This window comes from Cydia amplana, chromosome 3 (genome assembly GCF_948474715.1).
Source record: "Cydia amplana chromosome 3, ilCydAmpl1.1, whole genome shotgun sequence".
Taxonomy (NCBI): Eukaryota; Metazoa; Arthropoda; class Insecta; order Lepidoptera; family Tortricidae; genus Cydia; species Cydia amplana.
Genome location: NC_086071.1, coordinates 15,396,015 through 15,684,372, shown reverse-complemented (window position 1 = coordinate 15,684,372; position 288,358 = coordinate 15,396,015). Strand labels below are relative to the sequence as shown.

Genomic DNA, 288,358 nt, shown 5'->3' with positions numbered 1-288,358 from the left:
AGAAAAAGTTTAATTTAAGATATGAACTAAGATGTTACAGTACAATATTAATTAAATTAAAACGGCTTATTAATAATCTGTTAAACAATGATCAATTTTGAAACGTGTTAATAATTATCAAAATTAATCTAATCAAGATACAAATAATCGGTCATCATTTAAATTTATGACCGACAGAATAGATATCGTCACAATTTAGATAACGAATGTAATGTTGTGAAATCGAGAAATAAATTGTACGAGAAATTGTATCATGCGTTCACGTAGTGACGATAAAAAGGTGGGTCATTTAAATGCTCACGCGAATGTTAGTGACGCGGATGTTATTAAATTGAATTAATTGCAACTTATCAAATTATATATTGGAATTAAGTGATAAGTTCAGATAATTATGTATTCACCTCTTCGTGAGCTGCTTTTGGTTTAAGTACAACGAAAACTTCCCGGGGTGCTCCGCAACGAGCATCTTCAATTAGGGCACTCCTCTCACTTGAGCCACTGCTACAGGATACTGCCAACAATAAAACAAAAATTGTTAATAAAACTTGACACTTATTTCAAAATTATTTCGAATCTTTCGTCAAAAATAGGCTGCTACAGCAGATCTCCTTTAGGGTGTAATCCATTTGTCTTAAAGTGATGATCCAGCATGAGACTCACCTTTCTTCAGAGGCGGGACTTCATGCTCCTCGTAACTCCTGCCAAACTTTGGGTGGTGTCTGTTCTCCACCGCCCTCACAATCACAAAAAGCACCAAAACCATGAATAACTTCTCCATTTTTTTTAATGTTTCACAAATCTCACTGGTTACTAGCTAGTCACTTGCACGTCGTAAGTTATCAACTTATCACTGACACTTGTATTAGTTACGTGTTTCTCGTTCGACGGTCTGTGGAGGTATGGTGTGGAAGGCGGCGAGTTTGTGTTATAAGCCTGCGGCTGAGTCAGCGGTGGAGGCTCGTCGGTTGCGTCACGGCGATGCCGCGGCATGCAGTTTACACAGCTGTCGCTACGTCACGACTTTCGGCGAACGGTTTCGGGATCCTTTGCGGATTTGCGTAACTTCCTATTTGAACGTTCCTACGTTAAGGTCCGTCTGGCTTTTGAAGTCATAGTCTATTTAAGTTTTTCGTGCTAATTAACGCAATACGCATTAAAGGTTGTCGCAGACTTACAGGATGTCAAAATATAAGCATGCAATTAAATAAAGTGTTAGTTTAATGACATCGCGAACCGATTCTATTTTATCTGTCAAATATCAGAAGCGTGCGTAAGCACAAAATATTTGTAAAAATGACAATAATTATGATGAAATATGATGAATTACAAGGAATTCCCAGATCGATGTCTAAATCAATTAAAAAGGATTAAATCGTCATAAAAGTCCACTATCAGATTATTATATCGATTGATGTAGTTAATCTGTCACCTGAGGAATTCGCCATACTGTAACTATAGTTGTTACGCGATAGGTTATCATTCTTGGCGCCGAGTCAGGAACTAACTGTAAATGTGATAAAAATACATCAAAGCGTATGTTTGTCTTACATTATCTTTCGCGACAGTGACCTAACCTAGCGCAACGCCCTCTGATTTGCGGTCTTAGTGTCATCAACATCATATTATAGTAATGTTAAGATAATGTTAAAGATACAGCAGACAGTATTTTGCATTGAATGTGTTTGCTGCAGAATATCTTATAATTGACTAGCGACCCGCCCCGGCCCAAACTGGATAACGACAGCTTCAGACAGAGAGCTCTGGAAAACCTTGGAGGAGGCCTATACCCTATAAAAAAGGGGTTCGCATACACTCTTGTTATCTTTATTTATTTTGTAAATTTTCATTTTTTTTTGTGTAACGATGTTGAGAAATTAAAGGCTTTTTATTTTATTTATCTTATAATTGACTAGCGACCCGCCCCGGCTTCGCACGGGTAGTTCAACGAATTTACACAAAACCTTTACAAATTATACACCAAAACCTTCCTCAACAATCACTCTATTAATAGGTGAATACCGCATGAAAATCCGTACAGTAGTTTTTGAGTTTATCGCGAACATACATACAGGCAGACAGACGCGGCGGGAGACTTTGTTTTATAATATGTACTTATATAATATTGATGATTGATACATAGATTAACATCACAAGTTTACGTACAAATTCCAAATTATTTATTCGTTAAAATAAAGGCGGATACAAACTTCAAACTTCAAACTTAAACATTTATTCAGCAAATAGGCCACAAGGGTACTTTTACACGTCAACATTGAATTTACATACAAGCAAAAAAAAATAATAATACATCAACAATTATAAAATACAACTGCAACTACCAAATCAAACTAACGTAATACAATTACTTAGAGATGTATAAGGTCTCTTAATGTCGAATTACATAAAAAAATATAATAATAATATTAAAATAAAAACAAAACAGATACATGAAAAAAAAAATCTAAACTTATTTAGAGGTGTAAATGTCTCTAAGTGTCAGAACTAAAAGATAACATAGTTTATTGAATTATCCTTATAGATGTATAGGGTCTCCAAGAGTCAGAATCCTGTATGATTAACACATTCATTAAGAGAAAAGAAACATACGAGAACCGAATGAGGCGTCTCACTGCATTTAAATTACAAAATAAAGTTACTAAATATATTCATGTTAGCTTAAACAGACCCGTCTCCACAAACAGCACCCGTTCACGAGTACGACGCGTATCTCAGCCATCGCCTCCCTCAACCTTCATTCGGGAAAGTGGCGACCCGATCAACGACGCCACCGTAAGCAAAGACTTTTAAGCGAGCATGACATGTTCAAGCTACCGGTCTATATTAATACTAGCTGTTGCCCGCGACTTCGTACGCGTGGATTTGTATATTGGTGGTTATATATTCTACATTAGCTTAGAACATTATGCAGCAAGAGATTGCGGTAGGACGGTTAATCATTTCTTAATTATTAATATTATACAACGCATGAGACTTGTCTTTCACAACCTACGAAGTTTCAAGCCCCTAACTGAATAAAATTGTCCTCGATGTAATCCCTCTAAACCCCCGTAGAAGATTTTCATGTCCTCTATTTAATAAAACCTACTACCTAACTACCTATTTACGAAGTTTGAAGTTCCTAGCTTTAAATAAAATTTGAACCCTATACAAACTTTCAAACCCTTTTTAACCATTTTAGGGGATGAATTTTTTAAAAGCTGAAATTATTTTTCTTGTAGGTATTCTAATAATATGCCTTTATACAACGATTCTAGTCCCGCACTCAAAAAAATGTTTGGCCTCCTCTGAAATTAGTTTTCTTCTCTTTTGATAAAATACATTTTTACGAAGTTTCAAGTATGTAGCTTTAAATAAAATTTGAACCCTATACAAACTTTCAACCCCCTTTCGACCCTTTAATTAAGAGATGAATTTTTATAAACGCTGAAATTACTTTTCTCGTATTTTAATAATATACCATTTTACAAAGATTCAAGCCTCGCACTCACAAAAATGTTTGATCTCCATACAAAATTATAAACCTTTTTTCACCACCTTGAGGGATGAATTTTCGAAAACACTAAATGAGTTTTCTTCGCTTTTAATAAAATACCTTTTTACGAAGTCTCGAGTTCCTAGCTTAAAATATAATTTGAACTCCATACAAACTTTCAACCCCTTTTTAACCCTTTTAAAGGATGAATTTTTAAAAACGCTGAAATTAATTTATTGCCCGTTTAAAATAATACCTTTTTACGAAGTTTCAAGTTCCTAGCTTAAAATAAAATTTGAACCCCATACAAACTTACAACCCCTTTTTAACCCTGTTAGGGGATGAATTTTACAAAACGCTGAAATAACTTTTCCTATCTTCTAATAATATTCGCAAATAGAAAGATTCAAGTCGCGCGTTCAAAAAAATGTTTGATATCCATACAAACTTTCAACCCCTTTTTCACCACCTTAGGGGATGAATTTTCAAAAACGCTGAAATTAGTTTTTTTGTATCTTAATTTAATACCTTTTTGCAAAGTTTCAAGTTCCTAGCTTAAAATAAAATTTGCACCCTAAGACGAACTTTCATCCCCTTTTTAACCCCCTTAGGGGTTGAATTTCCAAAAACGTTGCAATTACTTTTTTTTGTAATCGGCTATTATGCCTTTCTAAGAAGTTTCAAAGCATTTGTAATGGATTCAAACTTTCAACCCCTTTTTAACCCTGTTAGGGGATGAATTTTACAAAACGCTGAAATTACTTTTCCTGTATTTTAATAATATCCCGAAATACAAAGATTCAAGTCCCGCGTTCGAAAAAATGTTTGATATCCATACAAACTTTCAACTCCTTTTTCACCACCTTAGGGGATGAATATTCAAAAACGCTGAAATTAGTTTTCTTGTATTTTAATAACAAATATTTTTCGAAGTTTCAAGTTCCTAGCTTAAATTTTCAACCCCTTTTTTACCACCTTGGGGGATGAATTTTCGAAAACGCTGAAATTAGTTTTAATTTTTTTTAATTTAATACCTATTTGCAAAGTTTCAAGTTCCTAGCTTAAAATAAAATTTGCACCCCAGGACAAAGTTTCATCCCCTTTTTTAACCCCTTAGGGGTTGAATTACCTAAAACGTCGCAATTCCTTTTTTTTGTCATCGCCTATTATGTCTTTCTAAGAAGTTTCAAAGCATTTGTAATGGGTTCAAACTTTCAACCCCTTTTTAACCCTGTTAGGGGATGAATTTTCAAAAACGCTGAAATTACTTTTCCCGTCTTATAATAATATCCCTATATACAAAGTTTCAAGTCCAACACTCACAAAAATATTTGATCTCCATACAAACTTTCAACCCCTTTTTCACCACCTTGGGGGATGAATTTTCGAAAACGCAGAAATTAGTTTTCTTGTTTTTTAATATAGTACATTTTTACAAAGTTTCAAATTCCTAGCTTAAAATAAAACTTGCACCCCATACAACCTTTCATCCCCTTTTTAACCCCCTTAGGGGTTGAATTTTTCAAAATCGCTTCTTATCTCTTGTACACTTTATAAATTCAACCTAGTGTACAAATTTCAACTTTCTAGCTTTTGTAGTTTCGGCTCTGCGTTGATGAATCAGTCAGTCAGTCAGTCAGTCAGGACACTTGCATTTATATATATAGATTAAAATAGTGGTATAATATACAAAAACAACAACGGGTCTTAAATGTATAATTTCGTAGGTACCTATCACACTTCATCGCTTATTTTTTTGCGGTTCTATGGCCATCCAAAGGTATTACGCTTGCAACGTAAGCCCTAGCAAATAAATAATAGGTAGGTAAGGTTAATGTGGCAAATTCCGTTATAGGGACTATTCCGTCTACTAGCGTTTTTCCCGAACAACGAAAAAAATTGATAATTTCACCGACAAAGCAGCGATCACTCGTAGTTTCAGCAATCAAAAGCAGATGGTTTTGTTTACTACGATTAAAAAGCAAAGAAATATACGCTCGTGGACGGAATAGTCCCTATGACGGAATTATCCCCATTAACCTTACCCATGTTTTACCGGTTTTGTGCTTCAGCTCGTTAATATATAAATTGGGCATGATCAAAATTTTTACATTTGTTTTTACAGCAATAAGCGAAAATTGCGAGCTTTCGTTCAGTGTGTCATAAATGTCATAATATTAACAAAATATTGTAAGCAACAATTAAATTTCCACTAAACATTACTATTTGAGCTTAATTGACAGCTATTTCATAAAGCTTAACTGGAACTAGCTCGTTAGCATACAAACCAGTTCACCTGAAACTGAAACTAATCGAAAAGTTCGTGGAAAATGTGGTCACAGCTTTCCTTGGCCGTGACGTCACCGTTCGGTCGACATTCGTTTTTCAAATTCATAAACGGTAGGTGTGAGCGGGCGGGGCGCAAGTTAAAAGCGCGCGTTAGCGGAAAAACCTTGATAGGTTAGTAAAATAATGTTGAATATGTTATGTTAAATAAATATAAAAAAGCATGCAAAAAATAAAAGGCTTTTTTATTTTTATAAATAAATTTATATTACCTTATATTTTTTTTGTCTTTCCTTTCATAATTATTATTTCATCGTTCTTCGATTTGATTGTTACCCATAAAGCGTAGGTAAGGCGTGCGACATACAAACCGAAGCTTGCGGGAAATTGGTTTTTCGGAACTTATACCATAATTTTATATTTACCAGCCGCTTTTCCCGTACCGGAGGGACTAATCCTAAATCCCAATGAGGCCTAGTTTCGCCTCTGGGTTGGAAAGTCAGATCACCGTCACTCGTAAAACCTAGTGTCTGTACTCTGTGCCAATTTATGGGATTAGGTCGTCGTAAGGAACCCAGGTTGTCTTAGACAGATAATTTGAATTTCGTGCCTTTTTCTACAGAAGAAGTAGGTTTTCCAGAGTATATATTTTTAACTCGTCAGCTCCCACGGCTCATATATGAGCCAGAACGCTTATGGTGACGTCACATCGTGGGATTTGACAGGTTACCTTTATTTCGCTTAAATCTTTTTGTTTTCTTCGCAAGTGTGAGGAACAACGTGACCGGTAGGTATTAAAATTGTAAGCTGGGTTTCACTCACTCTCGTTAACAATTTTGATCGAGGTATAGTCAAAATTGTTGTTATATGGTTATTGCACAATGTACCATTTCATTACCAAAAATATTATAGACTATTCAACGTCATTGTGACGTGTTTCTAGTCATGGTCACATTAGTTCATAGTAAACTAGGCATGAACTCGCGATATGTAAACGCAATAAAACTATAGCGTCAATGAGGATTGAGGTCCAAAAATAAATAATCATAGAGTAAACTAGGTACCTAATCTCAAAAGTAATTCTCAAACATTAGCGCGAGGTTACGTTGCAATTTAGACAGCATCACAACAATACTGCGAAAATGGTTGCTGCCGACTGGATTCCTGTAGGAAATGTCAATTTCCATGAGTTGGACAATGATTCTACGCTGGGATTCTGTCATGATTGGAATGTAACATTTAGTTTTGATAAAATATTTTCATGGCTATTATTACTGAAATAAGTAAACGAGTAAGTTGACGACCTATCGATAAATACATATTTATAAGGCTTTTACTAGATAATAATTAATAAAATAACTATACTGAAACAATAATATGCCACTGTCCCAATAGTACTTAGACCCTTTAATTGTACTAATCCTAATAATAGGTACTAAATAGACCTCTTAATTGTACAACAATAGCTGTCATTTACAGGTCGTAAACACTAGGTCGTATGCCTTAATTAAAATGTAAATAATGCTTTTAATAAATACGGTAATTAGATCATCAGTCAAAATAAAATTAAGATACGGCCACCGTTGATTAGTTAAGTGGCACGAATTATATTGGCATAATTAACGTATCTAAACCCTTCTGTTGTTATGTTCTTAATTACAGGTGAACTTTCCCGTATATTTACTTCCTACTAATGAAAGCTCTTCTGGTTTCTAACGATTTACTAAGTATTAGACCTACTTATAGACAAGCTAATTTTTGTAGAAGAAAAAAACGAGAAATTGGAGAAAATAACCCAGATTTACGGAAATAAAACGTCCAATGAATTTAATCCATCACAAAATTTTACGCGACGTGCGCATAAACAAATTAAATGAACCTCCGATCGACATTATTTAATTTTCTTAAGCTAAATCAACAATCTGAGTTTTTTTTTATTGTTCGGTTAATTTGGATTTTTTGTTACATACTTAGAAAGAATTACCCGATGACAGGGGACAAGACAAGTAGGTACATCTTTTAAAATATATTTTTCGATCTATCTATGAAATGTGTGTTGCAATACTATGAGCTATTACAATGGATTTTAAGTTTAACAATATTTCACCACAATCTACTGATACCCCGGTGTACTTAACTGTACAATAATATTTACAATAAGTAATAATATTTACACGTGTCATTATTATGTTGTTAACATATATTATAAGTTTAATATCAAAATGTTGAAGAATTTATAGTTTATCAGAAGTCTCGACTTGGCTCTATTTTCATATCCACTCTTTACAATCCGGCACCAAACTAGCTGTCTCTATTTAGCCCAATGGTTGACTGGTAGAAAATGCCTCAAGGCGTTAAACCCGTCATGTGTACTCTTTTTGTATATATTTGTACAATAAAGTTTAAATAAATAAATAATTTTAGTTTCAAAGATCTATTTCAATACCTACAATCAGTTAATGAAATAAAAAAATATAAGAAAATCAAATAAAATTTTGAAATGGCACAAAGCCTCACGAGAATAATATCACAAATTGCTACATCTTTAACACAACTCAGGGCCCGATTCGGATTTTGTAATAGACATCTATTAGATATCTTTTTCTACTCCAGCACTTAAATGTGTCAATTAAATGACTGACAGTGATATCTAAAGCAATGTCATTTGAATGCTTTGTCTATAGGCTCATAAGATGACTGCTAGCAGTCATCTTATGAGTATAAAACAACTGCTTTATTTTTTTTAAAGATACAAGTTCCGATCATCTTGATTGAAAGAGGTATGTTTTCATTTACAATAATAACTCTTTTTTTTTTTAATAATAACTCAATTTTTTTTAAATAATAACCCTTTTTTTTTTAATAATATCTTTTTTTTTTAATAATAACTTTTTTTTTTTTTTTTTTTTTTTTTTTTTTTTTTTTTTTTTTTTTTTTTTTTTTTGCTGCAGCTGTCATAGAAAAAGTAATGTATGCAACAGCTCATAATTGGTTCTTAAAATTCTCGGGTCTTTTTTTACAAAACTCGACTACGTCTCGTTTTGTAACTTCGACCCTTGAATTTTAAGAACCCTTATTATATCACTGTTGCATAAACTACTATTAGATGTCGCCAAGATACGATAACGATATGTTTAAGATCTAACCTGTCAAATTTGACATTTCCGCGATTCTGGAGATGCTCTTGAACGATTTCCACAAGATCTAATTCACATCTAATAGAAATCTAACACGATCTATCGTAAAAGTGACATTGGTTGCCCGAATTGCGCTGCAAAAGAGAACTAAGTATGTAGTTGAAATCTAAACTATAACGTATCTAGAATGGATCTAGTACGTGTCGTCTCTTGTGAATATCTTGAAGTTCGAATACGGCAGTCAGTCTATAGCTTCGTCCAAAACCACGAAACTTGACAGATATAGCCCTAAAAATAATTTAATTTTCTGAAAGTCAGCAACCCGCTGCCGCTTATGCCTTAGGCGAAAGCGGAGTCCTTGACACGCAGTGTACCTAGTGTACAAGTTAGTGCGAGTCATCATGACGTCATACAACGGTGCCGCCAGCCATCGACTTTAGGAAGTCGATTCTGGTTCAACGATTTGATAAAGGTTTGATATTATTTTGATACGACCTTAACGACCAATTAGTGCGAGAGAGATTGTGCCTTATGAGATTTCTGATTTCGTGAGGATCAATCGGCGTTAGCGGCTCGAGCTGGGCTATAACCGCGAAAATCGAAGTTCGCAAATTGCGAGCATTTTTCTCTGTCACTCTAATTAGTCTAATTACGCCTTCATTAGAGTGAAAGAGAAAGTTCCCCGCAATTATCAAATTTCGGTTTTCGCGGTAGCCCCTCTGATTGGTGCACACAGGTAAATTTGAATAGGCGCACGCTGGCCCAAGGGTGTATCAGAATAAAATGAAAAACATATCAAAAGTAAAACAGAATCGGCCTCCGGTGTGCTCAGTTCATAGCCAATTTGGAATTGAAATATTCAAACGTGTCTCTTTCTAACCTCGTTATATATATTATACCATATTTGTAACTAGCGATTTATTAGCATGTTTTCTTTCATGGTCAGATGACATTCGTTCTGCAGGTTGTGCTGGAAAATTGATTCTGACATTATAAGAACTTATATACAAAATTAAATGGTAACTGTGATGGCGACTGTCCCATATTATTATAGTAAATAAATAGGTATAAAAAAGGCAAGCTTTTAATAAAATAAAACCGATAATATCATCATAATAGAGAACACTTACTTAATCAATATATATTTCAATGTCGTTTCAAGAATTTTTGACAATGCATTGCGACTATTGCGAGTCGTGTTACGGAGGGCAATTTGAACAATGGGCCGATTCGAACTTTAAGATACGTCAAATATTACGTCTACATACGATATGGATTAGATATGTCAGTGTCAAAAGTGACGTATTTGTTTGAAGAAACCTGAGATATCTAATCCATAATCATATCTACATACATATACATAATATTTGACGTATCTTAAAGTTAGAATCGGGCCTTTACTTTGATATCATTTTGTTATCAGCCCAATACATGTACAGTCATCATCAGATATATCCCAACTGCCAAGGCGCTCAAAAATATCTGAACACGCACTCTAACGCCTTGACAATAGAGACGTGTTAGATATTTGAAAGCGCCTTGGCCGCTCCGATATATCTGATGTCGACTGTACGAACGAAGTGAAATTCCCGCACAAATAATAACAAAAGCTTGTTGATATCAAAATTTTAGTTCGAATTGGTTTCAATGTCGCTAAATAACAATCACATTAAAAAATTATGAAATCTGAAGGTGCATAATGATTTAATGAAAAACAAATGATGTAAGTGCGAGTAAAAAAGTCATACGAGAAGACACGTTATCGTCTAAAATTAACCGTTTTTTACAACAGGTTTGGACGTGTGATGAACATCTTATCACGCGTGCCAAAATTAGCCAACTGTTCGTCAACTCTGTACACGACACACGACAAATTGTGAGTCACTAAACTGCGATAGATACCTGTAGATTACACAAACTCAAAGTGGAAGTCCAACGAGCGTTTTGTCACTAAACAAACAATAAGTTTGATTTAGTTGAATATTGTGACGCAACATTGCAATATGTTCCAATCGCTCCAAACCTATTTAAAAGATAAGATAATTAAAGATAAGTTAAGTTTCGGATATGATAGTTAAATAAAGAAATGTTGAAATACTTTTATTTAATTTCAAACTGACAATCAATTAATTAGAGGGAAAATGGTCAAAGGTGAACCATATTTTCCTATTCAATTTCGCTTCATATGCATATTTTTATTTTGGTGTTTTTTCGTTAGATTTGTAAATACAAAGAAAATATTAGTTTTGTATGTAAAACTTGTACTCGCCTTTGGCCTTTCTTTGCTCAGCAGTGGGACACTCATATAGGCTAATAAAAAAAAAGTATCAGTTGCAAAACTAAGAAGGTAGTGCTTAGAAAATCTACGCAAAACTTCTTTACCAATTGTCTGAGATAATTGGTCGAACTATACCTATTGTTTAAACAAAACGGATTCTTAAAACGCAACTAATTGCTTATTAAAAATGCCTTAAAATATTCCATTAATTTGCCCGATAAGTTTAAGGTCGTTGATGATTTTTTCTGTGAATGAAGATGGTGCGTAAGATAACGGTTGCCAAGCACGCGCTCTCGTGACGAATGTATTCGGATTTTACAATTTGGTGAAGCATTAATATCGTTATTTTATTAGAGTACGACCTTGACACAATTCGCAGTGTATCTCGCTCGCACTTATTGGTACGCGCTACATGCCTCGCGCAGCAGTAAGAGCGGTCGTATCACATCAATATTAAAGGCCAATTTTTTATTAAAATCTAAATACGGCCCCACGTGTGGTGTGCGGCGGAATTCAACTACCACGATAGGTACCTAAATATAGACCCTGCCAGCCTATTATGGATAGCTTTATCCATCTTTATCCACGTGATAAAATAACTGTCACTGTTTAACACCGTGGGAAAGAAAGTGACGGACACCGTTTTATCACGCTGTCACGTAGACAAGAACGACCATCATATCCGTACTGACCAGCTATCATGGTCGTATTTTTATCACCTGTCATGCTATGCGTCACTTTCGCACTTACATATTTGTTAGAACGTGACAGCCATGGTGACAAATGATAAAGAGCCGGCCATCTTAGCCCGACAGACAGTTATAAATTATCATGTACCTACTTTAGTAGCCATGCGTACTCTTAGTAACTCCCACAGAACAAGTTAGAATGGCGATGCGAGCAGGGTACGTGTCTTCGCCGGTTTTGCGCAAACGCTCGCATGCTACTCGCCCGCGCTGACCGAAAAACGAAGTAAACATGCCTTTTGCGCCACAATAACCTTCAGATTAAAAAGCCAGACATCAAATCTATCTAAAGGAGGCGTATCCATTCACCACGCACACAAGTTTTTACTACCGTTGCGCGAGTGTTAGTAAATGTGGAGAGGAACGAGCGGCGACACCGGTTCCGATACTAACTGCGCGCGATAGCCATTCTAACCTCTTTAATATGTTCTGTGGTAACTCCCGTTGTTACGTTACTACAGATGTAGTGCGTAATTATTTGCCTTCCTATTTTCACGGAAACTTACGAACCTGTCATGCTATTTCAGTCAGTCTCGGTACAAAAAGTACCTAATATGACAATAAGTTTTTGTGTTAAAAGCTGTCTTATTTTTACCCGTGTTTTATAATTATTTACCCCACGACTGTTCTCTTTTTTCTCGGAAAGGCACTTTTGTTAAAATGGAACTGCTGATGAAGACTACCAAATGATGGACACTGTTATGTGAACTCATTTCTTTTTTGTTAAAAGTTCATTAACCACTCACATGATTCCGATTTTAACAAAAGGTGCCCTGAACTGCTCTGCCATTTCGCAGATACGACGGCACAGTGTCATGATATTTTCAAAAATCGATAACTTTACTTCTGCTAAAGCATTTGCAACGATTCTTTTGGTTTTTTAATGATAAAGAAACAAAGAATTTATTTTACTACTATAGCATTGTGCTGTTATAATAAAAATAATTATTAAAAATTCACAAAGTTGACCCAATGAAATAATGTCCGCGTTATAGTAGAAAACTATTTTTAATTAAAAATCTAAATCGATAACGTATCTTTTTTTTGTATTCAATTTAAAGAAGACTTAATAAGCTTTTAATTGGTACTAAACATCTTGATAGCTCACCTATGAAATTGCCGAGTAAAACTAATTCAAATTCCGATAAGAAACTTTCGAATTGCTCAATCTGCTGTGAAACTATATATTATGTTCATGATTTTTTTGTGGCTAATTTAGACACTGAAGTACTAAAATATAGTAAAAAACAGTTTAAGACACTAATAATCTTGAAATAAAATGCATAACTTATGCAATTATAACGATGATAGTAGCTATATAACTTAAAATAACAAAAGAGTATCTACGTACCTACTAAATTTTGGTGTTTTTATAATTGCCGATCACCAACAACCGAACTAACTTATAACTACACTAATACGTTTAATACATCCACCATAACACACACTTCACAACATATTAAGCACAATAAACCAATAATAACTATTAACACATAAAATTATACTGATTACAAACGTAAATAAGCCGGTAAACTGACTTCTTCCATCTCAAAAATAAAGATGGCTACCCATTTAGGGTGGAGACACAACAGCGCGCGGTGCAGATGTTCAACAGAAATAGGAACTTTAAAATTGTAATACCTAATTAATTATTTATTTAATCGTATAATTATTTAGTTTATTCAATGTAAATAGCAAAGAAATATTAGTAAATACAAATTATAAGTAAGTAGTAAAAAAATCCCAAAACGCGTATGCAACGCGTCTAGTACACCACATGCCTTACGATATGCAGAAATGCTTTAAGCAACCACAGTTGCCGGGTTTGTACTTACAATTTACCGTCACATGTTTTGATCGCTAATCCTGTGTAATACACAGTGATTTAATACATTCTATGGTTTATTAATGTAACTTAATAATCGAACTAGTTAATGTCTATTGGTTGCTCAAGATATATTTAGTAATCTTAGAAATGTAGGGCATTCAAATAAGAAACACGTCAAGAATCTACAGAACTATTGTTTTGAAGTGATATTATTTGGTCATCAATATTAAGTAGGTCTAAAATATAGTTTTAAACTAATAGACCAATAAACGCGGAGTAGTTTAATATACATTACTAATAGAAATATCTAAATTTGAATACTTGAGGCATTTTAAAACACGCAGCAACTTTTTACACATCGCACTTCCTGAACAACTTGCAAAGTAAAATAGATAAGAAATACTGTGGTTGTGTCTATATGGTTGAAACATTTTTTAAATATTGTCACGTTGGTAGTCTGTGTTTTAAAAATTGTTTATACCGTATCTGTGCAGCCCTTCACAGATAATAAATAAAAAACCGCATACACTCCTTTTGCAACTCGAGTTGCGACGATCATTTTAGAGGTGCGCAATCTTGAAACTCTAGTTGCTGGAATCATGTGAGTGGTTAAAAACAAAAAAGTTTATGGGACTAAATATTTTTTATTTCATTATATTTTTATTTTATTATTAATTAACAATACAATTGTAGTAAAGTTAAACTATTCCAAATGCAAGTCAATGAAAAAGCCTTGCCTTATCAATGTCGGCGGCCGATCGTAAGATCAGGCATATTGTGAAACGTGAAAATCTTTGACCTGTTCCCTGAGTCGACGGAGCCTCGCTACGCGGGGCTCCTATTTCTGGGCAGTTTGCCCTTCGGGCATCTAATGCAACCTAACGAACCTATCCTACCTATATATTGGTTTAATGTCACTATCGTCAAAACATTACACAGGAACATTACGATCTGCCTGATCTTACGGTCGGCCGCCGACATCAACATCTTTCAGCTAAGTATTATAACAGTTTGGTCTCCTGTTGACGCACCTACAGGACTCATAGCGTCTCACTTATATGTTGCATTGATGGAGCATGCGTCTCTGCATTGTACTTTGCTTAGCTTGGTAGTGTTATATAAAATCATAAGTTTTTGGCAAAAAAATCATTTTTGGTACAAGATTTTATTGCCGACTGTACTTTTCTTACGACAGACGACTAATACTCATCGAGACAATTCTTAAAACCCCTTACACAATTAGGTTGCGTTGTTTCATCACCAGGCATCGGAGTTTTTGTCGCATGGTAAGACTAATAGCAAGCTATGGAGTCGACATTTGCCATAAATGTAAACTCTTATTCATACTCATACTCATAATTAATTTTAGGTAATATGAGAACAGATTACTAAATAGTTACTACGTATATGAGTTTAATTTATTAAACCTCATTTGTTGCAATAGAGCCGAAAGTGAATGGAACTGTCACCTAAGAAAATAACCTTCCGCAATTAAAAAAGTTATGAATTAATTCAATCACTACTGTCATTGATTAGTTGTTTACTTGAAAGATATTTTACGTTTCAACATGTGTCCGTCGATACTTTCATACTTATTTAAACGAGAAATTGGAAAGATTAATCAGATGTGCGATTTGGACGAATCAATTTTATCAGCGGTCAGTACCTACATGACATTAGGTCTTTCGCAGCGATGTAGTTTGTATAGTTGTATGTTAAAATAGTTGAAGTTATGAATTCATAATGTAAGTAATAGAAAAATATTTTTTTATTATTTTTCGACTAATATACACGACCGACCGCTCTAAAGGCATTTTAAGATAAATTAAATAAATGAGTATGAGTATGAATAAGAGTTTACATTTATGGCAAATGTCGACTCCATAGCTTGCTATTAGTCTTACCATGCGACAAAAACTCCGATGCCTGTTCATCACAGAGTTCCTATGTCCACCTCCTGTCTCCATCATAAGATCAGCTCGATGGTACCTTAATATTGTCACCCGACTTACATGTGTATGCAAAAATTGAGCTAAATCGGAAACCGGGAAGTGGATCAAATTTAACTTGCAAGATTCCATTACATAGTTACATACAAGTCGACCTAATAAAACCGGCCAAGTGCGAGTCGGACTCGCGCACGGAGGGTTCCGCACCATCAACAAAAAATAGAGCAAAACAAGCAAAAAACGGTCACCCATCCAAGTACTGACCCCGCCCGACGTTGCTTAACTTCGGTCAAAAATCACGTTTGTTGTATGGGAGCCCCACTTAAATCTGTATTTTATTCTGTTTTTAGTATTTGTTGTTATAGCGGCAACAGAAATACATCATCTGTGAAAATTTCAACTGTCTAGCTATCACGGTTCGTGAGATACAGCCTGGTGACAGACGGACGGACGGACGGACGGACAGCGGAGTCTTAGTAATAGGGTCCCGTTTTTACCCTTTGGGTACGGAACCCTAAAAAGCGTGTTAAAAAGGTTCGAACATTACCCGTTGTCGCCTTCGGTCAAAGACACGTACCTAAACAAAGTTAATTAAATGTGAACGACTTAATTACTAACACTGAATCATTCACATAAACACCTAAACGTAAATACATTCGGCCGATTCTTCAACTCAGGTTTGCTCCAAGAAGTTAAACAATATTTTCTTTGGATGAGTAATCAAATAGTTGGGAGATTACCGTTTTCGCATTTTCGTTCAATAACATAAACTAGTACACCTACGCCTATACATCTGGTGGAATTAGCACTACATTACATGTAACGTTATAAATTTATTCACTGTCAAAATTCACCTATGTGAACTTGGCACCCGACCTTGACCAATTTTTTATTTATATTTTTTTTCTTATAGTATTTTGTTTGTAGTTGATTGTAGTTAAAAGGATTTTATTTGTAGTTGCCCCAAAAAAAAGTTATGGGGGTGAGAAAAATCCCAGCACCCCACTTTTGAAATCTTATGCTTTAATTGTTGATCCTGGCTTAGAATCGTTTGTAGTTGATTGTAGTTCTTTTATTTTTATTTGTACTAGCCAATTATCTCCAAAAAATAAAAAAATAAAAAAAAGCCTTATGAGCCCGTTGATGTCTTTTCCCGATAAAGAGCTTTTTGGTGAAATTAAACACGAGAGCGCGTTTATGTCTTTTACAAGGAAAGGACAAACGGTCCGTTGTACCAAACCGTCAGTCACCCTTAAAGTATTCTCTTAAAGTTATAATATAATGGTAATTACACACCATCACTACTAAGTGACGTTGAACAGTCTGTCAAGTGTGAATGCTGCAACTGACCCTAAGTATGATAAAACTTGATAAATCCCACACTGTGTTGATTGATTATGGGTAAAATCGTTTATACTGTTTGTAGTTATTTGTAAATCTTTTAATTTCATTAGTTGTTGCCAAACTAAACGACTAAACTTTGTTTTAATTTCACTATGAGAGCTTTTTCAGGATAATTTAATAATATTTGAAAAACTTGGAAAATCGTAAACGTTTATGATGGATTCTGGTTCAGAATCGTTTGTAGTTATTTGTAGTTCTTTTTATTTCATTTGTAGTTGCCAAACAACCCCACAAAAATCGATTCGATTTCACTATGAGAGCTCTTCTCATGACAATTCAATAATATTTGAATAACTTGGAAAATCGTACACGTTTATGATTAATTCTTGTTCACAATCGTTCGTAGTTATTTGTAGTTCTTTTCATTTCATTTGTAGTCGCCAAATAACCCCACAAAATTCAATTCGATTTCACTATGAGAGCTTTTCTCATGACAATTCAATAATATGTGAAAAACTTGGAAAATCGTAAACGTTTATGATGGATTCCAGTTCAGAATAGTGTGTAGTTATTTGTAGTTCTGTTCATTTCATTTGTGGTTGCGAAACAACCCCACAAAAATTGATTCGATTTCACTACGATAGTTTTCTCATGACAATTCAATAATATTTGAAAAACTTGGAAAATCGTTGACGTTTATGATGTATTCCGGTTCAGAATCGTTTGTAGTTATTTATAGTTCTTTTCATTTCATTTGTAGTCGCCAAACAACCCCACAAAATTCGATTCGATTTCACTATGAGAGCTTTTCTCATGACAATTCAATAATATTAGAAAAACTTGGAAAATCGTAAACGTTTATGACGGATTCTGGTTCAGAATCGTTTGTAGTTATTTGTAGTTCTTTTCTATTCATTTATAGTTGCCAACCAACCCAACAAAAATCGATTCGATTTCACTATGAGAGCTTTTCTCATGACAATTCAATAATATGTGAAAAACTTGGAAAATCCTAAACATTTATGATGTATACCGGTTCAGAATGGTTTGTAGTTATTTGTAGTTCTTTTCATTTCGTTTGTAGTTGCCAAACAACCCCACAAAAATCGATTCGATTTTACTACGAGAGGTTTTCTCATGACAATTCAATAATATTTGAAAAACTGAGAAAACCGTAAACGTTTATGATGGATTCAGGTTCAGAATCGTTTGTAGTTATTTGTAGTTCTTTTTATTTCATTTGTAGCTGCCAAACAACCCCACAAAATTCGATTCGATTTCACTATGAGAGCTTTTCCCATGACAATTCAATAATATTAGAAAAACATGGAAAATCGTAAACGTTAATGATGGATTCTGGTTCAGAATCGTTTGTAGTTATTTGTAGTTCTTTTCATTTCATTTGTAGCTGCCAAACAACCCCACAAAAATCGATTCGATTTTACCACGAGAGCTTTTCTCATGACAATTCAATAATATTTGAAAAACTTGGAAAATCGTTAACGTTTATGATGAATTCCGGTTCAGAATCGTCTGTAGTTATTTGTAGTTCATTTCATTTCATTTGTAGTTGCCAAACAAAACCACAAAATTCAATTCGATTTCACTATGAGAGCTTTTCTCATGACAATTCAATAATTTGTGAAAAACTTGGAAAATCATAAACATTTATGATGGATTCTGGTTCAGAATAGTGTGTAGTTATTTGTAGTTGTTTTCATTTCATTTGTAGTTGCCAAACAACCCCAAAAAAATTGATTCGATTTCACTACGATAGTTTTCTCATGACAATTCAATAATATGTGAAAATTTTGGAATATCGTAAATGTTTATGATGGATTCTGGTTCAGAATCGTTTGTAGTTATTTGTAGTTCCTTTCATTTCATTTGTAGTTGCCAAACAACCCCACAAAAATCGATTCGATTTTACTATGAGAGCTTTTCTCATGACAATTCAATAATATTTGAAAAACTTGGAAAATCGTTAAAGTTTATGATGGATTCTGGTTCGGAATCGTTTGTAGTTATTTGTAGTTCTTTTCGTTTCATTTGTAGTTGTCAAACAACCCAAAAAAAATCGATTCGATTTCACTACGAGAGCTTTACTCGTGACAATTCAATAATATTTGAAAAACTTGGAAAATCGTTAACGTTTATGATGGATTCTGGTTCAGAATCGTTTGTAGTTATTTGTAGTTCTTTTCATTTCATTTATAGTTGCCAAACAACCCCACAAAAATCGATTCGATTTCACTATGAGAGCTTTTCTCATGACAATTTAATAATATGTGAAAAACTTGGAAAATCGTAAACGTTTATGATGGATTCTGGTTCAGAATCGTTTGTAGTTATTTGTAGTTCTTTTCATTTCATTTGTAGTTGCCAAACAACCCCACAAAAATTGATTCGATTTCACTACGATAGTTTTCTCATGACAATTCAATAATATGTGAAAAATTTGGAAAATCGTAAATGTTTATGATGGATTCTAGTTCAGAATCGTTTGTAGTTATTTGTAGTTCTTTTCGTTTCATTTGTAGTTGTCAAAAAACCCAAAAAAAACGATTCGATTTCAATACGAGAGCTTTTCTTATGACAATTTAATAATATTTGAAAAACTTAGAAAATCGTTGACGTTAATGATGTATTCCGGTTCAGAATCGTTTGTAGTTATTTGTAGTTTTTTCATTTCATTTGTAGTCACCAACCAACCCAACAAAAATCGATTCGATTTCACTATGAGAGCTTTTCTCATGACAATTCAATAATATGTGAAAAACTTGGAAAATCCTAAACATTTATGATGTATTCCGGTTCAGAATGGTTTGTAGTTATTTGTAGTTCTTTTCATTTCATTTGTAGTTGCCAAACAACCCCACAAAAATCGATTCGATTTTACTACGAGAGGTTTTCTCATGACAATTCAATAATATTTGAAAAACTGAGAAAACCGTAAACGTTTATGATGGATTCAGGTTCAGAATAGTTTGTAGTTATTTGTAGTTCTTTTCATTTCATTTGTAGTTGCCAAACAACCCCACAAAATTCGATTCGATTTCACTATGAGAGCTTTTCCCATGACAATTCAATAATATTAGAAAAACATGGAAAATCGTAAACGTTAATGATGGATTCTGGTTCAGAATCGTTTGTACTTATTTGTAGTTCTTTTCATTTCATTTGTAGTTGCCAAACAACCCCACAAAAATCGATTCGATTTTACCACGAGAGCTTTTCTCATGATAATTCAATAATATTTGAAAAACTTGGAAAATCGTTAACGTTTATGATGTATTCCGGTTCAGAATCGTTTGTAGTTATTTGTAGTTCTTTTCATTTCATTTGTAGTTGCCAAACAACCCCACAAAATTCAATTCGATTTCACTATGAGAGCTTTTCTCATGACAATTCAATAATATGTGAAAAACTTGGAAAATCATAAACGTTTATGATGGATTCTGGTTCAGAATAGTGTGTAGTTATTTGTAGTTATTTTAATTTCATTTGTAGTTGCCAAACAACCCCAAAAAAATTGATTCGATTTCACTACGATAGTTTTCTCATGACAATTCAATAATATGTGAAAAATTTGGAAAATCGTAAATGTTTATGATGGATTCTGGTTCAGAATCGTTTGTAGTTATTTGTAGTTCCTTTCATTTCATTTGTAGTTGCCAAACAACCCCACAAAAATCGATTCGATTTTACTATGAGAGCTTTTCTCATGACAATTCAATAATATTTGAAAAACTTGGAAAATCGTAAACGTTTATGATGGATTCCGGTTCAGAATAGTGTGTAGTTATTTGTAGTTCATTTCATTTCATTTGTAGTTGCGAAACAACCCCACAAAAATTGATTCGATTTCACTACGATAGTTTTCTCATGACAATTCAATAATATTTGAAAAACTTGGAAAATCGTTGACGTTTATGATGTATTCCGGTTCAGAATCGTTTGTAGTTATTTGTAGTTCTTTTCATTTCATTTGTAGTCGTTAAACAAACCCACAAAATTCGATTCGATTTCACTATGAGAGCTTTTCTCATGACAATTCAATAATATTAGAAAAACTTGGACAATCATAAACGTTTATGACGGATTCTGGTTCAGAATCGTTTGTAGTTATTTGTAGTTCTTTTCTATTCATTTATAGTTGCCAACCAACCCAACAAAAATCGATTCGATTTCACTATGAGAGCTTTTCTCATGACAATTCAATAATATGTGAAAAACTTGGAAAATCCTAAACATTTATGATGTATTCCGGTTCAGAATGGTTTGTAGTTATTTGTAGTTCTTTTCATTTCATTTGTAGTTGCCAAGCAACCCCACAAAAATCGATTCGATTTTACTACGAGAGGTTTTCTCAAAACAATTCAATAATATTTGAAAAACTGAGAAAACCGTAAACGTTTATGATGGATTCAGGTTCAGAATAGTTTGTAGTTATTTGTAGTTCTTTCCATTTCATTTGTAGTTGCCAAACAACTCCACAAAATTCGATTCGATTTCACTATGAGAGCTTTTCCCATGACAATTCAATAATATTAGAAAAACATGGAAAATCGTAAACGTTAATGATGGATTCTGGTTCAGAATCGTTTGTAGTTATTTGTACTTCTTTTCATTTCATTTGTAGTTGCCAAACAACCCCACAAAAATCGATTCGATTTTACCACGAGAGCTTTTCTCATGACAATTCAATAATATTTGAAAAACTTGGAAAATCGTTAACGTTTATGATGTATTCCGGTTCAGAATCGTTTGTAGTTATTTGTAGTTCTTTTCATTTCATTTGTAGTTGCCAAACAACCCCACAAAATTCAATTCGATTTCACTATGAGAGCTTTTCTCATGACAATTCAATAATATGTGAAAAACTTGGAAAATCATAAACGTTTATGATGGATTCTGGTTCAGAATAGTGTGTAGTTATTTGTAGTTGTTTTCATTTCATTTGTAGTTGCCAAACAACCCCACAAAAATTGATTCGATTTCACTACGATAGTTTTCTCATGACAATTCAATAATATGTGAAAAATTTGGAAAATCGTAAATGTTTATGATGGATTCTGGTTTAGAATCGTTTGTAGTTATTTGTAGTTCCTTTCATTTCATATGTAGTTACCAAACAACGCCACAAAATTCGTTTCGATTTCACTATGAGAGCTTTTCCCATGACAATTCAATAATATTTTAAAAACTTGGAAAATCGTAAACGTTTATGATGGATTCTGGTTCAGAATAGTTTGTAGTTATTTGTAGTTCTTTTCTTTTCATTTGTAGTTGCCTAACAACCCCACAAAAATCGATTCGAGTTTACCACGAGAGCTTTTCTCATGACAATTCAATAATATTTGAAAAACTTGGAAAATCGTAAACGTTTATGATGGATTCCGGTTCAGAATAGTGTGTAGTTATTTGTAGTTCTTTTCATTTCATTTGTAGTTGCCAAACAACCCCACAAAAATCGATTTGATTTTACTATGAGAGCTTTTCTCATGACAATTCAATAATATTTGAAAAACTTGGAAAATCATTGACGTTTATGATGTATTCCGGTTCAGAATTGTTTGTAGTTATTTGTAGTTCTTTTCATTTCATTTGTAGTCGCCAAACAACCCCACAAAATTCGATTCGATTTCACTATGAGAGCTTTTCTCATGACAATTCAATAATATGTGAAAAACTTGGAAAATCGTAAATGTTTATGATGGATTCTGGTTCAGAATCGTTTGTAGTTATTTGTAGTTCTTTTCGTTTCATTTGTAGTTGCCAAAAAACCCTACAAAAATCGATTCGATTGCACTACGAGAGCTTTTCTCATGACAATTCTATAATATGTGAAAATTTTGATAAATCGTAAATGTTTATGACGAATTCTGGTTCAGAATCGTTTGTAGTTATTTGTAGTTCTTTTCATTTCATTTGTAGTTGCCAAACAACCCCACAAAAATTGATTCGATTTAACTACAATAGTTTTCTCATGACAATTCAATAATATGTGAAAAATTTGGAAAATCGTAAATGTTTATGATGGATTCTGGTTCAGAATAGTTTGTAGTTATTTGTAGTTCTTTTCATTTCATTTGTAGTTGCCAAACAACCCCAAAAAAATCGATTCGATTTCACTACGAGAGCTTTTTTCATGACAATTCAATAATATTTGAAAAACTTGGAAAATCATTGACGTTTATGATGTATTCCGGTTCAGAATTGTTTGTAGTTATTTGTAGTTCTTTTCATTTTATTTATAGTTGCCAAACAACCCCACAAAAATCGATTCGATTTCACTATGAGAGCTTTTCTCATGACAATTCAATAATATGTGAAAAACTTGGAAAATCGTAAACGTTTATGACGGATTCTGGTTCAGAATCGTTTGTAGTTATTTGTAGTTCTTTTCGTTTCATTTGTAGTTGCCAAACAACCCCACAAATTTGAATTGTATTCTAGTGCCAAACTTTCTTATGACAATTCAATAATATTAGAAAAACTTGGAAACTTCGTCACTTTTATGATTGATTCTGGTATAGAATCGTTAGTTAATGAATTTAGTATTTTCTTTTCCTTTATAAAAGCAAAATAACGGGAGAAAAAATAGTTTCACTACGAGAGCGCGTTGATGTCTTTCACAAGGAATTGGCTAAGTTAGGAAAAAACTTGATCAATCCTACAATTTCCTGGTTGATTATTGTTCAGAATCGTTTGTAGTTATTTGTAGTTCTTTTCATTTCATTTGTAGTTGCCAAACTACCCCACAAAAATCGATTCGATTTTACTACGAGAGCTTTTCTCATGACAATTCAATAATATGTGAAAAATTAGGAAAATCGTAAATGTTTATGATGGATTCTGGTTCAGAATCGTTTGTAGTTATTTGTAGTTCTTTTCATTTCATTTGTAGTTGCCAAACAACCCCAAAAAAATCGATTCGATTTCACTACGAGAGCTTTTCTCATGACAATTCAATAATATGTGAAAAATTTGGAAAATCGTAAATGTTTATGATGGATTCTGGTTCAGAATCGTTTGTAGTTATTTGTAGTTCTTTTCATTTCATTTGTAGTTGCCAAACAACCCCACAAAAATTGATTCGATTTCACTACGATAGTTTTCTTATGACAATTCGATGATATGTGAAAAATTTGGAAAATCGTAAATGTTTATGATGGATTCTGGTTCAGAATCGTTTGTAGTTATTTGTAGTTCTTTTCGTTTCATTTGTAGTTGCCAAACAACCCCACAAATTTGAATTGTATTCTAGTGCCAAACTTTCTTATGACAATTCAATAATATTAGAAAAACTTGGAAACTTCGTCACTTTTATGATTGATTCTGGTATAGAATCGTTATTTAATGAATTTAGTATTTTCTTTTCCTTTATAAAAGCAAAATAACGGGAGAAAAAATAGTTTCACTACGAGAGCGCGTTGATGTCTTTCACAAGGAATTGGCTAAGTTAGGAAAAAACTTGATCAATCCTACAATTTCCTGGTTGATTATTGTTCAGAATCGTTTGTAGTTATTTGTAGTTCTTTTCATTTCATTTGTAGTTGCCAAACTACCCCACAAAAATCGATTCGATTTTACTACGAGAGCTTTTCTCATGACACTTCAATAATATTTGAAAAACTTGGAAAATCGTAAACGTTTATGATGGATTCAGGTTCAGAATCGTTTGTAGTTATTTGTAGTTCTTTTCATTTCATTTGTAGTTGCCAAACAACCCCACAAAAATTGATTCGATTTCACTACAATAGTTTTCTCATGACAATTCAATAATATGTGAAAAATTAGGAAAATCGTAAATGTTTATGATGGATTCTGGTTCAGAATCGTTTGTAGTTATTTGTAGTTCTTTTCATTTCATTTGTAGTTGCCAAACAACCCCAAAAAAATCGATTCGATTTCACTACGAGAGCTTTTCTCATGACAATTCAATAATATGTGAAAAATTTGGAAAATCGTAAATGTTTATGATGGATTCTGGTTCAGAATCGTTTGTAGTTATTTGTAGTTCTTTTCATTTCATTTGTATTTGCCAAACAACCCCAAAAAAATCGATTCGATTTCACTACGAGAGCTTTTCTCATGACAATTCAATAATATTTGAAAAACTTGGAAAATCTTTGACGTTTATGATGTATTCCGGTTCAGAATTGTTTGTAGTTATTTGTAGTTCTTTTCATTTCATTTGTAGTCGCCAAGCAACCCCACAAAATTCGATTCGATTTCACTATGAGAGCTTTTCTCATGACAATTCAATAATATGTGAAAAACTTGGAAAATCGTAAACGTTTATGATGGATTCTGGTTCAGAATCGTTTGTAGTTATTTGTAGTTCTTTTCATTTCATTTGTACTTGCCAAACAACCCCACAAAAATCGATTCGATTTCACTACGATAGTTTTCTCATGACACTTCAATATTATGTGAAAAATTTGGAAAATCGTAAATGTTTATGATGGATTCTGGTTCAGAATCGTTTGTAGTTATTTGTAGTTCTTTTCGTTTCATTTGTAGTTGCCAAAAAACCCTACAAAAATCGATTCGATTGCACTACGAGAGCTTTTCTCATGACAATTCTATAATATGTGAAAATTTTGATAAATCGTAAATGTTTATGACGAATTCTGGTTCAGAATCGTTTGTAGTTATTTGTAGTTCTTTTCATTTCATTTGTAGTTGCCAAACAACCCCACAAAAATTGATTCGATTTAACTACAATAGTTTTCTCATGACAATTCAATAATATGTGAAAAATTTGGAAAATCGTAAATGTTTATGATGGATTCTGGTTCAGAATAGTTTGTAGTTATTTGTAGTTCTTTTCATTTCATTTGTAGTTGCCAAACAACCCCAAAAAAATCGATTCGATTTCACTACGAGAGCTTTTCTCATGACAATTCAATAATATTTGAAAAACTTGGAAAATCATTGACGTTTATGATGTATTCCGGTTCAGAATTGTTTGTAGTTATTTGTAGTTCTTTTCATTTCATTTGTAGTCGCCAAGCAACCCCACAAAATTCGATTCGATTTCACTATGAGAGCTTTTCTCATGACAATTCAATAATATGTGAAAAACTTGGAAAATCGTAAACGTTTATGATGGATTCTGGTTCAGAATCGTTTGTAGTTATTTGTAGTTCTTTTCATTTCATTTGTACTTGCCAAACAACCCCACAAAAATCGATTCGATTTCACTACGATAGTTTTCTCATGACACTTCAATATTATGTGAAAAATTTGGAAAATCGTAAATGTTTATGATGGATTCTGGTTCAGAATCGTTTGTAGTTATTTGTAGTTCTTTTCGTTTCATTTGTAGTTGCCAAAAAACCCTACAAAAATCGATTCGATTGCACTACGAGAGCTTTTCTCATGACAATTCAATAATATTTGAAAAACTTGGAAAATCGTAAACGTTGATGATGGATTCTGGTTCAGAATCGTTTGTAGTTATTTGTAGTTCTTTTCATTTCATTTGTAGTTGCCAACCAACCCCACAAAAGTCGATTCGATTGCACTACGAGAGCTTTTCTCATGACAATTCAATAATATTTGAAAAACTTGGAAAATCGTAAACGTTGATGATGGATTCTGGTTCAGAATCGTTTGTAGTTATTTGTAGTTCTTTTCATTTCATTTGTAGTTGCCAACCAACCCCACAAAAATCGATTCGATTGCACTACGAGAGCTTTTCTCATGACAATTCAATAATATGTGAAAAACTTGGAAAATCGTAAACGTTTATGATGGATTCTGGTTCAGAATCGTTTGTAGTTATTTGTAGTTCTTTTCATTTCATTTGTAGTTGCCAAACAACCCCACAAAAATTGATTCGATTGCACTACGAGAGCTTTTCTCATGACAATTCAATAATATGTGAAAAACTTGGAAAATCGTAAACGTTTATGATGGATTCTGGTTCAGAATCGTTTGTAGTTATTTGTAGTTCTTTTCATTTCATTTGTACTTGCCAAACAACCCCACAAAAATCGATTCGATTTCACTACGAGAGCTTTTCTCATGACAATTCAATAATATTTGAAAAACTTGGAAAATCTTTGACGTTTATGATGTATTCCGGTTCAGAATTGTTTGTAGTTATTTGTAGTTCTTTTCATTTCATTTGTAGTCGCCAAGCAACCCCACAAAATTCGATTCGATTTCACTATGAGAGCTTTTCTCATGACAATTCAATAATATGTGAAAAACTTGGAAAATCGTAAACGTTTATGATGGATTCTGGTTCAGAATCGTTTGTAGTTATTTGTAGTTCTTTTCATTTCATTTGTACTTGCCAAACAACCCCACAAAAATCGATTCGATTTCACTACGATAGTTTTCTCATGACACTTCAATATTATGTGAAAAATTTGGAAAATCGTAAATGTTTATGATGGATTCTGGTTCAGAATCGTTTGTAGTTATTTGTAGTTCTTTTCGTTTCATTTGTAGTTGCCAAAAAACCCTACAAAAATCGATTCGATTGCACTACGAGAGCTTTTCTCATGACAATTCAATAATATTTGAAAAACTTGGAAAATCGTAAACGTTGATGATGGATTCTGGTTCAGAATCGTTTGTAGTTATTTGTAGTTCTTTTCATTTCATTTGTAGTTGCCAACCAACCCCACAAAAATCGATTCGATTGCACTACGAGAGCTTTTCTCATGACAATTCAATAATATTTGAAAAACTTGGAAAATCGTAAACGTTGATGATGGATTCTGGTTCAGAATCGTTTGTAGTTATTTGTAGTTCTTTTCATTTCATTTGTAGTTGCCAACCAACCCGACAAAAATCGATTCGATTGCACTACGAGAGCTTTTCTCATGACAATTCAATAATATGTGAAAAACTTGGAAAATCGTAAACGTTTATGATGGATTCTGGTTCAGAATCGTTTGTAGTTATTTGTAGTTCTTTTCATTTCATTTGTAGTTGCCAAACAACCCCACAAAAATTGATTCGATTGCACTACGAGAGCTTTTCTCATGACAATTCAATAATATGTGAAAAACTTGGAAAATCGTAAACGTTTATGATGGATTCTGGTTCAGAATCGTTTGTAGTTATTTGTAGTTCTTTTCATTTCATTTGTACTTGCCAAACAACCCCACAAAAATCGATTCGATTTCACTACGAGAGCTTTTCTCATGACAATTCAATAATATTTGAAAAACTTGGAAAATCTTTGACGTTTATGATGTATTCCGGTTCAGAATTGTTTGTAGTTATTTGTAGTTCTTTTCATTTCATTTGTAGTCGCCAAGCAACCCCACAAAATTCGATTCGATTTCACTATGAGAGCTTTTCTCATGACAATTCAATAATATGTGAAAAACTTGGAAAATCGTAAACGTTTATGATGGATTCTGGTTCAGAATCGTTTGTAGTTATTTGTAGTTCTTTTCATTTCATTTGTACTTGCCAAACAACCCCACAAAAATCGATTCGATTTCACTACGATAGTTTTCTCATGACACTTCAATATTATGTGAAAAATTTGGAAAATCGTAAATGTTTATGATGGATTCTGGTTCAGAATCGTTTGTAGTTATTTGTAGTTCTTTTCGTTTCATTTGTAGTTGCCAAAAAACCCTACAAAAATCGATTCGATTGCACTACGAGAGCTTTTCTCATGACAATTCTATAATATGTGAAAATTTTGATAAATCGTAAATGTTTATGACGAATTCTGGTTCAGAATCGTTTGTAGTTATTTGTAGTTCTTTTCATTTCATTTGTAGTTGCCAAACAACCCCACAAAAATTGATTCGATTTAACTACAATAGTTTTCTCATGACAATTCAATAATATGTGAAAAATTTGGAAAATCGTAAATGTTTATGATGGATTCTGGTTCAGAATAGTTTGTAGTTATTTGTAGTTCTTTTCATTTCATTTGTAGTTGCCAAACAACCCCAAAAAAATCGATTCGATTTTACCACGAGAGCTTTTCTCATGACAATTCAATAATATTTGAAAAACTTGGAAAATCGTTAACGTTTATGATGTATTCCGGTTCAGAATCGTTTGTAGTTATTTGTAGTTCTTTTCATTTCATTTGTAGTTGCCAAACAACCCCACAAAATTCAATTCGATTTCACTATGAGAGCTTTTCTCATGACAATTCAATAATATGTGAAAAACTTGGAAAATCATAAACGTTTATGATGGATTCTGGTTCAGAATAGTGTGTAGTTATTTGTAGTTGTTTTCATTTCATTTGTAGTTGCCAAACAACCCCACAAAAATTGATTCGATTTCACTACGATAGTTTTCTCATGACAATTCAATAATATGTGAAAAATTTGGAAAATCGTAAATGTTTATGATGGATTCTGGTTTAGAATCGTTTGTAGTTATTTGTAGTTCCTTTCATTTCATATGTAGTTACCAAACAACGCCACAAAATTCGTTTCGATTTCACTATGAGAGCTTTTCCCATGACAATTCAATAATATTTTAAAAACTTGGAAAATCGTAAACGTTTATGATGGATTCTGGTTCAGAATAGTTTGTAGTTATTTGTAGTTCTTTTCTTTTCATTTGTAGTTGCCTAACAACCCCACAAAAATCGATTCGAGTTTACCACGAGAGCTTTTCTCATGACAATTCAATAATATTTGAAAAACTTGGAAAATCGTAAACGTTTATGATGGATTCCGGTTCAGAATAGTGTGTAGTTATTTGTAGTTCTTTTCATTTCATTTGTAGTTGCCAAACAACCCCACAAAAATCGATTTGATTTTACTATGAGAGCTTTTCTCATGACAATTCAATAATATTTGAAAAACTTGGAAAATCATTGACGTTTATGATGTATTCCGGTTCAGAATTGTTTGTAGTTATTTGTAGTTCTTTTCATTTCATTTGTAGTCGCCAAACAACCCCACAAAATTCGATTCGATTTCACTATGAGAGCTTTTCTCATGACAATTCAATAATATGTGAAAAACTTGGAAAATCGTAAATGTTTATGATGGATTCTGGTTCAGAATCGTTTGTAGTTATTTGTAGTTCTTTTCGTTTCATTTGTAGTTGCCAAAAAACCCTACAAAAATCGATTCGATTGCACTACGAGAGCTTTTCTCATGACAATTCTATAATATGTGAAAATTTTGATAAATCGTAAATGTTTATGACGAATTCTGGTTCAGAATCGTTTGTAGTTATTTGTAGTTCTTTTCATTTCATTTGTAGTTGCCAAACAACCCCACAAAAATTGATTCGATTTAACTACAATAGTTTTCTCATGACAATTCAATAATATGTGAAAAATTTGGAAAATCGTAAATGTTTATGATGGATTCTGGTTCAGAATAGTTTGTAGTTATTTGTAGTTCTTTTCATTTCATTTGTAGTTGCCAAACAACCCCAAAAAAATCGATTCGATTTCACTACGAGAGCTTTTCTCATGACAATTCAATAATATTTGAAAAACTTGGAAAATCATTGACGTTTATGATGTATTCCGGTTCAGAATTGTTTGTAGTTATTTGTAGTTCTTTTCATTTTATTTATAGTTGCCAAACAACCCCACAAAAATTGATTCGATTTCACTATGAGAGCTTTTCTCATGACAATTCAATAATATGTGAAAAACTTGGAAAATCGTAAACGTTTATGACGGATTCTGGTTCAGAATCGTTTGTAGTTATTTGTAGTTCTTTTCGTTTCATTTGTAGTTGCCAAACAACCCCACAAATTTGAATTGTATTCTAGTGCCAAACTTTCTTATGACAATTCAATAATATTAGAAAAACTTGGAAACTTCGTCACTTTTATGATTGATTCTGGTATAGAATCGTTAGTTAATGAATTTAGTATTTTCTTTTCCTTTATAAAAGCAAAATAACGGGAGAAAAAATAGTTTCACTACGAGAGCGCGTTGATGTCTTTCACAAGGAATTGGCTAAGTTAGGAAAAAACTTGATCAATCCTACAATTTCCTGGTTGATTATTGTTCAGAATCGTTTGTAGTTATTTGTAGTTCTTTTCATTTCATTTGTAGTTGCCAAACTACCCCACAAAAATCGATTCGATTTTACTACGAGAGCTTTTCTCATGACAATTCAATAATATGTGAAAAATTAGGAAAATCGTAAATGTTTATGATGGATTCTGGTTCAGAATCGTTTGTAGTTATTTGTAGTTCTTTTCATTTCATTTGTAGTTGCCAAACAACCCCAAAAAAATCGATTCGATTTCACTACGAGAGCTTTTCTCATGACAATTCAATAATATGTGAAAAATTTGGAAAATCGTAAATGTTTATGATGGATTCTGGTTCAGAATCGTTTGTAGTTATTTGTAGTTCTTTTCATTTCATTTGTAGTTGCCAAACAACCCCACAAAAATTGATTCGATTTCACTACGATAGTTTTCTTATGACAATTCGATGATATGTGAAAAATTTGGAAAATCGTAAATGTTTATGATGGATTCTGGTTCAGAATCGTTTGTAGTTATTTGTAGTTCTTTTCGTTTCATTTGTAGTTGCCAAACAACCCCACAAATTTGAATTGTATTCTAGTGCCAAACTTTCTTATGACAATTCAATAATATTAGAAAAACTTGGAAACTTCGTCACTTTTATGATTGATTCTGGTATAGAATCGTTATTTAATGAATTTAGTATTTTCTTTTCCTTTATAAAAGCAAAATAACGGGAGAAAAAATAGTTTCACTACGAGAGCGCGTTGATGTCTTTCACAAGGAATTGGCTAAGTTAGGAAAAAACTTGATCAATCCTACAATTTCCTGGTTGATTATTGTTCAGAATCGTTTGTAGTTATTTGTAGTTCTTTTCATTTCATTTGTAGTTGCCAAACTACCCCACAAAAATCGATTCGATTTTACTACGAGAGCTTTTCTCATGACACTTCAATAATATTTGAAAAACTTGGAAAATCGTAAACGTTTATGATGGATTCAGGTTCAGAATCGTTTGTAGTTATTTGTAGTTCTTTTCATTTCATTTGTAGTTGCCAAACAACCCCACAAAAATTGATTCGATTTCACTACAATAGTTTTCTCATGACAATTCAATAATATGTGAAAAATTAGGAAAATCGTAAATGTTTATGATGGATTCTGGTTCAGAATCGTTTGTAGTTATTTGTAGTTCTTTTCATTTCATTTGTAGTTGCCAAACAACCCCAAAAAAATCGATTCGATTTCACTACGAGAGCTTTTCTCATGACAATTCAATAATATGTGAAAAATTTGGAAAATCGTAAATGTTTATGATGGATTCTGGTTCAGAATCGTTTGTAGTTATTTGTAGTTCTTTTCATTTCATTTGTATTTGCCAAACAACCCCAAAAAAATCGATTCGATTTCACTACGAGAGCTTTTCTCATGACAATTCAATAATATTTGAAAAACTTGGAAAATCTTTGACGTTTATGATGTATTCCGGTTCAGAATTGTTTGTAGTTATTTGTAGTTCTTTTCATTTCATTTGTAGTCGCCAAGCAACCCCACAAAATTCGATTCGATTTCACTATGAGAGCTTTTCTCATGACAATTCAATAATATGTGAAAAACTTGGAAAATCGTAAACGTTTATGATGGATTCTGGTTCAGAATCGTTTGTAGTTATTTGTAGTTCTTTTCATTTCATTTGTACTTGCCAAACAACCCCACAAAAATCGATTCGATTTCACTACGATAGTTTTCTCATGACACTTCAATATTATGTGAAAAATTTGGAAAATCGTAAATGTTTATGATGGATTCTGGTTCAGAATCGTTTGTAGTTATTTGTAGTTCTTTTCGTTTCATTTGTAGTTGCCAAAAAACCCTACAAAAATCGATTCGATTGCACTACGAGAGCTTTTCTCATGACAATTCTATAATATGTGAAAATTTTGATAAATCGTAAATGTTTATGACGAATTCTGGTTCAGAATCGTTTGTAGTTATTTGTAGTTCTTTTCATTTCATTTGTAGTTGCCAAACAACCCCACAAAAATTGATTCGATTTAACTACAATAGTTTTCTCATGACAATTCAATAATATGTGAAAAATTTGGAAAATCGTAAATGTTTATGATGGATTCTGGTTCAGAATAGTTTGTAGTTATTTGTAGTTCTTTTCATTTCATTTGTAGTTGCCAAACAACCCCAAAAAAATCGATTCGATTTCACTACGAGAGCTTTTCTCATGACAATTCAATAATATTTGAAAAACTTGGAAAATCATTGACGTTTATGATGTATTCCGGTTCAGAATTGTTTGTAGTTATTTGTAGTTCTTTTCATTTCATTTGTAGTCGCCAAGCAACCCCACAAAATTCGATTCGATTTCACTATGAGAGCTTTTCTCATGACAATTCAATAATATGTGAAAAACTTGGAAAATCGTAAACGTTTATGATGGATTCTGGTTCAGAATCGTTTGTAGTTATTTGTAGTTCTTTTCATTTCATTTGTACTTGCCAAACAACCCCACAAAAATCGATTCGATTTCACTACGATAGTTTTCTCATGACACTTCAATATTATGTGAAAAATTTGGAAAATCGTAAATGTTTATGATGGATTCTGGTTCAGAATCGTTTGTAGTTATTTGTAGTTCTTTTCGTTTCATTTGTAGTTGCCAAAAAACCCTACAAAAATCGATTCGATTGCACTACGAGAGCTTTTCTCATGACAATTCAATAATATTTGAAAAACTTGGAAAATCGTAAACGTTGATGATGGATTCTGGTTCAGAATCGTTTGTAGTTATTTGTAGTTCTTTTCATTTCATTTGTAGTTGCCAACCAACCCCACAAAAGTCGATTCGATTGCACTACGAGAGCTTTTCTCATGACAATTCAATAATATTTGAAAAACTTGGAAAATCGTAAACGTTGATGATGGATTCTGGTTCAGAATCGTTTGTAGTTATTTGTAGTTCTTTTCATTTCATTTGTAGTTGCCAACCAACCCCACAAAAATCGATTCGATTGCACTACGAGAGCTTTTCTCATGACAATTCAATAATATGTGAAAAACTTGGAAAATCGTAAACGTTTATGATGGATTCTGGTTCAGAATCGTTTGTAGTTATTTGTAGTTCTTTTCATTTCATTTGTAGTTGCCAAACAACCCCACAAAAATTGATTCGATTGCACTACGAGAGCTTTTCTCATGACAATTCAATAATATGTGAAAAACTTGGAAAATCGTAAACGTTTATGATGGATTCTGGTTCAGAATCGTTTGTAGTTATTTGTAGTTCTTTTCATTTCATTTGTACTTGCCAAACAACCCCACAAAAATCGATTCGATTTCACTACGAGAGCTTTTCTCATGACAATTCAATAATATTTGAAAAACTTGGAAAATCTTTGACGTTTATGATGTATTCCGGTTCAGAATTGTTTGTAGTTATTTGTAGTTCTTTTCATTTCATTTGTAGTCGCCAAGCAACCCCACAAAATTCGATTCGATTTCACTATGAGAGCTTTTCTCATGACAATTCAATAATATGTGAAAAACTTGGAAAATCGTAAACGTTTATGATGGATTCTGGTTCAGAATCGTTTGTAGTTATTTGTAGTTCTTTTCATTTCATTTGTACTTGCCAAACAACCCCACAAAAATCGATTCGATTTCACTACGATAGTTTTCTCATGACACTTCAATATTATGTGAAAAATTTGGAAAATCGTAAATGTTTATGATGGATTCTGGTTCAGAATCGTTTGTAGTTATTTGTAGTTCTTTTCGTTTCATTTGTAGTTGCCAAAAAACCCTACAAAAATCGATTCGATTGCACTACGAGAGCTTTTCTCATGACAATTCTATAATATGTGAAAATTTTGATAAATCGTAAATGTTTATGACGAATTCTGGTTCAGAATCGTTTGTAGTTATTTGTAGTTCTTTTCATTTCATTTGTAGTTGCCAAACAACCCCACAAAAATTGATTCGATTTAACTACAATAGTTTTCTCATGACAATTCAATAATATGTGAAAAATTTGGAAAATCGTAAATGTTTATGATGGATTCTGGTTCAGAATAGTTTGTAGTTATTTGTAGTTCTTTTCATTTCATTTGTAGTTGCCAAACAACCCCAAAAAAATCGATTCGATTTCACTACGAGAGCTTTTCTCATGACAATTCAATAATATTTGAAAAACTTGGAAAATCATTGACGTTTATGATGTATTCCGGTTCAGAATTGTTTGTAGTTATTTGTAGTTCTTTTCATTTCATTTGTAGTCGCCAAACAACCCCACAAAATTCGATTCGATTTCACTATGAGAGCTTTTCTCATGACAATTCAATAATATGTGAAAAACTTGGAAAATCGTAAACGTTTATGATGGATTCTGGTTCAGAATCGTTTGTAGTTATTTGTAGTTCTTTTCATTTCATTTGTAGTCGCCAAACAACCCCACAAAATTCGATTCGATTTCACTATGAGAGCTTTTCTCATGACACTTCAATAATATTTGAAAAACTTGGAAAATCGTAAACGTTTATGATGGATTCAGGTTCAGAATCGTTTGTAGTTCTTTTCATTTCATTTGTAGTTACCAAACAACGCCACAAAATTCGTTTCGATTTCACTATGAGGGCTTTTCCCATGACAGTTCAATAATATTTGAAAAACTTGGAAAATCGTAAACGTTTATGATGGATTCTGGTTCAGAATCGTTTGTAGTTATTTGTAGTTCTTTTCATTTCATTTGTACTTGCCAAACAACGCCACAAAAATCGATTCGATTTCACTACGATAGTTTTCTCATGACACTTCAATACTATGTGAAAAATTTGGAAAATCGTAAATGTTTATGATGGATTCTGGTTCAGAATCGTTTGTAGTTATTTGTAGTTCTTTTCGTTTCATTTGTAGTTGCCAAAAAACCCTACAAAAATCGATTCGATTGCACTACGAGAGCTTTTCTCATGACAATTCTATAATATGTGAAAATTTTGATAAATCGTAAATGTTTATGACGAATTCTGGTTCAGAATCGTTTGTAGTTATTTGTAGTTCTTTTCATTTCATTTGTAGTTGCCAAACAACCCCACAAAAATTGATTCGATTTAACTACAATAGTTTTCTCATGACAATTCAATAATATGTGAAAAATTTGGAAAATCGTAAATGTTTATGATGGATTCTGGTTCAGAATAGTTTGTAGTTATTTGTAGTTCTTTTCATTTCATTTGTAGTTGCCAAACAACCCCAAAAAAATCGATTCGATTTCACTACGAGAGCTTTTCTCATGACAATTCAATAATATTTGAAAAACTTGGAAAATCATTGACGTTTATGATGTATTCCGGTTCAGAATTGTTTGTAGTTATTTGTAGTTCTTTTCATTTCATTTGTAGTCGCCAAGCAACCCCACAAAATTCGATTCGATTTCACTATGAGAGCTTTTCTCATGACAATTCAATAATATGTGAAAAACTTGGAAAATCGTAAACGTTTATGATGGATTCTGGTTCAGAATCGTTTGTAGTTATTTGTAGTTCTTTTCATTTCATTTGTACTTGCCAAACAACCCCACAAAAATCGATTCGATTTCACTACGATAGTTTTCTCATGACACTTCAATATTATGTGAAAAATTTGGAAAATCGTAAATGTTTATGATGGATTCTGGTTCAGAATCGTTTGTAGTTATTTGTAGTTCTTTTCGTTTCATTTGTAGTTGCCAAAAAACCCTACAAAAATCGATTCGATTGCACTACGAGAGCTTTTCTCATGACAATTCAATAATATTTGAAAAACTTGGAAAATCGTAAACGTTGATGATGGATTCTGGTTCAGAATCGTTTGTAGTTATTTGTAGTTCTTTTCATTTCATTTGTAGTTGCCAACCAACCCCACAAAAATCGATTCGATTGCACTACGAGAGCTTTTCTCATGACAATTCAATAATATTTGAAAAACTTGGAAAATCGTAAACGTTGATGATGGATTCTGGTTCAGAATCGTTTGTAGTTATTTGTAGTTCTTTTCATTTCATTTGTAGTTGCCAACCAACCCCACAAAAATCGATTCGATTGCACTACGAGAGCTTTTCTCATGACAATTCAATAATATGTGAAAAACTTGGAAAATCGTAAACGTTTATGATGGATTCTGGTTCAGAATCGTTTGTAGTTATTTGTAGTTCTTTTCATTTCATTTGTAGTTGCCAAACAACCCCACAAAAATTGATTCGATTGCACTACGAGAGCTTTTCTCATGACAATTCAATAATATGTGAAAAACTTGGAAAATCGTAAACGTTTATGATGGATTCTGGTTCAGAATCGTTTGTAGTTATTTGTAGTTCTTTTCATTTCATTTGTACTTGCCAAACAACCCCACAAAAATCGATTCGATTTCACTACGATAGTTTTCTCATGACACTTCAATATTATGTGAAAAATTTGGAAAATCGTAAATGTTTATGATGGATTCTGGTTCAGAATCGTTTGTAGTTATTTGTAGTTCTTTTCATTTCATTTGTACTTGCCAAACAACCCCACAAAAATCGATTCGATTTCACTACGATAGTTTTCTCATGACACTTCAATAATATGTGAAAAACTTGGAAAATCGTAAATGTTTATGATGGATTCTGGTTCAGAATCGTTTGTAGTTATTTGTAGTTCTTTTCGTTTCATTTGTAGTTGCCAAAAAACCCTACAAAAATCGATTCGATTGCACTACGAGAGCTTTTCTCATGACAATTCTATAATATGTGAAAATTTTGATAAATCGTAAATGTTTATGACGAATTCTGGTTCAGAATCGTTTGTAGTTATTTGTAGTTCTTTTCATTTCATTTGTACTTGCCAAACAACCCCACAAAAATCGATTCGATTTCACTACGATAGTTTTCTCATGACACTTCAATATTATGTGAAAAATTTGGAAAATCGTAAATGTTTATGATGGATTCTGGTTCAGAATAGTTTGTAGTTATTTGTAGTTCTTTTCATTTCATTTGTAGTTGCCAAACAACCCCAAAAAAATCGATTCGATTTCACTACGAGAGCTTTTCTCATGACAATTCAATAATATTTGAAAAACTTGGAAAATCATTGACGTTTATGATGTATTCCGGTTCAGAATTGTTTGTAGTTATTTGTAGTTCTTTTCATTTTATTTATAGTTGCCAAACAACCCCACAAAAATCGATTCGATTTCACTATGAGAGCTTTTCTCATGACAATTTAATAATATGTGAAAAACTTGGAAAATCGTAAACGTTTATGACGGATTCTGGTTCAGAATCGTTTGTAGTTATTTGTAGTTCTTTTCGTTTCATTTGTAGTTGCCAAAAAACCCTACAAAAATCGATTCGATTGCACTACGAGAGCTTTTCTCATGACAATTCTATAATATGTGAAAATTTTGATAAATCGTAAATGTTTATGACGAATTCTGGTTCAGAATCGTTTGTAGTTATTTGTAGTTCTTTTCATTTCATTTGTAGTTGCCAAACAACCCCACAAAAATTGATTCGATTTAACTACAATAGTTTTCTCATGACAATTCAATAATATGTGAAAAATTTGGAAAATCGTAAATGTTTATGATAGATTCTGGTTCAGAATAGTTTGTAGTTATTTGTAGTTCTTTTCATTTCATTTGTAGTTGCCAAACAACCCCAAAAAAATCGATTCGATTTCACTACGAGAGCTTTTCTCATGACAATTCAATAATATTTGAAAAACTTGGAAAATCATTGACGTTTATGATGTATTCCGGTTCATAATTGTTTGTAGTTATTTGTAGTTCTTTTCATTTTATTTATAGTTGCCAAACAACCCCACAAAAATCGATTCGATTTCACTATGAGAGCTTTTCTCATGACAATTTAATAATATGTGAAAATACTCTCGTAGTAAAATCGAATCGATTTTTGTGGGGTTGTTTGGCAACTACAAATGAAATGAAAAGAACTACAAATAACTACAAACGATTCTGAACCAGAATCCATCATAAACATTTACGATTTTCCAAATTTTTCACATATTATTGAATTGTCATGAGAAAACTATCGTAGTGAAATCGAATCGATTTTTGTGGGGTTGTTTGGCAACTACAAATGAAATGAAAAGAACTACAAATAACTACAAACTATTCTGAACCAGAATCCATCATAAACATTTACGATTTTCCAAATTTTTCACATATTATTGAATTGTCATGAGAAAACTATTGTAGTTAAATCGAATCAATTTTTGTGGGGTTGTTTGGCAACTACAAATGAAATGAAAAGAACTACAAATAACTACAAACGATTCTGAACCAGAATTCGTCATAAACATTTACGATTTATCAAAATTTTCACATATTATAGAATTGTCATGAGAAAACTATCGTAGTGAAATCGAATCAATTTTTGTGGGGTTGTTTGGCAACTACAAATGAAATGAAAAGAACTACAAATAACTACAAACGATTCTGAACCAGAATCCATCATAAACGTTTACGATTTTCCAAGTTTTTCACATATTATTAAATTGTCATGAGAAAAGCTCTCATAGTGAAATCGAAACGATTTTTGTGGGGTTGTTTGGCAACTATAAATGAAATGAAAAGAACTACAAATAACTACAAACGATTCTGAACCAGAATCCATCATAAACGTTAACGATTTTCCAAGTTTTTCAAATATTATTGAATTGTCACGAGTAAAGCTCTCGTAGTGAAATCGAATCGATTTTTTTTGGGTTGTTTGACAACTACAAATGAAACGAAAAGAACTACAAATAACTACAAACGATTCCGAACCAGAATCCATCATAAACTTTAACGATTTTCCAAGTTTTTCAAATATTATTGAATTGTCATGAGAAAAGCTCTCATAGTAAAATCGAATCGATTTTTGTGGGGTTGTTTGGCAACTACAAATGAAATGAAAGGAACTACAAATAACTACAAACGATTCTGAACCAGAATCCATCATAAACATTTACGATATTCCAAAATTTTCACATATTATTGAATTGTCATGAGAAAACTATCGTAGTGAAATCGAATCAATTTTTTTGGGGTTGTTTGGCAACTACAAATGAAATGAAAACAACTACAAATAACTACACACTATTCTGAACCAGAATCCATCATAAATGTTTATGATTTTCCAAGTTTTTCACAAATTATTGAATTGTCATGAGAAAAGCTCTCGTAGTGAAATCGAATCGATTTTTTTGGGGTTGTTTGGCAACTACAAATGAAATGAAAAGAACTACAAATAACTACAAACGATTCTGAACCAGAATCCATCATAAACGTTTACGATTTTCCTAATTTTTCACATATTATTAAATTGTCATGAGAAAACTATTGTAGTGAAATCGAATCAATTTTTGTGGGGTTGTTTGGCAACTACAAATGAAATGAAAAGAACTACAAATAACTACAAACGATTCTGAACCAGAATCCATCATAAACGTTTACGATTTTCCAAGTTTTTCACATATTATTGAATTGTCATGAGAAAAGCTCTCATAGTGAAATCGAATCGAATTTTGTGGGGTTGTTTGGCGACTACAAATGAAATGAAAAGAACTACAAATAACTACAAACAATTCTGAACCGGAATACATTATAAACGTCAATGATTTTCCAAGTTTTTCAAATATTATTGAATTGTCTTGAGAAAAGCTCTCGTAGTGAAATCGAATCGATTTTTTTGGGGTTGTTTGGCAACTACAAATGAAATGAAAAGAACTACAAATAACTACAAACGATTCTGAACCAGAATCCATCATAAACATTTACGATTTTCCAAATTTTTCACATATTATTGAATTGTCATGAGAAAACTATTGTAGTGAAATCGAATCAATTTTTGTGGGGTTGTTTGGCAACTACAAATGAAATGAAAAGAACTACAAATAATTACAAACAATTCTGAACCAGAATTCGTCATAAACATTTACGATTTATCAAAATTTTCACATATTATAGAATTGTCATGAGAAAAGCTCTCGTAGTGCAATCGAATCGATTTTTGTAGGGTTTTTTGGCAACTACAAATGAAATGAAAAGAACTACAAATAACTACAAACGATTCTGAACCAGAACCCATCATAAACGTTTACGATTTTCCAAATTTTTCACATATTATTGAATTGTCATGAGAAAACTATCGTAGTGAAATCGAATCGATTTTTGTGGGGTTGTTTGGAAACTACAAATGAAATGAAAAGAACTACAAATAACTACAAACGATTCTGAACCAGAATCCATCATAAACGTTTACGATTTTCCAAGTTTTTTCAAATATTATTGAATTGTCATGGGAAAAGCTCTCATAGTGAAATCGAAACGAATTTTGTGGCGTTGTTTGGTAACTACAAATGAAATGAAAAGAACTACAAATAACTACAAACGATTCTGAACCTGAATCCATCATAAACGTTTACGATTTTCCAAGTTTTTCAAATATTATTGAAGTGTCATGAGAAAAGCTCTCGTAGTAAAATCGCATCGATTTTTGTGGGGTAGTTTGGCAACTACAAATGAAATGAAAAGAACTACAAATAACTACAAACGATTCTGAACAATAATCAACGAGGCAATTGTAGGATTGATCAAGTTTTTTCCTAACTTAGCCAATTCCTTGTGAAAGACATCAACGCGCTCTCGTAGTGAAATTATTTTTTCTCCCGTTATTTTGCTTTTATAAAGGAAAAGAAAATACTAAATTCATTAACAAACGATTCTATACCAGAATCAATCATAAAAGTGACGAAGTTTCCAAATTTTTCTAATATTATTGAATTGTCATAAGAAAGCTTTGGCACTAGAATACAATTCAAATTTGTGGGGTTGTTTGGCAACTACAATTGAAACGAAAAGAACTACAAATAACTACAAACGATGCTGAACCAGAATCCATCATAAACATTTACGATTTTCCAAATTTTTCACATATTATCGAATTGTCATAAGAAAACTATCGTAGTGAAATCGAATCAATTTTTGTGGGGTTGTTTGGCAAGTACAAATGAAATGAAAAGAACTACAAATAACTACAAACGATTCTGAACCAGAATCCATCATAAACGTTTACGATTTTCCAAGTTTTTCACATATTATTGAATTGTCATGAGAAAAGCTCTTATAGTGAAATCGAATCGAATTTTGTGGGGTTGTTTGGCGACTACAAATGAAATGAAAAGAACTACAAATAACTACAAACGATTCTGAACCGGAATACATCATAAACGTCAACGATTTTCTAAGTTTTTCAAATATTATTGAATTGTCATGAGAAAAGCTCTCGTAGTGAAATCGAATCGATTTTTTTGGGGTTGTTTGGCAACTACAAATGAAATGAAAAGAACTACAAATAACTACAAACGATTCTGAACCAGAATCCATCATAAACATTTACGATTTATCAAAATTTTCACATATTATAGAATTGTCATGAGAAAACTATCGTAGTGAAATCGAATCGATTTTTGTGGGGTTGTTTGGCAACTACAAATGAAATGAAAAGAACTACAAATAACTACAAACTATTCTGAACCAGAATCCATCATAAACATTTACGATTTTCCAAATTTTTCACATATTATGGAATTGTCATGAGAAAACTATCGTAGTGAAATCGAATCGATTTTTGTGGGGTTGTTTGGCAACTACAAATGAAATGAAAAGAACTACAAATAACTACAAACTATTCTGAACCAGAATCCATCATAAACATTTACGATTTTCCAAATTTTTCACATATTATGGAATTGTCATGAGAAAACTATTGTAGTTAAATCGAATCAATTTTTGTGGGGTTGTTTGGCAACTACAAATGAAATGAAAAGAACTACAAATAACTACAAACGATTCTGAACCAGAATTCGTCATAAACATTTACGATTTATCAAAATTTTCACATATTATAGAATTGTCATGAGAAAAGCTCTCGTAGTGCAATCGAATCGATTTTTGTAGGGTTTTTTGGCAACTACAAATGAAACGAAAAGAACTACAAATAACTACAAACGATTCTGAACCAGAATCCATCATAAACATTTACGATTTTCCAAATTTTTCACATAATATTGAAGTGTCATGAGAAAACTATCGTAGTGAAATCGAATCGATTTTTGTGGCGTTGTTTGGCAAGTACAAATGAAATGAAAAGAACTACAAATAACTACAAACGATTCTGAACCAGAATCGATCATAAACGTTTACGATTTTCCAAGTTTTTCAAATATTATTGAACTGTCATGGGAAAAGCTCTCATAGTGAAATCGAAACGAATTTTGTGGCGTTGTTTGGTAACTACAAATGAAATGAAAAGAACTACAAATAACTACAAACGATTCTGAACCTGAATCCATCATAAACGTTTACGATTTTCCAAGTTTTTCAAATATTATTGAAGTGTCATGAGAAAAGCTCTCATAGTGAAATCGAATCGAATTTTGTGGGGTTGTTTGGCGACTACAAATGAAATGAAAAGAACTACAAATAACTACAAACAATTCTGAACCGGAATACATCATAAACGTCAATGATTTTCCAAGTTTTTCAAATATGATTGAATTGTCATGAGAAAAGCTCTCGTAGTGAAATCGAATCATTTTTTTGGGGTTGTTTGGCAACTACAAATGAAATGAAAAGAACTACAAATAACTACAAACGATTCTGAACCAGAATCCATCATAAACGTTTACGATTTTCCAAGTTTTTCACATATTATTGAATTGTCATGAGAAAAGCTCTCATAGTGAAATCGAATCGAATTTTGTGGGGTTGTTTGGCGACTACAAATGAAATGAAAAGAACTACAAATAACTACAAACGATTCTGAACCAGAATCCATCATAAACATTTACGATTTATCAAAATTTTCACGTATTATAGAATTGTCATGAGAAAACTATCGTAGTGAAATCGAATCGATTTTTGTGGGGTTGTTTGGCAACTACAAATGAAATGAAAAGAACTACAAATAACTACAAACTATTCTGAACCAGAATCCATCATAAACGTTTATGATTTTCCAAGTTTTTCACATATTATTGAATTGTCATGAGAAAAGCTCTCATAGTGAAATCGAATTGAATTTTGTGGCGTTGTTTGGTAACTACAAATGAAATGAAATGAACTACAAATAACTACAAACGATTCTGAACCGGAATACATCATAAACGTTAACGATTTTCCAAGTTTTTCAAATATTATTGAATTGTCATGAGAAAAGCTCTCGTGGTGAAATCGAATCGAGTTTTGTGGGGTTGTTAGGCAACTACAAATGAAAAGAAAAGAACTACAAATAACTACAAACTATTCTGAACCAGAATCCATCATAAACGTTTACGATTTTCCAAGTTTTTCAAATATTATTGAATTGTCATGGGAAAAGCTCTCATAGTGAAATCGAAACGAATTTTGTGGCGTGTTTTGGTAACTACAAATGAAATGAAAAGAACTACAAATAACTACAAACGATTCTGAACCTGAATCCATCATAACCGTTTACGATTTTCCAAGTTTTTCAAATATTATTGAAGTGTCATGAGAAAAGCTCTCGTAGTAAAATCGAATCGATTTTTGTGGGGTAGTTTGGCAACTACAAATGAAATGAAAAGAACTACAAATAACTACAAACGATTCTGAACAATAATCAACGAGGAAATTGTAGGATTGATCAAGTTTTTTCCTAACTTAGCCAATTCCTTGTGAAAGACATCAACGCGCTCTCGTAGTGAAATTATTTTTTCTCCCGTTATTTTGCTTTTATAAAGGAAAAGCGCTGGTGGCCTAGCGGTAAGAGCGTGCGACTTGCAATCCGGAGGTCGCGGGTTCGAACCCCGGCTCGTACCAATGAGTTTTTCGGAACTTATGTACGAAATATCATTTGATATTTACCAGTCGCTTTTCGGTGAAGGAAAACATCGTGAGGAAACCGGACTAATCCCAATACGGGCCTAGTTTACCCTCTGGGTTGGAAGGTCAGATGGCAGTCGCTTTCGTAAAAACTAGTGTCCACGCCAATTACTGGGATTAGTTGCCAAGCGGACCCCAGGCTCCTATGAGCCGTGGCAAAATGCCGGGACAACGCGAGGAAGATGATGAAAGGAAAAGAAAATACTAAATTCATTAATAAACGATTCTATACCAGAATCAATCATAAAAGTGACGAAGTTTCCAAGTTTTTCTAATATTATTGAATTGTCATAAGAAAGCTTTGGCACTAGAATACAATTCAAATTTGTGGGGTTGTTTGGCAACTACAATTGAAACGAAAAGAACTACAAATAACTACAAACGATTCTGAACCAGAATCCATCATAAACATTTACGATTTTCCAAATTTTTCACATATTATCGAATTGTCATAAGAAAACTATCGTAGTGAAATCGAATCAATTTTTGTGGGGTTGTTTGGCAACTACAAATGAAATGAAAAGAACTACAAATAACTACAAACGATTCTGAACCAGAATCCATCATAAACGTTTACAATTTTCCAAGTTTTTCACATATTATTGAATTGTCATGAGAAAAGCTCTCATAGTGAAATCGAATCGAATTTTGTGGGGTTGTTTGGCGACTACAAATGAAATGAAAAGAACTACAAATAACTACAAACGATTCTGAACCGGAATACATCATAAACGTCAACGATTTTTTAAGTTTTTCAAATATTATTGAATTGTCATAAGAAAAGCTCTCGTATTGAAATCGAATCGTTTTTTTTGGGTTTTTTGACAACTACAAATGAAACGAAAAGAACTACAAATAACTACAAACGATTCTGAACCAGAATCCATCATAAACATTTACGATTTTCCAAATTTTTCACATATTATTGAATTGTCATGAGAAAACTATCGTAGTGAAATCGAATCAATTTTTGTGGGGTTGTTTGGCAACTACAAATGAAATGAAAAGAACTACAAATAACTACAAACGATTCTGAACCAGAATCCATCATAAACGTTTACGATTTTCCAAGTTTTTCACATATTATTAAATTGTCATGAGAAAAGCTCTCATAGTGAAATCGAATCGATTTTTGTGGGGTTGTTTGGCAACTATAAATGAAATGAAAAGAACTACAAATAACTACAAACGATTCTGAACCAGAATCCATCATAAACGTTAACGATTTTCCAAGTTTTTCAAATATTATTGAATTGTCACGAGTAAAGCTCTCGTAGTGAAATCGAATCGATTTTTTTTGGGTTGTTTGACAACTACAAATGAAACGAAAAGAACTACAAATAACTACAAACGATTCCGAACCAGAATCCATCATAAACGTTAACGATTTTCCAAGTTTTTCAAATATTATTGAATTGTCATGAGAAAAGCTCTCATAGTAAAATCGAATCGATTTTTGTGGGGTTGTTTGGCAACTACAAATGAAATGAAAGGAACTACAAATAACTACAAACGATTCTGAACCAGAATCCATCATAAATATTTACGATATTCCAAAATTTTCACATATTATTGAATTGTCATGAGAAAACTATCGTAGTGAAATCGAATCAATTTTTTTGGGGTTGTTTGGCAACTACAAATGAAATGAAAACAACTACAAATAACTACACACTATTCTGAACCAGAATCCATCATAAACGTTTATGATTTTCCAAGTTTTTCACATATTATTGAATTGTCATGAGAAAAGCTCTCATAGTGAAATCGAATTGAATTTTGTGGTTTTGTTTGGCAACTACAAATGAAATGAAATGAACTACAAATAACTACAAACGATTCTGAACCGGAATTCATCATAAACGTTAACGATTTTCCAAGTTTTTCAAATATTATTGAATTGTCATGAGAAAAGCTCTCGTGGTAAAATCGAATCGATTTTTGTGGGGTTGTTTGGCAGCTACAAATGAAATGAAAAGAACTACAAATAACTACAAACGATTCTGAACCAGAATACATCATTAACGTTTACGATTTTCCATGTTTTTCTAATATTATTGAATTGTCATGGGAAAAGCTCTCATAGTGAAATCGAATCGAATTTTGTGGGGTTGTTTGGCAGCTACAAATGAAATAAAAAGAACTACAAATAACTACAAACGATTCTGAACCTGAATCCATCATAAACGTTTACGGTTTTCTCAGTTTTTCAAATATTATTGAATTGTCATGAGAAAACCTCTCGTAGTAAAATCGAATCGATTTTTGTGGGGTTGTTTGGCAACTACAAACGAAATGAAAAGAACTACAAATAACTACAAACCATTCTGAACCGGTATACATCATAAATGTTTAGGATTTTCCAAGTTTTTCACATATTATTGAATTGTCATGAGAAAAGCTCTCATAGTGAAATCGAATCGATTTTTGTTGGGTTGGTTGGCAACTATAAATGAATAGAAAAGAACTACAAATAACTACAAACGATTCTGAACCAGAATCCGTCATAAACGTTTACGATTTTCCAAGTTTTTCTAATATTATTGAATTGTCATGAGAAAAGCTCTCATAGTGAAATCGAATCGAATTTTGTGGGGTTATTTGGCGACTACAAATGAAATGAAAAGAACTACAAATAACTACAAACGATTGTGAACAAGAATTAATCATAAACGTGTACGATTTTCCAAGTTATTCAAATATTATTGAATTGTCATGAGAAGAGCTCTCATAGTGAAATCGAATCGATTTTTGTGGGGTTGTTTGGCAACTACAAATGAAATAAAAAGAACTACAAATAACTACAAACGATTCTGAACCAGAATCCATCATAAACGTTTACGATTTTCCAAGTTTTTCAAATATTATTAAATTATCCTGAAAAAGCTCTCATAGTGAAATTAAAACAAAGTTTAGTCGTTTAGTTTGGCAACAACTAATGAAATTAAAAGATTTACAAATAACTACAAACAGTATAAACGATTTTACCCATAATCAATCAACACAGTGTGGGATTTATCAAGTTTTATCATACTTAGGGTCAGTTGCAGCATTCACACTTGACAGACTGTTCAACGTCACTTAGTAGTGATGGTGTGTAATTACCATTATATTATAACTTTAAGAGAATACTTTAAGGGTGACTGACGGTTTGGTACAACGGACCGTTTGTCCTTTCCTTGTAAAAGACATAAACGCGCTCTCGTGTTTAATTTCACCAAAAAGCTCTTTATCGGGAAAAGACATCAACGGGCTCATAAGGCTTTTTTTATTTTTTGGAGTTAATTGGCTAGTACAAATAAAAATAAAAGAACTACAATCAACTACAAACGATTCTAAGCCAGGATCAACAATTAAAGCATAAGATTTCAAAAGTGGGGTGCTGGGATTTTTCTCACCCCCATAACTTTTTTTTGGGGCAACTACAAATAAAATCCTTTTAACTACAATCAACTACAAACAAAATACTATAAGAAAAAAAATATAAATAAAAAATTGGTCAAGGTCGGGTGCCAAGTTCACATAGGTTCAAAATTCGGCAGGAACGTAAATCGCTCTTTAAAAGCTTTAAAATCTCGAAAGAGGAGGATTTAAATTCACCGGGAAAACCCTGATTTTTCAAAGGCTGGACATATTTGATTGAATTGCTGATGAAGATCATATTATAATGACATATAATGGTTAAGAAAACTGTAATAATTCTTGTGAAACCCGACTGGCGGACTGGCAAGTTTAGAAAAGTATAATAAAGAAATTTGATGTTGAGAGTGTTGAGACTAGGGTTTGCAAGATCCGTCAAGTTTTCGGATCCGGATATTTCGGATATTAAAATTTGACGGATCCGGATATCCGGATAATTCGGATAATACGGATCTGTATCAAGAAAGGTGACGAAATTTACAACTTACATACAAGGAATAGCTAGTAAAATGTAAAATATTCATATTTTAGTTAATTACAATTATTATTATTATCTCAAAACGATATAAATATGTATAATAAAATATTCATTGTAGTCTTAATTAGGTATTCCTATTAATAATATTATGCATTTTTTTTTAGGAGGCCGTAGTCGATTTGTAACCGAAAACGCCAAAAATGAAGTCATTAAAGCAAATTTATTTCTATATATCTGCTCAGAATAATTAATTCTAAAGGTGCCTAAAAACACCGCTTTAACCTCGGCGTTTTTTCTTAAATTTGCCATTATAAGCTCACAAAATAGAAAATGGAGAAAAAGTTACATTTATGTACCTACTTTTATTATTTTATACCGGTGTGCTGTGATATAATTTATACTATTAAAAAACGTACTTCCTTTACCTTGGTAAAATAGCTATACCTTCAGTCGTTCGACTGAGAAAAATGGCTTAGAAAAAGTATCTAACTCATTTATTCAGTCCCCATTACAACAATCTTCCTTTATAGGTATATATAAATCCAGTTAATTACTGCAAAATAATGTAAAATTACTACAAAAGTTTCGGGAAATGAAGAAATTTGGGCTACAGCTTCTTAATAACGAGAAAAAAATATCAATATTAGTTACTCAGCAGCACATCAAGCACATGTTATTTATGTTAACAGAAGACTGGGAACCGACACGATAACACAAAAAAGTCACTGATAACAACACGCACAAGCACTAATGATGTTCCAGGTAGACGACCCAAAGGCGACTGAGCGAAAACCTGATAACAATTACTTTAAAACATACAAATATTCCAGTCAGGAGGCATGCAGGTAGCTCGTTTTAAGACTGTTACTGTTACTACTGTTTAGTTTAAGCAATATTTGTATTTATTTTATGACGTTATCGCGTACCAATAACGCGACCAATGTAAAATTTAACGGATCCGTGAGATCCGAAATATCCGGATCCTATGAGACGTTGGATCCGGATCTTAGATTTGACGGATATCCGGATATTTCGGATATCCGGATATCCGGATCTCAAACCCTAGTTGAGACCCTTTACACTTAAGTTCTGACTATGTAATGTGGATTTTCTGCGAATCAGGATGTTTCTTATTTGTTAATATTAGAAAAACGTGCGTTATACCTACGTAATACGATTTCTATGAAATTGATTTCAAAATTGGCTATTACGGCTAGCGTAATTATTTTTTATGTTTGATAATGAAAATAAGTAAACTTGGTTTATTAATTCTCTGAAATGCCTTAAAATAAATAAATAAATATGGAATATGACATTATCAGTAAGGTGAGCGTTGACCCTCTGAAGTCAGCTGAGGAGATCGATAAACCTCAGTGCGAGCAATAAGTCATCAAACGTATGACTAACGCCCTTATTCAGAAAACTTGCCTCTTACAAACTTCTGTTAAATTTTGCGTTTATCTAACAAACAGAAATGTCAAAATTTCGGATATGGAAGCGATTATCAATGGTTTGTTAGATTTGACAAATGTTTATGATTTATTATGAAATTAAATTAAAATGTTTTAATCCAGAAATATAATTTTCACCTCAGCAGCTCGAACAAGGGTACTTTGCTACTTAAAAACAGTGAGCAAAATCGCATTTTGCTCACTGAGTGAGGCAAAATAAGCAAAATGCGATTTTGCTCACTGTTTTTAAGTAGCAAAGTACCCTTGTTAGAGCTTCTGAGGTGAAAACTTAATTGTTGGTATATCTTAAGAAAACATGAGTGAATAGGTAAGTGATGAAGAAGGAATACATTTTTCGGGTTCTCTAATATGTTCTCACTGCTGAGGTGAAAAGTTTTGTGAACTACACGAGATCAAAGTTATTTACATCTCGTGCGCTTTTGAGTCCGTTACTACGCTCAAGATTCGAATCTTTCGCTTGCACGGGACTCAAAATAAGTACTCGAAGAAATATCAAACTTTGATCTCTTGTTGTACAAATAACTATTTATACCGGGTGTGGCCTGTAATACGTGTAAAAAAATTTAACTGTAGGTTGTTAATACTCCTCATACTAACCAACATTTTTTGAGCGACTTTTAAAAACGTTACCCGTGAACAAGATGCATGTAACTGCGTCGAAATATCGGGAGCTCAAAAACAATACCTACAAAAGGTAATCACGGTCCAGATCCCGGTCGATATAAGTCTATACGAAACTTTGCCCCGGTCACCGCAACTTTCATAGTGATGTGTAACCGGATTACGTTTTTTGATTATTTACTTTGATAAGACGAATGAGTCAAAGCCACCACCCCGTATCGGCTTGGACGGTCTATACCTAGAGTTGCTAGATGGTCGGGATTTGGCGGGATTCTCCCGGTTTTTAGCATGTGTTCCCGATTCCCGACAAAGTGAACACTGTCCCGAAAAACAGCTTCACGTTATAAAACAATAATTTCATGTTCCGAACTGTCGTCGAGCGTTCAGTTCGCGTATGCACTAATATTAACGTCGTATAAAAACGTCTATGGGCAGAGCAGCTGACGTAGTACCAATAATGTAAAATATCTTTGTTTTTTAAAACAATTACTTCAATTTGAATGTTTTTTTTTCCGACTTAAGTCCCAAAATCCCAAAAAATTGATATTTTTTCTCGATAATAGCGCCTTTCGATCTGGCAACCCTAGGTCTACAGGCCGGCGGATCGGCGTCGCTAAGCTTACTTAGAACTTGACTCATAATCAGAACACAAAGCTGTAAAGAGTAAGAAAATAATGTGGTAAGCAGGGCATTTTTATAATGTTTGAATAGTATGTATCCTACTAAAATATAATGAATTTGGAAGTTTGTATATTTATTCAATAAGCGCTGGTGGCCTAGCGGTAAGAGCGTGCGACTTGCAATCCGGAGGTCGCAGGTTCAAACCCCGGCTCGTACCAATGAGTTTTTCGGACCTTATGTACGACATGTCATTTGATATTTACCAGTCGCTTTTCGGTGAAGAAAAACATCTAAAGGAAACCGGACTAATCCCAATAAGGGCTTAGTTTACCCTTTCAGGGTTGGAAGGTCAGATGGCAGTCGCTTTCATAAAAACTAGTGCCCACGCCAATTTCTGGGATTAGTTGCCAAGCGGACCCCAGGCTCCCATAAGTCGTGGTAAAATGCCGGGACAACGCGAGGAAGATGACGTACCTATATTTGTTCACGGAAAACGGTCGAACGGAAATCAATGAAATATTTGACATGCAGATAGTTATAACCTGAAAAATAGGAGAGATTTTTAGGTTACAACTTACCCATACCAGTGGAATACTAAATGGTTATATAAGAGAAGTTTAATGACTTCTAAAGACGCAGGCGAAGTCGTAGGCAGAGGATCGTCTATAAGAATTAAATGAAACTTATACATATATTTAAGTGTTAATCTTGAGAAGTACATAAATAAGTGGACATATTTTCATAATGAATTAAGGTAGAATAATAAAGGAATTGTCGACTGCACCGTATCGTGCCGTAAAGAATGACTCACGCTTAACCGGGCCGGGGCCGGGCCGGAGCTTCCGGCGCTTCGTTTTCTGTGGAAAGCACCACGTGATCACCGATCAGCCGTCATAGAAAATGACATGTCGGATGCCTTGGCCCGGGCACGGCCCGGTCTAGCGTGGGTCATTCTTAGATCGGCAGTCATGGAGGTAAAGGGAGAAGAGAAAAAAAATCATCTAAAAGTAGTGTAAATCCATCAAATAATTTTCATAACTACAATATACAACAACAAATAGGTATCTAATATACCTAGAGGTACTTAACAATAAATACACTTTTTTCTGACTGTAATATTTAAATCTGCTGCAAAATGCACTCTCGTCAAATAATAATAATTGGTATTAGGTAAGCATTTTTCGAAACCATAATTATTTAGTGACACAAAATTAGAAGACCAAAAACGAAACCTCCTAAGGTAATAAGTGTTATAAAATGAATATAAAACTAAAATTAACTACAACTAATAACTAAAGCTAAAAAAAAATATTAAAAATACCTATTAATAGTACCTAGGTAATTATATCATACATGAATCGCAAAACAAACGGTTTATATCTATATCCAACCAACCCACCAATTAATAATTGTCGATTCTGTGCAGCCAAAATCTTTGATCAGACTTGCTATCTGACGCGGCATGCATGCATAACTGAAGGTATAAAAGGAATTCCCACTGTACTACTGAGCAGGAACCGATGGGAAAAACCCTCAAGGCGCCGTCAATATTATCGAACTTTAGAAATCAGGCGCTCCAGGATACGGAATATATAGTAGAGATGCCCCGAATCGTGGTTTGGGCCGGATATTCGGCCCCTTTCTCGGCCGAAGCGCCGAATATTCGGCATAACATGCGAACATTTTGAGTCACGTTCATTATGAAAAACTGTTCGACAACAAAGCACAACGTTTGCTAAGGTTTAACTCTTGTTGCTCAGAACTAGTGAATGTAGTTAGAGTCAAATGAGTCAATCAAATCAGACCCATGATAGAAATAAAATTATTTGTACACAACAAATTCTCAATAACAGGGTCTTTTTGTATTTAACAACTTTCCAAGAAAACATGTTAGAATTAATTATAGTGCTTTGCGGTTATTTTTATTGTATAATATTTTTTTTAGGCAGGTGCAACAGATATTCGATATTTGGCCGAATAGTAGATAACATTCGCCCAATTACCGAATAATCGGCAAAATGGCCGAGTAGGCCGAATACTGAACAGTTGCCGAATATTCGTGGCATCTCTAATATAATAGTCCTCCACATCGATTTCGATGACGGCGACCAAAGCAGCAAAGACAGCAATCACGGGTTTTTCCTCTTATGGGCTCTTTCTTATGAGGTCTTATGGTGGTAGGATATGGAACAAACGTAGATGTACCGGGGAATGATCGAAATATCGAATCACCTTCGATCGAAATCACCTTCCCTTCCAGTGGCGTAGCTAGGCGTGGGCGAAGTGGACCGTCGCCCACGGCCTCGCGCCCCTATGGGAGCCTCGCGCGAGGCCCCTACGGGCACAGTGAAAGAAAAGGGCCTCGCAGATGCGATTTCACCCACGGCTAGATTAGTTCACGCTACGCCACTGTTCCCTTCAAAGGTAGGTACAATCGCCATCAGATATATCGGAGCGGCTAAGGCGCTCACAAAAATCTGAGCACGCCTCTATTGTCAGGGCGTTAGAGTGCGTGTTCATGTTCAGCTATTGTGAACACCTTGGCCGATCCGATATATCTGCAGAGATGTACAAAATGGTTTTAAAAAAGCATTTAAATACAAAATGCAAAATACTTTTCAGATTTACTATTTCAAATGCAAAATACCAAATAGTTTTGCGTTTTGTATTTCAAATGCTAAATGCAAAATAGGTATTTTCAAAATACTTTTTCAAAATAAAATACCTTTTGAGCAAATCTCAGATATTTTTATTTATTTTAGGTATTTATCATGAGAAATAGAGACACAATGCCGAGCTGAACAAAAACGTCTAATATCATGGCATGGCACCTTATGCATGACATTTTGGTCATATTTATCAGTACGCGTATCAATAAATTCTGTTATGGTATTAATAATAGTCCGTCGGTTCCTCTCTCTGCGGCCCTGACCACCGGCAGCTTGGGCCCTGCCCCGCTGCTGGCGGCACCCTAGGTTAGGTTTTTTATAATGTGTTTATAATATTTTTTTATATTATTTTTGTAAGTGTTTTTATATTTTAATTTTATATACATATTGTAAAAAACCAACCTAAGAAGAGAAATAAATAAAGGAAATAATACTCACTTAAAATAATGTAAAAAACTAGACTAACGAAAAGAGAGCCATGGCTCCATTTTGTGACTTGTGTGGCCATTTATTTCGGTTGATTGTGCATCTAGTTCTTATTTTATTATTATTACACTTTTCTTTTATTAATAACAACTGGACTGGTATTGTTAAAAAGTGAAAAAAACATCAGTTTTTATTTATTACGCTTTTTAACAATACCAGGGGGCCGATTTTTGAATTTCGATCGCTCGATTTCGTCACTCGAAAATCGGTGGAAAACGGCGAGATGCTGATTTTTGAAATACGAGCGATATAAATTGTGAATTTAGTGGTATTGACCACTAGTTTTTGATTCTATTAGAAGAATTTACATGCCTAGTAGTGGAGATATTACTGAACGAAATACACGAAATCGAGCGGTCGAATTTCAAAAATCGGCCTCCTGGCGCTGGCGCCAGGCGCTAGCAGGTGCCTCTATCGGTCAAATTCGGCAATAAAAGCGTCATTCGTTCATTTCATTTTGTTTGACTGGTAATGTTGGCTAAACTTAATCACAAAGTATTTTGCATTTTGAAATGAATATTAAAAATTCAAAATACGTCTCGAAAAGTATTTCAAATAAAATACAAAATGGTTTTTACTAAAAGGCATTTAAATGCAAAATACAAAATAGGTATTTTGCATTTTGTATTTGCATTTTAAATAGAAGTATTTCAAATAAATCGCATCTCTGTATATCTGACGGCGACTGTACACTAGCCCGGTTCGATGCTACTTTCGGACTGTGTGTGTCAATAAATAGACCTAGAATATTTTGTGAAAATTGCTTGACAACAAAAAAAAAACACAGTAAAACTGTTATCGACAGGTGTATTAAAGAAAGGTAACGCTTATAGGTACGTATAGGTACTTTCAGTTCAAGTATATTTATTTCTCTAAGATTACAAATCACTTAAAACGAGAAACAAACAAAGTTTAAGTAATAACATATATTACAGGTAATCCATAAACGAGCATAACATTTTTGAGCGTTTCTTTTATTTTTTGCCATTTTTATTTATTGTGACCTTTTTTGCCACTTTTGTGTTATTTCTACTCAGAATCACAAGCTCTTTCGATCCTAATAGGGTAAAAAAGTGTCTCAGAGCTTTTTCCTATTGTGTTACCATTTCCCCATATACTTTGTATGGTGGTAACAAAAAGGAAAGTTTGAAAAATATATGGAAATTTTAGGACACTTTTTTTCTCCTATTAAGGATGAAAAGGGCTCGCGATCCTGACTAGAAATAACACAAAAGTGGCAAAAAATTTCACAATATATAAAAATGGCAAAAAAATCAAAGAAACGCTCTTTTAATAAAAATGGATGTCTGTCCACCAGTGGATGATTTCCATGATAGTGGGCTGTGGGCACTTTTAACTATTTTCTGTTGCCAAGGCCCGCCTTCTACAATCAGATATTGCTGCCAAACTCACTGATACAATCGTATGTATAACAGCACTTAATCACATTTCTGTCATGTGACACGCATGACATTCCAACGTGTCATGACTTGAGTCACGTATTAGCACGAGCTGAATTTCAGAATCATGATCTTTGATTATGATGTACCGGATCTATATACTTAACTCATCTTTTACGGTTTTATTAAGGAGATTGACGTGTAGGTAATGTAAGTGCATTTTTTAAAGGCGCAAAGACAGCAAATTCGATCAACCGTCATTGAAGCCTAATTTTCTTACTTTGACCTTATACGCATGAAAGGCCTTCTACTTCTTATAAGTTATATGATGAAAGTAGGAGGGAGAAACTGTAGCGTTCGGACATTCTCGGTTCCGTTCGGTTCAGTATTGGTCCTAAAAATTATTAGGGCTACAGGGCTAGGGAAATAGACGATTTCTTTTCTATACAATAGTAATTTTACTTATTCTGCGATGAAAGTCTTATAAAAACGTAATATAAACTTTTGTAATATCCACAGAAATGACGCCAGTTTTTCCGAAAGTATATTTCTCCCATTGTTAAAACACAAACGTAGGTATTAGCTGCCATTTTTCAGTGAAATATACATAGGTACTTAAGTTTTATTTTAGGCAATTTCGGTAGTTTAGTTCTAATCTGTCAAGTCGTTATATTTATTTAGAAAAAACATAATATGAATTACCTACCCTTTATTGAGTGTTCCGCAAAAAATCATCGCTTCTCAGTAAAAGAACGTAAATGCTGTGATGACTTCCCTTTGCTTATGTTGTATCTGACGAGCGACTACGGAAGTTAAAGGCCGTGCACGTGTGCGTAGACGTGCACGTGCGCGTGCGCTAAAATGTTGGAGCCACGCACGCACACGTCACGCAAGCGGTGTGTAGTCTCTCATAAGGAACTGTATATTACAAAGAGCAAGAAGAAGTACCGTAGTCAGGTGAATGTTTCTCAATGGTTTTGCTAGTTTAGGATTTATAATGAGTATTGAGTGTTATTACCCATTTAACCGCCGTAGACATAAATATATGTATGTATAAGACATACAAAAATCGGGCTCATTTCGCCGCGGTCTGATAAATAAGGAAAAACATCGTGTAACTTCGTACCTACCGCCGGCGACACGAGCACGCTTGATGAAAAATTCTATGGCGGTTAAAAGGGTAAATGCACTGACATAATTAATAATTATGTAGTTCTACGAAAAATTAGGTTTTACCATTGCGTCGTTGTAAAGATGGATTAAGATTGATCTTTCTTTAGATACAGATTGGTTTTCTTGAAGTTTACAGAGTGAATAAGATTATCGCGAAAAACGGCTGTAGGCAGGATTGTGTTAAATTAGAAAATTAAGGAAACACTAATTTCCTCTTTACTTTTTTCCTAAAACTAGGTATGTATTTTTTAACATTTGTGGCCTTAGAGGATAATATAACCAAACGGAGACGCCTTGTCTATAATTTTCTGTACAAAATAGTCTGCCGATTTTTGCGGGGGAGGGGCACTACGTCAAATGTATGCGTAACGTAAAAATAGCCATGTCAGATAAACGTCAGTCCATACATTGTGTATGACCATTGGCCGCCTATTTTCGACAGAGGGGAACGCCGGTTAATGGCTACTCCGTTTGGTTGTATCCTATTATCCTATATACCGTAAAATGGGGTGAGTAGGGTCAAAAATGAAATTCAAACCTCGATAACATTTTATTTTTATATATGAAAACTGAATGGTGTATATAATAAGTGTTCCGGACGTTTGTATTTTAGTTTTTATTTTATTTTGGGTAGTTCCATTTCATAACTTTGACGATAAAGAGGAAAACTCACCTCACCCCGTAGTGCCTCGTATTTGGGGTGAGTGGGGTTTTCATACAAAGGTGCTTTTGGAAGATTGTTGGATCGATTTTTTTTTATTAAGCGTAATACTATAGATCCATTTTAAATTGGAATACATTATTTTTGTAGCAGTAGCCTTAAAATCCCTTCTCACCCCCTCTCAAACCTTCTCTCCCCATTCATAACCCACCTCTCCCCGCGAAACCTACTCACCCCGTTTTACGGTATCCTATTTGTGGCAAACAAACTTATGGCTGTTCTCATGGTGAGCGGCTACCGCTTCCGTAGACTATGGACACATTCAACATTCCCACAACCGGCTTGTCTAATTTACATGTTAAGCACTTTTCTAAAAACCAAATTAGCTCCGGCTTATTTACTTCCGAATATTTTTGACTCGCCGCCACTGTAACTACTTACATACCTATAAAACATGATTATAATTAAGTACGATTGTAACATATTATTGCATGTGACTGTACCATGTAGCACGGTACAGTCACCTACAATAATATGTTACCTACACAATTTACACAAACTGCCGAATTCGAACTTCAAGATATTCACAAGAGACGACACGTATACTAGTACGTATAACGTATCTAGAATGGATCTATCCATTCTATATACGTTATAGTTTAGATTTCAACTAGTTCTCTTTTGCAGCGCAATTCGGGCAACCAATGTCACTTTTACGTTAGTGCGAGTTAGATATCTATTAGATGTGAATTGGATCTCCAAGTCATATCTTGTGGAAATCGTTCAAGAGTAGGTATCTCCAGAATCGCGCAAATGTCAATTTTGACAGGTTAGATCTTAAACATATCGTTGTCTATTTTAAAATCCGAATCGGGACCGAAGAAGGCCGCGTAAATATCTGACATGATCTTATTTGTAGAGCCATAAGAGCGTGTCACATATTTTTGCTGCCTTCGAAGAGTAATATTATTGCAGGTGGCTGTGCCCTTTAAAATATTGTCCTGAAGAACCTCATACGTTTTCTCAATAACTTTCCAATGCTGTATTTCGTGCACAAAGTGGATTAATTTGTTTTGGCAACAGTGAACACCTCTATTATTAACAAAACAAATTTTGTGAGCGTTATTGCAACACAATACTTAATCCGATATCAAATCACAGTAGTTTAATAAGGCCTTGTCTTATCGGTTATCTAATGTACGACACGAGCCACGTACGACTACGTATCATATCATATCACATCATGCTGGAAAGTTTGTAGAATTACACCAAGATTTCATAATAAATACAAATTATGAAACGGGACGGCCGTTTCTTCATACAAACGTAGTCCCCATTTTCCTCTCTGGATATTGACATTATGGAAAATATTGTTATATAATTTGATGTATATTAACCATAGCTATGCTCCTACGTTTGATATATTCGATTTTTTTATTATTGTAAAAATTAGGAGCAAAAAACAGGTTGCATACAAATTTTAAAATGCCCTAACTTTTGTAATAATTAAAAATTCGAAAAAAAACGAACGTAGAAGCATAGCTGTGGTTGATATACAAGAAATTGTGTCAAAATAAATTCAATAATGTTAATATCCAGAGAGGAAAATGGGGACTACGTTGTATGAAAAGGCGATTTCGCGCGGGTCCTCCACTTTCCTCTTAAGCGATTAGGACATAAATTATCCAATAGGACTCAATAATAAAATTAAACTATCAGCATACATAATGATAATTATAACTAGGAATATTTTACTAGACGTCAAATCCATATTATTAATGTTTGTCATTTCAAACATAGACAGAGATAATCATACTATCATTGTCTTACACTAGCACCCAAAAGAAAAGGATGAGTATATATTTTTTTGTTTTTATTTACTGAGAAATTGGTTTGACCAACTATATAAGATTTTTGAAGATTGAATACCACGCATAATTAAAAACTCGCACGACGGAGTACCTATGATACCCGTACTGATAAGCACACTGGATCATTAACCTTCACTCCGTAAACTACGCACATAGTACGATATCACTGTAGTACGACCTTATTTGCACTTTCAAGCATGAATGAAAATTTCAAACCGACTTCCTTGACACAGGCCCAATTCTAAAACGACCAAACTCCCAAACATTACAACTTAAACTCAACCTAGATGTATTAAGATAGCGTTCATATTTCATTGTTTCAGTACAGTTAGTTGCGGTAAGCAGTGACGTATAAGAAATCGAACTCTATTATGTTGACGTTAATGATTATTTTTGAATGCTACTGGGACAGCACGTGCTCGGAACGTGGCAATGTCATCTGTCATCTACATTCCTACGAGAAACGTAGTGGTTATATTTTCTTCTACGAGTATTGAGCTAGTGAGAAGTATGCCACATAGGCTAAGAGGTATGGTATATGTATGTGTAAGAGGTAAGTAGTGGATACATGAATGGGGAAATATGCTTATGTAACATGACTTGTAAGTATAATACGAGAAAATGTAGGTTAAGTATTTGTATTATTTTACCGTTGATGATTAAATAAATTAATCTTCCAGAAAATGTATATGTACAAATGTATGTGTCACGTCTAGATTTCAGTTTTGAACGTAGGTAGGTATATGGTATATGTAAATTATGTGAACTAAATTAACAACGATTATTATGCATGTCAATATTCTAATAATGAAACAGACTCAATTACCTATATACGCATTTGTAAAATAAGGATGTTTGTATACCTATAGTAAAGTCAGCAGCGGAAAGTTGCTAAGCGGGCCAGGTGTTCAAAATGATCTTGACGCGACTTTATTGTTAAGAGAATAAGAGCGTGTCAAGGTAGTTTTGAACACCTCGCCCGCTTAGCAGCTTCTGCTGCTGACTGTAGGTTCTTAGATGTTAGTAAAATACAATATTTACTTATACAATATACCTACATATAATGTAAATATACGTAATTTTTTTTATTTTTACTAAAGGTAACGCTATAGTAGTGCTCTTCTATCTGGATCTTATATCTTCTATCAATAAGAAGTTGAACGGCCCATTATTTACCGATGTTGTCAATAATTTTATATACATTTTCTTTAGAATGTGTGAACTATAAAGTGGGTAACAGCTCCTGGTCTATAATGGCTTGCGATAAGAAAGTCACGTTGTTGCATCAGAATCATCAGATTGTGAAAGCAATTCCCGGAACCCATATCTGATTAAAATAAGGGAAAAAAATATTATTAGCTAATTAATTAATGTAGATATTTATACATTAATCAGTTAATGCGTTTTTTACTTTTGGTGCAGGTAGCTCGAAGCTAGTATTTAATGTTATAGTCAACGACGTCAAAGGCACACTAAAATTGTTATATACCTAAACGAAACAACTCACGTTGGACTGTACAAGGCCGATGCTGATTAAAGAATTTATTAAAATTGAGATCTTGTTATGATACGACCTTGACACGACTCTAGGTGCATCACCAGTATCTTCGTTGCTTATCATGAATAGTGGCACAAAACAAAATGAAATAGAATAGAATAGTTTTTTATTCGCAAACACAGACAAAAATGGGTGTTTTCTAAAATAAATATTGAAAACCCGATTCTCACAGATCCTGGTGTTTTTGGGTTCTTTCAACTCAGAATCACTAGCATATTCAATCCTGACGATAAAAAAACTTGTCCCAAAAATTTGTAAGAAAATTGTACATTCCACTACGTCACGTCCATACAAGTGAAAAATTGTCTCATAATAAAACTCTCAAAATAATCTTTTTTTAATGGAAGGATGGATAATGCTGTCGATTCTGAGTAGAATGAGCCCAAGTATGTCCAGATTTGAAAGAATCAGGTTTTCGATATTTATTTTAGAAAACGCCCAAATGCTATTGCATTTAATATTCTATCTTTTATTGGTAAGATGAGAGAAATGCCTAATGTCACGGCTCTCAGTGCATACCGCGCGCACCAATCAGCGTGAGGAAACGCCAAGTTCGAATTAGTACAAAATCAAAACAATAACAAAAACAAATTATAAAATCAGAATCGGCAAAATAGATTACAAAATTGTCTATTGGTCCTGTCAGTGACGTAAATGGTTTTTCTTGAGATAGCATCATGAGCAATCCACCTGGCTGAACAAATGCAGTAAAAAACTGAGATGACAAATCACCGGACGTCGGTAAATCTGCCAGCACTGTGATCTGACTTATGACGTAGGTGTACAAGTACACACAACGGAACATATGAAGGGTACACGGAAAGAACATGGCTATAGTCACTTATTTCGGAAAATGAGAATTAACATACCTACATTTGGACATTAATCCATATTTTAAAATCGTGTTTACTTAAAATGTTACTAAAATGACTAGACATATTTTCCGTGTAGGTATGGTTTTGCAAATAAAAGAATACTGACAATTAGAATCTTTTTTGATACTTTTGACATGTTTGATACTTATATGTATAATATACTCGAAAAACTCTAAAATCATCGGAAGATTTTGTAGATGGTCTTTATCATCATTACCTATTCTTGCTTCAGCATCAGCTTGCCCTTTTCCCATCACTTGGGGTCGGCGCAGCAATTTTTTTTCCTCCATCCATACCTCTCTGTCCACCTTATTCATAAAACCTAATACTAGTACAAATTATCTGTAATGAATTTTTAATCATGAACAGAGTTGTTTTTGTTTTATTTTATTAGATTTAACAAAACACATTCATATTTTCTAACATAACACACGGCGCTTGCGTCGCCAGGGGACCGTTTCTCAAAAGCTTGTAACTTGTATTGTAATACAAGTGGAAGTCCCTTTCGAATAAAAGCTGTCAAAAAAAGTGACATCCGCTTGTATTACAAGTTACAAGCTTTTGAGAAACTGGCCCCTAGTTTTCTGTTATTGAACTTGGCTTACCATAAATTCAAATCTGACTGAATTTTTTTTGTGTATGGTGGCCTGGTGGGTCTAAGTTGCCAAAATATTCTTCTTCGTCCGACATTTCTTTTATCATACCATTTCATTAGGCAGGTTTTAGGTAAGTACTGTAACTAGTTTTCCTATCGTTTCAGCAAAAAACTCATTTTCACTAGTTTTCCGAAATGCCTTGACGAAAGTAGTCTGAGATTTTATTATTGCCTTTTAGTTTTGACAAATCGATAAACTGGTTTTGAATAGATTAGGTACATGAATTATACCAAGCAGTCATTATTATTGATTATTATTATTATTAATCATTAATCCCTATGGATGGTGTTACCTCTGTCAAAACGTGCTCAGTATTCCGCTACTATTCATGAAACAGTCAAAAGGGCTTCTAAGTGTTATACCAAATTATCAACAAGTGTGTATTTGACATACCAATATTTAAGTTGTATGATATGAGTTGAGTACATAGATTAGATAGCTTAATTAAATATACACCAATTTAAATATATACCTACAATTAGGTCAAAAGTAGTAAACACCAACTGTTTACTACTTTTGACCTTAGTTCTAAGATTAAAATAAAAATGTAAGAATTTCTATGTTCCCAGTAATCCCTCAAGCCGCGCCGGCCACGTAAAAACTTGGCGAATCGCGGCCGATATAGGGAAAACGGGACCATCCCTAGTAGCACGGTCGCATTTTTATCGTTTATCACCATGCCTGTCACGTTCTAACAAGTATGTAAGAGCGAAAGTGACGGGCATAGTGATAGTCGATAAAAATGGAACCGCTGTTGAAACAAGTTCGAGCAACAGAAGACCGGGATGCCAATTCGAATTTACATTCCAATATAATGATGTCATTTTAGTACCACTTGCGCGAGCATTTCCTTCGTTATTGTTCGTACAGACATATATTGCTTAAATTTTGCGTGGAAATGATCAAGAGCCCGGTTCAGTTATTGAACTGGTTTTGATACGACCTTAACGATCGTTTTGGTGATTGGCGTGCATCTCACATCCAACTCATAACAAGTTGGTACCTATATCTGAATCGGGCTTCAGGGTACTGTCGTTGCATCTGTCATTCCTAATTTAAAGTGTCATTCTATGGAACTTGCTACCTATGTAAACAAAAGTCACTAGTAAATTGACATTCAGAGACAATTTTAATATGGCGGTTTGTTAGCAAGTTCCATAGAATGACACTTTAATCTACTTTTTTGCGTTCCTCTAAATTTGTCCATGAGTGTAGTTGCAATAATATATATCTATGAATCTCTGAGTTAAAAGTACAGGGCTACGGAGTCTATACCTTTTCACCACTCCGCAAAAGGTTTTTTCTCAAAAATGGACGGCAAGGTCGACGTTGCCGGTTAAAAAAGAAGTCGCGAAGTGCGTAGTTTATGGTCAGTCAAAAAATTAAAAAGTTAAAAACATTGCTGTCTCGATTTCGGTCGTCTGTTTAAAACGAATCCTTAGCCAGCAAGTAACTACTTCCGAGCCTCGACAATAATGTACTATATATAATTATATATCGTCATGGCCCACATTTTACCGTCCAGAAGAGAAGGCCTACCGCGAACCACGTTCGACGTGTTGCCTCTCTGTCACACGTTGTCACGTGGAACTCATGGCTGGTCACGTATGTTCGTTGAAAGCTGTGGGTGTGGGTGCAGCTACGTGAGCTTTGGCAGGCGTCCGTAAGGCTTCAAGGAAAATACTCTAAATAACTGGCGTGGAGGTTAGAGGCATATTCGTCTTGATTGCTTGCATGTGATAGGTACAAATGTTGTATACCCTGAAATTACGGCCGTAAGTAGGTACTAATACCAGGCGTGGCTCACTCCGCGATTTCGTCGCGTCGCAACAAGTACCTGGAAGTACATCCGTCCCACACCAATTTTGGTGGCTAGCCATAGGCCGCGCGTGGCGCTTGCGCCACCTAGCGGTCATATCTGTCGTAATCGTAACAGACGCGTTTTGTTAGAGAACGAATCTTCTGTAAGTACCTAGTCTAGTACTATTATTTATTCAGTGCTAATACTAAGTTTGACCAGACTATTAGAACTCAATTCGTACTTAACTCAGGATAAATATCAGTGACGGACACACAAATAAATGCCCAGGATTTGAACCTCGGACCTCGTGGTTCATAGTCAGGGTCACTACTAAAGGTTAGGAGGCCGTTAAAGAACTTGGTATGCGTCAAAATGGTCCCAAAACCAACAGAGTTGAGAGTTAGGTCATTAGATAGGTATTTCTCTGTACTTCATTTCGTTCTATGGGCACCAAGCGGAATTCCATTACAGAACATTTAGTCAAAATGTCGTCACCCTTATTACCTAGGCAATAGAGTCTACCGCCGGGCGAGTGCGGCAAATCATTCGGTGTGCTCGCCCGGCGGTGCGCGAACATCTACCCTGCAGCAATTAATTTTACTTACTTGCCTAGGTAATAAGGGTGACGACATTTTGGCTAAAATACCAATATCTCAGTTCTGCAATGGAATTCCGCTTGGTGCCCATAGAGCAAAATGAAGTACATAGAAATACCTATCTATATATCTATACCTTATTACTCTCATTTTTGTTGGCGTTGGGTCCAGGCTCCATACAAAGTTGCCCATGGTCCTTACCAGATTTTTGCCACTAAAACTACTATGTCAGATCATTGGGCAATCTACATGTGTCATCGCTTCTCAATGTAAACGTTACGTTCATTGCGTAACTGAGCTACGAGACGGTGCCAATGACCTACAAGCTTTTGGCAAGTCACTCATCGTTTCCTTCATTCCGAACGCTCTTGATCCGGATCGAGTGACGTCATTTGACGTATTTGGAATTAAGCTGAGGTTGGCCGAGGCTGAGATACTTATCTAATTTTCAATTTAATTTTTTAATACATTTTGAATATTGTGTAATTATGTAGGTATATATTGTAAGGTGTATATTGTAAGAATGCATGCACAATTATTTTTAAGCCGCTTTGTTTATGATAATTATAATGTCTCCGATTCCCACGATACAGGCTGAGCGCAAAAGTGTTAAATGTAATAAATATTTTTTTAATTTTGTTCCTGTTTTTCGAAGGAACTGATTTTTATCAAGCTACTTTTATGTGTCTACTACTTCTACAGTCAGCATCAAAATGGATAGTGACGGCCGAAATGGCCGGCGGAAATGTGTTCCGAGTTCCGAGACCTATTACATGTTTAGCTTGTATAACCTTCAATATTTGCTGCTGACTGTAGGTACTTGCTTTCGGTGATAGGATTCGAGACTTAAACTAACCTGTATTGATTGAATCATTTTGTATCAATTTTGTACTAAAATGACAAATCACTTGGACAAATTAATATGGCAATCGCAACGCAAAGTAGCAAGATTTATTTTATTGTTGATATAATATTGTTATTGTACGCGATCCTAAAATAAACATAATTATAATTAGTTACACGATTAGACAAAGTTCGCTCGATAAAGAATCTAATCGAAGACATTGCGACCTTGGCCCACCTCACTTTAAGAGGTCCAAGAACCGGTATTTAGTGACGTGCAATGAAAGGAGGATAAATTGAAATGGAAACAGCTTGCAGTTGGAAATTACTCGGAAGCGGATAATGATCTCCATACGCAATCATGGAGTCTATTCGAACCTACATATGGATATCAAAATCATGTTATTTATTACCACAGACAAGACATCCTCTAGACTGAGCATAGTAACGCTACCCCCTCTGCCACTTATACGGTAGTTTTACTCCATCATCGAGTCAATCCCGTATCCCGTGCCGTGATTGGTCCGTGTCTTTGAACGGACCAATCACGGCACGGGATTCGCTCACCTCGTCCCCCCGCACCCCCGTATTTTTGGCAGCATCGTTTTCATGAAATAATTGCTCTAAACTCCGTCTAGAGGATTCCTAGTCTATGCGTGCAATGAAAGTAGGATAAATTGAGATAGAAACAGCTTGCAGTTGGAAATTACTCGGAAACGGATAATGATCACTATACGCAATCATGGAGTCTATTCGAAGTTACATATGGATATCAAAATCATGTTATTTATTACAAGCTTGTATTTAACTTGCCCTGTTAGTATGATGTATTGTATTGTATGTTTAGTGGGTCAGATTTTGGACGCTTGACCCACTTCCCGATTTCCGATCGCGCTGAAATTTTGTTATGTAAATCGGATGACAATTTAATATTATGATGACATTGAGCCGATCTGATGATGAAGACAGGAGGTAGCCATGGGAATTCTGTGATAAAGCAACGCAAACTAATTGTTGTTGGAGTTGTTAAAATTGCCCCGATGAGTATTAGTCAATTGCCTGTGGAAAGAAAAGTACAGTCAGTGATAAAAGCTTGTACCAAGAATGATTTTTTTGCCAAAAACTTATTCTCCTACATGTTCTTACGTTGGCGCGAAAGAGACGCAGGGTGAATGATAACAAAATGACATCAAAATGTAAGTTCAGAATTGGCCTCCATGATACAAATTGGTTACCTACCACACAAATTGTTTAAGGTCAATGTAGCTAGTTCCGTCATAAGGACTATATTCCGTCCACAAGCGTATATTTCTTTGATTTTCAATCGTGCGTAGGAAAAAAGCCATTTGCGTTTGATTGCTGAAACTAAAAGCAATCACTGCTTTGTCCATTAATTTATCAATTTTGTTCGTTGTTCGAGAAAAACGCTAATGGACGGAATAGCCTCTATGACGGAATTAGCCACATTGACCTTACCATAAACCAGTGGGGAAAGTCTAAGTTCCGCAGTATATGGACGCCCTTCGACAGAATACCTAATATATGATGAACTCTTAAGCCTTCTTATGTATTACATAGGTATCACAAACAAATGATTGTATTTACTTTAAAAATAAAATATTTACCTACTTCGCGACTCATTAAGGAAAATTTCTTGTCCATGACATGTCAAATATCTGGTTAATGTTGTGTCTAAAATAGTAATCTAAAAGTTCACTAAATTAGGTTGAACTTGTCAGACTGAACTCGAATCTTCTCTTGATACACCTTAATTAAAATAAAACATTAATTTAAATGATATAATAACACAGGTAGGTACTGATACCAGCATAGCAACCATTTTTTTACCGAGACATAAGGTACGTTCGCGTGTTCATCACTTACCCAGTGCATGTTACCTTTAAACTTAAGTATGTAATTGTCAATAGATGTTACAGCCAGGGTGTCTTCTATTGCGTCGCATGTCGAGCACTAGGACGTTTACCGTATAATATTATCCCATCAAAAACATTACATGTAAAGAGGTGCAAGTCTCGCAACGGTTCTACTACAAAAAAGTTTTGAGATGTAATGCTAATGTGAAACCAAGTCGGTTATTTTATTCAGTGCCAGGGGGTATTAAAACCGTATCAATAAGATATCTTTAATTTGTAATACGTATAATGACTTGGCCTAGCCTTGGCCTTGGTTCTAGCTTCAGCTGTTGGAAAGTGTCTTCGTAAACCGAAAGAATCTTGTTTACAGGTAATTGCACAAACGCACGTGGAACAAGTTTAAATGTTTGAATAATATAACAGCTTTTGTTCGCGTGCGTGATGGCGTCACATTCTTTCGACCTTCCTACTAAACAGACTAAATTGTAATCAGTGCTTATTTCTCTCGACAATATACATCTTCATATGGACTTCTCATAGTTTCCTTTACGCCCGAGATCTAACACCAGCCAGCACAAAATTACAGGACGTCGAAAATGGCCTGAATCGCTTCGAGAAAAGGATGGTACGGCCGTGCCTCTTTGTTTTGCTCGACTTGGCGGGGGCACTGCCGTGCCCCCAGATGCCAAGAGGTGTCAAAATGTGGTCGTATAATGACTCGATTTCTTGGAGCCCTTTATTTTTCAAGTCACTTTTGACACTTTGTAAGATCCGATTCATATATAAGTAATTAAGATCGAATTGATATCCTGTAATTAAAAATAATTTGTATCGTTCGCGTGTTCTTAAAATTTCCAGTTTAGGTTATTCATATTTAGAATCACGAGCACTACCTACTGATTCTAGGAGAAAAAAAAAGATAGAGTTAGACCAACCTATTTGGCAGCGGTTTTAGCCCAGACCGTGCAAGTGTTATTTTAAACTGTGAAATTATGACTTTTAAATAACACTTGCACGGTCTGGACTATCAAAATCGCTGCCAACTTAGCTTGCCAACTCTAGAAGCTTTCGACCAAATAGGTATTAAACTTCAGAACTCTACTTTTGTTTACCAATCTACTATAATTTAATTTGTCATAATAATCAGAGCCCGTACCACGAGTCACTGACAGTGTCAAAACTGACATATACCTACGCTATCGAGAACGTATTTTACTTTCTATATATACATCTCGTTTGCACTTATATGCGAGTACGAGCGAGATGTATAGAAAGCAAATTACGTTCTCGATGGCGTTTATGTGAGTGCCAAACTGATGGTAGCCGTACAGGTGCTATAAAATCTTGTTTCACGTATGTAAGTAAGACAGTTTGAAGCTTGTTATTTAAAGAATAATAGGGTGACTGCTATAGTTGTTGGCCACTACATAGTAATTGGTCTTTCCTAACAAATCAGAAACAAGCGAAAAGAAGACTTATTTTTAGGAATGGCCAATTACCTTACGCACAATATCCAGTTTTTACCAGAAATTCCGTACTACTGGGACCTCCATGGAGTTTATCGGGACTTTTCGCTTTAACGAGTTGCATTGCAATGATCTGCATTAAAATGGCATAGAGATAAACTTGAATTTTATGGGAGTAGTTTACATAAGGGAGTAGGTAGACCATCCAGTCCATCCAGCTAGGGTAATCCCCGTCTTGAGTTTAACCGAATGAACCGCGATCTCGGCACTTTGCACTCTAGACTAACTGGTTTCATCGATAGCCACTTTGAATTTGAAACACTGACAAGATTAGAACACCATAAATGAGAAATCCAAATTGTGATAAATGAATGATTTACAATAGAGCGATCATTATATTTCAATATTCGAAAGGTGTCGTTGCATTTTACTAATTGTGTACAGTCGCCATCAGATATATCGGAGCGGCCTAGGTGCTCAAAAATATCTGAACACGCACTCTAACGCCTTGACAATAGAGGCGTGTTCAGATATTTGTGAGCGCCTCGGCTGCTCCGATATACCTGATGGCGACTGTATATTATTATTTTAATTTTAATTTCAATTTAAAAGTTTAAAGTCTCTACCATTTATAGAAATCACTCTACTTAGGGTGAAAATAAAATATTGATAATATATCTTTCGCTTTTTTCATTGATAATTTTGATTAAATAACATAATATCCCCCAAAAATCAGATGGATTTTTAAGGTCTTCTAATGGTCTTCTACAACTACCTAGGTACTGTATAATCCATGAAACGTACCGTACCTATATTAAATATCATTTTGTCGACTTTGACCTCAGGGTTTCCCATACCGCGCGGCAAAGTCTATTTTTACGCAATAGGTAAGTACCGTGAGCTCAGCAAAATCCGTTATAGGTGCAGGTAATTAAGGTATAATGAGGAAATCCGTCAATTACTCGTACTTTGGACTCTGATTAAGATTTAAAAGTAATTGTCCGAGGTCAGTTTGCAAATAAAACAGGGAAATATCGACAAATAAATTATTGAACTTACCTACGTATACCTACATTGTATATGTCTAAACCTATTTGTGAAATAGGAGACCTAGCTTGGTTTTTGCGTTTGTTTAAGTGCTGATTTTAAGCCGAAGCGAAAAATTTTATATTTAGGTAATCGAGTCACGAGTGCAGTGCATTTTTGTGTGATACAATATCCTCGGCCTAGTTCTAAGTTCTAACCGTGTCGTGTCACCACATTAAAATAACTCACGAACAACTCAAGTTCATTAATTTTTTACAAACTCCACCAAATCTTTTTCGTGTTTGAAATTACAACTAATTCTCTTTTCCCTGATGTTCCACTGTTTTATATCTTAGACAACAGAGAAAATAAAAAAACCTAAACAGTTTTAATTGTAACATCGTGTTCGGTTATAAACAATTTTGCTACTTCTGAAATTGACTTGAATTCTAAACAATGCTCAATAACTAGCTAATTCTCCATAACCTTTGTTCAAGTTCAGTAGACACAGCTATATCAGGTATGTTAATAAAGTTCGCGAAAAGCCATTGCATTAAACATACCTGCCCACCGGTAGCTGATGTCGGTACGATGACTCTTGAATCATTCTCATTGCATCATTCACTTTCAATGAACGGAATTTGTCAAACACATGCTAACAACGGCTACTACGTCTGACCTACTTACACTTGCTTACACTGTTTGTTGTTGAATGAAATGTATCTATGCATTGCGCGAGAATCCAGGAACGTACGGACTACCCATCTGTTCTGGTTGTTTTTATTTAAAAAAAGGGCCAATTCGAAAGTTAATTTACATTAGAATGACATGTGACTCACTTAGCAATAGTTTTTAACCGACTTCCAAATCTAAAATGAGGAGGTTATCAATTCGGTTGTATGTTATTTTTTTATTTTTATTTTTATTTTATTTTTTTTATGTTTGTTACTCCATATCTCCGTCATTACTGGACCGATTTTGAAAATTATTTTTTTGATTGTATGTATATGCATACAGATTGGTCCCGTTTTTGTCAAAACCCAGTTCTGATGATGGGATCCATGAGGAATCGAGGGAACTCCTCAAATCTTAAAGGCACACATATAGTGATTTTTGTATTTTTATCAACAAATCAAGCATATACATTCAAAGAAGTGACATTTGATGAAGTGGAACTGCTGATGATGATCAGAACGGAACTCTTCAACGATGCATAGCATACGTCTGACGATTTGTCCTCTTCGTTATGTTTGTTAAGCAAGTTAAGTTTTTAAGATACATTTTTGTCAAGCTCGAGTGCTGATGATGGGATCCATGAGGAATCGAGGGAACTCCTCAAATCTTAAAGGCATGCGTATAGAGATTTTTGTATTTTCATCAACAAATCAAGCATATACATAAAAAAAGTGACATTTGATGAAGTGGAACTGCTGATGTTGATCAGAACAGAACTCTTCAACGACGCATAGTTCACGTTTGGCGATTTGTCCTCTTCGTTATGTTTGTTAAGCAAGTTAAGTTTTTAAGCCACAATTTTGTCAAGCTCGAGTTCTGATGATGGGATCCACGAGGAATCGAGGGAACTCCTCCAATCTTAAAGGCATGCGTATAGAGATTTTTGTATTTTCATCAGAAAATCGAGCATTTTCATTAAAAACTGTCGCATTTGATGAAGTGGAACTGCTGATGATGATCATAACGGAACTCTTCAACGACGCATAGCTCGCATTTGGCGATTTGTCCTTTTCGTTATGTTTGTTAAGCAAGTTAGGTTTTTAAGCACATTTATGTCAATTTCAAGTCCTGAACATGGTATCCATGAGGAATCGAGGGAACTTCTCAAATCTTAAAGGCATCCGTATAGAATTTTATATATATTCATCAGAAAATCAAGCATTTACATTAAAAACTGTGGCATTTGATGAAGTGGAACTGCTGATGATGATCAGAACAGAACTCCTCAACGACGCATAGTACACGTTTTGTGATTTTCAATTTCGATTTTGACTTGGATTGGGCCCCGGACTCCGGACTCGGACCCGTACTCGGACTCGGACCCAGACCCGGACCTTGACCCGGAAAACCACTATGATACCTAAACTAAATCAACCACTATGATTACCATAAAATGTATACATATTACCAAATAAAGTATAAGCACCGTTAAGTGGGTTAGGCTAGTAGTTAGAGAAGTCGGTTTTTTTCTATTAAAGATTATGTGAGCATAATAACATATTTAAGGTTAAATATACACAAGGATACCTAAAATGTAATGCTTGTAATGTGATACATTTTCAAACCCCCTCCTTCCCTCCTAGTCCCTCATTTAGCTAGGGAATACAGGCTCGGCCCCGGCCATTTATACTTGTTTTCTAAAATTGTGTATTTATACAGGGTGTTTGGCAGATGACCCGTCAATTTTTTTTGTGGTGTTGGTGGTATCATTTCCTTCTTTTCCGTCCTTGGAACGTTAGTCCTAGGAGCCACGATTTTTTAAATGTTTTTCCTAAATTACCCAAAATCTGTCTACTTCCAAATACTAGTTTTTTTGTTACAAGAGGTAGCTTGGGAAGTAGGCGGCCCACAGCTACGGTAGTACTATTAGTTATTCTGTGCCACAGCCGAGGCAGCACCCTCTCCGCTCGTAGAGCACTACCCGCCCCGTCAGGTAAACAAGAGTGCTCCACCACGTTCCTCAGGTAATGAGGCAGTGGTAGCGTAGGGTAAGAGGGATGGAGTGGTGGCAGTGTCGCTGGACATAGCCAACGCGTTCGGCTCCCTCCCCTATACGGTAAATCGGGAAGGCAGAGGCACTCCGTTAACATGGAGCGGGGAGGGTGCTGCCTCGGCTCTGGGCCGCCTACTTCCCAAGTTACCCCTTGTAACAAAAACTACTTAGTATTTGGAAGTAGACAGATTTTGGGTAATTTAGGAAAAACATTAAAAACATCGTATCTCCAGAACTGTGACTCCTAGGACTAAAGTTCCAAGGACGGAAAGGAAGGAAATGATACCACCAACACCACAAAAAAAAATTGACGGGTCATCTACCAAACATCCTGTGTACAGTGTGTACGAAAGTTCAAGTCCGGTATCTAAAATCGTATGCGATTCGTTGCAAGGTCTGTGAAGCTCTTAATGTGTGGATTTTTTAACCTCATTATATAACTTGACCAACGTCGGTTATGTGAGTTCTATTTTAAGTAAGTATTGCTCATGATGCTTAAGTCACCATTCGAGGATGCGATTTCGTGTTTTTAGTAGTCCATGATTTCTAGGAAATCGTTTCTGATATGACCAGCACGTGTCAGACGACTGATTAATTTATGAGTTGTCTATTTTTTATATGTAAATATAATCATTTCAAGGGTATCGGCATTAAACCATTATATCATCAGGCGTTCTCGGGCGCAACTCCATACTTGAAGTCGCGCAAGATGTATGGAGTCGCGCGCGAGAACGCAACTCATGCTAGACCGCCTGATAGGGTGTTTGATAAGCTAGACTATCTATGCTAACTTTGTACCGACCGTACCAGTACATGTCCCAATCCCGAGGAGGAGATGTCCCATAGGAGCGCCAGCGCCATAGTATCTCGCTATAGCATACTAAAAGAAATCTATAATGTGCTTCTATAAGGTTCTCTACGGTAGATAGTTTTGCCAACCCTTAGGGCTCATTTAGACGGCGCCAGGCGTGTCTCACTCCGCGATTTCGTCGCTTTGCTACAGGTAGCTAAAAGTACATCCGTTCGGCCCCAATTTTGGGGAAAGCCATAAGCCGCGCGTGGCGCTGTCGCCACCTAGCGGCCATATCTGTGCTGATCGTAACAGACGCGTTTTGTTAGAGAGTGAGTCTTCTGTACTTAGTACTATTATTTATTCTGTGACGGCGGCGCGCGAACTCGTATAGAATTTTAGTTACACTGCGGGCCATTGAGGTTACATCAATTCAGTCGACCGATCAAATGACGCAATGTAATGAAACTCGCATGCGAGTTCTCTCCCCGTCTAGGGCTCATTTAGACGATGCGAGAACTCGCATGCGAGTTTCACTACATTGCGGGTTTTGATCGGTCGGTTGAATTGGACGTAACCAACAGTCCGCAATGTAACTAAAATTGTGTGCGAGACCGCGCGCCATCTAAATCAGCCCTAAATGAGCCCTTAATTTTAATGAATCGCAACATTGTAACGGGGATTGGTCATGAATGACATCAGTCTCTACCATTTTGGATTGGAACTAATGAGCCCCTTTGAAAATGTAGCAAACGTTAGTCATTTGCGACAAAAAACGCACTGATTCTAACACCTGGTAGTAATAGTAATAGCCAGGTTGTGCCACAAAAAATGGTTCCGTTTGAACGGGATGATGGCATTATGCGTCAGCTGGTTTGCTGACCGAAACCCAGAACGAGTACCTAGATCCTTTCCCCGGACACTTTCTGTTATTTCGCTCAGATGGAAACATAATATTACCTTTGTCTGTCCCTCTCAACAGAAAGTATCCTGAAAAAGGAAAGATCTATATACTGTCCAATTTCTTCCCATCTCACTCTCTCATTAAGAAAAACATGAGACTCACTACACCACCCTAGTAATCCCTGTTAGAAAGTTGCCGGTAAAGCTAGTGTAGTTTAACACGCTTCTTCCTTCCTTCTCTGTGAAAGTTTAGAATATTTTAGATATTTATTGCCCAGATATAAAAACAAATAAATATTATAGGACATTTTTACACAAATTGACTAAGACTAAGGCCTAAGCTTCACGGTAAGCTCAAGAAGGCTTATTGTGTTGTAAGTACTCGGCGACCGGCGGCGGCGGCAACCGTGGGAACGAAAGATCCGATCGCGCGCTGTGGCTCACTCCAACCTATGGTTGCCGCCGCCGCCGCCGGTCGCGCAATGTCGTGGCAGCGATTTTGATAACACAGACTGTGTAAGTGTTATTTTAAACATCATAATTTCATAGTAGTTTGATTTTAAAATAACACTTGCATAGTCTGTTATCAAAATCGCTGCCAACTTGGTCTAATTCTGGCACTTTGTTTCGGAGATACAAAAGTAAATTCTAAGTGGAAACTTTTTAGACAATGCCTTTGTATAAACGAATGGCTTATCAAACAATGGCTTAAAATGTTAAATTCATCCGCGACCAGGCGTGTCTCGCTCCGCGATTTCGTCGTTTTGCTACAGCTAGCTAAAAGTACATCCGTTCGGCCCCAAATCTGGGGAAAGCTAAGCCGTGCATGGCGCTGTCGCCACCTAGCGGCCATATCTGTGCTGATCGTAACAGAGGCGTTTTGTTAGAGAGTGAGTCTTCTGTACTTAGTTAGTACTATTATTTATTCTGTGCCGCGACTCTAAGAAAAAAAGTGTAACGAGTGGTAGGTATTCGTGATCGGCGAATTACGCGTGGGCGTGGCAGTTATTTAAATGGCCGGCGAAATGGCGGCAAAACTGCGTACCGAATGGTCCTCGTGAACGGCGCGCAAAGTGTTAACAGTCCGCCGGACGGTATCGGCCTGTCAGTTAGAATACAATGTTGACAGTTCCGAACAGCTGACAGGCCGATACCGTCCGGCGGACTGTTAATCAGTGGGCCCCTTTAGTTGGACTTTCACCGACTAAAAACCTCCCAGTTCTCCTCCTAGGCGCATTTCGGACGGCTCTGGGATCTCCAATGAACGCGCCAGTGCCGTCTTAGGGTGATTGTGCACTACAATGAATTTTACTGTCCGGCAGTCCGAGTTTTTACGGTCCGATATGAGTAGCTTGTGCACTAGACGTAATTTTACCGTCCGACATTTTACTTTTCCCCATTCCGAACAGTTTTTTTTCCGGTCCGAGATGACAGCTATGAAAAACGTGTTTATATGCTTGTGCACTGCGTCTGGAATATTATTCATGACTTGGCCGCTGGTTACCTCTCTTTTAGTAAAAAGACGGACAAGTGCACAAGCCAATCATCCGTTTTTTTCATGCCACAGCGCCGCACCTGCGAGTAAAAAGACGGACAAGTGCACAAGCCAATCATCCGTTTTTTTCTTGCCATATCGGACCATGAAAACTCGGACTGCCGGACTAGCTAGCCCTAGCCTAGCCATTAGAAACTTACGTCTGGTGGTAGGGTAAAGGCACCAGTAGTCAGCCTTATAACGACTTTTTTAAGTTTGAACGTTCGGCATTTCTACAGCATTAGTCGGATAATTAAACAAATGACATGGTTAGATCAATTGTTTATCATAGTTTTAAAACAAAATATAAAAAAAATAACAATCCTCTTTATAATATCTCTAATTAAGTTTAAACAAAAAGTGGCACTTTTCTCCAGTAGTCAGCCTCCAAAATCCAGTAAGCAGCCTCTGTGTACCCAGTACTCAGCCTATATAAACTATTCATAATAATTAGATCAAAATCACTAATGTTTATATTCTAATCAACGATATTATAATATTTATTTTTTCTTTATAATTTCTGTTATCGTTATTGTAGTTAGTTGTAGTTTTTAATTTTAGTTTATAATTTTTTGCATATATCAAAATCAACGATGTTATACAAATATCTATTTTTTAATAATAATTTTAGTTATTGTAGTTAGTGGTAGTTTTTAATTTTAGTTTATAATATTTTTGCATATATGTATTACTTACCTACGTGTTTACTTATTTAATAAATAAAAAATCTTATAGGTACATACAATTCTTATGACACGAAATTTGTTGGCCATAGGTACTTAATTAACTAACACTATTCTTGCAAAACTAAGAATCGCAATATTTATTTTCTAATAATTAATCCGTCAAAAATTAACGAGGTAAATCAGGTCATATATAATTATGTTCCTAGTAGGTATCCGGTAAAAAATAATTAATCGAGTCTATGTAGATCTAATTATCATTAATATAAACAAAGTCATATACCGACCAGGAAAAAGCAAAATGATAGTTATGTATAGTTAACGTCGAAAAATGTATACACTTTTGAACCTTATTTCAAAGAGATAGGGTTTAAAAATGTGGACATATTTTTGGCGGCGACGTACCAAGCAAGGTCAATGGCTGAGTACTGGATCCGCGAAACCCAGTGCTCAGCAGCATTAAAACGTTATTTCAAATGCGGCTGACTACTGGGTTTTACTTTAAATTGACTAGGGCATGCCTAACTAAATTTGAAAATTTATATTTAACGATCCTAACGGTCGCATTGGCTCGAAAATAATAAAATAAACGAATAACCCAAAGGTCAGCCGTGGGGGGCTGGGCACTGGATTCTTTGGAAAAAAGTGTTATCCAGTGGCCAGCCCCCTCAATTTATACGTGAAATATTGAAATTTTCATTCAAATATAATGCAATTTAATAGATAAACTAATAAATAAACCAATCATTAACAAAAACAATAACTTTTAACATTAAAACATAGTTTTTCTTGAATTTTAAGAGAACACTACGTGCAGCAAAAAATATGGCGGACATGACACTATTGCACTCGTCGTCAAACAGTACCTGTATGAACGAGTATATTTCTTCCCCCCGTTCCCTCACCGCACCTGTCGTGTGACGTATTAACCAATAGGAATCAAAGCTCCTATTTGAGTACTCGCGATTTGTTTAAACGAATATACCAGATATTTATGACCAATAAACGACTCAAAAGGCTGACCACTGGTACCTGGCTGGCCACTGGTGCCGTTACCCTACCTACCTACTTAGCCGACATAGTATTTTCATATTTGGAAAAACTCTATTTCCCGGTCATTCAGATAACGAGTAGGTACCTATTAAGAATTCTTACAATCGAATTGGAACAGACGGTCTGTCAGAAAAAGGCATAAGTAAATTCGTCCATTTCGGAACTTATAAAATTCTGATCTGAGAAGTAGGTATTAAAGTGGTAACAGACTATCGCACCGCACCGTGACCTTGGAGTGACGCACCCATAAGTGAGAGCGAGAAAGAGATATCTGTTTCTCGGTCTCGCTTATGGGTGCGACACACCAAGTTCGCGGTGCGGGGCGATAGTCTGTTAGCACACTTAAAGCAGTAACACATTGCCGCACCATTCAAGGTCACTTATCAGGTCAGGTAAGGTCTTATTACGAGGGCTGTTTGATAAGTACCCGTTTATGAAAAAAATTATCAGTTGTTTTGGTTTATATGCATTTATTTTTTTTCATAGTCTCCTTTTAGCTCTATACACTTGTTCCACCTATATTCAAGCTTCAATAAACCATCCAAAAAGTATGATTTCGGAAAGTCATTAAAATAGGCCTCTGTGACGGCAATGACTTCGTCATTTGATCCAAATCACTTACCACCGAGCCATTTTTTCAGGTTGGGAAACAAAAATAAATCGCATGGGGTCAAATCTGGAGAATACGGGGGGTGAGGCAATAGGGCATAGCGTAATTGTGTTAATTTAGCCATCACAACTCTAGACGAATGAGCTGGTGCGTTGTCGTGATGAAACAGTACTTTTTTATTTTTTAAATGGGGTCGTTTGTCCTTCAACACAGCGTCAAATTCATCCAATAAATTGGCACAGTACTGCCCTGTTATCGTTTTCCCTTTTCTAAGAACTCAATATGTATAATACCCTGCGAATCCCAAAAAACGGTCGCCATGACCTTTCCAGCCGTTGGGACGATTTTTGCTATCTTTCGAGCAGGTTCATCCGTTAAAATCCACTGCTTCGACTGCCCTTTCATTTCCGGGGTGTAGTGGTGAACTCACGTTTCGTCTACGGTCACGAAACGACGCAGAAACTCCTTCGGGTTACGTTTGAACATGGCCAAACACTGCTCCAAAGTAGTCAGTCGGTTCCGTCCTTGCTACCTCCGTGAGTAAACGCGGCACCCACCTCGCCGATACTGTCTTCATACCCAATGTTTCTTCTAATATGTTTTGTACCCGCTCGATTGGAACATTTACAGCATCAACGATTTCTCGAAGTTTAATTCGGCGGTCGGCTAAAACGATATTTTCAATTTTCTTAACCATATCGTCTGTAGTCACCTCAATTGGGCGGCCTGGACGATCCTCATCAAAGACGGTTGTTCTCCCCCGCTTTAACTCGTTAAACCAGTATCTGACGGTTGTCATAGAAGGAGCACATTCATGGTAAACAACTTGCATTCTTACTTTTATTTCATCACATGTTTTTCCTTCCTAAAACAAGAATCTAATTACAGACCGATACTGCTCTTTCTCCATTTTCACAATTTTAAGTTCACGCTTTCACTGAATCACTGTCAAATGAGAAAAAAACAAAAGAATGCTGTTTTTAAAAAAAAAATCCCACCTCTGAAAAATGGCTTAAAACGGTTGTATAGATATTTTCGGCCCGTGATATTAATACATTTGGAAAACGGGTACTTATCAAACAGCCCTCGTAGGTCACTTATGGGTGCGACGCACCAAGGTCACGGTGCGGTGCGATAGTGTGTTACGACTCTTAGTTTAGGGCCGATTTTTCAGTTAAGTACCTACGATTTAACTACGAATACGAATGTTATGAGAATGACACATGAGAATCGTGTTATCAATGGATTAATCCTATCCGTCTGTTAACTAGGTAGTACCTACTGAAAAATCGGCCCTCAAACAATCGGCGATAAAAGTTAGAACTGGTTTATACTAGATTGTAGGTGTGAATAATAATATAATAGGTAAGTAGATAGGTAATAATCTTCATGAAATAAGAATGTGATTGCCGATTAATTTTCACTACCTACTTAGGTGGAAAACCCAGATAACTGTTACTTTCGTGAAATGTGACATCGATTAACGTCATATACTTATCGTAATTGTGAATCAATTTTCAGACTAGGTAGGTACCGTAATATTTCGTTTCTTTTATTTTTTGCCATTTTTAGGGTTCCGTAGCCAAATGGCAAAAAACGGAACCCTTATAGATTCGTCATGTCTGTTTGTCTGTCTGTCCGTCTGTCCGTCTGTCTGTCCGTCCGTATGTCACAGCCACTTTTCTCCGAAACTATAAGAACTATACTGTTGAAACTTGGTAAGTAGATGTATTCTGTGAACCGCATTAAGATTTTCACACAAAAATAGAAAAAAACAATAAATTTTTGGGGTTCCCCATACTTCGAACTGAAACTCAAAAATTTTTTTTCATCAAACCCATACATGTGGGCAGGGTTGGGCAGTATTTCAATTACATGTATTTGAAATACGTATTTGAAATACAAATTAGTATTTTGTATTTGTATTTCAAATACTACCTCAAAAGTATTTTGTATTTGGTATTTCAAATACTGCACTCACATGTATTTAGTATTTTGTATTTCAAATACTTCAAGCTTCAAAATACATTTCTATAAATACATTTTATTAAATTCTATAATCCTAAAATGTCTAATCTCTCGCACAAGCTGTGAGCCGACCGCGAACCTCCGATCCAGCCGAGATACAATTTTCATTGGCTGGATACTGGATCTATATTAGGTCAACTTCTGCGTGGAACTTTTCGTTTAAATCTAGGGGATAGGGTCATTGCAGTAGTTTCCGTCCATGCACTAGTTTTCGACGACTTGACGGATTATCAAATATATATTTCATTTTTAATTTACTACTTTTTGCGAAATCTTCATCTTCCTCGCGTTGTCCCGGCATTTTGCCACGGCTCATGGGAGCCTGGGGTCCGCTTGGAAACTAATCCCAGTAATTGGCGTTGGCACTAGTTTTTACGATAGCGACTGCCATCTGACCTTACAACCCAGAGGGTAAACTAGGGCCGTAATTGGAATTAGTCCGGTTTCCTCACGATGTTTTCCTTCACCGAAAAGCGACTGGTAAATATCAAATGATATTTCGTACATAGTTCCGAAAAACTCATTGGTTCGAGCCGGGGTTCGAACTCGCGACCTCCGGATTGCAAGTCGCACGCTCTTACCGCTAGGCCACCAGCGCTTCCTTTTTGCGAAATATCATTGTTATATGTAGACAGATATATTGCTTAGACGCCTTAGACATAAGGATTGAAATCAGTCCAAATTTGTGCAGGAATGTAGGTATATATTCAAATTTCGTCAAGTGGACGTAAACTAGAGCTGGACGAAAACTAGCGCAATGACCCTATAAGTTTATATGAAAGGATATTCTTTAACGTTAAAACTAAATGCTAAACAAAAAAATAAATAAAGGTATATTTTGTAATTGAAATACATTATTTTAAACACTGTAATTTGTATTTTGTATTTCAAATACCCTTCACCAAAGTAGGTAGTTTGTATTTTGTATTTCAAATACTTTTAAAAATGTATTTTGTAATTTGTATTTCAAATACGTGGAAGCCAGTATTTTGCCCAACCCTGCATGTGGGGTATCTATGGATAGGTCTTCAAAAATGATATTGAGGTTTCTAATATCATTTTTTTCTAAACTGAATAGTTTGCGCGAGAGACACTTCCAAAGTGGTAAAATGTGTGTCCCCCCCCCCCTGTAACTTCTAAAATAAGAGAATAATAAAACTAAAAAAAATATATGATGTACATTACCATGTAAACTTCCACCGAAAATTGGTTTGAACGAGATCTAGTAAGTAGTTTTTTTTTATACGTCCCTGAACCCTTCATGGGCGAGTCCGACCCGCACTTGGCCGCTTTTATTCATTGTGACCTTTTTTGCAACTTTTGTGTTATTTCTAGTCAGGATCGCGAGCTCTTTTAATCCTTATAGGAGAAAAAATAGTGTCTTAAAATTTCCATACATTTTTCAAACTTTCTTTTTTGTTACCGCCATACAAAGTATATGGGGAAATGGTAACACAATAGGAAAAAACTCCGGGACATTTTTTTCCCATTAGGATTGAAAGAGCTCGTGATTCTGAGGAGAAATAACACAAAAGTGGCAAAAAAGGTCACAATAGCAATATGTATATGTCGCAGGGAAATGATCAAAACAGAGATTTGAACAAATCTCTAAGGGATATGATCAAATAACGCAGGATGTTAAAATGGCGAATCCATATCATCATTTCCCTAGAAAAATTCAGTCATTTGACCAAATCACTGACTCTGTTTAGTGAAAAGACAAAATCGGCCAATAAACGCGAAACGCTTTTTCATTTCACTAGATTTGTTTAGGAATTTGACAAAATCCCTAACCACGACAGTAAGTTGACGAAACGAACTTAAAAAGTCAACTAGTTTTATCATTTCGCTAAACAGGTTTAGTGAAATGATAAAGTCTCAACTCCTTCCAAAGCCTCGTCGGTAGTGACCCCTGCTTGCTGCTTACGAATAAATTTATGGTGGCAAATTGAGTCTTGAGAGCCACTTGCGAACTGCATGGCAGGGCTAAACTGTGCTGTTAACTCCCAGTAAGTCGGCTAACTCTAATATGTTTATTAAGTTTCCTCAGGTCGATTGAGAAAAGTACTAAAGGTATATCAATGGAACAGGTATTATGTCTCGGATCTTCTGTGTCTTTTGCCGATGCTCGGCAAGCCTCAACCTGGGAACTACCTCGTAAGAAAACGCTTTTCTATCCGTTCTTTGGCAATAATTTGGTAACGCACCAAAAGTGTATGCCATCCGGGAATATTTCTCCAAATAAAATTATGTCTCTAGGTACCTACAGTTTGAGTTCTGTCACAATCTACTGGTAATTGTTCTACATAGAGAGACATCCCTTTTGTTAGCTAATTGTTAGACTCTGTTTGGAAAGAAAAGAGTCGTGGAATGTATAATATTGGGCCCCATACATTCCACGACTCTTCTCTTTCGGCTTCGGCACATACTCTTTTAGAGAATGGTAGAAACTTTTGACCCTGATTAGCCTGATTCACTACTTTTGTTGCTGACTGTAGGTACCAACTATTAAACCAGAACTTCTCAAATTCATGTTCTGCACTTATCTATGAGTTATGAGCAATAAACCTGTGAAACCGAGACGAAATATAATACTTAGTTTTATTTAAATTAAGTGCTTGACACGGATACGGGAAATTCCAATTTTCTGTCCGGGTGCCGCGGCGGGGGAAGAAAAAAGTGCTGATTGCTTTAAGCCAGTGGTTCTTAACCGGTGGTCCGCGCCGCGTTTTTCATTTTCAATTTATACTTGGTCAACCAGATCTTGACAGTATAGAAAAAGGCGGCAAATATGAAAAATGTAGGCGCGAAGGGATATCGTTCAATAGAAAATTTGAATTTCGCGCCTTTTTTACTGACAAGATTTGGTTGACCAGCTATAGATATGATAATTATTTGAGCGTACTAAATTTAACAAAACTGCCCCCAAACGCGAATAGTAGCGTCACAAATTGATAAGCCATTTCCGTCAGTAGAAAAGAGCAGCAAAAAAATGTAGGCGAAGAGATATCGTCCTATAGAACATTTGAATTTCGCGCCTTTTTGTACTGACAAGCGTGTTTGACCGGCTATAATAAAAAAAATATTTTATTTATTCTTTGGCACATCCACTTTGTACGAGTAAGTATTATAAGTATCTTGGTCAACCAGATCTTGACAGTAGAAAAAGACGGCAAATTTAAAAAATTTAGGCGCGAAGGGATATCGTCCTATAGAAAATTTGAATTTAGCGCCTTTTTTACTGACAAGATTTGGTTGATCAGTATAGTAAACACGGAAGAAAGAAAGATACTAAATGACGCGAAATTCATTTTTTTATCGGACACTACCTAGTCATTTCAAACATAGACAGAAAGAATACAATAGTATCTTTGTCTTTGTCTATCTTTGTCTTACACTAGTATTATACAAGCACCCAAAAGAAAAGGATGAGTAAGTATAGTATTTTTTGTTCTTATTTACTGACAAATTAGGTTTGACCAACTACTTATAGCTGGTCAAGCAAATCTTGTCAGTAAAAAAAGGCGCGAAATTCAAATTTTCTTTGGGAAGATAATCCCTTCGCGCCTACATTTTTCAAATTTGCCGCCTTTTTCTACTGACAAGATCTGCTTGACCAGCTATATATTGAATATCCTACAATCTCTTGAAAATTGCTATGATCTTGCTTGAAAATTGCTATTTATAAATCCCTTAGCAGCAAGTTGCGTCTGACGGAACGTGCTAGCTGACTATGACGTCACAATGACGTCACTGAAGATTGGCATTTGACATTTAGATTCGCTTTGTTTCTTTTTGTTTTCTTTAAGTGAGAATATTCCTAAATAATAAATAAAGAATATATAATAATGTATTTAGTTTAATTCGGTGAACGCATAATGTGACTTAAGATCAGTGGAAGTGCTAGTTTTAAGTTGTGTGCACTCTAGATAGCTTTTATCTTGTGCTTCACTTTTGCGTAGGTTTTATATTCAATCCGTGCAAATGAAGCCTGGTAAAAGTGCAGACGTGCGGGAGGAGATAGTAGAAGTTCATTCTGTGGCTCGGTCTCCTTCTCCGAAGCGCAAAACTAAGTCACGATCGAGGAGTCGGTCCGGATCGCGAAAGTTGTCAAACGGCCACTCAGAGACCCCAGAAGTGGCCGAAACTCCTGCTGCCGACGAACAGACTACAGACAGATCTAAGCGTGACAGCTGGATCAAGTCTGAGCAAGAATCTTTAGACATAGAGCTGCCTATTCACGATCAACTCAAGGATCAAATCCTAGGATTTGTTGAAAAGGAAATTAAGAAGTCTGATAAGAATCCCTCGTTCGTGTTTTATTCCCATGATCCTACTGGTTTGGATGACAAGTTTATGAAGAATTTATCCCGGCCATCGAGTGGTCATAAAGAGAAGAGGAGCCCCTCATATAGAAAGAAGAAGAGGCATTCATCAAAGCATAGAGATAGGGATTTACATGATTTTGAAGTACCTGGATCTAGTCTGAGTGCATTAGAAAAGGTAACTTTTTATTTACCATAGTGTTTTTTTAACTTGTCCGATCCTGCGACCCGAAAACTAATTTTGTCGTTGTCTCCCAGTATGGCTTACATTTGAGCCGTGGGAGTTGAAGTTTTGAAAAGCGTGGGAAATCTGGAAAATTTATTTACGGCTCATATTTGAGCCCTTGGGATATGATAGGTTAATGTCAGTACAAGTTGTAATATGAAGGACCTATATATTTTACAAACTTGTGTAAGTTTTAAAGGAGTGAAACTTGAATATGCTCTGTTGTTTAGTTTAATATCATAAAATTTTTGGCATATAAATAAATAAATAAATATTATAGGACATTATTACACAGATTGACTAAGTCCCACAGTAAGCTCAAGGAGACTTGTGTTAAAAGTATGAAAGATTGTTATTTTCTCTGTTTATTTGAATATCTGTTTTAGCTATTTAAGTTAATTTTGAATACAGTCTAAACTTCTAACTCAGGGGTCTCCAAACTTTTTTACCTGAGGGCCATAATGCGCCTCGGAAACTTCGCGCGGGCCACCGTCGGCGCCGGGGGGGGGGGGGGATCTGGTTGGTGCTGTTAGGGCTGATCCCCTGGAGCCTGCCTGGCTCCCGCGGCCGGATTGGAACGCATCCATATTGGGCCCTGGGTTTGGAGACCCTGTTCAAACTGAAAAATAAATATTGCACTCTGGCTTGCTCTGGGGTTGGCTGTCTAAGGTTTGCATAGTTGGCACCATCATAGCTTGCCCCTTTTTCTATGAGATTTAGCTTAAAGGGTATCCAGGGAATAAAGGGATCGACAGGGCAGGCTATGATGGCGCCATCTGCTAAATACTTTGACAGTCCAACCCCATTGACACTCTGCCACTGGAATAGTGTGACACATTTATGAAATTTTCTTTTGTTATAGGTTGATGACTATCTGAAAGAATACAACAAGGATGAGGTAGTAACTCTAAGTGGCGAACTAGATATAGAAGCGAATGATGTAGAAAACAACAATGGGTCTTCGAAGGAGCACAAACCTAGAAAGACTCGGCGGAAAGTGAGGGACGAGAGACAAGATACCAATGCTAACGGGAGTGATGTCAGCCCTAAGGTGTTTAAAGCTGGCAGTAAAACTAAAGGCGGAGGGAAACCAGGTAAAGGTCATACAAACTCATTATCATTGGCCTTTGCGTCTATTTCAGACAATTTATGGTGTAACACCGGAGAAACACCTTTTTTGGTGGCTGAATAGACCGATGCGAGACCGACATGGTCTACCTCAGGCCTGACAAGAGAGATCATACAAACTCAGGGGTTTTCAAACTGTGTGTTGTGATTTCTGGGACTTCACTGGCTCTGATGACAATTCGAACATAAAGGGAGTCACACTACAAAAAAGTTTGAGAACACTTGAGTTATTTAATACTTAGTTTTACAAACCAATAATAATATGAACAACTCTTATCACTGATTCATAATCTTTGCACATTGTAGAAAAAAAATATGCTCTAGCTGCAAATTGTTTTGTAGTTAAATAATAAGAAAACTTCCATATTCATTGCTAATATCTTTAATTGAATGCATAAAGTTGCTGAAAAAAAAAGTTTCTATTACAATACATGTTTAAAAAAATGCTATCTTGATCAAAGGAGCTCTATCATAGCAAAACTCAATACCACTATAATATTTGTCCTGTCTCCTATGTAAAATTAAACTCCAGCAAATCTGTACTACGGAAGTTATAACTTTCACAATACTTTCTCCAGTTCGCCCAACAGACTTATCAACAATGCTGGCATCTCTTGAATCCAGTATGCCGTACCATGACCAATATATAGACAACCCGTTCTCATCACCGTCACCTCTCACATCCCCCAACGATGAGAGGCTGAACCCCTTCGGTTCACGGAGGCCCGAGAAAATCTACATGCAGGGCGGAGGGACATTCAGAGCTGTGTCCAGGGATAGAATCTTGGAATCACAGCAGTCTAGAAATGAAGATAAATACTTGAGGTATGTCAATTGTTTTTATGCAAAATATTATGGTATTAAATTAGAGTGCAGGGGAAAAACAGTAACGTTCCATTAATTTTGCTACATCAAACTACTACCTATTTTTTTGTGCCAAAATAGTAGTACTAGTAAAACACTTCATTGTACAAAAAAGGAAACAAAACAGAAAATAAGACAACATAATTTATAATACCAGTTAGATGTGTAACTATAATTTCATGAACGATTGTATTTTTGCTATAAGTACAAATAAATGCTTAGCATCTGGCATGCATAAATAGGGTATTTTCCTGTATTTAAAATAGATTATTTCACACCATGCATGAAATAAAGCACCAGATAATTATTAGAAAAACATAGCAGTTATTTTTAAGCAAAAGTCTTATTTAATAAATTGGTTAGAAATATAAAAAGTAGGTGCTGAGTTGATCGTGACGTCACAATGTAAGATTTCATATAAATTCCATATTAGCAAATCGTTTTGACAGTTCTAAAAAAGAAACTGATTTGACTAGTAGGAAAATACCCTATTGTACTGCGGTGCACCGTCAACTACTCCTTCTAGGGACGCTTAGAAGACTATTATTATCCTGAGGGTTGCGAAGTTGGAATCTCGACACAATGCGAATTTTAATTCGTTTGTGGTGACCGTTCCGACTGAACATCTAGCGACCTTCACCAAGGAGGAGTTTTGGCCGAAGGGTGTCAAGTTTCGGCGGTTCCGCGGCCGGTTCCCTGACACTGCGAGGTTGCGTAATGCATCGCAATCATAATGTGTTTTATAGTGTTTAGTTATATTTTTATAATATCTATGCTAGTTTTATAGTTATTTGTACAACAAGAGATCAAAGTTTGATATTTCTTCGAGTGCTTATTTTGAGTCCCGTGCAAGCGAAAGATTCTATACAATATATAATTTAGAATCTTGAGCGTAGTAAGGGACTCAAAAGCGCACGAGATGTAAATAACTTTGATCTCGTGTAGTTCATAAAACTTTTCACCTCAGCAGTGAGAACATATTATAGAACCCGAAAAATGTATTCCTTCTTCATCACTTACCTATTCACTCATGTTTTTTTAAGATATACCAACAATTAAGTTTTCACCTCAGCAGCTCGAACAAGGGTACTTTGCTGCTTAAAAACAGTGAGCAAAATCGCATTTTGCTCACTGTTTTTAAGTAGCAAAGTACCCTTGTTCGAGCTGCTGAGGTGAAAAGGTAATTTATGTATGGGCCACTAGTTGCCTGAAATAAAAGATTTCATTTCACTTTCATTTTCAGACTGGGCGACCTAACGCCGCTGGACGTGGCGCTGACGGCGCAGAAGGCCTGGCGCAGCTGCGCGTACGCCTGCCACGGCGTGCTCGGCGGCGTGGCGCTCATGCACCTACTGCTCATCAGCTATTCTGACAGTTTGGACGCTGGCCATCTGTCCTTTCACGCGGTCGTCACTATGCCATACGTCGCTACATACTACTTTCTTTGTGTGTTGTGTCTGCTCTCAGTGTTGGATAGGTGAGTTTATCTTACCTTATAGGTAAATAAACGAGCAATTCTTGTACATGTATTTATTTAATATATTTCAGGGATCTCGGAAACGGCTCTAACGATGTCGATGAAATTTGCTATATTATGGGGGTTTTGGGGGGCGAAAAATTGATCTAGCTAGGTCCTATCTCTGGGATAACGCGCATTTTTGAGTTTATATATGTTTTCCGAGCAAAGCTCGGTCTCCCTGATATTTATTATCATAAGTGTCATACGTATGTGTGCTATATTTGTATTATTCCGACATCCTCTCAATTCACGTTTTATATTGTTTCTGCATAAAATCAAACGTCAATGTCTGAATGACAATATCAAGCCATAATGCGATTCAAAAGTTATAGTTATTGTTTCAGTAATATCTTTCTTATCCCGTAAATGTTAAATTGCATAGTTGATGACCTAACCTACCAAAAACAAGTGCTTTATGGAAAATATACCTCATCGCGGAGAATAACTTCGTCTCAAGTCTGAAAGCCTGCGAATTTAACCCCTATTTCTCAGATATTAGAGCGTAAACTTGTGCAAATGCACTCCTAGTTCAAGGCCGTTGCATAGGAGCGTCCATTGTTGATTGTATCGGGTCACGCTACGAATAAGTTAAGTCTTAATAAGGCCGAACTTGTTTCCCACAATGATTTTGAACTTTATATCAAGGTGATAGGTTATGCCCGTTAAAGGAATAAGCGTATGTACGTCCATGTGAATTAACTGGTAAAGAACCCTTCATATTTTTTCTCTTCATATTGAACCAAACAGAAGCCTCTTCGGCTTGACTCTTCCGACTAAAAGAAAAGTATTCAATTTTGCGTAATTTTTGACACCACGAGTCATTTGATCCGCCAATCCGATCCCATGCTAGTTGCGAAGTACAATTTTCGTGACCATAAAAATCGAAATCAACTGTTTCAGGCTAGACGTGACAAGTTTGGACCTGAGCCGGGGCCTGCAGCCCTACTTCCAGCCCATAGTGCTGGTGATCCTGTACATGGCGTGTCTGTTGGTGTGCACGGCGGCGCGCATGTACGACGACCTCATGGTGTACCAGTACGCGCCAATGGTCGCCAACTACACCAATGTTACCACTGTAAGTCACTTCTGCCCATCGTGTTGGTGTGATCCTGTACATGGCGTGTCTGTTGGTGTGCACGGCGGCGCGCATGTACGACGACCTCATGGTGTACCAGTACGCGCCAATGGTCGCCAACTACACCAATGTTACCACTGTAAGTAACCACTCCTGCCCATCGTGCTGGTGATCCTGTACATGGCGTGTCTGTTGGTGTGCACGGCGGCGCGCATGTACGACGACCTCATGGTGTACCAGTACGCGCCAATGGTCGCCAACTACACCAATGTCACCACTGTAAGTTACCACTTCTGCCCATCGTGTTGGTGTGATCCTGTACATGGCGTGTCTGTTGGTGTGCACGGCGGCGCGCATGTACGACGACCTCATGGTGTACCAGTACGCGCCAATGATCGCCAACTACACCAATGTCACCACTGTAAGTTACCACTTCTGCCCATCGTGCTGGTGATCCTGTACATGGCGTGTCTGTTGGTGTGCACGGCGGCGCGCATGTACGACGACCTCATGGTGTACCAGTACGCGCCAATGGTCGCCAACTACACCAATGTCACCACTGTAAGTTACCACTTCTGCCCATCGTGCTGGTGATCCTGTACATGGCGTGTCTGTTGGTGTGCACGGCGGCGCGCATGTACGACGACCTCATGGTGTACCAGTACGCGCCAATGGTCGCCAACTACACCAATGTCACCACTGTAAGTTACCACTTCTGCCCATCGTGCTGGTGATCCTGTACATGGCGTGTCTGTTGGTGTGCACGGCGGCGCGCATGTACGACGACCTCATGGTGTACCAGTACGCGCCGATGGTTGCCAACTACACCAATGTTACCACTGTAAGTTACCACTTCTGCCCATCGTGCTGGTGATCCTGTACATGGCGTGTCTGTTGGTGTGCACGGCGGCGCGCATGTACGACGACCTCATGGTGTACCAGTACGCGCCAATGGTCGCCAACTACACCAATGTCACCACTGTAAGTTACCACTTCTGCCCATCGTGCTGGTGATCCTGTACATGGCGTGTCTGTTGGTGTGCACGGCGGCGCGCATGTACGACGACCTCATGGTGTACCAGTACGCGCCAATGGTCGCCAACTACACCAATGTCACCACTGTAAGTTACCACTTCTGCCCATCGTGCTGGTGATCCTGTACATGGCGTGTCTGTTGGTGTGCACGGCGGCGCGCATGTACGACGACCTCATGGTGTACCAGTACGCGCCGATGGTCGCCAACTACACCAATGTTACCACTGTAAGTTACCACTTCTGCCCATCGTGCTGGTGATCCTGTACATGGCGTGTCTGTTGGTGTGCACGGCGGCGCGCATGTACGACGACCTCATGGTGTACCAGTACGCGCCAATGGTCGCCAACTACACCAATGTTACCACTGTAAGTTACCACTTCTGCCCATCGTGCTGGTGATCCTGTACATGGCGTGTCTGTTGGTGTGCACGGCGGCGCGCATGTACGACGACCTCATGGTGTACCAGTACGCGCCAATGGTCGCCAACTACACCAATGTTACCACTGTAAGTAACCACTCCTGCCCATCGTGCTGGTGATCCTGTACATGGCGTGTCTGTTGGTGTGCACGGCGGCGCGCATGTACGACGACCTCATGGTGTACCAGTACGCGCCAATGGTCGCCAACTACACCAATGTTACCACTGTAAGTAACCACTCCTGCCCATCGTGCTGGTGATCCTGTACATGGCGTGTCTGTTGGTGTGCACGGCGGCGCGCATGTACGACGACCTCATGGTGTACCAGTACGCGCCAATGGTCGCCAACTACACCAATGTTACCACTGTAAGTAACCACTCCTGCCCATCGTGCTGGTGATCCTGTACATGGCGTGTCTGTTGGTGTGCACGGCGGCGCGCATGTACGACGACCTCATGGTGTACCAGTACGCGCCAATGATCGCCAACTACACCAATGTCACCACTGTAAGTAGGTAGTAGAAACATTTGAATTTCACAAGTAAAATCTATTGACATTTTTATAGACGACTGTAACACATTAACTGCTAGCGACTCGCTAGGGGAGTTCACTGTTCGTAGGCGCTTTTCGCTACATACGGTTTTTCTCGTGTTCTCGGCAACGCTTTGAGCGCGTAGCTCGCGCTGGCACTAAATGTGTTAAAGGCACTGAGAACACTTAGGAGAACACAAAATGTAATTTGGGCTGGGGGGGGGCGATTTTTGAATTTCGACCACCTGATTTCGTGTATTTCGTTCAGTAATATCTCCACTACTAGGCATATAAATTCTACTAATAGAATTGAAAACGAGTGGTCGATACCACTCGATTCCAAATTTCTATCACTCGTATTTCAAAAATTAGCATTTTGCCGTTTTCCACCGATTTTCGAGTGACGAAATCGAGCGATCGAAATTCAAAAATCGGCCCCCTGGCAAATAGTAAGAAATAGACAAAACAGTATTAAAAATCATAAACAAAAATACGTAAAAAAAGTTAAAAAAAAAAAGGTTGTGCAGTCTTTCACAGACATCTTCCCAAAAGTTCATGCCTGTTGTTAATCTCTTTGATTTGAAGTAACTGCGCGGCCACACTCGACGAATGGTATGACAAGCGGAGGAAGTAGGCAGACAGTGTGGCCACGCTACTCTTCATCGGCGGCCATACTTCCCTGCATACTTCCCTTACTACTCTCTAGTGTCCGACCGAAACACGTTCTTTTGCCGAAACCGAAACCGAAGGTTCGGCTTCGGCTCTAGTTTCGGCCGAAACCGAAACCGAAACTTTGCAGATTTATTAAAATCGTTGAAAAAATTACATTAAACCGCTTTTATACACATATTTAAGACTGCGTCGACCGTCCAGTGGCGCCATCATTAGGGGTATTGTGTTTTCTAATACACCAATTAATTTCTGTATACATAAATATTGTTGTCCTACTTGCTCCCCAACTTTTGGTCTTTGTCACATAGTACGAAGTACTATTTCGTATGTTTCGGCCTGGCCGAAAGGTTCGGCCGTTTTTTGACCGAAACCGAAACTACGGCCGAAACACGATTTTATGGCCGAAACTGGCCGAAACCGAAACCGAATCTTCGGTCGGACACTACTACTCTCCATACCACTAGTGCGTCGAGTGTGTGGCCGTAAATATATGATTTCTTCTTCAGCCGACCATCCCCTCGTTCTATCACACGTGGACGCACTTCTCGATCTGGCGCGCCGTGCTGTCCATCCTGGGCCTGGTTTACTTCGTGATATCCGAGCCACCAGATCTGGTGCTCGCCAACCTGACCAAACTGCTCCAGTACAAGCATTCTTTACAGAGCATCGGATGATGGCCTTGATTGGGTTTCGACCAGGGATGTTGCGAATATCCGCATCCGCATTCGCGGAACTTCCGCATTGTTTTCAACATCCGCATCTGCATCCGCATCCGCATAAAATCGATGCCGATTTAATGCGGATGCGGATGCAGATGCCAGTTCGCCGGACGATATCTGCCTGTCAGTTAAACGCAAAAGGTGACAGCTCCGACCAACTGACAGGCTGATATAGTCCGGTGGACTGGTCATCTGTGGGCCCCTTTATAAAGGAAGCCTTGAAACCAACTGTTCTCTACTAGTTAATTGTTCTGTTCGTTTCATTTTCAATAACAGTGATCTAGTCCTTAGCTGTAACATAGAGAAAAAAATACATAGAGTGCTCACTCCATACATCAGTTTTAGTACCAAAAAGACTATTAGCATCTAGCATCGAGTAGCGGAACTATCAGTACTGCTACTTGACAATAGATGTAGCACCGACCGGAAAGTCGTATGCTGCTGAGATAAGACTTTCCGGTCGGTGCTACATCTATTGTCAAATAGCAGTACTGATAGTTCCGCTACTCGATGCTAGATGTAGATACTGAAATTAATAGTCTGAACTGATGTATGGAGTGAGCACTCTTGTCTTACTTATTTCTCTATGGCTGTAATAAACTTTAAGCATAAAATTACTATATTACTCAGCATGTAATAAGAGATACATTTTTATATTACCTACCTTTATAAACAATAAACAATAATACGGCAGCTAATTATAAATATTATAATACATACTTAAATTATAAAGTCTGATTGCTAGTCTTAGGTTTAATTTAATGCTTAGATCTATAGGTATTTATAAAACTTTTATGTTTTTATTTCCTCTAGTTTTAGCTCTTTAAATCCTAGATAATATGGCTTGTTGTAATAAAAATTCTGTAGTTAAGCCACATTAGAGATGTAGGTATTTCTTTGATCTAGGAGTCTTTAGAGCTTGTGCGCATACTGTGTACGTGTACATACATTCCTGACAAGGTTGCTTTGGTTGCGTTTAATATGCCTAAATGTAAAATATATGTCTGCTTGTAATATTCAGACTTATCTGAGTTATTTTAGGAAATTTGCATATGCGTACTTAGTAGGTAAGTGTGGCTGATATCATTTTCATAATATCAAAATATGTTAGGTATATTGTTGTTAAAAATATCAACCAAATCTAGTCGGAAGTTGATCTTTCATATTATATTAATTTTAAGTGTGTATAAGCCCTAACGGGGTTATTACATGTATTTATTCCCTTTTCTGTTTTCTTGATGCTAAGAGGGAGAGGGAATGATACCTTTGGAGGTTCCTCTCAGTATAAAATGTCCTAAAAAGGATATATGTATATGCATATAATAACCTCTTAAGTGGGCATGTGAGTTGGCCCAGCATTGATGCGTGTCTAAACATTGTAAGTGACATAAAATATTTGTTTAAATTTGAACTTTAATAGCTGTCAATAGAGTTGAATATCATAACCGCCATATATGGCTCCATATGCAGTAAGAGGTTAAGAATTCTGTGAGGTGAATTCACTATATTATGGCACTAGCTTCAAATCGCAGTAAAATTTACTGCCCCATAGAAAACACTAAAATCTGATTAGGTTTTGAAACTACCATTTTTATCGCGATTTCACTCCTATAGTTCACCTCAGAAGGGCTAAGATGGCGGTTCTTTATCATTTGTCACCATGCCTATCACGTTCTAACAAGTATGTAAGTGCGAAAGTGACGCATGACATGACAGGTGATAAGAACGCGACCATGACACCCAGGGTTGGGCAAAATACTGGCTTCCACGTATTTGAAATACAAATTACAAAATACATTTTTAAAAGTATTTGAAATACAAAATACAAACTACTTTGGTGACGGGTATTTGAAATACAAAATACAAATTACAGTGTTTAAAATAATGTATTTCAATTACAAAATATACCTTTATTTATTTTTTTGTTTAGCATTTAGTTTTAACGTTAACGAATATCCTTTCATACAAACTTATAGGGTCATTGCGCTAGTTTTCGTCCAGCTCTAGTTTACGTCCACTTGACGAAATTTGAATATATACCTACATTCCTGCACAAATTTGGACTGATTTCAATCCTTATGTCTAAGGCGTATAAGCAATATATCTGTCTACATATAACAATGATATTTCGCAAAAAGGAAGCGCTGGTGGCCTAGCGGTAAGAGCGTGCGACTTGCAATCCGGAGGTCGCGAGTTCGAACCCCGGCTCGAACCAGTGAGTTTTTCGGAACTATGTACGAAATATCATTTGATATTTACCAGTCGCTTTTCGGTGAAGGAAAACATCGTGAGGAAACCGGACTAATTCCAATTACGGCCCTAGTTTACCCTCTGGGTTGAAAGGTCAGATGGCAGTCGCTATCGTAAAAACTAGTGCCAACGCCAATTACTGGGATTAGTTTCCAAGCGGACCCCAGGCTCCCATGAGCCGTGGCAAAATGCCGGGACAACGCGAGGAAGATGAAGATTTCGCAAAAAGTAGTAAATTAAAAATGAAATATATATTTGATAATCCGTCAAGTCGTCGAAAACTAGTGCATGGACGGAAACTACTGCAATGACCCTATCCCCTAGATTTAAACGAAAAGTTCCACGCAGAAGTTGACCTAATATAGATCCAGTATCCAGCCAATGAAAATTGTATCTCGGCTGGATCGGAGGTTCGCGGTCGGCTCACAGCTTGTGCGAGAGATTAGACATTTTAGGATTATAGAATTTAATAAAATGTATTTATAGAAATGTATTTTGAAGCTTGAAGTATTTGAAATACAAAATACTAAATACATGTGAGTGCAGTATTTGAAATACCAAATACAAAATACTTTTGAGGTAGTATTTGAAATACAAATACAAAATACTAATTTGTATTTCAAATACGTATTTCAAATACATGTAATTGAAATACTGCCCAACCCTGATGACACCGCTGCAGAGCTAAGGGTTGAAATACGAAGATACGCCAAGAAATCAAGTCAAAGTTATTTAAGAGTAAAGTGCCATTCTATAGAACTTGCTAACTATGTAAACAAAAGTCACTAGTAAATTGACATTTAGAGACAATTTCAATACATAGTTAGCAAGTTCTATTAAATGACACTTTACATAACATTGCCAAATAGTCGTACCAAATACCAACATATTATATTCCTAAATACGTATTTTCATAACTTTTTTCAGGAGTAGAATATGTCATAACATTTTCAAAGCCGTTAACAAAGTTTTTAACTGAGCAAAGTCAATAAAAATACAACTAATATTATATTTTAATAATTATGTTATTAACCAAACGTCCGGAGTTTTATTAGATATCCTAATAAACTCAAAGATAGTAAAAAATAACTCTACATTAAATAAATAATTTGTTTATTAGGATCACCAACAGAAGATACAATTTTCATACTAAGTATAAGTAACAAACTAAGAGTAGGGCACATTTATTATTTTAGATGCCGTCTTTGAGCTTTAACCGCGAAAATCGAAGTTCGCAAATTGCGGGCATTTTTCTCTGTCACTCTATTTACGCCTTCATTGGAGGAAAAGAGAAAGATCCCCGCAACTTGCGAATTTCGGTTTTGGCGGTAGCCCATCTGTAAAAAAAATAAGTCATCATTATTGTACGAGTCACGAGATGTCTTTCATGATCCATACACGAATGAAAGACGAGTTAAGTACCTACATAATGACTAATGACACTTGCACACGTACGATAAACGACGTTTAGAGTTAGACCAAGATAAATCTGCAACGATTTTGATAGCACACGCAGTGAAAGTGTTGTTCTAAACGTCAAACTTCTATGAACTGGTAACACTGCGTGTGGTATAAAATCGTTGCAGACTTATCTTGGTCTCTATGTACTACCTTGGAACGCAATTCTCAAATTCATCTGATACCTTTAAACGAGCAATTCTTGTATATTTATATGTTTCTGGGATCTCGGAAACGGCTTTAACGAATACGATGAAATTTGATACATGGGGGTTTTCGGGGGCGAGAAATTGCTAAATATGTAAACAAAAGTCACTAGTAAATTCATCATTCAGAGACAATTTCAATATGGCGGTTTGTTTACATATAGTTAGCAAGTTTCATAGAATGACACTTAGCTAGGCCTTTTTTCTGGAAAAACGCGCAATTGAGATTTTTGTATGTTTTCCGAGCAAAGCTCGGCCTCCCGGATATTATTAAAACCGTATACACAGATAAACAATATTATAAAGTAATAATGTATTTATTAAGGGACCATTGCCAAATAAAATAGTCTACCTTGTGCAGTCAGTATAAAATAGTAAATACATAAGAATAATAATTATGCATAGGTACCTGTGTGGGTACCTGGGCCCTTTTATTTAAAGTTGTCCCCTACACTTTTTTTTAATTTGTGAATTTATATGTTATTTCTACTCAGAATCACGAGCTCTTTCTATCCTAATAGGAGAAAAAAAGTGTCTGAAGGTATTTTCCCATTCCGTTACCATTTTTTCATAGACTTTGTATGGCGGTTTCGGAATGGAAAGATCGAAAAATGTGTGGAAATCTTGGGACACTTTTTTCTCCTATCAGGATCAAAAGAGCTCACGATTCTGAGTAGAAATAACATAAAAAATCCTAATTTTGAAAAAAAAGTGTAGGGGACAACTTTAAATAAAATGGCCCACCTATAACCTATAAGGTGCAATGCAATTATTCAACATGCGACATATTAGTTGGTGTTCCGGCCTGTGCAATATATGATTAATTAGTATAATAAAATAGTAATTTATTTATCAAGGTAGCAACGTTGTTGTAGCAAGCGAAAGATCCCAAGATTCGAAGTGGAATCTTGAGCGTAGAGGGTAAGGAGCGAAAGGTAAACAAACTTTGCTACAGAGTGAAACCCAGTTTTCTACACCACACAATCGCGACGATTATTAGTTGTAAATCGAATACAAATTAATGCTAATAAATTTTTATTATTCAAAATCATCAATGCAATTTTGCAAGCAACTCGACCTTGCATTTTAACTCAATCTAGCATGAAAAATGCAATTTTGTTCACTGATTTCAAACAATAAAGAGGCGGTTTTCGAGCGGATATCGTGAAATTTTGTAATCATAGGTTCTATTTGTCATTTGATGTAACTAAGTTGTTATTAGCCGCCTACGCGAAATTTTTAGAGATGCCCCGAATAGTGGTTTTGGCCGAATACCGAATATTCGGCGACCGAATATTCGGCATGACATGCGAACATTTTGAGTCACAATTATTATGAAAACTGATCGCCAACAAAGCTCAACGTTAGATGACGTTAGCTAAGATATATTTTTGTTGAACAGAATTAATGAATAGAGTCAAACACTCAGACTTATGATAAAAATAAAATGTTTTTTAACCAACAAATGCTCAAAAAATGGTATTCTTATTTAACAACTTTCCAAGAACACATTCTAAATATATTTACATAGTTTTTGGTTATTTTTATTGTGCATTTTTTCATTTTAAGTAGGAGCAACAGATATTCGGTATTCTGCCGAATAGTAGGCAACATTCGGCCGAATACCGAATATTCGGCAAAGTGGCCGAATACCGAATATTCGGCAAAGTGGCCGAATAGGCCGAATACCGAATATTCGTGGCATCTCTAAAAATTTACATTTAAAGCTGGCATTCTCTAAATTACCCCCATTTTAGAAATTACTCTAAAGCATCTTATTACGTAGGCACTGCAATTTGTTATATGTAGATAAGGAAATGATATTATCATATTACATTCCGCTATGTAATCAAGGGTCCACAAATGGTAGGGGAGCCCAAGAGGGTATTTTTGTTGTTAGGTACTCGAGCGTGTCAGATTAAAATATGAGTGATATTTTAATCTGACACGCTCGATGACGTCTATGTTGGTGGGTTGGTGGCAGTTATAAAATTCGTCCGCCTCTATTTGTCCAGGCATTAGAGAGCTTGTTCAGATATTTTGAGCACCTCGGCCGCTCCGATATATCGGATGGCGACTGTACAATGTGAAAATCTTGTAATCGTCAGATTAAGGTAGACTCCACGAGTAGCACAATATCTTAATCTGACACGCTCGAATAACTATAAAAATTCCCTCTTGGGCTTCCCTACCAAGAGGAGAGGAGAGGTTTTATTAAAACGACTTGAATAAGTTAACTGTAATAAAACGATTTAAAAGGATTATAACGCGTATGATGAACGTAAAATACATCCCGACGTTTCGAATCATTTACAGCGGGTGACTGAGGAAAAATATTCACCTCTGTCAAAATTACGTGCGAAACTAATTATTAGGTACTGTATTACCATACAATTACAGTACAAAAGCTATTAAAAAAAATTAAGACTAGTTATGCATGCAAAGCTGGCCTATGAAGATTATGTTACAATTATTTTAAGTAACATTACTAGGTATAGGTACTTACTGAAATGTCCACACCATTAGATACACAGTCCTGTGTGACGGCAAACGCTGTAAAGTTCGAATCGTCGGAATGTACCTAAGTATTCAAATTTTAAATTCATGATACGCGATATAATATATAATCCGTTTCAATAGTTTCATTCTTGAATGACTATCGCGGTAACCAAAGACAACATTTATTAACTTAACCGTAATTCAATAATCTTGAATGCGATTTCATACTGACTGCTAAAGCCATTAACAATAATTAATTGGTAGTTATCGATGTGTAAAGTAAAATAATAAGCTTGACAATTTAGTTAAAGCCTGACCAGGAATATATGATCACGCGCCATATTGCGGAATTTCACTGGAACTAATATTTTTTTCATACTGAACTGTCTACATGAGAATAACAGCGCCCGCTTGACAAAAATATATTACTGGTCAGGCTTTACTATAAAAACCTCCTTTTTAGAAGTCGGTTAAAACATAACGCCGCGCCATCTACAACTTCCAAAACGAGGACACGATTTTTTCTCAGACTTAGCACATCTTATAAATCAAATAATCTTTTCCATTACTCTATTAAGCCGGCTTAAACTCTCTAGCTTATAATTATCGTCTGTTATCTCATTATTCTATAGTATTTCACAGTTTTACGGCTGTGTTATCACTATATACGAGGGGTATTCAAAATATTCTCGGTATGAGAATGAAAACAAAAAAGTACGAAAAGTTTGATATTTTTATTTTTCAATATACTCCCCCCCTATGTTCATACACTTAAAAGATCGATCAATTATTTTTTTTAATCCCTCGTAAAAATATTTTTTATCTTTCGTGTAAAAATGCTCCTCCACTGCCGCCTTCAATGCTTCATCGTCAGAAAATTTATTTCCACGCAGATCCTTTTTAAGATTGGGGAGCAAAAAGAAGTCGCTGGGGGCTAAGTCCGGACTATACGGTGGGTGAGTAACAGTTTTAAACCCACATTCAACAATAGCTGCCTTGGCAATATGAGCAGTATGGACGGGGGCGTTGTCATGCAGAAGCAGAATACCTTTGGTTAACTTTCCTCGCCTCTTTTCTTTAATTACATCCTTTAATTGACGTAGAATGTTAGCGTAGTACTGTCCTGTGATATTTACACCTTTTTCTTTATAATCGATTAGTAATACTCCTTCACAATCCCAAAATATCGTGGCCATGACCTTGCCAGCTGAAGGGATGACCTTGAACTTCTTGGGATGAGCTGAACCCTTAATGTGCCACTGCATGGACTCTTGTTTACTCTCTGGGTCATAATGATGAACCCAGGTTTCATCTCCAGTAACTATTCTTTGCAGCACCTCATCAGGATTTTCACCGCACAGGTCAATAAAATCGGAACAACAAGCTACACGCATGTCTTTTTGAAGCCGAGTCAGCATTCGCGGAACCCATCTTGCACTTACTTTTGACATATTAAGATGGTCATGTATAATATCATGTACGGTACCAATAGAGAGATTGGTTACTTGTGCTATAGATTTTACCTTCACTCGACCATCTTCCAATATAAGTTTTTCCACTTTATCAATATTTTCTTGTGAAGTAGCTACTACAGGCCGGCCAGATCTAGGGTCATCTTCAATACTCTCCCTTCCGCGTTTAAACTCGCTTGACCACTTTTGAATGGTAGATAAAGAAGGAGCAGACTCACGGTAAACACAATCCATTTCCTCTTTTATGGTTTTTTGATTTTTACCCTGTTTTGTCAAGAATTTTATCACGCATCGATGTTCTAATTTAGTTAACATTGTCAATTCGCACATGATGTTCATGTTTGTTCAGCAATTGCAGAAAAACAAAAGACTATCTCGGTTCGAATTATACTTTTTTTTAATGTCAATGAATAAACCTTAGCGGCCAGTAACGAAAGAAATTTTAGAAGAGGTCGTAAGATATCAATACCGAGAATATTTTGAACGCCCCTCGTACATTTAGTTAACTTAATAACTGTTTTGCGGAAATTTGCCTGGTGCATTCATGTCGAAGATATTTACGATATTTGCGCAGTTAACTGTAGGTACATAGTGGTAACATTGCCCTTTTCTTTATATCAACGTGTGAACATACATGTACAAGTAATATAAACGAGTATAGTTATAATTGTTGACGTTGTATTTCAAATATAATTGATTTGTGATACATATTGTTTTATTTCATATTTCAGTCATTCGTTTGTAACTTGAAATTAAATATTCGGTAAAAATATTTTACCAAATGTGTTTTTCCGAGGGAGAATGAATTATGATTGACCGAAGCGTAGCACGGTGGGCTGAAAATCGGCCTCCATAGAAATAGAAACCGAAGTCTTAAATTTGAACTTTTTTTTATTGGAATAGCTTTTGTTAGGTTTTATTATGTCCCAAAATTAATCTTAGCTAATTTGGTTGGAAAAATAATTAATTATAATTTTTTTTCAAAGTCTTTGTATCGCGCGTATCAGAAAAAACGAGTTTTTTCCGAAAATAAAAAGTTAACCGTAATATCCTGACAGATGATTTTAAAACCAATTATTCTTGATTTTTCCACATAATTAGAATTTTCCTACGGGGTGCACTTTTTTTTTAAAAATCGATATATTTTTTTATTTTAATTATCTTATTTTTTTATTTTAATACGGTTATACTCGTTATTTTGACTACAAAAAATGAATTTGAGTTTGATCGAACCAATAACTTACGCGTAGTGAATTTTTGTTCTAAGCAAATGTATGGAGCGTACGAGTAAAACGGATTTTTTTTCAAAAATTAAAGGTATACCGTAATATCCTTGCAGATGATTTAAGTACCAATTATTAATGATATTTTGACATAACGCGAACTTTTCTACCGTGTGCACTTATTTAATAAAAAATAAAAAACTTATTTTTTCGTGCTGAAATAGCTTTTTCTCATTGTTTTAATCAAATAAATAATAAACATACAACAGTTACAAGTAGAAAATTGAAAATAAAACCATTACATCCTTTACATTATTACCATTGTATCCTCTTTATTACATTATCTTTGTACTTAATGAAACAGTATTTAACAAATGACACATTGACAACTTATGAGTCTAAAATTAATGATCATTAATGAGGTCCGGTTACAATCGTTAGTAGATATTATGAATGCAGTTTAATCATTAAGGTTTTAATCATTATGCTTATAATTAGACGTAAAACTAATTATAATAGCAATGATATACTCGTAGAATGGTGGTGTTCATTAGTACAAGCAATAAATAGGTAAGGGGTACATTTTATATTTTAGTTCATCTTGAGCTTCTTAACCGCTAACTTACACGACCATAAACCATGGACAGTCTTATTACGAACTTGGACTTGTTTGTTATCCTAAAATCTCAAGGATCTAGTTTAAATCACGAAGCTTTGTTTGATTGTTAAATATTGTTTCATTAAGTACAAAGATAATAAAGAGGATACAAAGGTAATAATGTAAAGGATGTAATGGTTTTATTTTCAATTTTCTACTTGTAACTCTTGTATGTTTATTATTTATTTGATTAAAACAATGAGAAAAAGTTATTTCAGCATGAAAAAATAAGTTTTTTATTTTTTGTTAAATAAGTGCATACGGTAGAAAAGTTCGCGTTATGTCAAAATATCATTAATAATTGGTACTTAAATCATCTGCAAGGATATTACGGTATACCTTTAATTTTTGAAAAAAAAATCCGTTTTACTCGTACGCTCCATACATTTGCTTAGAACAAAAATTCACTACGCGTAAGTTATTGGTTCGATCAAACTCAAATTCATTTTTTGTAGTCAAAATAACGAGTATAACCGTATAAAAATAAAAAAATAAAATAATAAAAATAAAAAATATATATCGATTTAAAAAAAAAAGTGCACCCCGTAGGAAAATTCTAATTATGTGGAAAAATCAAGAATAATTGGTTTTAAAATCATCCGTCAGGATATTACGGTTAACTTTTTATTTTCGGAGAAAACTCGTTTTTTCTGATACGCGCCATACAAAGATTTAAAAAAAAAATTATAATTTTCCAACCAAATTAGCTAAGATTAATTTTGGGACATAATAAAACCTAACAAAAGCTATTCCAATAAAAAAAAGTTCAAATTTAAGACTTCGGTTTCTATTTCTATGGAGGCCGATTTTCAGCCCACCGTGCGTAGCGAAGGTCTACGTTTTGACTCGGGCATTTTGCTTTTGTATGTCCGGATGTTCTCCTCTACAGGTCGTAATTCTTAACCGATTTTCGTGAAATTTTGTGACCGAATTCTATGACTAAATAAAAAATTTTTGTCGATCCGGTTTTTGGAAATTTTTCAAAATGGCGGAGTCGTGATAGCTCCCGCCTAAACAAATAGTCGTATCGGTATCATAAGAGTTTTTTTCTTTTTGAGATATGTTTAAAATTATTATTATTTATTAAATTAAAATTCAGAATATTTGTATCGCTGGTTTTGGCGGTATTTAGATATTTAGTTTTTACTTGAGAATGAGTAGCTAAATTTCGTCAGCTTTAGTAAGAACTATAATGGCGTATTTTGCAAACGTTCGCTTTTTTTGTTTGCATCGGCAGGTCCCGGGTTCCATCCCCAGTAATTGTATATACTGCTACATAACTTTTTGTATTTTTTTTATACTTAAATTTCGTATAGTTGTTTTTTATTTTATTTTTAAAAAAATTAAAAATTTCGTATTTTTTATTTATCAAGCGCGGGCGTAAGCGTATTCGTTTAATTTTTGTTTGTAGCTTTATGTAGTTTTTAATTTTTTGTTTTATATTACATGTACTATACCTATATTTTAATAAATATTTTTGCCATACATTTATTCAGTTTTAAGTCCGCTCGCGAGGTCTACAGCTCACAGAGCCACTAGTTTATGAATGAGTTTAGTTCGGCTTAGCACAATATCCTCCCTTACCAAGAAACGACTGGTAAATAAAATATGAAATTATGGTTTTCTACATCAATTCCGAAAAATTAATAGCAAGCTTGTTTGCCGTATTATAAATAGGCTTGCGCAAAAATCTTCTGTCCGTTGAAGTATTTTCATCTCATTTTCTGCTCTCATGCCGCCCCGTAATAAGTACCCAAGCCAAAAAAAAAACAATAATTTTTGTTTTTACAGCGAAATTGGAACTCCCGTGGGACGTAATTACTGTCGTTACGAGAAACAACAGGAGCAACACCTGTGGCCATGGCCCGGCGTAGAGCAATTTCCGACCAAATTACCGTTATCCGTTAAAATATTTTAAAATTGGATTTTTTGACTAAAGTTGGAACTGTGGAGAGTAGGCTGTGTAGGCAGTTGAAATGGGAATAAAACCGGCCAAGTGCGAGTCGGACTCGCGCACGGAGGGTTCCGCACCATCAACAAAAAATAGAGCAAAACAAGCAAAAAAACGGTCACCCATCCAAGTACTGACCCCGCCCGACGTTGCTTAACTTCGATCAAAAATCACGTTTGTTGTATGGGGGCCCCACTTAAATCTTTATTTTATTCTGTTTTTAGTATTTGTTGTTATAGTGGCAACAGAAATACATCATCTGTGAAAATTTCAACTGTCTAGCCATCACGGTTCGTGAGATACAGCCTGGTGACGGACGGACGGACGGACGGACGGACAGCGGAGTCTTAGTAATAGGGTCCCGTTTTTACCCTTTGGGTACGGAACCCTCAAAAGGAGAGTGATTTAAATAAATTGTCCAACCGATTGAACAGAACAAAGTGTCAATAATTATAAACTTTATATTTTCATAGAAATTTGACATTAATGATGATTTAGCTGGGCCATTTTATTTAAAGTTGTCCCCTACACTTTTATTCAAAATTGGGATTATTTATGTTATTTCTACTCAGAATCATGAGCATTTGATCCTAATAGGAGAAAAAAAGTGTCCCAAGATTTCCATACATTTTTCGATCTTTACATTCCGAAACCGCCATACAAAGTCTATGAAAAATGGTAACGGAATGGGAAAAACCTTGGGACACTTTTTTTCTCCTATTAGGATAGAAAGAGCTCGTGATTCTGAGTAGAAATAACATAGAAATTCACAAATTAAAAAAAGTGTAGGGGACAACTTTAACCCTTAAATGCATGATTTTTTCTTTTTGCCCGAAATTAATATATGTGTTACGTAATTGTTTGCTGATTATTGGAAAAATGGTAAAAAAATTATAACATCGATTTTCACTGCGAAATCAGTGTTAGAAGTTGCATAGGCTAAATCTTATTTATGTAAATATATAATTTTCAGTAAGAGATATATGATAAAACCTGCTATCATCAGAAAGGTACACTATTTGTGATACACCTTGTATTAAATATAAAATAATTACAAACCCCAAAAAAAAACATCCAAAATCACATACTAATCATCAAATTCTGGGTTTTTTCAAATTTTCTGACATTTCGTCTTAAAACGAATGTAATTTTTATAAATTAAAATATTGCGTAAATTTATATAAAAAATCGGAAAACGGATTAGTTTTTCTATTGAAATAATATATAAATAGACATATAGGTTTTTCTAATTATGTAGGTATAAAATTAGATGTTTTTTGTGTAGGCTGCATCCTACACTATGCATTTAAGAGTTAAATAAAATGGCTCAGCTATCTTTTTACCCGACTGCGTTAGAAGGAGGGTAATCTTTTTCAAGCGAATGTATTGTATGTTCATTTCTAATGTTTGGCATTCTCTATAAACCCAAATGGCTGAACCGTATGTTAGTATACATTTAAGTCTTATTCACAGCCTGACTAGCAATAGTAACGTCTATTGCTAGTCAGGCTGTGAATAAGACTACGTACCGTACCGTAGTACGGTACGAAAATAAATAATTAGATAAGTAGGTATCTTAATAATTAGATTGGAGTTCGTTTGTGTTTTTTTAACCTTTTCCACGCCGTGTCAAACACAAAAGCTGTCACTCAGACGCCACATCATTGAAGTGGCAAAACTGAAATTGAACTTTATGTAGGTATATGCACGTAGGTCGATGTTGCTCTGTGGTATGTGACCGATTAATCGGTCTTTGGCGTTGTTCCTACGGTGCGGATATATCGGTCATTGGCGTCCAAAAGGTTAATAACAAAATCAGGCTTCATCTACAAACATAATATATGTGGCTTCGTCCTGAGCTCGTCTAAGTAAAATAAGTGGGTATAAAAAAATTAAAATAAGTAAAGACGACTTTTAAACTTCCACCATTCATTATTTTTATTTGAACGTTATAATTTGACTTACAATAATATAATCACAGTTAAAAATAAAATTAAGACTTGTGGCTGACCTTAAAGCTATTAATAATAGAGAAGACTACAATAAACTAGCAAATCAGTATTAGTTTTTGGAGTCCATTTGACATTGCCTTAATTGGTTTGATCAAGTTTATTAGAACAACATTATGGGCAACTGTTTTTTTACACACTGAGTGAAGAACATTATATTATGCAAATGATAATGATGTGTAAAGAAATGTTGTGTGATTTTTTTGTACTTATAATTTAAGGATTCAATGTTTTAGTTAATTATATATTTTGTAATATAACTTGTGTAAAGTTATGAGTATGAAAAAAAAAATTGACAAACGTTTGCTTCTACCGTCTCATCATCATCATCATCTGAGGCATTACAACCGCGGGTGGGCCTTAGCCTAGTCAAGCAAGTCTCTCCAGTTTGATCTATTTGTGGCCTTCCTTCTCCCAACCCTGCCTGCCTGCTTCGACTGTCTGGATACTCTTAATTAAATCCTAGTTTGACTGATATTGCAAAGTAATAACTAACAAGATAAAATAATGTCATGGAAAAGTTAATGTAAGAAGGAACAAATAACTCTAAAAATAGATAAGTAAGGGAGAAAAGAAAAAATATCCCCATAATGCTGTTACTAAAAATGACAGTCTAATCATAGCTTAATGCAGTATATACCCGACTTCACACCAAGGATATACGACTTTCTGACAGAACGCGGTAGGTACACGGTGCGTCTAGAACATTTTAGTGCTATAAATATTCTGATCCGAATCAGCTCTCTCTCAGCAACTTTAGACATATATTTTAGAACTCTAAATAATCAGGCCTCGTAGACAACATGCCACTCGCTAACGCTACGGAGCGAACGAAACGCAACTGTCACTGTCACACTAATATGGAAGAGTGATAGAGAGACAAAGCGATTCGATAGCGAAGCGCAAGCGATCGTCACCTTATCATGATTTCTCTGCCTTAAGCTATGATTACAGCTATTCCTCGATCAAGTCCAACTATAATCGTAACTAAAGTGTCATTCAATAGAACTTGCTATAACAAGGTGAGCAAACCGCCATACTAAAATTGACACTGAATGTCAATTTACCTACTAGTAAATGTTGTTTACATAGTTAGCAAGTTCTATTTAACCTTTTAACCGCCGTAGACTGATATATAAGCCATACAAAATCGGGCTCATTTCGCCACGGTCTGATAAATAAGACAACTTCGTGTAATTTCGTACCGCCAGCGACACGAGCACGCTCGATGACGTATTCTATGGCGGTTAAAAGGTTAATGACACTTTACGATGGCTTGACTTCAGTCATCACCTCCTCCAGCACCGTCTCCATGCTAGGCGCCCACTTGAGCCCATGGATCTTGGTTCTGAAACACTTGGCGATTTCCAATGCCCTGATACAATCGTCAGCTTCGGTATTAGCTTTCTCGCACTCGTGTATCATGGTTACTAGCTGTTTGGCAAGGTCATCATCTGAAATGAAGTGTGTTGAGGTATTTTGAAATGAATAATGAATAAATATTATAGGACAATTTTTCACAGACAGTAAGCTCAATAAGGCTTGGGTTGTGGGTACTAGACGACGATATTATATATGTCGGCGGCAGATCGTAAAATCGGGCATATCGAGATATTCCTAGGCATATCATGAAACGCCGCCATTTCATGATCTAACTAAGTTTAACCCAGGCGTATCACGATCTGCCTTATAAAAGAGGCGGCAGATCGGTCAGACCAATGTATTCGTTGATATTCCTAGCTTCATACCGGGTGCATCGTAAAATAATTGATGAGATATTCCTAGGCATATCATGAAACGCCGCCATTTCATGATCTGACTAAAATTAACTCAGGCATATCACGATCTGTCTTATAAAAGATTCGGCAGATCGATGCACGATGGGAGCAATGTATTCGTCGAATTCCTAGCTTCATTCATACCGATCGCATCGTAAAATAATTGCATTTTTTGCCACTGGTGGCGCTGCATGCTATATGGCGCTGCGTCCGAGTCCAGTGTTGCCAGATCGTACCTTTTAATACAAGTTTACGTTCCTTTTGAGCCTTGAGGTTTGCTCGATATGGCTGGTGGTCGCTAGGCAGATCATGAAATGCCGGCGTTTCATGATCTGCCTAGGAATATGACCCATTGAGGTTTGCACGATATGGCTAGTGGTCGCGCTAGGCAAATCATGAAATGCCGGCGTTTCATGATCTGCCTAGGAATATGACCCATTGAGGTTTGCACGATATGGCTAGTGGTCGCGCTAGGCAGATCATGAAATGCCGGCGTTTCATGATCTGCCTAGGAATATCACCCCTTGAGGTTTGGACGATATGGCTGGTCGTCGCTAGGCAGATCATGAAATGCCGGCGTTTCATGATCTGCCTAGGAATATCACCCATTGAGGTTTGCACGATATGGCTGATGGTCGCGCTAGGCAGATCATGAAATGCCGGCGTTTCATGATCTGCCTAGGAATATCACCCCTTGAGGTTTGCACGATATGGCTGGTCGTCGCTAGGCAGATCATGAAATGCCGGCGTTTCATGATCTGCCTAGGAATATCACCCATTGAGGTTTGCACGATATGGCTGATGGTCGCGCTAGGCAGATCATGAAATGCCGGCGTTTCATGATTTGCCTAGGAATATCACCCCTTGAGGTTTTTACGATATGGCTGGTCGTCGTTAGGCAGATCACGAAATGCCGGCGTTTCATGATCTGCCTAGGAATATCACCCCTTGAGGTTTGCACGATATGGCTAGTCGTCGCTAGGCAGATCATGAAATGCCGGCGTTTCATGATCTGCCTAGGAATATCACCCCTTGAGGTTTGCACGATATGGCTAGTCGTCGCTAGGCAGATCATGAAATGCCGGCGTTTCATGATCTGCCTAGGAATATCACCCCTTGAGGTTTGCACGATATGGCTGGTCGTCGCTAGGCAGATCATGAAATGCCGGCGTTTCATGATATGCCTAGGAATATCACACCCTACTATTTGATATGCCTAAACGTCGCTAGGCAAATCGTCAAACGTTGATGTTTGAACGATATGGCTGGTAGTCGCTAGTCAGATCATGAAATGGCGGCGTTTCATGGTATGCCTAGGAATATCTCGATATGGCCGATTTTACGATCTGCCTCCGACATATATAACATACCTACAGATATGTATGTACATCATCATCTTCCTCGCGTTGTCCCGGCATTTTGCCACGGCTCATGGGAGCCTGGGGTCCGCTTGGCGACTAATCCCAATAATTGGCGTGGGCACTAGTTTTTATGAAAGCGACTGCCATCTGACCTTCCAACCCAGAGGGTAAGTAAACTAGGCCCGTATTGGGATTAGTCCGGTTTCCTTAGTATGTTTTCCTTCACCTTTAAATATCAAATGATATTTCGTACATAGGTAAGTTCCGAAAAACTCATTGGTACGAGCCGGGGTTTCAACCCGCGACCTCCGGATTGCAAATCGCACGCTCTTACCGCTAGGCCATCAGCGCTTCTACAGATATGTATGTACATATAATATAAATACTCAATTACTAACTATACATAGAAACATCCATAACTCAGGAACAAATACCTATTTGTGATAAACAGAGTCTCAGGCGTCTTAGTAAACTCATGAGCGTTCTTAAAGATATTGAATTGAATATGATGCGGCTTGGCATCCCCATCAATTAGATCGACCTCCAGTGCCATGAAAATGACGATAACGATGATATTGACTCAGAATTAAGATAATGATAATGGCTCTTACCAGCTCCATGAGTCTTAGCGAACTCATGCGCGTTCTTATGATGCAGCTTTGCATCCCCATCAATGAGATCGACCTCCAGTGCCATGAAGATGATGATAACGATGATGATGACTCAGAAGATAATGATAATGGCTCTTACCTGCTCCATGAGTCTTAGCGAACTCATGCGCGTTCTTATGATGCAGCTTGGCATCCCCATCAATGAGATCGACCTCCAGTGCCATGGAGATGACGATAACGATGATGATATTTAATTATACAAACGGGTCTACAGTTTCATTGTTTTTACCTTAAATTCCGACGTTTCAGCTGAGTTGCACCAGCTGCGGTCACGGAAAGACTGACATCCCAGCAAATGTCAACGGAGATATAAATAAAACAACACTGAACTACCCGAAATTAGTTTATAAAAATGTTTGGGGTAGACAAAGAAATTGCAGCTGTTAAAGACACTATACGGCACTATATCGCGGTGGACCCGTTTGTGTAATTAAATATGTGTACAAAACGTGAGAGCTTAAAATGATGATGATGACTCAGAAGATACTGATAATGGCTCTTACCTGCTCCATGAGTCTTAGCGAACTCATGTGCATTCTTATGATGCAGCTTGGCATCTTCATCAATGAGGTCGAATTTCAAGGCCATACAGAGAATGACGCAGCCCGTGTCACGGTTCAGTAGCTCGAAATCTTCGCGCCAGAAGTTGTAGAAATCTTGCATTATGTTCTCTTGGACGTTTAGCTGGAATATATGAATTTTTTTCCGTATAATCATAGAGAAATATAGTAAGACAAGAGTGCTCACTCCATGCATCAGTTTTGGTGCCAAAAATATTATTATTAGTACTGATAATTCCGCTACTCGATGCTAGATGTCGGCACTCAAAATAATAGTCTTTTTGGTACCAAAACTGATGTATGGAGTGAGCAATCTATGTATTTTTTTCTCTATGGTATAATTCAGCAGTATAATTAATTATCAACTTCGCGAGTAGCTAGGAAAACACGTACTGACTAATTCCCGCCATACAGGGCATACCGCCAAAATCGAAACAAATTATAACGTTAAGTATCTGCCTTTTTGTCGTTTGGATACGCAAGAGTGATAGCGAGGCAGGCAGGTGTTGCCGATAGGCCCTCAGATCTGATAGACAAGTCTGTACGTAAATTCCTTGTTAATATAATTAGGTCACTCATTCTCCTTCTCTCATTGTAGTCATTATACATATATCTCGCCATTGGATAGAGTGAGAGCGACAATAGTATGAGTTATACTACTACTATTACTTACTTAACACAACTTATAATATAACTCTTAAATATTTACTTACTTCTCCGTGTAATTAAATTTTTATTACTAACACTTCTCTTACTTATAAACTTATTTGTTACATATTTCAAATCCCGATATCGGTATTGCCAAGTAGGGGTAGGCTGGGACACAAGTCACAACACAATCATGCTTTTAACCCTGATTATATATAGATCAAAGTTAATTAACAACATTAGCAAACTATACATTTTATATTAGTATCAGTTTTCCTAACATCTCACTAACGTGTATCCATGTAACTCAAAACTCAAATAGTGCTTAAGAGCCAACAGGAGCTAAGATTTAAATATTTTAGGTAAATATACCCGTCTCGCTAACGGAAGCGGCTCCTAAAACTAGTGCGATAAGGACAAGGCGAAAAATCCTGCGTAAAAATATCAAAAATCAAGGTTTCGTACTCGACTGTTTCCTCCTCCAAAACTTAACCAATCGTAACCAAATTTGGAAATCTAAATGATTATGACATTATCTGTGTCGGACCGTTTTGCTTTTTTGACTAATTGATGTCAGTTTTGAATAGCACGCCTCTCATTGCGGTATAGTCAATTAGGCCATTTTGGTCATTTTTGAAAGGCTCTAGCGCCTTAAAAAATAAAAATATCAAAAAAAAGCAAAACGGTCCGACACATATATTGACAATATTAATCTGTGTTGAAAAAATCATTGCTCTAGCTTCAAAACCCACGGAGGAAACAGTCGAGTACGTTTGTATGGAGAAATGACCACTCCTGTTGGCTCTTAATGCGCATAGATAGTGACAAGAAGAGTTTGATTGTATGGCTAAATGGCGGATCTCAAGCTAAGTTAATTAAATTAGTGAATTTACATAAAGCGGTGTTTTATTAAGAATTTAATATCATACTCACCTCGGTCTTACACTTATCCAGTGCTGTGGCAAACCCAGTAGTCAACTTCTTCATAATCTCCGCCGAAGGAGTAGCTCTATTCACACAAAGTGACAAAATAAACGCGGCAACCAACGTCCACCATTTTGTGGCAGCCGCCATCTTGAATTCTAGCATTCAAGTGATCGAGACGTACGTTTTTATGCCATTTTTAAAGCGATTAGAGAAAATTAAAGTTTTTTTAATGATAGCCGAGTACGGATGTGTTAATTGGTTTGATGAATGGTTCAGTCATGCGGTGTGATAATGAGCACGTCGCCGTCGGGGTGCCAATGTCACGTAGTACGCTCTAATAAGCGCTTTGATACAATGTCGTGGTTATGAATGACAATGAAGTACAGTCAGCCGCAGAAGTAGCTAAGCAGGATAACACGTTCAGAAATATTTACACAGAACCTTATTCTGTTGTCATGAGAGCCCGCGTGCAGATCATTTTGAGCACTAGGCCCGCGTAGCTACTTGCTGCTGACTGTACCTTAGTATGTACTTAAGAATCATATGAACCCGCAGTCAAATCATTTATAAACGACACGCTTAACCTTTTCCACGCCGTGTCAAACACAAGAGCTGTCACTCAGACGCCACATCACTAATGTGTCTAAACTGAAGTTGAACTTTATGTATATGCACGTAGGTCGATGTTGCGCTGTAGTCTGTGACCGATTAATCGGTCTTTGGCGTTGAACCTACGGTGCGTATATATCGGTCATTGGCGTCCAAAAGGTTAAATTACATGGAACTTGGCGTGAACTTTACGTAACATTTCTTTCGACTCGAGTTCCATAATGTGGGCGGATGTGAAAAAAAGCGCACAAGTTCGAGTCGGACTCGCCCACCGCGGGTTCCGTACTTTTTAGTATTTGTCTTTATAGCGGCAACAAAAATACATCATCTGTGAAAATTTCAATCGTCTAGCTATTACAGTTCATGAGATAAAAGCCTGGGCCCCTATTCGACATATACAACTGTCAGATTTCGCGTCATTTTCAATTCAACTGTTGAAGTTCATTTGAAGTTCATCAAGTGCGGAAAGTTCATTTGGTACAACCAATAATTTAACAAAAACAACTTTGTTTTATTATTACTTTAAGGCTTATAATGGTTTGGTTTGGTTGTCACCTAACTGTGGATTGCTAATGTCAAATTTTGACAAGTAATGATTCAGATTCAAATGAAGTTCAACATGCGACGTCAAAAATAGCATGTCGAATAAGGCCCCTGGTGACAGACAGACTGACAGAGGAGTCTTATTAATAGGGTCCCGTTTTTACCCTTTGGGTACGGAACCCTAAACAAACCGAGAGCCAAAACAAACCTGACACATTTGTTTACCAACACTTCATGAATTATGAGGGCAGAACACACCACTCTTTTGTTTATATAGTGCAAGGCCTTTATAATTTCTATTCTGGATAAGTGAAAACATTTTAGTATTTTTATACTTACATTAAGTAGTCATTGTGTAGGTAGTGGGTGGTTTACCCCAAACTTTTTCATACAATTCTCGTCGGGTAGCTGCACAAATCTCTGTTTTGACATTTTCCTAGTCCTAGGACATCAAGTTAGCCGCGACCACGACCAGTAAAACCTGTGTCGAAACGTCGGTAAATGAAGGTAATAAAATAAATTTCGCGATAGACCCGTCTATAAACGTGAGTTAATATGTGTTCAAAACGCGAAAGTTTTAAAACTAGGTAATTTTTTTATACTATCATAAATTACGGTGTTTATCTACCTATGCAAATTTTTGAATTGGTGCACAAACGCCATTTGGGCACCAATTTTTGGGTCACTTCTTAGTGCCCGTAAGTCCGAGAGTGTCCTTTGGGCCAACGGCGCCAACGAATACTGGGAGAGGCCGGGACAAGACGGGATACCTAAGGAAAAAACTTACATATAAGGAAAATTTAACCTTTAGGGTCTTTCCGCGTAACTCGGACATGACAACGAAAAAATAAACTATTGAATTTAGAATGTGTTTGAATGTAGAATAATCAAATGAGGGTAGCAGAACAAATTTTATAACCTTAAGTCAATAATAAGTCAACGGTTGTCATAATTTCCGACATTGTAAGTGCTGCTTGCGGAATCAACTACGAACGTAAAATAAGTGATTATAAATATTACGACTTTAATTGATTTTTACGCAAAGAAGAGGTAAGTAACCTTTATTTATCTGTTGTCTATTAAATTATTCACGCGTTACTTTGATTACAATTATCATAAGTTGAAAGAAAAATATGTAAGAGGTGAATGAAAATTGCATGTCGTTGAGTAACGTGAGTAACGTAAAAAACAATATTTTTCATTTACTGTACTGAAGTTTTGGACAAACGAACTTATATTGAACTATGTGTATGATTGGGCTTAGATGGTGTCATTCTCGCGGTTTATTTCTCCGCATAAGTGTTATTTTATAGAAATACATGACTTGAGATACTTGTAACGTGAGTCACAGTGAATCGCGTTGTTGCAACTGTAAAGCGAGTAACTAAATATTTGAATGTATTTTGTAGCTACAATGCCTCTATCAGCGGCAGAAAGGGCAAAAAGAAGAAGACAGAAGCTGAAAGACGACGGAAAGTACGAAGAGTATAAGAAAAAACATAGGCTTGCCGCCAAAAAATCAGGCAAAAGAAGAAGTTGCTAGATAACATGACTCAAAAAAAGAAAAACCAATTTATAAAGGATGAAAGAGAAAAAACCAGAAAAAGAGTTGAAAAACATATAGATCAAAGAAAAAAGCTGAATAAGCAAGAGCCTTAGATAGTTCAATTGCATCCTCATCTTCGATGTTAATTAATCGCCAAGCTTTGGGTAGAGCTAAATAACGTATCAGAAAAGTTCTAATTCTAATAATAATAAGTAAAAAATATGCTATTTGTTTGCTAGAAATGATAAAAAATATCAAAATATTCTAGGTAGTCGCAAGTAACGTGATTCACGAAATCGCTGTAACGTGAGTTCGTAAGGTTTTATATTTTATTTAAATAAGGGTGTATCTTTGATTTTATTTGGTTAACTATTAAAGAAGCTTGCATATTTATGTCATTGTTTTGTTATTTTGTTAAAACTAATTCATTCAATAATCAAAGGGAAATCAATAAACACAAAAGACCTATGTGAACTTGGCACCCGACCTTGACCAATTTTTTATTTATATTTTTTTTCTTATAGTATTTTGTTTGTAGTTGATTGTAGTTAAAAGGATTTTATTTGTAGTTGCCCCAAAAAAAAGTTATGGGGGTGAGAAAAATCCCAGCACCCCACTTTTGAAATCTTATGCTTTAATTGTTGATCCTGGCTTAGAATCGTTTGTAGTTGATTGTAGTTCTTTTATTTTTATTTGTAGTAGCCAATTATCTCCAAAAAATAAAAAAAATAAAAAAAAGCCTTATGAGCCCGTTGATGTCTTTTCCCGATAAAGAGCTTTTTGGTGAAATTAAACACGAGAGCGCGTTTATGTCTTTTACAAGGAAAGGACAAACGGTCCGTTGTACCAAACCGTCAGTCACCCTTAAAGTGTTCTCTTAAAGTTATAATATAATGGTAATTACACACCATCACTACTAAGTGACGTTGAACAGTCTGTCAAGTGTGAATGCTGAAACTGACCCTAAGTATGATAAAACTTGATAAATCCCACACTGTGTTGATTGATTATGGGTAAAATCGTTTATACTGTTTGTAGTTATTTGTAAATCTTTTAATTTCATTAGTTGTTGCCAAATTAAACGACTAAACTTTGTTTTAATTTCACTATGAGAGCTTTTTCAGGACAATTTAATAATATAGGAAAAACTTGGAAAATCGTAAACGTTTATGATGGATTCTGGTTCAGAATCGTTTGTAGTTATTTGTAGTTCTTTTTATTTCATTTGTAGTTGCCAAACAACCCCATAAAAATCGATTCGATTTCACTATGAGAGCTCTTCTCATGACAATTCAATAATATTTGAATAACTTGGAAAATCGTACACGTTTATGATTAATTCTTGTTCACAATCGTTTGTAGTTATTTGTAGTTCTTTTCATTTCATTTGTAGTCGCCAAAAAACCCCACAAAATTCAATTCGATTTCACTATGAGAGCTTTTCTCATGACAATTCAATAATATGTGAAAAACTTGGAAAATCGTAAACGTTTATGATGGATTTCGGTTCAGAATAGTGTGTAGTTATTTGTAGTTCTTTTCATTTCATTTGTAGTTGCGAAACAACCCCACAAAAATTGATTCGATTTCACTACGATAGTTTTCTCATGACAATTCAATAATATTTGAAAAACTTGGAAAATCGTTGACGTTTATGATGTATTCCGGTTCAGAATCGTTTGTAGTTATTTGTAGTTCTTTTCATTTCATTTGTAGTCGCCAAACAACCCCACAAAATTCGATTCGATTTCACTATGAGAGCTTTTCTCATGACAATTCAATAATATTAGAAAAACTTGGAAAATCGTAAACGTTTATGACGGATTCTGGTTCAGAATCGTTTGTAGTTATTTGTAGTTCTTTTCATTTCATTTGTAGTTGCCAAACAACCCCACAAAAATCGATTCGATTTTACTACGAGAGGTTTTCTCATGACAATTCAATAATATTTGAAAAACTTGGAAAACCGTAAACGTTTATGATGGATTCAGGTTCAGAATCGTTTGTAGTTATTTGTAGTTCTTTTTATTTCATTTGTAGCTGCCAAACAACCCCACAAAATTCGATTCGACTTCACTATGAGAGCTTTTCCCATGACAATTCAATAATATTAGAAAAACATGGAAAATCGTAAACGTTAATGATGGATTCTGGTTCAGAATCGTTTGTAGTTATTTGTAGTTCATTTCATTTCATTTGTAGTTGCCAAACAAAACCACAAAATTCAATTCGATTTCACTATGAGAGCTTTTCTCGTGACAATTCAATAATATGTGAAAAACTTGGAAAATCATAAACGTTTATGATGGATTCTGGTTCAGAATAGTGTGTAGTTATTTGTAGTTGTTTTCATTTCATTTGTAGTTGCCAAACAACCCCAAAAAAATTGATTCGATTTCACTACGATAGTTTTCTCATGACAATTCAATAATATGTGAAAAATTTGGAATATCGTAAATGTTTATGATGGATTCTGGTTCAGAATCGTTTGTAGTTATTTGTAGTTCCTTTCATTTCATTTGTAGTTGCCAAACAACCCCACAAAAATCGATTCGATTTTACTATGAGAGCTTTTCTCATGACAATTCAATAATATTTGAAAAACTTGGAAAATCGTTAACGTTTATGACGGATTCTGGTTCAGAATCGTTTGTAGTTATTTGTAGTTCTTTTCATTTCATTTGTAGTTGCCAAACAACCCCACAAAAATCGATTCGATTTTACCACGAGAGCTTTTCTCATGACAATTCAATAATATTTGAAAAACTTGGAAAATCGTTAACGTTTATGATGTATTCCGGTTCAGAATCGTTTGTAGTTATTTGTAGTTCATTTCATTTCATTTGTAGTTGCCAAACAAAACCACAAAATTCAATTCGATTTCACTATGAGAGCTTTTCTCGTGACAATTCAATAATATGTGAAAAACTTGGAAAATCATAAACGTTTATGATGGATTCTGGTTCAGAATAGTGTGTAGTTATTTGTAGTTGTTTTCATTTCATTTGTAGTTGCCAAACAACCCCAAAAAAATTGATTCGATTTCACTACGATAGTTTTCTCATGACAATTCAATAATATGTGAAAAATTTGGAATATCGTAAATGTTTATGATGGATTCTGGTTCAGAATCGTTTGTAGTTATTTGTAGTTCTTTTCATTTCATTTGTAGTTGCCAAACAACCCCACAAAAATCGATTCGATATCACTACGATAGTTTTCTCATGACAATTCTATAATACGTGAAAATTTTGATAAATCGTAAATGTTTATGATGGATTCTGGTTCAGAATCGTTTGTAGTTATTTGTAGTTCTTTTCATTTCATTTATAGTTGCCAAACAATCCCACAAAAATCGATTCGATTTCACTATGAGAGCTTTTCTCATGACAATTCAATAATATGTGAAAAATTTGGAAAATCGTAAATGTTTATGATGGATTCTGGTTCAGAATCGTTTGTAGTTATTTGTAGTTCTTTTCATTTCATTTGTAGTTGCCAAACAACCCCACAAAAATTGATTCGATTTCACTACGATAGTTTTCTCATGACAATTCAATAATATGTGAAAAATTTGGAAAATTGTAAATATTTATGATGGATTCTGGTTCAGAATCGTTTGTAGTTATTTGTAGTTCTTTTCGTTCCATTTGTAGTTGTCAAAAAACCCAAAAATAATCGATTCGATTTCAATACGAGAGCTTTTCTCGTGACAATTCTATAATATTTGAAAAACTTGGAAAATCGTTAATGTTTATAATGGATTCTGGTTCAGAATCGTTTGTAGTTATTTGTAGTTCTTTTCATTTCATTTATAGTTGCCAAACAACCCCACAAAAATCGATTCGATTTCACTATGAGAGCTTTTCTCATGACAATTCAATAATATGTGAAAAACTTGGAAAATCATAAACGTTTATGATGGATTCTGGTTCAGAATAGTTTGTAGTTATTTGTAGTTCTTTTCATTTCATTTGTAGTTGCCAAACAACCCCACAAAAATCGATTCGATTTCACTACGATAGTTTTCTTATGACAATTCTATAATACGTGAAAATTTTGATAAATCGTAAATGTTTATGATGTATTCTGGTTCAGAATCGTTTGTAGTTATTTGTAGTTCTTTTCATTTCATTTGTAGTCGCCAAACAACCCCACAAAATTCGATTCGATTTCACTATGAGAGCTTTTCTCATGACAATTCAATAATATGTGAAAAACTTGGAAAATCGTAAACGTTTATGATGGATTCTGGTTCAGAATCGTTTGTAGTTATTTGTAGTTCTTTTCATTTCATTTGTAGTTGCCAAACAACCCCAAAAAAATCGATTCGATTTCACTACGAGAGCTTTTCTCATGACAATTCAATAATATTTGAAAAACTTGGAAAATCGTTGACGTTTATGATGTATTCCGGTTCAGAATTGTTTGTAGTTATTTGTAGTTCTTTTCATTTCATTTGTAGTCGCCAAACAACCCCAAAAAATTCGATTCGATTTCACTATGAGAGCTTTTCTCATGACACTTCAATAATATTTGAAAAACTTGGAAAATCGTAAACGTTTATGATGGATTCAGGTTCAGAATCGTTTGTAGTTATTTGTAGTTCTTTTCATTTCATTTGTAGTTACCAAACAACGCCACAAAATTCGTTTCGATTTCACTATGAGAGCTTTTCCCATGACAATTCAATAATATTTGAAAAACTTGGAAAATCGTAAACGTTTATGATGGATTCTGGTTCAGAATCGTTTGTAGTTATTTGTAGTTCTTTTCATTTCATTTGTAGTTGCCAAACAACCCCACAAAAATCGATTCGATTTCACTACGATAGTTTTCTCATGACAATTCAATATTATGTGAAAAATTTGGAAAATCGTAAATGTTTATGATGGATTCTGGTTCAGAATCGTTTGTAGTTATTTGTAGTTCTTTTCGTTTCATTTGTAGTTGTCAAAAAACCCAAAAAAAATCGATTCGATTTCAATACGAGAGCTTTTCTTATGACAATTCAATAATATTTTAAAAACTTAGAAAATCGTTGACGTTTATGATGTATTCCGGTTCAGAATCGTTTGTAGTTATTTGTAGTTCTTTTCATTTCATTTGTAGTCGCCAAACAACGCCACAAAATTCAATTCGATTTCACTATGAGAGCTTTTCTCATGACAATTCAATAATATGTGAAAAACTTGGAAAATCATAAACGTTTATGATGGATTCTGGTTCAGAATAGTTTGTAGTTATTTGTAGTTCTTTTCATTTCATTTGTAGTTGCCAAACAACCCCAAAAAAATCGATTCGATTTCACTACGAGAGCTTTTCTCATGTCAATTCAATAATATTTGAAAAACTTGGAAAATCATTGACGTTTATGATGTATTCCGGTTCAGAATTGTTTGTAGTTATTTGTAGTTCTTTTCATTTCATTTATATTTGCCAAACAACCCCACAAAAATCGATTCGATTTCACTATGAGAGCTTTTCTCATGACAATTTAATAATATGTGAAAAACTTGGAAAATCGTAAACGTTTATGACGGATTCTGGTTCAGAATCGTTTGTAGTTATTTGTAGTTTTTTTTCATTTCATTTGTACTTGCCAAACAACCCCACAAAAATTGATTCGATTTCACTACGATAGTTTTCTTATGACAATTCGATAATATGTGAAAAATTTGGAAAATCGTAAATGTTTATGATGGATTCAGGTTCAGAATCGTTTGTAGTTATTTGTAGTTCTTTTCATTTCATTTGTAGTTACCAAACAACGCCACAAAATTCGTTTCGATTTCACTATGAGAGCTTTTCCCATGACAATTCAATAATATTTGAAAAACTTGGAAAATCGTAAACGTTTATGATGGATTCTGGTTCAGAATCGTTTGTAGTTATTTGTAGTTCTTTTCATTTCATTTGTAGTTGCCAAACAACCCCACAAAAATCGATTCGATTTCACTACGATAGTTTTCTCATGACAATTCAATATTATGTGAAAAATTTGGAAAATCGTAAATGTTTATGATGGATTCTGGTTCAGAATCGTTTGTAGTTATTTGTAGTTCTTTTCGTTTCATTTGTAGTTGCCAAAAAACCCTACAAAAATCGATTCGATTGCACTACGAGAGCTTTTCTCATGACAATTCTATAATATGTGAAAATTTTGATAAATCGTAAATGTTTAAGACGAATTCCGGTTCAGAATCGTTTGTAGTTATTTGTAGTTCTTTTCATTTCATTTGTAGTTGCCAAACAACCCCAAAAAAATCGATTCGATTTCACTACGAGAGCTTTTCTAATGACAATTCAATAATATTTGAAAAACTTAGAAAATCGTTGACGTTATTGATGTATTCCGGTTCAGAATCGTTTGTAGTTATTTGTAGTTCTTTTCATTTCATTTGTAGTCGCCAAACAACCCCACAAAATTCGATTCGATTTCACTATGAGAGCTTTTCTCATGACAATTCAATAATATGTGAAAAACTTGGAAAATCGTAAACGTTTATGATGGATTCTGGTTCAGAATCGTTTGTAGTTATTTGTAGTTCTTTTCATTTCATTTGTAGTTGCCAAACAACCCCAAAAAAATCGATTCGATTTCACTACGAGAGCTTTTCTCATGACAATTCAATAATATTTGAAAAACTTGGAAAATCATTGACGTTTATGATGTATTCCGGTTCAGAATTGTTTGTAGTTATTTGTAGTTCTTTTCATTTCATTTGTAGTCGCCAAACAACCCCAAAAAATTCGATTCGATTTCACTATGAGAGCTTTTCTCATGACACTTCAATAATATTTGAAAAACTTGGAAAATCGTAAACGTTTATGATGGATTCAGGTTCAGAATCGTTTGTAGTTATTTGTAGTTCTTTTCATTTCATTTGTAGTTACCAAACAACGCCACAAAATTCGTTTCGATTTCACTATGAGAGCTTTTCCCATGACAATTCAATAATATTTGAAAAACTTGGAAAATCGTAAACGTTTATGATGGATTCTGGTTCAGAATCGTTTGTAGTTATTTGTAGTTCTTTTCATTTCATTTGTAGTTGCCAAACAACCCCACAAAAATCGATTCGATTTCACTACGATAGTTTTCTCATGACAATTCAATATTATGTGAAAAATTTGGAAAATCGTAAATGTTTATGATGGATTCTGGTTCAGAATCGTTTGTAGTTATTTGTAGTTCTTTTCGTTTCATTTGTAGTTGCCAAAAAACCCTACAAAAATCGATTCGATTGCACTACGAGAGCTTTTCTCATGACAATTCTATAATATGTGAAAATTTTGATAAATCGTAAATGTTTAAGACGAATTCTGGTTCAGAATCGTTTGTAGTTATTTGTAGTTCTTTTCATTTCATTTGTAGTTGCCAAACAACCCCACAAAAATTGATTCGATTTAACTACAATAGTTTTCTCATGACAATTCAATAATATGTGAAAAATTTGGAAAATCGTAAATGTTTATGATGGATTCTGGTTCAGAATAGTTTGTAGTTATTTGTAGTTCTTTTCATTTCATTTGTAGTTGCCAAACAACCCCAAAAAATCGATTCGATTTCACTACGAGAGCTTTTCTCATGACAATTCAATAATATTTGAAAAACTTGGAAAATCATTGACGTTTATGATGTATTCCGGTTCAGAATTGTTTGTAGTTATTTGTAGTTCTTTTCATTTCATTTGTAGTCGCCAAACAACCCCACAAAATTCGATTCGATTTCACTATGAGAGCTTTTCTCATGACAATTCAATAATATGTGAAAAACTTGGAAAATCGTAAACGTTTATGATGGATTCTGGTTCAGAATCGTGTGTAGTTATTTGTAGTTCTTTTCATTTCATTTGTAGTTGCCAAACAACCCCACAAAAATCGATTCGATTTTACTATGAGAGCTTTTCTCATGACAATTCAATAATATTTGAAAAACTTGGAAAATCGTAAACTTTTATGATGGATTCTGGTTGGATGGATACTACTCATGTTTTCAATCTCTAATGGCGTACGGTATTATTTTAATTTTATTTTATACTGAAATTGCACAGAATTAGTTAGGGTGTTCAAATTACAAAAAAAGCCTTACCTACCCACGTGTATTAGCAGGTGTACATCCCAGACACTCATGTCGACAGCTCTTCAAGCAATATTACATAATGACGCACTGCTCTCTCTATGTCTATGAAATTATTTATAACGTTCACACGATGTAACATTCATCTATTTTAACGCATAAACATGCCTGGCAGATTAACCCGCCAGACCGGCCGATTACAGTCCGTGCCGCGGCGCCTCGCGCTGTTCGACAGAAACCCATGCGTGATTAAATAGGCCCGGCGTTTTATGAACGTCTACCCGCCACTCAAAAAAAATTAATCATCGGAAGATATATATTATGCCGCCGCCGATTGAAGGTACTTTTATTGAACAAAACGCTCTATTCTTTCAAAGAATATAAATAATAAAATGTCTATTATTTAAATATTTAATAATATTTTTATTTTATTAATTAGTAGATTTTGACGTACATAGTTGCTTTTTTCCCTATTACTGTAAAATTTTAATTTTGACATTACCTAGGTTGTCCTAGTCGTGTATTTATACAATTATTTTGGAAATTTTTATATTCAAATTATTTTGACTGATTTTTACTGTTTATTCTTTCTATATTATAGAAAGTTGTATTATACACATAACTTTTTACTGTTTTGTTTTCTTTTTATTATTTATTATCGGAAATTATTTTAGTTTTTAGATGATTATAATCTATTTTCTCAAAAATGGACGGCAAAGTCGACGTTGCCGGTTAAAAAATTGGTCGCGAAGTGCGTAGTTTATGGTCAGTCAAAAAATTAAAAAGTTAAAAACATTGCAGTCTCGATTTCGGGACTGCAATGTTGCATACAAATTCCATTATTTAACGAGTTCCAAACTTTTTAAAAGTTGATATGGCCATATCAAATGAAGGCATAGGTCCCTTAAACAGCCAAACAGATGATCAGCACTTATTATTATAAAGCCTGTAACAGACTATCGCACCGCACCGCGACCTTGGAGCGTCGCACTCATAAGTGAGAGCGAGAAACAGATATCTCTTTCTCCCTCTCACTTATGGGTGAAACAGATATCTCTTTCTCGCTCTCACTTATGGGTGCGACGCTCCAAGGTCGCGGTGCGGTGCGATAGTCTGTTACAGGCTTAATGTTGGTACCGCGACTATTTAGGTGTCTCAAATAGGTTGGCGTATTTTCAGCAGAAAATACACTTCTTTTTTTTTAAAGGCGGCAATTTTTTTAATGGTTGTATTTTTTTCTGTGAAAATTAATGGAAAATTAGAACGTTGCTTCTGTAAGTTCTGTAAAATATTTCTATTTCTTGCACCATTTTTGAGAAAAGCACTATATATGACTCGGCTGGAAGGCTACTTGCTGGCTTCGGATTCAACTAAACGGACTCCCAAGGTCGTCCGTTTAAAACGAATCCTCAGCCTGCAAGTAGCTACTTCCGAACCTCGACAATAATGTACTATTATCGTCGTCGTCGTATGGCAATTGTGTACATTGAGGGCAATCAGAGTGTAGCCTTGAGTTTGCCAAGCCAAGCAACCAAGTCAGGTGTCACGCACGTTGTTCAGGTCCTCAGCAGGCCCAGGGCATACCCTGTACTACTAACTACTCATAAGTGGAGTGGACAGCGCTGGAAGATATGCTCAGTGGTCTGCACTTCCTCTCCGCATTCGAAAAGTGGGGAAGTTGTCCATCCCCATTTGTGTGTAGCTGAATTGCAGCGGCCATGTCCGATTCTCAGCATGTTCAGGCGGCACCAGCTTTTCCGAGGAAGGTCTAACCCTTTTGGTTTTTTAGTCGGGTCAGATAAACGGCTATTCAGAGTTGCCGAAGCAGACCATTCCGCTTTCCAACCTATCCGAAATGTTAAAGTTGCTCAGGCTATCAGATGCGGCACAGCACAGGGTGGATTCCGGGATTTCAGTCGCCGAGGGGGTGGCCGGCAGAATTCCTCGTGGACAGGCATTGCGGGGTTATTCGTGATCTTCTCAGCCTCCCTTATTATAATTGATCATGAACAAAAATCAATCAGTAAAGTGTAGGATTGATCAAGTTTTTTCTTCACTTAGTCCATTCCTTGTAAAAGACATCAACGCACTCTCGTAGTGAAATTAAATTTTCTCCCGTTATTTGGCTTTTTTTCCAGGAAAATTACTACCTGTGAGTTCCTGTAATTGGCTTCCTGTTTTTAATCTTACTATCTATTTAAAGTTTGTAGCTGTTGGTTCTCCTTAACATAAAAAAAAAAAAAAAAAAATACTACAATCAACAACAAACGAGTCTGTACCGGAATCGATCATAAAAGTGACGAAATTTCCAAGTCTTTCAAATATTATTGAATTGTCACGAGAAAAGCTCTCGTAGTGATCTCGAATCGATTTTTTTGGGGTTGTTTGACAACAACAAATGAAAAGAAAAGAACTACAAATAACTACAAACGATTCTGAACCAGAATCCATCATAAACATTTACGATTTTCCAAAATTTGTACATATTATAGAATTGTCATGAGAAAAGCTCTCGTAGTGCAATCGAATCGATTTTTGTGGGGTTGGTTGGCAACTACAAATGAAATGAAAAGAACTACAAATAACTACAAATTATTCTGAACCAGAATCCATCATAAACATTTACGATTTTCCAAATTTTTCACATATTATCGAATAGTCATAAGAAAACTATCGTAGTGAAATCGAATCAATTTTTGTGGGGTTGTTTGGCAAGTACAAATGAAATGAAAAGAACTACAAATAACTACAAACGATTCTGAACCAGAATCCATCATAAACGTTTACGGTTTTCCAAGTTTTTCACATATTATTGAATTGTCATGAGAAAAGCTCTTATAGTGAAATCGAATCGAATTTTGTCGGGTTGTTTGGCGACTACAAATGAAATGAAAAGAACTACAAATAACTACAAACGATTCTGAACCGGAATACATCATAAACGTCAACGATTTTCTAAGTTTTTCAAATATTATTGAATTGTCATGAGAAAAGCTCTCGTAGTGAAATCGAATCGATTTTTTTGGGGTTGTTTGGCAACTACAAATGAAATGAAAAGAACTACAAATAACTACAAACGATTCTGAACCAGAATCCATCATAAACATTTACGATTTATCAAAATTTTCACATATTATAGAATTGTCATGAGAAAACTATCGTAGTGAAATCGAATCGATTTTTGTGGGGTTGTTTGGCAACTACAAATGAAATGAAAAGAACTACAAATAACTACAAACTATTCTGAACCAGAAACCATCATAAACGTTTACGATTTTCCAAGTTTTTCAAATATTATTGAATTGTCATGGGAAAAGCTCTCATAGTGAAATCGAAACGAATTTTGTGGCGTTGTTTGGTAACTACAAATGAAATGAAAAGAACTACAAATAACTACAAACGATTCTGAACCTGAATCCATCATAAACGTTTACGATTTTCCAAATTTTTCAAATATTATTGAAGTGTCATGAGAAAAGCTCTCGTAGTAAAATCGAATCGATTTTTGTGGGGTAGTTTGGCAACTACAAATGAAATGAAAAGAACTACAAATAACTACAAACGATTCTGAACAATAATCAACCATGAAATTGTAGGATTGATCAAGTTTTTTCCTAACTTAGCCAATTCCTTGTGAAAGACATCAACGCGCTCTCGTAGTGAAATTATTTTTTCTCCCGTTATTTTGCTTTTATAAAGGAAAAGAAAATACTAAATTCATTAACTAACGATTCTATACCAGAATCAATCATAAAAGTGACGAAGTTTCCAAGTTTTTCTAATATTATTGAATTGTCATAAGAAAGTTTGGCACTAGAATACAATTCAAATTTGTGGGGTTGTTTGGCAACTACAATTGAAACGAAAAGAACTACAAATAACTACAAACGATTCTGAACCAGAATCCATCATAAACATTTACGATTTATCAAAATTTTCACATATTATAGAATTGTCATGAGAAAACTATCGTAGTGAAATCGAATCGATTTTTGTGGGGTTGTTTGGCAACTACAAATGAAATGAAAAGAACTACAAATAACTACAAACTATTCTGAACCAGAAACCATCATAAACGTTTACGATTTTCCAAGTTTTTCAAATATTATTGAATTGTCATGGGAAAAGCTCTCATAGTGAAATCGAAACGAATTTTGTGGCGTTGTTTGGTAACTACAAATGAAATGAAAAGAACTACAAATAACTACAAACGATTCTGAACCTGAATCCATCATAAACGTTTACGATTTTCCAAATTTTTCAAATATTATTGAAGTGTCATGAGAAAAGCTCTCGTAGTAAAATCGAATCGATTTTTGTGGGGTAGTTTGGCAACTACAAATGAAATGAAAAGAACTACAAATAACTACAAACGATTCTGAACAATAATCAACCATGAAATTGTAGGATTGATCAAGTTTTTTCCTAACTTAGCCAATTCCTTGTGAAAGACATCAACGCGCTCTCGTAGTGAAATTATTTTTTCTCCCGTTATTTTGCTTTTATAAAGGAAAAGAAAATACTAAATTCATTAACTAACGATTCTATACCAGAATCAATCATAAAAGTGACGAAGTTTCCAAGTTTTTCTAATATTATTGAATTGTCATAAGAAAGTTTGGCACTAGAATACAATTCAAATTTGTGGGGTTGTTTGGCAACTACAATTGAAACGAAAAGAACTACAAATAACTACAAACGATTCTGAACCAGAATATCATCATAAACATTTACGATTTATCAAAATTTTCACATATTATAGAATTGTCATGAGAAAACTATCGTAGTGAAATCGAATCGATTTTTGTGGGGTTGTTTGGCAACTACAAATGAAATGAAAAGGACTACAAATAACTACAAACTATTCTGAACCAGAATCCATCATAAACGTTTACGATTTTCCAAGTTTTTCAAATATTATTGAATTGTCATGGGAAAAGCTCTCATAGTGAAATCGAAACGAATTTTGTGGCGTTGTTTGGTAACTACAAATGAAATGAAAAGAACTACAAATAACTACAAACGATTCTGAACCTGAATCCATCATAAACGTTTACGATTTTCCAAGTTTTTCAAATATTATTGAAGTGTCATGAGAAAAGCTCTCATAGTGAAATCGAATCGAATTTTGTGGGGTTGTTTGGCGACTACAAAAGAAATGAAAAGAACTACAAATAACTACAAACGATTCTGAACCGGAATACATCATAAACGTCAACGATTTTCTAAGTTTTTCAAATATTATTGAATTGTCATGAGAAAAGCTCTCGTATTGAAATCGAATCGATTTTTTTTGGGTTTTTTGACAACTACAAATGAAACGAAAAGAACTACAAATAACTACAAACTATTCTGAACCAGAATCCATCATAAACATTTACGATTTTCCAAATTTTTCACATATTTTTGAATTGTCATGAGAAAACTATCGTAGTGAAATCGAATCAATTTTTGTGGGGTTGTTTGGCAACTACAAATGAAATGAAAAGAACTACAAATAACTACAAACGTTTCTGAACCAGAATCCGTCATAAACGTTTACGATTTTCCTAGTTTTTCACATATTATTAAATTGTCATGAGAAAAGCTCTCATAGTGAAATCGAATCGATTTTTGTGGGGTTGTTTGGCAACTATAAATGAAATGAAAAGAACTACAAATAACTACAAACAATTCTGAACCGGAATACATCATAAACGTCAATGATTTTCCAAGTTTTTCAAATATTATTGAATTGTCATGAGAAAACTATCGTAGTGAAATCGAATCGATTTTTGTGGGGTTGTTTGGCAACTACAAATGAAATGAAAAGAACTACAAATAACTACAAACGATTCTGAACCAGAATCCATCATAAACGTTTACGATTTTCCAAGTTTTTCAAATATTATTGAATTGTCATGGGAAAAGCTCTCATAGTGAAATCGAAACGAATTTTGTGGCGTTGTTTGGTAACTACAAATGAAATGAAAAGAACTACAAATAACTACAAACGATTCTGAACCTGAATCCATCATAAACGTTTACGATTTTCCAAGTTTTCCAAATATTATTGAAGTGTCATGAGAAAAGCTCTCATAGTGAAATCGAATCGAATTTTGTGGGGTTGTTTGGCGACTACAAATGAAATGAAAAGAACTACAAATAACTACAAACAATTCTGAACCGGAATACATCATAAACGTCAATGATTTTCCAAGTTTTTCAAATATTATTGAACTGTCATGAGAAAAGCTCTCGTAGTGAAATCGAATCGATTTTTTTGGGGTTGTTTGGCAACTACAAATGAAATGAAAAGAACTACAAATAACTACAAACGATTCTGAACCAGAATCCATCATAAACATTTACGATTTTCCAAATTTTTCACATATTGTTGAATTGTCATGAGAAAACTATTGTAGTGAAATCGAATCAATTTTTGTGGGGTTGTTTGGCAACTACAAATGAAATGAAAAGAACTACAAATAATTACAAACGATTCTGAACCAGAATTCGTCATAAACATTTACGATTTATCAAAATTTTCACATATTATAGAATTGTCATGAGAAAAGCTCTCGTAGTGCAATCGAATCGATTTTTGTAGGGTTTTTTGGCAACTACAAATGAAATGAAAAGAACTACAAATAACTACAAACGATTCTGAACCAGAACCCATCATAAACGTTTACGATTTTCCAAATTTTTCACATGTTATTGAATTGTCATGAGAAAACTATCGTAGTGAAATCGAATCGATTTTTGTGGGGTTGTTTGGCAACTACAAATGAAATGAAAAGAACTACAAATAACTACAAACGATTCTGAACCAGAATCCATCATAAACGTTTACGATTTTCCAAGTTTTTCAAATATTATTGAATTGTCATGGGAAAAGCTCTCATAGTGAAATCGAAACGAATTTTGTGGCGTTGTTTGGTAACTACAAATGAAATGAAAAGAACTAGAAATAACTACAAACGATTCTGAACCTGAATCCATCATAAACGTTTACGATTTTCCAAGTTTTTCAAATATTATTGAAGTGTCATGAGAAAAGCTCTCGTAGTAAAATCGAATCGATTTTTGTGGGGTAGTTTGGCAACTACAAATGAAATGAAAAGAACTACAAATAACTACAAACGATTCTGAACAATAATCAACGAGGAAATTGTAGGATTGATCAAGTTTTTTCCTAACTTAGCCAATTCCTTGTGAAAGACATCAACGCGCTCTCGTAGTGAAATTATTTTTTCTCCCGTTATTTTGCTTTTATAAAGGAAAAGAAAATACTAAATTCATTAACAAACGATTCTATACCAGAATCAATCATAAAAGTGACGAAGTTTCCAAATTTTTCTAATATTATTGAATTGTCATAAGAAAGCTTTGGCACTAGAATACAATTCAAATTTGTGGGGTTGTTTGGCAACTACAATTGAAACGAAAAGAACTACAAATAACTACAAACGATTCTGAACCAGAATCCATCATAAACATTTACGATTTTCCAAATTTTTCACATATTATCGAATTGTCATAAGAAAACTATCGTAGTGAAATCGAATCAATTTTTGTGGGGTTGTTTGGCAACTACAAATGAAATGAAAAGAACTACAAATAACTACAAACGATTCTGAACCAGAATCCATCATAAACGTTTACGATTTTCCAAGTTTTTCACATATTATTGAATTGTCATAAGAAAAGCTCTCATAGTGAAATCGAATCGAATTTTGTGGGGTTGTTTGGCGACTACAAATGAAATGAAAAGAACTACAAATAACTACAAACGATTCTTAACCGGAATACATCATAAACGTCAACGATTTTCTAAGTTTTTCAAATATTATTGAATTGTCATAAGAAAAGCTCTCGTATTGAAATCGAATCGATTTTTTTTGGGTTTTTTGACAACTACAAATGAAACGAAAAGAACTACAAATAACTACAAACGATTCTGAACCAGAATCCATCATAAACATTTACGATTTTCCAAATTTTTCACATATTATTGAATTGTCATGAGAAAACTATCGTAGTGAAATCGAATCAATTTTTGTGGGGTTGTTTGGCAACTACAAATGAAATGAAAAGAACTACAAATAACTACAAACGATTCTGAACCAGAATCCATCATAAACGTTTACGATTTTCCAAGTTTTTCACATATTATTAAATTGTCATGAGAAAAGCTCTCATAGTGAAATCGAATCGATTTTTGTGGGGTTGTTTGGCAACTATAAATGAAATAAAAAGAACTACAAATAACTACAAACGATTCTGAACCAGAATCCATTATAAACATTAACGATTTTCCAAGTTTTTCAAATATTATAGAATTGTCACGAGAAAAGCTCTCGTATTGAAATCGAATCGATTTTTTTTGGGTTTTTTGACAACTACAAATGGAACGAAAAGAACTACAAATAACTACAAACGATTCTGAATCCATCATAAATATTTACGATTTTCCAAATTTTTCACATATTATTGAATTGTCATGAGAAAACTATCGTAGTGAAATCGAATCAATTTTTGTGGGGTTGTTTGGCAACTACAAATGAAATGAAAAGAAATGCAAATAACTACAAATGATTCTGAACCAGAATCCATCATAAGCGTTTACGATTTTCCAAGTTTTTCACATATTATTAAATTGTCATGAGAAAAGCTCTCATAGTGAAATCGAATCGATTTTTGTGGGATTGTTTGGCAACTATAAATGAAATGAAAAGAACTACAAATAACTACAAACGATTCTCAACCAGAATCCATCATAAACGTTTACGATTTTCCAAGTTTTTTACATATTATTAAATTGTCATGAGAAAAGCTCTCATAGTGAAATCGAATCGATTTTTGTGGGGTTGTTTGGCAACTACAAATGAAATGAAAAGAACTACAAATAACTACAAACGATTCTGAACCAGAATCCATCATAAACGTTAACGATTTTCCAAGTTTTTCAAATATTATTGAATTGTCACGAGTAAAGCTCTCGTAGTGAAATCGAATCGATTTTTTTTGGGTTGTTTGACAACTACAAATGAAACGAAAAGAACTACAAATAACTACAAACGATTCCGAACCAGAATCCATCATAAACGTTAACGATTTTCCAAGTTTTTCAAATATTATTGAATTGTCATGAGAAAAGCTCTCATAGTAAAATCGAATCGATTTTTGTGGGGTTGTTTGGCAACTACAAATGAAATGAAAGGAACTACAAATAACTACAAACGATTCTGAACCAGAATCCATCATAAACATTTACGATATTCCAAATTTTTCACATATTATTGAATTGTCATGAGAAAACTATCGTAGTGAAATCGAATCAATTTTTTTGGGGTTGTTTGGCAACTACAAATGAAATGAAAACAACTACAAATAACTACACACTATTCTGAACCAGAATCCATCATAAACGTTTATGATTTTCCAAGTTTTTCACATATTATTGAATTGTCATGAGAAAAGCTCTCATAGTGAAATCGAATTGAATTTTGTGGGGTTGTTTGGCAACTACAAATGAAATGAAAAGAACTACAAATAACTACAAACGATTCTGAACCAGAATCCATCATTAACGTTTACGATTTTCCATGTTTTTCTAATATTATTGAATTGTCATGGGAAAAGCTCTCATAGTGAAATCGAATCGAATTTTGTGGGGTTGTTTGGCAGCTACAAATGAAATAAAAAGAACTACAAATAACTACAAACGATTCTGAACCTGAATCCATCATAAACGTTTATGGTTTTCCAAGTTTTTCAAATATTATTGAATTGTCATGAGAAAACCTCTCGTAGTAAAATCGAATCGATTTTTGTGGGGTTGTTTGGCAACTACAAATGAAATGAAAAGAACTACAAATAACTACAAACGATTCTGAACCAGAATCCGTCATAAACGTTTACGATTTTCCAAGTTTTTCTAATATTATTGAATTGTCATGAGAAAAGCTCTCATAGTGAAATCGAATCGAATTTTGTGGGGTTGTTTGGCGACTACAAATGAAATGAAAAGAACTACAAATAACTACAAACGATTCTGAACCGGAATACATCATAAACGTCAACGATTTTCCAAGTTTTTCAAATATTATTGAATTGTCATGAGAAAACTATCGTAGTGAAATCGAATCAATTTTTGTGGGGTTGTTTCGCAACTACAAATGAAATGAAAAGAACTACAAATAACTACACACTATTCTGAACCGGAATCCATCATAAACGTTTACGATTTTCCAAGTTTTTCACATATTATTGAATTGTCATGAGAAAAGCTCTCATAGTGAAATCGAATTGAATTTTGTGGGGTTATTTGGCGACTACAAATGAAATGAAAAGAACTACAAATAACTACAAACGATTGTGAACAAGAATTAATCATAAACGTGTACGATTTTCCAAGTTATTCAAATATTATTGAATTGTCATGAGAAGAGCTCTCATAGTGAAATCGAATCGATTTTTGTGGGGTTGTTTGGCAACTACAAATGAAATAAAAAGAACTACAAATAACTACAAACGATTCTGAACCAGAATCCATCATAAACGTTTACGATTTTCCAAGTTTTTCCTATATTATTAAATTGTCCTGAAAAAGCTCTCATAGTGAAATTAAAACAAAGTTTAGTCGTTTAATTTGGCAACAACTAATGAAATTAAAAGATTTACAAATAACTACAAACAGTATAAACGATTTTACCCATAATCAATCAACACAGTGTGGGATTTATCAAGTTTTATCATACTTAGGGTCAGTTGCAGCATTCACACTTGACAGACTGTTCAACGTCACTTAGTAGTGATTGTGTGTAATTACCATTATATTATAACTTTAAGAGAACACTTTAAGGGTGACTGACGGTTTGGTACAACGGACCGTTTGTCCTTTCCTTGTAAAAGACATAAACGCGCTCTCGTGTTTAATTTCACCAAAAAGCTCTTTATCGGGAAAAGACATCAACGGGCTCATAAGGCTTTTTTTATTTTTTTTATTTTTTGGAGATAATTGGCTACTACAAATAAAAATAAAAGAACTACAATCAACTACAAACGATTCTAAGCCAGGATCAACAATTAAAGCATAAGATTTCAAAAGTGGGGTGCTGGGATTTTTCTCACCCCCATAACTTTTTTTTGGGGCAACTACAAATAAAATCCTTTTAACTACAATCAACTACAAACAAAATACTATAAGAAAAAAAATATAAATAAAAAATTGGTCAAGGTCGGGTGCCAAGTTCACATAGGTACACAAAAGGCGTAAAACTCCGTGTCCATTTCTTGTAACGTGAGTCATGGAGTTATTTTCCACTTTTCTCCAATTTTTATAATTTGATGGAGAAAAAGTACTTCGATAAATGATTCGCAGTAATGTACTCTGTGATATTATTATCAAGTTTTCGACGTAGAAAGCTCTTGATCTCAAATATACGACAAGATTGTTAGGAATAGTGACTACAAAGTAACGTGAGTCACCGTGGATTTACCCTTTACATGTATCGCAACATCAGTAGGTAAGTTAACTTTATTTAATCAACTTATTCTCCTATCTAAATCACTTAGTTTCGGTAATTAGGAAAAACAAAACAGAACATAAATATCCCGTCTTGTTCCATAGCTCGGGGAATCATGGAAAATCAAACACGAATAAGTATTAAGAAAACTTTGCAACCAATTCAGTAACAGACACGTAACAACCAGAAACTAGAACCAGTAAGTAGAACAGCAACAGCAGGATGTTCTTCCACAGCACCAGCAGATACGGACCTAGGTCCCTGTCCCAGCAATGGGCGGTCTGAACCACCACGGGGATGAGGAGGCCCAGGGTTGAGAAGAAGATGGCGCCTACCAGACCTATCAGCAGCTCCAGGTCCGGCACTGCGATGGCCAGGGTTACTGGAACAGATCATTTGAATCGAATTTACGAAGTGAAAATAGGTACATATTTGTGAACACGTGCCTAAATGAGACCAACTAAAGCCTTACCTACCACGACTGCCTTAACAGTGTAACGTCTGCGTAACTTGCTTTCTACAATGATTTATAACTCAAGATAGGTTATAGGCGTTCCAAAATTGAAGCGCTTAACTTGTGACAAATTGGACAAGTTGCCTTTAGTCGTGGCTGGACAAGCGAGAAATGTGCACGTACTAACGAGCTCCCGCACACAGAAAGAGAAAGAGACGACCTTATGTTTAACAACGAGTGTGAGAAAGATGGATGGAATGAGAAAATTAATCAAAAATAACAGATTTCTTCGTAGGCACAGAAATAAATATGGAAGTATTTTTTGTGCTCCTCAAGTATGACTATAACCTATCTAACTAATATGCGAGTACGAGCGAGATGCATAGAAAGTAAGTTACGCACACGCTAGCGAATATGTCAGTGTCACGTCAAACTGGTGGTAACATAGTACGTTTTACACCAATATCAAAATCGTAACAGATTTTCAAATGTAAATACCGGTCCTGGGAATCGGTTTGCTGAGACCCTCCGAGTACCTACGTCAGTCTTATACGTAAATATAAACGTAAATTAAATACATGCTGTATATATTTATATTTACCTGTGAGAGCGACGCACAGTGTTCTGAGAACGACTTGCCCCAGATTATGGTAGTTCACAGATATGCAGCTCTGTACTCGAGTCCAGAGGATGTCTAATGGCGCGTACATCTGCAGGCAATATGTGAAGAATACCGCTACAGCCACCAGAATTTTCGCAACCATCGCCAGGCTGCAGAGAAAAAAATAGACATAATATTTTAGGGTTCCTTAGTCAATTCGTTCCTTAGAAACCCTTATAGTTTCGTCTGTCTGTCTCGCCGTCTGTCCGTCCGAGGCGTAGCCCCGTGATCGTTAGTAGGTAGTGTTAGTACTAGAAAGCTGTAATTTTTGTAGTATTGATACATTATCTAGTCACAATTCAACATCTTTTGTTTTATTGCTTTTAAACAATTTATTTTTTTATAGTGTAAATTGTAAAAAAACTCGGTAGTTTTATAAAAAAAAAATTCATAACTTTTCGTGCAATGAAGTTATGGCCATGCTGATGCTGTAGAAAGATTTTTTGTTGGAAATTACCTCCTTTATCTCCCTGTTTCGTTTGATCCACGACTTTTTGGCCACCCTGTATAGGTAATGGCTGAGGTACGGTAATTTATCTCGTGAAATCTGAGGCGTGTAACATTCACTATGATTTAATGGGAAACTTATGAACAACAACAAGTTCCCTATACAGCAAAAGCGTCGACTTTTCACTACCTACAAAACGAATGTATATACCTAATTATATATCACGAACGCATATATGTATATTTATAATCATCATCAATATTTAAGAGCTTGTAACTAGACGCACTAGCTGAACTTATTAACATATAAAATGATTGACACAGCTGATCGGTCTTTAATATTTTCATAAACCTAAAACTTCAATTATTATGTACAAATTTTAATTAAAATAAATACATACGAGTAAATATAATGTATGCATTCAGTAAATTCTTTTTAACTAAAAGCAAAATATTCACACGAGAAATCCAAACAACAAACAAAAACTTTAACTAAATCATGTTTCGTAAAGGGCCATAAATTAGAAAAAGTGATTGGCTAAACCAAAGAGAATAGATTGGAATAGAGGGTTGTTGACATGGTGAGTTTGTAGTCACCGTAAATTGGTTGTCATTTGTTGATGTAGCATTGAAACTAAAAACGAAAATGTATAGATTTATCAAGAGAATATATATATATATATATATATATATATATATATAAATTATTTATATTTGTCTTTATTATTATTATTCTGGATTACCATATGATTATGATCCATGTTCTTCCATTGATGTGTGTTAAAATTGTTAAATATCAAACGGTATCTTCAACGCTATCTGGCCGAGTATAGACTAGGGAGGTGTGAAGCCGTCTAATTTGAGAATAACTTTTTCTAGATTACCGAAGCATGCATTTCCTTAGACTTTGCTATTCGGAGTTGCATGTATCTTTGCTAAAAATACTCAAGAATGGTGCTCGAGTTCAAAGGTAATAAATTACAAAAATCTTATTCTGGAACCACTTCAAGTGCGTCTAACGCGTCAAACACGTCTGCTTAATGGCCTGTTAGGTTATATAAACCCCAAGTTGAAGCTGGGACGGGATTATTCTATTTTTATCCGTCGGATTGTCACGACCTCTGGCTTACCCGTAGACGTTAAAACAAAGGTGTTATTTTGACAGTTGAATGTTTGACGTTACGTAGTTACTATGCTGCTTTTTGTCAGACTGTTCAATTGTTAGTTTAGTGTAAATACTTACGTGTGTTTTGGTGATTTTTGTGTTTTAGAGCCAGATTAGTGTCTGATTGCATGGTCAATCAACCGGAAACGCCTAACCTAGCGGATGTTAAACGGGCTTTTCCGGGAATCCAGTAGAGTGTTAGTACCAGGTCGGGAGAAGGGCCTGGCGTCAACCTTTTTACCAACACAGGTGACGAACATACTTCTTACGTTCTCTTCAAGGTCTGACAGAGGGATGTGAGGATCTCGCGTGTGGATCATTAGGAGTAATCCTTACTCACTGAAATCTGTTAGTAATTGAAGAAGCGTGGTCTTGTTATATATATTTATATATTCACATCATATATTTGGATAGGGCGCCTTATTCGTCTGTACCCTTGGCTACGGCCTACACAGCGGAGGGAGGCAATTACACAGACACTAGGGTTTGCAATACCTCGGTTTTGTCGGCCGAACGCTTACAGCTTAAAATTAGGGTCCCTCTCACACACACTCCTCCCTGTAAAGATAGACGTTCGCCTCTAGATTTACACATTAGAATAGGTGAAATTGGGGTAGAGTTAGGGTAGAGTCATTATTTGGGTGTTAGGCTTATTTATTTTCTTTTCACATGTAATTTAATTGCATATGGTATTAAAATCAGTAGAGTGTTAATTGTTTTAAAGTACAAAATATATTAAAATCTAGTTTCAGTAGCATATAGATGGGTTGCTGGGACTTGTACATTGAATATGATTTAAAGGTAACATATTTTTATATTGGGAAAGATAGGGGAACAAAGTTATTTGAGGACATACTAAATAATTTTGTTATAGGGAGCTAGTGACAGGCGGAGCAGTTCACTAGTGACAATTGAGCTTTTCTATTATTGGGGTAAATAAGGGTAATTAAGTCATATTTGATATACGATTGTTTCAGTAATTCATACATTAAAAATATATTCAGATGAGTTTCTTGGCGTTTCTTCTCGTCTGAATTTAGATAACGAAACGCTATTAAGTATATTTTACATAGTGTTTAGGAATACCTATTAAAAATAAAACAAAATAAAATGGGTATTATTTAGTCTAGGGACCTGTCTTCATCCGGGCGTGACAGTAGCTAAAGTATGTTTGTACGTAATTATTAAAATATGCAATGTTTACATAAAGTTATTTTCCTTTAGCTAGCTAGGTTAGCGAAGGGATATATGGAAGGAAAATATACAATTTATATTACAAACAGCAAGGGCTTACTACTGTTCACGGTATCTGGTCACGGTAGGGCCCGGTAGGAGATAAATTCTAAAAAATATAATTTATTATTTATTAATCATATTATAGTATTGCATTTTATAAGAAAATGTTTTACAGTAGCTATATTTATAATTACATAGGGTATTTATTTATGTAGGGTTAGTATTTCAAAATCCAAATCTAATCAGTCTGCACATAAAAGACGATGGGTACTAAGGTTCACAACGTATTTAATACACTAGACGATCACATGGCCAAATTAATTTATGTTTCTTAATTTTTTTTAAATAATTCTGGTTCCTTTTATTAAAGTAGTTTAAATAGTAGAGGGTTAAGGTACAAGCTATGCTCTTGTCGGTGGAGTAATCGCCACTCTTCTCTTTGCTGGGCCAGCCTTTTAATGTTTTTATAATGTATGATAATAATAGGTATTATCTAATGAACTTCCATAAAGTAGTTAAATGCAATTCAAAAATTTCCCCGCCTCTCAAACTTCAACTCATCTTTTGTCAGAGTACTTACAATAGTTACAATACAGAACATTAAGGGACGGGGGCCAATTCTAAGTTATATTTTAAATTAGTATCATTCGATTATGCGTCTCGCTCGCGCCAAAACACGAACGAGGGCCAAAACTAGCGAAATGCACACGCAAAACAATAGTTATTTGTTTCACAAGGAGGCAAAGTTGTCGTTTAACCGCTCGTGCTAATATTGATACCCGAGCAAGCGAAAGATTACAAAAATGAACGACGAGCGTAGCGAGTGGTTCGAAAAATGAAATCTTGAGCGTTGCGAGGGTTTCAAAGCACGAGGGTTCAACAAACGTTGCCCCCGAGTGAATAACACAAATTTTTTTACCAAAATATTAACTGTAAGATATCAAACTAGTAAATCAAACCAAATCAAATCCAAATGAATGTTATTAAATATTTATCATTCAAAATCATCATTTAAAAGTCAATTCTACCAGCAAACGTAAGAAAACAACTCAAAATTTGCATTTTATTACTTTGGCTCTCATGTGAATAAAATGCAACTTTGCCATCCGTTTTTTAAAAACAAATAGAGCCTTTACCAGTAGGTGTGGTGAAAACATCATTTTACTTAAATTTATTCTAACGGCGCGATTCGGGAAATGATTTAGAGATTCACTAGATATGAAATAGTAAAGATATGTGACGAAAAAAGGTACCTTTGCCCCGGCTGAATATTGGAGCGGCGTTGATAATAGCGTAAGCGCCAGCCGCCATAAGGTACCTTTTGCAGTGGAACGTCACATATCTTTACTATTTCATATCTAGTGAATCTCGAATTCATTTCCCGAATCGCGCCGTAAATCATTTTACTATCGGAATGTAAGTTGGAATTATCCTCCAAGGGCTCCAAGGGCAAGTAAAACGTAACGATCTTGTTCAGTCGTTTACGAGTTACGACGTTGTTCAATAATTTAGGTTAATTTCCCATTCATCTTATCTGTGGTTGCTACTAACATTATGTTTTGTTATTAGTGTTATTACTAGAGATGCCCCGAATAGTGGTTTTGGCCGAATACCGAATATTCGGCGACCGAATATTCGGCATGACATGCGAACATTTTGAGTCACTATTATTATGAAAACTAATCGCTAACAAAGCTCAACGTTAGATGACGTTAGCTAAGATATATTTTTGTTGAACAGCATTAATGAAAAGAGTCAAACGAAACAGACTTATGACAAAAATAAAATGTTTTTTAAACAACAAATGCTCAAAAAAGGGTCTTAACAACTTTCCAAGAACACATTCTAAATATTCCTACATAGTTTTTGGTTATTTTTATTGTGCAATTTTTCTTTTTAAGTAATTGCAACAGATATTCGGTATTCGGCCGAATGTTGCCTATTATTCAGCAAAGTGGCCGAATAGGCCGAATACCGAATAGTTGCCGAATATTCGTGGCATCTCTAGTTATTACCACAGGTAACGGACGATTAAATTTAATTTCCCAGTAGACTCGTGGAAGGATTGATCACTAAATATATTGTTACTCGTACAGTCACCTGCAATAATATGTTACACAACGAAAGCCGCAAAAATTTCTGACACGATCTTATTTTTAGAGCCATAAGAGCGTGTCACGTATTTTTGCGGCCTTCGAAGAGTAACATATTATTGGTTTTTGCAAAATATATTTCCACTGCTCTTTTGAAAATCTACGTGTTATTATGCCTTGCCTAGGGAATAACTTCGGTCTTTGCTTCTTTTTCTATCTCTGTTTGGACGAGGGCTTTTGTAATCACTCGTAATTGACTGAATTTGTAAATTTTATCTTTCTTGACTTTTTATTTGACGTGAGACATGTCAAATTATAAGGTAAATACATCGAGCGCGACAATTATATGTCTGTGGGTAAATAGCTCACCCCAGCCGAGCTCTAGTTTGCATGTTTTTTTGTAATTTTTCTAACATTTATCTATTTTTCTAGCGTGTAATGAATTGGTGTCGTAGGTAGTAATCTTGCACTGTATTAATGAAATAAAAATGTAAACAAATAATTGTCACAATGCGCGTAATCTATTCAAATATATTAGAGGGTGAAACGGGCGGTGGAATTTAGATAATTAATGAATTGTCTGTTAATTGATGAAAGAAATTAAGCATAATTAGACTTTATCCAGGCGCTATACTTACTTTAGCTGCTGTCACTAAATCCACGCAGACGAAGTCGCGGGCAAAAGCTAGTTGTAAATATGTATTTGACCCCGACTGTACAAGTATGTAGGTACTCGTATTTGCATATCTTCTTCTTCTTCTTCTTCTTCCTTGCTCCTTCCCACTTTAAGTGGGGTCGGCTCTCCTAATTATTTTGCGCCACGAGACTCTGTCGAGGGTTGTCGGGTCGGGTAAATCGTTTTTCTTAAGTAATTGGGCCATGCTGGTCCACCATGTTGTCGGCGGGCGTCCCTTGCCTCTCTCTTTCTCCGGCAGGTTCAGAGCTTTCTTGGCAACGTACTCATCGCCTCTCCGCATCACGTGCCCGTACCATCTGAGTCGGTTTTCTGTGAGTTTTTCAGGTATGGGGGCTACCTTGAAGCTGCCGCGAATGTACTCGTTTCTGACTTTATCGAGTCGTGTAACCCCTCCGGACCACCTAAGCATCTTCATTTCGGCTGTATGGAGTTTCTGAACGTTGGTTTCTTTGATATGCCAGCATTCCGATCCATATAGTAGCGCTGGTCTAACAGCCATCTTGTAGACCTTTCCTTTAGTTCGAACGGGCATGCGAGTGTCACACAGTACTCCAGACAGCGTCCGCCACTTTTGCCAGCCAACATTTACTCGGTGCGCTACATCTTCCTCTATCTTTCCATCTTCTGAGATAACCGAACCCAGGTACTTGAAATGTGTAACTTTTGGCACCGGTTTCAAGTCGGGATAGCAGACTGTTGATTGTTGGTTTCTGCCAGTGAACCGTATTTGCATATCATCTAAATAAAATGGTTAATTCAGACCGCGCTTATTTAATTATGCCAGAAAGTAGCCTTCCTTTTATTTTACCATTCTATCGCAATGCATGATTTATGTATCGATGCAAAATTGCAGCTTTCTATCACTAACGATCACAGAGCAAAGCCTCGGACAGCGCGCCCTAAGGAGTAAACTCCAAAAACAAATACAAGAAGTTGTGTCAACCGGCTATAAAATAAATGTAGTCGTTACATTGCTAACGATAACATAAAGTTTACCGCTACTTTATTTTATCGTCTCAATAAAACTCAAAGTTACCTCGGCGTTAAAGGCTATAATTTCACTCGTTATAATAGTCCTTTATATTATAAATAAATGTATTGAATAGACCTGGAGCCCGTTTCTCAAAAGCTTGTAACCAGCTTGTAACTTATAATACAAGCGGATGTCACTTTTTGACAGCTATTGTCAGTAAAGGACTTCCACTTGTATTACAACGTACAAGCTTTTGAGAAACGGCCCCTGGGTTTTTGCATAATAAAACACAAGCTAAATACTATTAGTGATTTTATACACTAAGCACCACTTGCACCATCCCACTAACCCGGGTTAACCGGTTAAACCTGGAGTGCCCAGGTGTTCCTAAGCTTTTGTGAATTGTGTATCTCTCTTTACATTTTTTTCGGACATCTTGTGAATGAAAATATTTGCGTGAAAATTTAATATAGAATCTAAAGCTGCCGGACCTTGGGCATACCGACGCCCCTGAAACTTCGTTGATACCCGGGGGCACAGTTTTGGAACATCAGAACTAGGCCGACATTGACAAAACGTCGTCCTAAGTTTTGAGTACAGACTAAACTCTAGTTTTGAGCTTTCATGTTTAAATTTATTACAAAAGGTTTGGAATTAGAAACTGTAGCGTTTTGAGACTTTTAAATAGGGCTCATTAATTTTAGGGAGAGCACAGCTTTTAAATAAGGATCATTAATTTTATTTTATTCAGCAATAAACCTACAGTTTGAATTTTGAAATGGGGCACTGGATAACAGCGGATCCCGTTGTGTTAGCAGCGTTGTGGTACAGAGTTAGCAATAAAATGCGTGTAACTCTTTCAGTGCCAATAAGCCCCCATTTTCAATACAAACTCCCACCTAGAGGGTTCTTGGCAGTGAATGTGTTAAAACTCACATGTCATACTGCGGGAGAATCAGAGTGACGCTTCCTTGAGCCTCGTCGCCGTACTTCAAGAACTCACATTTCATCCTGCGGGAGATTCAGAGTGACGCTTCCTTGAGCCTCGTCGCCGTACTTCAAGTAGCCGAACAGGCCTACCACACCGTACAGGGTAGCCACGAAAACCATGGTCACGTTCAGTACCCCAGGGCACCCGAGGAAGCGCCTCGGGTTCGCCATCTCATTCTCGACGGGCATCACCACATTGATGCCCTCCATCGCGAAGATGGCTGTGCTGAAAGAATGGAGGCGTTAAGTTTAGGCACAGAATAAGTAATAGTATTATCATACAGAACGGCCACGCACCGCCCCGCCCCGACTCGAAGTACCTCGCCCCGCGACTGGCCGCGACATGAATCTGGCGGACTTCTGGCGTCCTCTCAGTACAGCGACTTACCCACACATACACAATGACGCTTGTACACAGACGTGCCGCGCACACATATAAACGCAAATGATTTTTGTTGTATGGCGTGTCCGCCCTGTGGTTTAGGTATAGGTACACGAATAAAACAAGAATACTGACGATGTTTATACAAAATCGCGTGCCTACAATATTAAGCGCCATCTCTTGAACGTAAGTTGAGTTACTTAATTTGATGAGTTCTAGCGCCGAAGAAAATGGATCGAACTGAGGCCTAAATGAATTCTGTACTGAGCAGAAAGATCTGCAAGCGTTACCTTTCTAGTTAGTTTCGAGATTATATATTACAAACGGGAAACCATTATTATATTCCGATCTTTATTTAAAAAGGTGTAAGTAAAGACGTTCATATTAATGTAAAGAAGTAAAGGATGACTCACGCTACACCGGGCCGTCGTTTTCTATGGAAAGCACCACGTGATATGAGCCGTCATAGAAAATGATTCTGATTTAACAATTTGTTAAGGTTATCATTTTGATTTGATCTTGACTTGTGTCAGGCATCTCACGCGCATCGATAAGTGTGAGCGTGATGTCTAATCATAAGACCATGTTTGGTGTGCCGTGTGCGCGGAATGCAATCAGAGTCAGCCCATCAGGCATCTCGTTTGGACTTAACGGTGAGTGTGAGATGTCAAATGCCATCAATAACAAGTTACGACAAACAACACAATCTCACCTTAAAAAAAGGGGCCATTGGGTGACTCTAACTGCCAATTTATCCGGTCCCACGCTCGGTATCCCTTGGAACGTGTAGTAACAAGTGATAAGAAAGGTGAGAAGGAGACAGAGGTTGGCCAGAAGGGAGAAAGGGACAAGGAACTTGAGATGTCGGATCTGGGAGGTCAAGATGAGCGGGAGTAGAAGGAAACCGCAGTAGGTTTTGACCGAGTACACGTGAGATGGGTAGAAGTGGTCGCATATCTGCAAAGAGAAGAAAAATATTAGTCATGTGGACATTTAGGAGCATCAAATATATAGTGACTGCCAAAGTGGCCAAATATATATGTACACATCCTTATTTCTATAGTAAAAAAAGTTTGTAACGATATATGTATTTGGCCGTCAGTATTGATTTTATGCTGAATGTAGTCTAGCAATGAATGCCTAAGGCCCAGTTGCACCAACCCCATTTAACAGACAGATTAACGTCAAACAACAAACAGTAAAGTATAAAATTTTCCATGCAATAAAATTTAGCGATTTGGTGCAACCGGCCCTAAGTAAGCTAAACTTAGCGGCAAAAGTCAACAGACCAATATTATCCGAATTTTTGTAACGGTGACATTCGACTGTCAAGCGAGCGCCGCAAATCGCGTTCTTGACGAAGATATGAGGCGCTTGCGATGGAAACTTTGGGCCCGTGGTCGTCTGACACCATGGATTTTGTCAGAGGTGTCAGTCCGGCTGGTAGGCATCTCAGGCGATCATAGTTTTTTCTAAGGCAACCTGAGGGGGTGGAACCCGGGGTTTTCCATCTCCTCCCGGCGTGGAGGTTGTCATGAGGGACCAGTGTGTGGTGTCGCCCTGCATACTACCTTTGAGAGGGGGAGCTTCGGCTACAGGGCCTTCGGGTTCAAGGAGGGGACAGCTTCGGCTGTCGGCGGCAGGCGGTGTTTGCGGTGGAATGCTCTGCCGTCCCGTGTTCACCGTCACCATTGCTGCGAGACGGGCATACCGTGGAGGGTTTAGTCGGTATTTGGTCCCTTGGAATGGCCACCAGTCCGACATATCCGTTCTAGTACCCCGGTTAGGCGGAATGTCTAAATGCATTACTCCACGTAAAAAAAAGGGCTGGCGCTTTCTTTGCTCAAAGGCTAAGCCCGGCGGGCGAAGCGCAATCACTTCCTTTTCCAGAAATTTGGCTTTAATAATATACCTAGGTGTTACTCGTATAAAGGTAGGTACTTACATCTTTGAGCGAGGAGGCGATGAAAATAACGTAGACACTCGTTCCCCCCAAGCAAACCCCGGCCATGGCAAAGTCAGCAAAGTGTCTGTGGAACAAAATGATTGAACATTACATTATTTACAAATTATTTAGGGGGATAGTGGACGACCGCTTTCCCATACAAATGGGTTATGTAACATAATTTCGAAAATCAAAAACCCTAAGTACGAAATTCCTAAAGACAGAACACCGAAAAACAAATTGTCTAATGTACGATATTCCTAAAGATGCATGTCCTACGGTTAATCAACCTATGTTTTAAATGTCTAAAGTACACTACTGCTAGTGCACGAAAATACTAACGACCTTTTTTCCTACGTCCAGTTGACCTAACTTTAAAATGTATAAATTGCAAAATTTCTTACAACATGTGTCCTACGTTTAGCTGGCCTTAGTTTAAAAAGAACGAAACTGATAATTTTATTTACATGTAACACTACTTTTGGTCGTTCAAGAAATGTCAAATGTGACGTTTCTTCAAACAAAAACGTTTGTGTTTGTATGGATGGAAATTTGATACTTGTATAGATCGGATATGTTAGTGTCAAACAAGTGACAAAAGTGACGTTTTTGTTTGAAGAAACGTCACTTTTGACACTTGTATGGATGGGATATCTCAGTGACAAACAAGTGGCAAAAGTGACGTTTTTGCTTGAAGAAACGTCACTTTTCACACTTGTATGGATGGGATATGTCAGTGTCAAATAAGTGACAAAAGTGACGTTTTTGTTTAAATGAATAAATTCCTTCGCATAAAATAATGAGTCGCGGAATAAGATTAAATTTACAACTACTGTTGTCTCACCTGACATGTGTAGAAAATCTCCTAATAATCTTTGGGCCATATTTAAAAGCCTTTTCACACGTCTCGGCGTAGCTCAACGAAGCTACTCTGCTTTCTTCACACAGTGCTCGTGACGTAGATACCTTTAAATTAAATGTTAGATTAAAAATAACTACTTAGTCTTATTTAAAACACTGACGACATTTTAAGAGGAAAGAGGAAGGCCGCTTCTTCATACAAACGTAGGCCTCATTTTCCTCTCTGGATGAAAAGTATTTTTACATAATTTGGTGTATATTAACCATATCTATGGCCCTATCTTTGACTTTTTTAGATTGTTTAATTATTGTAGAAATTAGAAGCAAAAACAGATTTCATAAAAATAAAAAAATGCTCCTAACTCTTGTAAAAAAAACGTAGGGTAGCTGTGGTTGATATACAACTAATTGTGTCAAAATACATATTTTCAATACTGTTAATATCCAGAGAGGAAAATGAGGACTACGTTTATATGAAAAGGCGATTTCGCACGGGTCCTCCATTTTTGTCTTATCTTAAGATTCAAAATATATACGTTTTTTTTCTTTTTTCAAGTTGTAGACACAACGCGCGTGTAACAAGGAGAACACCTCTTTAAACGGGTATGGGTCATCTCTGAACCAAGCATCTAAGTATATTTTAAAGGTCAGATCATTATCTAGCAAAAATTTTTGAAGATGAAAGGAAAGAGATTATACAATATTAACTCACATTTATAGACGGGTCTAACGCGAAATTTATTCAATTACATTTGACATTTTGCTGAGACATCAGTTAGCCGCGACCATGACCAGTGAAACCTGTGTCGAAGCGTCGGTAAATAAAGGTAATTGAATAAATTTCGCGTTAGACCCGTCTATAAATGTGAGTTAATATGTGTTCAAAACGCGAAGGTTTTATATATTATAGATTATACAATACTCAGGATACTCACTAATATGTGGACGCAGTGTGTAGCGATAAGTGCGACTAGGGCTGTGCCGAAGACGCCAGGAATTACGCCGATGTGTTTAAATGCGGCCGGCATGGCGAGCAGCCCTGAGCCCAGCGAGGATTTTAGAAGATGGAAGAAAGATCCAACTGTCCTGTAAAACAGATGATTGGCAACTTTAAAAAAAGCTGCCAAGTGCGAGTCGGACTCGCCCATGAAGGGTTCCGTATTTAGGCGATTTATGACGTATAAAAAAAACTACTTACTAGATCTCGTTCAAACCAATTTTCAGTGGAAGTTTACATGGTAATGTACATCATATATTTTTTTTAGTTTTATCATTCTCTTATTTTAGAAGTTACAGGGGGGGGACACACATTTTACCACTTTGGAAGTGTCTCTCGCGCAAACTATTCAATTCAGTTCAAAGTATGGGGAACCCCAAAAATTTTTTGTTTTTTTTCTATTTTTGTGTGAAAATCTTAATGCGGTTTACAGAATACATCTACTTACCAAGTTTCAACAGTATAGTTCTTATAGTTTCAGAGAAAAGTGGCTGTGACATACGGGCGGACAGACAGACGGACAGACGGACAGACGGACAGACAGACAGACATGACGAATCTATAAGGGTTCCGTTTTTTGCCATTTGGCTACGGAACCCTAAAAATAGGCTACATGACAATTTTTTATTAATGGTATCAATCGATCAGGTTTGTTTTTGGGATCAAATGTCTATACCCACTGGATTAAAAGCAATACAAACGTCAGAAACGCTAGTCAAAGTTCGACAGTTGTACTTCACTCGCGAAACGCTCCTAGCAAATTGATATGTGAACGTGACGTCACTGTCACTGAGAGCCTATCTTGAAGTAGGTATGGACAAAACAAGCAATTTGCATTTTTGTCGGTGAAATATTGCGTTTATGTACATATTTGCTATACAATCTTTTTTTGGATAAAATATAAGTAATCGAATGGTATCCTTACTTGTTTACTCTTTGGAAGTTAAGAAAAAACTTAAATTTTGAAACTTTCAGGTCCTAATATCCACATTATTCTGATAATTTGCTCATATGCTATCTATTTTACTAGATTTTGTTATAAAATTCAACATGTGTATCCCTATCATCAGCTGTTCCTCCAGGTTCCTCCAATGTGTCATGGCTCCTCTACACGATGGGCCAGCGCTGGCCACTCCAAGGGACGCAGCCATGCGGTAGAATGAGATAGCAATATCACTTGCTCCCTCTAACGCATAAATGCGTCCCTTGGAGTGGCCGGCGCTAGCCGGAGTGTAGCGTTAGAGGAGCCATCATGTTTTTTGCGAGCTTCTCCCAATCGCCGTGCCTAATTTTACCAGTTCTCCGGACGACATCAACTTAACTGACAGACTGAAATGTTAATCTGTGGGCCCCTTCACGCTCTGTAGCGTAGCGTAGTTATCTCTCTCTATCACTGTTCCATATTTGATATTAGTACGACAGAGAAAGTTGCGTTCCGTTCCCTATGGAGCGTTAACGATTGCCATTTGTCTACGCACCCAGGTCTCGTTTAATGCAGTCTTTAAAGCGGAGAAAAGGACTCCCAACACCCCTCTTGAGTCTTGGCACATGCTACAGCGTCAAGCATAACCTGCCTCGGAGGGCGTTCAAAATCGGTGCTATGCCGGTATGTCTTTTTAAGTTCTTATAAATAAATAAATTAATAAATAAATAAATATTATAGGACATTTTTACACAAATTGACTAAGCCCCACAGTAAGCTCAAGAAGGCTTGTGTTGTGGGTACTCAGACAACGATAGATATAATATACAAATACTTAAATACATAGAAAACAACCATGACTGACCATGTCTTATGTATTTGACGACCGGTCTGGCCTAGTGGGTAGTGATAGTGACCCTGTCTATGAAGCCGATGGTCTCTGGTTCGAATCCCGGTAAGGGCATTTATTTGTGTGATGAACACAGATGTTTTTTCCTGAGTCATGGGTGTTTTCTATGTGTAGGTAGTAGGTAGTCTGTGCGGAAAGAGAAGAGTCGTAGAATGTATGGGAATACATTTCACGACTAGAAGAGTGACACGACTTTCCGCACAGATTTTATTTATAAATATGTATTTATCTATATATACGTACATATGTATATGGTCGCCTAGTACCCATATACCTCGGACAAGCTTTGCTTAGTTTGGGGCTAAATAAATAGGTCGATCTGTGTATGATTGTACCCAAAACAAATAATTATTCTTACGATAACTCGTAATGCCGCCTGCGTTACATAGTAAAAGTTAGGTACTAAATGGTACATTTACATTTATTGCACAGTGTTCCACCCTTGCTAAGCGGATGAATTTTGGATATGACGTAGATAAGACGTTAGTACATATTTAAAAAAAATATGGTTAATGTGCCAAGACTGGAAGTCATTATACAGGCTGTTAAGTACTTTTATTTTGATTTTTTTTTACAATGGAATAAGATAGCAGCCATTCTCTAAGTGTGTTCCGCGGAACCCTAGGGTTCCGCGATACCCCGCAGGGGTTCCGCAAGAATTTAGAACACTATTGCTTTAGTCGCCTCGAAAAATTTTACTATGCCGCCACCGTATTGCAGGGTTCCATCAAGTATTTCGTTTTCCAAAAGGGTTCCGTCAAAAAAAAAGATTGAGAACCGCTAAGATAGAGAGGTGTATTTTTTCCCAACAATGGCCTTTAGTTCCAATAATATTTGAGCAAAATTGGGGCTTCGTCCGTCTCATAGATTTGGAGGAAAAAAATAAAATAGTTTTGGGGTTTATTGGATATTGTGGACCCCAGAGGATCGGAATGGGTTGAAATGTTGTGCAGAGTATTATCTTCTTAAAAGGCATCGTTTAGTTATCGTTTCGAACTAAAAGCTCTGGGGGCAATTTTTCAAAGGCTATCCTGCTACACCCTTTGTCTTGGTCGACGCCTTCGGGATATGCGCATTATTAACTGATTTACAGTAAGGTAACTCTGAATGTTCTTGGAATGGGCTTGTTATTTAGAAGTAAAATAAAAGAGACACATCATTTATTAAAATATTATAACATTATTTTTTACGCCGTAGGCATATTTCATTCAATTGTTCATTTGTATTTTAGGATTGCTGGTAATGAAAATTGTATGTAGATTATTTGTTATTCCAATTTTAACCCAATTAATTTTTCGTGTCGTTCATAGGGCTCCGTAGTCAAATGGTAAAAACGGAACTCATGTTTCGTCATGTCCGTCTATCCGTCCATCTGTCCGTGTGTCACAGCCATTTTACTCGGAAACAATAAGATGAAATTTAGAATGTACGCGTGTTTTGTGAGCCGTTATTTAGTTAAGAAGTTAAAATTAAATAATAATAAATTAAATAATTACATATGTACTTTGTACGATTATTTTTTTTAAATATGATAGGTTGAGACCAGGGATGTTGCGAATATCCGCATCCGCATCCGCAACCGCGGAACTTCCGCATTATTTTCAACATCCGCATCCGCATCCGCATCCGCATAAAATCGATGCGGATTTAATGCGGATGCGGATGTGGAACAGGTCGGTACAGGAACGTCTTAGCATCGGCCTAAGTGCTAGACTGCTAGGTAATTTAGTCGTTAACCAAAAAAACCTATTAGAAATGAGCAGTCAAGCGTGAGTGGGACTTAATGTACGGAACCCTTGGAACGCGAGTCCGACTCACACTTGGCCGGTTTTTTGAAATAAAAATTACTAAAATGTAATAACTGACGTTTTTTATGGTACTATCTTGACATCCGCATCCGCATCCGCATCCGCGGATGGGAGCCTTTAAAAATCCGCATCCGCATCCGCATCCGCGGATATCAAAAAATCGGCATCCGCAACATCCCTGGTTGAGACATTAAAATTTTACGGTGACATATATACAACAGTATACCTAAGGCTGTATTATGACCATAAATTGTGATCTAAGTAATTGTTATTATATAGCTGGTCAACCAAATATTGTCAGTAAAAAAAGGCGCGAAATTCAAATTTTCTATGGGGCGATATCCCTTCGCGCCTACATTTTTCAAATTTGCCGCCTTTTTCTATTGTCAAGATCTGGTTGACCAAGTATAATTTTAATGTCTCTAATTACTTAATAATTTAGAGACTTAAAGACTGTAGTAGGTGTTAATTAATTAATTAAATAGGTACAACATTCCTCGATTCCATTGTTTAAAAGTTCGAGGAATGTTTTACTTAAGTATTTAATTAAGGTCAGATGACAGTCGCTTTCGAACACAAAAAGTAATTTCAACGTGTTTGAAAATTGATCCTTGCAGGGGGCAAATGAGTGGTTGAAAGTTTGTATTGGGAGCGAATACTTTCTTGAGCGAGAGACATGAAACTTCAAAGAAAGGCAAATAAATAAATGCAATTAAAGCGTGTTTGAATTCATACTTAATGGTTATAAGATAATTAAAACCTTTATACAAATTATAACGACTTAAAAAAGGATAAAATAATAGTAGATTGTACAACAAGGGCATAAAGTGACCCACTTTTATCCGAGGCAATTTTCTGAGCGAAGCGAAAACCAAAACAGTAGACAAGGGTAAAAATGGACATTTATGCCCTTGTTGTACACTCTGCTTTTCACTTCGATTGCGAGGAAAATAAAACACATTTTTTCACGACAATTTACACCACGAAATTGTCGTAAAGCGAAAGAACATAATACATAATCAATTCCCGCCAACTAACTTTTTAATTTTTTTTTTAAATTTTCAACATGTGATCAGAGTTTCAGACGCTTGGTTTTCTGCCAAGTCAAACATTTCGGAGCATTTTTGAACGATAATCGACTCCTATTTTATGTGATTTACTAAATTTAATGACAGAAAATACGGATTTCTAATAAATTGTAGCAAAAATAAAATAATATAACAAGTTTTGTCATCTACACAATTTTATTGATCAGTAAAATTGTGCAATATGTTTTAACTGTTTGGCTGTTGAGACCGATTACCTTAGTCTTAGAAGAAAATTTTACTTTTATGCTCTAGAGCATAAAATGCGATTTTATGTCGTCTACGCACGACATCAAGGTGCACTTTTTGAGCATGAGAAGTGAAAAATATTAAATATCACTTTTATACGAGTATGAGGTAGCAACTGATTTGTTTGAAGATATCAGCCTGTCAGATGTTCGGAACTGTCACCTTTTGCGTTTAACTGACAGGCTGACATCGTCCGGCGAACTGGTAATCTGTGTGCCCCTTTACTATCTATTGTTTATAATTATACGTGTTAGTATTTAGTACTTACGAAGTAGGGTGAGTGACGTTTCTGTGCTCAAACGGGTCATATTTGGTGTCTCTTCCCAACTGGTCCTGTCGTGCCAATGTGATTGTCGACCGTGTCTGGTATTCACTTTAACAAGAGAAACAACATTATTTATCTTAACCAACATGGCCCTGAGTAGAGAAAAAATAGGAGCGGGCCGTGGGCCCATTTTGGGACATGTTTTTGTTTTTGATTAATTTACAATGGTATTGTAATTAATGCTTCAAAATAAGGCGATTTATCACAATATAAATAATAAGGTTTAAAATGGAATACTTATATATTGCTATTATTGACCTTGACTGTGCCTATCTAGTTTTACTACAACCTCTGCTCTATAATGATATCTGGGATTTAATGTTACAAGGTTTCAACTTTTATCATCTTAATAAAATTGTTATCTCGTTCGCTTGATGATGATGCACAATGCAGATTACGTTCCATAGATATCACATACATATGTAATTATGTAATTGTAAGCTCAGTACGGGTAAATATGACGTTATCGGATGTTGCGACGTTATACTGCTGCGGCGTTGATGCCGCCGCGGCATCTGTCAATTTCCTTAATACAATGAATGACTTTCGCTGCTGCATTACCGCCGCGATTATGACGTGAAATCCGTCCGTTATAAATACATAATGCTGAGGTAGAGAGATGCATTGTCAGCTCTTTTGATTCCCGGGTTGAGAACCTCCTCCTTTTCACGTTCATTTGACCATTTGACCACAGTTAAAAGTGGCACAGAGAGATATATGGAGCGCGCAATGCTTGGGATCTCCCTGCGAAACAGAATTCGCAATGAGGACATTCGCCAACGCACGAAAGTTACCGACATCGCCAAAAGAATTGCGCATCTGAAGTGCATTCCATATCTGTCGAAGGGATGACGATCGATGGGGCCAGCGAGTACTGTTCTGGAGACCTCGACTAGGAAGCCGAAGGGACGGAAAATCACGAGCCAGATGGTCGGACGATATTAGAAAGACGCCAAGGCTTACCTGGCATAGAATCACCTCATACAGAACCATGGAAATCCATGAAAGAGGCATATGTTGAGCAGTGGACGCAAATATTCTAAGAAGAAGAAAACGAAGATGGCATTTGACGTTCATAAGCGCATTGTAATATTGAAAAATAAACTACATATGATATGTATGTACCTATTCATGAATTTTGAAGTCAGTTAAAAGTAATATTTATATCGTTACTATAACAAACATGCAGTCTGTTAGTTAACTAGTTAGGTAAAAAGTTATGTTATGACAAAGTTGTGTTCCATAGATAGGGACAGAATGAACAATCTGTCTTGGTTGGTTACATCTACGGGGTCGTAAATATTAAGACGATAAGACATACTAGCAAGAGCCTATAATTCACTAGGAATTATAGTACGAAGTATCATAGTCATATCCTTAATTACCAGGGCTATTATTACATTAATAAACTTTGATCTAAATTATACCGTACAAACATTAATAAGTTAAATATCCTCAACAATACTTATCACGACACTCCATTCAAACGATTTGTAAAAATGACGAGGGCTAATGAATTTTCGTTAACATTTGCCAAATAAAAAGCAACCTTACCTCAATTCATTTAAATCCATGTTTGCACGCACAAATCACACAAATTGAATGAATTTTCGTTAACATTTGCCAAATAAAAAGCAACCTTACCTCAATTCGTTTAAATCCATGTTTGCACGCACAAATTACACAAATGCAGGTTAATCCCGTTATGGCGGAGTTTTTACATTTCCTTTGATACAAGCGATTGGCGGCGAAGAATGGCCGCTATCTACTGAGCACTCTCCACGCGGATTACTGATGACTGCAAGGGCAACCAAACTACAAGGAAAACTATTATTTTCATCACTCATCATTTTTTTACAAAGTAATACGGTATAATGACCGATATTACTCTTTGAAAAGTAAGTATTGTTTATTTTTGTGTCTCGTACAGCCATGCGATGGTATTAGTCGAGTATTCTTTTAAACTCAGCTATAATTAAGTAGTAGCTAAATTTTTTGTGGTTTAATTGTTATGAATGAAATAAAATGAAATTTATTATTCGTAAATAAAAATGTAATGTAATGTTTTGTAATGTTTATAAAAATGTATGTCAATTAAATAATCAACCGAGCGAAAGTGAGATCCAAGGTTGATAAGTGATACCTATTATCTTATAATATATTCTATCGACCTAGAGGTTAGAGTTAGAGACATCAAAATTCTGCGCAACGTTTTTGTTCGGGGTAAACTGAAAAGCAGGTAGTGTTAGAGTTAGACCGAGAAAAGTCAGCAACGATTTTGATTACGTCATAATTTTATAGAAGTCATAGCAGCACTGCGTGTGCAGAATTATCTTGGTCTAACCCTACGCTAGAAATATTCGCGGCCTAAGCTAGAAAAAAAATGGAAAAAAAAATAAAAACTATGCCGCAAACTTTTCAGCCGCCCCTCGTACAAACAGATTATAAATATAAGATTCATAATTAAGTACTCCACTTTTAACCTTTTAACCGCCAGCAATTTTTGATCGAGCGTGCTCGTGTCGCCACCGACAGTAATTGTACCACGCCTTCGACCAACACGGAAGGGACGCGGCATTCGCACTATTTCCCCTCTGCCTAGGTACAAGATCAACTGATCTAGCGCGGGTAATAAAACTAGTTGCGCTCGGATTTTAAACTAGACCGAGTCCAGACGCGCTAGTGAACACAGCAGCAGAAAAAATGCCAATTGCTCGGTTTTTTGTTGTAAAAAGAGGTCGGGGACATCAAATTTACAAAAAGAAGGTTTCACATGTTATATTTTTTTTACATATCATACGTTTAATTACATTTAAACACAATTATTATATTTTAGTTGCATGTAATTGTTAGATTTATCGATTTTTCTCGCCCAGTACAAATTGCGGATCGGTCGAGCGACAAATCCGACTTCTCATCTCTTGACGAAAATGTGTTAGTGTGCGTGTTGTGACACTTGTGACTCGTCCGTACACAAAAACAGATCGAGGTGTGCAAGATTTGTCTGTGTAGGGTGTCATTTTCTATGTATTTGTGTCGTCATTACAGATTGGATTTTGTATGTATGTGTGTGAGAAGTGCGACTGTGTGCACGTTCCCCCCCGCGAAAAATGGCAGAATGATTTGAATGTCAAGATATCGCTTGGGCCTATCCCTTCCGACCTGTCGGAAGCCCGTGTTGATCGAAGTACCACGCAGAGTAAGGTTGGCATAGTTACGGGAGTTATAAATTAAATGTGCTGTAAAAACCAAATCAGATCTTTGTCTTATTTATCAGACTGTGGCGAAATGAGCTGGATATATAATGTCTTATATATCAGACTCTGGCGGTTAAAGGGTTAACCATATGAGGCATACGAATATTTTAAACCTTATTTGTGTCTAATTGTATTTATTGAATACAAATAAGTATAGGTAAACCAGAACTTTGGGAGTATTGTCATGAGGGCGCTCGTTTTGAATTTTATATAGCAACAATTTGTATAGTGGGGACAATGGAAATTGGCAGATGATTTTTGTTTTAGTCCGACAACTTTAATAAGTGCGAAGTTTGATGTTTGGATATTTCTTCGGTTTTTACGCTTAAATGGCTGACTCGATTTTGATAAAATGAAGTAAAGTAAAGCGTAAAGTCAATAAGTAACGCAAGAGTTTAAGTAAGAATTTATATAGATAATTTTACAAATAACATTATTACAAGACATCAACCAAATCGTGACGACCTGACTATAGTGACATTAGTCCATAAGTTTGAAACTTACCCGTCAATTCAGATGTTAATTTCGTTATGTTTTTTAATGGAAGAAATTTCTCTCACGCACGTTTTTTTCCAATAAATAACTATATAGGTACACTATTTACAACTTTTTTCTCTGTAAAATCTAAAACTTTCGGCATGATTATTGCAGTCTAATAATAATTCACACGAAACTAGACGAAGCAATGTTTACATTGTCAATATTGACAACTATCATAGAGGGTAGATGTTGTATATTATTAAAATTGTTGCCATTGCTAGAAATTAGTACCAACAAATTTCCGTAACATGGCGCACCCTCAATAGATCCTGGTTCACCTATACCTAAGCGGTAAGCGGGGTGTAATTTATGAAATTAAATGAATTGTTTAAGATAAAATGTCGTCTTAACACATATTACTCATTTAAGTGCTGCAGAAATTCTTCGTAATTATTGTCACCCTACATACTCGTAAACAGGTATAATTAATGACAGTCAATTTGCAGTCTAGACACTGGTTGCAACCACATCACGAGTGGTTTTAATTTCTTTTATTTTATACGTGTTTCGTCGGTGGCAAAGCATGCTTTATTCAAGTTTGAAGTCGATTTCACAAAGTATATTTTATGGTTGTGTTGTGTGGTAGGGTAATTCGCCAGTAACTGGCCACCTGTTAGAAACTGGCCACCCTAATTATTACTATTACTATTATGAGCCCATATTGTCCCACTGCTGGGCAAAGGCCTCCCTCTTATTCTTCCACGTATCCCTATCCTCGGAAGTCTCCCACCAGTCTCCGTCAAAGAAGTCAAGCTCGTCCCTCCATCTCCGACGAGGTCTACCGTAATGCCTTACAATTTGTGGGACCCAACGTGGCTGTTTTGGCCCTAAACTGACCCTAAACTAAAAATGAATTCTATTCACCTATAAAAATAATTCAATTTAGTATAAGGTGGCTAGTTATTGAAGGGTGGCCAGTTATTGGCCGGTAGCCAGTTACTGGCGAATTACCCTATATACTCCCTACGGAGCAGGAGATCCGGAATTCGAATTCTGGTAAGAGCGTTTATTTGGCATATAAACGCCAAAAAAAATGCTCTGAGTATTTGTAATTCTGAGATTTTTTTTTAGTCAACATTATCAGTATCTCCGGGTGTCTCAGAAGTAAAGAGACATATTTTATTGTCATTTGATAGTTTTCCAAAAAAAAATGTACATTTCATTCATGTCTTCAAAATATTGACTTCTTGGGCTCATTTTACTCAGAATCATTTGTACATTCACGCCTCATACATGAAAAAAGTGTCCCAAAATTTTGTATGAAAAAATATTTTTCCAGTGCGTCACGTTCATACAAATAAAAAAAATATTCATACAAAAATGTGACGATCTGGAAAGGAAATCTTGGGACAAATTTTTTCGAGGCGTGAATGTACAAATGATTCTGAGTAAAATGAGCCCAGGAAGTTAATATTTTGAAGACATGAATGAAATGTACATTTTTTTGGAAAACGCTCATTTATGCCGGTTCTAGATTTTTCCAGCCACGACTTTGGCCATACTAAATATTAAAAAAAAAGCGGCCAAGTGCGAGTCGGACTCGCCCATGAAGGGTTCCGTATTTAGGGGATTTATGACGAATTAAAAAAAAAAATACTTACTAGATCTCGTTCAAACCAATTTTCGGTAGAAGTTTGCATGGTAATGTACATTATATATTTTTGTTAGTTTTATCATTCTCTTATTTTAGAAGTTACAGGGGGGGGGGAGGAACCCCCAATTTATTGTTTTTTTTTATTATTTTTGTGTGAATCTTAATGCGGTTCACAGAATACATCTACTTACCAAGTTTCAACAGTATAGTTCTTATTGTTTCGGAAAAAAGTGGCTGTGACATACGGACGGACGGACAGACAGACAGACAGACATGACGAATCCATAAGGGTTCCGTTTTTTGCCATTAGGCTACGGAACCCTAAAAATATTTGGCTTTTGTTAAAAATGTTTGGTCGTAAGTCACATTTTTACGACTGGTTGAATAGAATCCCAGCTTTCCAGGAACATTGTTGGGATCCGCCGGAACATAGCCGGTTTCCTCGTCAATAAATCGTTGAGTAAATACTTTCCTAAATTGACTGTTAAACTCTTCGGCACCCTCTTTTGGCACAGTCCTCTCGGTCCTTTATTTATCTAGGAGCTGTTTTGTTGTCACATACTACGGGAAGTAGTGTCATAAGGTGCAAATTTTGGTATCGGATGAATTCACTTGGCACAGATGTAATATTATATAAAGGTAAGCTAATTTAGCCCTGGAGCCATCCGCCGCCCCCTGGCAGGAAGGGAGGGGGGCAGTCAAAGTTACACGCCGCTGCGCTTCAGAAAAAAAAACCAACGGGTTGCACTCCGGGAGTGCCGACAGAAGTGAAAACTCAATGACTTGTCCAAAATGTCTGCAGCACTATGTATAATTGACCCATCCTCCTTTCTATTGAAAAACTTTAGTCCCGAAATTGCTGGCCAGTGAGCTTGTTTAAAATTCGAAATTGAAATTTGTAGCGTTAATTGTTTAAAATTCAAATAGAAATTGTAAAGTTACCTTGCAGACCTCGCATCTAAATATATTTGGTCATGATATTTTGGGTTTTATAGTGTTACATCTGTGCCAAGTGAATTTATCCGATACCAAAATTTGCACCTTCCATACATTGGGTGACACTACTTCCCAGGCTAAAATTATGTTTTAAATCTATTACTATTACAAATTAATATCTAGAAAGGAAAATGAGGACAACGTTTGTATAAAAAGGCGATTTCGCCCGGGTCCTCCACTTTCGTCTTATAAATTAGGTGCTATGGTACTAGTCATATTAGTGTGAGTGAGGTAGTAAAAAAAAACAACGTCCAAGAGTCATATTACATTTAATCTTAACTAAATCAAATATCACAATTTCTCCAGAATGCTGGCGATGGAGGCAGCCACTCCGGACACCATGGCTACTGTTGCTAGCAGCACAATGATGGCGTTCTTCACGACGACCCAGTAGCAGCAACCCAGGTCTTTGCCCCACCGCCAGATGGTCTCCGAGATGGCCGGCAGCATCAGCCCCATGAAGGACAGGCATACGGCTCCCACCAGCTCCATGAACAGCTCGAGGCGCGGAACTGCGCTGGCTAGTCCAACTGTTGACAAATTAAAGGATCAAATTTGGATCTAGTCAGGCGGTCTAGCATGAGTTGTGTTCTCGCGCGTGACTCCCTACATCTTACGCGACTCTACCCTACATCTTTTATTTGGCTGAGATATGTGAACCTCATGGGCTTTCCTCTGCGTCTTTTACCAATCTCTTATATCAAAGTAATCTCTTAAATCAATTTTACCCTACCTATGAAAAAGCGCTGGTGGCCTAGCGGTAAGAGCATGCGCCTTGCAATCCGGATGTCGCGGGTTCCAACCCCAGCTCGTACCAATGAGTTGGTCGCAACTTATGTACGAAATATCATTTGATATTTACTAGTCGCTTTTCGGTGAAGGAAAACATCGTGAGGATACCGGACTAATCCCAATAAGGCCTAGTGTCTCTGGGTTGGAAGATCAGATGGCAGTCGCTTTCGTAAAAACTAGTGGCCACGCCAATTCCTGGGATTAGTTGCCAAGCGGACCCGGGCTCCCATGAGCCGTGGCAAAATGCCGGGACAACGCGAGGAAGATGATGTTACCTATGAATAAGGTTCCAAGGAAGCGGATCCCAGCGATCGCCCACCGGTGCGCGCGCGCAGGCACCTTGGGCTCCACGCGTCGCCACACCACGTCTACGGGCACGTAGAAGATCAGCGCGAACGTCAGAAGCATCACGCACGCCACCAGGATCTTCGCCGACTGAGCCAGGCTGAAACCAATTGAATATGTTTTCCCATTTCTTTTATTAACTTTGTTTTCTTTTCCTTTTGTAAGATTTTGATATGTTTTCTGAAAGAGCTACGTATTTGTATGATTCCAGGTACATATATTTTTTAAACCAAATTTCTGTTACACCTAAGGGTAACATTCCATTTCTGACCGCAGCTGCACTACTAGTACTGAACGCGTCGCTGTTACTGTCAATTTCCATAGTAAAATGAACAGTAGTGCAGCTGCGGTCGGAAATGGACTGTCACCTTTATGTGTATAATTGCATCAATTCTATAGTAATTTAAATTGTATTTTTTCCTTTCTTACTCGTAATGCATGTTAATTATAACATGTAATTTTTTAGATAGATGTGTCCCGCCGAGTTTGTTGCCGGTCCCATATTGTTGGGAAATCCTCCTCCAATTGAGGAGGGATTTAAATCTTCTCGGGGCAAAGGTGTAGAGTTGGAGCCGGTGTAGCTTTATTTGTTCCTAAGTCTTGGGTGGTTTCTATGTATGTATTTACTATATTAAATATATTAAGAACGGGTCACACGTATTTTAAGTCGAAAAACGTCGTTTTTAATATATTTAATATGTCTTTGTCTCACGGAAGTTTATGTATTTACTTATTATTTATTTTATGTATTGTACACAACATAAGTCTTCTTGAGCTTACTGTGGGACTTATTCAATCTGTGTAAGAATGTGCTATAATATTTATTTATTAAAACAATACAATTTAAAGTACTATAGGATTCATGTATACGTGTGAGTACTGACATTTCATCTTGAGGCAAGTTCAGTGTGAGGCTTCCACGCACGTCATCCCCGTACTGCACATAGCCGGCGAACCCCACACATCCATACAGTATGGACACCGTCACCATGGCGATGTTCAGCACCCCAGGACAGCCCAGGAACTGTGTCGGTTTCACCATCTCGTTTTCCACCGGCATCACCACGCCAATGCCTTCCATTGCAAACAAGCTCGTGCTGAAAAAAAAAAAAAATCTGGCGATAATCACTTGTTAGCGGAGCATTGTTAGCGGAGTATTTAATTGTGGTGTTGACGTACGCTGTAAACTTATGATAGAAACTTATAAATAAATAAATAACAGCTTTGGGGTTGCGTAAGAAAATCAAAATCGACTGTGCCAATAACAGATTACTTGAAAATGAAAATTATATTCGGTATTTAAATCAGTCAAGTGTAAAGATATGGGTGCACTCATCATACTCAAAAATACATATGTCCCATAACTCTTATAATATCAGCGAATTAAGAACTATGGGACATATTTTTTGAGTAAGTTTATGCACCTATCACGATACTGCAGGAAATATTAAAATCATTTTTGATGCCGGGATTTCGACATCAGCGCAGTTAGGAGTAATGCTGCACCGCAATACCTACTGCAGACGTCTCGGTAGTGCAGTCTGAATCCTTTATATTATCATAAATTATATACCTACCTCAAGTACAATATGATATAATATAAAAGTGCGTCCCGTCTACGAGTAAGAACTTTCAGCGTTACCCATACCAGGCGTGGCTCACTCCGCGATTTCGTCGCTTTGCTACAGGTAGCTAATAAAAGTACATCCGTTCCACATCAATTTTGGTGGCTAGCCATAAGCCGCGCGTGGCGCTGTCGCCACCTAGCGGCCATATCAGTGCTGATCGTAACAGACGCGTTTTGTTAGAGAGTGAGTCTTCTGTACCTAGTACTATTATTTATTCTGTGCCCATGCATGATATCGAAATTGGTAAAAGCACGGCATAAGCGAAAACTCACCTTATAAAATTAGGTATCCCCGTTACAGGGGCAGCCAATTTCCTCTCCGATAGGTCGGGAGGGTCTCTCAAGCAGTAGTAGACAGATATGCCGATGGCCGCGGCCCAAACGAAGTTGGCGAGAGCGGAGAACGGCACGAGGTACTTCAACTTGTTGATTTGGGTGAGTGGTACCAGTACCACCAAAGTCAGCGCGCAGTAGACGGTGACTGACCAGGAGGGCCCCCCGTATTCGTCTGATACCTGGACATGTATCGATGGTGTTATTACTGCGCCACAATTATTTCACGTCCCAATGCTGTAGGGAGATGGTCGGCGCTTTATCATTTGTCACCATGCCTGTCACGTTCTAATAAGTATGTAAGTGCGAAAGTGACGCATGACATGACAGGTGATAAAAATGCGGCTATGATGCCGCTGCTGGTCACCGGCATAAAATAAGTAATTATTTCATACATAACGTACACGCTCCATCCCGCCTGGTTTTTAATCAGGTAGTAGGTAGCTTCAAATGTGCTTAGAAATGATAAAATACTTAGTTTCTGTTTTTACAATTTTTACCTATGTTTTGGCTATTAGCACAATTAAAACATTCCCACACCCAAAACCCCGGAGTATGTTATGTATATTATGTATCCGTGCTTGTCAGTTTCAGCATGTTTCAGTAAATAACAACTGTAATTTCTACCACGTTGCATGATTACGCCGAAGTATTTACAAACGACTACTCTCTCATCGTATTTGAGCGTTTTCCAAAAAAAGTGTACATTTCATTCATGTCTTCAAAATATTGACTTCTTGGGCTCATTTTACTCAGAATCATATGTACATTCACGCCTCATACATGAAAAAATGTGTCCCAAAATTTTGTATGAGAATTTTTTTTTCCAGTGCGTCACGTTCATACAAATAAAAAAAAATTTCATACAAGAATGTGACGATCAGGAAAGGAAAGTTTTGGACACATTTTTTTATGTATGAAGGCGTGAATGTACAAATGATTCTGAGTAAAATGAGCCCAAGAAGTCAATATTTTGAAGACATGAATGAAATGTACACTTTTTTTGGAAAACGCTCATTTATCGATATCAAAATCGTTAGAGATTCCTCCTATTTTAATTATTACTCACCTGTTTGAAGGATTCTGCCACTACCACAACATAGACACAGCATGCGCCTATGTGAGTTACGGCTAGAGCCCAGTCAGCTAACTCTCTGTAAATCAAAGACACCGAATGATTACATCAATCATTAATATCATCAGATGATGATCCTTGCGTTGTCCCGGCATTTTGCCACGGATTATTTTCGAATAAAAACCTCTATCAAGTTGGTATAAAATGGCTTGTTCAAGGAGGATTTTATACAATATCACATTTGACACAATTATAACACAATTTTATAACTACATAATTTATTTATTTATACTAATAACACAATTATGATCTGTGCTAATAACCAAATGACTCAAATCAATGAGAACATTTAAGACATACGCATTGCAGTTAGTAATATGTGGCATCGTATATGGCATGCATACCTATCTAGTATTCGCTAGGTGCACGACTGGTGCTGCCCTCATTTTGTCGGACTTTAAATTTATGTTACGTGGACGTTAAATCTTATGGAGTAAAATTAGTTCAAGCGGCTGCCGCTAGTACTAATGGCGGCCATTCCATAAGATTGTGTTTGTGACGATCAGCGCCACTTCCCCCTCCACCGACTTCGCACCTTGCCAATAGCGGTTTAAGAGGAATTTTCGTGGAATTTCCTCCCGCGCATGCTCCGGCAGTGGAATGAGCTCCCTTCCGAGATTTTCCCGAGGGTCTACACCTACAGTATGGGGTTCTTCAAAAAAGGAGTGTACACGTTTTTAAAAGGTAACGCGCATGTAACACCTCTGGAGTTGCAGGCGTCCATATTAGGCTACGGTGACTGCTTACCATCAGGCGGTACGTATGATTGTTTGCCACCGACGTGATATAAAAGTAAATCTCGCGTGACTCGAGACTTGAGAGCAGCTGAGCAGCAGTGTTTTATTTAAATTGTGTAAATTACTAATTTACTAATAAACGCTTTCTTTTGTAATTAAATCTAACTGAAGTTATTCTCATAAATATGAGGTATCTCAGTTACCTATACGATACGTCCTCCTGACGAGAAAATAAAAATAACTCCGGCATCACAATTTCATTTAGGGATTTCTTTATAAGGAGGAGTACCTATTGAATGAGCATTGAAGAAATTTCATTACGAAGGAATTTTCAGGCATACCTACATTTTGTTAGGTGGCATTTATTAAGGACTTATTATATTATATGTTATATGTACATAGTTTCAATGAAGAATACAATTTAGAAATATAACATAACAAACATTTTTTTTCTTTTTAATTAGTTTGGTTAGTTAGGTACGTATTTTGATGGTCTCACATTTTAGAATAGGAATAAAACATTTTAGTATAGGCACTCGCTGGTGCTATACTTGAAAACTATGGGAAATTTAAATCAACCGATGGATACACGTGGCTTGTTTTTTGAGAGCTCTAGGCAGGCTTCCATAGTTATTCTAGTTCGTTGAGTTGTAGCTACCGTTTGCAATCTGGATCCGAAATGTATGACATTATCCGGATCTGGATCCGAAACCGCGGATCTTCGCACACATTTCAGATCCATCGTGCAAACCCTAGTTGTAGCACCAGGTTACCTGGCAAACGAGGAGAACCTCCGTACGGGCTTAGGTCCCATCTGGAAGACCAGGTCACACGTGTCTGCGTACCCGAGGGCCGGCCTCTTGAGCTCCACGCATAGTTGCTGCGATGTCCTCACCTGTGCAACAGAAATATACAAGACATTTCAATGACGGTTTCTATAAGAAATATTTGTTAGGAAAATTACTAAAAGCAGATTTTATATTAAAAAGATATCATCATTCATCAAATCACGCATCAGAATTGTCAAAATGGCCACTCCATTTTACCATTCCCTAGAAAAATTCCGTGAATTGATCAAATGTCAGGGTCGGTTCAGTGAAAAAAGCGGCCAAGTGCGAGTCGGACTGACGAAGGGTTCCGTATTTAGGGGATTTATGACGTATTAAAAAAACTACTTACTAGATCTCGTTCAAACCAATTTTCGGTGGAAGTTTGCATGGTAAATATATTTTTTTTTTATTTTATCATTCTCTTATTTTAAAAGTTACAGGGGGGGGACACACATTTTACCACTTTGGAAGAGTCTCTCGCGAGTCTCGCGCAAACTATTCAGTTAAAAAAAAATGATATTAGAAACCTCAGTATCATTTTTGAAGACCTATCCTTAGATACCCCACACGTATGGGTTTGATGAAAAAAAAAATTTTCGAGTTTCAGGTCTAAGTATGGGGAACCCCCAAAATTTATTGTTTTTTTTTTTCTATTTTTGTGTGGAAATCTTAATGCGGTTCACAGAATACATCTACTTACCAAGTTTCAGTTCCGGACGGACGGACGGAGGGACAGACAGACAGACAGACAGACATGACGAATCCATAAGGGTTCCGTTTTTTGACATTTGGCTACGGAACCCTAAAAACGAAATAGGCCAAATCAACCAACTTCCTGTAACGTCTGCGAATATTAATGATTTAAGACCTGTAATACTCTTACGATAGATGTCGCTAGGCGTCCCCGCGCGTTAAGGCGCATAATTATGAAGGACGTGGTGGAAAAATTCGCTACGTCAACAGGTATGTTTCGGTAGCTCGGTAGGTAGTGCGACGGGCTGGTATCTCGGAGTCGCGAGTTCGAGTTTCAATAAATAAGTATTAGTGTAAGGCCTGAGTGGACGCTCGAGTTGGGCGTGCAGCGGGGCGGGGCGTGCGGCGTGCATGTTAAACAAATACAAGCGTATAGTAGCGGCCTTAGTGCACGCTGTTCAAATTACTTGTGAGCCCGAGGCCACACTGCAGGCCCCGCCGAACGCTCCGCTTCGAGCGTCCACTCAGGCCTTACACTTAAGTATAGAGCACATTAAATAACACAAATTGACAGAGCCCCACAGTAAGCTGAAGAGTGTGTGTTGTGGGTACTCAACTCGCAACGATATATAATACAATATATAAATAGGTACTTAAATACAAATAAAACACCCATGACTCGGGAACAAATAAATGTCCGTGCTCGCATCACACAAATAGACAGACCCGAGATAGTGAGTTTTTCACTTTTTCTTTGTTTGGTGATTTGATAAAACCCCAAAACCAGGTCAGTATGTCGCGAAAATGAGCTCTGTAATACTATAATCCAGTAACTTACAAGCTTTTTGTTTTTGTAACGGAGCTCGTTTGCGTCAAATCCAGTAGTTCTGATTTTTTGCAGACTTGTTTATGATGTTGAACGCTAAATGTATAAAGTTACTGTAAGTAGTATTACTAGTACCGTTTTGCCATTTCACTGGACATGTTTAGGGATAACGATAAAAATATCAACGTCTCGGCCTCTCATCGTAAATGTAACGTCTCCATTTCGTTTCGGTGGGGCTAAGGGGTGGGGTGATATACAGAGTGAAAACGTCTTAAATCTTCATAATTTTGTCTGTGTATTTTCTAAAATCTTATGTAGTGTAGTAAAAACACTGTACTACGCTCCAAAAGACAAATAGCAGACGTAGGTGTAAGTAACAGCCGCCAAGCTGAAGTGGGACTGAGCGGGACACGTTTGCCGTATGCCGGATGATTTGTGGGTTAAAATAACAACCAATTGGGTCCCACATCAAACCCGGGGTCGCGGCAAACCTCGACGGCATTGGCGAGATGACCTCGACGCCTTTGACAGGAAATGGTGGGAGACGGGTCAAGACCGGGATACGTGGAAAGGGACGAGGGAGGACTTTGCCCAGCAGTGGGACACTCTAGGCTCATATAAATAATATAAATAATAGTGTAGTCTCGTTTGTCTTAGAACCCAGGAGTAAACGCATGGATTGTACGTGACTTATCTAACAGGAAAATAAAGTAGAGAAGTAATTGGTAATTCGATTTCCTAATAGGTAATACAGGGTACATTTATGACGCAACGGCGTCAACGTAACAACGTGGTGGATTGTTTTATTACTTGTCTATGATTCAATTTATAAATTAAATGACACATAAAAGTACGGGAGTAGAAACAATATTTAATTGCCCTTTAGCATCGCAATACAGCGGGGAAATGCTACCAGCATCCTCGGCACCATGCCAAAGGGGCCATTTTCTAGATGTATTTCAGTTTAATTTAGTTTTTAGTTTTAATTTAGTTTTATTTTATAGATAAGTTCGTTTTTAATACCACATATGTATTGTTATTTCTCTAATAAATGCGACTGTTATTGCCCTTTCGAAAAAAGTAGGTAAGTGTCCTCAAAAAGGTAGTTTATGTACGGGTAACGGTTATAGTATGTTACAAAGGTTTATTCATTTATCAAAACTCATCATATCAGCCTTTTATCGCCCATTGCCACTGCTGCTGAGCATAGGCCACTACGCCTCTTATCCCGGTCCTAAGCCAATCTCATTCAGAAATGACCCGCAGCGTTCCGAATGTCGTCCACCCAACGAGCCAACGGACTATTTTCAATTAACTATTAAGGTAAACGTACTGGTGCTCGACGCGCTCCTAGTACATGGTTTGAAACTTAAGTCATTGTCAATAGAAGTGACAGCAGGGTGCCATCTATTGGGCATTAGCATGTCAAGCACTAGTACGTTTACCTTGATGCATAATTGCATATAATAGTCTGTGATTTGTCTGCGGTTTGAGGTGACGAATTTAGAAAGTTGCGTGTTTATTAACAATTGCACGAAACGAAAACAGAACCTTATTTTTTGCTCTTAAAAGTTACAATCGCTTGTGTCGTTTATTTTCCAGTTATGTATGTACCATTGTTTGTTTCCTCCTTTTGTGAATGGCACAAGTTTCACTTGTGAGCTTAATTCGGCAATTAAGAAAAGAGGTCGTGACGTAATGCAAATCACGTGCGTAACCGTAGGCATAATCGCAATCAGCTGATGTTAGGGCTTATTTAGACGGTGCGAAAACTCGCATGCGAGTTTCATTACATTGCGTCATTTGATCGGTCGGCTGAATTGACGTAACGTCAATGGTCCGCAATGTAACTAGAATCGTAGGTAGGTAGTATACGAGTTCGCGCGCCGTCTAAATCAGCCCTAAGCGAAAAAGGAATGGCACATAACAATCAGAAATATACCTTGATTTTTTTCTGGTAGAAAAGAATTGCGCTTGACAAAACGAAACATCCATAATATTGCTAAGGGTGACACCGAGAAGTTTCGTATTGTGTACTTTTTCAATGTTTGCGTCGTCGATCCGAACGTACAGAGGCTTAAGGTACCGTTTGAATTCAGACTGCACCAGCATTACTGCTGCAGTATTGCAGCGCGACATTACGGCCGTCTGCACAGCTACCGCAAATGTCAAAACTCCAGGCAGCACCATCGATCTTATGATGTAGATAATTGAGGTGAGATTATTTTACACGAACCTTTATTACAAATGGCGCCTTATTGACTACCTTCAATAAGTAGTCGCCGTCAGATGTATCGAAAGTCGTCAGATAAGTAAGTCGGTGCTCAAAATATCTGAATATTCACTTTTAACTAGAGATGCCACGAATATTCGGCAACTATTCGGTATTCGGCCGAATGTTACCTACTATTCGGCCGAATGCCGAATATATGTTGCACCTACTTAAAAAGAAAAATTGTACAATAAAAATAACCAAAAACTATGTAGGTAGGTATATTTAGAATGTGTTCTTGGAAAGTTGTTAAATACGAACTATACGAAGACCCTTTTTTGAGCATTTGTTGATTAAAAAACATTTTATTTTATTCATGAGTCTGTTTTGTTTGACTCTATTCATTAATGCTGTTCAACAGAAATATATCTTAGCTAACGTCATCTAACGTTGAGCTTTGTTAGCGATGAGTTTTCATAATAATTGTGACTCAAAATGTTTGCATGTAATGCCGAATATGCGGTCGCCGAATATTCGGTATTCGACCGAGAGAGGGGCCGAATATTCGGTATTCGGTATTCGGCCAAAACCACTATTCGGGGCATCTCTACCTTTAACGTCTTGATGACGCTCTGAGGGGCTACCGCGAAAACCGAAATTCGCAAATTGCAGGGATCTTTCTCTTTTACTTCAATGAATGCCTTCATTTACATACCGCCAACCTAATTAGAGTGACAGAGAAAAGTTCGCAATTTGCGAACTTCGATTTTCGCGGTAGGCCCCCGTTCAGATATTTGTAAACACCTTGGTCGCATTATCTAATGGAGACTCTATGCTTTATTGCTTGCACGTATACAAATTATAAGGTAGACAATGAGATGAGGTAACGACTTCCTTGCGTCAATTGTTATGGTACAGATACACTATGACGTAAGGCTGTCCAATAAGAATTTTCTATTTGACCAGCGGCGTGGTGGCGTTTTTATCACCTGTCATGCCATGTGTCACTTTCGCACTTAGGTCACAGATTATATAATAGCTTAGGTACATACTTGCTAGAACGTGACAGGCATGGTGACAAAATGATTAAGAGCCGGCCATCTTAGCCCTTCAGGCCGCACATGAACACGTACCTATAATTATTTATAGGTAGGTATATTATATATTAGGTATTGTACATTAGGTTTTTTCTTTTGACCTAACTTAAAAATGATGTACTAAACCGGATACATTTGAGTAGCTGATTCCTCATTCATTTCTTGGCATTCTCTGTTTCAGCTCTGTAGCAGTATTGCCGCCACAGTCGCAATCCGAATGTAAACTTAAGGTCACTGTGGCTAATTCCGTCATGGGGTCTATTCCGTCTAAAGTGTCATTCAATAGAACTTGCTAGCTAACTATGTTACTAGTAAATTGACATTCATTGTCAATTTTAGTATGGCGGTTTGTTTACATAGTTAGCAAGTTCTATTGCATGACACTTTATTAGCGTTTTTCTCAAACAACGAACAAAGTTGATAATTTCATAGACAAACCAGCGATTGCTTTGAGTTTCAACAATCAAAAGCAGATGTTTTTTTCCGACCATGAAAATCAAATAAATATACGCTCGTTGAAGGAATAGTCCCTATGACGGAATTAGCCACATTGACCTTAAATATGATTTTAATACATTCAAAGGGACAGATTGGAATTTCAGTCGTGAATTCCTTAAAAATAGATGTTACCGTAAAATGGGGTGTGTAGGTGCAAAACTGACATTCAAACCTCGATAACATTTTATTTTTACATATGCAAACTGAATGGTGTATATAATAAGTGGTCCGGACGTTTGTATTTTATTTTGGATAGTTCCATTTCATAACTTTGACGATAAACAGGAAATCCCACCTCACCCCGCAGTCCCTCGTATTTGGGGTGAATTGGGTTTTCATACAAAGGTGATTTTTTTTATTATGAGTAGGTATTACTATAGCTCCATTTTAAATTGGAATACATTATTTTTGTAGCAGTAGCCTTAAAAACCCATCTCACCCCCCTTTCATCCCTTTTCTCCCCATTCATATCCCAACTCTCCCCGCGAACCCTACTCACCCCGTTTTACGGTACTTATATAATATGCCTAATGGAACTACATATACCGTCATTTTTAAAAGCTATCGCTGTAGGATGAATGTAAGAGCTAAAATACCGCGAAGAAATAACAAATTCGTAGATTATTTTGTCGATATTATTCACGTGAAGTTGATATAGGTCCCTCCATCGAGACTTAGAAAACTTTGATATGTGGCCGAGTTGATAAAATTGGTTTTTAGGATTTTAGGGTTCCAGTCGACTAGGAACTCTAATCATTTCATGACTTTTTTTTCTTCAACCCACAGACAAGACATCCTCTAGCATGAGCATAGTAACGCTACCCCCTCTGCCACTCATACGGTAGTTTTACTCCGTGATTGGTCCGTGTCTTTGAACGGACCACACACGGCACGGGATTCGCTCACCTCGTCCCCCCGCACCCCCGTATTTTTGGCAGCATCGGTTTCATGAAATAATTGCTCTAAACTCAGTCTAGAGGATTCCTAGTCTATGCTTCAACCTAAAGTGGAGTGTTTGTTGGATAAATAAGTGTTTTCAACAAATGGAAATAATCGCTCAGATGTAAGTATACGCGGAGATACCTACTTATGTTTATTATGCCCATAATTGCTACAAAAAAATCCCGTTTTTAGTATGTCTATTTTGACATGTAGTGTTTTAAATATTATTCACAGACAGACAATATAAACTACTAAACCCTCTGGTCCACAATGCTCTTGCCTTGTTTTTCTATTTTGACCACCGTAAAGGTAAACATGTCAAAGAACTTGAGTTTCGTTCTAACTTCACTCTTCGTTTTCCTCCGCAAAGAATTTTTATTATTCAGCCCCCATTTCAAACTTTTTCTTTATTGTCATGGAAATAGCGTTATGTAAGAATTGGTAATATCTGGTTGACCGAGCTTCGCTTGGAAAACATAAAAACTCGAAAATGCGCGTTTTCCCAGAGATAAGACCTAGCTAGATCGATTTTTCGCCCCCGAAAACCCCCATATAGCAAATTTCATCGAAATCGTTAGAGCCGTTTCCGAGATCCCCGAAATATATATATAAATAAATAAATAAATATATAAATAAACAAGAATTGCTCGTTTAAAGGTATTAGATAGATAGGTAGATAGATAAGCTTTTGACATAATAATATCGTCGCTGCTGACTGCATCTTGTTTACATTCTGTAACTTTTGTGTCAAACAAATATGATGAGTCGCTAAACTTCAAACCAAAATCCATCCATCAATCCATTTGTCGGATTATGCGATTTTGGTATTAAGAAAAGGTAGGGTAGATATTTGCTGAGAGGGTCGAAAGGATTTACCCGAGTTTGAAGTTAAGCGACACATGCTTTGCTAATCCGCGAAATAACGTAGGTACTAGTCAAAAGCAATCCTTTCTCGCGAACGTGTAAAACATTAAAAGAGTGATCCTCAGACAAAGCAGCAAATCAGCTTAATCGATTTATAACATACATCGGCAGGCGTCTCTCACTCCGCGAATTCATCGCTTTGCTACAGGTAGCTAAAAGTACAGCCGTTGGGCCCCAATTTTGGGGAAAGCCATAAGCTGCGCGTGGCGCTGTCGCCACCTAGCGGCCATATCTGTGCTGATCGTAACAGACGCGTTTTGTTAGAGAGTGAGTATTCTGTACTTAGTACTATTATTTATTCTGTGACGTCGGTGTCTTTTAAGTTTGTGAAGACGATTTGGCATAAAAAGACAAAAGTCAACATATAAGTCTGGACTTACAAGTATGTGTATGGCATGTGCGCATATGAAGCCGATGAACGCCATTCCGATGGAGCCGACGAGCAGCCCGGCGTTCTTGAACGCCAGAGGCATCGCCAGCACGCCGGAGCCCAGAGAAGCCTTTAGGAGGTGCGCCAGCGCACCAACGGTCCTGGAATAGAACGTAATCGAAAAGTTACAAACACAAGTGACAATTAAAGGGAACATCCAGCGGCGGTAGCACGGTCGCATTTTAATCACCTGTCCCCATGCCTGTCACGTTCTGACTAGTATGTAAGTGCGAAAGTGGCAGGCATATTAGTGACAGGCGATAAAAATGCAACCATGCAGCCACCGCTGCGGCGGTAGCACGGTCGCATTTTTAACACTTGTCACCATGCCTGTTACGTTCTAACAAGTATGTAAGTGTCCTAGTCACAGTCTCACTTTTTTTAAATTCCCCACCATAATTTAGTATGAATTATGATGGGCAACGAATAAATTCGACCAATCACAGTGTCGCATTGCGTATGTTTTGTCTGTTTGTTCTGTTTTATTTCTTGTGATTTCACAGGGTTGACCCCATAGCATAGTAAAAGTTGTTATAAGTACGACATGGTATGACTTACATATCTACCCCTCAGAGTATGATCACGGTACGGTACGGTTTTAACTAATTGTTGACATTCTTTCCTAAAAATACCTTAAAAAATAACAAAAAAAACCGGTCAAGTGCGAGTCGGACTCGCGCACGGAGGGTTCCGCACCATCAACAAAAAAACAAGCAAAAAAACGGTCACCCATCCAAGTACTGACCCCCCGACGTTGCTTAACTTCGGTCAAAAATCACGTTTGTTGTATGGGAGCCCCACTTAAATCTTTATTTTATTCTGTTTTTAGTATTTGTTGTTATAGCGGCAACAGAAATACATCATCTGTGAAAATTTCAACCCGATGTTCCCTTTGAAACCATTCATGCCGATGCACTGGGTCCTTTACCTGAATCAAATGGCCATCGTTATGTCCTCATTATTGTGGACAGCTTTTCGAAGTTTTGCCTCTTATACCCCATGGTGCGCCAGGATGCTGGCGAGCTAAAGCGACATTTCACAAACGCTGTGTCACTTTTTGGCACTCCTAAACTTATTGTTGCGGATCGTGGCCGCATGTTCCAAAGTGCAGAGTTCACTAACTGGGTTTCTGAGTTGGGGAGTCAAATCCATTTGATAACCCCTGAAATGCATCAGTCGAATGGTCAGGTCGAACGATATTGTCGAACCCTGCTAAATATGATCAGGGTTGAGAGTAACTATCGTCAGGAAGAGTGGTCATCTGTCATGTGGAAGTTGCAACTGGTTATTAATATGACGAAGCACAAGACTACTCAGATGTCACCCCTTAATCTGTTAGTTGGAATCGACGCCATGACACCCGTTATCCGCAACGTCGTGCGGGATGTTGCCATTGAAGGGAGTCATCAAAATAGGGAAAGTCTACGAGAGATGGCGAGACAGCGAGTGTCTGAACGTCTACAGCGAAACCGAGATTTACAAGATGCTTCGGTTAATAAAAATAGGCGCGAGCCTCGTATGTTCGAAGTGAACTCTATGGTTTTTGTTATTAAGAAGGCACAATCCACAGGAAAGCTGGACTCTGGAATGCGGGGCCCATATCGCGTAGTCAAGGCACTGCCTCATGGGCGGTACGAGCTGCGGCTGCTTGCAGGCTCCTACGGGAAGACCACCCAAGCTGCGGCCGAGTATATGGTTCCTTGGAAGGGCGAATGGACTCCGGACACATGTGCTGCCTTTTTCGAGGGTGAGCTACTACCTATATTGTTGATAAGTGAGCAGACCTCACTTTGCAAGCAGACCTTGCATGCTTGTAACTTTATGTAGTGAGCAGACCTCACTTTGCAAGCAGACCTTGCATTCTTGTAACTTTATGTGGTGAGCAGACCTCACTTTGCAAGCAGACCTTGCACGATTGTAACTTTATATGCAGTGAGCAGACCTCGCTTTACAGGCAAACCTTGCTTCTTTGTCCTTTTATTTAATGATCAAATCTTGTGTTGTGCAAGCAGACCTTACACGATACATGTCCCGTTATCATGAGCATCCCACTTTGTTTATTTTGACAAGTGTGTTTTTTTATTACGCAGATGCAGACAATGATGAACCGGAGTCTGTCGCCGCGGGTCCAATGCCTTCTGGGTCCACGACATTGGATGATGGACTCGTTACACCCATGCCGACCGAAAAGGATACTTCCGGTCCCGCTACGACAGGTCAAGATTCATCTACCATGGGAGATTAAGGAGAAGAGACCGAGACGTTCTCGCGTCAGGAAAGGCCGTATTAGAGAGAAGCCTTACCCGGTGGCGCTAATTTTTCCAAAACCAGCTTTGAACAAAGTTGTTTCGCGCTAAACCCGCTGAACCAATAGATGGCGCTCAAATACCTACCGATTTGCTGCAACTTCAGCTCGCAACAACTTCACGCAAATAAATGGCGCCATATTGCTTCCCTCTGGTTTGACCCACTTTTGGCTCGACACTGGTGCGGTGCGGTTGTCTCGAAATTCGCGATAATTATTGTTCACGCTCTATTTAGGTTGTAATTAACTTTAAAAGTATTGATTTGTGCGTTTTCATCAATAAATTGGAATTACTTTTGTAGACTATGTGTTTTTCCTTATAAAATCTTATCCCCTTGCTAAAACTACTATATACGCCTCGCCTATCATGCTTTAATATATAGGGAATTTAATAACCGGAGTCGCCTTGTCTCTAATTTTCTGTACAAACCAGTCTGCCTATTTTTGTGGGGGAGAGGCACGTCAAATGTATGGCGATACGAAACGAATAGGGTGACTGCTAAAGTTTTCGGCCACTCCATAGTAATTGGCCACTCTTAACAAGAGCTAGTCTTGTGCTAGAGTCGCCTGCTTGCGCCTTCTGGAAACACTGGGACGATGTACATATGGGGTACAGAGGCGTAGTTTATAATTTATGTATTATAATTTAGTATAGGTTCCACTAACATAGGATTAAGGTAATGTACACTAACACTATGGACATGGTCTGAAAATAAAATATATTGTATATTGTTGTAATAAGACTTCTTTTGACTTGTTTCTTTCTGATTTGTTAGGAAAGGCCAATAGCCATAACAGTCACCCTATACAAATGTAACGTACAAATAGCCATATCAGAAAAACGTCAGTCCATACAATGAGTATGACTATTGGGCGAGGTTTTCGACAGAGAGGTACCTACCTAAGCTCTTAAAAGGCAAATCCGATTGATAAATTCTCTAAGCTTTAATATGAGAAAACTCGTACGGAATTCTCTTTATCATTCCATACGAGTTCAGCAGAGGTTAGCCAACAAAAAGGTCTCGAGTGTTTACAAAGACGGTCTGTTATACCTACGGGATTTTTGTGTCCGGAGCACAGACTAAACAGACACCGTATAATAAAATGTTAAAGCAACCAGCAGCTTGAGCCGGCAACCTTCAAATCAAGGGCGAACAGGCACCTTCTGGGCAGGCTCGCTCCATCGTAGGCCACGTCTTCGCCTCGGCTAGTCTGTGGCCATGAGTAAGCCCATTTATTATAAAAAAAAAGGTTACCACACGTAGAGGTAGACTAGTATAGTCCAACAATAAACATTAGAAAATAAATGAGGGCGCCACTTCCTACGTAACTGTCACATTTTTGACGTAAAATGGTTAATAATGGCAACAATTTAGTAGGTTTTTTTTAGTTCCATTTATTTAATTTCTACTATTTTATGTCGCACTATATATAAATTCACTTACAAAATTGAGCAGTACTGGGTTGCATTCTATACTACTTTGTACTATAGAGTTAGACCAAGAAATGTCTGCAGCGATTTTGATAGCCCACGCAGTGCTAGTGTTATTTACACTTCATAAATTCATAGAAGTATGACGTTTAAAATGACACTTGCACTGCGTGGGCTATCAAAATCGCTGCAGACTTTTCTCGGTCTGACTCTATGACAATCCTAAGATTTTTAGTAGATATGTTTTCTGCTGGACAAAGCGCTGCCCTTTTTACGCCACTCGCGGTTTGGTACATGCGTCTGCTAGTCGCTAAAAATGTTTCGGCGGCCGATCGTAACATCAGGCTGATGGACATATCCTTCATTTTGTAGTGAGGTGATCTGTGGCCTGAAGTTTCCATGGCAACTTTGGTAATCTACGTCAAAAAGATGCGATTAAAGTGGTATAAGTACTTGTTTGACTTTTTTTGCTGACTGAGTTGTTGTTGAGTTTTTGTGATTAAAGGTCCTTAAGGAAATGTACCTTTAACGGGACATCCAAAAGAGCATTCCATGAAATCATATTAGGTATACTGGTTGTACCGTAAACCATAAACGATCTTTAAAGCCAAATTTTCGTACGTTTTATCCTTACAAGACATGCCAAAACCTTTTACTTCCTAAATTTTTTAAGATATATGTCTTTGAAAAATGTACCCAAATCGTTAATTTTTTTATGTCCACAAAAAAACGCCGGTTTTCTCGAACATTTTTGACCCGTACAAAAGATAAGTACCTTTTCTGAAACTGTTATGGATTTGATCTGTCAGCTGTCAACAGCGACATTGCTGAAGAAATTCAAGATGGCAACTGTGTGCATCGTCGACCCCCGTTTTGTATTAAAAGTCCTTCCGCAGATCTTAATTTACACAGTCTGAGTGAGTCTCAGACCAGTGACACCTACTGCTAATGTATGGTATTAATTATGACATCTTATACCTTTAAACGAGCAATTCTTGTTTGTTTGTTTATTTATTTATTTATTTATATATATATTTCGGGGATCTCGGAAACGGCTCGAACGATTTCGATGAAATTTGGTATATGGGGGTTTTCGGGGGCGAAAAATCGATCTAGCTAGGTCTTATCTCTGGAAATACGCTATTTTTTGAGTTTTTATAAGTTTTCCGAGCAAAGCTCGATCTCCCAGATATTTATTATTATAGACGTTGAACGCGCAACGCTGAAATTTGAAGTAATATAAATATATCTTTCAACTTATAAGCCAATTCAAGTTTTAGTTAGAGTCTGTTCGGAAAGAGAAGAGTCGTGGAATGTAACGTATTGGGCCCCATACATTCCACGACTCTTCTTTTTCCGCACAGACTCTATTAGATCAGTATCATATTGGAAGCAGATCGAATAATAGGTGAACTAAGTGTATAATAGTATTTTATACAATCGTGATATAATGGAGAGCTTTTCAGTCGAGTACCGTGTTTAGGCAACGAAGCTTGCTGAGTTGCCTAAGTAAGGTACGAGATTGAAAAGCTTGATTATATCACTATTGTATACAATACTTTTTCTACGAGTCAACAAAAAAAATACTTAAAACTAGTAGAAGAATCATATATGTAGGTAAAAAAACCAAAAGTATACAGCTAAGATGCGCGAGCAGCCGCGATACCTTCATACTCGTACGCGACCCGGCCTCCGCGCCCCGCGCCCCCGGCCGGTTGGTCAACGACACCTTCTCGTAACTCATGAGGCCCTGGTACTTGCTTCGCGCGTTCAATTGGTCAATTTCATTATAGTTGACCAAACTGTATCGAAATGAATATTATAATTGACTACACTGTATCGAAATGAATATTATAGTTGAGTTGGGGTCCCATAGTGAAAAAAGTATGCGATTTCACTTTAGTATACGAAGTCTTAATTCAAGCATTGCAGTCGACGAGTAGAAATTTTTTTTAGTTTACTCTGAGTTGGGTGAACAGAGTCAACTACAGGAACACGAATTGGCCTGTTTAACTTTGAAATTCAAATGATTTTATGGAAATTCAACCCCTTGGGGTTAAAATGAGGTTGAATTTTTTTTACCAACTTCAAGTACCTAAGTAATAAATTGTTGGGACTTACGATGTGTTAGAGGCCATAGGTCTGTGGTCTGCGGGTACGTAGGGATCCAAGTCTTCTCGTGACCCATTGTATGCCAATTCTATTCTGTAACAAAAACAATAATATAATAAAAAAATAAGATATAAGATAACTTATTGTCAAACACAAACACAAAAGGAAGGAAAGGAAAAAAATACAACTTTACGCAAAACACTAAATAAATTTAAAATTACTAAGTATATCCCTTAAATTTATATAAAACACGGAAGGTCGTGAGTTCAAAAATGTTATGTCCAGTATTTTGGACGTTGTCGAATTAAGGGATATATTAATTACGGAGAACTGAGCAATCTCACTTTGAGTACTAGGAAATAATGAAGAAAATCCAACAAAAGAGTCGTTTTATAACCCATTTGTAATATAAAATAGTTTATGAGAGTGATGGTTTAAACATAAAACCAAAAGATAATTTACTTAATATTTATTATATGACAAAACTTGTGCGTCTGTTGAATTCATAAAAAAACAACTCAGGGAGTGCCAGCAGAAGTGAAAACTCAATGACTAGTGCAAAATGCACTACCTATGTATAATTGAGGTTAACGCCATCTATAGCGTTATTTCGTCGCATTACTTGAAACCCTTAAGCACATCACTGTTAGTACTCGAGTTATATTAATGCCAGTTAGAGCAAAACTCACTAAATGGCATTTAAATTTTAAATCAATAAAGAAAAACTCAATGACATTACAAAGTAACAGGTTTTCGATCAGGTCACGTGTCTGTCCTACGGTCACGTAATCTCTCGCGAGTTTAAAAAAATTTCCCCACCTTAAAAAGTGCACAGCGCCGCTAAAGAAGTTTTCACTTCAAAAATATTATGTTGTAGGTATACTGTTTCAGTTTGTCGTGGACGCCATATTTTTACTGATGCTGTTTAACACCGAACATTTCTTGGCTGACAAACATGAAGAGAGTAGGTACGGAAAAGTTCATTGGTCAAGTCCAAACCCCGTAACGGAGCTAGCAAAACCGTGGCATATGACAGTTTTATGCCAGGGTTGGCGAAAATGATGAACCATTTTGCTTAAACTTTAATATACGAAAGACATACAAGTAAATAACATTGAACGAGAACCTTATTGATCCTCTTCCGGCAACCGGTTTAATTGGCTGTCAAGGAAAATAAATTAACATGTCAATATGTCAATATTAAATGATCCGTGGCATAAACTCCGGGACAACGCGAGGAAGATTATGATGTCAATATTAAATGCGTCTCAATGTTGTTATTTTGTTTATCAAATCACGTTTTTTTCGTATATTTATTTCAAATATTTATAAGGAATTTTTATTGCTTTAAAATATTGGTGTGTTTGAAAACAAAGAAGAAAATGTTTTTTGTACTTTAATTTGTTCATAATAGTGACAACTGATAACCCTGACGTACAAGTGTCACAGATTTGCTGGCTCAGTTTTGGAGTATGTAAGTGACAATCTGTCAAGACCTCTAAATTTAGACATGGTAAAGGGGCCCACTGATTACCAGTCCGCCGGACGATATCGGCCTGTCAGTTGTTCGGAACTGTCAACTTTTTGTTCTAACTGACAGGTCGATATCGTCCGGCGGACTGTTAATCAGTGGGCCCCTTAAGACAGCATATTCTCTTGCTTTGAAGCGTCAACTTGTCGTTGTGAAGGTTTACTATCCGGTTGTCTTTATTAGCAGCGATACAATATTAAAACTCGAATAATTATGACCATTCTGCACGGATATGATGGTCGCCGGTTATCGACGGGATAGAGCAATTATGTTATTTTTTAACACCGCGGTATTGGAAAAGACATATATTGTTATTATAACGCTATCACGTAATATGCCTTTGGCGCATGTCGCCACAGTATTGGCTTTTTCTCCTTTTTAGGGTTCCGTAGCCAAATGGCAAAAAACGGAACCCTTATAGATTCCTCATGTCTGTCTGTCTGTCTGTCTGTCCGTCCGTATGTCACAGCCACTTTTCTCCGAAACTATAAGAACTATACTATTGAAACTTGGTAAGTAGATGTATTCTGTGAACCGCATTAAGATTTTCACATAAAAATAGAAAAAATATATTTTGGGGGTTCCCCATACTTAGACCTGAAACTAAAAAAAAAATTTCATTTTCAAATTTTTCATCAAACCCATACGTGTGGGGTATCTATGGATAGGTCTTCAAAAATGATATTGAGGTTTCTAATGTCATTTTTTTCTAAACTGAATAGTTTGCGCGAGAGACACTTCCAAAGTGGTAAAATGTGTCCCCCCCCCCTGTAACTTCTAAAATAAGAGAATGATAAAACTAAAAAAAATATACGATGTATCTACATGTAACTTCCACCGAAAATTGGTTTGAACGAGATCTAGTAAGTAGTTTTTTTTAATACGTCATAAATCGCCTAAATACGGAACCCTTCATGGGCGAGTCCGACTCGCACTTGGCCGCTTTATGCTTTTAAAATAATGAATATTTTATTGCGTAAGTAATTTTGGTCCCTGGGGTAATAAGGTTTGGTCTCAATTAAATTATCTACCAATGTTGAAGAATAAATAATTGTAGTACCCGTATAATTGTGGCATTAATTTTAAACAATTAGATTGAACCTTCGGCGTATGATCCATCTTCAATAGATTCGTATTTGTTTATTGTAAACGTCAAATATTAAAGAGCAGTAATGATGAAAATGAGTAGTAATGGCTCAGATGGTGGTTTCCAAATGTCGCTGTTCGATTTAACAAACCACACTGATGTATTGATGGGCAATTTAGTTAATTGATACCGATTTAACCCCAATATATACAATGAGTAAATTGTGATGACACGCGTAGTTTTCATTGCATCATCTAATTTTATAAGCTATCAATTATGATTCTAAATAAGACTGCGTCTTATTGCAAAAGGACATCGACTATGACACATAAAAGGAAGTAATTCTGTCTGTCTGTTACCTCTTCACGCTTAAACCGCAGAACCGATTTAGATGAAATTTAGTATAGAGATTGTTTGAGTCCCGAGGAGTCCCTTAAAGGAGTGGAATTTTATATGGGGAGTTAACAACAACTGCATAACAAACTTTATCGACAGGAACTGTCCCGCCCGCGCGGTGTAGCACCGGCGCTGGTGCACTATTTAGTTGAAATTTGGTATAGAGATAGTTTGAGTCCCGGGGAAGGACAAAGCGTAGTTTACATTTAAGAAATCACCCTTTAAGGTGGTGAAAAAAGGGGGTTTGTCAAAGGACTGTCTCATTTCAAACATAGACAGAGTGAATCATACTATCTTTGTCTTACACTAGTACTAATAGTAGTAGTAGTTACAAAAGAAAAGGATGATTTTCCTGGTTCTTACTGACTGAAAAATTGGTTTGACCAACTATATCTGAACCTAATTTTATAATATAGCTGGTCAACCAAATCTTGTCAGTAAAAAAAGGCGCGAAATTCATATTTTCTATGGGACGATATCCCTTCGCGCCTACATTTTTCAAATTTGCCGCCTTTTTCTACTGTCAAGATCTGTTTGACCAAGTATATTATAAATTATCTAGGTTATTTATTTAATAAAATGTATTATCATCGTAAGGTCATATTCGCGGTAGGACCTCTGAAATTAATATAAATATCTACATTCAATTAGTGACGTAAACTTCGAGTTCATAAATATGTATACATTTTTTTACCTTAATCCATTGCAATAAGGGAAAAAAATCTATATACCTATATAAACGTGAAAGACCTGACTGACTGACTGACTGACTGACTGACTGACTGACTGACTGACTGACTGACTGACTGACTGACTTAAATCAACGCACAGCCCAAACCGCTGGGACTTGAAAGTCCAAATTTGGCAAGTAGGTTCCTTATAAGATCTAGAGGTCCACTAAGAAAGGATTTTTCATAATTCATTCCCTAAAGGGGTGAAATGGGGGTCCAAAGTTTGTATGGGGTTCAAGTTTTATTTTGAGCTAGGAAATTGAAACTTCGTTAAAAGATATATTATTAAAATACAAGAAAACTAATTTCAGCGTTTTTGAAATTTCTTCCCCTAAGGTGGTGAAAAAGGGGTAGAAAGTTTGTATGGAGATCGACATTTTTTTCGAGTGCGGGACTTGAAACTTTGTATATGGCCATATTATTAAAATACAAGAAAAGTAATTTCAGCTTTTTTAAAAATTCATCCCCTAACAGGGTTAAAACGGGGTTAAAAGATGGAATCTATTACGAATTCTTTGAAACTTCTTATAAACGCGTAACATAAAATAAAAAAATAACATTAATTGAACATTATTAAAAATTCAACCCCTAAGGGGCTTAAAAAGGGGATGAAAGTTTGTCTTGGGGTCCTAATTTTATTGTAAGCTAGGAACTTGAAACTTCGTAAAAAGGTATTATAATAAAAGAGAAGAAAACTGATTTCAGCGTTTTTAAAAATTCATCCCCCAAGGTGGTGAAAAAGGGGTTGAATTTTTGTATGCACATCAAATATTTTATTGAGTGCGGGACTTGAAACTTTGTATATGGGCATATTATTAAAATACAAGAAAAGTAATTTCAGCGTTTTTAAAAATTCATCCCCTAACAGGGTTAAAACGGGGTTGAAAGATGGAATCTATTACGAATTCTTTAAAACTTCTTATAAACGCGTAACATAAAATAAAAAAATAACATTAATTGAACATTATTAAAAATTCAACCCCTAAGGGGCTTAAAAAGGGGATGAAAGTTTGTCTTGGGGTCCTAATTTTATTGTAAGCTAGGAACTTGAAACTTCGTAAAAAGGTATTATAATAAAAGAGAAGAAAACTGATTTCAGCGTTTTTAAAAATTCATCCCCCAAGGTGGTGGAAAAGGGGTTGAATTTTTGTATGCACATCAAATATTTTATTGAGTGCGGGACTTGAAACTTTGTATATGGGCATATTATTAAAATACAAGAAAAGTAATTTCAGCGTTTTTAAAAATTCATCCCCTAACAGGGTTAAATAGGGGTTGAAAGTTTGTATGGAGATCAAACATTTTTTTGAGTGCGTGACTTGAATCTTTGTATAAAGGCATATTATTAGAATACAAGAAAAGTTATTTCAGCGTTCTTGAAAATTCATCCCCCAAGGTAGTGAAAAAGGGGTTGAAAGTTTGTATGCACATCAAATATTTTTTTGAGTGCGGGACTTGAATCGTTGTATAAGAGTATATTATAAGAATACAAGAAAAGTAATTTCAGCGTTTTTAAAAATTCACCCCTTAAAAGGGTTAAATAGGGGTTGAAAATTTGTATGGAGATCAAACATTTTTTTGAGTGCGGGACTTGAATCTTTGTGTAAAGGCATATTATAAGAATACAAGAAAAGTAATTTCAGCGTTTTTGAAAATTCGTCTCCCAAGGTGGTGAAAAAGGGGTTGAAAGTTTGTATGCACATCAAATATTTTTTTGAGCGTGGGACTTGAATCTTTGTATAAGGGCATATTATAAGAACACAAAGAAGTGATTTCAGCGTTTTTAAAAATTCATCCCCTAAAAAGGTTAAATAGGGGTTGAAAGTTTGTATGGAGATCAAACATTTTTTTTTGTGCGGGACTTGAAACTTTGTATAAAGGCATATTATTAGAATACAAGAAAAGTATTCGGCATTTTTGAAAATTCATCCCTCAAGCTGGTAAAAAAGGGGTTGAAAATTTGTATGAAGGTCAAATATTTATTTGAGTGCGGCACGATTCAAATCGTTATATAAAGGCATATTATTAGAATACATGAAAAGTAATTTCAGCTTTTTTAAAAATAATCCCCTAAAAGGTTTAAGAAGGGGTTGAAAGTTGATAGAGAGATCAAATTTTATTTAAAGTTAGGAACTTCAAACTTCGTAAATAGGTAGTTAGGTAGTAGGTTTACTAAATAGTGGACTTGAAAATATGCTGGAGGTTGAGAGGGATTATATCGAGAACAATTTTATTCAGTTAGAGGCTTGAAACTTCGTAGCCAGGTTGTGTATAATAATTAACAAATGATTAACAGTCCCTACTGCTATCTTTTGCTGTATAATGTTCTAAGCTAATGTAGAATATGTAACCACCAATATACAAATCCACGCGTACGAAGTCGCGGGCAACAGCTAGTGTATACATATATGTGAACTCGACTGTACCCAGCTTAATTAAAACCGTAGGCCGTAAATGAAGCTGTAAACTTAAATATACTTAATTAAGATTGATTAATCAAACTGGCAACGGATATGTTCGATTGAGCATGAAATGATGTAATGAACCTTACTGCCCACCACGATAACAGCTGTAACAGCGATTAAGAAATTCGCTGATTTATCGTATTTGGTTTAAAAAACCGGCCAAGTGCGAGTCGGACTCGCGCACGGAGGGTTCCGCACCATCAACAAAAATAGCAAAAGCAAAAAAAAAACAAGCAAAAAAACGGTCACCCATCCAAGTACTGACCCCGCCCGACGTTGCTAACTTCGGTCAAAAACCACGTTTGTTGTATGGGAGCCCCACTTAAATCTTTATTTTATTCTGTTTTTAGTATTTGTTGTTATAGCGGCAACAGAAATACATCATCTGTGAAATTTTCAACTGTCTAGCTATCACGGTTCGTGAGATACAGCCTGGTGACAGACGGACGGACGGACGGACGGACGGACGGACGGACGGACAGCGGAGTCTTAGTAATAGGGTCCCGTTTTTACCCTTTGGGTACGGAACCCTAAAAAGAAGGAAATAAAAAAAAAAATGTTTCAGACGAGAATCGAACTTGCGACTAGCTTAGCGCTGCAAATATTTCCATCATCACTACATAGTATAAAACAAAGTCGCTTCCCGCTGTCTGTCTGTCCCTATGCAATGCATAGATCTTTAAAACTACGCAACGGATTTTCATGCGGTTTTCTTTTTGTTCAAAAGGAAGGTTTACGCATATAATTTGTTAACCCGTGCGAAGCCGGGGCGGGTCGCTAGTACCTATATAATTTTCATATGCGCCATTCGAATCGTTTTAGTGTAGGTATAACTAGCAACCCGCCCCGGCTTCGCACGGGTTGAACAAAACCTTAAAAATTTGTAGGGGAGAGTGGGTAACAGTGGGTAACGGGTAACAGTGGATCTTTTGCAATAACTTTACTAAAGTTACTTGTACAGGGGTAAGCGTTCACGACGTTATCGCTTTTATGCCCCTCCATTTGCCTAACTAGATACCACCTCTCCTTCAGAATTCAAATTCGCAGAAATGAGCATTTTTTACACGATTTTCAAAAAATCGTTTTCTTTATGGCTTGTGATTTACAAATTCTTTCATTGTTGTGAATATGGTTTTAATGTATGAAAAATCGATCTATTACCTTATTTTAACCATAAACAAAACTAATAAATTTTTGAGTGATTTTTTATACAACTACCATCAATGGGGAAGAGTGGATCATATGAAATTGGGTCACAGTGGATCAAAAAAAAACCGGTATGAAAATTAAAAGTTTTCATTTAGAAAAAAAAAACATGATAATAAAAGCACAAAACTAATATAAATCTCCAGGCAAAGAGCGAAATCCCTGTTCTTTAAGTTGTAGCCAGTATGCAAAAAATATTATGATAAAAAATCATCGTACACTATGAAAAATTATGATCAACGGATATGATCAAAAATCTGCACATATATGATGAAACTTAATATATTTTAACGGATAAATGCTCAAACAATGCAGCAACTCTTATCAATTCGTTTTATCGGACGGTGATCCACTGTTACCCGCACATGGGTAACAGTGAATCTTTCTCCACTTTTGTTTAAATTTTATTTTATTTTATTACTAACGATCCTTACAGATTTTTTCTTAAAAAGGTTTAAGAGTTAGTTTAATACTCTAGGTTTAGATAAGAAAATAATAAAATATGAAGTTAAATGGCGCAACTACAACTCTTAGAAAAAAAAAGTAATTCACTGTGACCCACTCTCCCCTACACCTAAACCTGTCTCAAGAATCACTCTATTGACAGGCGAAAACCGTATGAAGGCCCGGAGCATCCGGCGCTTCGTTTTCTATGGAGAGCACCACGTGATCACCGATCAGCCGTCATAGAAAATGACATGTCGGCCGCCTCGGCCCGGGCACGGCCCGGTCTAGCGTGAGTCATCCTTAAGAGCCAACAGGAGTGGTCATTTCTCCATACAAACGTACTCGACTGTTTCCTCCGTGGGTTTTGAAGCTAGAGCAATGATTTTTTCAACACAGATTAATATTGTCAATATCTGTGTCGGACCGTTTTGCTTTATTTGATATTTTTGTTTTTTAAGAAGCTAGAGCCCTTCAAAAATGGCCAAAATGGACTAATTGACTATGCCGCAATGAGAGGCGTGCTATTCAAAACTGATAACAATTAGTCAAAAAAGCAAAGCGGTCCGACACAGGTGTCATAATCATTTAGATTTCCAAATTTGGTTACGATTGGTTAAGTTTTGGAGGAGGAAACAGTCGAGTACGAAACCTCGATTTTTGAGATTTTTACGCAGGATTTTTCGCCTTGTCCTTATCGCACTAGTTTTAGGAGCCGCTTCCGTTAGCGAGACGGGTATATTTACCTAAAATATTTAAATCTTAGCTCCTGTTGGCTCTTAACTCGCGGTGGTGTGTGTGAACTATACCACAGTATAATAAAGAGTACTAGCATACAGTATGGACGCTCCCTGCCTCCCGTTGAAAGTGCCGCCCACCCGCTGAGACTCTCGTTACCTCACAGTTACCCTACAATGTCTTATCTCACTCACACAAGCATGGTACGCGTTCACCTACACGAGCTTAGGCTGTATGCGTAGGAACGCGTTTGTTTCATACATTTGATCGCCAGTGTCCGAGGTGTGACTATACGATGGTTGCTCAAAATGTATTTCCACGGTACAATAATATTAATGGAACTTTGTCGCTTATTAGTTTTGTGACGTAAACAATTATTATAATGACGTGAATAGGTTTTTATGGTCAACAACAATGATTCGTTAAGTATGTACGTATATTCAATTAATTATTTTCTAGCTCTATTTTATTTTCCCCGTTATGAATCACGGTATTCACACGGTAATAGTGCCCTAAGAATTACATTGTTTTAACATAATAACATTATATTACCTACATTAATTATTTCTGACGGCCTCCTAGCATTGTCGGTATAAAATCGAAGTTCGCAAATTGCGGGCATCTTTCTCTGTCACTCTACTTACGCCTTCATTGGAGTAAAAGAGAAAGATCCCCGCAATTTGCGAAAAACGGTTTTCGCGGTAGCCCCTCTGGCCTACTATGCTTAGAGGTCCCGGTAAGAGCATTTATCTGTGTTTATGACGGAAATTTGTTCTCGAGGTATGAATGTTATCTGAATATATATTATTATTATATATAATAATTATAATATTAATATCTCACACAAACATCTAACACACGCCTTATTGAGCTTACTATTAGGATTAGGTCGATCTTTGTAAGATTATCCGATATTTATTTAATGATAATTTGACTTGCTTTGTCATTCATACCACTTTTTTGCTTTAGAACTAAGAAAACACGTGGGTTTATTCTTTATCTAACTAGAGCTGTTAATACAGCAACAAGATAACCAAGTACATAGATAACCCGGAGACGTATTCTGATTGCATAAAATAATAATATTTTTGGTTGAAGGAATGTCACTTTTCACACTGACAGACCATAGCCATAACGTCATATAGGTACCTACAGATCAAATTCATGACCTGTAATTACAATCAGAATACGCCTTTATGTTAAGTCAATGGGCCCGATTCGGATTTTGTAATAGACATAATCTATTAGGCATCGCCAAGATACGATAACGATATGTTTAAGATCTAACCTGTAAAATTTGACATTTCCGCGATTCTGGAGATACTCTTGAACGATTTCCACAAGATATTGCTTAGAGATCTAATTCACATCTAATATATATCTAACACGATCTATTGTAAAAGTGACATTGGTTGCCCGAATTGCGCTGCAAAAGAGAACTAGTTGAAATCTAAACTATAACGTATCTAGAATGGATCTAGTACGTGTCGTCTCTTGTGAATATCTTGAAGTTCGAATACGGCAGTTTGTCTGTAAGTAGATCACCCGTTTCCCATTGCAGCTGTAACGCTGTGGCAACAGCAACGCTGCTGCAGTCGCCATCCGAATGTACAGTCAAACAATGTAACATCCGATTTAGTACCTTGTCACAGTGACAATCAATATTAAAATCGCTAGAGACCTCATACTATTGTCACTGTGACGAGGTACAAAATGGGTAGGAAATTAAATTCTTCACCTAACCTTCATAACATAATTTGACGACCGGTCTGGCCTAGTGGGTAGTGACCCTGCCTGTGAAGCCGATGGTCCTGGGTTCGAATCCCGGTAAGGGCATTTATTTGTGTGATGAACACAAAATATTTGTTCCTTAGTCATGGATGTTTTGATGTTTTCTATATGTACATATATAAGTGTGTATTTATCTATATAAGTATGTATATCGTCGCCTAACACCCATAATATAAGCTATGCGCTCTGCTTAGTTTGGGGCTAGGTGGATCTGTGTAAGATATCCCCTAATATAAAAAAAAAAATACTAACTTGGAGCTGTAGTTGTCCGCAGGAACGCGGCGCGGTTCTAGCGGCGGCGCCGAATGCTTCTCAGTCTTCGCCATCTTGTGTTAGGAGAAAATGTCAAAGTGATTCCTTTTGTCGGTTTTTGGGTTACATCGCCACGGTTCCCGGTATTTTATCTGAAAAAAAAAACAAATTCTTATTTTAAACCAGCAACCCGGGACGACGCGCAGAATGATGATATCCGTGATAAAAACTTTACTTCGTTAGATGTTTTTTCCCGGGACTCAATATCTTTCATCTTAATCGGTTCATCGGTCAGTCTGACAGTTTTTTTCGCATTTAGGTATATTATTTGTAGATATATAGTGTAAGTACTTATTGGGACTTCAGACTAGCGTGTTACTAAATCTTATAGCATTATGTCGTTATAAAGGATCAAATATAAGCATGTTCGGACAATGGCTAGATATTCCGATTGTAAAGTTTTTAACGAACTTTCGTATTAATTCGGAAATAAGTCACATTAATAAAGCGTTACATAATTTATTTGTTAAGCAATTCTTGACCGATTCATCATCATCTTCCTCGCGTTGTCCCGGCATTTTGCCACGGCTCATGGGAGCCTGGGGTCCGCTTGGCAACTAATCCCAGTAATTGGCGTGGGCACTAGTTTTTACGAAAGCGACTGCCATCTGACCTTCCAACCCAGAGGGTAAACTAGGCCCGTATTGGGATTAGTCCGGTTTCCTCACGATGTTTTCCTTCACCGAAAAGCGACTGGTAAATATCAAATGATATTTCGTACATAAGTTCGGAAAAACTCATTGGTACGAGCCGGGGTTTGAATCCGCGACCTCCGGATTGCAAGTCGCACGCTCTTACCGCTAGGCCACCAGCGCAATTCTTGACCGATTAAAGTCTGGCCGCGTCTTCTTCTACGTAGAATAATGGTTTGCGTGATACCTAAAACTATTTATATCGAAATTCTTTTCCAAGGACCCAAACTATTTCCACGCCAAAGCACAGGGCTCCGCTCCCATACATGTTTGGCCCAAGATAAAACTCAAAAGACATGGCGTATTCATTGTTAAGCTCTAAATCGATTCAGCGGTTTAAGCGTGGAGAGGTGACAGAATAGTAGAAAATATATATTTTTATTTTCTACCATTGAATCTTCACATGCATCAGTCCGTACGCTCGAATAAATCCACATTGGCATTGTGAACCATACAGTATGTGTAATTGTGTATTAGCGCTCAAGCGTGAATGATCCCTGTCAGCAAAGCGGTTCAAACGAATATCATAATTATATATGCTATATATACAATATATACAGGATGTCCCTAGCCATTGGACAAAGCCGAAATTTACATATGCATTAGGATATTTAGAACCAGTATACAAAGTATCATAACAATCGGTGTAGCAGTTACGAAGAAATTAACAAATTACGATTCTTTACTTTGGAGCAGCCTGTATGTGTTAGTTAGTAGCCCCTGAGGTAATTAAATAGTATGAAACCTTCTTCGACCTATTTGATTATCTTTTTAGGGTTCCGTACCCAAAGGGTAAAAACGGGACCCTATTACTAAGACTCCGCTGTCCGTCCGTCCGTCCGTCCGTCTGTCACCAGGCTGTATCTCACGAACCGTGAATGAATGAATGAATGAATGAATGAATGAACGTTTATTCACACGTGATAGCCAGACAGTTGAAATTTTCACAGATGATGTATTTCTGTTGCCGCTATAACAACAAATACTAAAAACAGAATAAAATAAAGATTTAAGTGGGCCTCCCATACAACAAACGTGATTTTTGACCAAAGTTAAGCAACGTCGGGCGGGGTCAGTACTTGGATGGGTGACCGTTTTTTTGCTTGTTTTACTCTATTTTTTGTTGATGGTGCGGAACCCTCCGTGCGCGAGTCCGACTCGCACTTGGCCGGTTTTTTATTTAAGACACTAATAAGATTCTGACTTTTGACAAATGTCATTGACGCAATTATTGGAAATAATTTTTGTTTGAAACTTTATTTTTTTATCTTTTGTTCGAATAAAAAAAAAAATAACGTCAGAGCATTCCTGAGAAGTAACCCTACGTGGGATTTCAGGTTTGTCCAATGGCTAAGGTCACTCTGTATGCTGGAGTTGTGTCAATGTTAATATCCATGGAGGAAAATGGGGACCATGTTTGTATGAAGAAGTGATCGTATGAATGTGGGTATATTCTTCATTGTACATAGAAAAACAAATATCGCAATTTTTTCCGTTAAAAATATTGAGCTTTATGTTTGCAAGAATCCATAACACGCGTTCCAATAATCCGCTTTCCAATAAGGACGTCGATAATCAAGCTAAGCATTTTTACATTTTTTGCGAGCTTTGCTTGGGTATGCATTGTTGGTTCCCACATTTATTATCCGATTACGGTGAAATACGAGAGATATGATGATTTCCGGGCACATTCAAGTATTCATTTATGGTACCGAAGTCTGAAGCAAAGATTGGACCCTCCTATTATCATAAATCATAATGGTATGTAGTATTTTTGAATCATAATGATATGATTTTTTAGGGTTCGTTACCTATATTGCTTTCTATTGAAATTTCTGCCTTTAGTTTAGTATGCGACATACCATTGTATTAGTAGCACAATCATACGCTGTGCTGTGGGGAATGGCCATGGCCAACGTCGGAATTACGCATTGTATAGAAAGTGACATTAAATAGTTATATTATATAATAACCCATTGTTAAACTTATAAAGAAGGACGTGGGAGGATAAGCAAAACTATTTATTTTCTAAATGAGACAACAAGTTATTATAATTGTACGTATGAACAATTAGGACTGTTTTGATATGAAACATGCTTCTAATTTTATTCTTGAGGGAACTCCATGATTCCTTTTTTTTTTAAATTAAACATTAAATCAATATATTCAAAGACATGATATCATCAGCGGTTCCGTGTACGCAACTTCTTTGATTAGATGCCCGCTGGGCTTGGAAGAAGGCAGACGTATCGCGATTTTATATAAAATGACATTTTACTCTTGGACTGTTTTTAGATTCATTTAAAGCATTTAGAACAGGAGTAGATTTATATTTTTCCCTCTGTCATAAATATTCAGGGTTCTGGCCGTTTATGAAAACTACATCCATAAAACGATTATTAAATTTGCAGTCTCGAAGTCGTTTTTGTCATATGAATCCACCAGAGGTGCCTCACAACTCAATATCATAAGTGTTTCAGCTTTTGTTTATTAATTACTTAATCGCTTCTTCTTTCAATGGCAATATACCTACTTAGCAATAACAGCAAAGTTAATTTCGCCAGCCTATACGAAAATTTATGTCAAGTTTAATTAATAAGTTTAATTTAATTTATTCAAGCAAGCCAAAATCTCTCACGATTAAGTAAAGGCAAATAAATATTTAATTACGAAATCAACCAAATTGGTTGATACGTATAATAGACGTAAATTTTCTATAGCTATACGGGTATCAGTCAATATAAGTTTTAAATTTATCTTATATCAGTTTTATTGCGTTCTTAAACGTTTGTTTACTGAGTTAATTTTTATTACTTCAATGGATTAAAACAGTTTTGTTTAAATCCTTGTCTTTAAGCTACGGGCGTAAAATGTAAATTCCACAGCAGAATTAACCATATTACCTAAAGTAAAACCTAAGACAGATTTCCCAGCATTTAACCAAATTAATCAGACATAGAAGTTTTTGTGGCAAAATAAAGTGATTGACTAAATGAAATATATCTACTAGTCTATTATCGATATTACCTTTAGTTTATAGATATTTATTACATTTTATAAGAAGATAGCTACCCGCGAAGTATGTATACCTACTACACGCTCGATATCTTCTTCTCTTTTGATACATTGGTAGTTTTCTATTCTATTGGCACTCCAGTTTACTAGGTTTTACTTCTATACAGTTTATTAGGTTTTGATTTTCAAGTAACAACTATAATGTAGTAAAGAAATGATGTACCGCTTTGTAATTGATTTATTTACATCCCTGATATTTCTCGGTAACTTACCTACGTACAGCAACTAGAAGTTACATCTTTTAAATATTAATCTATGATTTATAAGAGATTTATCGATGTTTCATTTTTTTAAACACTTGTTATTGTCACAAAAACTGCTATGTCTGCAAAGCATATTAGAACTTGCGACCTATCGGAACACTGGTCTCTCTCTTAACCAACTGAGCTACCGAAGCTTACCAGAAGCGTGCGAATCTTTCCATTCCTTCCTTTTCCTTCCACATTATGACGGTGGCAACAAGGGTATGACTTCACACTTGTATAATTATATTTAGTTAGAGGCATGTCGATTAGCTAGTACAAATGTCAGGTTTTGACAACCTCTACCTCTGAATATTTTCATAAAAGTTTGTCGAACGCCGATCTTGGACCTATACTTTTTTTAAATATGCAAGTATTTCAAGGTGGCTGTAAAAGGCTGTTTTAATTATGTACATAGGCTACAAAGGTATTAAACGTACTATACAAGTATGTATCTACTTACACCTACATAATGGCATTGCCATTGACACAGCGTCATACTAGGCTGGTTCGTAATACGAGTACTTAACTAAGTACTTATAAGGCAGAGGTAGTATTTCCCACAATGATTATGAACTTTATTTCAAAGTGATAGGGTTCAATTTTACATGCCCGAGGTTTAAACCAGTCAATAAATTTAACATTCCGGATGTTCGCGTCCATAGAGAAAACAGAGGAGGGTTGATTTCATTTTTAATTTTAAAATTTCAAGTTTTTTTTATGTAACACGATATTGAATTTTTCTATTTAATAATTATGTCAAAATAAGCAGTTACAGATGTAGTGCATAATTATTTTCCATCGTTTATTCACGGAAACGTACGGACGTGTCCTGCTATTTCAGTCAGTCTCGGTAAAAAGGACTGACGTTGACTGAAGTAGCATGATGAAAAACAATTACGCACTACATATATTCTGTACAAGTTATAATTCTGGCCTCCAGTTCCAGAAGGTCGGATATGAAGAGAGCCAATAAGTTGACACTTGTTTGCCAACAATTAAAGTACAGTCGCCATCAGATATATCGGAGCGTCCAAGGTGCTCAAAAAATATCTGAACACGCACTCTACAGCCTTGACAATAGAGGCGTCAGATATTTGTGAGCACCTTGGCCGCTCCGATATTCCTGATGGCGACTATACCTATCGAGTTCCTTGATTCTGTAATAAGCCTTCAACATCAATGACTTTTTAAGTAATTCTTAAGACCTGGAAAGGGTAATCTTAAAGCATCCTCAGGTAACTTGTTATAAAAATGAATGCATTGCCCAACGAATGACTTTTGTACTTTACGGACACGAAACTTTCTGATAGCAAGCTTATTTTTATTTCTAGTGTTAAAGTTATGGACATCAGAATTCTTAGTGAAGGAGTCTAGATTCTTAATAACATAAATAAAACTATCATATATGTATGTATTGGGAAGCTACAGTTAAAATATTAATTTATTTGAAAAGTTCTCTTAATGATTCACGCGCTCTTAAGTTATATATAGAACGAATGGCTCTCTTTTGTAAGACAAATATAGTCTGTATGTCAGCTGCTTTGCCCCAAACCAGAATACCATATGGCATTACACTATGAAAAGAACTATAATAAACAAGGCGAGCTGTTTCAACATTAGTCAATTGTCTAATTCTCCTCACGGTAGGCGTACCGGCGGCTTACGAGCGGACGAACTTAATTTGTTAATAATTCCAGTAACAAATATTATTCGTGATGAACACATAAATATCGTCTTCCACGTGCCTCGAGAGACTTGTTTTCGTAAAATTATACTTTAAATACTTAATACTCTAGAAAGCAACATCTAAATTCAATTTAAATTTATTAATCATATTAAAAACTTAAGTCGTTAAAGGGATTAAATCTTAGGATAATAACGGCCGCAAATAAAACGCTTTTTAAGCCTTATACGTGTCAAGTAAAAGATACAAAAACTGCACGTGTAAAGGTATCCTTCAAAGTTCAGTGCAGCACATTTATTTATGAACATTTGTGACGTTATCTATGAAAAGGGACCCTATTGTCGATGGCGCTTACGCCATTATTAACGATGCTCCGATATAATACAATGCCGCGCGACGCTGTGCGGCGTAAGCGCCATCGACAATAAGGTCTCTTTTCATAGATAATGCCCCATTTAATGTACGCACAAATAGTGCACGCACTGAGTTACGCATCCGTCTCCACCGACGAGGCTATATGTAATTTATGTAAATGTACAGAGCACATTTGTACATCACCTAGAAATATAATCTGATAAATAAAAAGATATTATATCTAAAATCCAAGATCCCGAAGATTTTGAACCAGCTATCTTCTGACGCAAATTACTCCATAGTGGCATGATTAACCCGGTTAACTTTAAGTAATTGGAAATAAATTTAGCAAGTATTACAATTTGACTACTGTTTTTAACCGAATTCAAAGTTTAAATAGTAGTTTGTGTTACAAGGGATCAAAATGATATATTTCCGTCAAGGGCGTAGGTACCTACATTGAACCCTGAACGAAGCGATGGATTCTAAAGTAGAATCCTCAGCGTAATGAGGGATTCAAGTGTTAACGCCCAAGACGAAATAATTTTGATACCGTGTGACACATACTGCTTTTCACATCAACTATGAGGAAAATAAAAAAGTCTTAGTGTTGACAAAATCTGATGCTTAACCCTTAAATTGGCATTGTGCATCACCGTGTACGTTAGTTAATAAAAAATCCTGTCATAAATATATCGAATTTTCTAAGCTTTTATTATCAGAAACTACTTAATAATGATGTTATGAATAGTACTAAAATATGTGATATGGCAAAAAATTGAAATTAACGTCACTATCAAAAAATCTGAATAAAGCGGCGACGCTCGCCAGTACCTCTTATAAGTTTTATTAAATTTTAACAACTTTTCTGTATGCAAGTTATGATTATTATGTTTTGTGTTTTATAAGAAAATAGTAAAGTATATGAATAATTGGTCATTTTGTGTGCATAAGGCATAATAATAAAGATAATCATAATAATAATCATAATAATGTTGATTCGACGATCATTGTCCCGATAGTTGTTTCAGCGAACGGTCTAATAGCGAAGAGTCTCGACCAACATCTTGAGAGACTCTCGCTAGGTGGTTGGATCAAGGGTCAGATGCAGAAGGCGGTGATCTTGGACACGGCGCGGATAGTCCGCCGGTTCCTCTCTCTGCAGCCCTGACCACCGGCAGCTTGGGCCTTGCCCCGCTGCTAACGGCACCCTAGGTTAGGTTTTTTATAATATGTTTATAAGTATTTTGTATTGTTTTTGTAAGTGTTTTTGTATTTTATTTATATATCCATATTATAAAATAACCTAACTTAAGACCAAAAATAAATAAAGAGAAAGATAATCACTGGTAAATAGGAATGTACCTACACCACAGTTACCGTTGACAAGTTTGTAAAGATGTACTTACATTCAACCGTGTACATTGCCAACTACACGGTAAATAAACATAGGTAACCACGGTGTACATTACCAACTTATTATCTGTACTTAACTTTTGTTTTGAAACTAACGATTTTGCGTGTCCTTGTTTATTTAAAATATTTTTAAGCAGTATGCTTTCCTTTCTTTGTGTGTAGTACTTAACACTGTGTAGATCGCATAAGATTTTGGCTTTAATTCCCGTAAAAAATGTATGTTCTGATGATGAATCTGACTGATTCCGATGAGGAGCCCACACGCATTCACACAATTCTATTCTGATGATAGCGGGTCTCTATTGTTTCTCAGAAAAAGTATTGTTTGTCCGCATTTTCGTTAGTCATAATTTGTTTGGTTCAGACACGCGTTACTTTTCAGGATTGCTATAAAACAAACCTGACATAACCTATCTATAGGATAACCTTACGAAAGTCTTGAAAAATTAACGCTTTAAGTTTTATGACTAAGTAATGAAAATATGACAAACAATACATTATGACTTAAAACTTTATGTGAAACAAAGGCACCCCCGATAAATAATATAATCAAGCACGATTTAATTCTGAAAGCACGTTGATTGTTGATTGTCTTTCGACTATATTAGAGGAACTTCTACATTCTCCATCTACAGTTATTTATGATGCCTTGCCCACATTAAACTCTGTACAATCCGTAGCCACGCCATCTACCAACACTTGAACACTCATCGCCATTAACTACTAGGGTAACAAGAGCTTCATATAAACACGAAAAACAGAATTAGATACAGATTTAGGTTACCTACTTTTAGAACTTCCGGTTTGAGCTATTCGAAGGACATTGTAAAGCGACGAAGATTGGTAACCGATGAAATGAATGTTGAGAAACTGTGCCATAACAAAAAAAATACAAAAGGTTGTGAAATAGAGTCCTACAGACAGTCTTTGGTTTAACAACTTGGGGCATTTTCCTGAGAGTGGACCGAAAAATGTACGCTGCAGATACTGCAAGGAGGGAAAGACGAAATTTTATTGCATCAAATGCAATATGCTCCATTATTTCATCGTCGTAGAAACAAAAAAACTAAATTGCTTTTGACAGTTCCACACTAAATGATGTTTTTTCATAATAATTTACGTTAATTTTTATATAATATTTTACTGGCTTCTTGGCAGCGGTAACCAGCGTGTACATACAAGAATGTTACTTTCCTTGTTATAAAATTGGTAACGTGCATAGTGATGTACATAGATTTTCTGAAAAACTAATAATTTTCGGATTTTTTTAAACATTTTTCTGTAGGCCCCCAGACGGTATTAAATAAAGGTATGCTAAGTAATATTACTTGTTTTTACAAATTTTTAGGGTTCCGTACCCAAAGGGTAAAAACGGGACCCTATTACTAAGACTCCGCTGTCCGTCCGTCCGTCCGTCTGTCACCAGGCTGTATCTCACGAACCGTGATAGCTAGATAGTTGAAATTTTCACAGATGATGTATTTCTGTTGCCACTATAACAACAAATACTAAAAACAGAATAAAATAAAGATTTAAGTGGGGCTCCCATACAACAAACGTGATTTTTGACCGAAGTTAAGCAACGTCGGGCGGGGTCAGTACTTGGATGGGTGACCGTTTTTTTGCTTGTTTTTCTTTTGCTCTATTTTTTGTTGATGGTGCGGAACTCTCCGTGCGCGAGTCCGACTCGCACTTGGCCGGTTTTTTTACTCTTGCCAATTTAATTGTTAAACAGATTATTTAAGCAAAAAAATAAATTGCAAAAAAATGTAAAAATAGTGTGTTAGAACAGAAAATTGTTACTTTGATCCCTCCTAGCAGGGAGGAAAAGTGCCACTTTGATCCCTCCTAGCAGGGAAGAAATAGTAGTTTGACAAGGGATCAAAATGATATATTTCCGTCAAGGGCGTACATTGAATTCTGAATGAAGCGATGGATTCTAAAGTAGAATCCTGAGCGTAATGAGGGATTCAAGTGTTAACGCCCAAGATAAAATAATTTTGATACCGTGTGACACATACTGCTTTTCACATCAACTATGAGGAAAATAAAAAAATCTTAGTGTTAACACAATCTGATGCTTAAACAGATTATTTAAGCAAAAAAATAATGTGCAAAAAAATGTAAAAATAGTGTGCTAGAACAGAAAATTGTTACTTTGATCCCTCCTAGCAGGGAGGAAAAGTGCCACTTTGATCCCTCCTAGCAGGGAAGAAAAAGCTCTTTTCTGAGTAGGAGGTGTGAAAAGGACTTTTTACTATTAAGTAAATGTCACGAGGCATTTTTTTAACTACCTAGCACAAACAATCTCTATGCGGGGTTTTTTATTATTTTATTTATATAATATTTTTGATTAATATATAAGGTAAACGTACTAGTGCTCGACATGCTAATGCCCAATAGATGACACCCTCACCTCTATTGACAATGACTTAAGTTTCAAGTTGACATGTACTAGGACCGCGTCAAGCACCAGTACGTTTACCTTACTTTGAGTGAAATAAGTAGGTAAGTAACGGGTAAAATACTAGGCATAGGTAGTGTTTAACAAAACAGGTGCTATTTTTGCGTTGTAAACATTATTTATATTCCGGCATTTAGACACGCAGATTGAATGAGACGAGACACAGGTGAATGATCCTTTGTGTCATTTGTGACGTTATCTATGAAAAAGGGACCTTATTGTCGATGGCGCTTACGCCATTATTAACGATGCTCCGATAGTAATACAATGTCGCGTGACGCTGTGTGGCGTAAGCGCCATCGACAATAAGGTCCCTTTTCATAGATAATGCCCCATTTCATTGATAATGCCCCATTTCATTTGTTACAGTATTTCCAACGAACAGGCCAATTCGAACGTACACTGACATCAGGAGCTCGTTTCTCAAAAGCTTGTAACTTGCAATACAAGCTGATGTCACTTTTTGACAGGTTTTGTTAGAAAGGGACTTCCTCTTGTATTACAAGTTACAAGCTTTTGAGAAACGGGCCCCAGGACTATAACCGCAAAAATCGAAGTTCGTCAATTGCGGGCATTTTTCTCTGTCACTCTAACTACGCCTTAATGAGAGTAAAAGAGAAAGATCCCCGCAATTTGCGAGTTTCGGTTTTCGCGGTAGGCCCCCAGAATGATGTTATAAAAATATAGTTATTGTGCGTCTCGCCCGCGCCAATACAAGACCTGAGATACACTTGTAAGCTTTACTTACGTAAGTAGGGACAAAGCTATTTGTTAGAATGAGATAACGATATTCATCTCTCATTCTGTAGTATAGCTGTGTCCCTACTTACTTAATTTGTAAAACTTACAAGTGTACTTTGGGCCTAACTGACTGAAATCAGTTAGATGTCATTCCGATATCAGTTTACGTTCGAATTGGCCTGTAAACCATGTTTAGACATTTCCAAATGAGAAGATACCTAACAGTCTTGAAAGAAGTATTTATTCAGAAACATTACTATTCTTCCGTTTCATTACCGTGACCGCGGGGTACAATAGATCGTTCGTAAGAGGTTCCTGTATGGCTACCACCAGTTTGGCATTGACATAAACGCCATCTAGGACGTAATTTACTTTCTATGCATCTTGCTCGTACTCGCATATTAGCGCGAGCGAGATATACGAGGGCTGTTTGATAAGTACCCGTTTATGAAAAAAAATATCAGTTGTTTTTGTTTATATGCATTTATTTTTCTTCATAGTCTCCTTTTAACTCTATACACTTGTTCCACCTATATTCAAGCTTCAATAAACCATCCAAAAAGTATGATTTCGGAAAGTCATTAAAATAGGCCTCTGTGGCGGCAATGACTTCGTCATTTGATCCAAATGGCTTACCACCGAGCCATTTTTTCAGGTTGGGAAACAAAAATAAATCGCATGGGGTCAAATCTGGAGAATACGGGGGGTGAGGCAATAGGGCGTAGCGTAATTGTGTTAATTTAGCCATCACAACTCTAGACGAATGAGCTGGTGCGTTGTCGTGATGAAACAGTACTTTTTTATTTTTTAAATGGGGTCGTTTGTCCTTCAACACAGCCTCAAATTCATCCAATAAATTGGCATAGTACTGCCCTGTTATCGTTTTCCCCTTTTCTAAGAACTCAATATGTATAATACCCTGCGAATCCCAAAAAACGATCGCCATGACCTTTCCAGCCGATGGAACGATTTTTGCTATCTTTCGCGCAGGTTCACCCGGTAAAATCCACTGCTTCGACTGCCCTTTCATTTCCGGGGTGTAGTGGTGACCCACGTTTCGTCCACGGTCACGAAACGACGCAGAAACTCCTTCGGGTTACGTTTGAACACGGCCAAACACTGCTCCGAAGTAGTCAGTCGGTTCCGTTTTTGCTCCTCCGTGAGTAAACGCGGCACCCACCTCGCCGATACTGTCTTCATACCCAATTTTTCTTCTAATATGTTTTGTACCCGCTCGATTGGAACATTTACAGCATCAACGATTTCTCGAAGTTCAATTCGGCGGTCGGCTAAAACGATATAATTTTCAATTTTCTTAACCATATCGTCTGTAGTCACCTCAATTGGGCGGCCTGGGCGATCCTCATCAAAGACGGTTGTTCTCCCCCGCTTAAACTCGTTAAACCAGTATCTGACGGTTGTCATAGAAGGAGCTCATTCATGGTAAACCGCTTGCATTCTTACTTTTATTTCATCACATGTTTTTCCTTCCAAAAACAAGAATCTAATTACAGACCGATACTGCTCTTTCTACATTTTCACAATTTTAAGTTCACGCTTTCACTGAATCGCTGTCAATGAGAAAAAAATGAGAATGAGAAAAAAACAAAAGAATGCTGTTTTTTTTTTTAAATTTTCCTACCTCTGAAAAATGGCTTAAAACGATTGTATACATATTTTCGGCCCGTGATATTAATACATTTGGAAAACGGGTACTTATCAAACAGCCCTCGTATAGAAAGTAAATTACGGTTTCAATAGCGCATATGTCAGTTTTGACACTGTCAGTGAGTCATGGTACGGGCTCTGTTCTTCTCTCGCTGTCACTGAATGTACATAAGCGTGAGCGAGATGGATGTGGGTGCTTGCGGGACCGCGGATATCATGTACCTAATGAATATAATTTATAATCGCTGAAGTCCCTAGAGAAAGGTCCCTCACTCACTTCGTTCGTTTCATAAACCCATACTCGAGTTTTAATGCTATTCATTATGTAGCAGTCAGGCAGTCACATAAACTACTATTTATAGTGTTGTACCAAATCAAAACGAAAAAACGGTCACTGAGAAAAAAAAAACAACGGGTTGGACTCCGGGAGTGCCGACCGAAGTGAAAACTCAATGACATCTTACGTCTTACGTCTTACGGTCACGTGATCGTCTTACGCTGTCTCGAGTTTAATATTTTTCCCCACCTCAAAAAGTGCACAGCGCCGCGCCGCTAAAGAAGTTTTCACTTCAAAAACGCATTTAACTAATTTGCAAGACCGAATAGTGTTCCGTGAACATAGTTTTGAACAAACTAAAAATGTCGAATTTAGATAACTCTCCTTTTTTCAAGTCGGTTTAAAGAAATAATGGCGACAGACCTGTCTGATGAATAGCTGTGTGATTTAAAAACACCGTTTGTATACAGATTAGTTAGATAATACATGCATGATATCATGAATATGTCTCTTAATTATTGTCAGTTGATTTCTGTTACGAGGTGACATAAAGGATGACTCGCGTTAGACCGGGCCGTGTCCGGGCCGGAGCTTCCGGCGCTTACTTTTCTATGACAGATGATCATGTGATGCTTTTCATAGAAAACGAAGACGAACTCCTTTTTAGGGTTCCGTACCCAAAAGGTAAAAAGCGGGACCCTATTACTAAGACTCCGCTGTCCGTCCGTCCATCCGTCCGTCTGTCACCAGGTGTGTCTCATGAACCACGATAGCTAGACAGTTGAAATTTTCAGAAATGATGTATCTCTGTTGCCGCTATAACAAAAAATACTAAAAATAAAATAAATATTTAAGGAGGGCTCCTATACAACAAACACGATTTTTTTGCTCTATTTTTTGTTGATGGTGCGGAACCCTCCGTGCGCGAGTCCGACTCGCACTTGGCCGGTTTTTTTGAAGTCGGTTAAAACGACTTTTCAGTAACTCCGTTCTTTGAGCCTACTGCACTTTAATTGAAAATGTATGTTTATTATACACCGGTTTTCAAAAGTACGTCGTTAATTAAGTTACGATTGCAAATATAAATCCAATTTCATACTTGATAAACTCTAACTGTACATAATTATTAAAATTCATTATTTGTTAGTAGCATGGGTTCCATTTAAAAGGAAGGAAAACATGTAATAATAGAACAATTTATATTGCAGAGGCCGGGAAATGGAAATTCGTGGATGAGATTACATTTTGTCAACAAAGAAGACGAATCCACGAATTGGTAAAAGCCCGAAGTGTTAAACTTAAGATTCACTGTCACGTATTGGTACTTAAAAGTCTTAAAACCCACTGATTTCAGTATTTTACTGACGTTGACTGTCATTCTTAGGTTTTACTGCACACTGTTGCTGTAATTGTTACATAATAGTCTGATTCTTGAAAAGTTCGGCGAAAATCTTGTACCACAGTGTATGGAGTTACATGTAGTGAAAACAGTGTAAACACACAATTCTTAACCACTACAATTCTCAAGTAACATACTACCTAACTAATAAAAATATAATTATAAATGAAACTCTAGGCCCATGGGGTCCCAGCGCGCATAAGTTGTTCGCAAAAATCGCGAAGCGTCTGGTTGACGTAACTGGTGACCGAAGAGCTGGCGGCTACCTCGCACATCGTATCAGCATTGCGATACAGCGAGGAAATGTCGCCAGCATCCTTGGTACAATGCCTCAAGGGCCTATTTTAGATGTAAGCTAGTTTTTAATTTATTTTAGTAATACCACTGTATATCTTGTTTGTAAATAAGTAAATGATTATTTCTTTTTATAAAAATATAATTATAAATTTACATTATTGAGGCGTCTTAGAAAAAACTTACCTAATTAAATTATGACACAGCGGAACTACAAGTATTTTCACAGCATCATTATCAGTGGATCTTATCAGTTATCACACTACGCACCGGCGCCTCTTGTCAACGACAACTGTTCGACATCCATATGCGAGTACGTTGTACAGCGTGGTTTTTAACAGCCATTTTTGAATTTAAATTTTGTGAAGCGCTGATGGCCTAGCGGTAAGACTAGCAACTTGCAATCCGGAGGTCGCGGGTTCAAACCCAGGCTCGTATCAATGAGTTTTTCGGAACTTATGTACGAAATATCATTTGATATTTACCAGTCGCGTTTCGGTGAAGGAAAACCTCGCGAGGAAACCGGACAAATCCAAATAAGGGCTTAGTTTACCCCAGGGGTTGGAAGGTCAGATGGCAGTCGCTTTCGTAAAAACTAGACAGTGCCCACGCCAATTCGGGATTAGTTGCCAAGCGGATCCCAGGCTCCAGGCTCCCATGAGCCGTGGCAAAAATGCTAGGACATGACATGACATCGACCGGGATATGAACCGTGATTACCTATCTTCAGTAACCCGTTAGCAAGATGCATGTAATTGCGTCTGTTCTGGAGTTCGAAAACAATACAAAAGGTAATCACGGTTCATATACCGGTCGTTATAAGTCTAGTGAAACTAAACGTGAATCATTCAAAACTGTTAGATTTTGTGGTCGAATCTAAGCTATAAATTGATTTCAGTAGTTAGAATAAAATTCTTACAGTATTTACTTTACTCTTAATTCTTACAGTTCTACTACTATAAAAAGGCCTCAAACTTAGAGTTGATGGCAATTTGAACTCAATTTTAGCTTACTCATCCATGCATCTTGTTCGTAGAGTCTGTGCGGAAAGAAGTCGTGAAATGTATGGCACCAATACATTCTATAACTCTTCTCTTTACGCACACACTTTACATTGAGTGAATAGGTATTCTTTTTGAAAAAATGCGACCGTGATACCGCCACAGATGCCCTGCGAGAAAAATATAACATAATTTTATGAAATTATGAGAATATTTAATGAATTAATATTAGATGGGTATTTGTAGTTAAGTTGGTAGAGCCGAGAGTCGGTGTCCTGAGCTGTGTCCGACAGTTTTGTAAAGCACAAACATTTTCCAAGATTTTCTTCTTAGTGGATGGAATTGTAAGGTACTCAGATCCTAGAAAACTGCACTTATATTGCACGTGTAAAGATTAAAGCTTAAGGTGACATTCGCGTGGCAACTACAGCTGTGTTATTGTGACGAAATTACTGTTGCGGCCTTGTAAAATGAGTGACGGATTTAAATTCATAATCGTGGTAGTAAATTAACGGCGGACGTCACTAATTCTATCTCATTTTATCAAGGAAATGTACATATACAGCGGAGACATCAATGCCACTGCAGTAATGTCCCAATAGAAATGCAGCTACAGTCACAGGGCAAACACGCCATACATCAAAAATCATTTGCGTTTATATGTGTGCACGGCACGTCTACACGCGTCATTGTGTATGTGTGGGTAAGTCGCTTTACTGAGAGCACGCCAGGAGTCCGCCAGATTCATGTCGCGGGGCGAGCACGGGGCGAGGTATTAATGTGAGTTGGGGCGGGGCGGTGCGTGGCCGTTCTGTATGATAATACTATTACTTATTCTGTGCTACATTTGACATCATCTGTTGTCATCTGCGGTGGCAGTATGGGTCCATTTTTATCGCCTATCACTGTCATACTTTATATACTTGTTAGAACGTGACAGGCATGGTGACAGGTGATAAAAATGCGACCGTGTTACGGCCGCTGGAATGTCATAATCACGACAGTAATGCGGCTGCGAGCGTCACGTCAGTATAATAATATCAATCCAATTGACAGGTATTATACAGTGTGTGGCCTATAACGCGGGCGAAAAATTAAAACGTAGATTCTACTCCTCAAACTATACAATGTTTGTTCAGCGACTTTTAAAAATAACTTGTGGTTTGTATTTTAAAACACTTTAAAATTTAATCGAACACGCAATGTATTACGAAATTGATTATGCCTGTACGGTGACAAGACTGACGGGCAATGTCAATGAGACGGAATTTAAAGTACATTGCAAATATTATTTAGTTTGTTTGAAAAAGGGCCATTTTTAAGACTACATAATTATAAAAAGTTGTTGAACAAAAGTTTTATTGTTTGAGGAGTAGAATCTACGTTTTAATTTTTCGCCCGCGTTATAGGCCACACACTGTAGAGCTCGTGACAAGGCCGTAGCAGTATTGTCACCACAGTATAGGCTACATTTTTCATTTATGGTATCAATCGATGGGGTTTGTTTTTAGGATCAAATGTCTATATGGAACCCATTGCATTAAAGCAACACAAAAGTACCTACAAGTGTTTAATGCATTATCAGCGATTCTTATCACACTACTCGGCTCAAGTCAATGACACTGTTTCACCGTCGCGCGAAAATAATTACTGTATAGAGCGTGTTGTTTTTTGTTGTTGTATTGATAAAATAAATGTCAACCCCTTAATTTGCCTGGGTAACAACAAGAACATCCAAATAATTTTCATATCCATTCCTACTCAAAGAAAGGCAAAACAAAAATATTTGGGATGGAACGAAACTTTTAGTCCGTTCCATGAAAATAATTTGCATTTTATTCAATACTAGCGACCCGCCCCGGCTTCGCGCGGGTTAACAAATTATACATAAACCTTTATCTGAGATCACTCTATCATCAAAATCTGGTGCGTAGTTTTAAAGATCTAAGCATACATAGGGACAGACAGACAGTGGGAAGCGACTTTGTTTTATACTATGAAGTAATTATACATGTACATATGCTGCGTTATATTTTTGGTAGGTAGGCAAATAAATAAGTACATGATAATTATATATGTATAAAAAAACTGCTTCATATAATTAGAATATGTAGGTAATAACATCATCAGTATTGTTTTCTGTAATGAGGTGTGCAATAAAGAGTATTTGTATTGTATTGTATTGTATTGTAATAAGTACCTATTACTACAAATTATTTAAGGAATGCAAGCGTTCATTTTAGCCCCTTTCACGGGGTAAGCATATGAAATTCAGATTTTTATGAAATTGCCGAATAAAAATGACTGCCTGAAAAATGTAAGTAGCTTCATATAGTTTTTGAAAAGTTTTGATTTCTTAACATTGTCAAAATATTGAAGCGTGTGTCAAAATATTAAAGTGTTTTGGTTATAAACATTGTCTCAAAAATATTTAAAGCGTTTTATAGATACATTAGTCTTAGAATTAACAATAGGTACCCTCGTTTTCACTGAGCCAACTTTGAAATGGATTTAATTAAAAGTTTACACTTAACCCTACAATGCATGACTTTTTTGTTTTGAGAAATAAAATTATATGTGATAAATATATGTGTTTACTTCTAGGGAAAAATAATAAAAAAAATATACAACGCATATTTTGGAAAATAAAAGGTTTTTCATCTGTGTTCCATATGTGGAACTCCATGCATTAAGGTTCAGAGTATATACACACAAAAATATATGGCACATTTTCGTTTTTACATGTTCCGTTTCTTTTTATAATGCTATAAACAGTTTTGGTGGTTGTGCATTGCTATGTAGTGACTTTTATGGATTTAGCGACCTTGTATGATGTTTTTGATGAGATTTCTGTATGTTTACTTAGTCCTCTTGAGGCCAGCTTGAGGCTCTTGTGGTGATGTATCACCAGCATCAGCATCACCAGAAATTACCAAAACTTCAGGTGTTGTAGGTGGATTTTACAGAATTAGAGTGTAGGACGTGCTGGTGATCATTGAACACATTGGTGACCTATTATTGAACTTGATGCTAACTCCAAAATTCTGACAGGTAATCCCGATGTATGGAGTTGTAAATTAGTTAAAAATAAGTCATATGTAACTGGCGTCAGCTCAATTAACTCAGGACTTCACGATCGACTACTTTCTGAATCGCTAAATTCCTCACAGGCCCGATTTATTGTTGCCCACAATATTTTAAAGTCGAATTCACTATTGGCACCCGAAGATCCCATCATCCAGATCCCGATCATCTTTACTCACAGAAGATTGATAAATAATGTTCATTATCCTCATTTTGTAGGGATTACTTTCGTATCATCTAAAAAACTATACATAATTATTAATATAATCAGCTGTTGTCAGCTCTAAAAAAATGTTAAAGATTTTGAGCCTTATGCCTTGGACGGAAGTTCTCAAATGTATACATATTTTGACGTGAGTGTGCCGGTAAACCATAAATGACCGTTCCTACAGATTACGCCAAACTAAACTTTATGCCAACGTTATACAGACTCTGACAAGTGCAAGCGTTCTTCACTTGTTTTGTATAAGCAATATGAACCTCAATGCATGGTGTACCACTGCCATATCGGGAACGTTTGAAAAATATTGCTCGACGTTATCTAAACTTCTCAATACCGCAAAATTAAACTTACCTGTCAATAATGCACCGTTTAACAGTTACCATATATATTTTCTTCTTGCTATTTAACTTTAAAATGATTTTTTAATGACATTTCGAAAGTTGTCAAAACAGATTTCACCACCGACTATCGAAATTTTATCGATCAGTCGATACCTTGGACATGTACTGCTGCTTAGCGGCAACACGCCGAACTATTATGGTAGCTTTGTATGTCAAGTAACCTTAGAAGTATGATAGATGTCGCTGCCTATCTGATTTTTGACACAGCTCGCACGTATATCGGTTGTGCCATATGTGGAACTGTATGCATTTTAGGGTTAAAGTGTAAGAAACCGTCCCATTTCCACATCAACCTGTAACCTATACTTTTACAAAGGTACATATATAGGCTGCCATTACTTGGCATTGTTCTACCATTTTAGTGACCGTTCATTATTGTTTTAACTCACCAGTTGAGACTAAATAAAAACTACAGTTGAAAGGAGATCATCTCGTTCGTTACACCGTACTATACAGGGTCATTTTTGGACCGTTAGCCATATTGTGCGAGGTGATTAGGTAGGTCATACTGAACAACTTTTTCTATGGGACCAACCCTGAAATCTCAAAAAAAAAAATTGTACTTCCCATAGAAAACGTCGACATCCACTCGACCAAAATGTATGAAACGGCGAAAATTTTTTTTATGATTTCGGAGCTGGTCCCATAGAAAAAGTTGTTCAGTATGGCCTACCTAATCACGTCGCACAATATGGCTAACGGTCCAAAAATGACCCCAAGCTAACTTTGATTATAAACTGAAATAATTTGTCATTGACCAAGTGAGCCCGAAACGCGAGTAAAGGTTCTGCTTGGGAATAGTTATTTGTTTTATTACAAGGGGGCAAAGTTGTTGTTTACCGCTCGTGCTAATATTGATACCCGAGGAAGCGAAAGATTCCAAAATTGAACAACGAGCGTAGGGAGTGGTTCGAAAAATGGAATCTTGAGCGTTGCGAGGGTTTCAAAGCACGAGTTAAACAAAATTTGCCCCCAAGTGAAACACAACATTTTTTTCCACACCAACCCGAAGAAAATATTAATATATTTATCTGTGGTAAAATATCAAAACAAAAACCAACCAAATCAAATCCAACTGAATGTTATTAAATATTTATCATTCAAAATCATAATATAAAGGTCAATTCAACCAGCAAACATAAGAAAACAACTCAAAACGTGCATATGATTACTTTGCCTCACATTAAAATGCAACTAAATCGTAAATCGGTTTTTGAACAATCAAGAGAGCCTTTACCAGTTGGTGTGGTGAAATAGTTATTTACGATACAAGTGCTGAAAAGAGGAAATTCGAAACGAGTGGCGATAAATTATTGGAGATGAAACAAAACCTTGAAAGAAGCAAGCAATCAAATGTAATTTGATTTACACACGTGTAACATGTGAATTCGTCTACGGATAAAAAGATAAAACCATTAGAATTTTCCTTATGGGCTCATATACGGTAAATGCCTCCCAATCTAATTGGCTTCAGGCAGGTCAGATTTTAATAACTAAATGACGTGTCTTTTTATTTTCTGTAGGTATATGTATGTATTTAGTCTACATATACGCGAGGCAAAAAGCATTTATTTCACATTCATCTTTTACCGTAGTTTTATTTTGCTTTTGTGGATAGCGGAAAGTGCTTTGAGACTATGAATCTAAAACTTGTGACATAGGTAATATATTGTGACAAAGGTACGAAGTTTGCCTTTTACTTTAGTAACAATACTAGATTTTGGGTAATACTTATTCTTATGTCTTTTTTGTGTAACACATAATAATGGCATATATTTTTAAGAAAATAAGTAAACTCTTTATCAATATAGTATGTACTTAGCAATTTACCTCTAGTTTTAGGTCAACCTAAAATTGTCCTAAGAGTATTAAAAACATATTTAATAAAAAAATTACAAGTTCGAAATGTCACGGACCGTGTAGTGTAATTTCACCGGATTTTGTGATATTTTAATTATTTTCGAAAAAATATGAAGTGATTTTGCAAGAATTTATATCAAATATAAAACACTAATCTCTGTTATACAACACGGTTTAAAATTTTTATGGTTATACAATGACTTTATACTATTTTAAACAACATACATTTTGTGATCAGTTTTCGTATCACCGCCGCGCGTGGTAATACATTTAAACATGCGGTACTCGGTAGAAAATTATCTTTACTACTGACACCCTTTTTAAAGTTTTTTAAGAACTGTCGTTCTCAGATCTCTGTTGTTGTTGTTGTTGTTGTCGTCTGTGTTGTTGTCAGATTTGCAACTGGCTGATGGGAGAAGTTTTGTCGAAAATTATTTATTTGTGTTAATTTATAAAAATGGTCAACCTTAACGCGGTCACCCCTGTGTTTGAAATTTAAAAATAGGTACCAGTTTCACGTTATTCTTTGTAATATAAGATATAATATACGTCATACATTGAAGATTAAGCTAGTTATTTAACATTTGCAAAGTAGAAGGTATTTTTTAGGTATTACCGAACACGTTCCAAATTGTCACGACCGTGGCCTCAAAAATCTGTCACAGTCACGGACTTTTGAGTCCACGTTTGTGACATATAGATACGTGGTCGTGAAATTCTTAATTCGTTTGATTAATTTAGAGGCATATGTACTCTTTAGAAATGGTATTTTATTAGCTATAGATCACTTCCTATTATTGCCCCACTACTAAAGCAAAAAAATGTTTTTCGCGTGTATGTATGTATGATGTGTATCCACTTCTTTGTCACGCTCTACAGCATTTATAGTTTGACATATTTTAACGTATAAGCTGTCATTAGGTTTGTCGTAGTCATGGCAGTAACTTAGGCTATGTTAAAATAATTAATATAAATCAAAATAGTGGAGTTGGCCGCCAAGATGCCGAAATGTCACGACTGAGAGACACTTTGTCACAACCGTGTTTATGTACTAATTTTACCTTTCCTAAGGGTATTAAGCTTGACCATATACATCAAAAATTTGCTTTTTGTATGTTCTTTTGATATATGTAACAATATGTGAAAAATAAAAACGTTTATGAAAAAAAATAAATCTGGACACAATTTAAGAATCACCCTTTTGGATTATAACCTGAACCCCTAGTGTAAATTTCATTCAATAGCGCGTCACGTCATGCTATCGACTGAAATACTGGGGAATGAAATACTGAACTACTTTGAAAGCTATGGTACTAAATTATGACATACTCCGTACTACCACCCTCAAGCCAACCCTACCGAGAGAGTAAATCGTGTTGTTGGAACAGCTATCGCATCCTTCATACAGGATAATAACCATAGAGAATGGGACAAACATATTCCTCACATTGATTATGCTATAAGAACCGCGGTACATGAGTTCACGGGCAAAGGTTTCAAGTTTTTGTGTTAGGCTACAACCCTAAATGGCGTAACAATCACGGAGCGTGACTGTACTTTACGAAGCGCCGAAGTTAACGGAATTCAATAAAAGACCTTGTATATCGATGTCCCGTTCGCACACCCGTGCTTCGTGCGGATCCGCGTCCAATGTAAAAACCGCCATAAAAATACTTATAGGTATGTACTTAGTTTTAATTGATGATTTACCCATCGAGCGTGCGAGCCTTGTGCTAGATAAAAGGTCACGCGCCGCAGAGAACAAAACAGGAGGCCCACTTGCGGAATAATCGCTGGTTGACATTTGACAATACCAGCCAGCCTATTATGGATAGCTTTATCCATCTTTATCCACGTGATAAAATAACTGTCACTGTTTAACACCGTGGGAAAGAAAGTGACGGACACCGTTTTATCACGCTGTCACGTAGACAAGAACGACCATCATATCCGTACAGGCGGCCTAGCCAAGGTGACAATCGCTATCGCTTCGCCATCAAATCGCTTTGTGTCTCTCTATCACTCTTCCATATTAGTGTGACAGTGACAGTTGCGTTTCGTTCGCTACGGAGCGTTAGCGATTGGCATGTTGTCTACGGGACCCGAGTTGCATTGAACAGTCAGGGGCCCACTGATTATCAGCCCGCCAGACGACATCAGCCTGTCAGTTAGAACAAAAAGTTGACAGTTCCCAACAACTGACAGGCTGAGGGCCTACCGCGAATCACGTACGACGTGTTGCCTCTTTGTCGCACTTGTAAATTCCTACTTAAGTGTCACAGGGAGGCAAAACGTCGAACGTGGTTCGCGGTAGGCCCTCTGATATCGTCCGGCGGACTAAGTGACTCGTGGTACGGGTACAGATTATACAGATGGTTATTCGAAACCTTGTGTAGAATTCACAGCTTAATATAAAGAATAATCGTACCGGTATTCGCACCGTACGTAATTGACATAATTGGCAAATAAATAAAAACTTTCTCACAAAATAACTTTCAATGTTGCATCGCCAACTTTCATATGTGGGTAATGGTCAAATATCGTGGGATAAAACCTCGTTACGAAATCGTTCTCGAAAAAAATGCAAAATATATGCCTAAAGGTCAGGGTCCTTCTTATACACAGACAAGACGAGTAACAAGGCTTAAATCATATATATGTAGGTACAGGTATGTATAGGTACCTATAATATTGAACATACATATACACGTTGGCTAAAAAGTAACTGCATTCCCTTTGCCGGTTTTGGAATTATTCTGAGCAACTTTTACTATAGGACAGGACCAACCTTGAAATCGCACAAAAAAATTTTTGGCTGTTTCATACATTTTGGCTGGTCCATTTTCTATGGGAGGTTTTTTTTCGCGATTTCAGGGTTGGTCTCATAGTAAAAGTTGCTCAGTATAATCCCAAAACCTCCCTGGCAACGGGAATTCACTCATTTTTAGCCATCCTGTATAGGTAATTAGGTGTATAATCTATTGTTATTATATTATGAACAAATATCGTTAATAGGTAATCAATAGTTAAAGAAAACCCCGCAGTTGTGAGTGAGTAACCAAAAAACCCATTCATAAATTTCTTAGAAAAAAATGACCGTGAAACGCCAAAGAAAAAGTAGGTATACCTAATAAATGAATCATGTAAAACCTAGTGTGTAAAAGTAGTCATCATCATCATGTTATCAGGCAATAAATAAACGGCTATGACGATAAAGGCTTCCGTTAAGGACCTCCACAATGACCGGTTGTGAACCTCATACTAAGTTGCATAAAAATAAAGAGTATGTAACGGCACCAGTCATGGGACATTTAAGAGGAAATTTGGAGTATTTGTGATATTTCCCTGATACATGTAAAAGTTCTACCGCTTAGCTTGTTAAAAGATGAATATCCTATCCTTCTTTCATGTTTCAGGCGTGTTGTATCAAAGATACTGCAGTTAGTTTCCACATAATTAATAAATTAAAAGTATGTTTTTTTTCTCCAGTCATGGACACCAAAGCTCCAGTAATGGAACCCCGGTAATGGACGTGGATCCAGTAATGGGCCCCCTATAATGGGCATACCCTATCAGTATAAGATATTGGAATAGGGAATAAGTTTTTGGCAAAAAACTAGTTATTAGTCATTTTTGTCACCCGATTGCATTGTCATCCGATTTGCATACGTATCCAAAATTTCAACTCAATCGGAAATCCGAAAGTGGCTCAAATGCCATTTCCAAGATTTGAACCACACTAACTAATACAGGGTGGATTTTCTTTTTGGGTCAGTGAGGGCAGCTACCAGATCCCGTGCTGCTACGAGAAAACGGTCTTAGAAGACCTTCCCTCGATTTCAAATTAATGAAGATTGGCTTTTACAGATTTTGGAAAAAACATACAGGGTGCGAGGAAAAGGTAATTTTTGAAAAACTTTTTTTTTGATGCCAATCGATCCCATTCCTATTGAGGATCAAAAGCTTGTATGGAACAAAAAAAATTCCGGCTAGAAAAGCCACAAATCGAGGAAAACATTTCCCATACAATTTGTATGAAAATGAAAACTTACATGCTATTTTTGTATGCCAATCGATTCCATTCCTATCCAGTATCAATAGTTTTTTTGGGTCAAAATTAAATTTCACATTTTCTCCATAGTAAATGTACCTATGGAAAAAGTTTTTATTAATTTGTGGCTTTTTAGTACATTATCGTAAGTTGACCCCAAAGAAACTATTGATACTAGATAAGAATGGAATCAATTGGCATAGAAAAATAGCATGTGAAAAATAAATGTTTTGATTTTCATACAAATTGTATGGGAAAAGTTTTCCTCGTTTTGTGGCTTTTCTAGCCGGAATTTTTTTTTTTGTTCCATACAAGCTTTTGATCCTCAATAGGAATGGGATCGATTTGCATCAAAAAAAAGATTGTCAAAAATTACCTTTTTCTCGCACCCTGTATGTTTTTTCCAAAATCTGTAAAAGCCAATCTTCATTAATTTGAAATCGAGGGAAGGTTTTCTAAGACCGTTTTCTCGTCGCAGCACGGGATCTGGTAGCTGCCCTCACTGACCCAAAAAGAAAATCCACCCTGTATACAAACTAACAGGGCAAGTTAAATAAAATTTTGTAAAAACGATATTAATTTATCCGAAGTCCGAGAAGACCTCCTGACATAGTTACTACATTATACTTCTGTATTGTTTAAACATGAAATTACGCCATGGCAAGCATCATTATGTAAATTATCCCATCATAGGAGGTATGCAGTTTTACAGCTCCTATAATGGGATTGGGCAAAATACCACTATTTTTTATACATCTCTAGAGTCACAACATAATGTGTTGTATACCTTATCTCATGGTAAATGCAATTAACGAAACACAATCTAGTTTACACCAAGTAATAATTAATTACAATTTAATATATGAACTCACCTCTCTTAGCGAAGTTGTTAAGAATTCTTACTGGTTATTTTTTCCACTGACACGACAACTTTTGGGTTGGCGCCAATTTCTTAAAAAGTAACCGAAATTAATAAAAAGTAAAACTTAAACAGCTCTATGACTCTTATTTATGGTAAAATATTGCCAGTGTTTATAAACTACTTTTACATACTTATTTTAGAGGATTTGTGGTTTTATGTCCCATTACCGGTTCCACGTCCATTATAGGGTCCATTACTATAGTAATAACTTAATAAGAACGTATGTAAATCAAATAAAGTGGAATCCAGACGAGACAATTTTTCGCCAATCTGATGAAATTGTCCGATCGAATCAGGCCGTGCGGACGCAAACGCCAATTTGATTCCCCGGTCAAATCAGCAGGTGCGGACAAAAACATGCCAATTTTCAAAGTTAGTATCTTTGGAATGCAAATTGGTGATTAAATTGTGTACGTGTGGACGCTAGATGAGATTGGCGCTTATTATTTTCCTGATCAAATCGGTGGATTTGCCCAGCTCGTCTGGATACGGCTTAATTTGATGATTTTTGTGCCCATGCATTAACAAAAAGTTTAGCTTATATAAGAAAAGAGACTTTATATTTGCTTAAAATTGGTGCAATAAAAAAAATGCTATAATTTGGTTTTACTTAAAATTGTTTAAATATCCGTTGAAATAGCTCTTTTGCGTATCCAGTCTACAATATAGTGTCGTTGGTGGATAATTTTATTAACATACTTATGCCTAATAATTAGGGGATTAAAAAAAAACTTGTCGACATTCCATAAATATGTAGGTAACTAAATTAATGTCAATAAAAATACATCTTTAATAATAATGATGCTACCTTTTTTTAACGGCTTACTAATAGGTACTTAAGAAAAAAACTGTTTTGTCTTATGCTTCATTTTAGATAACAATATGTCATTTCATACCTATAATATAAATTATTTAGAAATAAAGTAGGTAATTTAAAAAAATAAATCTCGTAAATAATCATGAGAAGTTAAAAAACTACATGCAACATTTTTTTATTGAAGGATTTGTTGATAAAATTTTAAAACAATAATATTGTACTACAAATTTAATTTAATTTTCACCCTTACCCTTGAGTTTTGGTAACAATCGCAAACTTAACTGTTTAATAAAATAAAAAAATAACTCACATTCCCCACCTCACTATATTTTTCACGCACTAAAAATCACAATCCACTGGAAATCACTCGGAGTGCAAAAAAATCTAATCGCGATTTTTCAAACAAACGCGTGCATCAGTCACCTGTTTAATTCACACATTAAACAAAACACTGCAGTTTGTTTGAACTCTTGAGATGAAGTGGCCAATATTACGAAATGCTACTCAAGGAAAATCGCCTCTATTCCAAAGCCATAGAGTCCTCTAATGAAGTTTGATAGGTCTAGTATAACTGGTCACTACCTGTTCCCTTTCATTGGCCTTCGCATTGCGGCCAACCTTCACTGGCTGCTTTAGCACAGATGAAATAATACTATAGTAGATGCGCCACTCTCAAGACGATTACGTAGATATAATAAATAAATAAATATTACAGGACATTCGTACACAGATTGACTACGTCCCACAGTAAGCTAAAGAAGGCTTGTGTTGTGGGTACTCAGACAACGATATATATAATATACAAAATAAATACATAGAAAACACCCAAGACTCAGGAACAAATTTTTGTGCTCATCACACAAATAAATGCCCTTACTGGGATTCGAATCCAGGACCGCGGCTTCACAGGCAGGGTCACTACCCGCTAGGCCAAACCAGTCGTCATATATTAAGTTTTATAACCTTCAAGTTCCTATATGTTTTGGTTCCACTGCTAACATTAGTAGTAGTATTTTACCAATTTATCTCTATAGGTAGGTATGCAAAGTCCAGAGTCGAAATAACTTTATTTACAACGATACAAAGGCGAGCGAAATCAGTGACAACGGAATAGAATAGAATAGAATAGAATAGAATAGAATAGAATAGAATAGAATAGAATAGAATAGAATAGAATAGAATAGAATAGAATAGAATAGAATAGAATAGAATAGAATATAATAGAATAGAATAGAATAGAAACACTTTATTGACAAACTGTGTACAGAAGATGACATTCATATAATAAGAACATTGTCCCAACAGTTACCCGACATGGGCATGCAATGTTTACTTACATCTACTTGATACCTATATTTACATACATGCAATTTATGTCTTAAACTAATTAGTTAGGTACTACCTAGAACTAATAGTTAGATTTATGATTTAAAAGCTAGGTGTTATACAATATTATCTCTATTATATTCAAAATATTCCTTAATGTTGTAAAATGCTCTCTGTATCAGCCAACGTTTTAATTTACATCTAAATTGATTGCCCTCTAGACATTTTAGTTCATCGGGGAGGTTATTAAATATATCTATTGCATTTATATATGTACTTTTTTTTTAAATGGAGGTTTTGACTCTAGGACGAACTAAATCATGCTTGTGTTGGTTACGCAAGTTACTTTTAATTTCCGACTTCTTAACAAAATATTCGACGTTATTCTTTACAAAACTACATAGTTCGAGAATATAAATTCCAGTTAGCGTAAGAAATTCTTTCTCCTTAAAGTAGGCTCTATGGGATAGCGATTCTTTAATATTAATACGGTAAATGGTTCGTAGACACCTCTTTTGTAGGATAAAAGTAGACTGGATATCTGTAGAATTTCCCCAATAGATAATTCCATAGGTAAGTAACGGATAGATATTCCCATAATATGCATTTCTAGTGATTTCTTCTGAGCATGTTTCAGATAGTATAGATAAAGCATAGCATTGACTAGATATGCTTTTATTGATTTTTTCTATATGGGATTTCCAGTTTAGATGTGGATCAATGTTTACTCCTAAAAATGTAATGCTGTCCACAGTTTCAATGTCAACCCCCGCTTCACTAATATTTAATGTCATCGGGACTGTATTGCAACTTCTGAACTGCATAAAATTTGTTTTAGTTAAATTTACATTTAGGTTTAGTATCCCTAACCATTCTATAACTTTCCTTAATGTGCAATTTATGTTGTACTCCAAATTTGAGACATTTGACTTTGCATCAGAAAAAAGTATCGTTACGTCATCAGCAAATAGTACGCAGAGTTCATTGACTGCCTTCGGGAGTTCATTCACGTAAACCAAGAATAAAAGAGGTCCAAGAACGCTACCCTGAGGCACGCCTGTATTTACTATTTCGTATTCTGATTGATATTTTTCAATTGTTTTGGTATTTTTACAATATTTTGAAATAACAGTACGTTGTTGTCTATTAAAAAGGTAGTTTTCGAACAGTTTTAAAGCATGACCTCTTACGCCTGTGTTTTCTAATTGTCGCAGTAAAACCTTATGAATGACACAGTCGAAAGCCTTGGACATATAAACAAAGCTACACACAGTTGTTTGTCATTTATTTTATCCCATTTGTCTTTGAAAATTCTAAAAATAGCTAAAGAGGTGGACTTTACCTTTTGAAATCCATACTGGTTAGGATTCAGGATCTTATACGTATCATAGTATTTAATAAGTCTATTATAAATTACTTTCTCGAATATTTTTGAAAAATTAGACAATAAGGCAATGGGTCGATAATTGCTCATATTGTCCTTCACACCTTTTTTGTATAGTGGTTTTATGATGGCCTTTTATAACTCGTCAGGAAAAATACCCGTTTCTAGGGAGAGATTAATTATATAGGTAAGTGGATGGACAATATACTCAACAGATGCCTTTATGACTTTCATTGGTATCTCGTCGTGACCAGAACTTTTTTTAGATTTTAATGACATTATAGTCTTTCTTATTTCTTCTGAATCGACAGGCACAAGAAAAATGCTATTACTTGCCTGTGGTTCAACCGGCTTGTATTCAGTAGATTTTAGCTTGGGGTTAGAGTTTTGGTTTGTGAAAAACTCATTAAATTGTGTAGCCATATTGATCGGATCGGTAATAATATTACTATCATGATTGATCCCTTCGATCGAGGAGGCAATTAAATTATTTGCGCACGTATTACGTTTAATCAGGCTCCATGTTGCCTTTGTTTTATTGTCACTATTTTGTAGGAAGGAGTCATTTGTTAATATTTTTGCTTTACGTATTACTATCTTTAATAATTTACTATATCTTTTATATTTACTCTTGTTAGCTGTATTTTTTCGTTGTTGTATATCTAAATGCATTCTACGTTTTACTTTACTGGCTTTTTTTTTTCCTTCAGTTATCCAATTTGTTTTTATTTTATGTATCTTTTTTATTGTCTCTTCGGGTATACACAAGTTAAATATTAATTGAAACAAATGTATGAATGTATTATATGCTATGTTAGGATCAGGAATCAGGATAGTGATACACTTCCTCGAAACTAATTTGTGAAATATATCTAATGAAAATTTCTAGATTATAGTCGACCTTTCTAACACGTACAAACCAGTATTTTTCATTGATGCTTTCGCTTGTTGGAATTTTTATAATTTGGCCTGTATGGTCCGAAATTGCTAAATTCCTCACTTCCGCGACGTATTTCTTAGTGTTTGTAAAAATATTATCAATACAAGTCTTGGTATGACTGGTAATTCTTGTAGGTTCATGAATTGTGGGATGAATATTATACTTGCGTAAGACAGAAAGAAAGAGGTTTGAATTTGCATCATCATTTAGCAAGTTAATATTAAAATCTCCTGCAATGTAAATTTTCCGTGTGAACTTTTTGTTTTTAAATACTAACTTATCCAGAAGAGATTCCAGTTTTTGTAAAAAGATGTTCAAGTCGCCGTGTGGACTTCTGTAAATACAGAGTATAACGGAGTTTAGCTCTGGGATTACAATACCACAAGATTCAAAATGAGTCTCTAAAGACATATCTGAGATCCAATCTAGACTAACGCAATTCAATTTTTTTTTTTACATACGCGCCTCGTGTTTTTTGAGTTCTAGAGAAAGAAGAAGCATTTTTATAACCACAAATCTGTAACGTTAGAGCATTATTTTCCGTAAGAAAAGTTTCCGTAAAACACAGCACATCAATATCAGTGTTGTCTATGAGAATTTCAATTTGACCCAGCTTTGATTTCAAGTTTTGTACATTTTGGTGGTAAATACTAAAGGTATATTCATTGTCTTTAGTCACGAAAACAATGTTTTGATAGGTCCGGGTCGGCCTGATTTTTGTCTACAATTTCTTGGGACTCAGCCACAGCATCCACAAGGGTCCACCCAGGACCCTTTGATTTTTTATTTCGTGACAGACATTCTGACAGGTACTTTTTCAAGTTCAAAAATATATTCTTTAAGCCAAACTGTGTAATTTTTCCTGAGTAATTTGAGAACATACTTAGTGACAAATCGTAATTGGTATCAAATATGTATGCATAATCGTGGCTTTGCAAATCCATGGCTAATAAATTGTTGAACATTTCCACCTTATAATTATAGATGAGGGCTCCGCAGACATAAGTGGGAAGGCATATTACAACATTTGTATGTGTCACTTTTAGAAGAGTTTCCCGTAAATAATTGACTAAATGTATGCTATTTTGATTTGATTTTATGTCATTGGGGCCTATACAGATTACACAGAAATATACGGGAAAATTGGGTCATGCTAAATGAGACAACTTATGTACGTTTTTCGGAACTTATGTACGAAATATCATTTGATATTTACCAGTCGCTTTTCGGTGAAAGAAAACATCGTGAGGAAACCGGACTAATCCCAATACGGGCCTAGTTTACCCTCTGGGTTGGAAGGTCAGATGGCAGTCGCTTTCGTAAAAACTAGTGCCCACGCCAATTACTGGGATTAGTTGCCAAGCGGACCCCAGGCTTCCAAGAGCCGTGGCAAAATGCCGGGACAAGGCGAGGAAGATGATGACTAAATGAGACAAGAACGTTACGGGAACATGGCATATCTACCTACACATATATAAGCCCGTACCATGAGTCACTGACAGTGTCAAAACCGACATATATATATATATATAGGTACGCCATCGAGAACGTAATTTACTTTCCGTACATTTCGCTCGCACTAATATGCGAGTACGAGCGAGATGCATAGAAAGTAAATTACGTTCTCAATGGCGCTTATGTCAGTGCCAAACTGGTGGTAGCCACTCTGTGATAAATCACGGTAGTTAAATAATAATAACATGATGTTTTGTTATTTATATACCTGCATGTGTGATTGATTTTAATTGTAGTGTTATCGTATACGATATTATCGATAATAACAAAATAAGTTAGTATAAATAGAGGTTTAGACCGTTTTTAAAGTGACTTTAAAGAAAGTACAACACAAAATAGCTACCGCAACATAGTTATAGGACACTTTGGATATCTTATTTAGTAAATTAGTTATTTTAAATGGCTTTAGGATTCTGTTTATATACAATAGGGTTAATTTTTGTATTTAGGGGCTATACATAAATATAGTGAGGAACGGCATATATAATTTGTAACTTCTCAGTGAGTTACATGTAGTAATTATGTTCTTTATTAATAACTTATTTTTGTCTTTGAGGTGATTGTCGATGACAAGTATATATATCTTTCGATTATCATTTTTATTTCAGGGCTGATGGCAATTTCACAATTGTATGTATAAACAATTTCCAATTTCCGGCCGAGAAATTCTTCGATTTTCATTGTAGACTCAGCCAACAACAAAGACTCTAGTTAAATGTTTATATTGAAAATTAGTTATCGTACAATTGAAGGGATGTTTAAAAAAACAACATAACTGACTACACTGGTTGACACCTGAAACGATTAACAATGTTCTTAAAAAAGTGTCAACCGCTCTAAGCAGTTATGTTGTTTTTGTAAACATCCCTTCAATTGTTTCAGTAAAATATCACAATTCACAAATTAAATCGCTTTCGTACTTCTTTAGGGTCATTCCTCATCAATCTCATTCCCCTGGCTGTGCCTATTTCGCAAATCCCCAGGAGATTCCGCTAAGCGGTTTTGATTGTCGATGGGACTTGGTACGGGTTACACAGTCACCAAAAATGAGATGCTATAAAGCTGCATCTCCTGGAAATTTGGGTATAGGTATGGTCAGGGAATGAGATTTTTCAGGAATGACCGTCTAACAGAGCCCGTACCTTGAGTGTCTAAACTGGCATATAGGCTATCGAGAACGTAACTTACTTTCTATACATCTCGCTCACACTAATATGCGAGTACGAGCGAGATATATAGAAAGTAAATTACGTTCTCGATGACGTTTATATCAGTGCCAAACTGATGGTAGCCGTACTTAACTGTAGTGCTTTAGCAGTGTCAATCTGACATATTCGCTGACGTCTGCGTAACTTACTGCCTATACATTTCGCTCGCACTAATATGCGAGTACGAGCGAGATGCATAGAAAGTAAGTTACGCACACGCTAGCGAAAATGTCAGTGTCAAACTGGTGGTAGCCGTAATACAGCTGATCATAGAGAAGTATTTCATTTAACAGCCATGTCAAAAGTTGTGCGGTTAATAAAAAAATACATATCAACAGCTACTGACATCCTAAGCTAAGTATACAGCTAAGTATTCATAATATATGACGATAACAAAAAAATCTGCCTTAATTTAAATTTAAGTATGCGTAAAAAAACATAAACCTCGATGGGAAACCTACCTCACAAATTCGATAAAAAATAAACTGTGTATCCGTGTCGTATAAAAAAAAGTGTTATTTGTATTCGTATTCGTAACTCGAAGTAAAAAAAAAACCGGCCAAGTGCGAGTCGGACTCGCGTTCCAAGGGTTCCGTACATTACACAATTTTTAAAAATATGATTTTTTTTATGAAAAGTGAGTAAAATGTCTTTAAAAAACTAATTAAAAATTGCACATTTCTAATTCTAATAGGTTTTCCTGTCATCTTTAGGTAAAGAACTATTTAGTGTATTTTTATCAAAATTTTAGACTCAGTACTTTCAGAGATAAAGGGGGGAATGGTCATTTTTTGCCTATTTTCTTGAATAACTGCTAAACTATTTATCTTAAAATTATAAATAAAATATATTTGTGATTCTCAAAATGAGCTCTTTCATTTGATATGTAACACGATATAGTTTGAAAAACTTTATTTTTTAATTTGCTCTTTTACCCCCTAAAAGTGGCCTCCATATTTAAAATTCATTTGTTTACGTTACATGTCTGTTTTTTCCTTTTGAGGTACGGAACCCTAATTAGTTGGATCACTAATAGGTAGCAAGATTATCGATGTTTCTTTATTTTATGCATTGCCATTGATTGTGTCAAAACTGACATTTATACGCTAACGTCTGCGTAATTTATTTTCTATACATCTCGCTCGCATTAATATGCGAGTACGAGCGAGGTGCATAGAAAGTAAGTTACGTTTCCGATAGCGTTTATGGCAGAGCCAAACTGTACGGCTACCATCAGTTTTGGTGGTACCATCTCGATGGTGTTTATGTCAGTTTTGACACTGTCAGTGACTCATGGTACGGGCTCTGGTGGTAGCCAATGTGTTCAATAATGAATTTCCTCGTTCGGTAACGCGCATGTCATAACTTTGGAATTTCTAAAGTACAATTGGTTTAGGCACAACAAGTGCGGCAAAAAAACATACCTACTTGCATATTTGGTAATCAAATTTATTATCCGTGCCAAAGATATATTGCTTGCGTAAGATGGGTAAAATCTAAGACAATTTCGTGCTCCGAATTCGACAGGTAAAACGAGATGGCGCTGTACAGCTCCGTACATTTTGCGATAACTCTGATTGCCGAAAGTTGACGTTTGACAATTCGGTGACCGCAAAACATATGGCGCAGTTTAGTGCCATCTGTTTTGGATGTCAAAGTAAGGGGTTCGTTTTTCTTTTACACTTTACCTCTCTATTACAATCAATTATCTTTGTCCGTGCCTAAAATAAACGACGTAATTCAATATCAAGGCATTGACCCAAGATTTACTTGGTGCCTTTTTTGCACTACATCCCAAACTTGAATTACGAATAAAAACGTGTTATAAAAAACGGTTACCGCACAACCTCCGCGCAATGTTTTGGGAGATCAATTTAAAAATCAAGTTTAATAATGCAGTGTAATTTAACACGTGATAAAATAGTTATTTACGATACAAGTGCGGAAAAGAGGATTTCGAAACGAGTGGCGATAAATTAGTGGACCGACCAAAGGGAGTGTTTTAAATCGACACGACGCACGGAAAGTGCTCTTTCCCGCACTAGAGCGGGTTTAAAGTGCCATATGTACTGTAAAACGTTGTACGATACACGTGCGAATAGGTAATTCGCAACTCGTGTCGATTAAAACACTCTCTTCGGTCTTTTTTTAATTTATCGCCACTCGTTTCGAATTTCCTCTTTTCCGCATTTGTATCGTAAATAACTATTTATAACTAGCCGTTCAAACAACTTTGTCAGTAGAAAAAGGCGCAAAATTCAAATTTTCCATGCGTCGAACATAATGACTAAAGGTACGATAGTGGAAATTTCGTTACCTGTGTCCCTTTCGCTCTTGCACATACCACCCATAGAGAGATAAACGCAAATAATGCAATAAACGAACAAACAAAGGGATCCGTGTTAGGCCCTCAGTGTTTCGACATGGCTCTGTCGACATAATTTGTTACAGGCCAATTCAAGTTTTAGTTATTCGATCTGTTTCCGATATGATACTGAAATGTCAGCGTCAAGACATTTCTTCAACCAAAGTCACTTTTGACACTGACAGATTATTATCGTATCGGAAACAAATCCAATAACTAAAACTCGAATTGGTCTATAATTTTCTATCAAGCACAACTTATGTAATGCCAAGCGTAATTGAATTTAAAACACTTACATTTGTTTAGGTTATTTTTCTCATCTGATGAAAAATACTACAAGTATACGTGATGAAAGCTACTACAAATACGTGAGGTGTGCAATAAGAGTATTGTATTGTATTGTATTGTAATACTTTTTTTGTACTTATGTCACACTTTACTGTAGCCATGTTAAGTAGGTACTTATTGCTTCATTACGACTTGACGCGATTAACTATTATTAAAAATAAGTACAGGTGGACCTACCGCGAACTCCGAAGCTCGCATATTCCGGCCATCTTTCTCTTTTACTCTAATTAAGGCGTGGTTAGAATGACAGAGATAGTTGCTCTGCCAGACTACTTTCAGATATATTTTCCTTGTTTAACAGGTACCTATAAAGTCCGATAAATGGTAGGAAATATTTTACTAGTATGAATGGAAGATTTTATTATTCAAAATGAATGAAAAGTACATACTTACCTTACAATTTTTTTGAAATGATTGCAATGACTTTTCATACGGCAGTAACCGAGTTCCTGACAATTTCTCATGGCAAATGTTTGTATGTACGGACGGAACAACGAACATTTAATTATACTCAATAATCTTAAGAGTTAAGACTGATTACGATCTGCGTCGTACAACATACAACTCACCCATTGCCTGATAAGTGGCCTGTCCACTTACCAGGATTAAGACGAAGAAAGTCGTGCCCTAAATTCTAGATTGATCAAGTCCACTCAACACTTTGTTTCAAGTTGCCGAAACGATTCATACTGAAGACCGAAACAGAAACATTCCACGAAATTGTCTCCTATTGTAAGCGCTAATTTTCTAAAGATTTGCAGTATTGGACTATCCACAGGATCAGAAATAGAATCAGAAAAATAATCATTGAATAAAAACACATTAAAAATACTGTACCCCTAGTGTAAATTTCATTCGATTAGCGGGATATGACGTACCTCTACGCGTTGGCGTCAAGTGTCATTTTGTATGGGATTTCGAGTTTCCAAACGTCCCGCTTGGCGCGCTGTTCAAAATTGCATACAAAATAGACATTACGCAAACGAGAACATAATCAATTAACGGGCGCCCATTTTACAATAATCAAAATACACCCAGAATATTATATTAAGAATTGTGGTTGTTTCTTCGATTAGTAATCATACTTACGCGTGCTAAACGCGTAATAAACAAATACTAATTACGTAAATGTAAACATTATCCACCCTAATAACGTAAAATGCACCCGGGAATTATGATTTTATGAGGAAAAAAGTCAAATAACGTAACAGCAACAAAGCAATACGCATGCGAACAGTCCTACTTAAGACGACAATAATTAATTACCCTGTCAGTACGACTCCGGTGCCCAATAAGTGATTTTCGTAATCATGTCCGGGCTCATCAAAGCAGCATTGCTGTTCAAAATAGTGGTTGTCCAGGGGAGTGTTTTTCGCGCAGAAGAATACCTGCAAGACGCAAACCATATTGAGCGCTATAAAAGTACATATTCAGACTATCCTAGTTCTGATGACTTTGGCAATGCATTAAGTAACTTTGATGTCGGTCAAATGGAGTTCATGCCAGGTTATCAACACGGTCATTTTGCTAATCGAAAAATAATACGTGATTGGTTCGCGAATCCAGCGAATCCGGAGCTAATGGGACCAGTTGGTCCCATCGGAGCTATAGGCCCTCTTGGTCCCGCTGGTCCAATTCGTACCTGGCCATCGTCTAATGGTCGAGGCAGAATCGGTTTTCCCGCCAGGCGAAACTCGAACAACAATAGAAGGAACAGGATGTGTCGAAATATAAAGGGATTGCCGACACCTGAGTCAGGGTGTTGTGGTGTGGAAGAGCCACGTAAGTCATTACAATGTGTTTCAATACAATTAATTAGTCATACAACTAATAGTAGTAGTAGGTACCTAATTTATAAAGAACTTATGTCTTTTTTTCTTCGCTTCGTTGGAACGATGTTTATTAGAGGTTGAATTTCAAAACATTATTTTGAGGCGAACTCTACAAAAATTTGAAGAATACTTAATTATATTTCAAATATTAAGGTCCAAGGTCGGTTTAGACTGTGCATTGTATGTCTGTAAGTACCTTAACAACGGAGCTGTTTTATTTATATTGATATATGTATATGTGTATTATTACAGGCTTCCCAGTTCATCAACAGCATCCAGGTTATCCGAATGGTCCATTCTGGTCCGAAGCTTGGAACGAACGCCACCGTCGGTCAACTGATAACGATGAACCGCCTCACAAAATGATAAGAGGTAAGATAAATCCATATCTTAGGGAACTCATTAATCATTGGCCGAAAAGGATTAGTTCAGCAAGTATCTTAACTTAACCATTATGTTGGTTCTATGATTAAATAATGTGCCGTTATTGACGAATTCTGAATAAAGGCATGGTCTAAGAGCTAGCCACGGAAATAGGTATGCAGTTTATAGAGCAACGAAATCCCTCTAGTTAGTATTATGCCATACTATCATTATTAATTAATCCGGGCGCCTGGCAGCTGTCTAGCGGTGGGTGTGGGAGTGGATGGGCAACAAAGTGGTTGTAAAATCAATTGAAGGTGTGCAATTTATAGGTGCAATTTGCTCGTGATCTTCCTACAGGCGCACAAGTAACTGTGTATTTTTATCGATTTTTATCACCTGGCACTACTTTTCCTCCAAATAAAACGCCTGGCATTGTTATATTTGAATTAAATACATAATTAGCTATTATATCACACCAAACACAGAGCTCTATAAATTGCACACCTTCAATTGATTTTACAACCACTTTGTTGCCCATCCACTCCCACACCCACCGCTAGACAGCTGCCAGGCGCCCGGATTAATTAATAATGATAGTATGGCATATTAACTAGAGGGATTTCGTTGCTCTATAAATTACATACCTATTGCCGTAGCTAGCTCTCCGGTTGAAAAAATGGTCTTTAATTTAGTCTTTCAGTGAACTGATTTTACTGTCTACTTAATTTTAAGAGGCTCTAATTCCCTATTTTAGGTAGTTTTTTTCTTGAGGGACACATGTGGTGAAGTGAAAAAGTAAAGAATTTGACATTTGTGTTGGCACTCTCATAAACTGGAACCACCACTTTTATAGTGGACGCGTGCCGGGGTCCTTTTGTTTCCCATAAAGTTTTAAGTCATAATGTACCTACTTATTGTTTGTCATATTATCATCAGTGATAAAATTGAATCCGTTAAATTTTCAGGATTTTCCTAAGGTTATCTTATAGATAGGTTAGGTAACATAACCTCGGTTTGTTTTATGGCAATTCTGAAATGTGACGCGTTTCTGAACCAAATAAATTATGACTAACGAAAATGCGGGCAAACAATACATTATTGACTTAAAACTTTCTGAGAAACAATAGAGACCCGGACGTGCCACTATAAACGTCTTTTGTAGCTCGGTTCGACTGTATTATTAAATCTTGTGTTATGTTAATGGTTAATGATTAATTTTATTGTACTTACTTACTAACATGTAGCTGTAATGTATTATAGTACTAACAATATTGTATGGAATTTTTAATATTCTGAAATAAAGATATTTTATTTTATTTTTATTTTTTATTATACCTACTGGACGTTGTATTTCAGGCGGCCGGGCGACGGACTTACACCAGCTGCCCTGGACGGTGAGGCTGGCCATCAACCCGCGACTGAAGGGCCTGCACAGCCCGGATTACTGCGGCGGAACCATCCTCAGCTCCCGCTATGTGCTCACTGCTGCCCACTGCCTGTATAACACGTTCAAACACATTTCGCAGTAAGTAACAAACAAATAGCTTAGAATATTTTTATAAGTACTTATAATGGCTCCTCTACACGATGGGCCATCATACTGGTCCACTAAGATGGGCCAGCGTGTAGAGAGAGTAGTGGTGTCGGATGGCTTATGGCGCGGCGGGATGGCGATGGAATGGCCACGGTGTCGGTTTTTCGTCCACACATCAAAGGTAGTGGGCCAGCGAAGGTGCGTACACACGTGGCCCATTCCATAGTGCGTGCTCTCAAGCATCGCATTGCCATCTCGCTAGTCCAGCGCTGGGCCATCGTGTAGAGAAGCCATAATATATTTTACATCCGGTCTGATGATATATCCGTCAGGGACCGTAAGAAGTTATGAAATAAAACAACGCAATATTGGAGTATTTGGTAACGTCATATTATGTACCTAACGTGTAAACTAGTGCGTTGACTAGCGCATTAGGCAATTCTTCAATTAATTCTCCAAGTAAAACTTAATTTTATCTTTTTCATGAAACTAGTTAGGTACCTAAATCTAAAGTTCAATTAAAACTACCTCTTTTTAATTTCAGACTTGAAGTTTTCTTAGCTGAATATGATACTGATACCTACCCAGAGGATTGTATCATGAGTAATGGGCAAAAAGAATGCATTCATAATATAGTAAGGAAAGTCGAGCACGTGATAATACACAAAGATTACAACGATACCTACTTGCAGAACGATGTGGCACTCCTGAGACTGAGCTCCGATATACCCTATACAGGTGAGCAGTGCAACTCCCGTTAGTACATAATAATTTAAAAATCAACGATCTAACTTCAATTCTCTATATATCATAGCTACTTACATCATCGCATTGCAGCTACAGTGTAGTCTATGTGTTAAGATTTGTAATAAATGAATTAAAATGTAATAAAATAAAATTACATCTTGTCCATGAAATCTCAAACTTTATATAGGCATTCTCATATATTTTCACGCCAAAACGCACATTTATCTTCTGTCTTGGTGTCCGATTTCTTCAAAAAAGATGCATGAGATAAAGGCGCAACCATGAAATTAGAATTTAATATGGGATTATTTTGGCAGATTTCATCAGACCGATATGCTTGCCGACCGAAGACGTTGCCGATCTAAAAGGTGAAACCATTATCATCGCTGGATGGGGTTTGAACGGCAAAAAAGAGACGAACGTGAAACAAGCAGCGAATGTTAATTTCGTGTCAAACGACAAATGTAAAGAACAGTACTCGTACAAAGACGACAGCTTGTTTTGCAGTATAGGAGACCATGGGGAGGACATTTGTCATGGAGACTCCGGGGGCCCATTAATGGTATTGTCAAAAAATATTTTTGTCCTGTCGGGCGTTGTGAGCGGGAAACGGGGCGATCATGAATGCGGGTCTTCGGTGTCCTCGTTGTTCAATAACGTTTTCTATCACAAAGACTGGATTATTAAACATGTTAAATAAAACATACATTTTTAACTTTTAATGAGAAATTCATGGCATTTTAATGTTTAAAATGGACGAAGAATTCATTGAAAACCAATTTAAAGAGACAATCCACGGAATCTGAACTGAAAAATAGATTTTTCTCAAAAATGGACGGCAAAGTCGACGTTGCCGGTTAAAAAATAGGTCGCGAAGTGCGTAGTTTATGGTCATTCAATAAATTAAAAAGTTAATAACATTGCAGTCTCGATTTCGGGACTGGAATGTTGCATACAAATTCCATTATTTAACGAGTTCCAAACTTTTTAAAACTTTAAATGGCCATATCAAATGAAGGCATACACTTATTATTATAATGTTGGTACCGCGACTATTTAGGTGTCTCAAATACGTTGGCGTATTTTCAGCAGAAAAATACACGGCATTTTTTTTTAAACACAGCAAGCATAAATCTATTTAATGGTTTTACTTTATTCTGTGAAAATTAGAACGTTGCTTCTGTAAAATATTTCTATTTCTTGCACCATTTTTGAGAAAAGCACTATATATGACTCGGCTGGAAGGCTACCTGCTGGCTTCGGATTCAATTAAACGGACTCCCAAGGTCGTTCGTATAAAACGAATCCTCAGCCTGCAAGTAGCTACTTCCGAACCTCGACAATAATGTACTAACACGTTTCTCATCAATTTTCGTTTTAATTTTATCGAGTCAAATATTAAGCTCACAGTATTTATCAATTTTCTGATTTACGGTTCCATCATAATTTCCCTCATAAAAAAATTGTCGAATTAATATGAGTTGAACTATTTACACTCTACTAACTTAAACCGAAAAGTTCATCTGATATTTAAAAAAATCTTGTAGGAGGGTAATGAATTATGCTGAAAAAACTGCGTGTTTCTCGAAAATGTATGCTAAACGATTTTTTTGTGTAAATCTTTGTATATAATATATTTTATTTCAATGTTCCTATTAGTGTATAGATACAAATTGTGTACCTATTTACTAAATAAAATTATAAAAATATTATTGTAATTATTTGTAAATACATCGTGTGAAACAAATCACTTTTACTGTTTATAAATATAAAGTACCTTTATTGTTTATAAATCCCAAATACCTTTTACATTATGGCATGAATAACATTTAAACTAAGGAATAAAGAAGTACCTACAACTATGAAACAAGTCACTTGTTTTGTTGACTAGGTACCTTGAAAAACCTCCAGTAGTGGCGTATAAATATGTTATGGCGTTAGCCGCGAAAGCCTAAGACGCCGATTCGTATCCAGCCCCGGACACTGGAGAGCTTAGTAACTTTTTCTATAGAATAAGTATTATAATGTATGACATCTCCTGAAGCTTAAAACGCAGATGATAGTAACTAGTTTGACTAGTTAAATAAAACAAATCAAGGTATTTAATATAATTATTTGGTTAATAGGCTCCCTCCCTGCGTCCCTGCTATTACTGAATCGCGATTAGAAAGGGATTGAGATAGCTGTCAATCCATATTGATTTTGACGTAAGTGTATGGAAATCTGTTATTTCTAATCCCTTTCTGATCGCGGCATGATAATATCTAAGATCATGGTCCATCTTTTATTTTGCTGTCTAATGTCTTTAACTACTCGTACCTATGGTCTAGTCGATAAGTTCAAAATGGTTAAATAGATATAGCGTAAATATATGTATGTATGTGTGCCAATTCCTGGGATTAGTTGCCAAGTGGACCCCAGGCTCCCATTATGAGCCGTGGCAAAATGCCGGGATAACGCGAGGAAAATTATAATATATTATTTATTATGTATTTATAATAGTATACGTTTTAATCCAGCTAAAGGTACTTGCCTCACGAATGTGCCTACTAAATAAAACATAAATAAAGGAAATAAATAAATAAAGGAGGATTTGTTAGACAATTTTCACAAAAGCATATTTTCATTTAAAGCATTTTCACATCGCATTTTATCACGATCGCAAATTTCGTTGTTCGTCTTTTTTAATGCAGCGATTTTTCATGTAGTGTTTTTCAATGCTCGTATATTTTACCAGTTGATCATTATATCACAAGAAAATATTTCCAGTACTTTATTTTCGAAACTTTAATTGCCACACTTAATTTTTTATTATTCGTTATCGTGCATTTTGTGACGCAAGTTTAAATGTTACGTACATGTACCTTACCCTTACTTACCCTTAAAACTACTCTGTATGGCTAACAAGACAGTGGCCATATATGTACCACGTAGCACCGTTGGTAACGGGCAGTGGGCATATAAAAACCACCGGGTTTTTTTTATTGAATAAATGATACTAAAAAAAAAAACAAGAAATTACTTTTCTTTTAACGCTCGAATCAGTAATCAAAAGTAAAAAATGCGTCAGGCCTGTTTAAGGGTTAAATCCTTATTATTTGCGCTCATGAACAAAATAATAGCGTTAATTAAATTAATGGGGATTTGAATAACGAAGGAATGATGAGGAAAATTATGCTTGTATTTATTACTCATTCTCCACAGGGAAGCTTGGAAAAGTGACCCATAACAAGTATGTTTAGGAGTCCTTTTCCTTTATTAGCAAAGGAATAATAAGGATTTATTTGTTTCCGGGTCCTATTTTATATATATATTTATTTATCCCGTATAATAAAATATTATTATCCGCGGTTAGTACAAGCTACTAGTTGTAACCTATTTCATGACAAACAAGATGGTAGTTTCTTCCTTAATAGCCTATATAAATAGCTGACGATATAAACTAAGGGCACAGTTAACTGACAACCTCTGCAAGGAGAGGTCAAGATACTGGTCTTGATTGGTTTGGCGGTGAGAAGCTGTCCTTCCATCATGGCACAGTTTACCCCTTCCTTGGTAGTGGTTGTTCTTTCCGTGTTGGTTCCAGCTCTGGCTGGATGGAACCAGCTGGGAGGTGGTAGGCCCGGTTTTGGACAAGTTGGTTTCGGCGATGGGAAATGCTCAGCTATCCAGGGCATTCTTCCGGAACCGACGTCTGACTGCTGCGGCAAACACGCTGAAGTTGGAGGGAGTCCAGGTAAGATACTGGGGATACCTTTATGAGGAATGGGAACTGCCGGTCCTCCGTACAAAAGTAATCTACATTTCCCTCTCTGAATATTTACAATATGGAAAATATTTTTACATAACCTAGGCATATTAACAAAATGTTGTTGATTATTTTAAAAATTTGGTGCAAAAACCAAATTTCATACATATTTTTAAATGCTCCTTACTCATTTTCTGTCAAAATATTTTCAATAATATTAATATCCACAGAGGAAAATGAAGGCTATATCAGTAAAATAACCACAAAAATCTGTCACCCTAATACCTAAGTAAGAAAAGGAAAAAACGGTTTTTGTGGCTTAATTTCTGCCTATAACGAAACAACAAATTAGAATGTTCATTTGAAATATATTGACTGGTTGACTAAACTGCTAGGTGCAGACAATGGTGGTGATCAGGAAGATGACAATGGCAATGGACTCGGTGGTGATGATGGCTACGGGCCAGGAGACGACGACGATGATGAGGGATACAGACCAGGAGGCAACGGCAATGACTTCGACTTTGGCAACAGGAATTGGAACTCTGGTGACAATGACTAGGCAGGAGTAGGCAGCAATGGAATCGGTGACTTCGATTTCGGACGTTTGATGTTTAATGGAGAAAACCGATTCAAGCGTGAACGCTCCGCGGCTGAAGCCGACAATGCTTCCGATGTTGCACCTGATAAATATATCATTGGTAAGTAGTATACTTAATTAATATCTAAGTAAGATAAGTATCAAGTACCTTGTCGTTATAAAACAGAGGATCTTTCTCTTTTACTCCAATGAAGACGTAATTAGAGTGACAGAGAAAAATGCCCGCAATTTGCGAAATTCGATTTTCGCTTTTTTTCCTCAGTATGTTTTGTCCTACAATAAATTTTCTTGTTTGTTTTAGCCGGTAAACCTGCAGGCTTATCTCAGTACCCTTGGCTCGTCCATCTTACTGTAAAGCTCCAGGATAAAATGATTGGCTGTGGAGGTTCCCTCATCAGCACCCGTCACGTAATCACAGCTGCCCATTGCGTGGATTTCCAAATCAGCAATTACGAAGAGTGAGTTTGAAAAGTTTAAAATAAATATTAGAGTCGAACCAAGCTAGTTCTGCAAAAACTTTGAGTGAGTCCATGATAAACGTCAAATTTCTACGTGAACGAAAATGTTACGTCAATCCCAAGGACTAATTACATGAGTACAGTCAACATCAAATAGTGACGATCGAACGGATAGACATAAAATCATCACAGGGTTTGCGTCTATTGCAGACGATTTATCCATTGCTGTTTAGACAACGGGTTTGGTGATTGTGGAGGCCGATGCGTGAGTGGCACGACCTCCCACATTTTTGGCAGAAATAGCTCATGCCACCTGGAGGTTCCAGTCCCCGTTTGCTTTCTGCATCACGATCTTCAGCTAAGGTTTCCCAGACATAGTGGTCGATTTCATACGCTGCCATAGGTACTCATACTAATAAATGCGGTATTATAATGTGTACTTAGTACAGTAAAAATGGTATGGTATCTATTGTTTTAGTGTAAGCGTCTACTTGGCCGAGTACAACACAAGGACATATCCCAACGATTGCGTAGGAAGACAATGTGTAAAGAATATGGTCATACATCCGGACAAGATATTTAAGCACAACAGGTACAACCGTCACGCACTCCACAATGATATAGCCTTGATGAGGCTTAGTTCAGCAGCGCCTTATACTGGTAAGCTTCTTAATTATTTGGTTACGTACCTGAAGTGTGCCGATTGGACCTTATTACTGAGATAAATTAGTTCGATTCATAAGGCTAACCTATTGAAGAAAGATTTTTAAGGGCCAGGGTGTCTGTATAAAATTACGTATTGTACATAATATTGTATGTTAGTTAAAAAAGTTAGTTGAAAGTACATATTCAAGTCGATATGAATAGATATAGGTATTATTTATTTTTACCACAGAAATACACTTTATATCAAATACCAAGCAAGAGACCGAGCACTCTTGATTTGCGTTATTTAAATTATTATAATTTACGAATACCTATTAATTTACGAAAAAAAGTATTTATAGTATAAATAATTACCTAACCAACAACTTCGTTGTAAAGTTTTCCACTTTCTATAGTTTAGTTATAGGGAGTTTGCACTGTAGGTAAGTATGTTTACCTACCCTGATTTTACTATGATTACAGACTACATTCGCCCTATTTGCGTGCCTCGTTTCAACATCAACTCCGCCAAGTACCAAGGCACACCGCTCGCCGTTGCCGGCTGGGGCCAGACGGAGTACGGCCAACCGTCTTCAATAAAACTTCACACCCAGGTTGCCCAAGTGCCCCCAAACAAATGCAGGCAGCACTACCCAGATATCACTGAAGGCCAGCTTTGCGCTGCGGGGAGGAGCGGCCAAGATACCTGCATGGGAGACTCTGGTGGTCCCATCATGATGGAACGTGATGGAACTTTCTATCTCGTCGGGCTGGTAAGCGGCAAGCGCGCGGACGCTGGGTGCGGGTCGTCGGTGCCTACTATGAGGGTAAAGGCACCAGTAGTCAGCCTTATAACGACTTTTTTAAGTTTGAACGTTCGGTATTTCTACAGGATTAGTCGGATAATTAAACAAATGACATGGTTAGATCAATTGTTTATCATAGTTTTAAAACAGAATATTTAAAATAATAACAATCCTCTTTATAATATTTCTAATTAAGTTTAAACAAAAAGTGGCACTTTTCTCCAGTAGTCAGCCTCCAAAATCCAGTAAGCAGCCTCTGTGTACCCAGTACTCAGCCTATATAAACTATTCATAATAATTAGATCAAAATCACTAATATTTATATCAAAATCAACGATATTATAATATTTATTTTTTCTTTATAATTTTTGTTATCGTTATTGTAGTTAGATGTAGTTTTTAATTTTAGTTTATAATTTTTTGCATATATCAAAATCTACGATGTTATACAAATACTTATCTATTTTTTATTACTATTTTAGTTATTGTTATTGTAGTTAGTTGTAGTTTTTAATTTTAGTTTATATTTTTTTTGCATATACTATGTATTACTTACCTACTTGTTTACTTATTTAATAAAAAAAAATCTTATAGGTACATACAATTCTTATGACATGAAATTTGTTGGCCATAGGTACTTAATTAACTAACACTATTCTTGCAAACTAAGAACCGCAATATTTATTTTCTAATAATTAATCCGTCAAAAATTAATGAGGTTGCCGGCGTCTATATTTCCGAGCTCATATAACCCGGCAACCTTCAAATCAAGGGTGAACAGGCACCTTCTGGGCAGACTCGCTCCATCGTAGGCCACGTCTTCGCCCCGGCTAGTCTGTGGCCATGAGTAAGCCCATTTTTAATAAAAAGAAAAAAAAATCAAGTAATATACAATTATGTTCCTAGTAGGTATTCGGTAAAAAATAATTAATCGAGTCTATACAGATCTAATTATCATTAATAAACAAAGTCATATACCGACCAGGAAAAAGTAAAATGATAGTTATGTATAGTTAACGTCAAAAATATGTATACACCTTTGAACCTTATTTCAATGAGGTAGGGTTTAAAAATGTGGACATATTTTTGGCAGCGACGTACCAAGCAAGGTCGATGGCTGAGTACTGGATCCGCAAAACCCAGTGCTCAGCCGCATTAAAACGTTATTTCAAATGCGGCTGACTACTGGGTTTTACTTTAAATTGACTAGGGCATGCCTAACTAAATTTGAAAATGTAAATTTAACGGTCCTAACGGTCGCATTGGCTCGAAAATAATAAAATAAACGAATAACCCAAAGGTCAGCCGTGGGGGGCTGGGCACTGGATTCTTTGGAAAAAAGTGTTATCCAGTGGGCAGCCCCCTCAAATATAAGTGAAATATTGATATTATCATTCAAATACAATGCAATTTAATAGATAAACTAATAAATAAACCAATCATTAACAAAAACAATAACTTTTAACATTAAAACATAGTTTTTCTTGCCTGTTATGAGAACACCACGTGCAGTAAAAAATATGGCGGACATGACACTATTGCACTCGTCGACAAACAGCACCTGTATGAACGAGTATATTTCTTCCCCCCTTTCCCTCACTGCACCTGTCGTGTGACGTATTAACCAATAAGGAATCAAAGCTCCTATTTGAGTACTCGCGATTTGTTTAAATGAATATACCAGATATTTATGGCCAATAAACGACTCAAAAGGCTGACCACTGGTACCTGGCTGGCCACTGGTGCCGTTACCCTATACCAATGTATTCGCATATATTAAATGGATACAAGATTTTATGAGAAAATAAGCCCCTAGGGTGTACTAATCTTAATACTTACGCGTATTTTTTTTTTCTAAATTTCTTTTTCATTTTAAACATATGCGGCTTTTCATTTCTGTCGGAATTTCAGAGGGAAACATCCTTATTGCACTTAAAGCATAAGGACCCTTCTGTGATTGACGGAAAGCCACATAATATTATGTACCGTAAAATGGGGTGAGTAGGGTCAAAACTGAAATTCAAACCTCGATAACATTTTATTTTTACATATGAAAACTGAATGAATTTTAGTTTTTATTTTATTTTGGCTATTTCCATTTCATAACTTTGACGATAAAGAGAAAAACCCACCTCATCCCGTAGTGCCTCGTATTTGGTTGGGGTGAGAGGAGTTTTCATACAAAGGTGATTTTGGAAGATTGTTGGATCGATTTTTTTTATTATGGGTATTACTATAGCTCCATTTTAAATTGGAATATATTATTTTTGTAGCAGTAACCTTAAAATCCCTTCTCACCCCCCTCTCAAACCTTCTCTCCCCATTCATAATCCACCTCTCCCCGCGAAACCTACTCACCCCGTTTTACGGTACCTATTCAGAAAATAACACTCTGTTGGTTTTTTTTACAGTACCTATTCAATTATGTTTTCCATATTCAATTAGAAAGTGATTATCTGAAAAAATTATAAACCTCGTCTTTAATAAATGATGTGTCAAAATAACAAAAACGAATAATATTATGTTTATTTCGAACCCCACATATTACCCAAATGTATGTCATTTTTCATTGCAGTCAAAATCCGAATCTGACCTTTATATTTACCTTTTAAAGTAATTACAATGTTAATAATAAAAAATAATAAACATAATTTGTGATCGTTTTTTAGGTAGGTATGTTTTCACATGAATTGACAGACAACATTTTATAAGGTATACTTACATAATTTCTACATCCCTATTGCATGAGCTATTTAGATAGTTACTTACAGTTTTAAGCGCGTAGTCAGAATATATGCACTTAATTTCGCAATAAAACAGCGCCTAGACTGTTTTAGGATTCTGTCCCCTATATTATTAATATTTTGTGGCCAGATCATATAGATCTAGATTATTTCATGAAATTTTATAATTGATTACTTTCATGTAAGCAGATCACCAGTTCGCCGGACGATATCAGCCTGTCCTGTCAGTTGTTCGGAACTGTCACCTTTTGCGTTTAACTGACAGGTTGATATCGTCCGGCGAACTGGTAATCTGTGGGCCCCTTAAAGGTTAGGTTAGGTTTGACTTTTTCATCGTGTGGCCAACCAATTGTACCTTTGTTATAGTTACAAATTACAACCTTTCCCAAGACAATGGTGAATTCTGCAATTTCTGGACAAACAAGTACCTATGGGAGGAATAAAACCGCCATGTTAATTAAATTGCATTTATTAGTTCGCCTTTCAAGTTTTCTTAAAATTTAAATTATTGATATCACATTTTAAACCTTAAATTTAACTTCTAACTAGAACAATACTATTTTCAAAATTTTATTAATATCGCACAGTGTAAACTGAAACAGCTGTCATATTATTATACTTACTAAAGAAAAAGTGACCAAGCCCTCCAGTGGCGTAGGTCACAGTTCGAATCCTACCATTTATTCAGTTAAAAATTTTCCTTGCCTCCTTTCTTCAATGATTCCCTTCAATTTCTTAATGGAGTCAACTACCTCGAAGCTCAATGCAAAAAATAAAACCATATTATTTTTGTTTATGTGTATATGTACGCTTTGTAATATATCAGTTAGTACAAGCGCTTACTGTGTGAGACCGGTACCTAGTTTTAAACAAATTTTTATTTCATTTAATTTCATGAAAATAACCGTTCCAGCGGTTTTGATACTTTGATTGCTGTTTACATTTCAATTTGCTTAATAATATGTACGATATTTTCGGTCATCAAATTAACAATATACTACGTTCTTTGCCCTACCTAATCAATAAGATTGGCCCCAAAGTAATAGGCCAAAATAGGCTTCCAAAATTGATTCAAATTATTTTTCTAGTAAACTCTTGAACACGTGGTGGGTTTTTTGATTCGCGTTTTGTCAAGCAAACATAATATAATTATTACAATTTGACCTTATAAGGTATTTTTTCATAGTAGTAAGAATAAAAACAATTTATAAGGTGACATATTTACTTTTTTGACGTCCCTTTATCCTTAGTACCTAGATTAAACCGAGCGGAACGCATTGTGACTGAAATCGAATTGGTTCGTATAAATCTTAACTATATTATGCTTGTAAACGTTATACTTTAATAGGTACGCTTAATGTCATATTATGCCTATAAAATAAATCTTGGTAGATATTAAAACTTATTACAAGTTGATTAGGGCTATTTGTACCAATACAAATGACACGGGTAGTTCGAACTTTAATATACGTCAAATATTAGGTCTAGATACGATATGGATTGGATATATCAGTGTCAAACGTGACGTTTCTTCAAAAAATAACGTCACTTTTGACACTGACATATGCGATCCATATCGTATCTAGACCAAAGAGTAGTATAAAATATATCTAGACCTAATAATAGGTATATTTGACGTACATTACATATATTAAAGTTCGAATCTGGCTGTTAAGGGGCCCACAGATTACCAGTTCGCCGGACGATATCAGCCTGTCAGTTGTTCGGAACTGTCACCTTTTGCGTTTAACTGACAGGCTGATATCTTCCGGCGAACTGGTAATCTGTGGGCCCCTTTAGTCCGTTGGGTTCCTCCCGAGCACATATCGTTATTTATATAGGTACAACAATATAATAATACAATATAATTTAATTTTACAAGCAGAAACGTCTGTGACCGATGCTATAAAGCTTAGAATAAATTTAAAAGTGGAAAAATTACTGTCTTGGGTGAGAGTTCACCCAACTCACGGCCTCTGGATCGATATTTCCCCGCCCGCGCTCTGCCATCTGAGCCACCAAGACCTCATCCATAGCCAGCAAATCCCATAATATGGTGGAAAGATTTGCTGGCTATGGATGAGGTATTGGTGGCTCAGATGCCAGAGCGCTGGAATATGGATCCAGAGGCCGCGAGTTCAAGTCTCACCCAAGACAGTAATTTTTCCACTTTTAAATTTATTCTAAGCTTTATAATAATACAATAATTTAAATTTATTCCGCAGTGGATGTTATCCTTAAAAACTATTAACAATCACAACCTAATTGTCATTTAGAGTCACTGCGACTATCTGTGACTGAGAACAGTTACATGTTTGTCACAATCTTAAGGTTATTAAAATATTTAAAAATCATTGTTACAAATACCTGCACAAGAGCTGGAATTAAATTGACAATAATAACAGACAAATAGCCCGATTCGAACTATAAGATACGTCAAAAAAAGGTCACTTGAAACTGAGATATCTAATCCATATATTATCGTATCTAGACGTTATATTTGACGTATCTTAAAGTTAGAATCGGGCCGTAAAAATGATTTAAAACGGATTGTTCATTTAGGCTTTGACCGCAGTAAGTAGGTACCTAGTTTAATTCCAGCATTATTAGAATATAACAAAAAATATTTTAATAATTTTGTTAAATATTTAAAACCGTATTATATATTACAACATCTACAACAACTCTGAATAATGGACGTATTTATGAACTCTGAAAATCAGATACGCTTAAGTTAATTTTCACTAACCTTAAAGTAAGAGACTTAAATATGTATTTTCCTAAATAATGTACAATAAAAATACCTGTTTGGGAAAGAGTATTAGAACTGATTTGTAGAAAAAAGTGCTTACTTAAGTATATGATAGAAATACATAATTAACCTACGTACTAATTATTTTCTTCTGTTGTAATAAAATAAAATAAATTATCGATTTAATGCATGTAATATTGGGTAGCTAGTTTATAACTGCGCTATTAAATATATTTCTATTTGTGTACATAAATATAATATTTGAATAAACATAAATATTTCGTAGCATTCTGTGATAATTGCAATGTCTAAGATTAAAAATAAGTAGGTAAGTTAAATTATTAGGCTAGATATAAAGTCAATGTACTTATATTAATATGTGTGTCAATAGAAAGCTAAATTAATTTATCTACGTAAATCAAACGAAATATAATAGATGTATTATGACATATTATCTATTCAATTATGACATAAAAAAGCTTAAAACATACTCGTAGTTGACAACGGCTCATTTCTTCCAATTCATATATATCTATGTCAATGTGATGTGATATAATCGTCTTAAGTGTAGGATAAACTTGGAAATTGTTAGCTAAGCGAGCGAAGTGTTTTTAAAAATGATCACAAGACACCCATAATTATCTTCACATTTTCATCCACATCTAACAGGCAACAAATTCAATTTATGTTTCATTGCGCACATTTTCACAGTGACAATAAATATGAAAGTTGATAAATTGTCTCATATTATTGTCACGTGACTAAAATTCCTCGACCTTAAATAGTTTTATGACACCCAAGTCCCATTACCACTGGTCATATTTAAATTCATAGTCATCTCCAAGTGCTCACTCTGTCCATATTTAGCGACCATGTCGCTGATACTCTTATAAGAACCAGCGAACAAAGCTACTAGGGATATCAGGCCGATGAACATGTTTTTCCATAACTTCCAGTTGAACCTGCCAAGTCCTCGGTCCCAGTTGTGGACGGTGTCCACGATGGCTGGCGTCAGGAGGCCGAGGGTCGACAGAAAGATGGCGCCGCAGAGGCTGATGAAGAGCTCCAGATTTGGGAAGGCTGCTGCTAGGGCAACTGTAAATAAGCATAGAGAAATATACATACATACACATATACATACATCAATTTTGGTACCAAAAAGACTATTATTTTCGTAGTCGAAATCTAGCATCGAATAGCGGAATTATCAGTACCGCTACTTGATACTAGATGTCTAGTGAGTCGCGACTTACAAAAAGTATACCTATTGAACAAAAATTTACTAATATTAAAGCAGAAGGAGTTGAAAATAGAGTTCCGGCTAATCCGGTAATATTATTAGCTGAATATTGTTGAGCATTAGACTTTAGCGTCGGTGCAATATCTATTGTGCAAAAACTACTTATTAAAATAAGTATTGCACAAGACCATAAAATAACCCATTTTACCCGAGGCAATAATTGTAGTTAGACCTACAACCTAGGTTATAATTGATATTTATGGTAGAGTTACACTCTGCTTTATACTTCTTTCAAGTCTGCGGGGCCGCGTGCTATGGCGAAGACACGCGGCTCACACTTCCTATCCCAGGTTTTTCTTTGTGCTGTACACCACCACCACCGAGGGGCACCGAGTGTGCTTTGTGGTTGTGTTTTTGAGGTTACTTTTATTTGTTGATGATGATGTAAGATGTCCCCTAATGTAGGTAGTATATAATTATGATGTCTTAGTGAACAAATACACAAATTACTGTTCAATCATAATTTTTGTAGGTTTATTTTATTATGTTTATATATAATATTTGACTTTTCGGTTCCATTTCTAGTTATAATTCATGAATCTGCTGCACCAACATTACTGTCTCTATTTGACCCAATGGTTGACTGGTAGAGAATGCCTTTTGGCATTAAGTCCGCCATTTGTACATTTTGCTTTCTTTGTGCAAAAAAGTTTAAATAAATAAATAAAGACGGTCATCTGTATCGGTTTGGCGCGGCCATTGAAGTCGGGTAAAATTTCTGAATCTCAATCTATATTGTGACGAGCAGTTTAAATGATATGGTAAGTATATGATTTCCACCCTATAGTTATGACTAGATTTGTACTTGGTAAGATTCGATATAGTACCTGAGCCAACGACAGCAGCAGTCCGGATGCAGATTTGCGTGATGTTGTGATATCTGACGGATATTTTGTTGTGGACCACTCTCCAGATCATCTCCATGGGCACATATAACTGTAGACTGTATGTGAATAGGATTGCCAGAGCCATTAGGATCTTCGCGCTCTGTGCCAAGCTGAAAAGATAAAGAAGTTTAAATTGTTTTTATTGTAAACTAGCGACCCGCCCCGGCTTCGCACGGGTTAACAAATTATACATAAACCTTCCTCTTGAATCACTCTATCTATTAAAAAACCGCATCAAAATCCGTTGCGTAGTTTTAAAGATCTAAGCATACAGCCAGACAGACAGACAGCGGGAAGCGACTTTGTTTTATACTATGTAGTGATTAATAAATTAAATTTTATTTCTACAACAAAATTTTTCTATTGTCAATTTTTCTAAGTTATTGTAAAGTTTGTTAAAATTTTGCAGACAGTACGAGACGCTCAAAATATTTATCGTATCTTTTTTAAGTGTGTAGCACGTGTGTAGTGTGTAATGTAGTTAAGTTTCTCCTATTAGGATCAAAAGAGCTCGTGATTCCGAGTAGAAATAACATAAAAAAAAACAAAATTAAAAAAAAAAAGTTTAGGGGACAACTTTAAATAAAATGGCTCACTTACACTTCATCCTGCGGCAAGTTCAACGTAATGCTCCCCCTCACTTCGTCCCCATATTTCATGTAACCAAAGAACCCGACGATGCCGTACAGGGAAATGACAATAGTCATGGCGACATTCAGCACCCCTGGGCAGCCCAGGAACTGCTGCGGCTTCGCCATCTCGTTTTCTACGGGCATCACCACTCCGATGCCCTCCATCGCGAAGATCACTGTACTGGAAAATAATTTCAGGGTAAAAACCAAATGCACTGTCGATACAAACAATTCTTACAAAATGTCACAGTCATACGATACTGATCTACTAACTGTGACGCGGCGGGATTATGTTAAAGGGCAAAGTTTTATACTTTTACGGTAAGGTCAATGTGACTAATTCCGTCATAGGGCCTATTCCGTCTACGAGCGTATATTTCTTTACTTTTTAATCGTAGGAAACAAAACCATCTGCTTTTGATTGCTGAAACTAAAAGCAATCGCTGCTTTGTCGGTGAAATTATCGATTTTGTTCGTTGCTCGAGAAAAACGCTAGTAGCCGGAATAATCCCTATGACGGAATTAGCCACATTGACCTTACAGTCAGCAGCAGAAGTTGTTAAGCGAGCGAGGTGATCAAAACGATCTTGACGCGACTTTATTGTTAAGAGAATAAGAGCGTGTCAAGGTAATTTTGAACACCTCGCCCGCTTAGCAACTTCTGCTGCTGACTGTACCTACAGGTATACCTCTACAATATTATCTTGCCATAGTTATATCATCGGAATGCTAGGTAGTTGAAAATCAAAGTGCAATAATAAAATAAACCCTTAGGTCATGTGGCATTTGACACAATCAACATAATATATTTTTACTTTTATTTTAGAATAAAGTTAAGACGAAAGTAGACGACCGCCCCGAATCCACCTTTAGGTACATGAAAACGAAGTCCCCATATTCCTGGGAGGAATCCCTTCATCAAGAGAGGAAAATGGGGACTACGTTTGTATGGAGAAGCGGTCGCCTTTCCTCTTAAGGCCTCACCTAATAAACAAAGGCCACTGGGTAACCCTAGCCACCATGACCCGTTCCTTAGGGTTAGGCAGATCGCTGAAGATGTAGTACATAGTGATGGCAAAGCAGATGACAAGCAGCACGTTGGCGACGGCCGAGAAGGGGACCAGCCACTTCAGGTTCCTGATTTGGCAGATCAGGACTAAGGGGACGAGGGTCAGAGCGCAGTACGTCTCTACCGACAGCTTGTAATCTGGCACGTACTCGTCTAGTACCTGAAATGTTTCAACAACGTTACGCGGTTATCACACTGATATCCGTATGCCGCACCGGTGTGTGAGTGAAACATCGCTATGCATTACAAGCTGTCTCGATCGCACGCCGGAGCGGATACACCAACGCGTTCACTTGGTGTAAATCAAATCAAATCCGACAATCCAAGTGAACGCCTACAATCCAAATCATTCTACCATTCTACCAAACAATTCTACCAGTAAACATGAGTAAACGTCAAAATTTGCATGAAATTACCATTATCGTTTGCCATGTGAATAAAATGCAACTTTTTGTAACTTTTCGAAGAACAAAGCGAGCCTTTACAAGTTGGTGTGGTGAAAAGGTTTATTTGTTCTATGTAAAGAGATAGATGGGCCATTTTATTTATAGTTGTCCCCTACACTTTTTTTTTAAATTTGTGAATTTCTATGTTATTTCTACTCAGGCCGCGTAGCCAAGATGCCGATCGCTTACGCTCCGTAGCGATCGAAACGCAACTGTCACTGTCGCACTAATATGGAAGAGTGATAGAGAGACACAATGCTTTTCGTTGTCGAAGCGATAGCGATTGTAACCTTGGCTAGGCCGGCAGAATCACGAGCTCTTTCTATCCTATTAGGAGAAAAAAAGTGTCCCAAGGTTTGTTTCCCGTTCCGTTACCATTTTTCATAGACTTTGTATGGCGGTCACGGAATGGAAAGATAGAAAAATGTACTTATGGAAAATTTGCGACACTTTTTTTCTCTTATTAGGATCAAAAGAGCTCATGATTCTGAGTAGAAATAACATAAAACATCCCAATCTTGAAAAAAAGTGTAGCGGACAACTTGAAATAAAGTGGCCCAGATACCTTACCTCTTTGAAATTTTCCGCAATGAACACAATGTACACGCAGAGCGCCGCAAGGTATGTCACCGTCAGGGCGTAGTCCACAACCGTCCTGGAACAAATAAGATTTTACTGAAGCAAAAAACTTTAATGGAACCCGTATCACCTGTCCCCAGTTAACCTTTAGGGAGATAACAACATAAAGGTAGGGTTTGCACGACGGATCCGAAATGTATGGGAAGATCCCATTTCGGATCCGGATTGCAAACCCTACATAAAGGGCACATCTAGCCGCGAGTATAGCGACCATTTGGGGCATTATCTATGAAAAGGGACCTTATTGTCGATGGCGCTTAAGCCTCACAGCGACGCGCGGCATTGTATTCATAGCGAAGCATCGTTAATAATGGCGTAAGCGCCATCGAAAATAAGGTCCCTTTTCATAGATAACGTCACATTTTATGTTTCTCAACAGCGATACGTACGTGTATTGCGCGCGCTGTTCTTTTCCACTAGCCTAATACATTACAATTACAAACACGTCAAACATACTTACCGGCAAAATACTTAATAACAAATGCTTATTGTAATTTTAATTAGTGTCTGTCGCTCCTTTTGTGACATAAATAGAATATGTAAATAAAATGTACACATTTAATTTCTCGTTTTAAGTGAATTGTACAAATTCTTATGAGAATAAAGAATCTTTAAACCGAGATACAGCTGGGATCGTCGATGTAAATAACTGTTGGTTTAATTCACGTCAAATTGGATAGGCGACTAGTGCTGCGAAACTTAACATGGAAAATGTATGTACAAATTAAGAACAAACAAACACATTTCTTAGCACGAGACCCATGTAAACCGGTTTAAGTGAGAACAAATGAACTTTGAAACATATTGTAAGCAACCCAGGCAATAAAGGAACGCATATTTAATTACACAAACGGATCTACCGCGATATAGTTTCATTGTTTTAGCTTAAGTTCCGACGTTTCAGCTGAGTTGCACCAGAAGTGGTCACGGAAAAGACTGGTGGAACTCAGCTGAAACGTCGGAATTTAAGGTTAAAACAATAAAACTAAATACAGGGTGCTGCCTGTAACAGGAGCAATAAATTAAACTGTAGGCTGTACTCCTCAAACTGACCAACATTTGTTCAGCAACTTTTATTTATTGCTCCTGTTACAGGAAGCATCCTGTATATCGCGTTAGACCCGTTTGTATTATTAAACTAGCGACCCGCCCCGGCTTTGCACGGGTTAACAAATTATACATAAACCTTCCTCTTGAATCTATCTATTAAAAAAAGCGTAATCAAAATCCGTTGCGTAGTTTTAAAAATCTAAGCATACATAGGGACAGACAGACAGCGGGAAGCGACTTTGTTTTATACTATGTAGTGATATGGGTACAAAACACGAGAGTTTAAAGTGTTATATAATAAAGGAACGGCCATAACGTTTCCTTATCGAAGGGTGACAATTGGGTTCTAAAGGGGCCCACTGATTACCAGTCCGCCGGACGATATCGGCCTGTCAGTTGATCGGAACTGTCAACTTTTTGTTCTAACTGACAGGCCGATATCGTCCGGCGGAAGAAGAATTAACAAAATTAATTACAACCGGTAAAGTAGAAAAACTTACGTAACGAAACCGGCCCACGGCCGCAACTTCTTCGGTCCGTACTGGAACGCTGCGCCGCACGTCTCCGCGAAACCCATGGAGGGTTTCTTTGCATCCACGCATACTTCTTGAGACGTCCGCACCTGGAATTGTAAAAATAAAAACATACATATGCGTCATCGAAATTCTGTCATCTTATTCTATCGCACTTTTTTCAGTAGGTAATATTCGAGCAAAAGAGAGAAAGATACCGAAATTTATTAACTGACATTCACGGCAGATCCTCCAAGTATAAATACATAAAAAATCATTTATTTTCAGGCAAAAAAGGTCATCAGATACCTTGCAGACTAACATAGGTACATATCCCGAATCACAGGTATGTATTTTCGTGGCCTATCGGGTGTTGGAATTCCATAAAACAGACAAACTGTTTAAAATTCTCACATCATCTGCGGTATTTATCTATATCCTCTTAAGATTTTCCTCAATTTCTCACCCAACACTTGTGACCAAAATTTCCTTTTGCTAAAGATAAAACATACCAATATATAAACACAGTGTGTACAGATGAACCCAACTATGATAGTGCCGAGGGCGCCTGCCGCAAGACCCGCGTTTTTGAAAGCGTTCGGCATCGCCAGGATGCCTGAGCCGAGTGAAGATTTTAGCAAATGCACCAGGGATCCAATGGTCCTGTGGAATTTCAAAAATTGTGTAAAGGTTGACTCATGCTACACCGGACCGGGGCCGGGCCGCAGCTTCCGGCGCTGTTTTCTATGGAAAGCACCACCATTCTATGGAAAGGCCGGTCTAGCGTGAGTTATTCTTTAAAGAGAAGACGATATCGATTGTAATATACATAATTATTATGTTATTTACAAAAAGGTTTTATCTAGTAAACATATGCCCGAAAACAGTTAAAACGTTAAAAACACTCTCTTCAAATTTTCTGTTAGGTTGAGTAAGGTACTTACCCGAGAAGGCATTGTAATCAAAGTGTATTTATTTTACAACCTTTTATTTAACTTGCAATGTTTGTTTGTTCGGGTCAAATCTTGCAAGCTAGGTATATATTACTGAAACTCATGTATACCTACAGGGCCGGATTAAGCATGTCTGGGCCCCTAGGCAGTGCAATGCTCGGGGCCCCCTTACAGTTAATTCTGCATACATAAGTTCAGTTGTTATACAGGGAAGTAAGTCTGCGGTTTTAATTACAACCTTCAGGTGTCAGTTGAGCCGATCCGAACATGCCGAACGATGTCTTTTTCGCTCTTGCGTGGACATAAAGGTTTTTTATATTAGTTTTTGCCGACCTCTCTGCGTCCAGTGTGGGGAGAGCTCTTTTTTTCTCAATAAGTAGTTAAATATTTTGCGAGGCTGAACAGCGATTGTCCGACCATACGAGTCACATGATTAAAATTAACCTGATAATAAATATTTTACATGTGTTTAAATGACTATTCATTAACCAGTGAAAGTAGCATGTAAGTACAGGGTAAATCGGAAGAGCAATAAAAATCGCGAGCGCAGCGAGCGCGAAATTTTTTGTGAAAAAATTGTGAAAGCGTGTTAAAAAGGCCTAAAAATCCGAAGTTACCCAGTGAGGCGAGCTTTCATGCAAGGTCAAAGCCGTGCTTCAGGATAAGCTCAGCTAGATCACAGACGCCAACCAATGTCCATTGTATTAAAAAGCGAGACCGCAGGCCGAGCTTGGCGCAGCGAGGCCAAAGGCTAAGCTGAAGAAGAGATTTGGTAGACGAACCAAAAATTGAAGTAAAAAGTGAGGCTGAAGGTCGAGCTCAGCAATCTCCACATACTTAACAAGCCCGAAGCGTACTTATAACCAGCGAGGTGAGCTTTTCATGCAAGGCAAAAGGCTAAGCTTCTGAAATCAATGTTTATATTTGTTAAAAAGCGACGCCGAAGGGCGAGCTGTAAGAAAGCAGCGCTCTGATACGAACCAATCGTCAAATGTTACTCAACAGTAATATACGTATCATACAAGAGTTACTCGGGGGGCCGAAGTTTCATTAATGAGGTTTTAGGCCCTCGGGAGCCTGAAATTCGAGCTCGATTTACAGACTTTAAAAGCTATAAAATAACATAATTTACATAATCATTTGATGATTGTGTGTCTGAGAGACTGATATTGGACATTATGTATAAGTAGGTACGATAAAAAATATTTATGAATTTTGGCCATATGAAACACATTTTTTTTGGCGGGCGCGGGGCCGCCGGGGCCCCCTAGGCGAGGCGGGGCCCCTTAGCCGAGGCGGGGCCCATAGGCAGTTGCCTACTCTGCTTTAGGGTTAATCCGGCCCTGTATACCTACATAAGTTGGGTGACAATGACAATACAAAAATATTATGGTAACATCGAGCTGATCTCATGATACCTAGTTGTGTTTGGGAAAGTATTTATTTATTTAAACTAATCCACTAAAGAGAAAAATAGTTCCCGAGAAACTTCTGTATGTTACTAACCGGAACCAGGCGTATCTCACTCCGCGATTTCGTCGCTTTGCTACAGGTAGCTAAAAGTACATCCGTTCGGCCCCAATTTTGGGGAAAGCCATAAAGCCGCGCGTGGCGCTGTCGCCACATAGCGGCCATATCTGTGCTGATCGTAACAGACGCGTTTTGTTAGAGAGTGAGTCTTCTGTACTTAGTACTATTATTTATTCTGTGCCGGAACAACGACCGTAAGGGTCTCCCCATACTTATCGACGCGGATTCGGCGAAAGCCGATAGTAAACAGCATAAACAGGTAAGGTTCAGTTCGGCTCCGTTCGGCCGTCGACGGTCGACGCGTCGGCGTCTTTTTCGCTCTTATTGCGTGGACATAAAGTTTCATTTCTATTGGCATTGCCGATTCCGCGTCGATAAGTTTGGGGAGACCCTAAGGCCGCCTTTACACTTGTAAGTTTTACTTACGTAAGTAGGGACACAGCTAACACAGTAAAACTTACAGGTGTAAAGGCGGCCTAACGTAACCTATTTAGGTATGTACTCAACTTCCGTTAGCGAATTATCTGTATACACTATCTGCAAGATCTCTCAGGTAGTTTATTATGTAGGTACCTATATAAACTACTTATCAGAGGGACCGTTTTCTTCTCCAAATACTTACGAATTGGGATGCGCAACATTTCTGTGCTCAAAAGGGTTGTATTCCTTTTCATTGATGACTTCTTTTGAGCCCAAGCTCAATGTAGACTGAAAACCTGGATTACCAGCTAGATCCGCCCTGTAATAGTACATTACGATATAAGTACGAAAAGTATGAAATTACCATTTTGCACGCATTGACATAGATATCTAGGGACTTAGGGACTGGCTTTACGGGCAATAATAATGAGGCATGACATGGGCCACTACAGCGGTGTGAAACCGCTACAACCCGATTGGTTGATGAGTTCGCATCACGCGCGCGATTGGTTGACGAGTTCGCATTACGCGCGCTATTGGTCGCAACTAGTTGCGTTAGACTGCACGATTGGCTGGAATTCGTGAGTAACACCGCTGAACTAGTACCATTTTTAGTGCCCCATTAGCCCGTCCTTAGATATTATACGTCAATGTTCGCACGTGTATTATTGTACAATGTTTTACAGTACATATGGTCCTTTACATTTTTTACATACGCACGTATAGTGCTAGTTACCGCACTAGGGCGGTAAATAGCACCATATGTACTGTAAAATACAATACGCAATATTAAATAAAATAAATAAATATTTTTAGGATACAATTGCACAAAATATACTAAGTCCCACGGTAAGCTCAATAAGACTCGTATTGTGGGTACTTAGATAATATATGTGGCTTAGAAAAGGATCCTATTTATCGGAATTTATATTGGAATTTCAGATGGAAATGTCCTTATTGCATTGAACATGAGGACCCTTTGCGATGGAAAGCTACATATAAATATGAAATAAAACTATTAAAACGGATTCTATCGCGTATATTGAATGTATACTACATTCCGACGTTTCGAACCCTTTACAGCGTTCGTGGTCAACGAGTGACGGAGGACTTAAAGGGGCCGACTGATTACCAGTCCGCCGGACGGTATCGGCCTGTCAGTTGTTCGGAGCTGTCAACTTTTTGTTTTAACTGACAGGCCGATATCGTCCGGCGGACTGTTAATCAGTGGGCCCCTTTAGTTTCAAGATGACATGTACTGGGACCGCCCGTTTACCTTAAATGTAGCAGATTTTTTGGGTTAAACATGGAACTTTGGTTACCTATATGCAGGTACCTATAGATGAAGGAACTCGTTAACCTTTTCCACGCCGTGTCAAACACAAAATGCTGTCACTCAGACGCCACATCATTGAAGTGTCAAAACTGAAGTTGAACTTTATGTATATGCACGTAGGTCGATGTTGCTCTGTGGTCTGTGACCGATTAATCGGTCTTTGGCGTTGAACCTACGGTGCGGATATATCGGTCATTGGCGTCCAAAAGGTTAAAGTTAAACTTACGTTGAATTAAAATTATCCAAAATAATGGTGGACTTTTTTTCTCCTTTCCCCATTTTGGCGCGTTAATCTGAAACAAAGAACCGATTTCAAAATTATTATTATTTAATTTATTAGGCAATGAGGGAAATATAATAAATTCAACCTTTAAAACTAATTAATAGGGTAACTGCTATAGTTATTGGCCACTACATAGTAATTGGCCACTTCTAACAAATCAGAAAGAAACAAGCCAATTGAAGCCTTATTGTTAAGAGTGGCCAATTACTATGAAGTAGCCAATAACTATAGCCACTATAGCCAGTCACCCTATGTACTTCTGTAGTATTTTTCAAACTCGATGGGTAGGGTCAGCTGTCATCTGAGATGACTATAATTTACTGGCGACCCGCCCCGGCTTCGCACGGGTAGTTCAACGAATTTACACAAAACCTTCACAAATTATCCACCAAAACCTTCCTCAAGAATCACTCTATTTATAGGTGAAAACCACATTAAAATCTGTACAGTAGTTTTTGAGTTTATCGCGAACATACAGACAGACAGACGCGGCAGGGGAATTTGTTTTATAATATGTATATTGATGATGATGATATTGATAACCTAAAACGCCCATGCAATCTCGCAAAATTGTATTGAGATGACCTGTGTCAGCGTACCCATCGAATTCTGCAACTTTATGTGACTTTAGGTGACTTTACGTGACTTTAGGTGACTTAGGGTGACTTTAGGGTAGGTACATATCAATGTAAAATCAGAAGGCCTCGGAACCAGGGATGTTGCGAATATCCGCATCCGCATCCGCAACCGCGGAACTTCCGCATTATTTTCAACATCCGCATCCGCATAAAATCGATGCGGATTTAATGCGGATGCGGATGTGGAACAGGTCGGTACAGGAACGTCTTAGCATCGGCGTAAGTGCTAGACTGCTAGGTAATTTAGTCATTAACCAAAAAAACCTATTAGAAATGAGCAGTCAAGCGTGAGTGGGACTTAATGTACGGAACCCTTGGAACGCGAGTCCGACTCGCACTTGGCCGGTTTTTTGAAATAAAAATTACTAAAATGTAATATTTGCCGTTTTTTATGGTACTATCTTGACATCCGCATCCGCATCCGCATCCGCGGATGTGAGCCTTTAAAAATCCGCATCCGCATCCGCATCCGCGGATGTCAAAAAATCGGCATCCGCAACATCCCTGCTAGGAACTAAGGTATTTTAATGTTTAAAATCGTAACACACTCTAGCAATGCTTTTATTGAAACATCATAACTCTTTTTATAGTTTTGAACGAGCATTTCTTGTATAATATATTATTTCGGTGATCTAGGAAACGGCTCTAACGATTTCGATGAAATTTGCTAGGGGGTTCTCGGGGGCGAAAATCGATCTAGTTAGGTCTTATCTTTGAGAAAACGCGAATTTTTGAGTTTTTATATGTTTTCCGAGCAAAGCTCGGTCACCCAGATATTACGTCATTAAATAAGCAGTTAAGGTCATCCACCCCGAGTGGCATTCAAAACACCGGTGAATCCTATATATGTATAAGAGTATATAATACATCCATTCTATATTTTTCTGCGGCAATATTAATAGTTTTATGTTTTATTGCTGCGATGTTATACCTAGCTGTATGTGAGTACAGTCACCAGCATAAATATATGACTGTGGGCAGCCGTGCAAAAATATCTGATGCTCCATTGGAGCCATAAGTACTTATATGACGACACTACGTCGGTAAAAATATGTGATGCTTTGCGCCGGCAAAAATATCGTTAGTCTGTATCCGCATAAATATCGGATCGGGTCGCTTAAAAATATTTGACGACTCATAAAAATCAAAATTATGTGATTACTCTTATCTGGCATAAATATCTCTCCACTGTGAATGCAAATAGATACATCGGATGGCAGACGGACCGCCTATATATCTGACACGAATCAAGATATTGTATAACCTACTACAATGCGAAATAAACAGCCCAATTCGAACGTACACTGACACCAGAATGATATTTGAGTCATGTTTTCTACTTTTCGTGCGTCTCACACCAATACATGTACGGACAAGTACAAGCGAAATGTCCGATAACTGTATGACATCATCAGTTAGATGTACACCTCTAGGTAGTAAACAGGTGCCTAAATACCTAGTTTTTATGCAAAAGTTCTAAGAGCCACTTGCACCATCCCACTAACCCGGGATAAACCTGGAGTTACCATGGTTACCAGTACACCAGTACAGTACCAGTAGAGAAAATAGGCTGTGACAGACGGACGGACAGACAGACGTGGTATCTTGAAATAAAACGCAGGTTACACAATTAATTAATGCTGTATTCCTTCGTTATTGTCTTACAAAACTAGACGCCATCTTGGTTGGAGGGCAAGCGCGAGACAGACAGCCGTAAAGGCTGACATACACGAGTCGGTATACTACACACGAGTGATCCTATTAGGGTTCCGTATTTTCCTTTTGAAGTATACGGAACCCTAAAAAAAGGCCGATCTGTGTAAGATTGTCTACAAATATTTATTATCTTCGTTTGGTTGCGGCATGTCATCTTGTCCATAAAAAAGGGTGTCTCCTTTTTCGGCACGGTTTTAAAATAATCGCATCAAGACATTCTTTAATGGCGACCGGTCTCAACGAACGGCCACTATATAAATTGCCAGGAGGCGGCTTTCAGATTCTTATTAAAATTTGATGTTGGGATAATATTATACACGGTGGCTAAAAAATAACTGTATTCCCTTTGTCAGGGAGGTTATGGGATTATACTGAGCAACTTTTACTATGGGACGAACCCCGAGACCGCGAAAAAAAAATTAATCTCCCATAGAAAATGGATCAGTCAAAATGTATGAAACAGCCAAATATTTTTTTCTCGATTTCGGGGTTGGTCCCATAGTAAAAGTTGCTCAGTATAATCCCGAAACGTCCCTGGCAACGGGAATGCAGTTATTTTTTTAGCCACCCTGTATAGTACAGTGCCATACATAAATATTAGAGTGACATCAATCATAGTCATATATATATTTTTTTATTTGAATGTCGCTTCAGTAGATTTAAATATTAGGTATTTAAAAACCGCAAATTGTTTATTTTTACAACAGGTAGGTATGTATGTCGGCGGCAGATCGTAAAATCGGGCATATCGAGATATTCCTAGGCATATCATGAAACGCCGCCATTTCATGATCTGACTAAGATTAACCCAGGCGTATCACGATCTGCCTTATAAAAGAGTCGGTAGATCGGTCAGACCAATGTATTCGTTGATATTCCTATCTTCATACCGGGCGCATCGTAAAATAATTGATGAGATATTCCTAGGCATATCATGAAACGCCGCCATTTCATGATCTGACTAAAATTAACTCAGGCATATAACGATCTGTCTTATAAAAGATTCGGCAGATCGATGGGAGCAATGTATTCGTTGAATTCCTAGCTTCATTCATACCGATCGCATCGTAAAATAATTGAATTTTTTGCCACTGGTTGCGCTGCATTCTATATGGCGCTGCGTCCGAGTCCAGTGTTGCCAGATCGTACCTTTTAATACAAGTTTACGTTCCTTTTAAGACTTGAAGTTTGCTCGATATGGCTGGTGGTCGCTAGGCAGATCATGAAATGCCGGCGTTTCATGATCTGCCTAGGAATATCACCCCTTGAGGTTTGCACGATATGGCTGGTGGTCGCTAGGCAGATCATGAAATGCCGGCGTTTCATGATCTGCCTAGGAATATCACCCATTGAGGTTTGCACGATATGGCTGGTGGTCGCGCTAGGCAGATCATGAAATGCCGGCGTTTCATGATCTGCCTAGGAATATCACCCCTTGAGGTTTGCACGATATGGCTGGTCATCGCTAGGGAGATCTTGAAATGCCGGCGTTTCATGATCTGCCTAGGAATATCACCCCTTGAGGTTTGCACGATATGGCTGGTCGTCGCTAAGCAGATCATGAAATGCCGGCGTTTCATGATCTGCCTAGGAATATCACCCCTTGAGGTTTGCACGATATGGCTGGTGGTCGCTAGGCAGATCATGAAATGCCGGCGTTTCATGATCTGCCTAGGAATATCACCCCTTGAGGTTTGCACGATATGGCTGGTCGTCGCTAGGCAGATCATGAAATGCCGGCGTTTCATGATCTGCCTAGGAATATCACCACTTGAGGTTTGCACGATATGGCTGGTCGTCGCTAGGTAGATCATGAAATGCCGGCGTTTCATGATCTGCCTAGGAATATCATCCATTGAGGTTTGCACGATATGGCTGGTGGTCGCCAGGCAGATCATGAAATGCCGGCGTTTCATGATCTGCCTAGGAATATCACCCCTTGAGTTTGCACGATATGGCTGATGGTCGCGCTAGGCAGATCATGAAATGCCGGCGTTTCATGATATGCCTAGGAATATCACACCCTACTTATTTGATATGCCTAAACGTCGCTAGGCAAATCGTCAAACGTTGATGTTTGAACGATATGGCTGGTAGTCGCCAGTCAGATCATGAAATGGCGGCGTTTCATGGTATGCCTAGGAATATCTCGATATGGCCGATTTTACGATCTGCCTCCGACATGTATACGAACAGTGCAGTGACATGCGAGCGAATGCACGCACCAATGATAACAAACTGACATCATTTTTAAATCAAAATGTAACTTCGAATTGGCCGTGAACAAAACACAATGGAGAATAGTACAATGGGGTTGGCCGGTCGAAGTATTTTTCAGAGGGGTCTGTCAATGCCTAGAAGTGTGTGGAATTCGTGTTTTTTTAAATTTCCCGGCTTCGATGCCAGGGCCCTTTAAGATAAATCTCATAGAACATAATCTTTAATAGAAAAAAACCGACTTCTCTAATTACTAGCCTAACCCACTTAACGGTGCTTATACTTTATTTATGTATACATTTTATGGTAATCATAGTGGTTGATTTAGTTTAGGTATCATAGTGTATGTATGTATGTATGTATGTCACTTTATTGCACATAAACAGGTTTACATAAAACGGACAAAAACAAAACAAAAATAAGAACATAGTGGTTTTCCGGGTCAAGGTCCGGGTCTGGGTCCGAGTCCGAGTACGGGCCCGAGTCCGGAGTCCGGGGCCCAATCCAAGTCAAAATCGAAATTGAAAATCACAAAACGTTTTTCGTTTCGTATTGTTGCAAATTTAGCCTTCTTTAAAAACGTCTAAGGAAGGTACTATCAAAAACTAGTCCTTTAGTGTTAGAATCACCCAAAAGTGAAAAAAAAAAACCGAAATTTTCGCGGATTTTTCGATTTTTGCGTTCGTTGCGATTGTTGCGTTCGGCGCTCGAGGTCACAAACTTGGATTATTAATTGGACCAACATCATAAACAAGTCTGCAAAAAATCAGAACTACCGGATTTGACGTAGAAGAGCCACGTTACAAAATTCTACAATTTCACTGGATTATAATTGTAAGCGTATCATATAAAGTGTAGTTAACGTTGTTAAATTAAGCGGCTCCTTTATGTCATTTTAATTAATGATATAATATTCTAAATCATACGTAGTAATTTAAGTTTTTTTGAGGTACATTTATTATTCTGTATTGACGTCAATAATTTACGGTTTTATTTCTTGACACCTGTCGATACAACATATTAGGTATCTACGTGCCGATTTGATACGCATCAGTTAAATGTTTTTGTCATCATAATAGCTCGAAAACACGTTTAAGCCGTATAAATGTAATAATATCTGGGAGACCGAGCTTTGCTCGGAACACATATAAAAACTCGAGAATGCGCGTTTTCCCAGAGATCAAACCTAGCTAGATCGATTTTTCGCCCCTAAAAACCCCCATATAGCAAATTTTATCGAAATCGTTAAAGCCGTTCCCGAGATCCCCGAAATATATATACATATAAATAAATAAATATATAAATAAATATGCAAGAATTGCTCGTTTAAAGGTATTAGATAGATACAGATGTAGTGCATAATTGATTTCCATCGTATTTTCTCGGAAACATTCGTATTTGTCATGCTACTTCAGGTAACCGACAGTAGGCTAATTTCACCATACCTTTGGCAGGCGTGTCTCACTCCGCGATTTCGTCGCTTTGCTACAGGTAGCTAAAAGTACATCCGTTCGGCCCCAATTTTGGGGAAAGCCATAAGCCGCGCGTGGCGCTGTCGCCACCTAGACAGACGCGTTTTGTTAGAGAGTGAGTCTTCTGTACTTAGTTAGTAGTACTATTATTTATTCTGTGCCTTTGGCCTAGTCTCGAGTAGATGGCGTTATTTTTTGACATTGAACAAATAGACACATATCAGTAAAAGAATAAGGATCAAAGTCAAATGGCGTTCTAACAGTTTTAATCGTCTGTCGAAAGATGGCAGTAGAACTGTGGCTACATTTACTTTGACAATCCGCCTCTATATCAAAGTCTCTTTGTTAAAATTAACCCCTCGTATGCGGCCTGTCAAATTTGATCATTGAAAAAGTGACCTTGACATTTACAACAATAGATTAAAATTCCCACGCACGGATCCGTGTCTAAGCATACGAGGGGTTAAACGAAGTAGGCATATCAAAGTTATAAAAAATGCAAAAAAAAACTCGTTTACGGCCGTGTCCTCGTAAAATAAAATACAAGTTTAAATTGGTTTTCCAATGCCATATACGGGTGTTTATTACACTCCGTAAAGGAACCGTTCCCAAAGTTTTTGCTGATTTCGGTCAATGTTATTTTGCAACGTTTGTAAGTACCGCGCCTTTTCTAAAGACTTACGTCATTTAAAACATACAGGCGGCATACGAACAGCAGACGATTAAATAATAAAAACTACCAAAAGAAATATAGTTTGTCAAAGGACTGTCTCATTTCAAACATAGACAGAGAGAATCATACTATCTTTGTCTTACACTAGTTCTAACACCCAAAAGAAAAGGATGAGTACTTATAGTTTTCCTGGTTCTTACTGACTAACAAATTGGTTTGATCATCTATAAATTATGCTGTACCGAAGCCCGAAGCAAAATACATGCTGGGAAATGTTTGCCTTAGTATAGTAAAAAGATTAGGATAGATTTTCATTTTCAATAAATTGGAAAATTTCTAAATCATTATTGTAGAAAAATGTATGTTGTATGTAAGTTGTTGTGGAACCCCATAACTGTATTTGTTTCTTAGCTTTTCTAGGCTTCCCCAGCCCGGGGGTGAGATGCGTAAATGCATTTACCCCTACGTCAAAAAAACAACAAATAAAAATAAATTGTCAACGTGCGCATAAAGACACTAAAATAATTTCCGTATGGCTGTAGTTCAAACCAGATTTAGCATGAATTACCTCTATATCCAAAATAAAGAAGATAGCAGTCTTTAAAATTTACTGGTCTCTGGTGTTGACAACTTGGCAGAGTATATAATGAGTGTAATTTATTATCCCACGTATTTAGTTGCTTCAAGTTTTTGTTTCACCCAAAGATCCGGATCTTTGGCTCACTTTAGTGTATAAAATAAATTACTGGTAATTTTTGGTAGGAAAGTCCCAGCCGTAATTTATATCACAAAAAATAATTATTGTTATTAATTTTGTGTTAAATGATGGCTGGTACTTTTCTATCAACTTAACGCAAATTATTTTGTACCTATCTCTTGAAGACGGGAGTGTTTGGGGAGCATTTATTGTAGGTACTGAACTATTACTATTAGGTATAGTTAAGATTTTTTATTATTTTAGAACGCCATGTGACTTTGATCCATGTTCTTTCACTGATGTGTTAAAATTGTTAAATATCAAACGGTATGAAAGAAATGATAATTTTAAGTATACAAAAATAATTCGGCCCGCATTGCAATAAATACTCAACACACAAGTTACGAGATACTTACCAGTTTTCTGTGCTTGTTGGCAGTTACTATTAAAAAGCTCGTATCTCGTAATATCATGTCATGTACAAATTCTACAGAATGTCCCTAGCCATTGGACAAAGCCGAAATGTACATATGCATTAGGGTATGCAGAACCAGGCCCCTATTTCACCACGGTGACAGGTGCGAAAATTGTTGACATCACTGTTACTGACGTCACAGGCCTCCATAGACTACGGCAACGGCTTACCATCGGACAGGCGGTGTGCTTGTTTGCCACCAACATATTAATTTAAAGAAAAACTCCATTATATCGCCAATAAAAAAGTACTTATTTTGCGATGCTAATGACAATTTTAATTGTCACAAGAAACACGACAATTGTCACGAAATTCCGACACAGGACTCATTTCGTGTCAAGAATTACCGAAAGTTCTATTAAATCGTGTGACAATTGTCATCATCATCATCATAAACTTCGAAAGAGAAATACCTGTTTTTAGGCGATATAATAAAGTTTTTTTAAATAATACAATGATGGGGGCAAACAGGAATACGGCCCGCCCGATGGTAAGTGGTAACCGTAGCCCATGGATGCCTGTGACGTCAGCAACAGTGACATTTGTCGAATTGTCGCACCTGTCGTCGTGGTGAAATAGGGGCCAGGTATACAAAGTATCGTAACAATCGGTGTAGCGGTTACGAAGAAATTAACAAATTACGATTGTTTCCTTGGGAACAGCCTGTGTATGTGTTAGTAGCTCCTGAGCTAATAAATATGTACTTAGTATGAAACCTTCGACCTTTTTGATTATATTTTTTATTTATGACACTTTAATAAGATTCTGACCTTTGAGAAATGTCAAAAGCACTGCGAATTATTAATACAGTAGGTATGTATATTTCTTTTTGTTGTCGATTATCGGAAATAACTTTTGATTGTTTTTTTTTAATCTTTTGTTCTTATTAAAATAGTATTTTATGCAACCGTTGTTTAAGAGAGGTCAAAAAAGGCGAATGGCGTGAGTAACAATTTGAGGCGAAGCCGAAAATTGTTAATAAAGACGCCACGGGTATTTTTTGACTCAGTTAAACAACGTTGCATTGCATACAATACTTTTTCTACGACCACGCACTTACTTTGAAATAAAATTGTAAACAAATATTTTTCAACCAATGAATGGAGGGTACGGGCGGGAAAAGAATGAATAAAATAAAAAAAAACATGTCTATGGTCCACTCATCTGTCAGAGATGACAATTAAAATTATGTTGGCAACAATGTATTTCATACAATATTTTTTAAGTGGTGATGACACGAAGTATCGTAAAAGTGCCAAAAAGATACTGCGTGTATGCAAAAATACTTTTTTGGGGAATAGACTAAAGACTTGTCTTGACAACTATAAGACCTAAAAAGGTTTAAAGGTGTGTGCACGACCCTTTAAATGACAAATAAAAGTACGGGAGTAGAAAAAAATATTAACGTAAGAGCATCCCTGAGAAGTAACCCTACGTGGGATTTCAAGGTTTGTCCAATGGCAGGTCACTGTATATCTGGTTTAATTTATTGCCCGTATTGGATTTACATACCTATGTATAAAATACTAAACCGATTTTTTTCTTTCAAATTTTAAAGTCGGTGACCAAATAAAAGCATAACATCATTTTAAAAGGCCTTGGGCTGTTGCGCTAAAACTATCTGAGGTCTCGAGAAAACCTGATTCGAGTCGTTCATATTGAATGTTATACCTAAAGTGTGAATGACACTAACACTAAGTATAATTATTATAGCTAAAGTGTCATTCTATGGAACTTGCTAACTATGTAAACAAAATACCTACACTAGTAAATTGACATTCAGAGACAATTTTAATATGGCGGTTTGTTTACATAGTAAGTTCCATAGAATGACACTTTAGCTATAATAATTATACTTACCTTACTTACCTACCTATATTAGAGTAAGTACCTACTGATTTTAACACGCTTTTATTAGGTCGACCTGTATGTAACTAACTTGTAATGGAATCTTGCAAGTTAAATTTGATCCACTTCCCGGTTTCCGATTGAGTTGAAATTTTGCATACACATGTAAGTCGGGTGACAATGCAATATTATGGTACCATCGAGCTGATCTGATGATGGAGACAGGAGGTGGCCATAGGAACTCTGTGATGAAACAACGCAACCTAATTGTGTTAGGGGTTTTTAGAATTGTCTCTATGAGTATTAGTTGTCTGTCGTAAGAAAAGTACAGTCAGCGTTAAAAGCGTGTACCAAAAATGAAATTTTTGCCAAAAACTTATTATAAACGTATAAACACAATACACTTTTTTTTTGGGGCAGTCGTGTAAAAACAAATGGCTCAAGGCGACTCATGTAAGACCGGGCCCAGTAAATTTGAAATTTGAAAAATGTAGGCGCGAAGGGATATCGTCCCATAGAAAATTTGAATTTCGCGCCTTTTTTACTGACAACATCTGCTTGACCAGCTATAGCGACTTAATCTCACTTTTTTTTTAAATCTTACGTCACACTTACGTCTACAAATATGCAATACGATCAATAATTGTCATAAAACCCTTTTGCAAGTAAGCCAATAAATACATTGGTAAGCATGCTACATTGTGAAATCATGTGCATGATTCCATTAGGTCACTAAGGCGGTCTTCACATTGCTGCACATTGTGTGAAAGCGGGACATCGCTATACACGTGCATAGGCCTGTCGCGCTCGCACACCGGCGTGCGGATCAAGATCAGTGAGATAACCGCGTTAATGGTGGCCCGTCGAGTACATACTGTACTTACGACCTTTCTCTATTGGATCGTTCAATAGTATTGTTCACAGATGACACCCACTAGATAAGACATGGTAAGTAGTATTCATTACAATACCAAAACTCCCTCCTACAAATACGATCCTTAGCAACTAATACTTAAACTTCAATAAAATATAAATTATTCTTAATTCGAACAGGGTTGCATTTAATTATTTGTGGTAGTGAATAAGCTTTTTAGATCTTTTAGTAACAAGCTCTATAGGAGGCAGTCTATGGCAATGTCGTAATGTGATATTATCGCATAAGTCCTGGTGCACACGTGCTCGGTATAATTTACCATTTGTCAACAGTTCCGGAATGATAGGCTAGGAGCCCACGTATGTACTTACCTACAATGGCTACAATACATGCAACACTTTTGATAATCTTGCTAATTTACTACTAATTATATACGTAATTAAAAGGATTAGGGACCATTATTCGACGCGAGAGATAGGTACCTATGGATAAGTGCTACCACATATTTCAGACAGTGGGTAAAGCATAAACTTTTAGGCTATAATGAGATTATATCTCCCTTGCACTCTCTAAAAACAGGCAAGAATGATAACGATGGCTGTATGACAGTTGGTATTGAGACTAAATACTGTAGTGGACGATGGAAAAAACCAGTAATTATCTGCTCACTACCTAGGATTGCCATACGTCAGGATTTCCCCTGACTTGTCAGGATTTTTGGTCCTTGGCAGGATTACGGGGGGACTTGGCGAGTGACAGGTTTTTAGGGTTCCGTAGCTAAATGGCAAAAAACGGAACCCTTATGGATTCGTCATGTCTGTCTGTCTGTCTGTCTGTCCGTCTGTCCGTCCGTATGTCACAGCCACTTTTTTCCGAAACTATAAGAACTATACTGTTGAAACTTGGTAAGTAGATGTATTCTGTGAACCGCATTAAGATTTTCACACAAAAATAATAAAAAAACAATAAATTTTGGGGGTTCCCCATACTTAGAACTGAAACTCAATTTTTTTTTATCAAACCCATACATGTGGGGTATCTATGGATAGGTCTTCAAAAATGATATCGAGGTTTCTAATATCATTTTTTTTCTAAACTGAATAGTTTGCGCGAGAGACAGTTTCAAAGTGGTAAAATGTGTCCCCCCCCTGTAACTTCTAAAATAAGAGAATGATAAAACTAAAAAACCATGCAAACTTCCACCGAAAATTGGTTTGAACGAGATCTAGTAAGTAGTTTTTTTAATACGTCATAAATCCCCTAAATACGGAACCCTTCATGGGCGAGTCCGACTCGCACTTGGCCGCTTTTTTTATCCTCAACCAACCACTAGGAGCTAGAAAAAAGTTTAGAGTAGGGCAAATGAAAAGGGAAGGTTAAAGGATGACTCACGCTAGACCGGGCCGAAGCCGGGCCGGAGCTTCCGGCGCTTCGTTTTCTATGGAAAGTACCACTTGATCACCGATCAGCCGTCATAGAAAATGACTTGACGGACGCCTCAGTCCGGGCCTGGGCCCGGTATAGCGTGAGTCATCCTTTAACCTTCCCTTTTCCTGCCAGTCATCCTTGACATGCTCGAATATGCTGTAACTACAGCATATGGTGGCAAGGTTAGGTTAGTGGCCAACGAAAGGTTTTGAAATATCGGTGTTTTTATAATGTATCGTGGTAAATTACTTACAGCATGTCATCATCTCAGCCGAAAGACGTCTGCTGGCCAAAGGCCTCCCCCAAAGATCTCCACAACGAACGGTCATTCGCTTGCCTCAACCAACGTTTTCCCGCTACTTTAACCGGATTGTCGGTCCATCTAGTCTGGGGCCATCTGGGCCCTTCCCACGCTGCGTCTTCCGGTACGAGCTATGCTCGGTGTTTCCCTGCGTGATCGAATCAGAGGGGCTACCGCGAAAACCGAAATTCGCAAATTGCGGGGATCTTTCTCTTTTACTCCAATGAAGGCGTAATTAGAGTGACAGAGAAAAATGCCCGCAATTTGCGAACTTCGATTTTTGCGGTTATAGCTCAGAAATTAGGTGATCCGCAGGAGAACCAAAGTTGTGGACATAGCTTAGATAATTGCCAGACTAATGTGGCAGTGGGCGGGCCACATTGCTCGCAGAACCGATGGCCGATGCCGATGGGGCAAAAAGGTTCTTGAGTGGAGACAGCATGTATGTATGTACCCTAAATGGCGTAACAATCACGGAGCGTGACTGTACCTATTGATCTTCTAAAATTGACTTGAAGTTACTATTATCTATACATAAGTATACTATGTATAACAATATAGGTTGTTACAGTAATGTTATGTTATGGACCTATCTTTTGGTCTAATTTGGTCCTAGCGATGACCAAATTATGATGATGAAATATAGCGATAATGCTATTAGCAACGAAATCGATATATGGACATAAAAAAAGATAAAGTTAATCAAATATCTTGTCTTGTAAATAAATTTGTGACACGGTAGTCAGTATGCAACAGGTAAATAAAATAATTTTAGAAACCTAGGTACATAATCGTTTATTTATACCTATAAATAAACGATTATGTATTATGTATGATTGTGTATTATGTATTATACCATGGATTTTATAATAATTGAATGAGATTCCGAATGTAGTTATGGCGCGGTGGGCCAAAAATATTTGGCGTAAGCGCTCCTTATTAGCGCTCATTACCTTAAACTACTATTTACCTATCATTATCACAATTCGTGGCTTGAACAAGTGACTGACGATAATAATTAACACACATTTTTAAAATCAGGTATAGTCCTTTGTGTCATTACGCTAGATTTTGATGAATTATATCAATGAGCACCTTAGTCGTACCAAGTTTGCATATACTTTTCAGTGACCGAGTGCGGAATTGCCAGCATAAACGACACATTCCTATAAAAGTATGACGTTTGTTGTGGCACTCCACACTCCATCATTTCAAATTTGGTCCAGAGTTATCTTAGACAGCCGTTAATTTGATCTACGAGTCAAGTATTTAGGTAGGTACACACTTTTTAGTGGAAAAGTCATTTGTTGGGCTATTAAATATGCGATATATTCTAACGATATCGTTATAGGTAACCGGTAGTTATCTTTGTTAAATAATATCGGTCATGCACATATTAATCATGATTTTTTTTCTTCATTTGCATGTAGGTAGATACATACTTATATTTGACGTTATGCAACATTTATTTTTTATTTAGATAAATACTGTACTATACATGTTTAGTTAATAACTAAACGTTAATAAATTACATTGTTACCTACTGTTATTTATTGTTTACTGCGTCGCCAGCGTAAGGCAATTACGAAATAAGTGTCACAAATAGGTAACGATTAAGTGTGATTCACTAGTACGTTAAACTTATTAGATAATTTCATCGTTTCCATATGATGAGTCATACCTACTGGAACGTTATTTATTATAATATGTAAGTACTTACGTCAAGAAATTTGATCTATGCAGCGACGGAATAGGTATGGATCACAGAACAAGTTAGAATGGCGATTTGGCGATGCGAGCAGGGTACGTGTCGCCGCCGGTTTTGAGTAAACGCTCGCATGCTACTCGCCCGCGCTGACCGAAAACGAAGTAAACATGCCTTTTTGCGCCACAATAACCTTCAGACTAAGAAGCCAAACATCAAATCTGTCTAATGGAGGCGTATCCATTCACCAGGCACACAAGTTTTTACTACCGTTGCGCGAGTGTTAGTAAATGTGGAGAGGAACGAGCGGCGACACCGGTTCCGATACTAACTGCGCGTGATAGCCATTCTAACCTCTTTAATAATGTTCTGTGGTATGGATGTTTATTTAGTCACCTGCAATAATTTACGGGGTGAATATATAGGTCATGCTGAGCAACTATTACTATAAATCACGAAAAATTTATTGGCTGTTTGTCTGACCTTGACATTTTAGAAATAAGAACAAATACAAAATAGAAAATTATACATAACAGAGAAACATAAAAGGATAAAGTACCACGAAATGGTCTCATCTCAGCATGTTGCTGGCGAATTCCAGATTTTCTACGGGACAGTAAATTTTTTGTTCACGATTTCGGGGTTGGTCCCATGGTAAAAGTTGCTCAGGATGACTAAATAAACAACCTGTATATAGATGAAGCTCTCGGTATATTTTTGACTCCGAAAAACGGTCCGTATGACAGACACTTATAAGTTCTGATTTAAATTTTCACTGAATGTGTTTGCCGCTATCGTTTCAACTTAAGTGAAGTAGAAAATTTCTATTGGCGTTATTCATAAACGGCTGCTAACTTAATCAGTTGATGATCGTCGTTTGTCCCTATCTGTCGTTATACCATAGAGAGGAACAAACAACGTTCAGCTGATTAACCTAACAGACGTTTATAAATAACGACGTATAACTAAATAACTGATAACGCTACTATATTTATTCAAATAAAGTTTATTTTAATACTTATTGTAAAACAATTTTACATTTCACAGTAGGTATCTAATCCTCACAAATCTCGAGGGTACAACAAGTCCTTTGCAGTGCGTCCAGTGAAGCTGTGGAATGAGTTGCCTGTTTCGCTCAGGCAGGCACAATCGGTTGCGTCGTTCAAGGAGACGTTAAAGAAGCTATGGTTTTCTGATTTGGCTGTTTAATTTGTCAATATTTCTATTGTATAGTTGCTTTATATTTTGCTAATTCTTCCCAATTTTTAGTGCATTTTCCCCATTCCTTTTTGTGTAATATATGTATGTTTTTCCTATAAATTTTGTATGTATTTATATCCTTTATCTTTTTGGTACCTTGTTGTACATTTTGCTGCATTCGTCACCCTCTTTTCACTTTCTCCTTTCATCTACTCAAAGGTTAACTGGAAGAGATCCCTCATAGGGATAAGTTCGCCTTTGTACTTCTCACTACTTGTATGTTATTTTTAATGTCTTTTTGTACAATAAAGAGTTTACTACTACTACTAATCAAGCCCTTGTCTGGGCACAAGTATGCCGTTTCGCAATAACCTAGGCGTGTTCAGCGAGCGGCACCGATAAGGATCAAGGGCTTGGACCTGCCTTTGTGGTGTCCTGACACTATTGTGAGTGTGCTAGTAAATATATATTGAAATATGTGACGTTATCTATGAAAAGGAACCTTATTGTCGATGGCGCTTACGCCATTATTAACGATGCTCCGATATAAATATAATACCGCGCGACGCTGTGCGGCGTAAGCGCCACCGACAATAAGGTCCCTTTTCATAGATAATGCCCCATATATGAAAGGCCTGCAATAATATGTTACTCTTCGAAGCGAAGGCCGCAAAAATGTGTGACCCACTCTTGTGGCTCTACAAATGAGATCGTGTCAGATATTTAATAGGGATGTACCTACCGACTAGTCTCCGACTAGTCGGGAAAGCCGACTATCCGGCCTCATTTGTAGTCGGCGATTAGTCGGCGACTAGTCGGCAAAAATGGCCGATTAGTCGGCACTTTATAAGTGACACATAAAAACGGGGCAAAAATAAATAAACAGAAAATATTTACTATAAGCTTTTCACCAATTTTACCCAAATTCCTATTTAGGGTGCTTACGAAAACTTTTGTTCGAATTGTCGTATGAAATATATTTCATACGACAATAGTGCATCTGAACCGAACTTAGACGTAAGTGACGTAACTTATGATCTGGCCGACTAGCCGACTAGTCGGCCGACTAATCGGCCATCCGAGCGCCGATTAGTCGGCTAGTCGGCCAAATCAATAGTCGGTACATCACTAATATTTAACTTTTAACGCCCTTGGAGGCATGTGAGAAGCCAGCATAAGCCCAACCTGATTGAGCTGTGTATGGGCGTGCCTTTTGTAGGTATTCCTATCCACGTGTCATTTCAAAGGTGGGTACTAGCACTATAGTAGCTTATTAGCCTCGGCTTATTGTCTGCATTTGATTGTCGACTCTTACACCACACGCATAGAGACACCGGTACCTAGGTACATATCTATCTATCTAATCTATCTATCTATCTAATACCTTTAAACGAGCAATTCTTGTTTATTTATATATATATTTCGGGGATCTCGGAAACGGCTCTAACGATTTCGATGAAATTTGCTATATGGGGGTTTTTGGGGGCGAAAAATTGATCTAGCTAGGTCTTATCTCTGGGAAAACGCGCATTTTCGAGTTTTTTTATGTTTTCCGAGCGAGCTCGGTCGGTTACTTATTCTACTTATGTATAAGAAAAAAAAAGTTAGTGACATCGTATCAAGAGGGGGCGGGGCGTAAAGCCAAAAAAATCTAAATGAATAAAAGATATGGCGCGCTACGTGATATTTAAGTACGACGTAAAATTCGGCTATCGCGCGGGTTTATGTTTAGGTTCAAAGTTGCCTGAAGGTTTTTGTCCCCATATAACTCTGAAAGTATATTTTCTGTTTAATAATTTTACTTGTGCAATCCCTTTATTCACTAGCTATTTGATACTAAATATAGTGCTTTTGTATGTATAGAAAGTAAAAATTAAACTTTTTTTCTGTGATTTTTTCATATGAAGCTTACTTTAACCATTTAAGGTTTTGGTTGGAGTCAAATTTTCGCATAAATTTTCTTTCCGCATGATGGCATTTGCCCTTGATAAAAATGGGTAAATTCAATATGAAAACTAAAATTTTGCGTTAGCCCCCTCTTAGTACACAGACATAAGTAATAAGTGGTAAAAATGACATCATCATAACCCGAAACGGCATTATTGATCATAATTGATCAGCTTCGCTATTTTCCTTCCGGTGACCTTTTTATTGTGAACAGGCATTGGACCATTGCTTTCGACCTTCTGTGGCTCATCATGTTCAGCGAATACAAATATACTTTACCTCTAGCCGCCCAGAGACCTATAAAAAGGTCTCCTGTTCCATTCTAATTTGAACTTTGTGTTGACAAAATAAAATTTCATTTTGCTTGGCAAGGTTTGACGTAATATGGGCGGCTAGAGGTTAAGAGTATAAATTAAATGTCACATTCGGATGGTGACTGCAGCAGGTTCGACGAAGGCAATTTCATTGTCAATCATTGTGGAAATGAGTGAAGGATTTAGCGAAACTGGTAGTTAGTATGGTTTGCTATGAAATGGTTCAAATGGCGGCAGAAATGCGAGTAAAGGATGACGCGTTAGACCGGGCCGTATCCGAGCTGGAGTTTACGGCCCTTGGTTTTCTATGGAAAGCCTCACGTAGGGAGTGCTCCCGGTACTGGTTTTCTATCATAGACTAGGAATCCTCTAGACGGAGTTTAGAGGAATTATTTCATGAAACCGATGCTGCCAAAAATACGGGGGTGCGGGGGGACGAGGTGAGCGAATCCTGTGCCGTGATTGGTCCGTTCAAAGACACGAACCAATCAAGGCACGGGATTCTGACACTTTGACTCGAAGATGGAGTAAAACTACCGTATATAGTGGCAGAAAGGGTAGTGTTACTATGCTCAGTCTAGCTAGAGGATGTCTTGTCTGTGTTTTCTATACAAATACAGTACCGGAACCGGGAATTCCCGATTCTCGCCATACAAACTCAGTACCGGGAGCATTCCCTAGCCTCACGTGATCACCTGTCATTTTCATAGAAAAGTAAGCGCCGGAAGCTCCGTCCCGGACACGGCCCGGTCTAACGCGATAACCCAGCATTTTAAGTTCGCTTCATGATACCCTGGTAAACTTGGGCTCGCTGGCATGCATTCGTATGACCAATGGAAGAACTAGGCCCACGCTGTCTTGTATACTCCAATAAAGCTCAAGGGCCTTACCATGATGTCCTTATTGCGATTCTGTTTAGGACCTAAACTGAATCGCTAAAGACGGAACTATGCGACTTATATAGCTCCGTCCTTTAGCGATTCAGTTTAGGTCTTAAACAGAATCGCAATTAGGACATCGTCGTAAGGCTCCTGGCAGCGAATTTTTACTTGCCATTCGTTAGTAATGAGCTCATCATCATCCGATTTTTGGAACCAATTGAAGCGCACTTAGACATAAAAATCGTGCACTGCAATTGTCTCGTTGTATTGATCGCAGCCAGCGTTTCACGAGCGCTTCTGTTTAAAATCACGAATGACAAATATACCTATAGGTATGACTTAATTATGAGACGCAAAATTTGCTCCCCATCTTTTAATTATACAAAAAGTCTATGTGGAAATATTACCTTGGTTCGAAGCTCGGGTCAAATTCGGTCATAGAGATGATGGTTGGTTCTGTATTATATAGGAATAGGCTAGGAAGTGTGGAACCGTTCGAGCCTAAATAAATGAGAACCTCGTGAAGACTAATTTGTTCCAGTTAGTTATATCGGCCCTTTGTTATTCCAAAATGTTCTATCACCACGCAAATATGTATTTATGTAAATATGAGCTAAGTTTATTGTTTGTTTAAATGTGAGTTTGCCCGTAGGTAGTGTTTCAAACTTTTGTTCATGCTCTGTAAAGTGAGCACCTTTGGAGCCAGTATAAGTGGAAAACCCGAACTGTTCAACCTCGTAGCCGGTCCCGGTCTTTTAGACCCAAAAAAATCTAATCGAAATAAAGAACCTAATAATTTCAGCCTATAGGTACCTATACCTACATAAGTCCACCTTGAGACTTCAGATCCACCTTTGAAATCATTTGAGGATGTATGCAGGTTTTCTCGCTGGGTTTTCCTTCGCCAAAAAGCTTGAAGTATTTAATTACCTATCAAATGATGTTTCGTACAAACCCAATCGCCGGAAAACCCAATCGTTCGGATTGAAAGTCGGACGCCAGATGCATTCGGCCACCACCGCTCTTTTTAATATAATTCAATTTTATTTTATTACTATACGTCTATTTATACCATTGGCATGCGGTCCAACCGCAATGCTCCCGCGATTTGAACGTAAATATTTCATAGCAAACCATACTCGTACAAACCACCACCAATTTCGCTGTGGTTGACCACTGCTGCCAGCCACAATTCAAACGGTACATCGTAAGTAGGTACCGTAAAACGGGGTGAGTAGGTTTCGCGGGGAGAGGTGGGTTATGAATGGGGAGAGAAGGTTTGAGAGGGGGGTGAGAAGGGATTTTAAGGCTACTGCTACAAAAATAATGTATTCCAATTTAAAATGGAGCTATAGTAATATACGCATAATAAAAAAACATCGATTCAACAATCTTCCAAAATCACCTTTGTATGAAAACCCCTCTCACCCCAAATACGAGGCACTACGGGGTGAGGTGGGTTTTCCTCTTGATCGTCAAAGTTATGAAATGGAACTACCCAAAATAAAATAAAAACTAAAATACAAACGTTCGGAACACTTATTATATACACCATTCAGTTTTCATATGTAAAAATAAAATGTTATCGAGGTTTGAATTTCGGTTTTGACCCTACTCACCCCATTTTAAGGTACTTACATGATTGTTATATAAATATTTGTATAATAATCCAATATTACTATGGAATAATAACATCAATAAATTGCTCTGATAATTAGCTTAAGATAATATATATGTTATAATATATATATATATATATATAATAACAAGCGCTGGTGGCCTAGCGGTAAGAGCGTGCGACTTGCAATCCGGAGGTCGCGGGTTCAAACCCCGGCTCGTACCAATGAGTTTTTCGGAACTTATGTACGAAATATCATTTGATATTTACCAGTCGCTTTTCGGTGAAGGAAAACATCGTGAGGAAACCGGACTAATCCCAATACGGGCCTAGTTTACCCTCTGGGTTGGAAGGTCAGATGGCAGTCGCTTTCGTAAAAACTAGTGCCCACGCCAATTACTGGGATTAGTTGCCAAGCGGACCCCAGGCTCCCATGAGCCGTGGCAAAATGCCGGGACAACGCGAGGAAGATGATGATGAATATATATGTTATAACTAGTTACTATTCATAAGTGCTTGTTGCCTAGGCCTACATGAATAAAGTATAATTTGAATACCGTAAAGTTTTATAACCAGTTTTATGAATAAATTAAATTTACAGGGAAAAACACGTTACCATCATAAGCCAACGCAAAATTAAATTACAGTGAAACTAAACAGTATTTTATTTTAAGAAGACGCGACACGTATGATAATAATACTCCGTTTACATGTAGAAAAGTAAAATTTCACAAGTAATTTTCTCGTAGTTTCTGCTCTGATTGAATTTAAATACTTGTATTAATGTAAACTAATGACAGAATTTCATAATGTATGTCTGTTTTAAATGTGAAATAATAGATTACAATCATGAATAAAGGACGTCATAATTATGCTATGGATTATGGACACCGATTCTGTTAAAAAAAAAGGTTTTCATCTTGTTTTAAAATGGTAGTGGGCGACCGCCCCGAAACCGTCTTTCCCACGCCTTTCCATACAAACGTCCCCATTTTCCTCTGGTTATTAACATTTATCAAAAAATCATTTATTTATTAATATCGGAGTACCTACTTTATAAATGTGTATTTCACTAATAATAAAAATTCGGAAAAAGTAAAACGAAGGGGCATAGCTATAGTTAATATCCAGAGAGGAAAATGAGGACTATGTTTGTATGAAGAAGCGGTAGCCCCCTTTCCTCTCAATACGATTTTGAGTCCAGTCAGCGTTCGCGGCTCACGTTGATTGGCGCTCGCGGAATGCAGTCCGAGTCGTCTCATTCGCTCACTCGTACTAATTCCATGCCTCCAGCATGCAGTTAGACTACTGTAGGTATAATTTTATTGCATTTTATGGGCCTTGGTCTAAATGTCAAGAACGCATGGCACGTTGCGTACAACAACAAGTCAGCTTAACAGACGTATTCCCATTTCATAAAAAGGATCTGCTTGCATCAATGGAAAATAACAAGAGAGATACTCAAAGACTAGATACCGTAAAATGGGGTGAGTAGGGTTCGCGGGGAGAGTTGGGTTATGAATGGAGAGAGAAGGGATGAAAGGGGGATGAGATGGATTTTTAAGGCTACTGCTACAAAAATAATGTATTCCAATTTAAAATGGAGCTATAGTAATACTCATAATAAAAAAAATCGATCCACCAAAATCACCTTTGGATGAAATCCTATCTCACCCCAATTACGAGGGACTACGGAGTGAGGTGGGATTTCCTGTTTGTCGTCAATAAAGTTATGAAATGGAACTACCCAAAAATCCCAAAATAAAATAAAAACTAAAATACAAACGTCCGGAACACTTATTATATATGTCACCGTAAAATTGTAAAAACTCGTCAGTTTATAATCTCGCTAGTTAAATTATCAACTGACGGTAGGGAGATTATAACCTAACCTAACCTAACCTACGTTAGATTGTAAACTAACGGGTTCAGAATCTTACGGTGTCATATATACACCATTCAGTTTGCATATGTAAAAATAAAATATTATCGAGGTTTGAATGTCAGTTTTGCCCCTACTTACCCCATTTTACGGTAATATCCTGTTCGCCCGCTAATATACAACTCGCTGTGATTCCTAATACTTCCCGTATCTTCTTTTGCGATTCTTCGCGATCCACGACTTAAATTCCCAAACGAACCAGAATGTTGTGACATTAAGATTCGCAACAGCTAGGTTTGCTTAAAAGTGGTAACATACTATCGCACCGCGACCTTGGTGCGTCGCACCCATAAGTGAGAGCGAGAAACAGATATATCTTTCCCGCTCTCACTTATGGGTGCGACACACCAAGGTCGCGGTGCGGTGTGATAGTGTGTTACCACTTTAAGAGGGGGCACGCAAAATTGTAGTTTTTATATTTAATGTTACGCGTTTTAATCGAGGGCAATTGTTATGAAAAAATCACATGGAAACTAGACTATATTTGCAAGGGTAGACTCCAAACAATATGAAATGTTAAAGTTGGTTTGATAGAAAGAAATGACGATAACATGTTTAATTTTTATTTTCAGTTGTATATCGTTACCATAGCAGTATAATTTTAGTATAAAATAGCTGATGTAGCCGAGGGATCTGACAAGATTTTTTTTAAATAGAGTATTTGAATTTAGAATGCAATGAGGCATTAAGTCCGCCATTTTTATTTATTACCTTGTTTTGATGTGCAATAAAGTTTAAAATAAATAACAAATAATTTACATAAAAGGTAAAACCCAGCGCGATGGCAATATATTCCGTCGCAAGTTTCGCGCGGCGCGCCATATCTTTTGTTACCTTCTAATTTCCTGGCTTTACGCCCCCTTTTTAGTGAAAACAATACGAGTGAGTACAATAGTACTGTCGACACACGGGATTGTTACGCCATTTAGCGTCCTAGCTAAATTGGTTCTTCCATACTCACGCTATGGAATGTCCATTTTAGCTAGAAGCCTAAATGGCGTAACAATGATGGGGTGTGACTTTATCCACACTTTATCTACTGGTTCTTTTTAGTAATCGACTCGCCTCTGCTCTGCGATCGGCGACGGTGGCGGCAAAATAATGATCATAATATAAATGCTAATTTCTTTAGCAGAATTGTTGGATGAATACTGATGGTGCAGGTGCCTTATTAAGGATCACGGCATGTATAAGGTCGAAGGCTATAAGAGGTCGCTTCTGAATTTACAATTATGTTATGTTTTGTTTTCTCTCTCATTTTATCTGCAATCGGCTGTTTTAACCATAATCAGATGTTAAGTCTTTTCAGGGTTTTGAGAGATCTTCCATTAAATACTCTCTCTTGACTTTGACAGAATTTTTCTTCTGCCTCTGGTCTAGCCGAAGTATTTGTCACATTTTACGGTAGGTATTTTACGGTAGTTTTGCAACTGACATTCATACCTCGATAACATTTTATTTTTACATATGCAATTGCAAACAGAATGGTGTATATAATAAGTGTTCCGGACGTTTATATTTCAGTTTTTATTTTATTTTGGGTAGTTCCATTTCATAACTTTGACGATAAACAGGAAATCCCACCTCACCCCGTAGTCCCTCGTAATTGGGGTGAGTTGGGTTTTCATACAAAGGTGATTTTGGAATATTGTTTTTTTTTATTATGAGTATTACTATAGTTCCGTTTTAAATTGGAATACATTATTTTTGTAGCAGTAGCCTTAAAATCCCATCTCACCCCCCTTTCATCCCTTCTCGCCCCATTCATAACCCAACTCTCCCCGCGAACCCTACTCACCCCATATTACGGTACTCGGTTTTTCATTGGTGTTTACCAAGTCCCTTGCAAGTTCGTTTGTATATTTTTAGTCATTCTTTGTACTTAACACAATATATGGTTTTGATATGTGTTTTTAACCGACTTCCAAATCTAAAAGGAGGAGGTTATCAATTCGGTTGTATGTTTTTTTTTTTATTTATTTTTTATTTATTTTTTTTATGTTTGTTACTCCATATCTCCGTCATTACTGGACCGATTTTGAAAATTATTTTTTTGATTGTATGTATATGCATACAGATTGGTCCCGTTTTTGTCAAAACCCAGTTCTGATGATGGGATCCTTGAGGAATCGAGGGAACTCCTCAAATCTTAAAGGCACACATATAGTGATTTTTGTATTTTTATCAACAAATCAAGCATATACATTCAAAAAAGTGACATTTGATGAAGTGGAACTGCTGATGATGATCAGAACGGAACTCTTCAACGATGCATAGCACACGTCTGACGATTTGTCCTCTTCGTTATGTTTGTTAAGCAAGTTAAGTTTTTAAGCTACATTTTTGTCAAGCTCGAGTGCTGATGATGGGATCCATGAGGAATCGAGGGAACTCCTCAAATCTTAAAGGCATGCGTATAGAGATTTTTGTATTTTCATCAACAAATCAAGCATATACATAAAAAAAAAGTGACATTTGATGAAGTGGAACTGCTGATGATGATCAGAACAGAACTCTTCAACGACGCATAGTTCACGTTTGGCGATTTGTCCTCTTCGTTATGTTTGTTAAGCAAGTTAAGTTTTTAAGCCACAATTTTGTCAAGCTCGAGTTCTGATGATGGGATCCACGAGGAATCGAGGGAACTCCTCCAATCTTAAAGGCATGCGTATAGAGATTTTTGTATTTTCATCAGAAAATCGAGCATTTTCATTAAAAACTGTCGCATTTGATGAAGTGGAACTGCTGATGATGATCATAACGGAACTCTTCAACGACGCATAGCTCGCATTTGGCGATTTGTCCTTTTCGTTATGTTTGCTAAGCAAGTTAGGTTTTTAGGCACATTTATGTCAATCTCAAGTCCTGAACATGGTATCCATGAGGAATCGAGGGAACTTCTCAAATCTTAAAGGCATCCGTATAGAATTTTATATATTTTCATCAGAAAATCAAGCATTTACATTAAAAACTGTGGCATTTGATGAAGTGGAACTGCTGATGATGATCAGAACAGAACTCCTCAACGACGCATAGTACACGTTTTGTGATTTTCAATTTCGATTTTGACTTGGATTGGGCCCCAGACTCCGGACTCGGACCCGTACTCGGACTCGGACCCAGACCCGGACCTTGACCCGGAAAACCACTATGATACCTAAACTAAATCAACCACTATGATTACCATAAAATGTATACATATTACCAAATAAAGTAGGTATAAGCACCGTTAAGTGGGTTAGGCTAGTAGTTAGAGAAGTCGGTTTTTTTCTATTAAAGATTATTAAGTATAAGACCTTGACGATCTTCTTTAGGCATCACGCGCACCAATGAGTGCGAGCAAGATGCCTAACGGCCTGACCACGACATTGCGCGACTGGCTTCGGCTAAGGCGTCAACCATAGGTTGAAGCGAGACACAGCGATTGGACCTTTTGTTCCCACCTGTCGCCTTAGCCAAAGTCAGTCGCGCAATGTTGTGGCCAGGCCGTAACTAATGACACATGTTTTCTCTAAGAACAACTTAAATTAATTTCTATAAAAATATTTTAATTTGTGTTATTTAGTAGTAGACACACTCCTGTTAGACCAAGAAAAGTTTGCAACGATTTTGATAGCATATGCGTATGCTATCAAAATAAAGCAGTGCAAGTGTTTTTATACGTCATAATTTCATAGAAGATTGACGTTTAAAATAACAATTGCACTGCCTATGCTATGAAAATCATTGCAGCGACTCTATACTTGGTCTAACTCTATTTCGGTTTGTGAAAACTTTTATTGCATTTTGAGTGCATCAAACGTCGACAATCGTCACTATCGTATGAAAACTAAATCAAAACCTTAAAAATGGTTAACTCAGAATCAGCCTTAAACATTTAAAATGTTCGAATTTAAACTGTTGTGAGACATACTAACATTGAATAATTGAGCTTGTTACTTTTAAAACAAGTGAGTCTAAACCGTAAAATTATTCAACATTTGAAATCTCTTTCAAGTTCTCGCAACAACAAACAAAATTAAAATACCGATGAATGAAAACAGCATCGGGGTTTTCCAAATAAATTGTTAAAGTTAGACACGATACGAGAACCGCTCCTAATTCTTAAATAGACGAAAAAAGTCACCCGAAGGGACATAATTTATGATTAATAGACATAAAATTTATATAAAAATATTTTCAATAATGTCAATATCCAGAGGGGAAAATGGGGACTACTTTTGTATGGAAATGCGGCCGTCCCCTTTTCTCAAAGACGGATTTTCCACTTATGACGCGATAGTTTATCGACTATCGCGACAACAACTTCTATCGTTAATGCATAAGATTGTTGAATAATTTTACATATTGTCTACTTTTAACGGTTAAACTTTTTCCATCCATACATATTTTACTGACCATAGGCAAACTGTATGTCGTTGCAATAAGGTATATAGTTAGTGAAGTGCGTCATCTATGAGATAATAAAGACGTCAACTGAACGTAATTGAATACCTTCAATATGAGATATTATGAGTTATGCAAATATCATTTCCCTGCTTCTGTTTATTCATAAATAAAAATACTATTATACGCTACAGAATGACCAGTACAATTCAGACCTTTGTTACTTTTAATTGATTTCGAATACAGAATACGAAAAAATAAATAGAATGTCATTAAAAGTACTAAATAATAATGACCAGGGCATGTACCCGGGATGACGTACGCGGGATTTTGAGTTTCAAAACTGCGTTGTGTAAAATCTCTCTCTCTCTCGCGAACGCACGTCACGTTATCGAATCAAATTTACACTAGGGGTTCTGTTCTATTTTAAAACTGTAAAGAGAAGGTTATTTGATTGTGACGTCACATGCTAGTGTTTCATATAATTTTCATAGTAGCAAAATCGTTTTGAGAGTTCGAAAAAAGAAACTGATTTCACCAGGTCAAATACCCTATTATCACAATAATGAAATGAGTAGTCAAAACCAGCTGTTTGTCGATTGCATTTTACAAGGTAAACTAGTGTTTTCCTCCTTATGATAATGATTCACACGACACCGTCATCACGCAGGGTCATATTACCTGACGTAACGTGGGAACAATTTCAAGAAGCAAAGTTTGATTTGGTTTGATCTAGAAGTACCCGGACAGGGACGGTCTTATAAACAACGACAGATAAATAAAATCTGATTATTTAGTCATCTGCAATAATATTATAGGTCACACTGAGCAACCTTTACTTTGGGACCAACCCCGAAATCGCGAAAAAGAAATTTACGTTCCCATAGAAAATGTCAAGGTCAGACAGCAAAAATGTATGAAACAGTAATTTTTTTTTTTCACGATTTCGGGGTTGGTCATATAGCAAATGTTGCTATTAGCTATACATTCACACCGTAAATGATGAGTAAATAAACATCCTGCAAGTATATAAGTATGTATATGAGTACTATACTCTGAGTAAACAACACAGGTAACCAGTTTCGCCAAATAACCTTGAAATCTATTTAGGTATGTTTAATCTGCCACGATTAGCATACCAACTGTTTTTGAATTAGAAAACTAATTCAAACCATAAGTTATAAGTATTTGATTGCGCGAGAAAGAGGTAGGTGTAAAATTTAGTGACTTATAATATGTAGTTCAAATGCAACAATTATCAGAATCTGAATTATCAGACTTGTGTTTGTGGGGTGTCCGTAGGTCACGTGTACCTACATTATATCGGAACTATCGAAAGCACGTAAAGTTCTATCGAACGATAAGACATGGGCCGGAGGCCGATTCTATTTTAACAATTTGATATAGTGTTGATCGTATTTGGATACGACCTTAAGTGGAGTCTTCTCGTCTTCGTCATCTTACGCGCAAGCAGTCCACAAGATGCAATGCTATGACTCCTAATTGCATTTTATGAAGACCAATCAGCGTTAGCGGCTGTCGCTGGTTGGTGCAGCGGCGCACGCCGACTCAAGGTCGTATAAGATGACAACCATATCATATTGTTAAAGCAGAATCGGCCGATGTAGATAGGCCACTTAAGGGTCCCCGGTAAGCTCGATTCTCCATACAAAAGTAGTTACGCTCTCATTTTAAAACGAGTATCTTATCTAGTTTGCTCTGAAACTTTGTATTTACAATAGGATAAGGTATATCTATGTCTGTAACTAGTTAATGTAGCTTCAGATACCAAAGTTAAAAAAAAATACAGCGAATTTAAGTTTTTCATACAAAACTTGTTTTTGCTCTATTTCGTTTGTTTTATAAACTGGAGCTATGTAAACTAATTACAGACCTAGATATACCTCATGCCATTGATGTGCAAAGCTTCATTACAATCCAACACGTAGTTTTAAAATGACAACGAAACTCCGTTTGTATGCGAAGCCTGGGAAGCCGAGTTTGACGGGGACCCTTAAAAGCTAATGGATGTGGCAACTGTACGTAGGTTAACACATTTGACACGTTTTAGCGTAATTGAGGAAAGTGTTATAATACGTGTCAAACTAAAACTAAGTTCGGAGTCTGAGGTAGCGGGGGGGACTATGAGGTTAAGTGGCGCGTGGAAGTGACATCTCAATGCCTCAGACCACGTGACCGAGGTGTAGTGTTGTCTCCAGGTGATACTAAGAGGGAGGGAATTTGCAGGCTGCCAAAACAGTGAACGTCTATTTACCTTTAAATGGTAAGTATTTCTTGGTACCTATAAATTATTCGTGAAATATATAAACACTTAAGTATATTAACCAGTTTGTAAAGAATTCTGGAGTATGGCGAGTAAGATGAAGAATGCAGATGGTTTTACAGTATAAAATTTGGTTAATATACCTATATTATCACAAATCAGTTGCACGTAGACAAACCTAGGGACTACTTAATATCAACTGAGAACTAACTGCTTCATGTTCTAGAAAAATAACAAATGATATCTGATCAAAATGTGTAGAAAAACTTGCGACTAAAACCGAGATAAATAGTGGGGCGCCGTTTAACAAATTATTCTGCCACAGAATCACGACCCTCATCAATAAGAATAAATCTCATTGCGAGGGCCACGAAAGAACTTTTATGTATACATACACGTGTACAGTCACCAACAGAAGCTAAACGCGCGATATAATAGAGAAACATGACAAAAGGGCCTCGCCAAAATGGCAATCGTTATTATAATACGCCAATCGAAATTTAATTAATATATGGCAATATAGTCACGTGAATTGTCGCTTTTGTCATTCCGATACATCTGTTCTAGCTTTTCGTTTACCTATTTGGCACTAGCGCCCCGGCTTCGCACACAGGTTTACAAATTATACATAAACCTTCCTCATGAATCACTTTATCTATTTAGAAAAACCGCATCAAAATGTTGCGTAGTTTTAAAGATGGGGACAGACAGCGGGAAGCGACTTTGTTTTATACTATGTAGTGATTAGTCGTGTAGGTACGATTACGATTGTCATTTCCATGGCTAGGCGTGGCCCGATTTGCTATATTCTGTAGCATGTTAATACCTACGATTTTTTGCAACCAGACAGAAGCGAAGCGCACTATCAAATAAATCTGAAAATAGTTAGGTGGTTATCATTCTAATTAGATATAATCAAAACAAATGATGTAGGTACCTGGTCCTTAGTTATGACAATTGTTTTTAATTGGTTCCGTGGTTTTGTTAAAAAGATAATGGGATCTAAATTGTTTCCGCGGTTGCATTCTCATTTCCTTGGTTTTACCGGTTAAAACAATAAATCGCTATAACCTTTTTTTACACATTGGGATGAGTAATAGTAGGTAAGTATAAGTATTTTATTACAAACCAGTTTTAACAAAGCTCGCTCAAAACTTTTTATAAATAGGTTTTCATCTACCTACCTATCTATGAAGTGAGCACTTCTATTAAGCTTACTTATTTCTCTATGGAATTAATTACCAAGTTCAGTTCATTTTATATTGTTAAACTTAGGTTGCATGAAAGATGTCTACATACTTAAATACTTATGTATACATTTGATCTCACTATGCACCGGGCGCAGCATGGTTCCATTTTTATCCCCTGTCACTATGCCTGTCACTTTCGCATTTACATACTTGTTAGAACGTGACAGGCGATAAAAATGCGACCGTTCTACCGCCGCAGATTTAACTACAATTATTAGATGTCTGTGAATCCCTGTAGAAAGATAAAGAATATTCAAAGGTATAATTATACAGTATGTATCAGAACGAAAGGCAAAGAAAGAGACCCATTAATGTTTAGGTCATACTGATTACTGAGCAACTTTTACTATGGGACCAACCACGAAATCGCGGAAAAAAAATGGACTCTCCCATAGGAAATTTCAACATCAGACCAGCAAAATGTATGAAACATCCAATTTTTTTTCTGCGTTTTCGGGGTTGGTCCCATAGTAAAAGTTGCTCAGTATGACCTACTTAAACATTAACGGGTCTCTTTCTTTTTCGTTTTGATAGGTACATACCTACTGTATATCCAAGCCTGTCACTTCCACTACGTACTAGCGATAGAGATGGGAATTAACGGACTTACTTCTAATTTCGATAATCGTATAGCCTTCTAGTATCTCACATATTACCGAAATTGTTGCTTTGAATCTAGATAAGATTATCCTAGCCCTAATAGCCCTAGCTAAAAAGTATTACATGTAGGTAAGTACTTAAGTATTTTAAGTACCACATGTTGTACTTGACCGTATTTTATGCAAAGCTACAGACGTTTAGTTAGATCCAGTTAGTGATAAAAGCAAACCTGACTATTACTGACAAATACCCGACTTACAAATACTACCTACCTACCTACATATTACGTTATTACGTGTGACATTGTAACAAAGATCGTGTCAAAGTAGGTAGGTACCTATTGATGTGACTAAGGGTACCGTTACTACCGTTTGGAGTAAAACTAAGCCAGCATCTTTGCAGCAGTAATGCGACGCGATATTGCTGCCGGCTGCATTGCTGTCGCAAATGTCAAAGATCTGGGCAGCAACATCGATTTTGGCATCAGACGTAAGCCGCCGCATTATGCGGGGATTATGAAGTTCAATTCGTCACTCATTTTATCAAAGAAAATTGACAGATACCGCGGTGGGATGAATACCGCAGCAGTAATGTCGCAAAAGGGTAGACTACTAGTCAAATCAGTATCTTTGTTCGAAATGTCAAAACGATTTTGCTACTATGGAATTTATATGAAACACTAGCATGCGACGTCACAATCAAATAACCTACTTTTTATAGTTTTATACGGGTTTAAAATAGAAATTGTGTCTAAAAATAACTGCTGTCCATGTTTCTCTATTAATCTTCTGGTGCTTTATTTCATGCATGGTGTAAAATAATTTATTTTAAATACAGTCAAATACCCTAAAGTATCCTCATGTCACCTAAAGGCGAAAACACACTTATCCCACGTACGCAACGTATGCAATGCATTATGAATTTATGACATCTGAACCCTGAAATTTGTATGCTTAGAAACATACAATGTCATACGCAACGCAACGCATGACAAGTATGGTTCTAAGCATACAACTTTCAGGGTTCAGATTGTCATAATGCATTGCATACGTTGCGTAGGTACACTTATCCCGGTGGGATAAGTGTGTTTTCGCCTTTATGCGCCAGTGCGGATCAGGGGAGTTCCCATACACCTTGATTTGCCAGTATCATCGGGAGGAAAATCTTTCGCTGGTTGGCACGTCATCTCGGCAAATGACATGTTTGACCCTGTCATCAGTTCGTCGAACCTTGAGTGGTAGAAGGTAATTCCAAAATGAGTAGCCAATAAGGAGGCTTCTGTGACGTTACATTGAGAATAGGGTAGGGTAGGGTATTTGACTACTAAGTATATACTAGTCAAATCAGTTTCTTTTTTCGAACTGTCAAAACGATTTTGCTTCTATCTTATCTTTTATACCTTTAAACGAGCAATTCTTGTATATTTATTTATATGTATATATATTTCGGGGATCTCGGAAACACCTCTAACGATTTCGATGAAATTTGTTATATGGGGGTTTTCGGGGGCGAAAAATCGATCTATCTAGGTCTTTTCTCTGGGAAAACGGGTATTTTTGAGTTTTTATATGTTTTGCGAGCAAAGCTCGGTCGCCCAGATATTGAAATTTATATGAAACACTGGCATGTGACGTCACAGTCAAATTAGGTACCTACTCTTTATAGTTTTATACGGGTCTTAAAATAGAATTTGTCTCTTAAAATAACTGCTACCTACGTTAATCTATTAATCTTCTGGTGCTTTATTTCATGCATGTTGTCAAATAATTTATTTTAAGTACAGTCAAATTACCCTATTGTCACACCTCCGACACTGACGATCAAATGTATGAAACAAACGCGTTCCTACGCACACAGCCTAAGCTCGTGTAGGTGAACGCGTACCATGCTTATGTGAGTGAGATAAGATATTGTAGGGTAATTGTGAGGTAACCGAGAGCGGGTCTCAGCGGGTGGGCGGCACTTTCAACGGGAGGCAGGGAGCGTCCATACTGTATGCTAGTACTCTTTATTATACTGTGCTATTGTGTAGGTACCTCTACACTAGGTAGGTACGGTCAACATCAAATACATGATGACGGCCAAAAATCGTTATTTCTATGATAACAAACATGTATTACTATATATTTGGCTACTATTTATTTGATGCTGACTACGTACGTAGGAGGTACGTAGGACGTACGTAGTGCGTGTCTGCTCTGTGGTACTTCTGTAAAGGTACTTCACGAAGTTTATTGACAAATAAAGGGGTTATACAATATCCATCGTATCGGTAATTGATCACCTTACTATTTAAATGTATTTATTTATACTTAGGCGATAAAACCGGTTAGGATATTATGACTAACAACAAAAACAAGCCGGCATATACTCGTAATCACTACATATTTGCATAATAGCTAATAGGTACGCAAATTAGGAAAATCTTAATCATCAATAATCCTAATTAATTAATGATTAATATTTCAATTTAGCAATGAATGTGCAGTTTATGGTACGAGTATTAGTCGGCATAACATTTTTTTTAAGTTAATAAATAGTCGGCCTAGGTAACATAAGATTTAAGTGGCGCAGACTGCACGATTGGCTCGAGAATTCCTGTGCGTGACACCGCTGTACTGGCCCCATTATTATTGCCCATAAGACCCGTCTTATATATACAAAGGCCCGTCTTAATATATATGTCAATGGTGTATAAGCTATTTTTCCATTTGATATCAGAACCAAATATCCGATTAGTTTATTTATTTACCCTAATTTCGTTTTGATCATCAATAACCAAAACGAATATTTTTAAAAGAAATATAATAATATTTAGCTTTTTATTGCACCTTTAATAGTGTTATAACGAAATATTCTATTTTAGATGTTTATAGACATTTAAATAAAACTTACCTATAAATATTTGCATTGCTAAATTGTACTTGCATGTACCCTCAGTATATTAGTAGGTATGCCTGTTTTTTGTTCAACAGGGGTTAATTTAGTAAGGCCGTATATCGGATATACGGCCTTACAACCGGCCTTATCTAATAGGCATTTAAAATCTAAAAATGTAGGTAACTTTTTTATACAAAGTAATTGCCTACTTAAAAAAGGTGCAAATTACAATATAAATTAGAGGTCCCGTATCGTTGAAAACATTGTTTTTGGCTTTACTCATGCAACGCAACGGTTTCCTAACTAAACAAACAAAAAAGACAAAACGCAACTAGCACAAATTATGCAATGAGCACATTACCTTTCTTGTTTAAGCCCTTTCGTGTATACACATCACTTTCGAACGTACAAAATTGCACACAGCACTCACAGCGTGTTCACTCAATAGCAGCCGTCACAACACTACAAGATGTTTGCGAAACCTGCGCGCACGCAAGTCCTTGCCCAACGTGCCTGACCTCCGTCATCAACCAACCTTCCCCCTAAAACAACCGAAATCGCCCACTCGAAAGAGAGAGGGAAGGCTCATCGAAGTTGGTTGTACTTAGGGTGACTTAAGTGATGATTGAACACTATCTGGCCATGCAGGCAATTGATACGTAGTTCACTGACTTTCCCGAGTGGTGGGGAGTGCTCTTATTTACCAGGAAAAGGGAAAATAAAGTATGTAGGTAACGACCTTGATAGTGTAGGTAGCACTTGGTAAGCGAAACATATTGAATTTGTGGCATTCACGGCCGTCGAAGAACCTTTTTACTTAATAGGAAAACTCGGTATTCATGAGGACCTTGTATTGCCAGCATTTGTGCACTTTTGTTTATTATTTTCAATGGATGTTGCATATTTCTCAATTGGTAGGTAATTTCTGAACCCCTAGTGTAAATGTCATTCGATAGCGTGGCGTGACGTGTACGCGTTAGCGGTAAGTGGCATTTTGTACGGGATTTTGAGTTTCCAAAACGTCCCGCTTGGCGCGCCGTCAAAACCCCATACAAAAATAAACATAAACCAAACGCGAACACACGTCACGCTATCGAATGAAATTTACACTAACTACTGTCACCTCTATTGACAATGACTTAAGTTTCAAGATGACATGTACTGGGACCGCGTCGAGCACCAGTACGTTTACCTTATATGCTTAGCGAAACCATGCGAAACCAAACATAACGAACAGACACCGCATTTTTAGTTTTATTTTCTTTAGTCTTAATTTAATACCCCGTATACTTGTTGCCGGCTACCTTTTTTATTAGCACTTTAGTTAGGATAATAGATAAAAACTTCTTATTTACCTAAAATGTAATTGCTTTGATATTTATAGCGGCAAAATCATTATTTGGTATGTCTCTAAGATTCCCGCGATACTGTGCCTAATGTGGGGATCACTGTACTGCTTTTATTGATACTTCTGTATTTCCTGATGCAAATATAATTTGAAGTGGGTATCTATTTATATACAAACTAGATATATACAGTGGTACTACTAAAATAAATTAAAAACTAGCTTAAATCTAAAATAGGCCCTTGAAGCATTGTACCAAGGATGCTGGCGACATTTCCTCGCTGTATTGCAATGCTGATACGTTGTGCGAGGTAGCCGCCAGCTCTTCGGTCACCAGTTACGTCAACCACAGACGCTTCGCGATTTCTGCGAACAACTTATGCGCGCTGGGAGCCCATGGACCTAGAGTTTCAACTACAAATGGTACAAAATGGTACTCTCTTATATTTATTAAGTTTTTAATTTTTTTTTTTACGTTTTGAAGTTACGAATTTTTGTGAATGTTGCCGTAAATCTGGCCGTGACATGATTACAAGTGTTAGCAAGTGTTAACACTTTGCTGAATACTCATATTGCTCATGCCGATGCCGATGCCGGAATGATGCCAGTAAGATCCGAGCGTGTGCGGAGTGCGACACTTTAGGTAGGTACATTTGTTTTTTTGACGTGAAACGAGGTGAACGTCTTTAAAAACCCCACCTCGGATCCAAAACCAGATGTAACGAAAAGGTGTTATGGCGC

General features: G+C 36.5%; 8 protein-coding genes and 1 long non-coding RNA gene across 11 annotated transcripts in view; 4 read left to right on the top strand and 5 right to left on the bottom strand.

The window, feature by feature from the left end:
• The window catches only part of LOC134662966 (uncharacterized), a 2,825-nt gene extending 1,717 nt beyond the window's left edge, over positions 1-1,108 (bottom strand). Inside the window, exons 1-2 of one of the 2 annotated variants that reach the window (XM_063519269.1) lie at positions 661-1,108; positions 402-511 (exon numbers count right to left, since the gene is read on the bottom strand). In XM_063519269.1, coding sequence (XP_063375339.1) covers positions 402-511; positions 661-778 — 228 coding nt within the window. In that variant the 5' untranslated portion in view covers positions 779-1,108. The remainder of the gene's footprint in view (positions 1-401; positions 512-660) is intronic. The other variant, XM_063519270.1, reaches the window with a different exon arrangement.
• An 83,515-nt stretch (positions 1,109-84,623) lies between these two features.
• On the top strand, positions 84,624-93,325 carry LOC134662574 (uncharacterized). The gene is made up of 6 exons (XM_063518844.1): positions 84,624-85,348; positions 86,259-86,490; positions 87,103-87,349; positions 88,632-88,865; positions 89,808-89,982; positions 93,147-93,325. The coding sequence occupies exons 1-6, from the start codon at positions 84,830-84,832 to the stop codon at positions 93,312-93,314; spliced, it is 1,575 nt and encodes a 524-aa protein (XP_063374914.1). The 5' UTR covers positions 84,624-84,829; the 3' UTR covers positions 93,315-93,325.
• Positions 93,326-102,076: 8,751 nt separating this feature from the next.
• LOC134662965 (uncharacterized) lies at positions 102,077-103,462 on the top strand. Its single transcript, XR_010098110.1, has 2 exons — positions 102,077-102,503; positions 103,254-103,462. It is a non-coding gene; the product is annotated as an uncharacterized LOC134662965 (long non-coding RNA).
• Positions 103,463-108,351: 4,889 nt separating this feature from the next.
• Positions 108,352-113,206, bottom strand: LOC134662573 (general odorant-binding protein 1-like). Its single transcript, XM_063518843.1, has 3 exons — positions 113,037-113,206; positions 111,399-111,579; positions 108,352-108,539 (listed from the first exon to the last, which is right to left on the bottom strand). Exons 1-3 carry the CDS (start codon positions 113,190-113,192, stop codon positions 108,352-108,354), a joined length of 525 nt encoding a protein of 174 aa, XP_063374913.1. The 5' UTR covers positions 113,193-113,206.
• Positions 113,207-135,454: 22,248 nt separating this feature from the next.
• Positions 135,455-155,317, bottom strand: LOC134662786 (proton-coupled amino acid transporter-like protein CG1139). 2 transcript variants are annotated; one of them, XM_063519084.1, is made up of 9 exons: positions 155,169-155,317; positions 153,468-153,572; positions 148,164-148,314; positions 147,212-147,333; positions 146,368-146,452; positions 145,135-145,379; positions 144,054-144,266; positions 136,380-136,549; positions 135,455-135,706 (listed from the first exon to the last, which is right to left on the bottom strand). In XM_063519084.1, the coding sequence occupies exons 1-9, from the start codon at positions 155,186-155,188 to the stop codon at positions 135,465-135,467; spliced, it is 1,353 nt and encodes a 450-aa protein (XP_063375154.1). In that variant the 5' UTR covers positions 155,189-155,317; the 3' UTR covers positions 135,455-135,464. The 2 variants fall into 2 exon arrangements, with proteins under 2 accessions (XP_063375154.1, XP_063375155.1); XM_063519085.1 differs by lacking the exon at positions 155,169-155,317 and adding an exon at positions 155,079-155,123.
• Positions 155,318-160,163: 4,846 nt separating this feature from the next.
• LOC134662782 (proton-coupled amino acid transporter-like protein pathetic) lies at positions 160,164-216,934 on the bottom strand. The gene is made up of 10 exons (XM_063519079.1): positions 216,861-216,934; positions 189,823-189,974; positions 179,191-179,274; positions 173,283-173,433; positions 165,654-165,775; positions 164,078-164,162; positions 162,949-163,190; positions 161,933-162,145; positions 160,979-161,148; positions 160,164-160,441 (listed from the first exon to the last, which is right to left on the bottom strand). The coding sequence occupies exons 2-10, from the start codon at positions 189,894-189,896 to the stop codon at positions 160,203-160,205; spliced, it is 1,380 nt and encodes a 459-aa protein (XP_063375149.1). The 5' UTR covers positions 189,897-189,974; positions 216,861-216,934; the 3' UTR covers positions 160,164-160,202.
• On the top strand, positions 174,382-175,969 carry LOC134662964 (uncharacterized). The gene has a single exon (XM_063519268.1). It carries the CDS (start codon positions 174,428-174,430, stop codon positions 175,157-175,159), a length of 732 nt encoding a protein of 243 aa, XP_063375338.1. The 5' UTR covers positions 174,382-174,427; the 3' UTR covers positions 175,160-175,969.
• Positions 216,935-227,248: 10,314 nt separating the features above from the next.
• Positions 227,249-239,256, top strand: LOC134662699 (transmembrane protease serine 9-like). Its single transcript, XM_063518972.1, has 10 exons — positions 227,249-227,418; positions 227,721-227,840; positions 229,191-229,359; positions 229,913-230,106; positions 230,433-230,812; positions 233,578-233,851; positions 234,766-234,922; positions 235,401-235,582; positions 236,051-236,394; positions 239,248-239,256. The coding sequence occupies exons 1-10, from the start codon at positions 227,355-227,357 to the stop codon at positions 239,254-239,256; spliced, it is 1,893 nt and encodes a 630-aa protein (XP_063375042.1). The 5' UTR covers positions 227,249-227,354.
• Positions 239,257-242,649: 3,393 nt separating this feature from the next.
• On the bottom strand, positions 242,650-286,861 carry LOC134662778 (proton-coupled amino acid transporter-like protein pathetic). Its single transcript, XM_063519072.1, has 10 exons — positions 286,634-286,861; positions 252,870-252,936; positions 251,510-251,626; positions 248,917-249,067; positions 248,393-248,514; positions 246,774-246,858; positions 245,673-245,917; positions 244,657-244,869; positions 243,997-244,166; positions 242,650-242,964 (listed from the first exon to the last, which is right to left on the bottom strand). Exons 2-10 carry the CDS (start codon positions 252,920-252,922, stop codon positions 242,657-242,659), a joined length of 1,464 nt encoding a protein of 487 aa, XP_063375142.1. The 5' UTR covers positions 252,923-252,936; positions 286,634-286,861; the 3' UTR covers positions 242,650-242,656.
• Between the last annotated feature and the right edge of the window lie 1,497 nt (positions 286,862-288,358).

What these genes read in the sequence shown, in the direction of transcription:
- LOC134662573 (XM_063518843.1), bottom strand. Translation starts at nt 113,192, where the DNA reads ATGCTAGAATTCAAGATGGCGGCTGCCACAAAATGGTGGACGTTGGTT. An exon ending in TGGATAAGTGTAAGACCGAG is followed by an intron (nt 111,580 to 113,036) that starts GTGAGTATGATA and finishes CATATATTCCAG; the next exon opens with CTAAACGTCCAAGAGAACAT. An exon ending in CGCTAAGACTCATGGAGCAG is followed by an intron (nt 108,540 to 111,398) that starts GTAAGAGCCATT and finishes ACTTCATTTCAG; the next exon opens with ATGATGACCTTGCCAAACAG.
- LOC134662574 (XM_063518844.1), top strand. Translation starts at nt 84,830, where the DNA reads ATGAAGCCTGGTAAAAGTGCAGACGTGCGGGAGGAGATAGTAGAAGTT. An exon ending in GTCTGAGTGCATTAGAAAAG is followed by an intron (nt 85,349 to 86,258) that starts GTAACTTTTTAT and finishes CTTTTGTTATAG; the next exon opens with GTTGATGACTATCTGAAAGA. An exon ending in ACTACACCAATGTTACCACT is followed by an intron (nt 89,983 to 93,146) that starts GTAAGTCACTTC and finishes TTTCTTCTTCAG; the next exon opens with CCGACCATCCCCTCGTTCTA.
- LOC134662964 (XM_063519268.1), top strand. Translation starts at nt 174,428, where the DNA reads ATGTTCCAAAGTGCAGAGTTCACTAACTGGGTTTCTGAGTTGGGGAGT.
- LOC134662699 (XM_063518972.1), top strand. Translation starts at nt 227,355, where the DNA reads ATGTGTCGAAATATAAAGGGATTGCCGACACCTGAGTCAGGGTGTTGT. An exon ending in TGAAGTTGGAGGGAGTCCAG is followed by an intron (nt 233,852 to 234,765) that starts GTAAGATACTGG and finishes TGTTTGTTTTAG; the next exon opens with CCGGTAAACCTGCAGGCTTA. An exon ending in CAAATCAGCAATTACGAAGA is followed by an intron (nt 234,923 to 235,400) that starts GTGAGTTTGAAA and finishes CTATTGTTTTAG; the next exon opens with TGTAAGCGTCTACTTGGCCG.
- LOC134662782 (XM_063519079.1), bottom strand. Translation starts at nt 189,896, where the DNA reads ATGGCGAAGACTGAGAAGCATTCGGCGCCGCCGCTAGAACCGCGCCGC. An exon ending in TGGCAGAATCCTTCAAACAG is followed by an intron (nt 163,191 to 164,077) that starts GTGAGTAATAAT and finishes ATACATGTCCAG; the next exon opens with GTATCAGACGAATACGGGGG. An exon ending in CCTTGGAACCTTATTCATAG is followed by an intron (nt 160,442 to 160,978) that starts GTAACATCATCT and finishes ATTTGTCAACAG; the next exon opens with TTGGACTAGCCAGCGCAGTT.
- LOC134662786 (XM_063519084.1), bottom strand. Translation starts at nt 155,188, where the DNA reads ATGGATTTAAACGAATTGAG. An exon ending in TCGCCTCCTCGCTCAAAGAT is followed by an intron (nt 145,380 to 146,367) that starts GTAAGTACCTAC and finishes TTCTCTTTGCAG; the next exon opens with ATATGCGACCACTTCTACCC. An exon ending in CAATGGCCCCTTTTTTTAAG is followed by an intron (nt 144,267 to 145,134) that starts GTGAGATTGTGT and finishes CCATTCTTTCAG; the next exon opens with CACAGCCATCTTCGCGATGG.
- LOC134662778 (XM_063519072.1), bottom strand. Translation starts at nt 252,922, where the DNA reads ATGGGGAAAGGAGAAAAAAAGTCCACCATTATTTTGGATAATTTTAAT. An exon ending in TTGGATAATTTTAATTCAAC is followed by an intron (nt 251,627 to 252,869) that starts GTAAGTTTAACT and finishes GTACTATTACAG; the next exon opens with GGCGGATCTAGCTGGTAATC. An exon ending in TGCTGCTGTCGTTGGCTCAG is followed by an intron (nt 242,965 to 243,996) that starts GTACTATATCGA and finishes GCTTATTTACAG; the next exon opens with TTGCCCTAGCAGCAGCCTTC.